This window comes from Halichoerus grypus, chromosome 6 (genome assembly GCF_964656455.1).
Source record: "Halichoerus grypus chromosome 6, mHalGry1.hap1.1, whole genome shotgun sequence".
Classification (NCBI taxonomy): Eukaryota; Metazoa; Chordata; class Mammalia; order Carnivora; family Phocidae; genus Halichoerus; species Halichoerus grypus.
In genome coordinates, this window is record NC_135717.1 from 4,065,929 (window position 1) to 4,328,194 (window position 262,266).

Below are 262,266 nucleotides of genomic sequence, written 5' to 3' on the forward strand. Positions count from 1 at the left end.
CCTGCAGCAGGAAGGCTACAACACCTCTTCTTCATTCCAGGCTTGCAGGGGCCAGGAGGGGAGGGGCTCGCCAGCCTTGCAGGCAGCTCTGGGTTGGTTCCCCGCTGGGCCAGCTCCAGGAGGCGGAGGAGCGGAGTGCTGGGAAAAGCCCCTTCTGCCTGCCACCCCCTCCCCAGCATGTGTGTAACGGGTGTGAGCTCACAAGACAAATCAATGCCTCTCACTGGTCCCCATGCTTGTCACACACAGAGCAGGGCCCTTCAGGGGTGGGTGGTGGGAAGGAGAGAGCCAGTGATGTCTGCCTTCTCCCTCAGGTCTTTCTGGATTGTTTTTCCACCAGAGAATACCGGCATGAAATTTGGGCAAGGAGGGGTAAGGAAAAGGGGAGGGGGGGTGAGCAAAAGACTTGAAACAAGAGGCTACCCAAATCTCCAAATCACCGATAAAGATAAAAAAGATGCTCAGGGCGGCTGGGTGGCTCAGTCGGTTAAGCATCCAACTCTTGGTTTCGGCTCAGGTCATGATCTCGGGGCCATGAGTTCGAGCCCCGCATTGGGCTCCACACTGGGCTTAAAAAAAAAAAAGATGCTCAACATCATGGGTCAATGGGAAATGCAAATTAAAACCTCTCTGATCACAGCCTCAGCCCCCCAGTGGCATACCAGGTGTTGCTGGGGACAAGCGGTTGCTTGAAGCTTGCAGCTCATGGGGCTAGCATGTCCACAACCACCTGGAAACTGTTCATAATGCCCTGAAAATATGACCCAGCCATTCCCCTCCTAGGTATTTATCCAAGAAAAATGAGTCCATGTGTCCACCAGAAGACATGAGCAGAAATGTTCTTGCATATTCACATATAATATACAGTCACGTAATGTATATTTATTAACACCCCGAATGCACACGAGCAATAGAACAGATAAACAAGGTGTGGCGCATTCGTGCACGGGGATAAACCACCCGGCGTGCTCCGCAACGGGAGTCTCAAGAACACCGTGTCGAATGCAAGAAGCCAGACACAGGAGTAGATGCCGTGTGATTCAGCGTTCACGGAGTTTACGAACAAGGGCGGGAGTCTGTGCTGGAGTCAGGATGGTGGCTGCCCTTTGGGGAGTAGTGACTGAAAAGGGCATGAAGGAGCCTCTGGGAGTTGAAAATGTCTCTTGGTCTGGGAGCTAGGCGTAAGTATTCGGTCTGGGGCAATTCATGCAGCGGCACACTAAGGATGTGTGCACTTTCCCAAGAGTGTAGCTAGTTTGGGAATGTGGCCCACCTCCCCCGGCCTCATCTCACACGCCAGACAAGCTGGCCTCTTGTCCTCAGAGCACCAAACTCCTGCCTGCCTCAGGGCCTTTGAACTGGCCATTCTGGCTGTCTATAATGGACCCTGCTCCCCAGGCACATCCTTTACATTCTGCTTATCCTTTAAGGCTCAGTGTAAATGTCATCTCTTCCAGGAAGTCCTCCCTGATCCATAGGCAAGGGCAGGGCTCTTACACCTCCTGCGTTTCTTTGTCATGCTCATCATAGCTGATAATTAAGTGTATCTGGGTGATTACAGGTTTGCTTTTTCCCCCATGCTCCCTCCATAGGCAGAGACCATATCTGTTTCGGTCACTGCAAGATCCCCAGCTCATGTGTATGGTTAGTGAAGTTTTCAGCTTCCATCTGCAGATGGAAGGAAGGAAGGAAGGAAGGAAGGAAGGAAGGAAGGAAGGAAGGATCAAACCAGTTCTCTACAGAAGGGACAGAGGTGGCAAGAATGGATGTGTTGTCTCTTGAGGGTGTGAGCATCTTGTCCCAGGAGGGTGTGGTGTCCCCCGGACTGCCAAAGCTGATGAGGAATAGGCCTAGGGAGGAAGGGGCTGGCCACCCGAGGGCTCACACCTTCCAGAGGATGTTGGCAGGAGGGGAGTAGGGGTGTCACTGGAAGTCCTCAGGTCTCTGGGCTGTAGCTGACTCACCCAGCCTCTGATAACACTCACAGGTCAGACTCCAGCCTTGTGCTCCAGAGGTCCCCAGGGGAGACACCTGATATCCTGACTCTACGAGGGGCTGACCAGGAGGAGGGGCAATCCAAGCTGAGGGTCTGGCAAGGCTTTCCAGTGGAGGGGTCTTTTTTGGCTGGGCTTTGAAGTTTGAATAGGAGACAAGTGAGGGAGGTCTTGATAGAAGGGTACGTTGGGAGAGCTGAAGACATCTGATGTGGCCTGGGCGCTTTGGAAAGTGAGTCCATAGAAGCCTCAGTGGGGAGACTTGGGCTCAACACCATTTCCATTCTAGACAACACCCAGTCGAGTACCAGGAGGCCCCCAGCTGAGAAAGAGCCCAACTGAGCGGATGGGGTTGGGGGAGCGCACGCGGCATGCCTGCCTCTCTCTGCCCTGTCCCTCCCCCTCCAGCCGGTCAGAGGCCCCTTCCTCACCTCGCCAGCCTCAGCCCTGGCCCAGAGAAGCTCAGCCTGCTGCCGAAGCACACAGCAAAACGCAGCGTTGGGACTCCGCTGCCGCCCAGAAGGCCCGGGGCAGGTGCCTTCACAGAGAAGTAGCCTAGACTCGGGAGCCGGGACTTTGTCCTGCAAGGGTGATGGGGGCTATAGAGGGTGTAGGCGCAGGAGAGGGGCAGGGCCAAGTGTGATGCTTCAGCAGAAAGTTCCACGTAAAGAAAGGGCCCAGGAGGGCTCCAACACAAACTCTGTAGCCTCAGATTCCAGATTTCTCTCTGCGCCCGGCTGAGTAGACACTGGGACTAGAAATACTAGGGTTATAAGAACAATTACGATAATAGCAATGACAGTGACAACCTGTTTGTTCACTTTTCTGATGCCCTACATTTTGCTTTTGTCCCCATGGCAACCCCAAGAGGTGGGCAGGCCGGCTTTCATTATAGTGTTATTGTTGTTGTTTTAAAGATTTATTTATTTGAGTGGGAGAGGGGCAGAGGGAGAGAGAGAATCTCAAGCAGACTCTGTGCTCGATCTCATGACCCTGAGATTACTACCTGAGCCAAAACCAAGAGTCGGACGCCTAACCGACTGAGCCACCCAGGCACCCCTCCTTACAGCTGTTGGTTTCAAAACCCACAGTCGAGGTTGGGGACCTGCCTGCCGTAGGCACAGCCCCCTCCCTTTGGCACAGGGCCTTGCTCACCTGGATGAGGTGATCACCTGGGTGAGGTGAGGTGGTGAGCCCCTAGCTGCGGCCGACTGTTCCTTCCCATCCAGATGCTCTTCACCAGCCCCCGGGAGCCAGGCCCTGTCCTGCTCACTCCTGTCCACTGCTCCAGGAGGAAGGGGCCTTGGTGGTCGCCCAAATCCAGGTGAGGCCCAGAGGAGTGAGGGGACATGCCCAAGGTCACACCCAGGAGGGAAGGATGGTGAGCGGGGTCATGGCTGCCTTCTCCATGATCCTGGGCAAATCACTTTACCTGGAAGGACCTTGATCTCACTTTTTTTTTTTTTTTAAGATTTTATTTATTTATTTGACAGAGAGAGACACAGCGAGAGAGGGAACACAAGCAGGGGGAGTGGGAGAGGGAGAAGCAGGCCTCCCGCAGAGCAGAGAGCCCGATGTGGGGCTCGATCCCAGGACGCCGGGATCACGACCCGAGCCAAAGGCAGACGCCCAATGACTGAGCCACCCAGGCGCCCCGATCTCACTTTTAAAATAGGGGTGAGGGGCGCCTGGATAGCTCAGTCGTTAAGCGTCTGCCTTCGGCTCAGGTTATGATCTCAGGGTCCTGGGATCGAGTCCCTCATCGGGCTCCCTGCTCAGCAGAGAATCTGCTTCTCCCTCTCCCTTTACCCCTCTCCCCTGTCATGTGCACTCGTGCTCTCTCTGTCTCTCAAATAGATGAATAAAATCTTTAAAATAAAATAAAATACAATTGACCTACTCTAAAAAAAATAAAAAATAAAATAAAATAAGGGTGAAAATTTCACGGGGCTGCCAAAGAATGGAGCCAAAGTGTGTGTTGAGGGGTCAGAAAAGTGCCACGTGGGGCCTGGCTGGCTCAGGTGGTAGAGAATGGGACTCTTGATCTCAGAGTTGTGAGTTCAAGCCCCACACTGGGTGCAGAGATTACAAAAATTAAAAAAAAAACAAAAAAACCTTTAAAAGAAAAGTGCCCCATGGAGGTGCCGGGCTGGAAAACGTTCATTTATGTTCCCAGGGAAGAACTGGGGGCAAGTGGCCTCTCTATGACACCTGCCCACGGTCTGCTCTGGGGAAGGAGCAGGAGGCTATAGGGAGGAGGAGAAGGGTGTCCACGGATCAGCTGATGGATTGAGCTTCCTGGCCTTGCCTCTTGCCTACTCCCAGGGGCCGCCTGAGCAAAGGGCAGAGGGCAAAGGGCAAAGGCTTGTGCCTGGCCTCTCCCTGGCCTCCTGGGGCCACTTAGAGACGTTATCTAGGCTCAATCCTGACAGCTGCCTTTCCCAGAGGGCGTGCTGGGTGTGGCACGGGTCTTCCAGGTCAGCATCTGTAAGCAGCCCCCTCACCTGCCCCCACCCTCTGCCCGAACCATCACCCTAGGCCTGGGGGCCAGGGGCAGGTACCTGTTCTAGAGAAAACTCAGGCCTAGGGATCTTTAGCAGCACCCACACTTGGGAAGGGCTGAGCCAGGACTCATGGCCAGGTCTGGCAGGCCCCCAGAGGCGGGAGTGACCGTGCAGCGGTCTGAGCCTTGCAGAGAAGCTGGACCAGAGTCCTCAGGCCCCAGAGCTGCCCTGCCATCTGACACTCAGCTCCTTAGGCCTTGGCAACTCTCTTCGAGGCCTGGGAATTTCTGGGGGACTCAGGAGAATCACAGTCTGTCACAGGCCACTCGTGGGGACCCCTTTGGGTATACCTGGGCCGGTGTTCCCAGTGTCCAGGGTCCTATGGTGGGGGTTCACATGGCCCAGGGCTGAAAAGCAGAACCTTTGCAGCACGCTGGGCCATGCCCTGCCCTCTCTGGGCCTCAGTGTGCTCATCCCCATTATGGAGCCTAGTGGCCTCAGACGGGCATTCCAGGGCCCCAGGGGGACTCGGGACCACCGGATGAGGTGGAATACTGAGTTCTCAGAATCCCACGGCACATCAACGCTGTCCTGCCAAGTGGCCAGGGCTGGAGGAGGTGACCGCTGAGGGTAGAAGAGGATTTTCTCTGCTCAGAATCTGGGTCCAGACAGTGGACTGCAAGACAGAGGCCCAGACACTCCCAGGTTGGGGGAGGGAGCCGGGAAGGGTCTAGATCTAAGCAAATCAGAGGGTGGAGGGCCCATCTGGATACCCCATGTAGGTAACTGCCTGCCCCCATCCCCTCCCCCCCCCCGCCCCGCCCCCAGGTGAGCGTGGTCTGACCCCATTCCCCAGACAAGCCTTCCAGCCTGGGGCGGTAGAGCCCAAGGCCGGCCGGCTCAGCCTCGGGGGTCCGGGCGCCGCCTCTGCCCAGGGCTCGGGGCGCTGAGCGGTGGGGTGGGGTGGGGTGCTATTATCTGGCGCTACCAGGCCCGCGCGGCTCAGGCTTACGTGGCCGCGGCTCTGCGCCTCCCCAGTCCCAGGACCGAGTCTCGGCCGGCAGATAAGCCCGGCGCTCCCAGAGCGCGTCCAGCACCGGCCGGGCCGGGCCGGAGCTCCCCGCGGGGCCCCCTTCCCGCCTCCCCCCTCCCCGGCCGGCCCGGCCCACTTGGCCCAACTTCCTCTCCATAAAAGGCGAGGTTTGGGAGCGCCCGGGGAGGGGGCGTTGGGCTCACACGCCCGGCCGCGGAGCTATGCCTGGGCCGCCCCCCCCCAAGTCCTCCTGCCCCCAGGGAGCCGTCGGCGGCCGGGGCGGGGGGGGGGGGCGTCCCGGATCGGGGAGGTTCTATAAATCCCCGCTCCCCTGCCCCGGGCGTCCCCCAGACCACCATCCCGACCGCGCTGCCCTCCTCCGGACCCGTCCGAGGCCGTGCACTTTGTCCCCACTTTGTGTTTGAACAGTCTGAGGCCCACAGCCAAGCGGGTCGGGGAGCGCCGGGCTGGGCATCTGGGAACATCAGGAACCACCAGCGTGTCCGAGGGTCACACCTTAACTCAGCTCCGCGAGTACGCTTACCAATCATACTTCGTGGGGACTGTCGAGTGCATTTTAATACCTCTAGAGATTGGGCACTCCCTCCCAGGCATACTTGTCACTTGGCTAGCGTGTGACTTTGGGGCGCCCAGCCTCAGTTTCCCCATCTGCTAACCCGGGGAGAGGCTTTCCCTCTCCGGAGTTTGTGCAAATGTCAAGTACAGCACCCAGCCGGCCCGGCGCGGGGTTAGAGCCGGAACCCACTGGGGGCTGGGGGCGCGGGTGCTTCCCGCCCGCACCCCCCTGGCCCCTCCGCGGGGAGCCCGCAGGGCTGCGTTGAGGCTGAGAGGCAGTGGATGCCGAGACAAACAGTGGGTGCTCAATAAATGCAGCGCAGCTCCCCCCCCCCAGGGTGAGTCATCCCGGTCCTGGCCCTGGGCCGGGGAGCAGCGCCCTCGGGTGTCATCTGGCTCCACCCCGCCGTGCGATGTGACCTGGGCAGGGCTCCGCCCCTCTCCCGGCCTCAGTTTCCCGCCGCCTAAGTTCAGGGGAGGGCTGGGCCAGGCCAGCTGGGGGGCGCGGGCGGCCCCCGCGCGGCTCCCCCTCCCAGGCGCGGCCCGCGGTCCCCGCCGGGCCCGGCCACGTCCGCTGCCCACGGGGCCGCCATAAAAGGCAAGCGGCCGCAGGTCGCGCAGCCAAACTTAGTCATCCGGCCCGCGGGCCGCCGGGCTGCGCGCGGCAGCTTCCTCCCCGAACTTCCCGTTTTCCGAGGGGCCCGGGGAGGGGGCCCGAGGTGCGGCCTGGGCCTTTCGAAACGCCTCGGCTCAGCGGCTGGGGGCTTGGCCAGGGGGCGTCCCCGGCTGGCGCTTTCATCCCGGAGCTGCGGGTCGGCGCGGCGCCTCCGGGAGACGCCGGCGAGGGAGGCCCGGGCTGCAGCCCAGATAAATCTCAGCCAGGGGCCATCAGTGCAGTGTGAGAGCCTCCGGGCGAAACCACCCTGCCGGCGTCCCCGGAGCAGGGATCGGTCACGGGTATGGGACGGAATGCAGCGCAAAGGAAGGACGAGCTCGCCGTGCTACAGTGGCGGGCGGTGCGTGAACCCCAGGGGCACCCCTCGAGCTGTCTGCTTCCGGCTCCATGTACAGGCAAAGCTAACTCGACGTGAGGGCAGTCAGGATGGTGGCTGTCCAAAGGTGGGGGCAGGTCCTGAGTGGCTGGGAGGCAGGGACAGAAGCCTTCCTGGGATGGACGTGCTCCCTGAGCTATCCAGGGTGGTGGCCCTATGGCTGCACAGTCAAGTTGGTGACCTGGACTATGGGGAAACTATACCCCAATCCAGAATTGTTAAAAAAGAAAAAAAAAAAGGAATGCACACACAGGACACTCCCATACATTGTTTAGGGTTGTCCACAAAGGTACACAGGCCATAGGAACATGGGAGGGAGTCACTGTTACAGCTTCAGGGTAGAGGTGGGAGGGGGCGCAGGGAGACCCATGGAAAGGTGAGTGTCCACTGATTCTGATCTCCTATATTTCTTTCAGAAAACAAAGCTGAAGGAAACACGGAAAGATGATGACCAGGTCTGGGAGTACGTTGTCGTCCTCTCTGTCCTTTTCCGTGTATTTGAAATACTGCACGAACTTTTCACAATGGAAGGGGGAAAAAAGCACAATGGCGTGGAATCGGACATCGTGGTCAGCCTCTTTGACCCTCAGTTACTTCTTCTGTACAATGGGGCAATCAATAATCCCTTTGGGGAAAGTTTATTGAGAATTATATGCAGTGATGTATGCAAAGTGCTGAGTATGAGCCCGAGGTATATCGTAGGTGCTCCACAAAGGGGTCTGTATGGGGCTTCCCCTTTTCCTTAGCCCCCCCCCCGGAAGAAGGGAGGACTTGCTAGGGTGGGGGGCCAGGGTGGGAAGGTCTTTAGCCCACAGCTCCATTAGGCCAATGGCCTAGCCTGGCCTGGCTGGGAAGGCTTGTGTTTCTGACAAATGGGGCCAGCCAACCCCATGCCCTGCCTGTCCCGTCCTGTCCTGACTGTCCTGTCCCCAAGGCCAGGGTCACTCTAGGTGAGGCTCAGGGCCAGCGTCCCAGCAGGACACAGGCCGGCAGGTCATCTGGCCTTGGATTCCAGGTGGCCGGATCTTCAGGAAGCCTCTGTGGGTGGCAAGGACACACAGGGGTGGTGGGTGCCAGCCAGTCGGTCAACCCTGTTGGGGACACAGAGCCCAGAGAGCCCCAGAGGGCTGTGGGCAACCCAGGCCAGCAGGAAGGAAGGGAGGAGGGTGTAGGGAGGAAGGGAGGAGGGGTTAAGAAAGGGCATCTGGGAAGGGAGAGGGAAGAGAAAAGAGAAAGCAAAAGGACAGTAGCCTGCTTTTCCTCCCACTACATTTGAACTCCCATACGTGGGCACTGCATCTGGGCTCTCTGGTGAAAGCCTCCCATGACCCTCCTGGGGGATGGAGATCCCCAAAGGCAGCAAGGTTACATGACTAGGCCAAGGTGACCCCGCTGAGAAGGGCAGGGTCTGACGGGAGTGTGAGCAAGAGAGACTGACAGGGAGAGAGATTGTGTGGCCAGGGGACAACAGAGCCCTTGGTGGAGGGTTTGAAGCAGCTCAAGTGAAGGGGAGGCCTAGGAGTGAGGAAGGGGGGCGCTGACAGGGGCTCGGGGCAGGACTGAGGCAGGACGGGCTGGAAGACACACCTCTTGGGTGCCCTCTAGCGGGGACATTCTCCTCCCGGGCTAGGCGGCTCTGTGTGTCCAAGAGTCAGGGAGTGACGGGATTCTCCCCATGCGACCCAGCCCACCATAGGTATCCCCCCCATAGCACCTCATTTTCAACCCTCCCTCACCTCCTCAGGCTCTGCCTCACCCCAGGCCTTGCTGGACAAGAGGAGGCCGTGGGAAAGCATCAAGCAAGAGGAGCGTCCTTAGCAGCCCCAGGACCCAGCCATCACCCACCCACCAAGAGGTCTGGCTGCAGTCTCCCAGAGACCCTACTGGGGGAGACATTTCTCTCCTCCTTTTTTAGAGGAGAAATCTGAGGCCTAGAGGGCACACAGGCACCCCCTCTCTCATGCACACGATTGCACTGAGGGCCTGGGCACTCTGAGTCTGAACATCTGGGTGAATGCACTTGGAGCTCAGAGTCCGGGCGCTACAGCTTCTGGGGCTGGTTGAGGAATCTAACCTTCCCTGCTGAAGACCCCGTAACCCCCTCGTCTCTTGCAGACTCCCCCACCACCACCTTAGAATGAAGATCAGATTTCAGCCTGCCCCAGGCGCTCCAAAGTCAAGGTTGACCCTGGAGAAAATAGCTTATACTCCAAATGAAAGACAAATGTTGCTAATTTCCTTTTTTTTTTTTTTTAAGATTTTATTTATTTATTTGTCAGAGAGAGAGAGAACAAGCAGGGGGAGCAGCAGAGGGAGAAGCAGGCTCCCCGCTGAGCAAGGAGCAGGACGTGAGGCTTGATCCCAGCACCCTGGGATCGTGACCTGAGCCTGAGGCGGACCTTAACCGACTGAGGGGCCCAGCAGGTGTCCCCAGATGTTGCTAATTTCCATCAATAGGAAGGTAGGGGCTCTGGGTGGAGAAGGGCTCTGGGGTGTGAGGCCCAATAGGGTGGACTACGACACAGCATGGGGGGGGCTGGGTTTATGGGTATGAACGGCGGCCCAGAGAGTCAGAGTGTAAGGGGTCAGCTGGTGCGGCTGGAAGGGCCTCCAACAGTTTGCCAGGCTTGTAGACTGAAGTTTCAACCAACCCATCCGTGGCCTATACTCAGTGAGGCAGACAGGCCAGAACTTTCCCGGGATAAGTGGGAGGAAGAGGCCCACGGGAGCGACTTATGGGTAACCTGCACACCTTTGGAGGGGCAGTGTCCTCATCCCTGTGCAGGTACCCTCTGTGGGCGGGCAGCAGGGGGTGGTATTCCACTGGCATGGCCTCCTGATCTCAGGGGGCTGATGGAACCCCGAATGGCAGAGGCTGAGCGGAGACTCTTAAGCATCAGAGGCCAGGTGGGACACAGAGATGACACAGAGATGGAGCTATTCCTGCAAAGTACCGATCTGCAGGAGTTTTTGATGGAGCCTGATCACGGTGTTCTTAGGACTGAAGTAGCTGGGCTCCCCTACAGCATCGCTTGGACGATATAATGGGAAAACGCGAGATCTGGTGGACAGAGACCCGACCGGAGCCCCCACAGTCTAGAATTTCTAGGCTTGAGAGATGTTATTTAGTGCATGAATAAAGAAACGCATGTACTGGTTACCGGGCCACACATTTGTACTTTCAACTTGCTGACAGCTGTAATCACAAAGTTTCCTTTGTAATTCTATGCATTTTATTTTATGAATTTAAAAGCATCACTCCAGGGGCGCCTGGGGGGCAGGGCACAGTCAGTTAAGCCTCTGACTCTTGGTTTTGGCTCAGGTCGTGATCTCAGGGTCCTGGAGTGGAGTCGGGCTCCATGCTCAGCGGGGAATCTGCTTGAGACTCTCTCTCCCTCTGCCCCTCCCACTTGTGCTCTCACTCTCTCTAAAATAAATAAATAAATCATTAAAAAAAAAAGTGCATCATTCTGACCAAGTGTCTGTCCATGATGAATGGATAAACAACAGGTACATGCAACGAGATATAATTCCACCTTTTTTTTTTAAATTTTATTTACGTATTTGACAGAGAGAGGCAGAGAGCACAGCAAGGGGTGTGGCAGGCAGAGGGAGAGGGAGGGCAGACTCCCCGCTGAGCAGGGAGCCCAATGCGGGGCTCGATCCCAGGACCCCAGGATCATGACCTGAGCCGAAGGCAGACGCTTAACCAACCGAGCCACCCAGGCGCCCCATAACTCCACTTTTAAAGGGAAGGGGATTGTGACAAGTGCTAGGACATGGATGGGCCTTGAGGACATGATGCTGAATGAGTAAGCCAGCCACTAAAGGAAAAATACTGTACGAATTGCGCTGGCATGCCGTATCTCAAGTTACTCGGAAACAGAAAGTACAAGGGTGATTACCAGGGGGGTTAGGGGAAAGGAGAATTTAAAGGATACAGAGTTTCAGATTTGCAAAAAGAGAACGTTCTGGAGTGCTGTTTCACAACAGGGTGAATACTTACGACTAAACTCCCCAGTTAAAATTGTTTAAGATGGGACATGTTATGTTATTTTACCATAGTTTTAAAAAGGCAGGATGCAATAAAAACACAACTTAAAGGCTTCAACATTTTTGAAAAAGCATGATTCTGAGAAGGGGTCCCTAAGCCACCCTTAGGTGCTAAAGGCGACCGCAAGATCCCCGGCACCCGAAAGGTTAAGAGCCCCGGCGCCTCCTATTGGCCGAACCTAGCAGGAATTCCGGGGGCGACCAGGGATTCTGGGAATCGTAGTTTGCAGCCCCCAGCCGGAGCCTCGCAGTGAAGGGTGGGCTTGGAGCCCGGAGACAATGGCTGCGAGACCGGCATCGGGGCTGGCGGGGAATTCGCGGGATGCGAGCTCAGCGCGCCCGTGCCCACGCTGCAAAGGGGCAGCCTCGTACACGGTCACGGTCACGCAGACCGGGCGCACACACCTGTCCACTTGCACCTCGCGCGGCACGTGGCGCCCCGGTTTGCAGTTTGCATCTTTTCCGATCTAACTGCCCACCCGAGCATCTGCGGGTCAGGCGGGCAGCTGCCCCCTTGCTCTTCTCTGACACATTCCCGCGGGAGCAGATGCCTTGGCAGTGACCGTGGGAAGGATGTGCAGGCTACAGGTGCCCGGGGAGGAGCGTGCCAGTCAGAGGGCACAAGCTAGTGCAAAGGCCCTGAGGCAGGAGCCTGCGTGGCCACTAGGGTGGATGGGGGAGAACGGCAGGGGACGAGGTAGGGTTGGCCTCGTTGGCAACGATGAGGCCTTTAGACAAGACACCGGCCGGGTCTTCCAGCTGCGCGCAGGACCGCTGCCTAGGGAATCGAGTGACACTGTTCCCTCTGGGGCTGCCGCTGAAGCCTCGAAGTGACTCAGCGGAATTCCCGGGAGCTGGGGGCGGCTGGGAGGGATGCTCCAAAGGGGCTGGGGAGGGGCGTTGCCCGCGCAGAGGCCCCACCCCCAAGCTCCCGCGGGCCGCGGAGCACAACCGCTCCGGAGTTCTCCGCCCACCGGCTCCGGGCTGCCTCCGGCCCCATCCCCGGGCGGGGTTGGTGGTGGGATGTGTCCTGAGGATTTAGGGAAGAAGTAGGGAGCTGGAAACCCGACCTGGGGAGGGGGCAGGAGGACGGGCATTTCTCCCACCCTCCTGGCACCTCCATCCCTGAGCTTGGCCTCGGCTGTCGGTGGGGCCGACTGGAAGGAACTGGCGTGGGGTGGGGGCTGGCTGTTTCTAGTTCCGGGACCCAGGCCTTTGGAAGGGGTCTGGGTGGACCGAGGTGGCCCGGTCTGAACTCCCTGCTGACTCAGCCGGGTCAGGCTCTCTCGGGGACTAACTCCCTTCCTCTAAATAAAGGGAATTGTTCAATAAACAGACCTTAAAGGATGATCATAAATTCCCCGGTGGCACACTGGGCGTGCGTGTGTGCGCGCGTGTGCACGCGCGCGCGCACTTGCAACGTCCCCATATCCACCCGGGCTGGGGCAGGCTTGAGTGGACCAGGGCAGCGGCACCAATATTCTAAGAACCGAACCTCTGTTTTCCAATGAATAAAATGGGTATGAGGACCCCAAGAATGAGGCTTGCTGGAGTTAGCGGCAAGCTGCGCGCTGCCCACCTAATTCACCGCAAGAGCCACCCTGGTCCTTGCACCCAGGGGCAGCTCGACTGGGAATGCGAATAACTGTCTGCATGGCCCAGCTCCAACGTGCCTCCGTGGGGAAGCTGTCCACGACTACCAAGACAAAAGACACAGCTTGCTTCCTCCTAGGCGCGGGAGAGGAGGGGACCCCACCCAAGACTCCGCAGCGCTCAGGGACCCAGCGCCATCTCTACCTCCGGATGGGGCTGCGGGGCTCCTGACGGCCACCAGGTGGCGCTAGAGACGCGCCTGCTTCGCCAAGCTGGGCGGGGCTGGACCCGTCCTGGAGTAGGGGCCTCTCCGGAAGCCTTTGCCTCAAACCTATTTAGAAGCCCTTTACACACAAAAAAGAAAAAAAAAATACTGCGTTCAAAAAACGCATAATGAGTCAATATAGGTTTAATAACCGCCAGTCATTATATATTTATGTGGTCAAATTACAACTGAACTAGCCTTATCTGTCCTAGCCTGAGGCCCAGGGACCCCAGCATCCCTCCGAGTTGCGGGTCCAGAGCAGGGGCCTGAGGACCATGTCCTGGCTGGGTTAGAGGACAGAGAACTGGATGGGGTGCTTCTCAGAGCAGGGAGGGTTAAGCCAGGCTTTAAAAGTGGGTAGAATTTGGAGGGGAGGGGAGAGGGCATTCTAGACTGGGAAGTAGAACTGGTCCCAACAAGTGAAGTCGGTCACTCAGGTGGGTAAGAGGGTGGCGTTTGGCAGGTGTGTGGGGCTGTGATTGCCCAGGTGGCACTGCCCAGCTTGGGACTGGCCATGCTTTGTCCCAGTGTGGTTTCAGGGACACTGACAAATATGGAGGCCACCACGGGCTGTGCTGGGCCCTTGAGGATACAATGGACCTGCCTGTTTTCTCTCAAATAACACCATCCATAGCTCCCCATGGCCCCTGAGACGAAACTGGGGGCCTCAGCCTGAACCTGCCAGCTAATGGCAGCTGGACCTCCAAGTTCCATGGGTCAGAATGGGCTGGGCGGTGACTCTGACCTGGGAGCAGTAGGTGGGGGGGGGGGGGATATCCAGAGAGACCCAGGTCTTTTTTTTTTTTTTAAGATTTTATTTATTTATTTGACAGAGAGAGACACAGTGAGAGAGGGAACACAAGCAGGGGGAGTGGGAGAGGGAGAAGCAGGCTTCCTGCTGAGCAGGGAGCCCGATGCGGGCCTCGATCCCAGGACCCTGGGATCATGACCTGAGCCGAAGGCAGACGCTTAACGCCTGAGCCACCCAGGTGCCCCGAGACCCAGGTCTTGATCCCCTTCCAGTCCAGACCTGATCAAGGTTGGGGAGGAAGGGCCCTGGGCTGGGAGATAGGTGTCAAAGTATCATTTCTAAAAAGCTAAAATTGGGACACCTGGCTCGTTCACTCGGTAGAGCATGGGACTCTTGATCTTGGGGTTGCGAGTATGAGCCCCATGTTGGCAGTGTAGATTACATTAAAAAAAATCTTAAAAAAGAAAAAGCTAAAATCATGACTCTCATACAGTTAGACAAGGAGCATTTGTCAAAGATGTAATTCAACTCATTAATTAATGAGGTAGCACCAAGACGGTCAACTGATGCAAAGAGCATTTGAGGAACTATATTTTTCCCTCTTTCCCACCCTCCTGAGAAATTGGCATTTATATAATTAGTTTAAAAATGCTGGGATAAGGGGTGCCTGGGTGGCTCAGTGGGTTAAGCATCGTCCTTTGGCTCAGGTCATGATCCCGGGATCAAGCCGCATTAGGCTCCCTGCTCAGCGGGGAGTCTGCTTCTCCCTCTCCCTCTGCCGCTCCCTGTGCTCTTTCTCTCTCTCAAATGAATAAATAAAATCTTTATTAAAAAATGCTGGGAGGGGCACCTGGGTGGCTCAGTCGTTAAGCGTCTGCCTTCGGCTCAGGTCATGATCCCGGGGTCCTGGGATCGAGCCCCGCATTGGGCTCCCTGCTCCGTAGGAAGCCTGCTTCTCCCTCTCCTGCTCCCCCTGCTTGTGTTCCCTCTCTCGCTGTGTCTCTCTCTGTCAAATAAATAAATAAAATCTTTAAAAAAAAATAAAAAATGCTGGGATAAGATTCCTAAATTCAATAAAAAATAAAACAAAACCTGACTAATGTCCTTTGGGGCAATCAAGAGTAACCTTTGAACGACAAATAGCATATAATTTCTCTTACATGTGGAATTTAGAAAACAAACACATGAACAAACAAGAAAACAAATAGACTCCTAAATACAGAGAACAAACTGGTGATTACCAGAGGGGAGGTGGAGGGGTGCAATGGGTGAAATAGGTGAAGGGATTAAGAGATACAAACTTTCAGTTATAAATAAGTCACAGAGATGAAAAGTACAGCATAGGGGACGCCTGGGTGGCTCAGTCGGTTAAGCGTCTGCCTTCAGCTCAGGTCATGATCTCAGGGCCCTGGGATCGAGCTCCACATCGGGCTCCCCGCTCAGCAGTCTGCTTCTCCCTCTTCCTCTCCCCCCCAGCTTGTGCTCTCTCTCTCAAATAAATAAAATCTTAAAACAAAAACCAAAACAGCAACTTTTGGTGTTATCTTTTCTATCAGACACAAATCCACAGGGTAGCCTATAACTTCATCAAGTCTGAGCCCTTAAAAATAAATAGCAAGGCGAACGGAAGTTTCCTAGAGAGTTAAGTCATCTGTAGGTGCACACGTTACACAAGGCAGTCCTGCTCTGGGCCTTATTTCCAGGTTTTGGATGACTTTTCCTGACACAGGAGACGGGGGTGCTTGTCCAGGCCGTGCCACACAGCAAAGGCGGGAGACATCCTTTCTGGCCTCAGCCTCCTTAGCCAAGGGGCTTGGACCACATCTTCCCGCTCCGACAGTCTCCACCCTCCAGGACTGATTTTACCTCCAAGATGGACCCAAGATCCCCATTTCACTTCATCTCCACCCCTACTGTTGCCCTGTTCTGGTCCAACTGTCTTAGGGACCTCAGAAAGGTAGTAATTAACACTGGGTTCAGAAGCACCTGGAACAGCGACAGTCCCCAGCTCTGCCCTCAGGTACTGTGTGATTCCAGGAAAACAGCCCCTCTCTGTGCCTCTATGTTCCCAGTTGGGCAAAGGGCAAGGCGGGGGAGGGGGGGCTGCCGTTCTGCAGAGGCCCCCAGATTTGAGAATTTCGGAATCCCCTTTGCCCTTGATTCCACTAAATGCATTCAATTCAAATGAACTGAGCCAGTGGGGGAGATCTGATAAGCTCTTGGTGGTCAGGAGCTGGGAAACAAGGTCTGGTCTCTCAAGATAATGGGAGAGTCAGGCGCCTGGGGGGCTTAGTTGGTTGAGCGTCTGCCTTCTGCTCAGGTCCTGATCCCAGGGTCCTGGGACTGAGTCCTGCATAGGGTTCTCGGCTGAGCGAGGAGCCTGCTTCTCCCTCCTCTTTTTGCCCCGTCAAATAAATAAAATCTTAAAAAATAAAAAAAAAAAGATAATGGGAGAGTCAGAGACTTTTTGTGGATTCAGCAGGAAATAGTTTGGCAGTTGATTGGTAATGTCTGTTATCAGTGCAAAAGTAAAAATAGGCTGTACGTTGTGTATTTACCCATCCTGGTCTAATCAATACAGCATCCGATAGAGTCAGGATTCTGGTCCCAATTTTGCCACTGCCTTGCTGAGTAAACTGAGGAAATTAGCTCCTCTGAGCCTCAGTTTCCCTAGCTATATAATGAGAGTTAGTATCTTCCCAGGATTGATGTGAGAATGGTGTAAACATTGTCAATGAATACCTTCACGTTGCAAAAAATGGAAAACACCATTGAATCCTGCCTAGAACAATGAATTTTGGCTTCCGTAACTGTCTAGAAATAATGAGACTTCAGGTAGGGTATGATCAGGGTTCTGGCTCAATTTTTCTGTGCCTTTCTTGGCTTTGTGTTTTCCATAGGCCAGCTCTGTCTACAAGGTGGCCAAATGCCCGCTATAGGATCGGGTGGCATAACCACAGGCCACACTGACCTGGGGCAGACAGCTCGGTCCTGAGCCAGCAGGCTAAGCGACAGCCCTGAGGTTGTTCCTGATTGGGCAACTTCGGTCACATGCGCACCCCTGGAGCACTGATGGTCGTCCGGCTGGAGGGGAGGCGGGCAGGGGGGAGGGGGGAGGAGGAGGGAGGGGGGAGGGGTGGGGGAAGGCGGGCAGGGAGGAGGAACCGGGGTGTCCCCCAGGCTCAGGAGTTGACGGGAAGAGTGAAACGTGGAAAGAAAACCAGCCAAAAGGAGGGAAGGGTTGGGTGCTGGGCAGGAGCCCCGGAGAGGCGAGCACGGCGGATGGGGAAGGACTACCTGACAAGAACGTCGTCCAGGCAGGCCGAGGACTGGCCGGGGGGCCGGCCGGCGCGGGAGGCGGGGGAGCAGCGCAGCGGCAGAGGCGTGGAGGGTGCAACGGGGACTTTGGGAAGGTGCCTCCGCCCGGAGATCGGAGAAACCACGCCCTGCAGGAAGCCCGGCGGGCCCCGGGCAGGAGCCTCGACGCCCCCCTCGCCTCCCGCGGCGCTCTGGGCGGGCCCGGCCGGCAGGAAGCGGGGGCGGGGGCGGGGGCTCGCGGCAGGGGGGCCCGGAGGGCGCCGGGCCCGGGACGCGGGGGGTGACGGAAGCACCGCGGAGCAGGGGTTGCCCCCTTCCCAGCCGAGCCCACAATTTGCAGGCTTCTCCGGTCGCGGGCGGGACCCCTGCTCACTCGGATCCCCCCTGCTTGATTCCAGGCCCCCCGGCCCCCCGGGCCCCAGTGCGGCGCCCGCACCCTCTCCCCGCCCACAACCGCGCCATTGGCTTCCGAGAGCCGGGGCCTCCCCGGATTGGTCCCTCTCCGCGAGGCCACGCCCCCTCAGCCGCACAAAGCGGAGCCCCCCCTTCCCCGGCCTCCAGGCGCTCAGACACCGCCGAACCTGGGGTCCGGCTCCCGGCCCCGACCCGGCGGCGCGGCTGAGTCACGGCCTCCCCGACGTGGGGGTTGTAATAGTAGCTGCGGTCGTGGTTGTTGTGAGAACCAAATGCACGGACTCAGGCCTTGGGGTCCCCGTCAGTGTCTCCCTACCTAGACCCCGCCCCCGGGGCTCTATTAGCTCCCTGGGACTGACCCCCAAGTTACCCCCAACTCCTCCATTTCCCCTTCCTGCCCGTAGTGCTGGAGGTGGATGGTGGGTGGACATTAGTTATTTGATTATGAAGCTCTTACAGATGAGCAAACTGAGGCTCAGAGAGGGTAGGTAATCTGTCCCAAGTCACAACAGCAGTCAAGGGTAGCCCATTACTAATAATGAGGAGTGGGGAAAAAGAGGAGAAGCGTGTGGGTAGTGTAATCATCCGTGCCCCACCCTCCTCCAGTTTCTCCCCAAATACACCTGAGACCATCAGCTAAACCAGGGAGGGGTGGTCAGTCTGAGAGAAGGGTGTCCCCAGGCAAGCACCCAGTCTGCGGGTTGGGGGATGGAATTTCAATAAGAAAATTTGGCAGTGGTATTTAGAGAGCCTGGACAGAGTTTGTTCCCACCTCCCCCTCCCAGGCAAGTTTGGCCTCCTTGAGCTTTTCTTTCCTCATCTGTGAAATGGGATAATAACAGCTGTGAGGATTAGATGAGACCTACCCAGTGCCGGGCACACAGTAGAGACTAGACGTGGAGTGTCTTTGGGTACCATGAAGACCCTGTGAAGGGGCCAAAGTCCACAAAACATCCTTAGAGTACGGTGGACCTGTTCAGTGCGGGCAGGGAGAGGGAGAGAGAGAATCCACAAGCAGACTCCCCACTGAGCACAGAGCTGGACCCCGGAGATCATGACCTGAGCTGAAACCAAGAGTCAGCAGCTCAACCGACTAAGCCACGCAGGTGCCCCGTGGATGGCACTTCTGAAGCTCAGGGAGAGGGTGGGCAGGTGCGGGGGACACTGGCCAGGACTCCTGGGGGTCAAGCTTGATGCATGTGGCCTATCTCCAGGTGTGAGTCTTGTGGCCAGGGCTTCCCTTTACCTGTCCCCCAACCAGTCAGTGGCCCTGGCAGAAGCCTCCTGCTGTCCGCACCTCCCTGGCTGCTCACTGGGGCCTTTCCATTCTCCCTCCCAAACGTAGGAATCCAAACCTTCCTGCCACGGTTTCCCAAAGAGCCTCTGTGACCCAAAACGTCTTTTTTAATTTCTTTTTAAATTTTGAAGCAAGTGGGCGCCTGGGTGGCTCAATTGGTTAAGCGTCTGCCTTCGGCTCAGGTCATGATCCTGGAGTCCTGGGATCGAGTCCAGCATCGGGGCTCCCTGCTCAGCGGGGAGTCTGCTTCTCCCTCTGACCCTACCCCTCTTGTGCACTCTCTCTCTCTCTGTCAAATAAATAAATAAAATAAAATCTTTAAGAAAAATTTTGAAACAAGCACACACTCAAAGTTTTAAGTACAATACAAAATGATTTTTTTCTTTCTTGAAACAATCGGAGAATCAGTTGCCAACCTGATGCCCCCTCTCCCCTTATATTCCCAGGTTTGTTCTTCTGTGTAAGTAGTCACATTAAAGTCACCCAAGCCAGGAAGTTAATATGTTACTATGTTACTATGTAAGGACACATGACTGTCCGCTAATCCTCAGACCCCATTCAAATGTATCCCCAAAATGTCCTTTATAGCAAATAAATAAATAAATAAATAAATCCAAGCCATGTGTCTTGTCACTTTTAGCTGTCAGTCTCTTTAGTTGGCTCGCATCTGGACCCCTTCTTCAACCCATCCTTGCCTTTCATGACCTTGACACTTGAAAAGGCTACAGAGCAGTTACAGCCCAGGAGTGGTTTGGGTTTATCTGACTTTCTTGTTTTCTTTCCGACTTTGCCTCTTTGGCGGGAATATCACAGAGGTGATGCTGTGTTCTCAGCTTGTCCCCTCCTGATACTGCTCACTCCGATGATTCGATTAAAGGAGTGTCTGCCAGGTTTTCTCTAGAGAAAGCTGCTCTTCTTTTCTTGGTGAATAATCAATCTTTTGGGGATGTGCTATTTTATAAGATACTACAGTCCTTCTCAAACTTTCAATTTATGTGTGTATTTATATCTCTATAGAATCACATTTTCCTATTGTATTCAATGGGTTGTAATCCGTTATTATAATAATTTTTTTTGGATGCTAAAATTGTCTCAGATTTGGCCTATGGGCATGCCTTCTCTGTGGCACCCATGTCCTTTTGACATGTCGCACTTTTTAAAAATTTTTTTACAGCTTTATTGAGGTCTGATTGACATGCAATCAACCGCACATATTTGAAGTGTAGGATTTGACACGTTTTGACATGCATACACCTCGGAAGCCATCCACACAGTTAGGGTAACAAACATATTCATCACTCCTAACGTTTTCGATGTGCCTTTGTTTGTTTGTTTGTTTGTTTTAAGATTTTATTTATTTATTTTGACAGAGAGAGACACAGTGAGAGAGGGAACACAAGCAGGGGGAGTGGGAGAGAGAGAAGTAGGCTTCCCACAGAGCAGGGAGCCCGATGCGGGGCTCGACCCCAGGACCCTGGGACCATGACCCTGAGCCGAAGCAGACGCTTAACGACTGAGCCACCCAGGCGCCCCCCGGTGTGCCTTTGTAATCCATCCCTCCCCACCCCACCTGCGTCCTCAGGTGACTGCTGATCTGCTCTCTGTCGCTACAGATCAGGTCACGTTTTCTAAAATTTTAAAGCAATTTTATTATTATTTTTAAAGATTTTATTTATTTATTTGAGAGAGAGCACACAGGGAAAGCAGACTCCCCGCTGAGCAGGGAGCCCGATGTGGGGCTCGATCCCAGGACCCTGAGATCATGACCTGAGCCGTAGGCAGGTGCTTAACCTACTGAGCCACCCAGGCGCCCCTTATTTAACCACACACACTTTTTTGGTCTGACTTCTTTCCTCAGCCTCATTCGGTTGAGACTCCCCCACCATGTTGTGTGTATTCATAGTTTCCGTGTTTATTCCTGAGTACTATCCCTGCATCCTTTTTTTTTTAATTGAGAGAAATTCCCATCGCATAAAGTTAACCCAAAGTGCACACAACTCAGTGGTATTTAGCGCATTCCCAGTATTGTGCAGACAGCACTTCTCTCTGGTTCCAGACCATTCTCATCACCCCAAAAGGAGCCCCCACGCCTGTTATGCAGTCACTCCCCACTCCCCACTAACCCCCTGTCCCTGGAAACCGCCCATCAGCTTTCTGTCTCTGTGGATTTATTCTGGAGATGTCGTTCGAATGGAATCCTACAATAGGTGGCCTTGCGTGTGTGGCTTCTTTCACCGGGCATCATGTTCCCACGGTCCGTCCACACCGTAGCCCCGATCAGGACTTCATCCCTCTTTATGGCTGAATACTATTCCAGTGTGTGCATACACCCCATTTTGCTTGTCCTTTCCTCCTGTGATCCACCCTTGGATTGTTTCCACCTCTTGGCTGTTGTGACTATCAGCGCTGCTATGACCATCTGTGTGTGAGTTTTTGTTTGCACACCTGTTTTCAGCGCCTCCACGCGCATAGCTAGGAGTGATGTTGCTGGGTCACGTGGTCATTCTGCCGCCAGGCTGGTCTGCAATGTCTGCGCCATTTTACCTTCCCCCCAGCAGCCTAGGAGGCTGCAAGCTCCCCACGTCCTCGGCAATACTTATTTCCCTTCTTATTTTGTTACCACGGTCACCCTAGTGGGTGTGATCGTGGGTGGAGTCTCACTGTGGTTTTGATTTGCAGTTCCCGATGGCTGATGATAGGGGGCATCTTTCCATGTGCTTGCTGACCCCCTTGTACGTCTTTGGGGAATATAGGTCCTCACTGGTTTGCACACAAGATGTCCCAACCGCGATCAGATATTTCTCCCAGGGGCCCCCGGTCCCTGTTGCAGAGAATAGGGATGTAGGCACGAGGTGTGGCTGCTTCCAGGCCCTCTGGGGGATGAGCTGGGAAATGTGTGTGTGTTCATACACGTACAGCGCACTCACACACAGCAATTCCTGTGCCTATTGATCGATACTGAAGTTCCTGAGTTCACACTGATGCATCTCGGGGTTCACTGCGGTTTCCTCCTTTTCTGTGTTCATAGCTCACCTTCTCTGCCAGGGAGAACCTGGCTGCCGTTATCCTAATGTGTCTGTTTCTTTTCTCAGCCCCCAGATGCCCCCTGTCTCCGAGGCCACTGTTGCCCCACCGCCTTGCAGAGGTCCCCCCCCCCCCCCGCTCAGCCACCCTGCCTCCACTGCCCCCTCACCCCACGTGGGCTGGGACACCCCTCACCTCCCCTGCCTGGAGATGCTCTCCCCGTCCACTGAGCCCCCACTCCTGCACACCCCCCAGGGAGGCACTCTCCACCTGCCGGCCTCTGGGCCCCGACCCCTGCTCGGAGCACAGTGCCCCTGCCATGTGTGGATGCCCACCTTGCTCTGCCCCAGCTAATGGCCCCGGTGAATGGCTTTAGGACTCAGTTGTTCCAGAAGGGAAAGGAAAGGAGAAGGGGGCAAAGAGAAGAGGAAGGGGTCTCTTCTGTTTCTTGCTTTATTTTGAGAACTCATGGCACGTATGCAATTTATAACCAACACACTTCCTTTCGCTTTAACAAGATGCCCTATCCACCCCCGCCCCCCAGCACACCTGCAGGTAGAGTTGGGGGGGGGAGGGAATGTGGTTCCAGGACCAGGGCTTAGGCCGCCACTGGCCTGGAAAGGGCAGGGTGGGGAGGGGGGCGCCCGGAGGCCTCCTATCCTCTTAGCTTCCTCCCCAGACAATGGGCTGCCTTCTGCAGCAAGAGATAAGAGCCAAGTCGGGCGGACGGACAGACGGATGGACCGACAGAATCCCGGCCTCCTGTCTGGTTTCCAGGAGAGGGCTGCTTCGCCCCCACCCCGCGCCCCCCCAGCCTGCAGGGCTTCTGGTCCCCATCACCCTGCGCCTTTGAGAAAGGGAGGTGCTGAGGCCCTGCCTTGGCTCCAGGACTCAGTCACTCAAGGAGAATGTTTTCTTTTAGTTTTAGTTAGCCTTTTTTTTTTTTTTAACCGAGGCCTCCAGTGCCTGAAGTACACAGACCTCTTTACTACTCCGTGTGTGCTGAGCCGTGTGTCTGGGCCAGGACTCCGGCCCCTGTGGTGGGGAGCACTCGGGCCGAGGGGAGGGGAGCTGGATGGCTTCGTTCAGCGGGGGAAAGGAACCTAAAATTTCTCAATAATTTTTATATTGGTTATATGTTGAAATGATCATATTTGAGGCACATTAATGGGTGAAATAAAGTACATTTTTAAACACTGATTTCACTTAATTTTTCTTTTTTAATGTGGCTGCTGGAACAATTCAAGTTACTGGCTGGCACAGAACATTTCCAGCCCCCGAGGCCCCGGGAGCCCCACCACGTCAGCACCTCTGCTTGCTGTCACCCCAGACTAGCTTTGACTGTTCTTGAGCTTCAGGTAAATGGGGTCACACAGCAAGGGCTCTTTCTTTTTTTTTTTTTTTAAGATTTTATTTATTTATTTGACAGAGAGAGAGAGAGCGAGAGAGGGAACACAAGCAGGGGGAGTGGGAGACGGGAAAGCAGGCTTCCCACGGAGCAGGGAGCCCGATGTGGGGCTCGATCCCAGGATCCTGGGATCATGACCTGAGCCGAAGGCAGACGCTTAACGACTGAGCCACCCAGGCTTCCCCCCGCAAGGGCTCTTTCTTGTCTGCAAGAGCCATCTGTGTTGATCGCGTGACGGCACACTCACAGGGAATTTACTAATCCAGACCCTAGATGGGACAAGGGGACCCAGTGGCCACCACAACAGCTGGGTCCTTGCCTCGGGGAGCTCACAAATGACAGAAATGATGCCCGGGATCCCAGGGGCTGCAGAGGGGAAGGAGGGCCTGGGCTGGGCAAGGCCCCCATCTGGGCTCTATGGGGTTGAACTGTGGCTGCCCCCCAAGATTTGTATCCACCTGGAACCTCAGAATGTGACCTCATTTGGAAATAAGGTCTTTGCAGATGTCGCTAGTTAGGGATCTCGCACGAGGTCCTGGATTATGGGCAGCCCTAAATCCCACGGATGGCGGTGTCTTTGTAGGGGAAAGGAGAGGGGGATTTGGGCACAGAGGGACATGAGGATGGAGGCCACGTGAGGACAGGGGAGAGATGGAGCCACGCGGCCACAAGCCCAGGACGGTTTGTGGCTACCAGGGGCTGGAAGAAGCGGGAAGGATCCTCCTCTAGAGCGTCCGCAGCGAGCGCAGTCCGATTTCTGTCTTCTGGCCTCTAGAACCATAAGGAAAATTCCTGTTGTTTTAAGCCACATGGCTCGTGGTACTTTTGTTTCAGCAGCGCCAGGAAACTCATACAAGGAGCAGGAGGGGAGCCCCTGCGGCCTCACTCACCCAGCAACGGAGGGGAAACCAAGGCACTGGGAGCAAGAGAGTGAGAGCTCCTCCCGGAGCCCAGGTCTGGGGCCTGGCCCTGCCTAGCGGGGCCTCCCCGGGCAAGTCAGCACACCTCTCTGAACACCACTGTCCCTGCAGAGGCGCTGCTGAGGCCGGACAGAGACCTTTCAACCAGGGGCTGATGGCACAGAGGATGGCGGGGAGGAGTATCTGTCCCTAGGAACCCCAGAGGCACCCCTGAGCAGGCCTCCTGAGTGGTGAGAATCTCCAGCATCGTCCCCCAAACCGCTGTGTGGTCCTCGAAGACACTCCTCTACCGGGATTTTGCTTGTATTGCTTTTACCAACAACCCCACGACTAGAACAGACACCTGGCTGGGGACTCTGCTGCCCTCTGCCCCCCCCCATGAGCCCCCACCAGGCTGGCGGAGCTGGGGGAGGGAAGGCGGCTCTGCGGGCACTTCCCAGCCTCTGCACCCCCATCTTCCCGTCAGCTGCCTTCCTCCTCCATCAGGGCCTGGGGTGTGGGGTGAGAGGGAGCTGGGAGGCCCAGGACAGCAGGAGAGGAAGGGACAGAGGGGTCCCGCTCTGTCCCGGGGGCTGGGTCTGGAGGAGGGAAGCTGTTCAAGGTTACCACTGGCCATGACCCGGGCAGGCTTGAGGCCCTGCTCATGCTCCCCACTGCCAACCCCTCTCATGGTGTCAGTTCTGTCCGCAGAACAGAAACTGCTTTCTGGGCACATCTGGGTTTTGCTCGGCTGGTCCTTGAGGCCCTCGGAATCCGGGCCTCTACCCCTGTCGTGGAGACTCCCCTCCCATGGGCTGCGGGCTGCATTTCCTTCCCCAGCCTCAGCCCCAGGCTGGCTCCTCCCAACCATGTTCCTGCAGGGGACACTCCCGCTCAAGCCTCCCATGGCTCCCCAGTGCCCTCAGGATAAACCCCTGAGCACAGGCCTGCAGGTCTGGCCTCTGCAACCCTGTCTCCCCTCCCCTGCACCCCAGATCTAACTGCAGCTGGCCCCTCAACTCCGGCTCCTATGCTGGCTCCAGCGGATGCATCCCCTTTTCCAGAACATTCCCCCACCACCCCGTGGGGGAGGCAGCGCTGCCCCCTTTCCACACGGCACGGGCTCCCTAGTCCTCTCCAGTGGTCTGTGTTTCTGTCTTCCCCCAGAACGGCGCTGTCTCATTTACTGGGCGCAGCGGTAAGTGGTGGAGTCAGGCTCAGCCACCATTTAACTCCCGTCCCTAGGAATGTGACTCCTCCAGGGACTTCATTCCTCTCTGGTATTTGTCCTTTGTTGTCTGGCCCACTTCACGCGGTGAACTGGAGGCTCGTCCATGTTGTATTCCTTCCTTTTGAAGGCTGAATAATATTCTGTTTATGGATGGACCACATTCTGTTTGTCCGTCATCCATCGACGGACCCTGGGGTTGCTCCCACCTTTTGGCTAGTGGGAGTCACGTTGCTGTGAACATGGCCACACAAATACTAAGTCCCTGCTTTCAACTTATTGGGTTTGGAGCCAGGGAGAAATTGCTGGATCATAAGGTCATTCTAGGGGGCATGGTTTCAGAGACGGGCACGTTTTGCAAGTTTGGCCAAGAGAAGTCAGGGAAGATATGCTGGAGGGGTTGGGAAAGTGTCTCTCTCTCTCTCTCTCTTTTTTAGGTAGGCTCCATGCCCAACCTGGGGCTTGAACTCATGACCCTGAGATTGAGAGTCACGTGCTCTACCAACCCAACCAGCCAGGCGCCCCAGTGTTTCTTCGATGTACAAAAACAGCCCTCCGCAAAGAGCTGCTGGAATCGGGGAGTCTGGAGTCTGTGAACCTGGGTGTGAAATAATCACGTGCTGATTGTCACTAACTGAGTTTGGCATTTCCCTCCTTTATGTAAGTGAGCAACAAACCATCCAGGGCCTAGGCCTTGGTCACCAACAGTGTCACGGAGGGCTTCAGCCCATGTTACATTTATTGTGGAAATTTCAGAATATCATTTAGACTCAAGTCATGGTAGTTCTTAAATCCACCACCAGATATTATTATTTAGTGTATCATTAAGAAGCACATATATTAGCATATCTAACATTTAAACAATATGTTGAGAATTTTAATGTAATTGATTTCCTTTGTAATCTTATGTATTTTGCCTTAGGTGTTTAAAAACATGATACCGAGGGGCGCCTGGGTGGCTCAGTTGTTAAGCGTCTGCCTTCAGCTCAGGTCGTGATCCCAGGGTCCTGGGATCGAGCCCCACATCGGGCTCCCTGCTCCGCGGGGAAGCCTGCTTCTCCCTCTCCTACTGCTGCTGCTTGTGTTTGCTCTCTTGCTATGTCTCTCTCTGTCAAATAAATAAACAAAATCTTTAAACAAAAAAAACCAAAAAAAACCCCATGATACCGAGAAGGGGTTCTTCAGTTGTCAAAAGCCTAGTTTAGATAATGTTAGGAAGATGATGTGATGTCTGGAGCCCTGGCAGCCACTTTTTTACTCTGTGGGGCTCAGCCTGATGGCAAAGCTGACTCAAAAATGGCAGAGTGAGGAGTGGGGGAAGTTCCAGGGTCCTTTCCCAGTGATTACCAGAATTAACCAGCCCTGGAAACTCCCCTCTTCGGGACTTCTTATTTCTTGCCATTAACTAATGGCTTCGTTGTTTGGCCAGCTGAGTCAGGGTTTTCTTTCTTTCTTTCTTTTTAAGATTTTATTTATTCATTTGAGAGAGAGAGAGACAGAGAGAGAACAAACATGGGGAGAGGCAGAGGGAGAGGGAGAAGCAGACTCCCTGCGGAGCTGGAAGCCTGACGTGGAGCTCGAAGCCAGGACTTGGAGATCATGACCTGAGCTGAAGGCAGACGCTTAACCATCTGAGCCACCCAGGTGCCCCTGGGGTTTTCTTTTCCTTTTTTTTTTTTTTTTTAAAGATTTTATTTCTTTGAGAGAGAGCATGAGAGGGAGGAGGGTCAGAGGGAGAAGCAGACTCCCCGCTGAGCAGGGAGCCCAATATGGGACTCGATCCCGGGACTCCAGGATCATGACCCGAGCCGAAGGCAGTCGCTTAACCAACTGAGCCACCCAGGCGCCCCTCTTTTCCTTTTTTTAAAAAATATTTTTATTTATTTATTTGACAGAGAGAGACAGCGAGAGAGGGAACACAAGCAGTGGGAGTGGGAGAGGGAGAAGCAGGCTTCCTGCCGAGCAGGGAGCCAGATGCGGGGCTCGATCCCAGGACCCCGGGATCATGACCTCAGTGGAAGGCAGAGGCTTAACGACTGAGCCACCCAGGCGCCCCTGGGGTTTTCTTTCTTATGCATTGATGGTACCATGACTGAAAGAGGGTGTTTCTGAAGGGGTCCAGGAATGGCCTAGGGAAAGAAGGGTGAGGACAGCATCCTGCTGGCCTGTTCAGAGCCTTTGCATGAATTAGAAAATTGTGCTCCTCTGGGTGGATGAAAAGTGCCCTAGCTGGGGGCTGTGACTTTGGGCCACAATAAAAGTCCTTTTTCTTCCAGGCTGACACAGCCCCCAGGTGAGGGTGCAGGGCTTGTGTAGGGGGGCTTGAGCTGGCTCTCACCCCCATGCAGCTCTTGTGTAGGGTACAACCTGTGCAACTGTACATGGAAGTCCTAGAAGAAGACCCCCAGGCTGAGGAGGGCGGGTGGGCTTTCTGAAGGGACACGTGGCCATGTGGCAAGGGTGGGGCCTGCAGAAGTCAGTTCTCATACACAGGCACTTGGGCTGCACTTGAAGGAGACCCACAAACGGCCTGCACCTGTGGCCCGCAACTCCCGTTCCCAGCCCGGTGAGGACCTTGCTTTGTTCACCAGGGACTACCCTGCAGATGTACCTCTTGTTCATGCCGCAGAGCTGCCCTCGGCCCCATCTGAATCTGAGCACCCCCACTGATGCCTGGACCCTTGTCCAGTGTCCTGGGCATGCACTGGGGGGGGCGTGGAGGACTGACTGTACCAGCTCAGGACCCCAGAGCCAGGCAGGTGGTGAAAGATTGCCCCTCCCCCACAGGAGCATTTCAGACATCAGGGGCTGTTGTGTCCAGGACCCCACCCCCAGGTTCTCTCTGGGAAGCAGCCAGAGTGCGGGTTCTGGGGGGGGTCACATGCCCGCTGATGGAAGTGTTGGGGTCTGCAGTCTGGAGTCTGGAAGGTCTGCAGGCCAGGGAGGATTGAGCCAAGAAAGGCCTGGGCAGCAGGGAAGGCGAGGGAGGGTCTCTATTTTTATTTTTGAACTGGGTCTTTAGGATGAGTGAGGGCTTTTGGCAGGAGGCGAGTCCAGCTGACCCTTGAACAACATGGGGGTTGGGGGCACTGACCGCTGTGCAGTTGAAAGTCTGCATATAGTTTCTGGCTCTCCAAAAACGTAACTCCTAATAGCCTACTGTTGACTGCAAGCCCAACAGCATGAATAGTCCATTAACACATATTTTGTCTGGGGGTGCCTGGCAGGCTTAAAAAAAGAAAAGAGGGGTGCCTGGGTGGCTCGGTCGGTTAAGCGTCTGCCTTTGGCTCAGGTCATGATCCCAGGCCCGCTCGCCCCTGCTCGTGTGTTCTCTCTCTGTCACATAAAGAAATAAAATCTTTAAAAAATAAATCATAAGGAAGAGAAAAGACATTTACCAAATGCACACACTTTAGACCCACGTTGCTCAGGGCCATCTGCACAGGTCGGGGGAAGCTGCAGCCCTGTGTGGAGGGTGTGGGTGAGTGGAGGAGAGCGAACCGGAGGGGAGGCAGGGCAGGTGGACAGAGGCCAGACCATTAGGGACCCTGACACTGGGCACCGGGCACTGGGGAGCCACGGGAGAGGTTTAAGCTGAAAGGGGCACCATCACACTTGCCTTTTCGGAAGCCACTCCGCCTGCCCCGGTGGACGCCTTGCGGGCAAGCTGTGCTAGGGAGACATGCTTGTTACTATCCCCCCCCGCACCCCCGCCCCGAGCATCAGGAGTTGATCAGAACAGCGCTCAGGCCTCGCTGAACCGGGGCAGAGCAGACCCCTTGTTCCTCGCAGCTGACCGCGGTGGATTCTGTGCGGGCTCGGGCAACAGGGGATGGCCCCTCCGGTGGTAGATATAGCTGAGGCCAGAGACAGGCCTGTCCCCCTGAGGGTTCGCAGCACGGGTGGGGGGCGGGGGGAGCCCTGAAGGGCGCAGGCCCTTCGGAGCAGGAGTGGGGTGGTGGCCCATGCGAGCAGGCCGAGGCTTGCCACCAGCCAGGGGCCTCTCCACGGCCAAGGAATCTGGTCCGGCTCCTGGCAAGGACGTCTTGGCAGGAGCGGGGCTCTGCCCGGGGTGCTAACGCCCTCTTAATTAGCCAGGCTCTTGCCAGGCACCTGCCGCCGCAGCCGCACTTTGCAAAACACGCTTGGGCCTCGGGGCCGGACCAGGATCTGGCCCCTGCCAGGTGCGGCATCCTGGGACCCTGAAAACGGCACATCCCTCCTTCAAGCGGGACTAGGGCCCTTCCGATCAGTCCAGGTCTCGGGGGCCCTGTTTGTAACCGGAAGACGCAACGGCCCGAGATTGGCAGGGGATGTTTGCAGAGACGGGGTGCAGGGGCGATGGCCTCCTGTGCCGTCCTCGGCTCTGTCCCCACAGTGCTAGGGTGCAGCCTGCGGCCTCGGATGACACAGCGGTCGGTCCTGGAGTCCCTCCCCCTTGCAGGGCGCCCTGGGGGGACGCAGGCCGTAGCAGGCTGCCTCGAGGGGGCCCCCGGGGACAGCAGAACAACGGAAGCCATTCACAGGCTCCTGCCTCCAGGCAGGTCATTTATGGTGGGCTGACGTGGACAGAACTTCTGGCCCCTCGGGCATGCCTGGGCCACACTCCCCTCCTTCTGAGGGACGGGAAGCCCAGTCCCCATCACACAGCTCTGAGCTGCTGGCTCGGAGCTCCCAGGACAACCTCATGCCCCTGTCCTTTCGTAGAGGGGGCTGTGATGAGCCCAGGGCCACCCCGGGGGCCCCAAGCCCTGGTCTCTGGGTGATAGTCCAGAGAAGCTGGCAGAGCCCTGGGCAGGGAGGGTGTGAGGTCTCCAGCGTCTCACTGGGTGTGGTGTGGGGCTGCCAAGCTGGGTGTGAAGGGGGAGCCCTGCGAGGGAGGTGTGAGGAGGTTGGGAGGCTGGGGGGCTGCAGCTGCCTGGGAGGGAGGGGTGTGACCCCGCCCCCCAGGGAGGGAGGGGGAGTAGCTGCTCTGGAGGGAGTAGCCGGGAGGAGCTGTCTGTGCTGTGAGCTGCAAGTCAACAGTCTGGGGCTGGGGTTCGGGTCCTCAGACTCTCACACCTAGCTACGTGATTTGGTTGTGTTCTTTGTTTTTCCCCCTGAGGTTGATGGATTTTTCAAATTGAGGTAAAATTTGCATAGCATGCAACGTACTCTTTTAAAGTATATACTCCTGGGGCGCCTGGGTGGCTCAGTCGGTTAAGCATCTGCCTTCGGCTCAGGTCATGGTCCCGGGGTCCTGGGATCGAGCCCCACTAGCCCCGCTTCGGGCTCCCCGCTCAGCGAGGGGCCTGCTTCTCCCTTGCCCTCTGCCTGCCGTTCCTCCTGCTTGTGCTCTCTCGCTCTCTGTCAAATAAATAAATAAAATCTTTAAAAAAAAAGATAAAGTATATACTTCTGTAGCATTAACTACATTCACCAGCACCTGTCCCTACCTCCAGAGCATTTCTCTCACCCCAAAAGGAACCCTGTACCCAACAAGTAGTCCCTCCCCATCCCCCTGCAACCACCAATCCTCCTTCTGTGGGGTGTGTTCCTTCACCTCATCTGGGAAATGGGGAAGACGCCCAGCTTGTTGGAACGTTAAAGCAGATAAAGCTCTCAGCACAATGCCTGGAGCTCTTATGAGAATGAATGCCTGCCTCCCCCACCAGATGGACTCTGTGCCCCGTGAGGGCAGAGCCCAGCGAGAGGGTCCCCAGGGGCCGGTCAAGCTTGCCCCCAGCTCTCAGGCTGGGGAAGATTCCTGCCAGGAGGACCCCTAGGGAGGCCGGGGGTAGGAGCCCTGGATAGCATGGCTCAGCTCAGGGAGGGGTAGAGGTGAGCCCGAGGCTGGTCCAGGCAGTCATTGCCCAGGACTGAGCTGGAAGCATCAGCCCGGTAGGAATTTTATGACTCCCTACATGCCCTGGTGCAGGGAGGGTTGCAAGCAGCCCTGGTGACTGGGCGGGGGGGTGGTTCATTGGGAAGAGTCACCAAAGGATGGAAGCGAGATGCAGAGAAAGAAGCTGAAGCTAAGCCAAATATATAAACAAGACCCTCAGAAATAAAGCTATGCATTTCTGTATCTAAATATCTATCGCTATCTCCTATCCATCTATCAACCTACTATCTACCTATCCATCTATTTACCTATCTATCCATCTATCATCCATCTTTCTATCTACCTATACTCTATCAATCTATCCATCCACTATCCATCCATCCATCCATCCATCATCTATTATCTGTCTATCCATCCAACCATCTATCTTTCCATCTATTATCTATCAACCTATTTTCTATCTAATCTATCTATTCATCCATTCATCCAACATCTATCTACGTATCTATCCATCTATCTTTCTACCTACCTATCACCTCTCCATCTATCCATCCATCCATCCATCATCCATCCATCCATTTATCTATCCATCTATCATCTATCAACCTACCATCTGTCTGTCTATCCATCCATCCATCCCTCCATCCATCTAGCATCTATCTACCTATCTATCACGTCCACCTCTATCTACTTAATACATTTCTGAATCATCATAGACAGGTCGGTCTGGCGGGCAGAGGTCGGAACACCACGGGCAGCACTCTCACACAGAGCTACGGCACAGGTGAAAAGAGGGCTTTATAATGTCTGCCAGGTTTTATTATTGTTATGAAAAACTTCACACATGCGTAAAAAACAGAGTATAGCGCACCCGCCGACTTCCGGGAGTGAAGGTGAAGACATTTTGTTGCTGTTTTTACGGAACATTGTGCCGGGATTATATCTACCTCTGTTTTCCTGAGAAACTCTACAGGTGCTATTATTCCCATCTGACAGGCAAGGAAACCGAGGCACCAGAGGGAAGTAATTCACTGAGGGTCCCACGGCAAGTATGCGTCACATCCAGGACCCAAGGGACTCCAGTGTCCACTCCTTGACTTCGGTGCCAGGCGCACGTTGGGATTTCGTCTCAGAAAGCCCCTGCTCATCAGGGGTGGGCTCAGGGATTCCCCCCGAGGCTGCTGGGCTGGGCAGAAGGGGTCTGGGTCTCCGTGGCTCAGGATCCTCACCTGGGGAACTTGGTTTGGGGCCAGCTGAGCAGCCCTTCCCAGTGGCCTCATTTCCCTCCCCCGATCAGGCACAAGACACAAGGTGGTCAGCCCAGGAGCCGCTCAGTTCTGGTTCCTGCCACGCTCTCCTTCAGGGCGGCTCAGGTGGTGCCTGGGCTCCCGTGGGGCCCGGGGACACAGCGACCGTGTTCCTGTCCTTCCCCAGAGGGACCCGAGGCGGGGTCTGCCAACAGCACCGTGTGACCGTGCTGGACACAGAGGTGCCCAGTGTAACTGAGACGTGGGGAAGGCCGGTGGAGGGCACACGGCGTGGGTGCAGAGCAGTGGGTGACTTGTGAAAATGCTCTTTCGCTAAACTTGCCTGAGATTTTGTTCTTGTATTGGCTTCCCAACAGTAATTAATTATAATCATGTATATGTTTTAAAACCAAGAGGCTTCCGGGCGCCTGGCTGGCTCAGTCACAAAGGCACGTGACTCTTGATCTCAAGGTCATGAGTTCGAGCCCCACACTGGGTGTAGAGGCTACTTAAAAAAAAAAAAAAAAAAAAAAGGATACACCAAGTGATAAAAGGGTTGAAAATAATGGTGAGAAGAATACAAACCCAAGTTTGCTCGTGTTCATGTGAAGACGAGAAAACACAAGAAACAAATCTAACTGCACTTACGGAGCCCGTGGGGTGGGAATGGGGCAGGGCGGGCGGGGGGACAAAGGCTCCTTTACATTTTTGAATGTCTGGGCCATGTGAACCTATCGTCTATTCAGAAAAAAAAAACCTTAAATACTAGTACTTTAGTTCCACGTCCGTTGAAATTCACCTCAATGCTTCACATACTGACCCAGCTGACCTCGCTGAGTCCCAGGACTCAGCTGCTGTCCTGCAACCTGCAGGCTCGATTTTGTTCACTGGGACTGTCCTTGTCCTACGGGCAGGTCCCAGGGCTCCTTCCTCCTCCTCCTCCCACCTCTGCCCTTTGCACCATTCGATTTTAATTTACTCAACAAATAGGCACAAGGCTCCAGAGTTCCTGGCTGACGGACCCTAAAGCTTCCCACAGACACCGCCTTTGCTTGACCACACGACTAGGGTCCCGGGGATCCCTGGGGACCCTGGGGGCCAGAGAAGACCCATCTGTGTCCCCAGGACCCTCCTGTCAATGTTGTTAGTGAATAACAAAACAGCCGGCGTTTGCTGAGCACTGACCCCATGCCAGGCATTGTCTCCTAGGCACCTGATGTGCAGAGTCATCAACTTTAGTTCTACTGTCCTCTGGCTACTATGCTGGGCCAGGTGCTGTCACCACGCCCCTTTTAGAGAGGGCAAAGCCGAGAGCCAGAGACGTGCATTTGAACCCAGACTGCCGCCAAACCCATCTGGACTCGCCAGTCTTTCTACCCCTCCAAGCATCACCTGGGAAGGACTGGACCCGCTCCCACCTCTGGTCTGACTGACAGGCAGGAGCCCCCAACCCCAGTCCCCTTCCTGGCCTCCAGGCTGCAAAGCTGTAGGAGGGGGCCTCGGGGCCAGAGCGGGGAACTGCAGACCGGAGGGAGGGGCCGCCCAGCCCTGATCCCAGTAGGCGGGTCTCAGCATGCTCCAGTCCTGCTGCCAGCACCAAGCCGCCACCACACAGCCTTCTGGAAATGCCTAGAGCTATTCATCCGCCTCTCCTCTGAGCCTTGGAAGTTGGCCAGAGGTTTGGGGTCTTTCTAATTAGATGCACGGCTTCCTGGGGACTGGAATGGGTCCTGAGGGTGGACAGGGACAGTGTCTGAGCTCCATGCCCCCAGGGACTCTCAGACCATCCTGAGATGGGGGATTTGTATCTCTTCTACAAAACGGAAACTGAGGCTCAGAGAGGTTAAGCAACTTGCCTAAAGTCACACAGCCAGTGAGATCCTGGGTTTCAAGCCTAATAGATAACCTCAAAATGAGAAACTTTTGATGTTCCGGCTCTTGAGGGATGGGTTTTGTGGGAGGGGAAGCTATAGCCACTGCCTGCCTGGAGTTCCAGGCCCTGCCAGTAAACACATTAGAGCCACAATGGTGAGAAGGTGACACCATTTTCCCCTGGAAGATAAAAAAAATCCCTGGAGGGGTTTGCCTGGGAGAAGACAAGGCCCAGACCAACCAGTTGGGGAGCTAGTTCAGTGCTCTTTGCCTTTGGCCCCGAGACCTTGTGGGCAGCTTGTGGTCATGTTGGCATTCCACGGGGCTTGCGTGGCATGTGGGGAATGTCCCAGCAAAAGTCCTGGCCTTAGAAAAGGGAAGTGTTCCTAGAAGGGGGAGGAGGTGGGAGGGGGGTGAGCATCTGCAGGGAGTGTCCCCTTTGTGGGAGGACGGTAGACAGTTGGGGGTCCTGAAGGAGGAGGGCTTCTACCAGCTCAGCCACCTCTGCAGTGGGAGCCTGGGGGTGTAAAGTGAAGGGCGCACTGGTCCTGGAGCCCCGACCCCGACCCTGCCCTTCAGGCTGCGGGGCCAGGAGCGGTCCCACCTCCGACCAGCCCACCCCAGTGCCTGGAAGACCAGAACCCTGATCCCCAGAATGGGAACAGCAGTCACCTGTCTCTGCTACTACCTCGAAGAACTATTTGGGGCCAGCAGGGCTGGGTGTTGGGCCACAGGGCGGGGTCTGGGCGGCCTTCGTGGAAGTGTCTTGAAAGGCCTGAGTTGGGTGAGTTGGGGTCTGCAGGCCCCTCCCCCAGCTCCTGGCCTGCCCCCCACCCCTCTTTGGCTCACCTGCCCCTGCGCGGTGGGTGAGCGCGCCCTCTCCCCTTTAAAGCCCTGCTCCAAGGCCACCTCCTCCCAGCAGCCCCCGGACCGCCTCCACCCAGCACTAATGCGTTCTGGGGCCTTTGCGGTCTCTGCCACAACCTCAAACCCTTCCTCCCCGCTAGCTTAGGATGGGGGGCCTCCGACGGGTCCCGAGCTCCGGGGGGATCCTCAGGCTGCGGCGCTGCGGGGGTGGGGCCGTGGCACTGGGGGGGAGGGGGCGGCGGCGCGACGTGGGGGCTCTGCAGAGGCCGGCCGTGCAGAACCGGGGCACGCGGAGAGCGGAGCCGCCACCCCGCGCCCCTCGGGTCCCCGCGCGGCGCGCTCCCTGCGCCCCCTCCCCCGCCGAGCCCCGGGGCGGGGCGGGGGCGGGGCCTCGCGGCGCTGACGTCACCGCGCCTAGAAAGGGGCTCGCGCGCGGCGGGCCGGCTTTGTGGAGCGCTGCGGAGGGTGCGCGCCGGGCCGCGGTCGCGAACAAAGGAGCAGGGCGCCGCCGCGGGGACCCGCCACCGACCGCCCGGGCCGCTCCGGGGCCCTCCCGCCCGCCGCCACCATGACCGCCAACGGCACTGCCGAGGCCGTGCAGATCCAGTTCGGCCTCATCAACTGCGGCAACAAGTACCTGACGGCCGAGGCGTTCGGGTTCAAGGTGAACGCGTCGGCCAGCAGCCTGAAGAAGAAGCAGATCTGGACGCTGGAGCAGCCGCCCGACGAGGCGGGCAGCGCGGCCGTGTGCCTGCGCAGCCACCTGGGCCGCTACCTGGCGGCGGACAAGGACGGCAACGTGACCTGCGAGCGCGAGGTGCCCGGCCCCGACTGCCGCTTTCTCATCGTGGCGCACGACGACGGCCGCTGGTCGCTGCAGTCCGAGGTGCACCGGCGCTACTTCGGCGGCACGGAGGACCGCCTGTCGTGCTTCGCGCAGAGCGTGTCGCCGGCTGAGAAGTGGAGCGTGCACATCGCCATGCACCCGCAGGTCAACATCTACAGCCTGACCCGCAAGCGCTACGCGCACCTGAGCGCGCGGCCGGCGGACGAGATCGCCGTGGACCGCGACGTGCCCTGGGGCGTCGACTCGCTCATCACGCTGGCCTTCCAGGACCAGCGCTACAGCGTGCAGACCGCCGACCACCGCTTCCTGCGCCACGACGGGCGCCTGGTGGCGCGCCCCGAGCCCGCCACCGGCTACACGCTCGAGTTCCGCTCCGGCAAGGTGGCCTTCCGCGACTGCGAGGGCCGCTACCTGGCGCCGTCGGGGCCCAGCGGCACGCTCAAGGCGGGCAAGGCCACCAAGGTGGGCAAGGACGAGCTCTTCGCCCTGGAACAGAGCTGCGCCCAGGTCGTGCTGCAGGCGGCCAACGAGAGGAACGTGTCCACGCGTCAGGGTGAGTGGGGACGCCGCCCCCCTCCTCTCCCGGTCGGCGCACAAAGCGCACCCCACCCCCGTACCTCCAGCCTCCCGCCCTTTCTCGCCCGCGGCGCTGCTACAATCCCTAGCGACCCCGGCTGCGCCCCCGCTAGGCGCGCCGGCCACCCCGCCTCGACGCCGGACGTGCGCTTGGGCCCGGAGGAGGGGGCGAGGGGTGGGGCCTTGCCCATCCGTGGGCGCCGCTGCACGCCCCCACCCCGCGCTGGGGTTGCGGCTCCCTCGGCCCCGCGTAGGTGCCGCCCTATGTGCCACCCTCCGAACCCCCCGCCCAGGACTCCTCACGCGCGCCGAGCCCGGGGATCGCCCGGCGCAGCCCGGGTTGGGGGGAAACGCCCCTCCCCCCTTTCCTCGGGCCCCTCCCCCGTCGGCGGGCCTGCAGCTCACGGGCGGAGGCGAGGGTCGCTATGCCCGCGGGGCGCACCCCCACCCCCCACGGCCCTCCCAGCGCAGGCGGGATGGGGGAGCCTTTGATCTCCGCAGGGTGCGCTTCCACCTTCCAGCCCTCCGGGCCTTTCTGCACCTCCACTTGCAGCCCCGAGGGGTCGGCCTCTGCTGGGGGTGCTTCCCGTGTGTCTGCCCTTCCCCCCCAGCCCCTCCTCCCGCGTCTGCCCCATGCTCGAGGCCGCGGCCTTTGTGAGCAGGGGGGCGGGCTCCTCCAGAGGGCCCTCCCTCGCCCCCTTTGTCCTGCTTGGTCTTTGCAGATGGGAAAACCAGATGCGGAGGGGCGGGGGAGGGGATCGGTTTTCTGCGGGTCCCCCCTGTTGAGGACCCCCCGCGCTGTCCCCGGCCTAGTGCCCCGGTCCGGAGCTTCTCCTGGAGGCAGCCTCCCTCCTCGCGGCCCGGTCCCGGGACGGCGTGGCGCGGATGGCGCCCTGCCAGGAACCCCGCCCAGCTCCCGCCGCACGTCTCCGGTCTGGTGCGCTCTGCTCTGCGGGCGTGGGGAAGGCGGACTTAGCGTGAGCCCAGAGACCCCAGCCCGCCTCTCTCGGGGAGCCCCTACCCTCGAGTGAACCCAACCCCAGGTGTCCCGCCTGGAACAATTGACTGCAGCTCGCTTCGTCCTTTCCCGGGCCTCCTGCTGGCCTGGCCATTTCCTACCGGCCTGCGCGCCAGAAGTGAGCCCCCCTCTTTCCCTTCTTAGATTCTCCCCCTGGGCGGTTTCTCTTCCTTCTGGCGCCCTCGTCCCTCCTTTGGCAAGGAAGACAGTTGATTCTTTGCAGCCGGAGGCCCCACTGGAGGGACCTGTGGGGGTCTTGCTCTGCTGAGTGGGAGGTTGAGCCCCAGAGTCTGGAGATGGCTTGGTGGGAGCCCAATCAGTGTCGTCCTCCTGGTGGAGTGGACTTCCCTGCCTTCATCCTGATGGCTACCCTCCTGATTGTGGGCGGGGACTGTGGAGAGGGGCTTGCAGCCCCATTGGCACTGGGGGTGGAGGCCCGGTGGGGTAACGGCTGCTTTGTGCCTGAGTTTGCTGATTGATTTGCGCAGTATTATTTCAGTTGTACAGATGAGCCTTTTGGCCCAGAGAGGTGAAGCCATTTGCCCAAGGTCACACAGCAAGAAAGCAACATGCAGAACTGGGTCTGTCTGACTACAGAATAGGCTCTTTTCTGACACCCCCCCGCCCCCATGCCTCCCAGCCTCCAGGGCACAGTGCCCCCCCCCCAGCGTTGGTGGGGCAGGACTCCTCACCTGTTTAGCAAACGTTGAGCCCCTACTAGGTGAGACATGTTCATTGGTGAACGAATGAGTATATGTGCCTGGACCCTTCTCTGTTGTAGCTGATGTTCTTGGGACATGATCAGCATCCCAGGGGTGTCAAGCAAAGGCCTGGGGGTCCAGAAAGTACATCAGGATCTCAGATTAGACTGTGGGGTGGGGGAGACACTTCTGAAGAGGACACTGGAGCTGACCTGAAAGATGAATACAAGGTAGCATGTATCAGGCCTGTGGAACAGTGTTACAGGCAAAACAGGCACAGCTTGTGCAAAGGCCCTGAGGCAGGGAGGAGCAGAAAGCCCAGCATGGCTGAGAAGGAGCTTGTGAGGTTGGTAGGTGGGACTGGAACCGCCAGTGGGGCCACCAGACCCATGATGGGCACTCACCCATGCAGGCATGCTGCGTGCCTGCTGGGCTGCATCCAGTGTCTTCCTTGGGGAAGACGAGGAGGAGCGGGTGGACCTGGCCCCAGCCCTTGAGGCCAGGAAGAGCGGAGCGAGTCTGGGCAGATGCCCTCTCCTCTTTATTAGCACTTGCTGGAAGTGTCACGGTGTGATTCAGGCTGATGGGGCAGGGGGAGCCCGAAATTGGGCCAGGAGAAGTGTTGGCTCATCTCTGAGTTTAAAGGTACAAAGAGCTGGGGGAGGGGCCTTTGGGGGCTGAGATTGGGGCTCTTTGGGCCTCGGATCTTGGGGTCCTCATCTTGTTCTCAGGTTAGCTGACCCCAAGGCTTCCTGGTGGGATGGAAGACCAGAGGACCTGCAGCTGCTATGGGGTTGGGGGCGTGTCTCAGAGGCCATTTTGGACGGGCCTGCGTGGCAGAGGAGGTGGTGTCTGTGCTTCTGACACATGTTGGGAAAAGCCAGCCAGGAAGGAGGAGGATCCTGGGCTTAGCTGCCGGGGGGCGGGGGGAATGTGAGTCATGCCCACAGGCTTGCACAGGCCTGCCTGGTGGGGGTGGGCTGTTCCCTGCTGACGCTGCGACCTGCTCTCTGGCCTCAGTTTCCCCATCTGTAAAGGGCCGGCCCTGGGACACCCTGGGCTAATTCTTTGAGCCAGGCTTTGTTTCTGGGAAGGGGGCCATCACTGCCACCAGGGAGTGGGGTCCCGGTGCCTGAGGACTGATGTGACAGGCAGGTGGAATCCATGTGACCACGTCACTGGTGAGGGCCTGGCTTGGGCAGGGATGAAGGATGGCAGGGTGGCTGGGTGAGCAGCACTTCCCAGCCAGGTGGGGTGTGTCCCTCCCCCCCCCTTGCTCCTTGGAAGTCTCGCCTGCTCTGGACTCTAGCCACGCTGGGTCCACATTTCCCACTTGGTCTCTCAGCCTCCATGCGTCTGGCCAGCTGTGCCCTGGGGCTCCATGCTCAGGAAGCGCCCTGTTCCAGCCACTCAGAGGCACTCAGAGGCCAGGCTGGCCGGCCAGCCGGCTGAGAAAAGGGCTGGTCAGGCTGGGCTTTGCAGGATGTGTAAGAGCTCTCCTGAAGAGGCAGGGCATTTGCGGTAATTCACGCCCTAATTCTTTTTTTTTTTTTTTTAGATTTTTTATTTATTTATTAGAGAGAGTGAGAGAGAGAGAGAGCACAAGAGGGGGGAGCGGGAGAGGGAGAAGCAGACTCCCCGCTGAGCAGGGAGCCCGATGCGGGACTCGATCCCAGGACTCCAGGATCATGACCTGAGCCGAAGGCAGTTGCTTAACCAACTGAGCCACCCAGGCGCCCTCACGCCCTAATTCTTGTGCAAGGATGGAGGAAGGATCTGAGGTGGTCACGTAGTGGAAAGAGGGCGGAGGGGAGCGGAGGCCACAGAAGCTTCCAGGCCCCTTCCCCTAAACTGAATGGGGTGGTGGGGAGTGCCTCTTTTGGACCAGCCAGGGCGATGTGGAAACTGCTAAGGCTGAGGGGGATGGAGTGCCCTCTCTGAGCCACCATAGGGAATGGCTCAGAGGCTGGCGACAGGAAAAGCTATGAGGCAGAGGGACAGGCAGGGCGGGGGGAAGCGGGGGTGGGGGGAGGCAGGAGATGAGCTTCTTCCAGCCCCGCATCTGCCTCCCCGGGGTTCCTGTGGGCCTGTGACTCAGTGCGGCTGCTGCAGTTGATGAAAAGAAAAATCCCAAAGAAAAGCCTGTTCCCATAGTAACCCAGCTCTAATTAGAGACTCCAAGGCCAAGTGGGGCCTTTCCTGCCTGGGCAGGGCCTTGGAGCCAGGAGGGGCCCTGCTGGATGTTGGGGAGACACCCCCCCGTACCCCTTCCTGTTGGGGTCGGAAGACCTGGTGTCAGCTTGACACCAGGGCCCTGAATCCTTCCAACCTCCTGGCAGAATGGAGAGACCCTTTTGATAGATAGAGGGATGCGGGCTGAGTGAGGGGAAGGCACTCGCCGAGGGTGCCTGGCCCCCACTTTGGGTGGCTCCCTGGATGGTCCAGGCCTTTTCATCAGACCATGTCCAGAACTGGACATGAGCAGCCGATGGGGTCTGAGCAGCCGAGCAGAGGGCCACGGCTGTGGGGCCCTGGGCGTGGCCTCCCTCTGTTCCTCTGTGGGAGGAGCAGGCCAGTATGGATTCCGTGGAGCATGGGGCTGCTCCTGGCTAAGTCTCCCTGAGAAGGAGCCTCCTGACTTCGTGCTTACCTCTGGCTAGAGATTGGACTTCTAATCCAGGTCCCTTTCCTGCTCTTTTGCCCCCTTTTCTGGAGATCCCCCTCTGTCCTGTCTGCTGCCAGAGTGTGCCCGGAGGGGCCTTTCCTCTCGTCTCTGCCCTCCTTCCGGTCACCCAGCACACCGCACATTGGGCAGGTGATGCCATGGGGCTGGGGTGGGCTAGCTCATACGGTGGGGCATGTCTGCCAGCTTTTGGGGACTCTGGCCTCAAAAGCTTGTGCTCCCCAGAGTGGCCTTTTATGATGGTTCCATTCTTGGTGGCTTGGCTACCCGGGGGCCCAGTCTCTGTTGACCCTCATCTTCACTGGGGGTGTGATGGTGGGTCTGACTCACTACCTGCCTCCCAGTAGTCAGCAGATCCTTGCCATCAGGGCTAAGGGGGCCCAGTGGGCGTGGGGGCTTGAGCCCAAGGGGTTCTGAGAGGAGCTAGCTGTTCAGGGCCCTGGGTCCGCCAGTCCATAGAGAGAACATGGGAGGAGGCCTGAGTCTGCCCACTTCCCCTCCTGAGGCTCACCAGCACTCATCACTTTCTCTCTGGGTGACCTTGGGAAGGACATACCACCTCTGCCTCATTCTCCTTCGTGAAGTGGAGGTGAAGGTCCCCACCCCCTGGTGCTGATCAGGCCCTCAGCTTGGTGGTGGAGAACTACGGGTGGGTCTCGGGTGGGGAACCAGGGCTCCCCCATCCACCAGCCTCCATCTGCTCATCGGAAGGGCCACCTGCCACCCCCCACTGTGGTCCCGTCTTCTAAAGGTGTCCAGACCCAAACGGTGACACACTTTCAAGCCCCGAGTCTGGGCGGCCAGCAGAGTGGGCGGGTGTCCCTGCTGTTTCAGTTCTTAGAACCCAGGCACTTGGGGAATGTGAATTTGTTCTGTTGGAACCAAATATCCTACTTCCAGGTCGTTAGCTGGAAGAGGCAACGCAGATGGGGCCCCAGAGATCAGCTGCTGGGCCGCAGCGTGTGGGAGCATGGAAGCCCCCTCTGGTCACATCAGATGATTTAGGGGCAGGGAAACGTGTGTGAGCATGTTGCTTAGATCATCTGTAAGTCGTGATCTGTGGCGTGCATGCACTTTGAGGTAGAGAAAATGTGTGTTTGCACTGGGGAAGAGGTGAGGAGGGTGTGTTCACCCGCCGTTTGCCATGTGTTCTGGGGTACAGTGGGCATGGGGGTATGTGTGACTCTCCCTGCCCCCCTGTCCCCCCCAGAGAGACAGCACAGGCGGGGAGGGGCAGAGGGAGAGGGAGAGAGACTCTCAAGCAGGCTCCAAGCTCAGCGCGGAGACTCGGGGCTCTATCGCACGACTCAGATCATGATCTGAGCCGAAATCAAGAGTCGGGCGCTTAACCAGTTGAGCCACCCAGGTGGCCCATGTGACTCCATTTTTATGCATTTATGAGTTTTGTAAATTTTCTGAAACGAACGTATGCTATTATATTTTACTCTTTTTTTTTTTTTTTAAGATTTTATTTATTTATTTGACAGAGAGAGACACAGCGAGAGAGGGAACACAAGCAGGGGGAGTGGGAGAGGGAGAGGGAGAAGCAGGCTTCCCGCGGAGCAGGGAGCCCGATGCGGGGCTCGATCCCAGGACCCTGGAATCATGACCTGAGCCGAAGGCAGACGCTCAACGACCGAGCCACCCAGGCGCCCCTATATTTTACTCTTAATTTTTACACACATACAGGAACAGGAAGGATATAATCTATTGATTTCCCCCAAATGCGATATTCTGCAATCTAGCTCCATCCGTCTTATATTCATTGTTTTTGATTGTATTTCAAGCAAATCCCTGACATCAAGGCATTTCATCTCAAGATGTTTGTTGGTATCTGAAAAATGAGGCCATTTTCTTACATAACTACAATATGATTAACAATAATTAATCCTTAATATTTAATCCTGGTCCATGTTAAGATTCTCCTGATTTGTTCTAGAATGTCTTTGTGCAGATGGTTTGTTGGGAGGTATTCTAGCATCCGAGAAAATGATGTGAGGGCGGACGGAGCCAGCCTTGGTCCTTGCCTGGCCCTGCCTGGGGTCTGGGGTCCTACTCCCTGATGTGGAGGCTGAGGGGTCTTGGCAGTGGTGTGTGAGGGCAGGGCTGCGGGTCGGCCCCAGCTCAGGATGTGGGGGTCCCTGTGCCAGTCGGAAGCTCTCCCCGCAGGTATGGACCTGTCAGCCAATCAGGACGAGGAGACCGACCAGGAGACTTTCCAGCTGGAGATCGACCGCGACACCAAAAAGTGCGCCTTCCGCACCCACACGGGGAAGTACTGGACGCTGACAGCCACTGGGGGCGTGCAGTCCACTGCCTCCACCAAGTGAGTGCCCCGCCGCTGCGCCCCAGGCTGGCCTTTCCCGGGGCTCGGGGCCCGGGGACCCGGGGCAGCCCCGCCTGACCCTTCCTGACACCCCCAGGAACGTCAGCTGCTATTTCGACATGGAGTGGCGTGATCGGCGGATCACACTGCGTGCGTCCAATGGCAAGTTTGTGACGGCCAAGAAGAACGGGCAGTTGGCTGCCTCGGTGGAGACGGCAGGTAGGCACCTGTGGGCGCACCCCACTGCCAGGTTCTCTGGGGGGTCTGCCCACCTCGTAGTCACTCACCGACATCCCCCCCCTTTGCCATCCCAGGGCTGACATGCTGGGGGACCCCAGACTCCCTGCTCGCTCTCTCTGAACCGCGCCCTGAGCATCCCAGCCCCACCCTGTGAGACTCACCGCCCCTCCCCTTTCCTGGGACAGGGGACTCGGAGCTCTTCCTCATGAAGCTCATCAACCGTCCCATCATCGTGTTCCGCGGGGAGCATGGCTTCATCGGCTGCCGCAAGGTCACGGGCACCCTGGATGCAAACCGCTCCAGCTATGACGTCTTCCAGCTGGAGTTCAGTGATGGTGCCTACAACATCAAAGGTGGGTTCTGAGGGGGGCAGCTCCAGGGGGCCACAGGGATTGAAGCCCTTGTCCCACTTCGGGGCTCAGCCTGGCCGCCCTGTGACTTGGCTCTGGGGACAGACATCCTGTGGCCACCAGGCCCCTTTCCCTCTTTGTGTAGGAGGGAGGACCCCCAAGCTATAGAAGGAGGAGCAGAGCAGAGAGGGAGACCAGATTCTGGAAAGGGAGGGTGGGCAGGGAAGGTGTCCCACACCTGAGTTGTGGGACTTAAAAGTCCGGGTGGGGGGGAAGGGGCGCGGACCCCCGTCCAGCAAGGGTGGGAGGCTTGGGTGGGCATCACACAGAAACCACCCCGACTCCAGAAGCCGTGATTGCAGGGTGGGGCCTGATGGGTCTCACCCCCCAACCCCCCCCCAGACTCCACAGGCAAGTACTGGACAGTGGGCAGCGACTCTTCGGTCACCAGCAGCAGTGACACCCCCGTGGACTTCTTCTTCGAATTCTGTGACTACAACAAGGTGGCCATCAAGGTGGGCGGGCGCTACCTGAAGGGGGACCACGCAGGGGTCCTGAAGGCCTGCGCCGAGACCATCGAGCCAGCCACTCTCTGGGAGTACTAGCCTGCCGCCAGCGCCCCGTCCCCGCCCTGCCCAGACCCTTCTGCTAATAACTCTCTTCTCCAGGTGGGCTCCAGTGTGGTGGTGAGCCCCTTGCCTTTCAAACTGGAAACCCAGAGAACACGGTGCCCCCACCTGTTGCCCCGTGCCTGGTCCTTGGAGGGATCTCAGATCCTTCTGTCCTCTCTTCTCTGCCGTGGGCGAGGCTGGCACCCCTTTCTTCTGACCTCAGACGACTCTGAGCCTTATTTCCCCAAAGTGGCCGAAGAGAGTGGGGGTGGGGGAGCGCTGGGAGGCCTTCCCGAGCCCCTGGGCCTGGTGGGGTAACTGGAATCTCCTGCCCCCTCCCGAGAGCCTCTGCCCCCCACTTCCCCGGAACTGGGTGCCTGCCCCCAGCCTATCGGGGCCCCCCCGGTGCACCACCCCTGCGTCGGGGAAGGCCGCAAGAGGCGGAGGGGGCAATACCAGCATGTACCGGCTGCTTGCCCCCCTGCACCAAGCAGGCCTGCCCACTGCACCCCCGCCCTGGGCTGGGGCCCTGCTGTCTCTCTTCTTTTCACCCTGGCCTGACTGGAAGCAGAAAATGACCAAATCAGTATTTTTTTTTTTTTAAGTGAAGCATCATTGCTGCAGCCACCCAGGCAAGCTTGGTGGTAGTAGCCCCGAGTGATCTCCAAGGGGTTTGTGGGGAGTCTTGAAACAGCATCTCTGGGCGCGGGTGCCCTCCTTGCCTGCTAGCTGTGGGGGGTGCGGGGTGCTTCCCTGAATCTAGAACCTGCCCCTACCTCCTTGGGGGACCTCGCTGGCCCCCTCCCTCCTGCCTGCCCAGGCCTGTGTCCCCATCTGGTTGGTGCTGAGCCCCTCACCGCCTCAGCCAGAGCCCCCGGTGTGATCGGTGCTCCCTGTCCGACTGGACTCCTCGGGTCTCGGGGTGGGATGAAGCTGGGCGTCGCCCTCCACCGGGAGCCCCATGGGGAGCCCCCAGGCCCCTGGCTCCCAGCCCTGCCCCTGCCAGCCCCCCCTCTCCCCCACCAGTTCATCTCTGCCATGCATCTCACTCTGGGTGTCTTGGTCTTTTATTTTTTGTAAGTGTCATTTGTATAACTAAATGCCCATGATAGTAGCTTCAGACTGGAAAAGCAAAATAAAATAATGCGAGTGTGCAGCCCTGAGCTGGTCTGTGTGTATCTTGGGGATGAAAGTGGGTGGGGTTGGGGTGGGCCCAGGGTCCCGTGGGTGCTCTGAGCAGCCTGGACATCCCTAGGAGTGGAGGAGGGCCCTGCAAGGGGTGGACTCTGACCCGAGACCTGCCCGGGGCCACCAGTGTCCCAAGCACATAGAGCTTCCGGGTAGGGAGGCGGCTGAATCTGGTTCCACAACGTCCTGCCTCCAGTATTTGGAGCCTGCAACAGGCATGCACTTAGGCTGGGCATGTGAAATGCATGCCTGTGTGCATAGGAGGTAGAGATCAAGGTAATATGAACCCACAGATCCAGCTTCTTCCTCCTGCCTCCACGGATGCACCTTGACCAGAACTTGGAATTATGGGGCCCTCCTCACACACTGCAAGAGGCTCCAAACAGTAGGCTCAGGTCCCCCAGGGGCTGGGATTGCATGGTCCGAGGGGCCCTCTGAGGACGGGCACAGAGATGGGTGCAGATCCTGGAAGGAGTCTGCTGGATGGGCTAAGCTTGGGGGCCAGGATGGGTGCCTCCATCAAAGCAGGACCCCCAGGCTCAGCCCTGGGAGTTGGGGGGCACTTCTCCATCTGGCAGACAAGAACCTGAGGAAGTTGCCAGCCCTGAACCCACCCCGCGATCTCGGCCCCTGGCAGACCTCCACGTGGCCAGCCCTGCAGGGACCGCAGGATCTCACTTAAGCCAGAACTTCCCAAGGGGTAGCGCTGTTCCATCTTACAGAGGAGGAGACCGAGGTTCAGAGCAGCAAGGCACAGCCTCGCGGGTGGAGCGCGGCGGCCCAGGGGTGTCCACTAAGCAGACGGCGACTGAGGGTAACTGAGGATGGATGCGGACGTGAGGGGGGCAGCGCCAGGTCCCGGGGTGGGGCCCGGTGGGGGAGGGGGCTGAAGCGATCTTGCTCCCACCTTGCTGCCTGAGCGGTGAGCGGAAGCGCTGATTGGCTGCTGGTGATGAAACCGGGATGACTGCGCTGTGATTGGTGGTCCCTGGAGGCGGGAGTCTCGAGATTGACAAGGGCAGATGGCGCCACAAAGGGCTGTTGGGGCCCCAGCGGGGTCCTGGCGACCAATCCCCCACCCCTGTTAAAGCCAGGCTGGAAGCCAGAAAAGTCTCAATGACGTGGAAGGAACATGAATCCGCCGGAGCCAAGTTCTTCCAGACCATGGGGGATGGGGGGAGGCACACTGCAAGGGGTTCGGGGAGGAGGGGGGAGCCCAGTCGGGCAGTTGGAGATCCTGCGGGGTGAGGTGGTTCCCTGCGATGCCCGGGAGAGCGCCGCCCACGGAGCAGGAAAGAACTGCCCTGGAATGACCCCGGGGTCCCCTCGCCGAATCCGAGCCTAGTCCGAGCTAGGCGCAGATTCTGAATTCCGTTTGTTCCGCAAAAAGGCACCTGCCACGGGGCTGCGCGTTCGGGGGATGTGGGTGACTGAGGCGCACGGCGTATTTGGGGAGATGATCACACCTAGGGAAAGAGGGCAGTACAAGGGACTGGAAGGGCAGTCTGGGCAGAGGGAACAGCGTAAGCAAAGGCCCGGCAGGAGGAAGCCAGGCGGAGCCTCCTCGGGTGGTAGCTGGAGACTCTGTTTGAGCAAGAGAGGCTGGTTGTGTCCAGACCCACCCGGAGGCAACGGGCGTCTTCAGAAGGGAGGTAGACTCTCCTGTGGGCACATGTGGAACATCTGGGGGACCACCAGCCTCCCTCCTGCATTCCAGGGCTCCCCATTTCTGGGTCTTTCCAGACCTTCGTGTCCATCTGTCCAAAACAGGCTCTGGGGCCGGGGCTTGGATTCCAGAGGGGGATAGGCCGCTCTAGCTCCTGCCAGAAGAAGCTTCCTCAGTTTCCCCATTCACAAGGGCCCTGCAGACACATGGGTTTATGCACATTAGTGGGCGTGTGCACATGTGAACAGAGTCCTGTGCACACAGAGACATGTGTGTGCACAGGCAGACATGCTCATGGACACATACACACCAGCTTCCGGTGACAATGAACTGGGTACTGACCGCTCACAGCGGGGCCCGGCCTCTGCACCTCAGGGGTGCCCACCCCCTCCATTCACCCAAACCCTGGCGGGCAAGTCTTCCTCACCTCCAGTTGTGAAGCTGGGTCCCCTCCAAGCCTGCCATGGAGTGTGAGCAAGAGTCCAGCCTCCCATTGCTCAGATGGGGAAACTGAGACCTAGTGGATGCCCAGTGAGCCTGGGCAGGGGCAGTGGTGCTCTGAGTTACACGTCACAGTTAATTGTGAGCCCCAAAGATCACAACTGAAGGAAAAATATTCAACGAAATTTATAAGGAAGAAAAAAGAGAGACAAGCGTTCTTCCTTCACATGGGGCACAAGAAGGCTGCAGACCAAGTGGCTTCAGGCAGGCTGGAAACAGCGGTGTATCCAGAATGCACAGGCCATCCCAGGGCTGCATCCCCAGTCCTGGGGCTTCCCCATTCCTGTCTGCTGGGGTCCCCGCAGGCGTGGCCCTGTAGGACCCTTCTTGGGATGGGACCCCAAGCCCTGCAGGGGGGCCGTGGAGCTGTCCCTCTGGTGGGGGAGGCCTCTGAGCTTCCCAAGCGTGTCTCCATGGGACACCCCTGCCAAGTAGGTCCCCTCCCCAGTTCAGGCTCCTCCCCTGTTTATTTCTGGGGAGACCTCAGTGGAGGACACCCCAGAGCTGGCTGGGCCCCACTTCCTCCAGGGTCAGAGCAGCCTCTTCCAGAACTGGGAGGGATGATAGGTGACCTCCAATGACCTCACACTGAAGCATGATGTAGGTGAAGCTGCAGAGGGATCTGGACTCTCTGGGGACCCTCTGTCCTCAGTTTCCCCCATTTGAGCAATGGACAAATGGTTCCTAGGGCAAGACTGTCCAGCTGGAGGAGGGGCTCTGAGATCCCTGGGACGGCGAAAGAAGGGAGCCTGGAGAAGCCCCCCTCCCCAAGACATGCCTGGGAGGGGAGGGGCAGGGTGGGTCAGGTGGAGCATTTGGCCTGAGGCCCAAGCCCCTTCATGGGGCCCCTGGGTTTAACCAGGAGGAGGCTGATCCTCCAGGAGATGTAAGTAATCGAGACAAAAGCTGAACAGACGTTGGGGAGGGGTCTGCACTCCCCTCCCCCCTCCCTGGGACCCAGGCCTGACCCGCAGACCCGAGGAGAAGACCCACCTTCCAGGCACCTCCAACCGGTGCCACCCACTGGCAGGTGCTCTGACAGGGTTACTACTTCATCACTGTTGTTAGTTTAAGAATTAAGGTAATAAAAGCATAGAATCTGGTGTCTGCGGATGCCCCAGCCCCAGCCCCCTCCCGAGCCCCCCCGGGTTAAACACTGTTGGCGGTGTCTTTGACTCGTCCAGAAAATCTTATTTTTTACGTAAAGTATTCACATACAGCCCTTGCTATGTGCCAGGCACTCACCCCTTGTCAACTCCGTCCCTGTGATGTGCTGAATTTTGTCCCCCTGAGATTCATGTGCTGAGGCCGGACCCCCCAGCACCTCCCGACGTGATTGTGCGCGGAGACAGCGATTTCAGGAGATGATTACGATTTAAATAGGTCACTGAGGTGAGCCCTACTCCGATCTGACAGTGTCCTGGTAAGAAGAGGAGATTAGGAGGCAAATGTGCCCAGAGGGAAGGCGGGAGGCTGCGGACAGAGGCCTGGGTAGACCCCCGCCCGCTGCCCCCAGATCTGGGACTGCCGGCCTCCAGGGCCGGGCGCAAAGGTGCTACGTTGTGGCGCCCCAGCCCACGACTACGACTACCAGCCCCACTTACTGCTGCAGGAACTGAGGCTCAGGGAGGTTAAGTAAGTTGCTCCCAGCTCGGGTGCAGCTGGGATTTATATATAAAAACGTGACCCGTCTATGCAAGCACACGCAAGCTCATCCTCACGTGATTGGTTCCCCCAGAAACAGACACGCACATTCAAGGCCCAGTGGCCTATTTGGGAGGTGACCCCAGGACACAGGGAGGGGGGAACGTGAGCCGGTGGTGCACACAGTACTCGTCCTTCTGTGACCGGCTTGTCCGACGTGGTCCCGTGTCTGCGAGGTTCACCTGAGGCGTGGCGGGGGTCGGAGTTTTCTTCCTTGTCACGGTTGACTTGTGTTCCGCGGGACGGACGGATGCACGTGCCCCTTCCCGCCATGGACACTGGCTTGCTTCCAGCTTTTGGCTCTTGTGAATGGCCGCTGCAAACCAGGGGTACAAATCTCTGAGGCCTTGCTTTCTGTTCTTTTGGGTTTACACCCCAAAGTGGCCTTGCTGCTTCACATGGTCATTCCAACTTCGTTTTTTCGAGTAACCTCCATACACTGTTTTGCGTAGCGGCTGCACCACCTTACATCTCCAGCAACAGTGAGCCGGGGGTTGTATTTTGCTTTTTTGCACACTCGGGATCGTGTGCTCCCACGGCCCCCTCCCTTCAGTTGTCACCTGACACACGTGCGTTTTCCTTACCTGCGCAGGTAGAACTCGCTCCGGCTTCTCGAGGTTTACCCTGTCCCATCCCATCCAGTCCACCTTGTGCCCCAGTCACGGACACTCACGTCCGTTCTCCCTCGTTCTGAGCAGCACATGCTGCTGAATGGAACGACGGTGGGCGGGAGACGCTTTACAAGGCTCTGGGGGAAATTTCTGGAAGGGCAATTCTTAAGTCACTTGACATTTTGATAGATGGGGCCAGATCGCCTCCCCAAAGACCCTCCCCACCCTGCCCAGCTGTTGGATGACTGTGTCTTCATGTTCTTCCCCTCCTGGATGGAATCGTTCTGGAAGCTTCTTGCCAGGCTGAGGTGAAAGCAAGTGCGCTGCATGGGTCAGGAGTGCAAGGGTCACCTCCTATGGGTTAGTCCGTGCTAACGGGGAGCTCCTAAGCTGGGCGGGGCCTCTCCACCTCCTCTTCCTGCCCACTTGGCTTCCTTCTTCCCCAGAGAACCACTGGCAGACTTGGGGGGTATAAATAAAAGCCACCACATCTCCCAGGGCCCCAGATAAAGTCTCCCCCAAGACCTGGTCCCTGGTCCCTGCAGCTGCAGGTGGGCCTGTGGGAGCTTCACAGTGGCCCATGCTGTGACCGGCTGCTCCCCACCTGGCCCCAGGGCCTCCCCAGAAGGCCCCTGTCTGCAGACCCCGAGCAGCCTGTCCGGCTGCTTCCTCATCCTTCGCGCCTTTGCCCTGCGGATCCTTGGCCTCCCCAAGTTCTCAGGTCTGTCTCCTCCACGCAGGGAGGCCACCAGTCTCTGCCAGGCTTCTGCTACTCAGGCTACCCAGCCCAACCCTTCCCTTTTACAGATGGGGAAACTGAGGCTCCAGCTAGCAGGTGGAAAAAGCACTCGCTCACATTTTCTGATTCCAAACACAATGAAGCTGACACTTGTGTGGCTACCGTAGGTCACACTGTGTCTTCCCCTACAGTAGCTCACTGAGTGTCCTAAAGACCCCTTTCTGAGGGGGTTATTTTTGGTGTCATTTCACAGATTTATTTTTCCAGCAACTATTTCCTGAGCACCCCGGGCCCTGACTGGGTGCCAGAGACGCAGAGCCGAGCTGAATGGTGCTCCTGGTCCTCAGGGAAGGCAGGCCCGGTGGAGACTGTTCCACAGTAGGGAACGGGCCTGAGATGGCCAGTGTCTCGGGAGGACAGGCACGGAGGACTGGGCCGAGGCGCACAGCCGGGGAACAGCCCAGCTGGGCAGGAACCGTGTGCCCGCACGTCCTTCAGTGCCCCCGGCCTCCAGGATGTTCCAGGCTTCCTTTTTGGCTTTGTTCCCCATCAGAGGCGAGAGAAAGGAGATGTCTGTGGGGGAGGCGTCAAGAGTCGCCAGAGGTCCGAGGCTGAGCAGGTGAGGGTGACCATGCGGGGGAGCCATGCGGGCCGTCCGCTCTGAGCCCCAGTGGGTGGCCCCCGAAGCCCATCGGGGCCTCCAGCAGGTCACGGAGATGTGTGCCGCCAGCGGAGCATCCTTCCTTGGAGCTATGAGCACGTGTTCACCCTATGGACACGGTGACCCTTGTAACTCATGTGCTTCTCCATGTGAGCTGCCGGGAAGGGGGCCAGGCCGCCTGACTTCAGAGCCCCACTTCCTGCACTGTGTTTGATTTAATACTGTAGCTTTGCTTCTGTTCCAGTTCGGTTTTCTGCTTGTTTTCTATCATGGGTATTTTTTGGTAAGTGGCCTCAATCTTGACAGAAATGAGGAGATAGAGGGAGCACCAGACTTGGGGCAGAGAAAGGAGAGACTGAGAGCCCCCTGAGAAGGCTGCGGCCCTGGTCTCCCTGCTGTGATGTGCTGGGCGCAGGTGCACAGCCCCCTCTCCCAGGCTGTGAACGCCACTCGCCCGGCGCTTGGTTCGGGGCAAGCGGGCAGTGGCAGGGCCCCAGACGCACCACGGACGAGGGCAGGTGGACGGGGGGACTGGACCTGCGGAGTGGTGAGGGGCAGCCATCCGGGATGTGCCTGGGTCTGAAGCCGGACCCGCCTCTGGGAGTGGATGCCAAAGGGCAGCGGGAAGGGGACCCGACAACACGCTCTTTTCCGGCTTTCTCGGTGCTGTAATTGTCCCCATTTTGCTTCAAGCAACTAGCTTCAGTGACCTTCCCCGGGGCCCCGCAGCGCTGCACCTGCAGAACCCACAGAATGGCCTCGGGCCCAGCGCGCCACCCCCACTTAGGGAAGAGGCAGGTCCCGGTGATCCTGGTGGCCCTGGTGACAGCCTGTGCTGGCTCCACGCCCCTCTCATGAGGGTCTTAACTGGCATCATCTAGGGCAAAGCCAAGCCTAGGCGATGATCAGTTCTGGACTGCCTGCCAAGACGTGCTGATGAAGGGGGAGGAAGCAAGGAGAGGAGTTGCTTCCGACTTAATCCTGAGAGGGAAGACCCACAGATGGGGTTTTAGGTGGGGCCACGTCCCCCGGGGGTCATGAGAACAAAGAACAGCAGGCTGGACAGGGGCAGCTGTGCACCAGCCCACAGAAACGTGATTCCAAGAAGCCCAAAGAGAAGGCTTACAAGCCTACAGCAAGAGGTTCTAAAAGGAGGCGCTAATTAAAAACGGTGTTTTGGAAGCACTTGCTCATACCTTGCTAATGCTCATGATAGGATGCAAACCTGCACATCTGGTTTACTGGTTTTGTGAGACATTATATATATCACAGAGCAGAATGACCTGGAAGGAAATGCATCAAAAAAAAGTATCAGTAGGGGCGCCTGAGTGGCTCATTGGGGTAAGCATGCGACTCTAGATTTCCGCTCAGGTCATGATCTCAGAGTCGTGAGATTGAGCCCCGCATCGGGTTCTGCAATCAACGCAGAGTCAGCTTGAGATTCTCTCTCTCTGCCCCTTCCCCCCCTTGCGTGCTAATAAATAGATCTTAAAAAATATCAGTAGCTACCTTCGGATAACAAAGCACTTTTGTCTTGATCCTTTTCTGTGTTTTCAAATTTTTTCTCTTTTAAAACATTTGTTAAGTGGCCAATGTGTATACGTATATGTCACTTCAAGGATGGAAAATAAATTTGGACAGTGCAATTACAAATGCACCTGACCTAAACAGCAGTTCCTTCTAAAGGAAGATGTGTCCATTCAAGTGTCCCCATGAGGTCAGATTCCAGGAGACGGGTCTTAGGACAGCTGAGGGACCGTGGCAACAACGATGTGCCAACGAAGGGTAAGAACACAGGCCAGGACGGGTGGGTTGACACTGCTTTGTCAAGGAATCTGGCAAAAGACATAGAAATACACACCCCCATCCTTTTTTTTTTTTTTTTTTTTTAGATTTTATTTACGTGACAGAGAGAGCGAGCGAGAGCAGGAACACAAGCAGGGGGAGTGGGAGAGGGAGAAGCAGGCTTCCCGCGGAGCAGGGAGCCCGATGTGGGGCTCGATCCCAGGACCCTGGGATCATGACCTGAGTTGAAGGCAGATGCTTAACGGCTGAACCACCCAGGTGCCCCTCACCCCTATCCTTTATGCACAACTCTGCTCCCGGAAAATACATCTTTTGAAACATCCAAGCAGGTGCTCACCAAGGTGTGGAAGGGTGGCAGGAAGTGCGAAGCACCCCAATCATCCATCAGGATGGCACAAAAAGAACCAATCAGACCCAGGGGGGCGCTCCTGGTTGCAAAGGGAGAAAAGTCCCATTTTGAAAGGTGCAGAATCACTTTTTTTTTTTTAAGTAGGCTCCACGCCAAACATGGGGCTTGAACTCACGACCCTGGGAATGCAGGTAACTTCTGTCTTGGATTTATCTCAGTACATTTTCAGAAATGCACAAAAAAAAAAAAAAAAAAGGGGGCACATCACTCAATAAAGCTGCAAATAGCAGGACAGGATAGCCCACGTTTTATCAGAACGTTGAGCAGTTTGAGCCCAAGGGTGTTGGGGTCTGCCAGCCTGGCTCACAGCAAGGCTGCTGGGGATTCTGATGGGGAGGCCTGTGCCCAAGGAAGGTGGCCCCAGTCAGACACTCTGTTCTCAGGAACCTGATCTCCCGGTCTTGGGAGGGAGGACACGAGCTTCCTCCCATTTCACCCAACCTTCGCCTGGTCCAGCCTCTGCAGGTCGCTCTCCAGGCCAGTTGGTGGCTTGCTGCCCAGGCCTGGAAGAGGGGTTGAGCATTTTCTGGAAGGGGATTCTGTGCCAAAAAACAACAAAAAACCCCCTTGTGCCCAAGTGGGCCTCAGTAGCCACCCAAGCAGGGTCAGCATGAGACATCACCTGATCATCCTTCTGGGGAGGGGAGATGGGGGTCTCACTTCTCCTCGCAGCTCTCCAGCGGCAGCCGACGTCCGCTCCCAGGGAGCAGTGGCATCGTAGGCCCAATCACTCCCCGGGAATCTGTCGCCTGTGTGCGCAGCCCCTGTAACTTCATGGGGGTGGAGGGGCCTGCCCGGTAGTGCCGTGTGGACAGACAAAACCGGAAGGAGCATAGTGCACAAACATTTATTTACAAAAAGTCCAAGTTACATATGATACAGACTTTTTACACACAGTAGTTTAAACAGAATTATTTTGATGTATTTTACTACCAGAAGGTACAGAAAAAAATTTAATAAACTAATCATTTTTGCTATTTTTATACAAAGTGACAGGTCATGCACACTTTTTTTTTAAGTTTTAAAATCTTTTGCTAAGTGCAAATACTAGATTCCTCTCTCCAGTTTAAGGCAAGTAGAACGGGACTGTTGCTGGGCAGTCTCTGGCTTGGGGGAGCAAACACTGTGGCCCAGAGGGGGTAAGATGCCAGGCTGCCTCTGGGATTCCTGCCTTGTCCCTGCCACTGGCTGGTCTCTGTGGCTCTCCTGTCCTCATACCTTGCAGCCACTTGCTGGCTTGTTTGTCAGAGGATTAAGGCCCCCTCCCCCCTGAACTCTCACTAGTGCAGTCTGCTTCTAAAGAAGCCTGGGGTCCTCTGGGACACAGGCACCTAGACGGTCACTTCACAGACAGGTGGGACCTCATGCTAGCGTCAGAACTCGTGGCAACGACCTTCCCCCAAACAGCAACTCTGCTGCTGCGGGCCTGGGAGCTGCTCCACAGTCCAGTGCAAGGAGGATCGTCGGAAACCGGGGGCCCTCAGATCCCTAGCAGCTGCGTGTGGCTAGAACAGCCAGAATTCATCTCAAAGGGCAAGTCCTCAGTTTGGCCTTGGGGGAAACCAATTATTCTGGTCTCTTCCTTTCCTGTGCCAGGGGATCTTCACATGCCACCCACCTGGGGCCTGCCCTTTCGGCTGCCCAAAGTGCCCCACGGAACCCTGTACCCTGGCTACAGGACAGAAAGGTGGACTGGTTTGTTCCCTCCTTGGATGAACTGGCTCAGGGGGCCCAGGAGGTTCTGGTGTGTCCTATTTGGTGGGACGTCCGCTGGAAGCTCAACTGCTCTGAGACCCTCCTCACCTGGGGGATGCACGGGGACCATGCTATAAAGGTACTTAGACCTGTCACTGTGCCCTGCAGTGCACCCCCAGCAGGCCCCTCCTCGTGTGTCCCGCCCTACGCCCAGAGAACTCTGCAAAGCCCTCCCCTGGAGGAAAAGCAGGAGGAAGAATGGGCAACTTAGCAGATTTCTCCCCATTTTAATCCTTGAAATACATGAGAAACTGATGGCAGTGGGTGCCTGCACACAAGAATGCATGGTCCTGGGGCACGGTCCCCAGAGATGGGGCGGTGGTCATTAGGCTCACCCTTCTGAGGTCTGTGCACAGGCGCTGGGAACTTCTGGGAACCCACAGACTCAGATACAGCAGCAGTGACAGAGACCAATACTGGGCAGCCAGGCAGGGTCACTCCCCGCGGAGGCCTCTGCTCTGCAGAGTGGTGGCTAGCGATGGGGCAGAGCCTCGGGTGGGCTGGGGCTGCACAGGGAAAGGTGAGTGGGAAGGGGCAGGAACCCCTATGCCGACCCGGAGCTAGACTCAGCTGGCCGTGGGCAGGGGCAGCTCCACGGGCGGGTGCCGGGTGTAGTCTGGGTCCTCTATCCCCCCATGGAAACCCACTGCCACCACCAAACCTTAGGGGAGAAGCTGCTCATTACCTGACAACTGGGCTACCTGGGAGAGCCACCAAGCCTGTCACAGCCACCTCGAAAGGACCTTTTGTTTGGCAAGATTCAGGACCATCCAGCACTCATTGGCTGCCTGGTGTGGGGTAACTGATTTGACTTTCTAGAGACTGAACGAGAGAAATTCTAGTAGGCCACAGAAAACCCAGTAAGTTCAAAGTGAGTAAATGGAAAATATTTCTTTAAACTACAAAACAGAACTGATAGCATGAGATGGCTCTCTGTGGTCTCATCTGAGTGGGCCAAGGACAAGAAGAGACCTGAATAGTCACGGTGGTGGCGGCCTGGGGTTCTGGATTTGGAGAATACAGTCTGCAGCCTCCCCACCCTGAGCGGTGCCCCCAGGCCTGGGGACATGGTTCTGCCACCGCCTCACTGGGACCAACTGACTTGGAGCAGCAGGGTGCACTCACTCTGGGTGGGCCGCAGCATTGGGGTGGGGGTGGGGGGAGAACCCAGCCTTCACAACATGGTTCAGATGGCTTAGCTCTCTCCCGAACTCCAAACTCCCTCCAACTGGGACTTCGGCTTTATCACCAATCAGACTATACTGCGGTAAGGAAGGCCTACGTGGTTAACTGAGAGACTTGTGAGGTCTGCCAGGGGGACAGGAGGGGATGGACACAAACACTTCCCTCGTCACTGTCTGCAGGGACAGGGCTGACAGAGAGGGGATACCTTGTGGTGAGGGTCCCTGCACCGCCGCTCGGACAGTGGAACTCTCCAGGGAGGCCCTACTGGCCCCTTATCACTGGTCCAGCAAGTGCCAGACCAATCCTTTTACAGGCACCTGAGGGCACTGGCCTGCCGGCCGCTCAAGGGACAGTAGCCCTTCCCAGGAAGGAGCAGGAAAAACACCAACCTATCCTTTTGAGAGCCAAGTGCACGATCCCCATTCAGAAGGCATGGCCTTGGGGGCGAGGCGGGAATCTGCGGAACCCGGCCCTGCACAGGCTGGGCTGCTCAGTGGCGGGCTCTGGGGAGGAGGCAGGACACAGAGCTGTCAGAAGCGATGCCGTGGCTGCGGACCAAAGTGCATAGGCAGGTTGTGCTCCAGCGGCACGTGGACGGGAGCGAAGTCGTAGTTGACGCGCACATTGGGCAGAGGGGGCACGTAGGGCGCTGGGACGGGGCCCATGTTGAGAGGAAAATTGTTGAACATGGGCCGGACAGGTGGCAGGGGGAAGGGGGGGTGCACAAAGGCATAGGGGGGGATCTGTGGCTGGTGCAGGTTCTGCGGGACGGGCCTCGGCAGGGCTTCGATCCTCTGGACTTTCTCTGGAGGCTTCTCCAAGGGGGGCCCGATGCGTTTGAAGGTGTTCTCTGAACAGGACATGGGATTTAGTAGAGAAAACAAAACCAACTGTGCTTGATGTGGGTTGGGACCAGGGCTGCATATCCTGACCTCAGTCCCACTTGCCCCAAGCTGAGAGCCTAGAGCATGAGACCAGGCCAGGCATGTCTGACCTTCAGCATCATTCTTACCTACGGACATAGGAGTGGCGGCCAGGCCACAGTAAGGCCAATGAACGTGTGCATGTGCACCAACCCCCCTCAGCTGTCTAAGTGTTAACTCACTGATCACCCTGGAGGATGGTGGATTCCATGGGAGACTTTCCTTCAGAGCCAGGGCCTGGGGGCCACTCCCAGAAACTCCATTTCATTCCTTTGTGACCTCAGAGAGGCCAGGGTGGGCCTACTGTCTTTTTAGTCCAGTGTGGGTTCTGCCTGCCTCCTAAGCTCAAACCCATCCCTTGGGACCCCCTGACCATCAAGGGGATACTGAAACTCTCCTATGCTTTCACAGCCTCTTGCCATGGGGAGCTGGATGGATGCCTGGGCGGCCCCGGTGGGCTGGAAGGCCAGCCACGAAGCTCGCCCCCCGCATGGAGTGTTCCGGGCCCCCCCACCCCCCCAACAGGGATCGCCCCAAGCATGGGGCCCGTGCTGGGGGGGTGCTTGCCTCCAGTCTTTCTCTTCTGCTCCTCTTCAGCCTCCTTCTGGATCTCCTCAATTAGCTTCTCATCATCTTCCTAAAAGAAGAGCAACAAGATGGTGAGCTTGCTCCAACCAGCTCCATGCCGTGCTTACACCACACTGGGACCCAGGGGAGGGCAGCTTGCTGCCAGTCAGCAGACTACTCATTCCCAGACCCTGAGGGTCTCCTTGCTTCATCAGTGGATGAGGCTCCCACTAGGAAGCCCACCTGAAAGGCTGTGGCTGAGGAGTGGGATTGTGGGGCAGGAGCCTGCTTGAGCCAAGACAGAGGACCTTCTGCAGCTCAGGTGGGCAGACTGATAACCCAAAGGTTTGGAAAGGGGGTGGGTCTGGGGCGGGCAGGGCCCGAAAAGTTTCACACTTGATCTTAGCCAAAAGGCTGAGAAGCGATGGCCAGAAGAGTTTCAGATCCAGAGTCCATGAACTCTTGAGCAGCACACCCTTTTGTGCAAAGCCCAACAGAGTCTTACTGATTCTCTGACCTCAGGTGGACAAAGGTCTACTCAGGCCAGCTGAGCCCTGAAGCTGGCCTTTAGCTTCTAGGCAGCTGGTGGGCTGTAGGAGCTGCGTCTTGCCAGTTGAACGGTGGTCGGGGTGGGGGCCCTCATGTGGGAGGAAGGGCACAGCAGTTTAAGAGCGAGATGAACGGAGTGGAACATCACCAACTGTGCGGATTTGAACTGAACGACAGGCAGGCTTGTTTCCTGGGGTCTTCCAGCTGCTTCTCCAGGAGTTAAGAGCAGTCAAGCTGGGGAGAAGCGTGAGGGCACTGGTGCGCAGCGGCAGTCCCAGTACTCGAGGAGGGGTCTCCTAGACAAGGCATTGGAGCCTCCCCATGTGGCCAGGTGTGTCCTGGGCTGGAACGGTTTCAGTGACACCTTTGACCAACTGATGGCACCAGGGAACTTGTGAAATGTGAATGGAGAACCACAGAAAAGAGCATGTGAGCTGGAGAGAGCACCCTCCCTGGATAGTGGAGAGCGTGGAGGTCCCACCTGAGCGGAGGGCAGCGTGCATGTTTACTTAGCACATTATTAATGTCACTGCCAAGACAGCAGTCAGGGATTTCACCATACAGTTACGAAGAACCTCGAGGACTCGAGTCAGGAATAGCTTTTAATCAGCTTGTATTGGACACCTGCTAGTGCTAGACACTGTTCTAAGTTTACTGGCTAAACTTCTGATCAACAAGGAGACTAAGTCATACTGATGGAATGAGTAAATATTTATGTAACATATTCCCTTTGTTTGATAGATAAAAAAATCTTAGGACAGAGCCGCTGGAGGCTGTGGGCTCTGTGGGCAATAGCAGGAGGCCCTGTTAAATTCGCTCACGTTCTCCCACCCTCAGTCACCAAATGACGGAACTAAACTAACTCGATGGTCTCTAAATTCTTTCCACAACCTTCCTGACATTTGGAAATTCTTTTTTTTTTTTTTTTTTTAAGATTTTATTTATTTGACAGAGACACAGCGAGAGAGGGAACACAAACAGGGGTAGTGGGAGAGGGAGAAGCAGGCCCCCCGCCGAGCAGGGAGCCCGATGCGGGGCTCGATCCCAGGACCCTGGGATCATGACCTGAGCCGAAGGCAGATGCCCAACGACTCGGCCACCCAGGTGCTGCAACACATTTGGAAATCCTTAACACACAAATCTTTCTCAGCCTCACCCTGCCAGGTGTTCTGAGCAAAGCAGGAGGAAGAGGAGAGAGCTGCCAAGTGCCAAGAAGAACCCTCGAGGGCACCATGTCTGTCTCCCAGGTTAACACATGCAAATTCTCCATTAAAAACCCCAACCAAGACCCACTCATCTAGCCTCTCTGTGAAAATTCCAAAGGAGGGAATGGATTCCTCTATGAAGGAACCACTAAGCCAACCGATGCAAAGGGCTCGGATAACTCAGTACGGTTTGGTGGGCACAGTGTGAAGGTCTCCATGTGAATGTAAAGATACGTTCTACCAATTATCTAGAGGAGGACCTGACAAACCTCTTCATTTTGGTGCCAGTGGAAGGTCCAGGAAAAAAAGATTTTTAATCTTAAAAAAAAAAGAAAAAGCGATCCAGAAAACTATCAGGTGGGAAAGCAGGGCTCTGTGGTACCTTCCACTAAGCGACTTGGATGACTGAGTCTCGCAAGATACCTCATCTGTAAAATGGGCTGTTGTGAGGCTGGAATGAGCTCAAGTATGTAAAGGACTTGCAAAGAGCGCTCACTATTTAAAGGCAGGAAGGTCATGGAAAACAGCAGAAATAAAGATTTTAGAAAGATGAGAAGCTTCAAGAAAAAGTGGCAGAGACTGGGAGATGCCCCCAACACTTGCCTCTGTGGCTTCTTCACAGGGCAGGTGCCAGGCTTCCTGACTGTATTAATTAGGGCCACTGAGTAAATTGTCAGTTGCAGCTAGATTAAGGATCAGATGGTTCAGATTTCAACTTCCTCCGACTGGTTGGAGTCACAGGAACTGTTTAGAAACTAACAATGAAAACGCTTTTCAATATATTTTTAAATTACATTTTTAGCCAAACATGTTAGACTCTAAGGTGAAGATTTCTTACTTCATCTGGGGCGGGGGTTCCTTCCCAAGCAATTTCTCTTAAGCATTTAAAGCTCCTCAAGTCAAGAGTGAAGGCAGACTGAATCATACACTTTAAAAATGGCAAATCTTATTTTATACATATTTTACCATAATTAAATAAATGTTAACAAAAAGAGTGAATGTGGCAAGCTTTAGGGTTGATTTTGAGATAAAACATGAAGACTGGTCCCTCTGGGTTTGGGCTGAGGGACAGATGGCCTCCCGAGGCCTTTCTGGAGGTGAGTTCCCTTGGGAAACATTCTTGGTGCCCCAAGTGTCATCATTCATGGCAAACCAGGACACCTGCGAAAAAGGCTTGCCACTCTGCAAATCTAGGACACACCTAGGCTGCTGGAAGTGGGGAACAATAGGAGGAAAGCAGATGAGAGAGCCGGGTGCAGGGGCCAGGTTGCCGAAGTACCTGACCTCCAGCACCCCCGGAAGGGGCTGAGTCACCCACAGGAAATCCAGGCATGATGGAGCGACCGGCCGCGGCACGTCTTATCTTCAAGCAGCACTGACTTCCTAACGGACAGGGTGCTGGCGCGATGAGAACAGCTCCAGTTCTGGGGCTCCACAGAGCTGGGCTTGAGGACCCTGTTACCTTCCACAACCTGACCTGGAGCCCATTCACAGCAGGTTTACTGTGAGAAGCAAATGATCTCTCTTTCACAAAGTGCCAAGCACAACGACAGCAAGAATGGAAATTAATGTTTACTGAGGGCTTACTATGTGCCAGCTCCTGTTGTAAAAGCACTTCACAGAGACGGGATCTTCATAACAACCTCCACTAGTTAGGCCCTATTAATGAATCCCCATAGTACAGATGGGGAAACGGAGACACCGTGAGGTTTAAACCCAGGCCTTCCACTCTCGAGGCTGGAGCTCTTAACCGCAGAAACCACAGGTTTCTGAACTGGAAGCTTCTGCAGCAGGGACTGCAAGGCCCCTGGAACTCCGCCCGCCCTGCCCCAAGCACTGTCAGAGGCCCTGCCTTGTTCTAGAACGAGTGCATCTTACCCTCCTTGAAATACAAGAGGGTTCCTTCTCTTTGGGATGGGCAGAACTCCGGAATCTCCTTTTTCCACTAAATACAAGAGAATAGGGCAAATCGAAACACCTCCATTCAAGAAGACAAAGAGCCAACACAGCAGAGAAGGGGGTCACTTCCCTGGAAATTTTTAGGGAATTCTTTTCTTGGTCAGCTCATCCAGAAGTGCACATACTATCCCTTAAAAAAGATTCATTCGTCAGTGTCTGGCTTCCCCTGGCACTGGCCTCTGAGACAAAGCCAGCAGCAGATCCCTCTCACCACCTCTTTCCTTCTCCCCCAGACGGAGTCAGGAGCTCCAGAGCCCACAAACCTCACCTCTTGAGCCAGAAACCCAAGGCGCGGGCCAGGCTCTACCACTGAGGCCCAAAAGGACTGACTGGCTCACAGTGGCAGGGTCTCCCCTTGCCTGACTGGGCCGCCGCTCTTAGCCCATCTCCAGAGTGGGAACACACACTTCTAGATTTCCCTGCCTAACATGCTTTCTCGTGAGGCTACCAACTTCCTTGCATATCAGTGTCCCATGGAATTTTCTCTTTCTGCCACAAAAGACCAATGTTTTGATTCTCATAACATTAAAGCAATTTGGGAAAAAAAAGTTTAACACGGCCCAAATAAAAAAGTCACCGGTAATTCCTCTCGAGAGAGAACTCCTGGGAATGTTTTGGCCCACTTCCCATCGGTTGTGTTTGTATCCCCACCTCACTCAGAAACCCCCCGAGGTTCTCTTCTGGGAGGCTGTGCTCTGCACACTCAAGTCCCACCTCCCTGTGTCCTGCTCTAGTTCACATGCGCACACTAAGTGTCTCTCCCAATCATGAGGGGCCAACAGAGATTCTACCAGCGAGGAAACAGGCTCTGAGATGCAGTTACATGCTGAAGATCACAGAGTCGTGAGAAGTGAAATTGGGACCAGTGCAGAGCCTGCTGCTCCTTGTGGGCTGGCAGCCCCTAGGGTGCCTGGGCAGTCAGGGCCCCTCTAGCTGCTCTGCCCTCTATAGGGTTGGAGACCAAACCGGACCCTTGACCCAAGCTCCCCTTCACACCCTCCCCCCTGGGGAGGAACAGATGGTTCTGTTGGTAGCCACTGCGCTGGGCACCCCAACAGGCCTTAGTGAATGGCCACTGAGGATGATGCGTCCCCCCACCCGCACTCCTCCATCTGGCCTTTGGCATGGGCTTTAAGACGGATCCAGTAGGCCTGGATGACTTCCATTCTCTGTCTGCTTTCCAGCCCCTCCTAATCTTGGTGAAAATTTCCACACAGATCCATGGAATGTGCATATAAGCAAGACTAGGCTGAAACAGGAGAGAGCAGACACCAGTCAGCGGTCAAGATGTCCCAGGACGGGCGGGTCTCAAAAGACTGAGTATAACGGGGGCGCCTGGATGGCTCAGTCGGTTAAGTGTCTGCCTTCAGCTCAGGTCATGATCCCAGGGTCCTGGGACTGAGCCCCGTGTCAGGCTCCGAGCTCGGCGGGGAGCCTGCTTCTCCCTCTCCTCCTTACTTGTGCTGTCAAATAAATAAAAAAAATCTTAAAAAAAAGAAAAAAGACTGAGTATAATGAAACACCAGGCTAGGGTGCAAGAGAACCACCTAAGCAATTTTTATCACTACCCATGGCCACTCTGGGCATGGAGCCCACAGACCACAACCAGATGCAATGAGGACTGTGAAGGGAACATGCGCAGTACCCATCGTGGGCCAGTGCTCCCCAAATGCAGTGTCGAGGATAAAGGAATACAGCAGAATGGTGTGTGGAGTCTCACTGCCCCGCAGATCTGGAAGAATACTTTAAAGGAAGAAATGAGTGGGTTGCATCTTAACAGGAAGAAGGTTTTATTTCCTCTCTCTGAATTCCTTTGAGCTCAGCAGGACACAAAGTGTTGGCCTGACTTGGAGGACGTGGACACGCCTGCTTCACATGGAGGCGGCAGGGAGCACGGCGAGGGCACGAAGCCGATGGCAGGGGCTGGGCTTCTCCAAAACAGACTCAGCAAGGCAGTCGCTGGCAGGAAGTGAGGTAGAGTTCGCCAGAGAGGTTTTAATTAAGAAAAACCAACCCAAACCTCCACTCTGGAACCTGCCCGTCAATAAGGAAGCTTTGCAGCTCCGCCTGAGCAGCAGGGTCTGGACAGGAGGAAATGGAGAAGCTGCCAATGGTTCGAGAAAGAGGAGGTTTCTGCCAATCAGACACTAACTGCCAGCACAGGCTGAAGGGCCCTAAAATAGATGTGTGAGCACTTGGCCCCAGGCTGCTCTTGCCAAAGCTTTGAAAAGTCCCTTTGAGCCCGTTTTCTTCAACATTCCTGATCACCATGGCTGGCCTCCTGCTTGCCGGCTGTCCAGCCTCCGGTGACTACGGAGGAAGGATGGGTGACTTGTCTTCATTTAACTTTCCCCCCCTTAAAAAGGTGACTGGGGATTCCAAGTCAACTGCTGCTTCCCTCCTGCGATTTTGGGGGTGGGGCTGGGGCTGGGATCCAGGTCATGTGTGGCCACAGCTGTTGTTAATAAACTTGCAATGATTTCATAAAAGGCTTCCAAAGGGCTGAGGATTTAGTTTCAAATTATTCCCAGATCGGCTGCAGATCGCCGAGCAACACCAGACCCTAACCCCCAGCTCCAGCTGTCCCCCTGCAACAGGAAATTGGGGGGAGGAGGGTGAGGTACAGCCCCAAGTGGCACATGCTGTGCAGCTGGGGTCTGGAATGGCCCAGTGGGGGGCTGGACAATGTGCTGGGGAGGAGCAAAGACAGCCGGGCTCTTGGCTGGCCTCTGGAGCCATCTCCTCAGGTCACAGAGACCCAGCACCCAAACGCCTTTCCATCTGGAGCTCCCCCACGGGGACCTGGAGGCAGCATGGAATATGGCCATGTTTTGACTCCTGTCAGGGTCAAGTGCTCGGCCTGGGTCTGCTGGCATTTGTCGAAGACAACACATATCTACATGTTCCCACCCTCCTTGGTAAAGTCCTCAGTGACACCTAAACCTGATCAAGGACACTGTCAAGATTTGGAGATCCAGCCCCCCCTTCTAACATCGGCAACTTGCTCAATGGGGAAAGGGTCCAGCAATGGTCTTACCCCTCTATGGAGCCCCAGCTGGTTCACTGGGCTCAGGGACCCTAGTGGGCACCTACTTGGTGAGCTGCCAAATTTGTGACCTCCAGGGTGTGGAGACTTCCGGAGTAAAAAGAGCTGACATCTGGTCCAAGACCTGGGCTTGCATCCCACTTTTACCAAGTGACCTGAATCTCGTTTTCCTCATCTGTGGATCAGGAAAGTGGTCCTGCCCCCATGTTGTAACAGAAAGGAAGATATTTAAAAGTGACCAGAAATAAGATGCTGAGGAAGCTGGGTCGATGGAACAACAAGGGGGCTCACATCACCATCTTAGTTTCTTTTGTAAAAGATACATTTAAAAAGTTAAGGAGAGGGGTGCCTGACTGGTTCAGTCGGTAGAGCACGTGACTCCTGATCTCAGGGTCGGGAGTCCAAGCCTCACATGGGGCAAAGAGCTTATTATCATTTTTTTTTTTTTTTTTAAGATTTTATTTATTTGACAGAGAGAGTGCATGCACAAGTAGGCAAAGCAGAAGGCAGAGGGAGAGAAGCAGGCTTCCTGCTGAGCAGGGAGCCTGATAACAGGGCTCGATCCCAGGACCCTGGCATCATGACCTGAGCTGAAGGCAGACACTTAACTGACTGAGCCATCCAAGTGCCCTGGCATAGAGCTTATGTAAAAAAAAAAAAAAAAAAAAAAAAAAAAAAAGTTAAGGAAACAATGCTATAGCCAAGATCCAGTTAATGACTTCACCTTTGGTCTACTTTTCCCATGGGCCTTCTGCCTCTCCTGGGTCCACTCTGAAATGCTCTTCTCCCCTCCATTCCTGCAACAGTCCCTCCTTTCCCTGGCCACTTAAACACGGGTCTCAGAGTTGTGTGGTATTATCTGTACACTGGCCCCTGCAGGGAGATGCTGGGCACTGGGCTAGTCTGGGTGGTGCTGGAGCCACAGATGGGAGAAGGCAGGCGGGTGGCTTAAAGACACCGAGAGAAACAGCCTCGGCTGGAGCCCCTGCTACGCTTATGGACCACAGTTTTTGTAGAAGTGGGATGACACATCTGCCTTAGAGAATTATTACAGAATTAAAAATATTAGCACAGGTCAATATCAGGTTCAATTCAATGTAGGCTTGGGAAAATAAGTCTCCTGACCAAATGGCTAAGTGGTAATGGTATCAAATTGTAAACTGGTTGTAAAAGCCCTAGGGTTTTATTTGAATCAAACAATCTTTTATATTCAAAAATCAAAGAAGTTGTGGAAAATAATTCTGTGCAGTTTCTGGTAACCAACACCCAAGATAAACACTGACTTTGTTTTGTATTTAAGGAAGAAAACTTCTGTTAAGAATTCTGCCCCACTTCTTGAATCTGGACCGCCAGGTGACTGCTCTTTCGACCACAGCGTCTAACGATGAGCTAGGCCTTACTAGCCCCTGCCACTCATTCGGCTGCAGTGGATTTGGATCCAGTCAAGCACCAGGATACCTCCCCCGCTGCAAAATAACGTCTGCTCACTTATGTGTCAACATGTGGCTTTGCATTTTGCTCCCCAATCAGAAAACTGTGGTTTGCTTCTTTTTTTCCCTTCCTTTTAAAAAGATATCTTGTTTTTTAAGACTTGTGGTTGAATGTTTTTGGCTTCATTTTGATAATTAACAGAGAAGGCGAGTTACATTCATCATTTTAGTTCTCATACGGAGTTTGTTTGGGTTCCCAGGCAATCTCTAGTCATTAAGGGATAAAACTCAACTTCTTTCCAAACCACGAAGGGACGAAGAGATTCTTCCTGGCCTTGCTGGTTAATTAAGCCAGAGAAGAGGCTTGGATGACAGGGCATGCTTTGTTTCCCTGAACTTCTGAATGGCTTTGTGTTCTCAGAAGCCCCAACAGATGCTGGCTTGGAATCCAATCAGTCTCCTGGTGAGAATCAAGGAAACAGGGCTGATCCCAGATTTGATGGGAATGGGACAAATGGAACCAAATCTCTGGCTGTGGCTGCCTGAGGAAATCGGAGGGATTTGTATTTGCCTGACCTTCCTTTTGAACTTTATTTTGAGCAAACACAGAACCCTTCTCAGGGTGGAAGACGACAATTCAACAAGAAAACAAGGGGGCATGTGGCATGCTACGGCACCCAAACAAGGTAACAGAACACAAAAAACTTTTAACCCATTCCATGTGTAGTAGGGAAAAGGGAGGTGGCAGGAGAAGGAACAAGAATGAGCTGGAAGAGAAAGGAAAACAGCGCCGACCCAGGACAGGCCAGCAGCTGAACACCTTCTGGTGTGTAACTCCACTCAGCTCTTTGTTTCTGGAAGGCAACGTGGGAAGGGGAGCGGGATGGGGGAGGGGAGAACTTTGTAGGAGATGCAGCTCAAGAAAAAGAATCCTATTTCCTCATGTAAATCCTAGAGATGCTCAGGCCTGGGTATGCTGGCCGCACAGCACTGAGGAAGTGAGTCGACAGAACGGCCGGGCCCGGGGAAGGCCTGTCCTGAAGGCAGCGTGCACTACCCTGGCGAGCACTGCTGCTGCACGCTGACCTCCGTCCCTGAACCAAACCAACAACACAGGATGACCTGTCTGTTTACAAAGTCTACCCTTTCCTTCCGTGATTGGGGGTGCGCTGGGGGGCAGGGAGGAAGGCTTGCTGAGACTCTCAGCGGGTGGCAGAGCTGCCGAATAAGCGCAATTCCTGGGTCCCTCAGCCCAATTTTCTGCCCGGTGAGGAGGTGGTTCCTGACACGCACACACCTGGTTTCCATTGAGGACCCACGGCTTTTCAAAACTGGGAGCTCCCAGGATTACGGTTAGGCCAGGAGAGGTGTGCTGTGGTTCTCACACAGGGGACGGCCTGTCACCTGACACCTCCTCTCGTTAGGCATATTGGAGATGTTCGAAACCAGGGGTAAAGTCTGATGACTAACGACCTATGCTTTGGCTTATAAAGTGCTGGCACGGAACATGTTTTATTTTTTTTTTAAAGATTTTATTTGGGGGCGCCTGGGTGGCTCAGTTGGTTAAGCAACTGCCTTCGGCTCAGGTCATGATCCTGGAGTCCCTGGATCGAGTCCCGCATCGGGCTCCCTGCTCGGCAGGGAGTCTGCTTCTCCCTCTGACCCTCCCCCCTCTCATGTGCTCTCTCTCATTCTCTCTCTCTCAAAGAAATAAATAAAATCTTAAAAAAAAAAAAAAAAGATGTTATTTATTTATTTGACAGAGAGAGACACAGCAAGAGAGGGAACGCAAGCAGAGGGAGGGGGAGAGGGAGAAGCAGGCTTCCCGCCGAGCAGGGAGCCCGACGCGGGGCTCGATCCCAGGACCCTGAGATCATGACCTGAGCCAAAATCAAGAGTCGACTGCTTAACCAAGTGAGCCACCCAGGCACCCCTCCATGTTTTAAAATACAGATATATAGCATCACTTAAAAATTTTTTTTAAGGTAAACTCTACCCCCAACTCTACGTGGGGCTTGAACTCACAACCCAGAGATCAAGTTACATGTTCTACTGACTGAGCCAGCCAGGTGCCCCTAGCATCACTTTTTATAGCTCCATACTAAACTAATGTGAGATGCTCACACATCTGAACAGGCTGGGCTGTTCAATGCTGTACTTACCATGTGAGGAAAAATAAAATTCTATCTTGTCTAATCCACTGCTATTTTGGGGCTTTCTGTAATTCACAGCCAAATTGATTCTTATTAATATAGGGATGTTTATTCATTTCTTAATGAATCACACTACTCTTTACATATTAATGTTTATCTGTATCATATATGTGTTAACAACAATTTCCCCAGTTTTTCATTTACCTTTATCTTTGTTTATGCTGTTCTTTGCCAAACAGGATTTAAGTATTTTTAGTCTGGCCTCGATGTAACACTAAGAAGGGTTTTCCCTTCATAGGGAATGATACAAGTAATTTTCTTTCGCTTTCTTGAAATATTTCCAAAAGGTTAGCCCAGTGTCCCAAAAGAACTACTGAAGGTTTCTCTCTCCACATGGTAGCCAGTGTGATACTGAAATCTTAAATTCGGCTAAGTCACCCCTCTACGTAAGCCCTGCAATAGCTCCCACCGTTACCACCAACTCACAGCCTGGCTGGGCCCGCCCTTTCTCACTTGCCTCCCCTAGCTCACTACCTGCAAGTCACATCAGCCTTCTTTCTGGTCCCTGAACAGGCTGCATTTGTTTGGTTTCCTGGCCTGCCTTGCTCCTCCTCCTCAGGCAGGCCTCTCTGCAAATGCTGCCTCCCAAAGAGCCCGCCCAGGTCACTCCATCCGAAGGCAGCCTCCTTCCCTCCCCTGTGCCAGCCTCCTCTCATTGCTCCTCCCTAACACTAATCAGACAAAGGACCTGTTTCAGAGTGCAAACTCCACGATGACAGCGCTTTTCTGCTTAGACTAGTCCTGGCAACACTGAATAGTTAAGAATAAAAGAACGGATGAATCTATCATTTCTCCAAGTGATTTTAAGTATCTTTAGAGGAACCTGGCTGGCTCAGTCAGAAGAGCACAGAACTCTTGATCTTGGGGTCATGAATTTCAGACCCACGCTGGGTGTAGAGATTACTTAAATAAAAACTTGAAAGAAAAATGGTATTTTTATCAGACATTAAATTCTCATTTAATGTGTTTCTGGTCTCCATTTTGTCCCTCTGATCTAGTTATTAGCCTACATGGTTTTGATTAGTGTAGCTTAGTAAAAATTAGTCTCATTTTCAAAATTAGAGGCAATTTTTCAAGGGAAAAAAAAAGCCCTATTGAATTTCAACGGGAATTGCAGCAAATGTCTAGATTTTAGATTGAAGTGATATATCTGCAATACCAAGTCTTCCCTCTGAGGGACAAGAGGCTTCTCCATGATCAGGTCATCTTCCTTGTCCTTGGGGAAAGCTGTCACCAGGCCTCCTCCAGGGGGCTTTCGTGCCCTTCCTCAGGCCTTTTGTTTGCTCCAAGTTAGCAGGGTTTTCACTTATGCTCATTCTTTTTGGTAGAACAAATCCTGGCAAATACTGCACTGCTACCCTTACAGAGAGTTTCAAACTTAAAAATTATTTTAAGAAGAACTGATACAGTTTATATTAAAACTTAAGAACAAAGCATTATTTCTCTGTATGTTCACATCTCTTTTTTTTTTTAAAGATTTTATTTATTTGACAGAGAGAGACACAGCGAGAGAGGGAACACAAGCAGGGGGAGTGGGAGAGGGAGAAGCAGGCTTCCCGCCAAGCAGGGAGCCCGATGCGGGGCTCGATCCCAGAACCCTGGGATCATGACCTGAGCCGAAGGCAGACGCTTAACGACTGAGCCACCCAGGCGCCCCTGTATGTTCACATCTCTTGATGTCCTTCAACATAGTTTGTTTTTTTATATTTCTTGTTAAAGTTAATTTCTAAAATATTTTATTATTTATATTGCTATATAATGTGAATGACATTCTCTATATTTATTTTGTATCTAGACGTCTTTCTACTGCTTCTAATAGCTTTCAAGTTGATTACTCTGTCTTTTCTCAGGCTGAAAATGGTAGATTTCCCTTTCTTCATTACATATAAAAGTGCTTAGAACAGTGTCTGAAACACAGTGGATACCTAATTAACATTGGCAATTATGTTCTATTCTCTTAGCTAACTGAACTGACTAGCAGTTCCAAAATGAAACAGCGGTGATAGTCTTTGATTTTTTGGTAATGCTTCTATGTATTTCACCATTAAAAACATGCTAAGGACTGTTCTGAAATATGGGTTTTAAAAAAATCAAGAATATTTGATTTTATTACGTCTTTTACCATTTAAAGTTATCATATGGTGAGTTATATTGATAAAGCTCTTAATATTGAACCATCCCTGCATTTCTGGAACAATCTCACTTGTTATAGCCTTTTTTTTTTTTAAGATTTTATTTATTTATTTGAGAGAGAGAGAATGAGAGAGAGCACATGAGAGGGGGGAGGGTCAGAGGGAGAAGCAGACTCCCCGCTGAGCAGGGAGCCCGATGTGGGACTTGATCCAGGGACTCCAGGATCATGACCTGAGCCGAAGGCAGCCGCCCAACCGAGCCACTCAGGCACCCTGTTACAGCTTTTCTTTTCTTTCTTCTTTTTTTCAGATTTTACTTTATTTTATTATTTATTTATTAAAAGACTTTTTTAATTTATTTGACTGAGAGAGACAGCGAGAGAGAGAACACAAGCAGGGGGGAGCTGGAGAAGGAGAAGCAGTCTCCCCGCTGAGCAGGGAGCCAGAAGCGGGGCTCGATCCCAGGATGCTGGGATCATGACCCGAGCTGAAGGCAGACGCTTAATGACTGAGCCACCCAGGCGCCAGCCCCTGGATTTTATTTATTTATTTTAGAGAGAGATAGAGATTGAGCAGGGGGGAGAGGGGCGGAGGGAGAGAAAGAGAGAATCCCAAGTAGACTCCTTGCTGAGCATGGAGCCCCACTCGGGGTTCAATCTCATGATCCTGAGATCATGACCTGAGCTGAAATCAAGAGTCAGACACTCAACCAACTGAGCCACCCAGGTGCCCCAATCACTTGGTCACAGTTTCTATTTGCTGATATTTTATTTAGAGAATTTAAAACCTATATTAAGTTAGAAGGATCTGTATTTTTCTTTTTTGGGGGTTATCTCTGTCATGTTTTGGTATGAGCATTATGTTGGCTTTATACAAACATATGTAAAACTATCTTTCCTTGTCCTCTGGGACTTATTTCAGATGGCAAAAAAGTTTTATTCTAAATAATCTGCCCATAAACTTTTTGGGCATGCTGCTTTTCTGAGGAGTAGCTTTCTGATTACTTTTTCATTTTTTCCTGTGGTTACTGGTCCATGTAATTTCCTGTATTTTCCTAAGTAACAATGTGTTATGTATACGTAAAATCCCTTTCACTAAGTTACCTTGCCAGTATTCTCCGCTACAAAGCAACAGGCAGTCACGCATTCACTTACTGTGGGGTCGGTCCAGAGAGAGCATCGTGAACACTCCTGGCAAGGGGCTCCGGGTGAGCGAGGGTGCTGGCAGAAATGGTCATACCCGCTGATGGATGCTCGACAGAGGTAGCACATCTGGGCACCGCAGCGGCAAGACATCCGGTTGCAGCCTTCGGATTTGATGAGGCCAGTCCCACACTTGTGGCACTTCCTAATGCGGGCTGCAGTCATCTTCTCTTCACTAAGAAAAGAGCACACGAATGGAGACAGCAGGGAAGAGGACGAGGAGAGAAAGGTACTCTGGGCACTAAGTACGTCTTCCCACAGGTGACTGCCTAGCCCTTTTGGTGACATCTGAAGAGTGAAAAGAACCTATGCTTTGGAGTCGAGAACTACATTTAGTTCATTAGTTGTAGGACCCCGAGTAAGGTACTCAACTGCTTGGAGACTCAGTTACCTCATTTTTACATTAGGAAAACCCAATTTCTTTACCATGTTTTGAGAATTATTACAGGTAAGATAGAAAGTACCCCGGCACAGTGCGTGACACCTACCATTTAGAAAATGATTATTCTGTTTGTTATAGGAGTCCCTGTAGGCTTAAAATGGAGAGAAAAAACTCAGGGTGTCCCTTAATAACATGTTTTATATATATGAGGCTGGCTAACAAAGGGCCAGTAAGCCTAAACCTTGGTTATGAACACACTTTGGATTTTATCCATTTTTTTTTTAAGAGGTGGGGGGAGAGGAAGGGGTGGGGAGAGGGAGAGAGAGAATCCCAAGCAGGCTCCACATCCAGTGTGGAGCCCGACACGGGGTTCAATCTCACGACCTTGAGATCATGACCCAAGCTGAAATCAAGAGTTGGAAGCTTAACTAAGCCACCCATGTGCCCGCCCACCTTGGATTTTAAATACTTAGTGTGGGGTGGGGAGACACAGTTGGGGACAATCCAACAGTCAGTTTATACCTTCTTCCTGTTGGCAGTGCTCACCTCCATGTCAAAATCCCACATTCCCACACTCCCTTTTATTGAGGGTATCGGCATGCCCTTGAGGGGGGAGTCGGCCCTGGCTAATGGGAAGTTTGTAGGAAAGCTACTTGTTTCCAGAAGCACTTTAACTGATATGGAGGGGCAGGTGACTAGAGCCAAAATGACACATCTTGGCTCTTTACCAAGAGCTGGCACTGCTGAATTAGTTTCTTCTGTAGTGCCCTGTTCCTAACTCTAAAATTACCCTCGCTACCCTGGACTATAACTGTTTGTGTGTCTGTCTTCCTCTACTAAGTTGAGTTCCTCGAAGGTGTCAAAAAGCATGCCTATGGAGACTAGGGAAAGCAGGAATGACCCCAATGGTGGAGAAGCCCTGAAACTGGGACTTAACCCAGTGCTCTGAGCATTTCTCTTCCTTCCAAGTGGGAACCCAGAGTGGTGGCCCGGGATGTGCTTCCCTGTAAAGACTCAACAGTCTGGGGATGAGTTGTTTTGGTTTTGTTTTTTTTTTTGGATTTTATTTATTTATTTGAGAGAGAGAGACACAGTGAGGGAGGGAACGCAAGCAGGGGGAGTGGGAGAGGGAGAAGCACGCTTCCCGCGGAGCAGGGAGCCCGATGCGGGGCTCGATCCCAAGACCCCTGGATCATGACCTGGCCGAAGGCAGACGCTTAACGACCGAGCCACCCAGGCGCCCCTGGGGATGAGTTCTGACCTGCAGGCTCTCTCCTCACACTGAGAAACAGCCTTCTTCCTCCCACGGCTCCCAGGGTTTCTGCTAAGTAAGGGAAGCCAGGTGAGTCTAGGGTCACGCAAGTGTTTTTAATTACTGATATTTAGAAGACTGTCATAGTTTGCTCCTTAGAAGCTAGATTATGTGCTTAAAAATAGAAAAATGAACTAGGAAATTGGCTGGTATTCATTTAGGTCTAATTTTTGAATGGTCCAAAATGCAGGAAGGCTCTGACTTGAAAAGAATTTAAACTCAGTTCAAGTTACAGAAGAATAAATGAGTTCTAAGTTTTGCTGAATAGGAAACATCGTCAAGGAGACAAAGTTTAAATAAAGTGAATTTGTTATTGTCAACTTAGTAATATAGCACACATGTTCATGATTTCGGTTACTCAGCAACTGTGAAGACACTTCTCAATGCTCCCTGTTAAGACTTACAAGGTTCTGATGCAAAAGTTTCCAAGATGAAAACCTGAGGCCAAGAGACTACTGCAATTTTCTACAGCACAAACTTTCCGTGTAAGAGCACCTTCAAGACTGATGTGTGGGGGCGCCTGGGTGGCTCAGTCGGTTAAGCGGCTGCCTTCGGCTCAGGTCACGATCCTGGGGTCCTGGGATTGAGCCCCACGTCCGGCTCCCTGCTCAGCAGAGAGCCTGCTTCTCCCTCTCCCTGCCACTCTGCCTACTTGTGCTGTGTCTCTATCGCTCTGTCAAATAAATAAATAAAATCTTAAAAAAAAAAAAAAAAAGACTGATGTGTGGCTTTAAGCTGTCATGCTCTGGGGGCCTGGGGCTGGCTGACTTTTTCCCTGGGTAGCTGCGATGGCTATAGTGTGGGAGAGAAGTGGATGAAAAGAACCAAGGTTGGGGCACTTGGGTGGCTCAGTCAGTGAAGTGTCCAATTCTTACTCTTGGCTCAGGTCTTGATTTCATGGTCATGAGTTTGAGCCCTGCATTGGGCGTGGAGCCTACTTAAAAAAAAAAAAAGATCCAGGGTTACGGAGTCCTTTCCTGAAGGCTTGGGAAGAGGGTGCATTTATTTGCTTGCTCTGTTCCACCAAGCTGTCAGTCACCAAAGTAATAATGGATATGGGATGGGAGAAAAGGCACTCCTAGATGAATGGAGGAATACACACAGAGTGCCCACCACTGAACATTGCTCTAAAGTTCATATAGCTGTTCAACGCTGCATGAATATCCACTCAAGTCCTCATTTCTGCACTCATAAGACTAGTACTAGGTAGGGCCAGAATAACTCTGTACCAAAAAAAGACTGCTTTTATAGACTGTGGTGACCACCTATCCAGTAACACGAAAGTGCAAAACGGGATGAGAAATCAGTTGATTCTTTTGGGAGAAGAGTGATTTGGGAACTAGATTCTAAACTAGGCAGGAAACAAACAGCCCTACAGGATGTGTTTCTGGGCAAGACAGGAAGAGAAGCCTGGGCTGCAGCTGTGTCTCCTGACCTTGTGTTCAAACAGGAAGGTTCACTGCCTTCCCCTACATAACCAACCTAGATCCTACAGCTCCAAGAGTATTTGTTCTCACTTTTTTTTTAAGATTTTATTTATTTATTTGACACAGAGAGACACAGCGAGAGAGAGAACACAAGCAGGGGGAGTGGGAGAGGGAGAAGCAGGCTTCCCGCTGAGCAGGGAGCCTGATGTGGGGCTCGATCCCAGGACCCCGGGACCATGACCCGAGCCGAAGGCAGACGCTTAATGAACAGGTGCCCCCTGCTCTCACCACTTTTAAGTATGTTGGTAATTTCACCTCCATAACATAGATACAAATATGCTCTGTACTTAACAGATGAAGAAACTGAGGCACAGAATGACTAAGAAATTTCTTCAAATTTCTTAACTACAGCTATCCATAGTGATTACTCAATCTGTACTGACTTTATCAGTAAGACATCATTCTTAGGGGCAGAACAAAGGCTCAGGCGGCAACAACAGAAAACCTCCGCTTCTCCCAATCCAAACCAGACGTAACGTGTCCACAGTAACAAGAGCAAATTTTTTGGGGAGATGGTTCATAAACTGGCTGAAAGACAACTCCAGTTGAGAAATTTAGAGTGTTCTTGGCAATAGCTCAAGTGCTGGACTAAGTATACTGCCTGACGAGATGACTACTTTGAAGAAAGTAATTTTGGACATGTCCATCACTTTAAGGCCATGCCACTGGGCAGCTGGTAGCTGCTCTAAATTATAAAGGCTGGCTGATAGGGGTAAGCCTAGATTTGAAGAAGCAACGCTAGACTTTTCTAGTTGGAGTGGCATGTGTGATAACTACGTATGTCATCGACTGTTGCCATAAACTTAATCACATCTACAAGGTCCCTTTGCCATGTCAGGTAAAGATATTCACAGGTTCTGGGGATTAGGACCTCTGCCCTCCGGCCTCCAGATTCGTATCCACCCTACACCCCTACAGTCACCTCAACCCAGGACCCCAAAGGTCTCAAATACCATGGTGTCGCTCGGAGTCCCAAATCTCACCATCTAAATCAAGTACAGGTGAAGACTCTGGATATGACCCATTCTGGGACAACTTCCTTTCCAAAAAGGGAGAAAATGGAAGGAAAAAAAGGAGTCATCACTTATCATCAATTTAGAAATCCAGCTGGGCAAACTCCCTTATATTTCAGATCTGAGAACCCTCTGTGGTCATGGCACTACTGAGTAAGCCTTCCTTTTCTCAAGAAAGGTAGTGTGTTTGCAGCAGAGTAGATTTTAGTCAACCTGCTTCGTTTCTCTAGAACTCTGGGCATCTGGTGGACTTGTTCCTTCCACACTCTGCGTCTTTCAGTCCAAGCTGACAGTGTTTCTGCTGATACGAGCACTCTCACCCACAGCTGGCTCCTAGACAAGCCCATCTCTACTTCGGGTTTCTGCTGAGATGGCTGAGGGGTGATGCCTGAGCTTCCTAGAGGCTCTCTCGGTCTGACTGAAGGGATCTGAAGGGCTCCCCCTTGACCTCCTGAGAGCCTTTACGTGACTGAAGACTTTGACATCTGGAACACATCCTGATCTTCTCTCTAGGAGCATGCTTTTCCTGACAGCTAACGTCTTAATTTTGGGGTCTTCTGTCACCTGGGCAGGATGGGAGTTTCAGAAACAACCAAATCCTGTTCCTGCCCCTCAATCTCTCCTTCCGCTCACACTTTCCTCTCGCCACCGCTCAGCCCACAAGTTTCCTCAGCTTTTCTAGTTGGAGTGGCATGTGTGATAACTACGTATGTCATCGACTGTTGCCATAAACTTCATGTTCATCCTCAGCTACATGTCCAGACCCATCATCTACATCTACACCTTCTGCTTTCTGCACGACTGCAGACGAACCAGCTAAGCTTCCTGCCACCGAAACGAGAACACGCTCTGCGCTTACTTCTGAGTCCTCATCAGCAGACCTTTACAGCCACAGCTCCACGAGCAGTCCGTTTGTGGGGATCCAGGTATTCTCCAAGGCAATTTTGGCTTTGCCCATAATGCTCCTCACTTGCTTCTGAGTCCTCAAGGGGGAGGTTTCTAAAATCCCTATTTCTACTAGTTCACGGCAATCTAGGCTTTCTTCTACCATGCTTTTCAAAATTGCTTCAGGCTCTACCCATTGCCCAATTCCAAACATACTTCCACATTTCTAGGTATTTGTTATAGCAGCACCCCACTTATGGCCCCCATATGTGTGTTAGTTTTCTACTGCTGCTGTAACAGACCACAATTTTATTAGCTTAACGTAATACAAATGCATTCTTTTACAGATCTGTAGCTCAGAAGTCCAGCACAGGTCTCCTCAGACAAAAATCAAGCTGTCACTGGGCTATGTCACCTACTCTGGGAGAGAATCTATTTGCTACTCTTGTGGGCTGTCAGCAGAATTCTTTGGGGCTGTGGGACTGAGACCCCTGTTTTCTTACTGGCTGCCAACTGAAGGTTGCCCCCTGTTTCTAGAAATGGCCACATTCCTTGGCTCAAGGCCTTCTTCCTCCATCTCCAAAGCCAGCAACAGGGTCTGTCCATCACTATACCTCTATCTGACCAGAGAAAGGCTCTCTGCTTTTAAGGAGTCATGTGATTATAGACTGGGCTCACCTGGATAAACCAGGATCATCTCCCCACCTCAAGGTCCATAACCTTAATCACATCACTTCAAGTCCCTTTGGCCATAATAAGGTAACAGGCTCACAGGTTCCAGAGATTAGGGCAGGGACATCTTTGGGGGTCATTAGTCTGCCTACCAAATTTGTGGTAAAGAACAGTTAGGAAACCATTTGCTTAGATTTAAAATCCTGCTATGCCACTTACTACCTGCAGGATCACGTGCAAGTTTCTTGGGCTCTGCCTGTTGTATCGTTTTGTAAAATGAGGATAATATTACCTACCTGTGGTGGACACTGGAAGACTGTTAACTGCCCCTAATAGTCATTTCCCACTTCATTCTCTTAGTAATGAAACCTACTCCTCACCCTTTGAATTTAAGCTGGACATAAAATCACCCGGCTAGAGATTACATATGGTGTCTGCCTTGAAGCTAGGTTGTGGCCACACTCAGTCTAGACCAACAGGGTAGAAGACAGACACAGACACAAACACACACACACCTTACAACTTAAAAAGCTGCCTGGCTGGCAGCTTTTCTCTTTCTCCTTTTCTATGGGCTGGAGTGTAAATGTGGCTACAACCCAGTCACCATAATGTAGATGAGAACACCACCTTAGGGAATGGTGAAGCAATGTGATAAAGGAACCTGGTCTCTGAATGACCTCATGGGAAAGATCTGCCTGGTAAGGCTGGGCTATTACAGGAGAAAGAAATGGGCTTCTGTATTATTTAAGCCAATGTATTTAATGAGTTAATATTTGTAAAGTGCTCAGCCACACAGGGAGTGCTAAACAGTAATGGTGCTTATTATTACTGACTGCATTATTCTGCATTCTGGAGGCTATAATGCTGCTTAATGTCTCAGGCCACCAGTATCCTATGGGAAGCATGGGTATAAGCAATATTCGTGCAATCTAATCTAGTTAAAATGTGTGATCTGCTTATTCGTTCAGATCACGAGCAGAAGAGGACTAATATGTACTGAATCCGCATGTTCTGGCACTGACCGTATTACACCAGACTCCAGGACCAGCTCCATGAAGCTGAAGAGACCAGCCAACAGAGGGGGTTAGGGTCACTTCCTGAGGTTACTCTAGACCGGGGTGGCCCGAGCACTTGTCCTTCCCACAACACTCACTGCCCTCCCAGGCCAAAGGGCCGGCTAACGGGGGAGCTAAGAACCAGTCGCAAGCCCCTGAATGAGGTTACTCACATGGAGGTTCGGTACTTGATGTCATCTTTCTCAGCCAGCTCTTCACAAGTGAGGCCATTGTGCTCTTTCCAGAGTCCCTGACACTTCCTACAGGTTTCCTGGGGATAGAGGAGAGACACAAAGACAGTTCCTGGTGAGGAGACACCATACAAGTTTGTTCAACAACAGGAAATGCAAAACAAGCTTCATGTGGCTTGAGTTTTTTCTGATGATGGCTCTCCCTTTTAGCAGGGATATTTCTAAAGACATCTCTCAAGAGAAAAGATAAGAATCATGAGAAGCAAGCATGGGGAAACTTTCTTCTCCTTAGAGCAGAAAAAAAAGTGTTGCCCCCATCACCCAATTGGTAAAAGGCCTTCTAAAATGCCAGGAGCCACCTGAAAAAAACCCACAAAACACAAAAGACAGACTTATGTGATCTTGAGTTTTTCTTTTTTAAAGATTTTATTTATCCATTTGAGAGAGAGAGAGAATGCGCACAGAGGGAGAGAGATAGGGAGAAGCAAACTCCCTACTGAGCAGAGAGCCCGATGTGGGGCTCGATCCTAGGACCCTGAGATCCCTGAGATCCAAGCCAAAGACAGACACTTAACCGAGTGAGCTACCCAGGCGCCCCTGATCTTGGGTTTTTAAAAATGAAATACAGTAAGCCGCTTGAGGGCAGGGTCTGTTTGGATCTCGTTAATTTCTGTAATCCCCATGCCCAGTGTTCCATTGTTGGTCAGGCATAGATTACATCTGTTGAACTGAAGAATGGTCTAGATTAGGATTACTAGGGGTCCTTATGAGAGACAACCCCCTAAGTCATCCCTTACTCATAAACACAGATATCAACCTCCACAACCTAACCCCATTTATAAACATAATTTTTAAAAAAGATTTATTTACTTATATATTTGAGAGAGAGAGAGAGAGAGAGAGAGAGAGAGAGTACATGAGCAGGAGGAGCACAGGGAGAAGGAGAGAGAAACTCAAGCAGACTCCGTGCCAAGCCTGACATGGGACTTGATCTCATGACCCTGAGATCAGGACCTGAGCTGAAACCAAGGGTCGGACACTCAACCAACTGTGCCACCCAGGTGCCCCTATAAACATGAATTTAAAAAAATTACTTTTTATTTTAGAAGCTTTCCTACTTTACAAAATTTGTATGTGTCAGGAACTATTTCACACCTATAACAAGAATTTAAAGAGGGGCGCCTGGGTGGCACAGGTGGCACTTCCCTGCTCGGCGGGAAGCCTCCTTCTCCCTCTCCCACTCCCCCTGCTTGTGTTCCCTCTCTCGCTGTGCCTCTGTCAAATAAATAAATAAAATCTTAAAAAAAAAAAAAAGAATTTAAAGAAACATTAACCCAGTTAAATTTCCATTAAGTGGAAATTACAACCTTAATAAGTACAATGAAGGAAAAGTTGGGTGTTGTCAGCTTTAACTGGGAACCTGATCTAGTCTCGGGAGGGGAACAGTGAAGGCTTGAGAAGTGGAGTCTGAGTTCTGAAAGATGAGTCAAAGATAGTGAAAGGAGAATAGCATTCCAGACAGAGGAAAAGAAAGAGAATACTCTGGCAGATGAAGCTGGTTCCTATGCTGGACTGCAGAGACTGAAAACAGGCCTGGTGAAGCCTGCAGGGATCAGGCCATGTGGATGCGACCATCAGTCTGGCCTTTGTCTTAAGAGTGCCAGGAAGGCGTCCAGAGGTGTTAAGCATGGAAACACCATGATTAGGTATGTGGTTTAAAAGATCACTGTGTGTGGACAACAGCCTGGAGGGAAGAAAGAATGGACACGCCAAAGACAGTCAGGAAACTGTAAAGTCACCCAGTACAGAGACTGAGAAGGCACAGACCAGGGAGGTAGGTGAGGGCAGGAAGGAAAGTTCACTGATTAGAGAGAAACTCAAGAAGGCGTCAAGGATGATTTCTTGGTTTCTGGTTCGTGCAACCCAAGATATAGATGGAGCTTGGCAACAGTGGAAAAGGTCTGGCTTGGGATGCCTGGGTGGCTCAGTCAGTTAAGCGTCTGCCTTCGGCTCAGGTCATGATCCCACGGTCCTGGGATCGAGTCCCGCATCGGGCTCCCTGCTCGGCGGGGAGCCTGCTTCTCCCTCTGCCTGCCACTCCCACTGCTTGTGCTTTTTCTCTCTTTAACAAATAAATAAAATCTTTAAAAAAAGAAAAGGTCTGGCTTGTCCATCCGTGGGACACCACTGGCGATGTCTGGCAGTGAGCTTGGGTATCAATGTTTAGCATTTGAGAGTGGCCAGGTTAGGGGTCACCAGGAGACATACTAGATTATGTCCTGATGTCAATTCTAGAAACACTCCCATTGGTGTATTTGCCACTTATTATTGAACTTTCTCTAACATATTCTGCTGAGATGACTCAACAAGGCACAGAATAGTATGTACAGTATAGATGCTATCAATTCTACAGAACAAAGGTGGTGGTAGTGGGGGCGGGGAGGGGGTGGGGAGAATACAGTGACCTATAAAGTCAACCTGAAAGGTTACCTAAGAAATTGGTAGTGCTGATTGTCCCAGTGGCTGGAAGACAGGGGTGAGACTTCTTACTGCAGGCTTTTTTCATCTTTTGAATCTTATACTATATAAATGTACTACCTAATTAAAAAATAAGTAACATTTAAAAAGACAGAGAAATGAAGCAGACTGCTTGGGGAGCTGAGAACCTGAACAACCCTTTGGTGGATGTTGTAAACAGGCTTCAATCAGTGGAATGAGGTGGGTAGGGGTAGAGATGAGCCGATTAGAAATTCGATATTACACACCACTGCTTCCAAGGGATGCGATGTTTTTTGGTCCCATACCTACATTCCTTGCCAGTGAACAGAGGCTAAATCAGTAGTGACTTAATTATTACATACCAAAATGTAAAGCAGCCGCAAACCTGTTTTTAAAAGACTGTGCCTGACTATTCTGGGAAAAGGGAGGATAAACAACAGCTGGAGAATAGATGAGCTGATATCTGGATCCTAACCTTTCAAACAATACTAACCTAGCCACCCACCAGGAAGAACAGCTTGACAACAATGCACGGCATTTAGACCGCTTTTTTAGCATTCCTGGTGATGCAGTTATTAATTCATGGGACCTTCTTCATAAGAAAGAACCCATTTTCTAAGTGAGACAGTCTGTAACAGCAAGATGGCCTGGCCAAATGGAGTCAGTGGTGAGCAAGACGTCAGAGGACGCCACCACTCACTTCCAAAATCACAGCAGTTCTCTGGCAAATCCAGGGGTGGATTTTCAGCCACGGTGTCTCTCAATGAAGGGCCGAGGAGTCCCAGAGAATAAAACGGAAATGTCTTTTGAAGAGACTAACTAGCTAGACACTGAAACCCACAATTAAAATAACGCAGGAGAATAGCAATCTGGGTAAATTTAACATTTGGAGCTTTCTGTGTTGTTTCTTTAAAATGTACCCTTCTCTTGTAAACTGTGAATTTCTCTCAAGCACAGCTAGGCTTTGTTCTTAGACTCAACAGATGCTTAAGCAACACTAGGCAGAAGAAACGTTCTTGATACATTTCTTTTTTTTTTTTTTTTTTTTTTTTTTTAAAGATTTTATTTATTTATTTGACACAGAGAGAGAGAGAGAGGAATCACAAGCAGGCAGAGTGGCAGGGAGCGGCAGAGGGAGAAGCAAGCTTCCCGCGGAGCAGGGAGCCCGATGTGGGACTCGATCCCAGGACTCTGGGATCGTGACCTGAGCCGAAGGCAGACGCTTAACGACTGAGCCACCCAGGCGCCCCTCTTGATACATTTCTAACACAAAGATAATTACATTCTTCAAAGTGAGGTTAATGAGAAGGTCCTAAGGACCATTTTGGAAGGCAGAGTACACTCTGCATGCAACTTCAAAACACCCAGCACAAGCATATCCCAGCTATCAGATCCAATCAGCACAGGGATGCAGTCATTAAGGACTGCTGTGGGTCTGGGTTCTTCATGGCAAAAGAGAGATTTCTGGTTAACTTTTATGCTGCCCCTTTAGTCTCAAGATGCATCAAGGTGTTCGGACTATTCACTGAGGTCTCAGCCTTGCAATATAAAGAACACACTCCACAGCTTCCCTTCACCCACTTTCTGCTGCTTAAATACTGTCTTATGGGCAAGGCAGAGATTAAGCTTGGCTTCATCAGAGAGCTGAGAGTTCTTCATTAAACAGCTTCCTCAAAGACCAGCGAACACATGCCCCAGTCATCACCTCTTATATGCACAGCTGAGCTTCCTGCTGCTGGTAAAGAACCCAAGAAAAGATGAGGCCAAGAGTCCCCCAAGTCACCAGGCTTTGTCCTCCTTGCTCACCACCCCTCCAGGCCTACTACGAAGTTGCTTGGCTCTCTGTGCACCCTGCATCTTACCTGCTGGACTTCCAGTCTTGTCTAGGCAGTGGAACATAGCAGAAACTGCTCACTTATTTTTAAATGATTCCTCCAGTGAAACTTCTAGATCCACTCTTCAGGGTAGAGAAGTTGCTGACCTAGATATGGGGCATGAGGCTGTGGCCGATTCAAACAGAATCTCTGAAATTCAAGTGCTCTGCCTTGCCATCTCAGGCACTCCAAAAATGGTGGGGCTGTTAGTCCCCAAACCCCTTAAATCCAAAGATGAGGCCCGGGTACCTGACACTTCACAAATGCTTAGCAAACTCCAGGAGCCACAGGGCCATGTGCATTCAGACCATGCATGTCTCTCAGTTGTCAAGGTCACCGTTTCTTCCCCACCTCCAGGTCCAAATGACACATGGACACCAACTTAGTCCAGCAAGAGACTTATTTTAAGACAGGAAAAAAGACCACAAGGCTGATGCTGGAACCCTTGAGAATTAATAAAACTGGGCAAACTTAAAACTCAGCAAAATCAGGGCTTTTCCTTCCTTTAACTAAGGAAATCCAAGAACTTCTGTTTTTCCCAGGGTAAGGGTGCACACAGTCTCTTGAGGAAGTCAGATAAGTGAGCAACCCACACGGAACACAGTGGAGTTAAGTATAATAGTGCACACACATGTGGGCTTGTGCACACATAAAGACAGCAAAGAAGAGGGGGAGGAGCTAAGTCAGACAAGAGTTCTTTGAGGAGTTGGCATCTTCATGAGACTGAATAAAGCAAGTATCACGAGTGATGAGAACACCCAGGCAACCAATACAGTATTCCTCCCATCAGGATTGAGATCTCTCTGGGTGGTGCCTTCCCCAGCTCCAACGGCCATCAGAGCCAAGTATCTAAAATGCAGAACCAGATCTCCAAAGAGTTCAACAATGAAATGATAATGTTAATATTTTAATGAGCACAAAAGAATTTCACATCATTAAATAAAGTATAATTTCACCCCACCCTCTTAAATTTTCTACATCTAAGCATGTTTTGCAATGTATGTTACAACAGTAGCACACATACTTTATAAATAAATAAACATAAACTGGGGGGTGTTCTGCTCTACACAATTCTTCTGATGCAGTGAGCAATCACAACGCTGTGTATCTACTGCTCTAGATACCGGAAAGTCACGGAAGAGACCTAGACGGGGCAGCAATCTGTCTGGGGGCTTGTTTTTCCAAAAGCTTTGATGAATGGAAGAAGCTAGACCAGCGGGTGTGAAGATGGCTGAACAGCAACTAGAAGAGTCTATGGAAGAGATGAGGGTGAGAGAAGCCTGCAGTGATTCTGGGGTTCTGACTTATGACACTGCTGGGCTGGTGGAAACATGAACTTGGATCAAGTGATGCAGGAGAAGCAGATCTGAGTGAGGGTGGGAAGCAGAGGTGTGAACATAAGTTTAATTTTAGACTAGCTTCCTTATTTAAGAGCGAGCGAGCAAGCACGCCCATACATGAGTGGGGGAGGAGGAGAGGGAGAGAAAGAATCCCAAGCAGACTCCGCACTCAGCATGGAGCTTTACATGGGGCTTGGTCTCACAACCCTGAGATTATGACCTGAGTCAAAAGAGTTGGACACTCAACTGACTGAGCCACCCAGATGCCCTTATTCACTCTTGATATTGTCCTATTGCTTGTCATATGCTGTATGAGATGCTGGGGATAGCAATAAGCAAGTTAGACTGAGTTTCTACCTTCTTTTTCTTTTTTTTTTTTTAAGTAAGCTCTATGCCCAACGTGGGGCTCGAACTCACGACCCTGAGATCAAGAGTCACGCGCTTTACCAACTGAGCTAGCCATGCGCCCCACTTTTTTTTTTTTTTTAAGATTTTATTTATTTGAGAGAGAGAGAGAGAGGAAGGGAGGGAGAGAGATCATGGGAGTGGGTGGTGGGGGAGGAGCAGAGGGAGAGGGACAAGCAGAATCTGTGCTGAGTGTAGAGCCCGATGCAGGGCTTGATCCCATGACCCTGAGATCATGACCTGAGCCAAAACCAAGAGGCAGACGCTCAACTGACTGAGCCATGCAGGCACCCTTCTCCCTGCAATATGTCCTTGAAGTGTATGTTTTAGTGAAGAAGAGAAATATGAAACAAACAGGACACACAGCTACAACAGTGATAGAACGTTTCAGAGGAATAGCCCTAGGTGCTGTAAGGGCAAAATAGCAGTTATATTAGTTTGGAGACCAAGAAAGCCTTTTTGAGGCTGTGACATGGAAGCAGAGCCCTGAAGGGTGTGCAAAGTTAGCCAGGTATGGGGGGAAGAGTGTTCCAGGCAGAGAGAAGGAGGTGTGCAAAGGCTTTGAAGCAGAAGACCTGTCTCACTGGAGGAGCACAGAGGAAGTTGGTTCGGCTGGAGCTCAAGGGCAGGGCTTGGAGTGGCCAGTGAATCCTGCTTCCTGGTGCTTCCTGCTGCAGGCACTGAGGCTGGAAGGAAGAGTCTGGAAAGCCAGGGCGTGGGTGGGAAATGCAATGCTCTGATTTACATTTTCAAAAGATCATGCTGTTTGCACAGGCAGGGAATGGCTCCTGATGGTGGAGACTAGACTGTAGGACCTTACAGCAATCTCCTCACTGAAACTCGGGCCAAGTAAATAACTTCTAGGGGAACAAGCCCTAGGGTCTGGATTTGATTCTTGGCCAGACTTCCTTCATAGCCCTCCACCAATAAGGCTATGACCTACTTCCTGAACCAAGCTGTGCCAACACTGAGCCTGGCAGGGGTAAGGCCGGCCTGTGACTGGAGAAAATGGCAATGGGCCTATCTTTTCTTGTTAGGAATAAGAGAACCACTTTTCTAATATGGCTTCAGAAAGGGACTTTATTTTGAAAAGCATATAGATTTTCAGTTTTGGCTCTTTAGATGAGTTGCCCACTGAAATGTTGTCTATATGTACGGGAGCATCATTAAAAAAAATATTTTATCCCAAGTTTTTATTTAAATTCAAGTTAGTTTAACATATAGTATAGTATTGGTTTCAGGAGCAGAATTTAGTGATTCATCACTTACATACAATACCCAGTGCTCATCATAACAAGTGCCCTTCTTAATGGCCATCACCCATTTGGTCCACCCCCACCCAACTCCCCAAAATTTTATTTTTTCTCTTTTTAAAAAAGATTTAGGAGCACCAGGTGGCTCAGCTGGTTAACCGAATGCCTTTGGCTTGGGTCATGATCCTGGAGACCCAGAATCGAGTCCTGCATCGGGCTCCCGCTCAGCGGGGAGTCTGCTTCTCCCTTCAACCCTCCCCCGTCTCATACTCTCTCTCAAATAAATAAATAAAATCTTAAAAAAAAAGATTTATTTGAGAGATAGAAGAGAGAACGTGCACTTTGGGAGGGGGGCGAGAGAGAGAATCCTAAGCAAACTCTGTGCTGAGCCCTGAGCCAGCCCAACATGGGGCTTGATCTCATGACCCTGAGATCATGACCTGAGCCGGAAAAAAGAGTCAGACGCTTAACCAATGGCGCCACCCAGGCACTCCAGGAAGGGGAGCAACTTTTTTTTTTTTAAGATTTTATTCATTTGAGACACAGAGATACAGAGAGAGAGAGAGAGAGAGCATGAGCACTGGGAGAGGCAGAGGGAGACAGAGAAGCAGACTCCCTGCCGAGCCAGGAGGCTGATGTGGGGCTCGATACCTGGACCCTGGGATCATGACCCGAGCCAAAGGCAGACGCTTAACCATCTGAGCCACCCAGGCGCCCCAGGAAGGGGAGCATCCTTAACATGCGTCTTGAACTCACACATTCCTCCTGCTACCCCACCCACAGCACTGGCTCAAGGTTCCAAACCTATACATCTTCCACTACATGGTGCTTCACACACAAAGCTTTTTTTTTTTTTTTTTTAAGATTTTATTTATTTATTTGACAGAAACACAGCGAGAGGGAACACAAGCAGGGGGAGTGGGAGAGGGAGAAGCAGGCTTCCCACTGAGCAGGGAGCCCGATGCGGGGCTGGATCCCAGTACACTGGGATCATGACCCGAGCGGAAGGCAGACGCTTAACGACTGAGCCACCCAGGTGCCCCCACAAACCTCATTTCATCTTCACACCAACTTGACAAGGAAGTACTGGACCATCATCTCCATTCTTTTTTTTAAAATTTATTTTTATTTTTTGACGGGGGAGGGGCAGAGGGAAAGAGGAGAATCCCAAGCAGGCTTACTCTCACGACCCTGAGATCATGACCTGAGCGGACATTTAACGACTGAGTCACCCAGGCACCCCTCCATTCTTTTTTAAAAAAGCAAATGAGAAAAGGAAGGCTCAGAGAGGCAAATTAACTTGTTTAAGGCCACGAAGCTATGGACTCTGCTTCATTCCAAATCCACTTGCTCTTTCCACTGTGTTCTCACTGCTTGCCAGCATGGTGTTTGCTAGCAAGAACAGGACATTGTTTACTGGAAAACCCAAGGGCACGAGGCTATGAGACAAGCCCTGAGGTTACAATGGGCATCTTGTGTGAGAGCAGATGAGAGAGCAGCAAGGCCACGGAGAGCCCAGCGTCAGGGTTTGGAGGGCGCGGACGAGCAGCTGCAGCTGCGCAGGATGCCTCCTTCCCTGTGCTTCCTGGAGAGCTGGGAACGACCCAGCAAGGGGCAGGATGGGCTAGGATTAAACCCGAGGATACCATTTCTTAATGATAATGATAGGAACCTGCTAATCAAGCAATCTTAGACTGGACACATACGAGGAAGTAGCTTTTCCTGCTACCTTTGGCCAGCTGCATGTCTGGTGGGGCACCGGAGGAAGTGTGTTTTTAGATTTCCATTAGATGTGCAAACAGGCTCAACGTGAGTGTTCCACACCAGAACCAAGTATCACTTACTTGGTTCTTCTGTCACCCAGCCCCTGGGCCCTCATTTGTACATATTTGCCACTCACTTCCCCAAATGGGGCCAGGACAATGATGTACAGAGACCCGCTAATGACAGTGCCTGAGACCATCTCATCCCACCATCACTGCTCTGGGTGAAGTTCTGCTCCCACGGAGACTGGTAAGTGAGACATATCTGCGCTGAAACACTCTCCCTTTCCCTCCCTCGCTCCCTTCAACAAACACCTCCTGAGAGAGCCTGCCACTTCGACCAGGCTCTATTCCCAATGAAGTATCAGTGAACAAATGAGGGCCTACTCCCTGGAGTCTACGTTTTTTTTTTTTTTTTCTAAGATTTTATTTATTTATTTGATAGAGACACAGCGAAAGAGGGAACACAAGCAGGGGGAGTGGGAGAGGGAGAAGCAGGCTTCCCGCGGAGTAGGGAGCCCGATGTGGGGCTCGATCCCAGGATGCTGGGATCATGACCTGAGCTGAAGTCGCTTAACAACTGAGCCACCCAGGCGCCCTTGGAGTCTATGTTCTGACGGACAAATAGATAAAGGTCCACTCTGCAGGGAGACCATGAACACTATGGGCACAAGTGTGGGCAGGGAGGCTGCCCTTTGACACTGGTATGAAGGACAGCCTCGTGCGGGGGTGGCGTTCCAGTGTGAACCCGAAGGGGATCTGGCAGAGTGGAAGCAGGGGGGTGGAGTCACCTGGGAGAGCAGGAGAGGAGCTCAGAGAAGCAGCCCCCGGGGGCCTCATGGCTGATCCCGAGCCGGCATCCAGGGCCAGCATGGTTGGCCTCCAGTCAGTGACAGGCCTGACACCCTCAACCTGGCAATGCTCTGCCTAGATGTCCTTTTTCTTCTGGCAACACCTACCCGTCAGTTCTCATTTCAAACGCTAGGGGCTCTGGGAGATCCAAATGACCTGGGCAAGAGTTGGCACTCTTTCCCTGGACTCCTGGAGCACTTGGCTCCCACTCTATTACAGCACTTCTGTCTTGTAATTATCTGATTACATCACATCTCCAAGGAGCCAAGCCCTGCTTAGAGGCAAAGACTATGCTCTGCTGATCACTACAGACAGACTTGGAATGGAAGTTTCAATTAATCTATTTTAAAAAACGTTACCCTTTGAGCGGCTATTTTGCATCACATGGGGATGCACTGGTGAATAAACCAGCAAAATTCTGGATCAAAAGGTGCTTACAGCCTAGCACACAATGTCTCAGGTGTCTTTGGATTTCTAGGGCCATGCACTAGGTCTGACCCACACGAGGGAGTGAATATATAAAAGGCTTCAGAGATGAAGGCTGGTGAACACAAAGCACATTCCTCTTCATGTGGAGTTACAAATACATGTCCCAGTCTTACTCCTGGGACTTCTGCATTTTATATGTAAAAAAGGCATTTAAAATCTCTTAGTAAAATGAACCCCTTCCCCAAAGAACATTATCTCCTCCTTATCATGTCTTCATATTTATAATCATGCAAAGTACAATGATGAGTTCATGAGAAAATCAAGTTCTACGTAAGACTCTTTCAGGGGGAGCTTGGCTGGCTCAGTTGGTTAGAGCATATGGCTCTCGAACTCGGGGTCATGAGTTCAAGCCCCACGTTGGGTACAGAGCTTACTTAAAAAAAAAAAAATCAACTGGATTTAAGAAAACTTAAAAAAAAAATCAGTATTAAAAAAACAAAACAAAACAAAAATACCTTTCTGGTAAAGTCATTACAGCTTGTGCCTTAAGGACACGGGTTAGGTCTTTCTTACAGTGGTTCCTTTCTTTGTTCCCTCCTAATTCCCTTCCCCAATCCAGTGCACATAAAACTATAAAGACCAGTTATTACCAAGAAGTTAATGGCCAAATGCCTGCAGATGGTGCTTGAGAAAGCACTGAATCTCTTTAAATTCCGATGTTCTTTGCTGGCTTTCACCTATAACTTTAGTATGTGGAAACAGATCTCTCTTCATTTTGGACGAGGTGTTTCCCAAACAGTGGTGCCTATTAATTTGTGCCGGTGATCTCAGAACTGAAAAATCCATCAGCCTGGCTCTCTCCCTCCCCCACCCAGGGCTCGAGAAGGTCAGTTAACACCTGAGGTCAGACCACAGGTTCCTAGGACTCCCAACCACTAGAACAAGACAGTCCAGCCTGCCTGGGTCCATTTTTCTTAAAGAAAACACAACGCGAGCATTAATTCTTTTAATGATGTCCTGTAATTATCTGATTACATCATATCTCCACAAGAAGTCATGCTCTCCTTGCAGGGATTTCTCTTTCCCTCAAGGTAAATCATCCCTCTGAGGCAGAAGAACCTTTTGATTTCTAAATGCAGAAATTCAAATCTGGGCATGGCCAGGCGACACCTCTGGGCAACCCTACCGCAGAAAACACTTCTCTGGGAAAGATTTCACACTGTTCTTATGTTATACATACATATACTAAACTAAATTTTTAAACATGTGTGCCTTGGATGCATACCCTCCTATTTCTAGATACAGAAGCTGACTTTGAAAAAAAGAAATCTCTAAACCTTACTCCTGCAGATTAGAAAGAAGCCAAGCATGGCTTACTTTATTTATTTTTTTAAAGATTTTATTTATCTGACAGAGAGAGACACAGTGAGAGAGGAAACACAAGCAGGGGGAGTGGGAGAGGGAGAAGCAGGCTTCCCGCGGAGCAGGGAGCCCGATGTGGGGCTGGATCCCAGGACTCCGGGATCATGACCTGTGCCGAAGGCAGACGCTTAACGACTGAGCCACCCAGGCGCCCCACCTTACTTTAGATTCATTAGGATTAGGTGACAAATTGGAATGGGTGGCTTCGAATTTGGTTTCTGTGCTAATGCTGCCCCCTAGGGATAGAAAGTTAAAAAGGCACCGAGACTTCTGGAGTCACCCTGCCTAGGAGAGGGCAATGCTTGAGAAATCCAGACTGGGAAAACCAGCTACATCATGATCCCAGTGGCCTGCTTTTTTACTCTGCTATGGGGAGCAGGACTTTTGAGATAAAGTGGGATGTAAAGGCTTCCTGGAATAAAGTTTTTTTTTTTTTTTTTTTAAAGATTTTATTTATTTGACAGAGATAGACAGTGAGAGCAGGAACACAAGCAGGGGGAGTGGGAGAGGGAGAAGCAGACCCCCTGCGGAGCAGGGAGCCTGATGCGGGGCTCGATCCCAGGACCCTAGGATCATGACCTGAGCCAAAGGCAGACGCTTAACAACTGAGCCACCCAGGCGCCCTGGAATAAAGGTAAGTTTAATTTTACCTTTACCAGAATAACAAAAATACCAATTCCCTTACAGTTATTCAAATACTGATGACTGTTCCTCTCGAATGCCCATTTAACAGAATCACTGGGACGAGATCATTGCCAGGGGGTGGGTATTTATATAGAAATTAGGAGACATCAGGCGCCTGGGTGGCTCAGTTGGTTAAGCAACTGCCTTTGGCTCAGGTCGTGATCCTGGAGTCCCGGGATCGAGTCCCGCATCAGGCTCCCTGCTCGGCAGGGAGTCTGCTTCTCCCTCTGACCCTCCTCCCTCTCATGCTCTCTGTCTCTCATTCTCTCTCTCTCTCAAATAAATAAATAAAATCTTAAAAGAAAAGAAAGAAATTAGGAGACAAATAGGTGAGTTCCTACTAGGTACTATGACTACTGCTCTGGGCACTGGGGAAGAAAAATGAGCAAATACAGCCCCAGCCTTCATGGAATTTACTGAAGGTAACTTTACGTGAAGTAAGTAAAATACATGTAAGACAGGATTTTATGTGCTAAGGAGAAAATTACAGGACGGAAGAATATTCTGGGGTGCTGAGGTACAGAGATCGTTTGTGATTATAAAGTGGGTGGCTGGGGAAGGCCTCTCTGAGAAGATGTATTTATTTATTTAAAAAAATTTATTTATTTGACAGTGAGAGACACAGCGAGAGAGGGAACACAAGCAGGGGGGTGGGAGAGGGAGAAGCAGGCTTCCCGGGGAGCAGGGAGCCTGATGTGGGGCTCGATCCCAGGACCCTAAGACCATGACCTGAGCCGAAGGCAGACGCTTAACCAACTGAGCCACCCAGGCGCCCCTGAGAAGGTGTATTTTAAAAAAGATTTGAGGAAGGTGAGGAAATGAGTTTTGTGATGTGTGTGGGAAAGCATTCCAGGCCACTGGAACAGCAAGGAGTGAGGTGGGAAGGCCAGTAAAAGGAGATTGGGGCAGCCAGGGCCTGGGAGGCCTGGGAGGTGATGACGGGACTGTGGCGTGTACCTGGAGTAAAGAGAGGTTGAGTTGAAGAGGATTCTCTCTACAAGGGCCTGAGTAGGTGAGTCCCAAAGAACCCCTATGTGCCGGCACCCCTCTCATGGAGAGCTCTCCTGCTCTGAGCCATCCTGTCCTAGGGCCCTTCCTCTGAGAGGGCTGAAAGGGCAGGAGGGGAGGGGTCGTGACTAAGCCCAGTCCAAAAGGGCTTGCTCACAGGAGATGCTCAACCCAACAGTACGAGTTTGTGGAACCAAAGTCACGTAGAACTATGATGTTCATACTATGAACTGCAACACACTGATGGGTTGTGAAATCATTTCAGTAGATTATGACCAGTGTTTATTTGTTCATTTATTTTTCAAACTACAACAGAAAAGAAGATACTGGAGTGTACTCCATATGTCAGGTAACTGTTCTGTAAAACTACTGGTTTTGGTCATATACAAGTATATTTACGTACATATTGGTTTTACGGTTCACGGTAGGTCACACTCAAAATAGTCTGAAAGCCATTAACTTAGGATTCATTCATTCATGAACCAAAAAGTTTACTTTTTTTTTTCGAAATATTTTTTTTTATTTGCGAGAGAGCGAGTGAGCAAGCGAGCACACAAGCAGGGGGAACGGCAGGCAGAGGGAGTAGTAGGCTTCCTGCTGAGCAAGGACCCCATGCAGAACTTGATTCCAGGACCCCGGGATCATGACCTGAGCCGAAGGCAGATGCTTAACTGACTGAGCCACCCAGGCGTCCCAAAAAGTTTTTTTTTTTAAATTATATTTATTTATTTGAGTGATTAATAAAAGTGAGTGCGAGCTCATGAGTGGGCGGGGGGGGGGGGGGGAGCAGAGGGAGAGGGAGAAGCAGATTCCCTGATGAGCAGGGAGCCTGACCTGGGGCTTAATCCCAGGACCCTGAGATCATGGCCTGAACTGAAGGCAGACACTTAATGGACTGAGCCACCCAGGTGCCCCCCAAAAGTTTATTATTATTATTATTTTTTAAAGATTTTATTTATTTATTTGACAGAGAGAGATAGTGAGAGAAGGAACACAAGCAGGGTGAGTGGGAGAGGGAGAAGCAGGCTTCCTGCCGAGCAGGGAGCCCGATGCGGGGCTCGATCCCAGCACCCTGGAATCACGACCTGAGCCAAAGGCAGATGCTTAACGACTGAGCCACCCAGGCGCCCCCCAAAAGTTTATTATTTAAAAAACTGATTTATTTATTTTGAGAAAGAGTGCATGTGTGCGGGGTGGGGGATGGGAGTTGCGGGGGGAGGAGCAGGGGGAGAGGGAGGGAGAGAATCTCCGGCAGACTCCCTGCTCCATGGGGAGCCCAACACAGGGCTCAATTCCACAACCCCAAGATCATGATCCGAGCCGAAATCAAGAGTTGGACGCGCAACTGAGTGACCCAGGCACCCCGAACCAAAAAGGTTTTTTTTTTATTAATTATTTGTGAGAGCGAGAATGAGTGGGGGGAGGGAAAGCAGGAGAGGGAAAAGTAGACTCCTTGCTGAGCAGGAAGCCCGATGTGGGACTTGATCCCAGGACCCTGGGATCATGACCTGAGCCAAAGGTAGACGCTTAACCAACTGAGCCACCCAGGCGCCCCCACAAAGTTTCTTTAAAGGATGAGAGGCTCTTTCTCAATAGGAGCGCCCAGGAAACACTGTGAGGAATTTAAAAATGGCCCCACCTCCAGTTTACCCTGGAGCTAATGCTTTTAGTGAGGAACAGTGCAGAACAACAGCCTTCATGAGGACTCATAGCAAAGCAATGTATTAGGAAGTGGTGAATCTAATAATAGATTATTTCAAACTGTCAAAAATAAACACTGCTAGGACTTGAGCAGAAATAAGCCCAAGTACATCTCATCTTTGCTCACTGCAAGGGCTACTCCTGGGCTGCCTGGAGCTCCTGGGAATCGTGGCCTGGCAGGAGCAGCCAGCAAGCCGGTTCTTCCCTGCTCCAACTCCACTGTCACCAAGCCCTGGAACAGGCTCCAGATTTCAGGAAAAACCAAAAGACGCATCCCCCACAATGTGCTTCAGGACCGCATCTCTATTTTCAGGTTGTTAGCTAACCGGGCAGGGGTGTTGAGGGGAAGCAGACAAAGATAAAGGCCCTCACAGCCCAGATCACAGAGAGAAGTCACCCTTGCTCTCAGCATTAACATGAGAAATGCCGCACCTGTTCTGGGGAAGACAGGCAAGTGGCAGGAGGGCTCAGGGAGCAGCACTGCAAATCACACAGGACGTGCGACCGAAGAGACGAGCGCTCCAGCCTCAAGTGCAGCTCCAACTTCTGAGGAACTGTGCCAGTTTAACCACACTCCAAGGGAGAGGGAAGGGCATGGGCCAGCTCGAGCATCTCTGGCCTTGTCACAGCTACCATCCTGCAGCAGTGACAACAACTGGCCATGGGCTCCCTCTCAGATGTGCACGTGGGGACAGATGGCATGTGCCAGAAGGCCAACTTGAGTGTCTATGTGATAGTTCTGTGACTGAACTAAGCACTCTGGTTTCTCTCTCAACCTCAACCTGTGGATCTGGTTTGGGTCAGTGGGAGGAAATTCAGCTTCTGGACCAGTAGTGCCAGACAAACCCCTGGCCCTGGCACTCACTTTCTGCATGAGCTGTGTGAGCAGAAGACTCACCAGGGCTGCTGAGGAAAGATGCAGATCCTGACACTGTGGTCCTGGGTGGGTCCAGGAACCTGCATGCAGACCAACTCCTCGGGATACTGTTACAGCAGGCTTAACGGATCGTGTTTTGAGAAGCCCCGTCCCGATTACAGCACTGCCTCCCTGTGAGGCCTTGGGCTTTCCTCGGGGACAGTCATGACTACTGCTCTCTCAAGTGATTTGGTTTCCCACAAAGGAAAAGCAAATAAATGCTAATTAATGTCCCTTACCCAAGAGCCTGCTCAGAAAAAAAAGGTCTTCTGTACACACTATCGGCTTTTATCTTAGTCCACGTCTGAGAATGTGCTATGAGGCAGCAAAGTAGAGAAACCAAGCCCTGCCACTCAGGCCCGAGAAGCAGGGATGAAGGCCACCGTGGCATTCCTGTGCATGCCTGGTCTGGTAACAGGCTGGGAGATTTTTTCAGCTGGGCTTAAAAAATAGTTAAAAAAAAAAATACATATATATATATATGTGTGTATATATATGGGTGTGTATATACATGTATATACACACACACACACATATATATTTAGAGATTTTATTTATTTGACAGAGAGAGAGAAAGCGAGAGAGCACAAGCAAGGGAGCAGCAGAGGGAGAGGGAGAAGCAGGCTCCCCACCATGCAGGGAGCCCTGATGTGGGGCTCGATTCCAGGACCCTGGCTTCATGACCTGAACCAAAGTCAGACACTTAACCGACTAAGCCACCCAGGCGCCCCAGTAAAATATATTTCAAAATACAGTGAAAAAAGAAACAGACCTATAGCACACACCATTTGTGTAAATGAGAATCATACATGCTCAGGCTATTTTCTCAAGGCATACGCACATTTGAGGACATATACAAAATGCTTAAAGTGGGTGTCTAAGGGATGGAGGTAGGAGCAGGGATTGAGAGATGAAGAAGAAAATAAAACAAGAAAGGGGGTCTTGCACAGCTGATTCTGATGGCGTACCCTATAAAAGAGTGTGGCTGACTCAGATTCGTAGACTTGGTTCCAGCCCTCACCCCCAGACTAAACACATTGTCCCCTAGGCCCTGGGTTCAAACGGCTATTAGTGCCCTCATCCTCCCTAGCTTTAAAAACAGGTGTAGAATAACTGAATTAACTTCCATATTTGCAAATCAAAAGGCAAAGCACTACCAACAGGGCATAAGGACATAAGTACAGGTATATTCTGCGGTGTATCTTTCACTAATCCTTCTATTTTGGTTAGGTTTGTGGACTTATTTCATTGACTTAGCCTAAAAATGACTCAGTTTTAGAATTTGAAAAGCTCTGGGGCGCCTGGGTGGCTCAGTTGGTTGGGCGACTGCCTTCGGCTCAGGTCATGATCCTGGAGTCCCTGGATCGAGTCCCGCATCGGGCTCCCTGCTCGGCGGGGAGCCTGCTTCTCCCTCTGACCCTCCCCCATCTCATGTGCTCTCTCTCTCTGTCTCAAATAAATAAATAGAATCTTTGAAAAAAAAAAAAAAAAAAAAAAAAAAAAAAAAAAAAGAATTTGAAAAGCTCTGAAAAAACTCTGGATGGCAAAAAATCAAACTAGTAAGAATTAGCATATACTCAGAAAGATGGGTCCCAACAAGTGAGAGGACCTCATGGAATCTCTGATCCTGGGATACACATGGTTCTGTATTTCCTGGACAGCTTTATAGATATTAGGACCTTGCATTTTTTTTTTAACCATCTGGGATGGAATTCTTACAGTGGAGGGAACATAATTCAGTCTTTTCCTGATTATGCACAGTTATGGTCCTGTGGTACATCCATGACTCTGAGCTGTAACCAGGAAAACCACTGGAGTCTACCAAGATGTTTGGGCAGTCTGTCCCTACCCTGAATGTCCCGGCCCCAGGCCACTAGGCCCTTAGAGTCTTCCTGTTTGGCTGGCTGGTTTCTTCCCTGCTTTCAGGTGGCCCCTTTTTGCTGCTTTTTCTATGCTTACCCGACACACTTCCTCTTTCTCCCCATCTATCTGTTAAAGGGTTGAAAACCAGATAACTAAGCATTTTAGAACTGGGTCTCAAAATAAGAATAGAATGATCTAAAGACAAATCTCTAGTGTTCACCCTGGAGGACAGAGCATCACAGACTATAATGCTAACTATTTTGGATGTTTCAAAGGCTTTTCAGATTTGCTCCTGCTACCAGTTCAGTGTGGAAGATGAAAAAAGGCAGCTGTGGAAAATTCTTCTCAAAAATGATGATTGTAAAATCTGCTCTGGCTTGACCTTGATGGACCTTTCCCTGCCTGATTATCTTCACCTACTGGGCCAACACTGTGGGCAGACTCTCCATCTTGACAGGACATGTCTGTGGGGACTGTGGGGGTACTAGCTCAATCCCCTCACCTTGTATGGTTTCTCTGAGGGTAGATCTTCCAGCCTAGGCACAGTGCCATTCAGACCAACACCAGTCTTTAATAATGGCGTGGAGAAAGGTGCCTATGTCTTCTCAATTTACCAGATGATAAGCTTCTCTTTGGCTGGGACATATTCAATCAGTTCTCACCAATAGGCTTTCTCATGAAACCCAACCCATGGGGTTAGTGCAGTGGGAGACCCAGGCATGTTACCAAGTCTTTTTAGATCTGGTGCCCAGGTATCATTATGTTCATCCTAGTTTTCAGGGTCTATGAAGTTTAATGAAGCCCTCTGTCAAGAACATATAGACTTAAAGACAGTACAGACATGCACTATCTGGAACTGTGATAGTAACTGTGTGTTTACTAATGGGGTTAATCAAACGGGGCCTGGAATTACCTGTATTCTCTCATTTGATAAAATGGAAGAATAAGCTAGGTTATCTGACCCACCTAAAATGCCCCACAAAATAACCCTAGATTGTTAGGAAGTGCAGGTTAACACAATTCTAACTTAAATAAAGTCAATAACTTACCTTTCCAAAATGAGGACATGTTTTTCCCCAGGACTCAAGGAGAATGGAGTAACTCTTGAAGAAAGCATGACAGGTTTAGAGATCATGCAGGGGATTTTTGAGAACTGCTTGGGAGGTATGGTCTGAGCCCAGATGTGGGCAGCTCTGGCATGTGGAAGGCATTTAAAGATAGAGTTTGGATGAGATCACCGAGGCAGGTGGGGACAGATGCACAGGTCAGAGCCCTAGGGTGCTGCAGGAGTGGTATGCAGGGCTGACAAAGGGAGGACTGGGAAGCTTCTCAGTGAGGGGGTAATTTAAGGTACTAGACTGGGCTTCTAAAATGGAAAGATGACAAAGGAAAGAGGGAGCGAGGGAAAAGGGTATGCACCAGGGATTGACAAGCTCTATCTTTTGGGCTAGTTTGTAACTCTACATCCATTTCTCTTAGCCTGAGTAGTGAGGCACATCCTACCTACATTTCTCTCTGGTGATGTCTTGTAAAATTCGAGACAGAATTTGCATCATTTTGTAGTCCTAGAATGATAGAATCCAAAGCCCTTGCAAATGGTGAGCTTCCTGGAACCAAGAGAGGTACAAGTAACTGACCTAACTCTGAGCCCCATCCAACCACTAGATAAACACTCAAGATAATTTCTGGCTCAAATTCTGTTAATTATCAATGGGTTAGAACTGCAACGTTCATGAAACTAAGATGACAAGTTAGTAACAGCAGCTTCCCAGAACCACAAACTTCAGCTCTAACTAAACAAGGAACTCTTAGGTAGCCGTTCAGGGTAGAATGTATCAATATGCTCTTTCCGGTATAGTTGGGCTTGTGGCACACAGCCGTGCCTGGGAGTGGATGTATAGGAAGAACGGAGCCTCCACCGAGTTGTTAAAAGTGGGTTACGTGATGACCCTTTCTGACACCGAGATTGGACAGTGACTTCTGGAAAACTTGGGAACAGGAGAATAGGTTCTTAAAGGAGTGGCAGGGGGGCAGGGTGGGAAACAACCAAAGTGAACAGAGAGCGTTCCACATCCTTTCTCTGCAGTGGCTGCTTTCTCCCTGGCACTCCTGGGATAGGCCCTGCGCATCTGCATTTCTCTATCTTCCTGATACCCTCCCTGCCGACCCCTCAATCCCGCTCTTTCTCTAATAATGTTCATTTCCCCTTTCAGAACTGGACTTTATGAGGAGGCAGAGGCCTTTCCCTTGAATGTGGCCCCCACGCACTCTTTGTTGAACAGTGCAATCTCCCTAGTTGCCTTCTGGTTCCTGTGCCTGAAGAAAGTCACACAAACACATTCCTTTGAAAGGATTTTACAGCTCACCACTCTGGGTAGACAGAATTGGAGGGAAAAAAGACATAGGAAGTTAAGTAAATGGCTTTGGAGTGTGCTTTCAGGTGCACTTCTGGGCTGGTAACTGGAAAGTTCCCTTGGACTGCCTTCCATTTTTATTTTTAAAGATCACCGGCCTTCCCACCTGCTGTCCCAACTCCTGAAAGGAACGAAGACAACACAATATAGCAGAAGGAGCCCAGGCTTTAGACTTTAAGACAACTTGTTGCTATTTATGCAATGGGCAGGCTCCCTGGTCTCTTCTCAAAGACCTACTCTTCAGATCTCCTTGGAGGAGTATAAAGATAAAATGAGAAAATATGTGGCCTCGGGGATGATGCCTGGCACTCAGAAGCAGTCCCTCTGAATGCTAATGTCCCGAGTGGGCTCCACTTTCCTGAGATACCTCTGACTACTTTACCATTTCTGTTTCCAACTCTCTAAGGATGAGAACATCAGCAACAAGCCTGATGTTCCCCGGGGCTTGTTTTCTATACTTGCATGTAGTGCAATCTGGGTGTGTGTCTGTTTTTCTTTTTCTTCTTTCTTTGCTCGTATGGTTTGCAGGGCACATTCTATGACACCATCCACTTACAATATTTACTAAGTGCCCACTGAGGATGAAGCAGAGTGCCGGGTGCTGTCAGCAGTGCTTGATGTGATCAAACCTTACGCTCTCTTCAGGCCTCAAATATTAGGAATAGCTCCACATAAGAGGGCCCAGTCCTTCAGCTGTGAACCCTGGCAATACTCTGCTTGGACTACATTTGACCACAAAGCTCTTGTCTTTTGAGTTCAGCGTCTTCCTCACTGCCCAGGGAGTGGAAGGCCATTTATAAACCATTCATGTGCCCTCAGCCACACAGTTAGCTCCTGGAAAAGGGATGGGAATCAAGGGGACCACACACTTGTAAAGGTTTTTAGGATGACTTTCCTCCAAAGAATTCACAGTTCTCTCAAATTTACATCATGAGGAGACAGAACTCTGTCTTCCCAGAAAGAACAAAGGTAAAGCAAATTAAAGGGTGTAATCACTTTTGGGGCACCTGGGTGGCTCAGTCAGTTAAGCATCCGACTCCTGATCTCAGCTTGGGTCTTTATCTCAGGGTCGTTGAGTTCAAGCCCTGTGTTGGGCTCCACACAGGGTGTGAAGACTACTTAAAAAAAAAAAAAAAAGGTAATCACTTTTGATCCTTCTTGGCCACCTCAAAATTCACTAATTCTGTTCTGGTATCAACTGAGGAGGTATAATGATGGGCTGTTTAATTCTTGTCAAGCAGGATAAGAAAACCAAGAGTAACATGGCTTGCTGATGTGCTGCAGACGACAGTCCCCTTCCTCTAGTGCTGGAAGGAAGGTCCTGTCCTTGACCTTAGCTGGAAGCCAGGGTGATTCCATATTTCACAAGTGCCATTTATGTAGCAGGCTTGCAAAGAGAAAGCTGCTGCCCACACTGGTAGTTTTTCACCTTCTCATTAAAAACAACAACAACAAAACAACCCTCTCGCCCTGTAAAAATGCACCCACAAATCAAAAAACCCTCTTCAGAGTAAACAGCAAAGGTGGGCTTTCGTTTATTCCCTCCTGCTACTACTGAAGTACGACAAAAAGGAACGTCTCTCTTGGGCACAGGAGATATGAGTAGAGTGCGTGGTCAGAGAAAGGAGGGAAAAAATGTCAGCTTGACACTGTGGCATGATAAGCAGTGTGTGGGAGAGATTCCCAGCTTGGAAGGCATAGCAACAGGGCCACTGACACTGGTCTCAGTAGAGAGACACTTCATGATAAACAGCATGGGCAAGCCACTATTCTTCCAATCCCTTATTCCTTTTATTCTCCCAGTTCACAAGCTTTGACAACTCCAGTTATGGTATGAATGTCTTTCACGTATTTTTGTTATGGAAAATAGCACAACACTGTTTGGTTAGTACATCACCCATCAGACGTCTCCAGACACTACTGTTTCTACATTCCTACTCACATGCTCACATGGCTCTTTCTCCAGTTGAAAACTAGTCCTCTCCTTCAAAAGAGGAGCGGTTTAATCAATGATTTTTAGTTCTGTGGGACATCATACTCTAAAGAACATTTTAGAACATTTCAGGCAGGCAGGTGGCTAGAGATAGTCCCCTCAGGGGACAGTTATCTAGTCCCTTGCTCCTCAAAAGATAAGCAGCACTGTCCGTACCTGGGAGCTTGTTAGAAATGCAGAACAACAGGCTCCACTCTAGACCTACCAAACAGAATTGCATTTTGACACAAATGCCAGTGATTCTGATACACAGTGACCTTTAAGAAGCCCTGACCTCTTTTTCGTTTTGTTTTAAAGAATTTTTACTTATTTGACAGAGAGAGAAAGACAGCGAGGGAGGGAACACAAGCAGGGGGAGTGGGAGGGGGGAAGCCGGCTTCCCGCGGAGCAGAGAGCCCAGACGTGGGGCTCGATCCCAGGACCCTGATATCATGACCTGAGGCGAAGGCAGACGCTTCACGACTGAGCCACCCAGGTGCCCCGCCCTGACCTCTTTTTACACAGGTTTTGGTTTTGCTGATCCTTTTGATACCTCTATTCAGGAAAAATAAATAAATAAATAAAAAATCAGACAATCTGGGTTCTTCAGAAGATCAAGTTTTGCTACTGGCAATTATAGGGAAGTTGACTATATTCTTTCGTTACCCATTCTTTTACTCAGTGCCCCTGAAACCATCACTCCACCTTGCTTCAAGTGGAAGGTGATCAACAGATTCAACAGTAAGACACCAAAAAGTTATTAGAGAGTGAGGTGTCAGGAAGGGCTGGGCAGTGAAGTCTACAACTGTTCATGTTTGTAAAGCAAAGACTAAACTCAGGATCAAATTTAGCAAATACTGTTGAAAATGAGACGGCGGACAATGCGTTTTGGAAAGCACTCTTGTAAACGCCGCTGACACAGCTTCAGGACTGTATATAAACTGTTTGCACTGAGCACACACCCGCCTGGGCACTGTGGCTGCCTGCCGATGCAAGAAGGACCCAGTTACGTGGGGAGGCAGGCCTGCCTGATGCCATGTCATGCTGGGGAAGCTGCCAAGAGGAGATATTCAGGCCCAAGGGAGAATGCTGAGCCGACTGTCGGATGAAGACAAACCATCTTTTATTGTCTTGTTTGCTTATTCCTGGGTATACGTTTTTGGTTCCGTTAGCTAGAGTGGCTATAAAACAAACCTTAGGATGCCAGTATCTCAAACACTGTCACAGAAGTTTGACCAGGGAGAAATGAAATCAATACTGCATCCCTACCATTCTGATCCTAAAGCATGCTTAATCCCTACTCCTACTTTTTCATTAGTTTCTTTACATTCAAAAACCTAAACGTGACCTCTGGAGGCAGAAATGCAAGTAAAGTATTGATTGTGAGTTCGTCTCCTAACACCGCATGTTGCAAATGTGACTTCCCTCCCATCTTGTCCCAGCTGTCTTCAGGATTCACCCGCAGCCCCGGCTCTCAGTTCCTGTTATAGGGCCTACCTAGGGGAATGTGCAGCGGTGGCCACATGAGCAGCCCACCTATAGCTTTCCTGGAGGGCAAGAATCCAGCCCAGGGAGGTAGAGCTGAAGGTCCACAGTGGGAGCTGCCCCAGTCGCACCCCATCCACGTCCCCTCCCCTATAGGGCTTACAGTGATTGCCGTGAGTCCCTGGCCCTGCAGAGAGCTGCCAGAGCGTAGCCTGCTCTGGCACCACTAGTATCTGTTTTCATCCTTAATTCTTTCCTTACAGCAACTGCTCAAAATAACAACAGATGGACAATAGGATACAACTTCACTAGAAGCCATTTGCCTTTTGCCAGGCTCCCCAAGCTCTGCACTACTCAGACTCAGAAGCAACTGCTCCATGTGCCTGGATGAAGGCTGGGCCTGGAAATACACAAGGGATGCATTTGCTAATACTCTAATTGATTTGTCTTTGGCTCAACTATAAGCCCAATCATAACCAGTCCAGCTTTTTATTGCTCTTCCGACTATCTGACCCAGTAAAAAAAACAACCAACCAACCATATCATTTATTTGTAGCTGTTATGGACTGAATTGTGCCCCCTTCCGCAAGTTCAGATGCTTAAGTCCTGACCCCCAGTACCTCAGAATGTGTATCTACTTGGAAATAAGGCTTTAAAAGAGGTGATTAGGTTGACAAAAAGCACTTAGGGCAGACCCTAATCCAATCTGACTGGTGTCCTTAGAGGAAGAGACTTGGACACACAGAGAGACACCAGAGATGCTTGTTCACAATGGAAAGACCATGGAAGGACACAGGGAGAAGGTGGCCACCTGCAAGCCAAGGAGAGAGGTCTTAGAAGAAATCAAACCTGCTGATGCCTCGATCTTGGACTTAGAGACTCCAGAAAAATCAAAATATATTAGGAAATGTGAAAAAATAAGTTACTGTTGTCTAAGCCCCACAGTCTGTGACATTTGGCTATAGCAGCCCTAGCAAACTAATAAAGTAGCCTTCAACGTTAATCAAACACTAGATGATGGTGCCTCCAGAGCAGTCGTGGTCCCCTCACGCTGCCCTCCGATCTACGTACATGCTGGAGACTCTAAGTCATGATTCTTGGGGGGGACAGATGTGAAACACAGACTGTAGAGACTATGACTAAGTCCCAGAAAACCAAGAATGTCACCATTTCTAATCCAGATGAACACATGGCTTCCTGGAAGTAGCTGCCTCTAAATATGTGTTTACTTTGGGGGAACATTAATCTTGTAGTTATATATCAGTTAATTAATTAAAATTTTAAACAAGTAATCTCTACACCCAATGTGGGGCTCAAACTCACGACCCTGAGATCAAGAGCTGGATGCTCTACCAACTGAACCGGCCAGGTGCCCCAGTTACTTTTGTCTTCACTAATGACGTCAAATACTCTTACCCTACAAAATGATGAGGTTGGAGAGTTATGTTTGCTATATTCAGTAAAAAGGAGCAAAGCAACCAGCCTTAGAATAACCACGCCACCCCTAGTAAGAGCGGAGTGCCTGCAATGTGAAGAGATGGTTCATGCCACTGACCAACTTCGACAGGAATGAGACTCTGAATATATTTTCTGGGCATAAAAAGAGGTCATAAAGAGAGGTCTCCAGAACTCAGAAAATACATGTTGAACTAAATTTGCATCCATCTTACTGTATCCTCTCGCCAGTACCAACAACAAATAGCTAACGATATTTAGGTCTGATTAATTACATCTATTTCAACAAATATTTACCAAGCAAGCCCAGACACTGTTAGGAAGTGGAAATAAAACCATGAATAAGACTCTGTCCCTAGCTTTCAGGAGACTGTAATATTCAAGAAGACAGCTGCCAAGCAAAAGTGAGATTGCGTTTGCCCAAGGTTTTAAATTTCAGAGGAGCCAGAGATCTGGAATTGTACACAAAATCTGATTTTATGTATCGGTAGCTAACTAAAAACCAGTCCATAACGTTGGTGAGGACTACACAGGCACGGCTGTGAGCTGGATCTGGCTGGTGTGTGTGTCCACTCTACAACTTCTCGGTTTGCACTCCACGGGTCAGGCCCAGGACTGGATACAGCTGAGGACAGTTACGGGCACCAAGGAAACATTCATCCGCTGAACTGCTATACTCGCCAGGCGGTCCCCCGTTGTCCTCACCACTCCCAGCCCACTTTTGAAAAGGTATCACACGTAGCTTTCCTTAACTACTGAGTGAGGAAGGGGCCAGACTAGAAAAAGTGTCAGAAGCCTGGAGCTCTAGAAGCCACTGCAGGTTCTCCCGAGGTGATGTGAAGGAACGGCAAGGCTGACTTGGCATTACAGGGCAGCTGGGAGGGAGGAGACTTGGGGACAGAGCGCAGGAGGCCAGGGCTTCAGTCCAGCATGAGACTCTGCGCCAGGTGGAACAGGAAGACGGAAGGTTCTGAAGAACCTCTTCCAACTGGCTAAAGAGAAAAAACCCAAACAACCCTAAGAAACCACAGCCTATGAGAAAAATCTGCTGGCCCAGGAGTCCTAGGGAAGACTGTTCAAAGAGGTGCTGACGCTCCTGTGCTTGTAAGAGCACAAGGAGGAGAGCCTTTAAAGCAACGTGTATGCAAAGTGGTTAGTGCTTCAGCTGTAACACGGCAGAATCCCACAATTTAACTGAAAGCTTCATTTTTCATTTTTTATTTGAAGATAACAGCATGGAAAGCAGCAATGGCTCTGGAACACTTAGAATGAGGCGCCATTTATTCAGTGTCTGTTACGAGCTAGCGATTGCACAGGGTGCTTCCCATCCTCCCTCTCACACACCAGGGTTGTCGTGGGCCCATGTGTGAGGCTCCTGCTCCAGAGACACTTCTCCGGGCTGGGTCTCAGTGGATGGGGAGAGACAGAAGCACACAGATCCTGAAGCTCACAGCACCACCTCTATCGAGTTCTGGTTCCAAAGAAACTCCCTTTTCCCCAGCCCCATACCTGAGAAGTTTATGTCAACTTTAACACAAAACAAAGCTGGCAGTGAAAGTGTTGACGGCAGGTGTAAAAAACAAGACAAGCCCTGTCCTGGCCAACCTGCAACAGAGCCAGTGAGCTGCTCCCCGCAGACAGAAATGGTGCCGTATGCTCCAGACCCACTGCTCAGTGCAGGCGGCCTGGCTTGTGGCTCCCACAGCTTCAGTGGTGCTCCTGGGACACCCTGAGAGAGCACAGGAGGGGGAGAGGCACACCTGGAAAGAGTAGCCCTGAGCCGGAAAAAGCTGGTCCAATCTAAGACCTTATTTTTATGGAAGAATAGCACTTCAGACCTAACAAGTGGAAAAAAAAATAAAGGACTCACAAACACACAGGACAATACGAGAACCATGACATACAGAAAAACCACCGGCCTTCCTTAGGTCTCAGGCTCTAAGTGCTTCCCCTCTAGCCATTGTCCCACGCTGTGATTTCAAGGCTGACCTTGGACCTAGGACCAGGTGTGCGTCCAGCTGGGCTGCTCCCAGGGGACCAGAGACTGCAGGACGCAATCTCACCAAGGTCCCTATTTCCAGTGGGCAGCAGTTATTGCTTCTTGCTCTTCTTCTTCTTTTTTTTATTTTTATTTATTTATTTATTTTTAAAGATTTTATTTATTTATTTGAGAGAGAGAGAATGAGAGAGAACACATGAGAGGGGGGAGGGTCAGAGGGAGAAGCAGACTCCCTGCCGAGCAGGGAGCCCGATGTGGGACTCGATCCAGGGACTCCAGGATCATGACCTGAGCCGAAGGCAGACGCTTAACCAACAGAGCCACACACGCACCCCATTAAATGACCTTAAGAAGAAACCTAACCAGAGGCCCAATTTAAGTAAAATATCACTACAGAATCTAAATGTGTACAGCCTTCCCACCCAACATTTTAAGAGCACTCTGACAGAGCTTATAAGGTGTGGAAAGCTGAAAAAGATTTTACTTTGTATTATTTCTAAACTGTCAGGGTGTTCGTTTCAGAGCAAGCACGTATTACTTAGAGACTGCTGAGCACACATTCCTACTGATCCTTTTTCCCTGCCTCCGAATACTACGTGCTCTACTTGGTGTATGTGCATCAATGCCTCCAACGCTCACTAAAGGTGTGCAGGAGAGAAGTCGTACCCATCGTAGGACGTGACTGCTAATGATATAACCATTCTTTTGGCTTTCTTACCATTTCCCCAAATTTTCTACCATAAAGGAAAAAAAAAAAACCCTAAAAAAGAAAAATAAGATGTAGACCATGATTGAGAGGTCCATATACAGTATTTAGTAGATGATAATAACAACAAGTCCTTATAAAGGCATTGTTCTAAGCACCTAGTCAGGATCCGTGGAAAGGAATTACTAAGAACCAGTCTGGAATCTGGCCATTCAATTGCTAATACTGAGGGTTAAGAGCCAAACAGCTAATTCCATTCTAGGCGTGTCTGTCATTACCTCACAAGCATTTACTGTCCACAGTCCTGGGACAGCTGCTCAGAACATTCCAGGAAAGAATCTGCCCAGAGGGAGGGTCATACATGCGGAGACCATTAGGGTTACTGAATCAGAAACCCAGTAAAAATCAGGGCAAGGGGATACTAGAATGTGAAGGAGTTGAACAATTAATTTCCTGTTCCCTTCCTGGTTCCTGGGTTACTCCTTTACATACAATGGCACACAATCTCACGCACGACACAAAGCAAAATCACACAGGACTATCAGGTCACCAGATTCTCCAACTGTTCTTCCATAATTACTGTGATTTCTACCTTCTGCTTGATTCCTATCTTGATGCTCGAGGTGCTGGGGTTTCCTCCCAGTTCCGAGATGAGCGCTCCAGTGCAGGCTTGCCTACTAACTGCATCCCTACTGAGCCAAAGGGCGCTGGCTTGGGAACTGGCAAGCATCCAGCCTGGGCCAGAATCTACGTTTTTTTTGTGAGGCTCTGGGGTCCTCTGCTGGCTGCCTGCTGTAACTGTTAGCTCCTCACTAGACTAATAAAATCACCCTCGGAAACCTACTACCCATGTTGGGGCCGTCGACAAGGCTTTCAATTCACTTAAAGTATCCACGTGCAAAGAAACACAACACAGCTTTATGTCATTTGAGCTCCTGCAATGTAAATATTTTACCCACATCTCACAAACAGGATCTGCAGAACAATGGCTTGTGACCAGTGTCAGGAAGGGAACTAACAGTCAGTGGTCTGCCAGAGATAATCCTCTGATCAGCATCACAGCCTCGCCAAATACATACCGGTAATCTCGTCACACAGACAAGTGGGATTCAGACAGAGGAGTGTGACAGGGCTCCCCACATAACTTGTGGTCAGGAACGCTGGGTAGATCTGGACACTTTGCCTCGGCCACTTACTAAATGGTGACCACAGGTGGGTGGGTGCTTCATCTCTCCCAGCTTCAGTGTCCAAATCTATAAAAGGGTGTGTAACAGGGCTACAGGACTGAATGCGACAACTCGCTTCCAGCACGTACACCGTGGCGGCCACGACTGTGCAGTGCAGAGCACCCTGCCCTAGCTGCGTCTCCAACAATCAGGATGGAGAGGCCCCTCACACAGAAGGTGACAGAGCCTATTTCTGGACACCAGCTCACCAAGTGAGAGCTGGCTTCTCTCACTTTAAAAGAAGGAAACCGAGAGCTGACAGAACACGGAGAGTGAAAAAAGGACTGGACAGGTCCACAGAGGCAGCCGAGGAGGCCGCTTGCTCCAGTGGAGCGTGAGCCCTGGAGACATGGGTGGCACGGGCTGTTTACCAGCTGCTTTCCAATAACCCCGCCCACACAGGGATTGGAAATGGCCCTGAGCAGAGCAACAAGGAAATGTATGGGAGCCCTGAGCACAGGCTATTGAAAAGACCACTGAGTAAGGTTGCCAAATCTAAGAGGAGGAGCTTAGATATGCAGCAGGACGAGGGACGACAGCCAGCACCGGCTGAATGCTTTTATGGACTAAGCATGTTCTTACCTTAAGTCATTCAGTCCTGATAACAGACCTCCCCCCACGGATGCTCTTCTCCTCCCCGTTCTGCCAGATGAGGAGACTGCAGCACAGGGTGAGGTGGGCGGCGGAAGGCCACACAGCTACTGAGACAGGGGCCAGGGTCTCAACACGGGCAGAGCTGCTCCAGCCAGGCCCGCCAATAGCGCCAGATTGACAGCCTGCTCTGCCACCACTCAGGGATTTTGGGCCAATCTCTTATTAGGCCCAGAACGGAGCTGCACAGGGAACACTGCTGCCTGGCCCATCTCCGAGGGTCAGGCTGTGAGGACTCCAGGGGAAGTTGGTAGAGGCCTTCCAACAGTGGGAAAGCTGACCGGAGAGCCCCTCAGCAGTCCTCCCCACCTGTTTCCGGGAGCTGACGTCTGCACCGCATAATCAGGCATTTGACAAGGCCTGAGCTCTAGGTGCTGTGGCAATGGATCACAAAATCAATTCACTGAAGTGAAGCAAGTGAAAGAACATTCCTGCCATGGAATCCGCCAATGGAATGTGCTGTTGCAGGATGCAATTTAAAAAGCAAGCAAAGCAAAGCAAAGCAAAGCAAAGCACTGAGAGAAGGAGCGTATTTCTGTGTGTGCATTTTAAACACCTGATCTTACGAGAACAGCCACAGGAGTGCTTTTAAAACTGGCCCAGGGGGGTGCCTGGGTGGCTCAGTCCATTAAGTGTCTGACTCTTGGTCTCAGCTCGGGTCTTGATCTCAGGGTCATGAGTTCAAGCCCCACATTGGGCTCCATGCTGGGCGTGGAGCCTACTTTAAAACAAAAACAAAAACAAAAACAAAAAAAACAAAACACAAAAAATAACTGGCCCAGGAACAGCTAGAGCAACACACAGGATCCAGAACCAGCCCCCGTCACACTCTGATAGAGCCAGCCGCTCCCCAGCCGCTCCCCAGGCCGGACCGCCCATGGTCTGCCTTCCTGCTGGTGACAGATGGGCCCGCGATGAGGGCGGCAGTGCGGCTGCACGAGGTGCACGGTCTTCATGCCGCAAGCTGCCCTTACTGCTCTCCCTGCCTCCAACCTCTTCTCACCTCCAGTCCTTCCTTCAAACTGCTGTCAGAAGTTCCGAGACACTGAACGTGATCACGTCACACCCATTTCCCACCCTGGATGGACTTCCCACAGGGACTGTCCTCCTCCCAGCCACGTCATCTCCCCACCCACCCTTGGAAACACTTTCAATATGCTGCATCCTTTTCTGGGAGCCTCTCCTACTCCTCTGCCCCAGCCCTACAGCGGCCTTCTAGGTCCAGTCCTAGAGCTGCTTCTCCACGATATCCGACTCTCCCAGGCAAAATCAGTCCCTCCCCATCGGGCCCAGGCTCTGACGGCTCCCCTAAGCAGCAGGTTTACAGCTCCACCTGGCTACACATTTCTGAAACACGAACCTGGATCCCCTGGTCTCACAAAGCTGTTCTCAGTCTCCCCTGTGTCACTGAAGGACACTATCACCCACTAGCTAGTCCTTCCAGCTCCACCTTAGATCCCTCCACTCCTGTGTCCAGAAACCACCACCATTTCTGGCTGAGACCACAGAAGGAGCTTAGATTTTGATTCTTACTATCCCTCTAGGGCCTGCTACGGTGTCTCCAATTGCTTCTATGCTTCTGGGAGGAAAACCACTAGCCCTGTTCCAGTGCACATCTCTTCCTAGTTTATTCCAAGGGTTTTCTCAAAGCCTCAAGGGTCAGATAGGACCCTGAGCATCAGGGGCAGGTGTCCCCCTCCTTCCTAAGTCTACCAACTGACCACATCATGAATGTTTCTCTGTCCACATTACTTGGGTAGCGTAACAACAAATCTCGTAACTCAACTTGGGACAGTTGTGTCTGATGGTTGGCCCAAGCCTCACTGGTCACCACTTCCACATGCCACACACAGCACCAGCCCGCTAGAGTGCATTCCTCACGGGCCTGGGCGTCCAATCAAGTGCCACACTTCAGTTCTCAGTTTACAAATGGGAAACACTTCCAGAATGGGAAGGGCAAAGACCAAACTCAAAAGCAAGTTCAGAGCCAAGACAGCGGCCTCAAAGGGCGCAAGCAGGATCTTCTGAAGGATGCCACAAAAGTGACTGAAGGTGACAAACTCCCTGAGCCACCACCAACCTTGAAGGGACATGTTCGTGCTCTCAAGACACAGCTTCACGGGCACATCTGTTTTTGTTCTTCTCCCACTGTTTCTTCACCCCAGCAGCTGCTCTCCTCATGGCAGGGACAGTCAAGAGATGCCCGCACTTAGATAGCAAGCATGCCTGTCCACTCGGAGGACAACGGAGAGCACAGCAGGTGCTGTGCCGCCGGGACAAACTGCGTGGGGTTTCGCCTTCCTAAACTGCAGAGTTGGTGGATTCTGTACCTCGGGGCTGGCCCACACTGGCTTTTGCTCTAACATTTTCTATTGTTTTTTTTTAAGATTTTTATTTATTTATTTGACATAGAAATACACAGCGCGAGAGGGAACACAAGCAGGGGGAGTAGGTGAGGGAGAAGCAGGCTTCCCGCTGAGCAGGGAGCCCGATGCGGGGCTCGATCCCAGGACCCTGGGATCATGACGTGAGCCGAAGGCAGACGCTTAACGACTGAGCCACCCAGGCGCCCCTAAAAATTCCTATTTTGTTATGAAATCCTTTGGAAACACCTCAAAAGCTACTTCACAAAGTAGCCCTTCACAGCTGTCAGTGTCCGCCTGGAAGGGCAGCCAGTCTCTGAGCTGAAGAACAGACTACAACAGTTTTCCTTTTAAAATAAGCAGCATGTACTGGAGGAAAGAGAACTATGTGCACCCCTTTTGGAAAGAATTTTGGAAGTCTCAAGAAAATGGATTCTCTTGGACCCAGGAGTTCTACTCTAGGGACCTATCCTAAGGAGTAATTCTAAAAAAGAACAGGCTTTATGTACAAAGCCATGCACTGCATTATTTGCAGCAGCAAAAGCAGAAAACACTTTCTACCTCGGTCTTGGGGCACATGTAACTCGACCAAAGCACATATGTTGGACACAGGTTTACAAACTGTTTAAGAATGCAGAAGGTGCTTCTGTCAGGCGAAGTAAAAAAAAAAAAAAAAAAAAAAAAGCTGGGCACGACATGGTACTTATGGAACAATTACAATCATGTGGCAAAAAGCAAATGCGAGACCACAAGCTGAAGATTACAGCATCACATGTTAGGAAGAGGGGGACAGGGGACCAGAGGGATCTGTGTGAGGCTGAGCAAGTCCCGCCCCCTCTGCTTCCTCATCAATAAAAATGGGGAAAGCAAGTACCTGGCAGGATCCCCACAAAGATAAATGAGAAACTGGGTGCGCCCCATAAAGGAGAGCTGCTCTTCTCACGCGGTGATTAGAGGGATGGCTGGTGCCTCCCACGCTCCTCGCCACACCAAGGTAGGTGCAATGCTACCCCCTTGCTCTCTGTGAGAAGCAATGTTGACCACAGGCACCATGATCTTTTTTTAAAGATTTATTTATTTACTTGAGAGAGAGAGGAAAAAAGTGCATGTGCATGCATGCGGGGACGGGCAGAGGGAGAGGGAGAGACAGTCTTAAACACTCCATGCTGAGCATGGAGCCTGACTCGGGGCTCGATCTCAGGACTCTGAGATCACGACCTGAGCCAAAACCAAGAGTTGGACACTTAACTGACTGCACCACCCAGACGCCCCACAGGCATCATTATCTTAACTATGTCACTAGAACATACTAAACAAATGTGCTGGCCTCAATCCTGGCTCTGCCGTCTGTGGGTGTGTACTTAACCTCTGAGCCAGGTAGAGGCCACTTTTAGGCAACAGGCTTGAGCAATGGAAACATGAGTAAGGCACAAGGGCCCACAGGGGCCACCGGGCTGAATGCAAACAGGCCCATCAGGCGACCCACCTTGAAATAGCCATAGGCCCTAACTCACCAATGGGCTACTTGCGAGCGGGCACAGGTCCACAAAAAGGAAATTCTGTATGTTCCCATACCTCCTCACTCCCCCCTTAACTCTAGCCCCCCGTCACGACGTCCTGGCAGACAGCCTCCCCTCTGCTCTTCTGCCCACATTTCCCTTGCAGTGTGTTCAGTAAACTCTTATCTCTTTTGTTCTGCCTCAGGTGAATCCTTCCACCATCTGCGCCAGTGGCCCCCACCTGATCGGGTCACCTCACAAACCGCAGTGTCCCCATCTGGTAAAATGGGGGTAATGACATCTCTTTCAGGGTTACTCTAAAGCCTGGGGACAGTTTTTATTTATTTTAATTTTATTTTTAAGATTTTATTTATTTATTTGAGAGAGAGAATGAGAGAGAGAGAGAGCATGAGAGGGGGAGGGTCAGAGGGAGAAGCAGACTCCCCGCTGAGCAGGGAGCCCGATGCGGGACTGGATCCCGGGACTCCAGGATCATGACCTGAGCCGAAGGCAGTCGCTTAACCAACTGAGCCACCCAGGCGCCCCCTGGGGATAGTTTTTAAAGAGCTTAGCACAATAGCAGATAATCAGTGAATTGCACAGTTATTGTGGGGGGATGTGGGGGGCAGGACAGGGCAGGGAAGCTTTTAAGGAAAAACAGTAACATTATGATATGACAAGTTACATACGGTGAGAAGGCTGGCTGTGGCTGAGTTAAGGACTAGATAAAAGCAGACGGTGATGTGTGAAGATCAAGGGGGCAGAAAAGCAATTCAGCCTGGCCAGTGTTTCACACATTTGTGATGGCTGAACATGGGGTTCCACTAGCTGGGCCTTCTAAGCTGAGCCTGTGCATTAAAAAGCAAAAACAAAAACAAAGAAAACCATCCTGATGTCCAAACTCTTGCCAGTCTTTATTATTCCTGACCTGCTGCAGGAAGCACCAGCCACCACTCTTGGGAGTGTGATGCCCCTGGGGTTTCTGGAAAGCAAGCCCGGCTTATGTCACCCGAAGGAGTTGTGTGGTGTTCTCAGGTCTGCTCAAGGCCTGGGTGCCTGTGCTCTGGCCGCTGAGCAGAGGAGAACAGGGCAGCCTCTACTGATATCTCAACAGCTATTCCAATGGGCTCCCGAACAGCATCTGCTCAAGGCACAAAACTGCAGCTTTTGTAGGGTCCTCTCCTGCAACAGGAAGGAAACGTGAATTCCTGCTGGGGCAGTCTACGGATGCTCCCTAACCCCAGGCTCAGGCTGTGCAGGGAAGGGCCATCATTCAATACCCTGTGCACCTGCTCAGGCTGAGCACAAGTGCCCGGCCCCACTACCATGAGCGGCACACTGGAGGAAGCCAGCTTCCGCTAGCCTACACCTGTGCATCCCCTCAACCCTGCCACCTTTGTTACTGGCTGCTCATTCCACACTCTGCCTCTTACAGGGAGCCAGACCACAGCAGAAAGAGGGTGAGCCTTCAGCCACTGGCCTTGGGCTGCAGGAACCAGGGAAGCTCCCCACAACTGTCATCTACCAAGAGGTGGACACAAGGGTGGCTCTGCTGGTGGTGACAGCCTGAGATGGAAAGAATACAGTCACTTTGAACAAAGATGCCTCCTTCTCTTTGCTCCACAGGCCCTCGGACCTCCTCTGCCTTCACAACTAGACGGGTAACTGCGATCCATGTTAGGAGAGGAGACGTCCATTGGTCCGTCTGGGGTCCAAGCTCTTCTGGGGCCTGTGCCTGTTCCTCCTCTTCACACCGGCCAGCAGGGTTGAAGGACCCAGGGCTCAAGAGGGGATTTTTAAGTCTCTGGAAGAGCAGGGCTGTAGAAATTGTTGTTATTTTATTGTCCTGGATGCCAAGGGATGCACACTAAACATTGTTACTTTGAAAATACAGCAAGCTATAAGAAGAACTCCGTAGAGGCAACTTCTACTACCTTTCCCTTTCTTCCCCCCACTGAAAGGACAAAGTGATGAGCTGAAAATGAACGGGAAGGGGCTTGGTGGGTAGGGAAGCCTGCCTGAGCCCCTCTCCTCTCATAGACACATCCCAACAGCAAGTCACCAAGGCTGCAAATGCTGAGCTCAGGGGTAATTAAATCAAATTAATCTTGGGAAAAGAGCTTTAAATATTCAAAGCCCCATTAATCCTTATGCCTTATAATTAAATATGTATGTTAAGAAGGCTTGGACAAAGGCAAAACATTTTCAAAATGTGAATTCTTTACATTCATAGCATTATAATGCGTTCTAAGTACTGATCTTGTAGAAAACTATGTAAAAAATTCAGTGAAGTACACGTAAAAACATGGCAGGAAGAATGCAGCTAGAATCTCTGGTCATCCTGAGCTTTAGAAAAATGAGCCTTGATAAACATCTTCACTGTTTTCAGGCTCCACATCATTTGCCCGTTGACAATCCCCACTTAGTACAACTCTCCCTGGTCCTCACTTTGGGTCTTGACAGGGCAGCTACCCCCCACCCCGCCCCCCAGGTCTTGGAAAAATTCTTTGCTTCTGTTGTCCTGGGATCCTATTTTATTTTCTTGTTAAAACACATCGATTTCTGTCATCTTCCAGGGATAACCTTCTCTTTGATAATCAACCACTGAAGAGACTGTGGTCACCCCAACCTACTGTGTGTCTTGGAAGGAAGATATCCAATTTCTGAAGATGAAAGGTGCCACCTAAAAACCTTACAAACATCCCTTTCTTCAATCCTCAGACAACCCAGTGAGAGACAGGCAGGTGTCATCATTCCCATTCTACAGATGAGGAAACCAAGTTACTAAGAGAATGAAGAACTTGCCTAGATTACATAGGTTATGCCCAGAATTCTTACTGTCATTCCATAATTAGCATCCTATCATCCTGTTGTTTCCTCTGTTTTCTAGCAGGAAAAAGCAGCTGTTCTGACAAGTTTACTTATGCTTGATGGAAGGTACTAGCTTTTAGAAATGAAACTAGAGAGGTGATTCGAGCAGTAAATAAATATCAGAGGAATGGGTACATCCATTCAGCAAAGTCTCTGTTTTCTGTTTATTGATTTTGTTCCCTAATTGAGAAAACTTACAACACAGATTTTAGCATCAAAAGTTTCTGCTACGTGAATCTCACTTCTGCATGATTACAAATACGGACCCTGACACAAATCTAGGTCTAAGAGACGGAGGGAGCCATGCAGTTCAAATGAGTAAGATGGAACTTTACCACTGAAACTGCATGAAGCTCTGCCAAGCTTTCTTGGAACAGTCACGAGAGTATTCTTAACAGAAGACACTCCTGCTTCAAGTCCTGGGTTCCTACCGCTGGGCAGCGAGGACACCAGGCTCTCATTCTGTTAAAAGCACAGAACTCTGAAAAACTGAAAAGCATTTCTAGCAATGATTCGTCTTCTTTCAATTATTTTACATTGAGAGAAGAGCGTAAAAAGCTATAAAAAGACAGTAAATGAAGTAGGGTCAGAACTGTATATAATACCAGACACTCACATATCCAAAAGCTATAAAGAAATGGAAGCAGGAGCTACTGACTGGTTCTTTCCAGACAGACTGAGTGTCAGGGGGAGAAAGGGTTTGGCTAAAACCCGTTTTCTGTCCTGGAGTTGTTGGGTGTTTTGTTTTAATCTCTGTTGATACGGAGATCACTGGTGAGAGCAAGGACACCCATGTACAAGCTACTAAGAAACACAAAAGGCACAGATGAAGACAAAGTGCACTCCTCTTGTTTTAAGCCTTCCTTTAGCAGTTTGTGTTTCATTCCAGAAAAAAATAATACACATACTTAACAGATAAACCCTTTACATTTATACAAAAGGAGCCAAACACTCACACTGCACACACTTTACCTTGCTGTTTTCACTTGATAGTGCATTTCTTGGAGAGGTTTCCTGATCAGTACCTATAGATCAATCTTATTTCTTGGGGATGGGTTATGTAAAATTTTGTTGGTGACTCTAGCACTGGGTAATTCTCAGTTTATCTATTTCACATTCCTTTCAAAAAGATTTTATTTATTTGAGAGAGAGAGAACTAGCAGGGGGAGCGGTAGGCAGAGGGAGAGGGAGAAGCAGATTCCCTGCTGAGCAGGGAGCCCAACATGGGGCTCGATCCCAGGATCCTAAGATCGTGACCTGAGCCGAAGACAGACACTTAACCGACTAAGCCACCCAGGCGCCCCTATTTCACATTCTTATTAAAAACGGTTGCTTTTGTTAAAGTATGACACAGGCCCCAAAATGACCATGGCTAACATTACCATACAAATCACTGTGCTTTTTAAAGTAAAATTTAACAGACTCTGAACTCGAACGTTGATTAAATGAGGAAACAGAGAAAAAGAGTTCAAAGAACCGAATAAAGGAAATAGCCCTTTTTCATCAAGTGGATCTGAAAAGCTCAGGGTATGTAGGATTCTGTTGTGGCTCCATCCTTTGTGGAAGAACAGGAGGGCAAGGCGAGGAGACAAGAAGTTCCCAGTGCAGGGCTCGGCCATCAGTGCGCCTCGGGATGCCCGCCCTCTCACACAGCCCGCTTTAAGCACCTGGTTGGTGTGTGACACATGGGGAAAAGCGACAGGATTTACTTTCAGTTTTGAGAACTGTGACTCACCCCAATGCTCTGTCAACTATAGTGCATTTGTAGTATTAAAAAAAAAAAAAAAAAAGAAGGAAGGAAAAGAAAAGAGAAAGGCAAAACATCTCAAGACCGGGAGGCAGGGCACTGAGAAACCTACCTCCTCTCAGTTCTACTGTCAAGTGATCAATAATTCCTCTTTCATGAAACCGTTTTCAAGAAAAAATCTAAGCTTTGTGGTCTCTCAAAATGATTTTTTGTGCTTTTAAACAAATAGAAAATATTATTTCAAAGTACTTTTCCTTTCCTCCTGGACTTTCTACAAGCAACATTTCCACAGTATAAGAAATCTAGTTTCAGGACTGTAACTCCATGATAGTACACGAGTAAAATAATCTACATATGCAGAGTTCAATAAAATGGTATGTGAAGGGCCAGGTAAGTTTGTATTTTATTTTACTCACATCTTTAAAGTCCCTTTGTACTTCCTGTTCCTCTAGAAGACACAGTCAGTGTTCCTCAGAAGCCAGGCGGGTTTTGGCTAAAGTTCCCAGGTGACACTAAAGGCCTAAGATTTATCAGTGGCTGTGGCGCAGTGAAATGCTCCTCTCCCTGAAACACACCGCTCAGGCCACGGGAGGAGGAAACTGCCACCGCAGCTCCCATCGGGCATGTCAACCCATGTCTTCCACAGACATCTGCCAGCAACAAACAACCCCTCCAAGTAAGCGGGGCTGGTGCTATCCTCATTCCACAGAGGAAAGGTGGTGGGAAGGGCCTTGGCTAGCTGAGGGCAGAGTTAAATTCAGGACCCTTCTCCTCTGATGATGCTCCGCTGCCCAGTATTTTGAGAGTCAGGTAAGTGCATGTGTTTGGTCCAACAAGCTCACATCTTCTAACAGCACAAAGGAACGCACGGAAGTGTACCGACTCACCAAGGAGTCGGGCTGGAGGGAACTTAACAGACGAACAGACTCAGACCTGGAAGTGAAGGGCTGACACAAGCACAGGGCACACAGCACGTGGCCCTGAGAGGACGAAGCCAGCCCTCTGCACTCTCCCCGCAGCTCTGCTGCATTTCCTTCTGGCTCGCACCACCAGGGCAAAGAACCTGTTTTCAAAAGGCTGTTTGGCTAGAATAAGAATTCTGGATGTTTTTACCTAAAATACTGATAGAAAGCAAACAAATCCCCTTCTCTAACCCTGTGCACAGAAAGCAAGAGCCCGAGGTGACTGAAGTGAAGAGCATTTACTTCCCCTCCGGCCAGCAGGGTCTCTACTGGGTCAGCCTGTGGTGAAAGCCCACCTCCACCCCGAACAACAGAGCACAGACACCAAGCAATTTTGCCCGACAGCAGTATTTTATTGTTATGACACTGTCTTGTGACCCACTTTACTCCCTGCTCCTTACTTCTCGGTTATAAGCAGTAATTAGTAATGTCAGCGTTCTGGCCGGATTGCTCCAGGCCCATTAATAATGCAAGAGCAGGAACAGGATGGATGCCTAAGTGTACAACAGAGGTTTCAAGGTTAAAAGCAGTAATGGGGAGAGCTACGGCCGGGGGTGGGGGTGTGGTGGTGGTGGGGGTGTGGTGGTGGTGGTGGGCAGGTGGTGTTGGTAGGGGAAGAGGAGAGGATGCGTGTATGTGAGAGAGAGAGAGAGAGAGGGAAGGAGGAGGGAGAGAGAGATGGAGAGAGAGAGAGAGATTTAAATCTATTTTTTGAAATGCGCAGCTTCCCTTTAGGGCAACACGTATGGCAAAGCACAAATTCCTAGTGTCCTCGATCAAGCTCGCTCTCTCTTCTGGAGTGGACACACGTCTCTGGCCACCTGGCAGGGAGTGTGTCGTGCTAAGTCTCTGGCACGGGAGAGTTACTAGTGTATGAAATTGAGGTCAGAGAAAAGTACACCAGTATCTTTCAAACATATTTTCGATGTTTTAAATGACTTCTCTCATAAAAGGCAATGCCTGCTTGTTCAGCAGAACTGGTACCTTCCCACTTAATGCTTTTAAAGGAAAGTCAAGACAAGTGATGCAGAACAGGCCCTGGGTTTGGCAGCCAGGCCCTCCCTGGTGGAAGACAAGACTGTGTTGTTACAACTGCTTCCGCATCTCTGCAAAGCCCCCACAACACCATGGCTCCAAGGGGGATTTCAAAAGGTACAATATCCGACATGCCTGCAAAGAGCTTCGTAGAAGAACGGAATGACCACACACAAGCCTGCAAATTATGCATGGAAAAGGATTAAAACAACTATTTGAGAAATATTTGCCTGGTAGGTGGGGGAAGGGCCACATAACAAGGCTGACCGCCATCCTTAACTCCTGAGCTGCTCCTACCTTTACTGTCTTTGTTTTTAAACAGAGAAGCATTCACTACTAAACCTTTTATTTGTCCCTCACATACCCAAAGTGAGCTGTTTTACATACTAGGAAAGTAACAACTTCATCTGCTAGTTTCACAACCAAGGGCAGACGGTTTTAAAACTGGTCATTGTAATGCTTAGGTGAATCAGAACCCGTTCTTCCTCGTGAGTCAGTCTCGGTGGGAAATGGAAGCAGCTGGAAGCAGTCTTGAATGGTAACTAATGCAAGCTGTACTGACCCCTCCGGAGCTGACCTTGGGGCCACGGTTTTCCCACTGGCTGCGTTCTCTCCACCAGCTCCTGGGCACGTGCTGTCGACGGGGCTTCTACAGAAGCCCAGTGAGAAGAAAGGCAGAGCTGCCGAGTTCCAGCTCTTTCCGCTTGCCCTGAAACCCCAGCCCCTCACCTATAATCTGAGGCCACGCACTCTTTTTGAGGGAGGTGAAGTCAGCCCCCACAACGATCCAGGAGAAATGGCTATGGGCTTGAAAATACATAAGCACAGTTTAAAAATCACATTTCTACCTTTCAAGTTCCCTTAACACCAACACAACAAAATCTTTTTTGCTTTAAAATTTCGGAGTTGACTGGGTTGATGAACCCCTGAAGCAACTCCTGGGTACCAGTGCAAGAAACTGCCCTTCCACACGGATTTTCCGTACATGTCAGCACACCTCCCCTCCACTCATCTGAGACCCAAATATAAACATACCATACCCACCCCCCCACTCTACACCTGGCTTTTTTCACTTAACAACATCTTGGGGGCAGCTCCGTGTTGACACTCCTGGACCCATGTCATCCTTTTAAATCTTACTGTATATGCCAGAGGTTGACTGACTGGAGCTCATGGTCTTAATCTGGCCTGCTGCCTGTTTTTATAAACATAACCTTACTGGATCACAGCCACATTCATTCGTTCACGCACCGTCCGGGGTTCCTTGTGCACTACAAAGGCAAGACGGAGTAGCTGCGACACGGGCTATGTAGCTGGAAAAGCGTAAACTGTCTGCTATCTTGCCCTTTCTAGAAAAAGCCTGCCATCCTCTGGTGTATGCCATTGTATGGCTGCACCAAAACATATTTAACCCGTTTCCCATCGATGGACATTCAAGTGGAAAATTCCTTACTCCTGGGGCGCCTGGGTGGCTCAGTTGGTTCAGCGACTGCCTTCGGCTCAGGTCATGATCCTGGAGTCCCGGGATCGAGTCCCGCATCAGGCTCCCTGCTCAGCAGGGAGTCTGCTTCTCCCTCTGACCCTCCTCCCTCTCATGCTCTCTGTCTCTCATTCTCTCTCTCTCAAATAAGTAAAATCTTAAAAAAAAAAAAAAGAAGAAAATTTCTTACTCCTTAAAATTCCCTAAGAATAAAATTAAACTCTGCAAATTCTGAGAAGCATTAAGAAGGCTGAGGAAAGGAAGAGCAGGAACTGGCTGGGAAGAGGCCAGCATGGAGGAGGCGGCTTAAAGAGGGAACTTCAGGGTGAGCTATAACCTCCCAAAGTGTCACTTCCTCTTTTTAGAGGAAGCAAGAGGCGAACTGTAGGTCTTTTGATAAGAGGAAATCCCCCTTTGCTGTATCAAAGCTACTCCCTGTGTTTGTGTTTTTCTAAGTTTGGCGAGGCTGCCCGAAGCACACTGTGACCAAATTAGGAAGTGAGCAGGCTGATGTCTCTGAGCTGGTCACCACATGGCCAGGACGCCCAAGCATGTGTAGACAGTGATGAATGGGGAGGGAGAGGCTCTATCCAAGAAGGAAATGCTATTTGCTTGAGAAATTAGCCTTATAAAAATTACACTTAATAAGAGTAAGTGTTCTGTAAGACGGAATTCTCTTGCTGCTACTGACAACAAAACAAAGGCTTCAAAGGTTTCTACAAGGAAAGACTGTGAAACAGGCAGTGGAGACAAATTCTTTTGGGTGTTACTCTGTTTATTCCAAGGGTAGTGAAGATCTTGAGAAGTACCAGGGAAAAATATACCAATTAGCTCTCTAACAGATTAAGATACTTAGTTTTATGCTATTGAGAAAAAAAGAATTTAGACAGGTCATGCTAAAAAAAGAATTGTGTAAATGCTCCATTTTACCACGGCCTACCCAATTGCTTTATTTGCTGGAATGGTAAGATTTAAGCTCATCTTACAGTTTCCAACAAGGTCTAGGAATGTGATACTGAATCATTCATACTGAGCTTGTTTCTGCCATTTCTACTCAGTGATATTCTCTTCCAGAAATGACTTCTGAGTTAACTTTTGATTCTGAGCCAGTGAGCTGAGAATCCATTCTGACCACCAGTACTATTGGGGTAATAAAGTTTAAACTTGAAAATCCTTGCTTTCCTCCCAAATTTCCAGATCAGCAAGATTCTTGGACATGGTTTTTATTCCCTGAAGAATGTGCTTGGTTCATTTCCAGCATCTGCTATGAAATCAGATGTGCAGTTAAGAACTAAGGTAAGTGTAGGGGCGCCTGGGCGGCTCAGTCGGTTAAGTGTCTGACTTGGGCACAGGTTATGATCTCAGGGTCCTGGGAAAGAGCCCTGCGTAGGGCTCCACACTCAGTGGGGAGTCTGCGTGTCCCTCTCCCTCTGCCGCTCCTGCACGTGCTCTCTCAAAGGAATAAATAAAATCTTAAAAACAAAAGAGTTAAGGTAAGTGTAAATAACAAATCTTAGTTCTTTACAGGAAAACCTATAAGGGAGTCAGGCAAAAAGCACAGTTCTCGGCTCAATCTGAGAACCTGCTCTCTCCAGGGCAGTGGCGCTCCAAGAGAAGGCGGAGGCCCAGGGCAGAGGTCTGCGCCGGTGGCCATGTTGTGGCGTGGGGTTCCTGCTCAACGGGTGCTGACCTGGTATTCTGGTTTCTTCACCAGGCTGTATGGGTGGGGTGGAGGGGAATTCTGCAGCCACTCTAATGTTGTCAAAATAGCTAAATGTTTGCTTTCTACCTACCCCTGTACTGATTTTGAATGACATTTATTTACAATCACCTAAAGGGTCCATGAATTTTACAGCTAACAACACTACAAAGAATAGACACTTTCTGGAAGGCCCTGGCTGACACATAAACCCACCAGTTAAGAACTGTATTTCTATTAGTCCGGGTCTCTATGGCCCACCATTAACGGAGGCAAACTGTATACTAATGGACAACTGAGGACATATACAGATTAGAGAACTATCCCACAATCCAGAGTCCACGTATAACTGAAAGACAGAAGTTGGAGGATTTCCTCAAGCTACGTAAACCTTGCATTTAACCTCTTCCCTTTATCTGTACAATGAGGGTGTCAGGGCTATACGATCTCCCAGGTACCCCTTATAAACCCAGTACCTGCAATTACAAATCAAGAAAACCCGATGCCAGTATTATAGAGCCACCCGGGCAGGCTTGGTGCAGTTCCTCTGAACAGGGTTTGAACCACACATTCATGTGTCCCCCTAGATGAGCATGAGATGCTAAGGATACCCACGCCTGATCTGACCTCACCGTGCCCAATCAGATGGCACGCCTCCAACTCCCTGCTCTCGACTGCTGCCACCACCCTGCAGCCTGGCCTAAGCAGGAGGTGTGCTTGGCAGAAGCCCTGCCGCGCTCTCTCCCCGGCTGTCTTCTGCTTTCTCACTGCAGTGCAGAAGGCACCCCGGCTCTACACAGGCTTCGTTGCCCTTTTATGGTAGAAAAATGAATTGCCTGCCCAGCAGTGAAGCTGAGAGAGATGACAGAACGGAAAGTTGTCATTTGTTGTGGTTTTGGCAGCAACAGAATAAAGCGTTCTCCCCTCAGCCACCCTTGGATGGACAGTGCACGCCAGGCATTCAGCAGGGAAAAGCAAACCCAGCCCAACTGCTCCCAGATGCATTCCTTCCTTGCCTCGCCTGCAAAGGGATGTGTTTACTTATGAACAGCATCAAGCCTTATTCTGGTGGAAATGCACTTTTGACAAAACAAGGTATAAAAAGGCTGTCTGTGTTCTGCTGGAAGATCTAAGAGAGGTGCTCCAGAAAATACGATTCCAATCAGATCACATGCAAGGAACGGCTTCATTTCCTAGCACAATGAGGCTGTGGGACTGGAGCTGGGCAGGGAGGTGACCTTGCTCAAAGGAGGGGCTGCAGCTGTTGCTGAAGCCCAGCCCAGCCCAGCCCAGCCTGATCCTGTCTCCCGAATGGCTCAGAGGGATGGGGGAGTAGCCACTGACTCCAGATAAATACATTCCTGGGAAAACATACCAATATCCAAGTCCCTGGGGTAATAAACAGCAGTTGGTACCAGAGGGCCTTAAATTGTTTGCATTTCTGTCAGGAGGCTCAGAGAAAAAAAAAAACAGGCCTCCCAGCAGCTGGGAAAACATGTTGCAAAAGGAAAATTAGGCAATTCTCTGTATGCACATCGGAGTTAGGGAAATTAAGCTTATCTGAGTGAGAGAAATTAAGCTTATCCAACATGCTTTCAGCTGGAAAACAAGCCTTTTTTAAATGGGTGGGGGAAAACTTGTGATGCTTACATGGTTTTTTCCGTATTTAAAGCATCCAAGGACTAAAAAAACACGCTGGCCATGGAACTGGAGCAAAGTAGCAGCCACTAAATGAGGGGCCAAATGTCCAGTTTTCCTGCAGCCAGCACTGCAGAACCCCCTACCACAGCATCCCCTCGACCACCCCTCTCTACCAGCAGGGGGGTGTGCTCCAGGGACAGCCGGCGGCCTGCACACATATTCCCAGGATCCATTGCCAACCTTGAACTGGCTGCCTCTGCCGTTGCTCTCAACTGTTGCCACCACTCCCCTCCGGCCCCCCAGTCAGCCCTCAGAAGACTGGTGTTTCTCCAGGCCAATCCACTCCCACCGAGGCCTTCTGGAGAAGGCTAAAAGAATGCTAGCAAAGGTCCACAGCACTGCACAAATGGGTTTTGGGACTGGAGGTTTTGTTAACCAAGGACCACAAGAGCACTGTGCATCCCCAGGTCTTGGGTCACTAGGTCACCAGAAACGACCAGATGTTCCAGCTGCCACCCCCCCCATTTAATCTCTCCCCACCCCCATGCCCTCTTTTGTGGCTCTACAAGATCCACCCTCCCACCAGCACTTTGATCACACCATCCCTACATCGGGCTTGCAACAGCTCCCTGGGGTGTCCTTTCCGAACCGAAGTCCATCCATCCTCCTAGTCCACTTTCCTCCCATTCCGTCACACAGGTCTACCGCTGACCCCTGAACAGCTCTCTCTGCGTCACTTCCTGGCCAGGAATAGCGGTCTACCTGCACCCATCAGGTGCCGTTAGGACTCTGTCAGGTCAAGATCCAGCTCTTTCATCAAGTGTTTCCGGACTGCGCCCAATCAAAGGGACTGTCCCCTCCCTCTGGCTCCCTCCAGCAGTTCCCATCACCATCTCACTATTTAGCTGTCTGCACAAGGAGTTGGCCTCCCTTGATCCGGATCTCAGGGTAGGGCTGTCGCTGCCTATTTTGTATCTTCAGGCATAGCAATACTCAATAAAAATCTGCTGAACGAATGACCAAGTTCCAATCAAGGCCAACCAGCCTGTGTTGGCACAAGCCTATGCTGAGGGAGCAGCTAAGACAGCAAGGCACAAGTTTAAGAAGGAGTGAGTCTAAAGGAGGAACGCAGGGGAGAAGGAAGCACTGCACAGCAGACAGGGCCTTGGTGACAGGGCTCAGGGGCACGGGGTCTACCTGGAGAGAAGACCCATGCTGGGAGAGCTAAGGGGAGGTTAGAGCGGGCATGGGCCTTGGGAGAGAAGAGGAGGTGGCTTTTATGGGAGGTGAGAGGGCCTGGGCGCTAAGAGGATTGTGGCAACTGGAGATATTTGGAGCAGCAAAATCTCACTGAAGAGGGTCAGGATGGGGAAAGGACAAATTACAGTCAAAACAAGAGAAGAAAAAACTGTGGTCTACATCACTCTCTTTGGGCTAGAACCTCAATCAGCTTCTCAGGTATAGGGAACTTTTGAAACTTAAAACCCTTTCTCATACAAATTTCTGATGGAAAATAAAACTGAAGTGCTTTTATGAGGCCACAGGGATTTGATCTGAGAAACTCTTAGCCTATTTCTCTTTGGAAAGCAAATAACAACACCAGTTTGAAAACCTTCAGTATTGGAAACCAGGGACTTTGGACTGGAAGGACACTTGAAAGGTCATCTGGTCTCTTCTCTGGCCTTCAAGCTGCACCATATGCTGGAAGTCACTCCAGAGAAAAGGAGCCTATCCGGAGCTGTCCAAAAGCCTCCAGCAGGGCCTCGGTGCAGGCCCTCGTCACCGGGCCCCAGGTTCCCAGAACCTGTTTCACTGGTTACATTATGGTCTAGGGATCCATCTTGGATTCCTTCTGGGTAGCTGAAGTCTTTTTACTCAGGGAAGCTGGAAACACCAAGTCAAAACCACTCCTACAGAAGAATCTTGTACAAGTCGAGAACCGCCCCCCACCCACAAAACCTTCCCTCCTCCAAGATGACCAGCCCTTGTATCCTCCCACGAAGAGCTGCTGACATTTTCCTATTATGTAACAAATTTCCCTCATCTCTTAAAAAAGTGACCATGCCACAGAATTGGACATCTGAGTATGGGTCATTGCAGGTCCCAAAAGTGAGATGCCCTCAAAGCAACAAAGTAGGAAAGAACACAGGTAATAGAAAAGTCAAGTGAAACTAGGTTTTTTCAATATGGTGTTTTAAAAATTAACTTTTTAAATATACAAAAAAGTAGGCAATAAACATGATTGATGGGTCCCCACCTACCCATCCCTCAGGTTTAATAATTATCAACTCAGGGCTAATTACCTTTTTGTACCCCATCTACTCTCCCATCCTCTCTTGCCCAGTGTATTTTTAAAGCAAATCCCAGATGATGTATCATTTCATTTGTAAGCATTTCAGTTTGTATCTCTAAAAGATAAGGACTCTTAAAACCAGCCAACCATACCCAAATCACACCTAAAACCACATAATACCAAGCAAGGCAGCCCTGGATTTGACTCCTGATGTCCCCTGTTAGCTGTGACTGAGCAGACAAGGAGCAGAAAGTCCCTAAAGAGGCTACTGGTAAGAGGTCCACTGGCAGGCCCCTCAACATCTGCCTGTTTAAGGTGCCAAACCCCCACCTCACAGGACCCTAACTGCCTCTGCTCTTTCTGATAGAACGGCACAAGAACCGTGGCTGTGCTTCTTACCCTGATCTCGGCAGACTGGACTTTGTCAGTGCTGATCCTAGTCACCAAGGTCATTCTGAGCCCATTTTCTCAAGGAGCACTGGTATGTGGTGCAGATATAGAGCACACAGATGCCATTAGGTTTCAAGAGATGGCAGGGCTGGCTCCTGAGCCTGTTACCATGGAGACAAAGGGCAATGGCTTCTGGGTCTGGGCAGTTAATCCCACTTAGGACTGTAAACTGGCCCACAGATACAGACATGCATTTCTAATCGTGGTCTGGGAGAGGGCCATGCAGCCTCTGGGGACTAGAGAAGTCCTCATTCTCTGTATGTTTGTCTCAAAGTCAGGGAGGACACTGAGCGGTAAAACGGCATTTACATTGCTCAGGCACTACACAGCAATGGGAAAATGACCTTGAATCCAACAGTACAAACGAGAAATTCCACCCTGTGATGGCTCCACTCTGTGCTTTAAGCATTCCTTTTTGCTCCCGTTTCCCTTGCCCACATTCCTCCTCCCTGACACAGACACCCACAGGGAGATGGGGTGTTTTCATGCCTGTGTTATTACCATAGCAACAATTTCTCTTCTACCTGCAAGGGTGGAAGCCCTGCAGTGCTCTGTGCTGAGAACGCAAAGAGGGGACACGAAGGTTCTGCGCTCCAACACACACATGTATACCACACACGCACACACACATGCCCGTGTGATGCATGCACACACTCCTCCAAGGACACTACAATGAGAACCAGTAAAACGAATTAAATTAAAATGCTGACACCTGGTCACACAATTAATTAGTGAATAGACAAGAAGGCGGCAAATGACTATAAAGGTATTTTGTAGACGTCAATTCTTGAGAGATTTTTAACGTGAGATTTCTAAAGACTTTGAATCAAAATGTATCTCTCCTTTGATGAGGCCACAGGCACACACAAAAAAATTAAGTTATTTTAACAAAACATATGAAGGCACTAAACAAATAATATGTGGTTTCCAGAAAGATAGGCACTCAAAGCTTATGATCCCCGTATGGTCTGTGAACAGGGCTAGGCTGTGGTGAGTCTGATAAGCAATGGCTCATGGTGGCCACAAAAACCATGAGAAAGGGTCAGAGTTTCAATTTTAATAATGTGCCCATCCAAGTCTGTTAAAAATTCACAGTCTCTATACATACTGTAGACAATGTATCTTAGTAGAAACCCAAACAAAAGAGAGACAAGAAGGTATGTCCTTTCACTACAAGGACAGTGAAAGGTGAGTAGTCCCGGCCTCCAGGCCTGCCCTGCTGCACTGGGGCTGGGTGCAGTGGTCAAGACTCAAAGATCGGCACCTTCCTAAGAAGACAAAAAACATAACCCATGAGTCATGGAGACAAAGCACGGCCATTTTCATTTTGCCCCTAATTCTGAGTCCTCTAGTAAAACAATAATTTTTCTAGGTCCTTCCTACCCTCATCTCTTTAAATATTCCCTGAGATGCCAAACCTTTCAGAAAGGGATAAAAAAAAAAAAAACCAATGAGACATCCAAAAGGAGGGACACAGCAGTGCTGTGGACCAAGCGACTGAGACTCGCAGGGCACAGGTAGCCTTCATTAGGACACAGCTCTCCCCAGGGTAGCTGGGTCCTTCTCTGAACTTGAACAATGTGGGCTAAAGTGACAGCAGTCATTTCTTACAGAATATATCAGCACAAAATTTAGCTTAAAAAAATCTATCCCCTTTCCACTGTGGCATGCTAGTAAGAAGAGTTTTCTGAGTTCATGATTTGAAAAGCTAAGGTCTGGGAGGAGTCATCTTTAGGTCCCTGATGGGACTTTACATCTGCCCACCTTAGGGGAATTCCACACTCCTGTGGGAGACTTTAGACATCTGGGAGAAGTTCCTCCTTTCTAGGAACTCCTCACCTGCACGCACTGTTGGCATCAGTCTGCGCCTTCCCTGTGCGGCAGCTACTGTTTCCTGACCTGAGACGTGCCAGGCACGGGCGCTTCCCTACGTCAGGCTGTTTGCGCCTCCGCCCCCGCTTTATGAGACACGACCGACACGTCACTGACGTTTCACCAGAGGTCTGCGAGGTAGGTGCCACTGTTCTCATTTTACAGATTTAAAAACTGTGGCTCAGGGAGGGGATGTATTTACCCTCAGTCACAAAGGTAAGAAGGGGCAGAGCTGGAACGGAAGCCTGAGCCGGGTGAACGTCGACATCCCTTGTCTTCACCACGCCGCCAGACTGTGTTCCAAGCTGCAGCACAGGCGCGGCCACGGGCACCTCGCTCCCTGTCGCCCGGCGGCGCCCAGCTCAGGGCCGGCTCCAGGGCGGCACGTCGGCAAGGGCTTCTCACGCAGCGGTCTTCAAGGGAACCTCCCAAACTCAGAACCTACTAATAAAGCCCAGCACAAGTGGAACACAAAGCAACATTTTAACCATCTAGAGCAGCTTCCCTGGGTGAGAAAGGAAGCACCAGAATGTTCTCTGGGGGCAAGGCAGAGTAACACCCACCTTGGCGGGGGGCGGGGTGTCAAGGACATAGGCGAATACCCAAGTCCAGCCGACAGCTCAGCCTGTCTGGCCCGCCTGGGCTCTGAAGTGCACTCCCCTGTCCGCTGGGGGGGCCGCCCCGCAGCACTGCCAGGCCTGCAGCCGTTTTCACTACTCAGTGCCCAGGATCAAGGGACAGAAAAGATGCAATATAGGAATAGAAACTACTCCTGTAGGACTAAGGGGAAACAAAAATAACTGTTTTATTCATATTCGCTTTGTCGTTTAACCTGTGCCTGTATACGTATGTATACGTGTGTGTATATATAAAGATTTTTTTTTATTTGAGAGAGAGAGGGATTGAGAGAATGAGTGGGAGGAGGTGCAGAGGGAGAAGCAGAGCAGGGAGCCTGACGCAGGACATGATCCCAGGGATCATGATCTGAGCCCAAGGCAGACGCTTAACCAAGTGAGCCACCCAGGCGCCGTGTATATATGACTTTTAAAGATTTTTTATTTTCGAGCAACTTCTACATCCAACGTGGGGCTTTAACTTAAGACCCCAAGATCAAGAGTTGCAAGTTCTACTGACTGAGCCTGCCAGGAGGCCCCCCCATGTATATATTTCACCTTTCCTCCCCTTGGGTAGATATCTAGCTCCCTTTCAAATAAGTGCTGCAAACAACAGCAGATACGGTATTTATATGACTTTTACTAGGAAGGCAGGATAGGAAAAGAGGTAAGCAATATTTGCCTTTTCTTGTTTTTATTCTTCTTGGGAACATACCCCCCCACACTTCTCCCCCCCCTCCAGGTTCTCTAATCATATGTTAGTGTGTGAAGATAAGTAATGAAGTGTAATTATCAACCAAAATCTTTCAAGGATCAAGAAGCCTATGATGAACACATTCACTATGCTGTTTGCTATGAGGAATTTTAAAAACTGGAAAATGACTAAAATATTAAGTTAAAAACAGAGTTAGATCCTGAAACCTCATTGCCACAATGCCAGCTCTACCCCGCGAATGACGGGAGGGCGGCTCACAGCGGTGCTGCTTGGGATCTCCTCTGGGACTGTGTCTGTGGCAGGGAGGCCTCCCTCTGGGTTCTCACCATTGGGTAAATACTGTCACTCTACTCCACACCTGAGGCCACTTTTTAGGGTGGTTGGGGGGAATGCCAGGAGCTGAGAGCCCTGAAAGGCACCTACCCAACATGCCTGCATACCACGCAGCCTGAGGTCTTAAGCTATTCCGCCAGAACCCTCCAGAACCCTCTGGCTCTGAAGGAAGTGACTCACCTTGTGAGCAGGGGCAGGCCAAATCCCCGGGAGGGAATTCCCACCCCACCCCACCTCTTTTGTGGACTTGCATTATGAAGCATGGACTTCCACGCCAGAGAACGAGTGTTCGTTCTGGGACTTAAAAAAATCCTTTTGTTACCCAAACATTCAGTTCTTGTCAACATAACTTCCTGAATAAAGATCCTCCCTGATAGTGGGAACAAGAGGATCAAGCTTCATTCAGATCTAGATAAATGTAAACGCCTATGCTCAGCACAGGAGTCAGCTGACGGGCTGGGCCTCAAATGATAGTGCTGCTAATAAGTGCCAAGCGTCCACTGTCACAGCTGGAGCCGCCCTGGCACTGACAGCTGGTCCAGGCTCATTTACATTCTCTTCACGCGGCCGTCCAGCTACGGCAGGCGGCTGCAGATGCCTGTTTTTTAGCAACAAACTGGTTCACTGCAGATGTGAATTCTGGTTATATTTCACTGCTGTGGAGTCAGTAACACTGAATGCTACAAAGGATAGGATGGGGCCTGGAAATGGTAGAAAAAGAGGAGTAGGGAAAAGAAATGAGAAACACAGGAAAGAAAGGTGAGAAAGACACAGGAAAACAAGTACAAGTGACACTGGGAAAAGACGTCCAGCCACACTCACCCCCTTGGTTTCACTAAGGAACACCAAGCCAGGTGTCCTTCACAGTTCTTCGGACTAAAGTCTCACCACCTGATGGGTCTCCCTCCGTTAGCGCTTACTTCATGAATAGTCTTAAACCTCCACCTTGTAGCTCTGGCTACCTTTCTGGAAAGCTCTACATAAAAACCTCTGAATTTATGGAGCAAAGCTATGATCCTAGAAAAGTAGAGAAAGACTCAACAGGGAAATTCTGACCCTCAGAATAAATATTCCAGAAGCATCGCTTACAAATCTCCTTTTATCTAACACTCTGCAGTCCCACACCAAACACATCCAATTCATTCCTAAAAGCACCATGCTGAAAACAAACTGATGAATCCTTTATCTGCAAACACACAGGGCACTGAGGGCCTTGACAAAAGCATTCCATCATATCAATGAAACAAAGACTCTCTCCCCATTTCATCAAAGATACAGTATCTTATTCTCTTCAGGGATTTTAGAGGAATGATTCCAGGCATTCAAGCCCGCCTTAATATAAATGCCTCATCTCAGAGTGACAAGTTCCTGGAAATCTAACTGGAGTTTAGATTACTGGCAAAGACACTGCAATGAGGAAGCAGATGCCCTTAGTCTCACACGGGCCAAAAATTAGTTTGTGGCTCATTTCTTAAACATTAGCAATCCTCAAGGATTAACGGTTGGGTTTAGCCATCTAGCTGAAAAGAAACGATGTCATAAGGAAAATTCGTTTAAGTGGAAAAGGTAAAAGCATAGGTTCTAAAAACACTGACATCTCTGATACTAAATTCTGAATGCACACAGTGGTTTGCTTTGGTACTAAGCCTAAAAGAATTCTGTTTACAAGACACTGTCTTGCTGACTGACATACTTCTGAAATGCTCAAGAGAAAACCGTTCCTCACGGAGTATCAGTGCCACCTAGTGGTGACTCACCATAGTGCCTAATAAGGAGGGACCAGCTTAGACCTAACTCTAAGTTAGTTCTCCCTTCCCTGTGAAGAACAGGGCGGGAACTTCCGAACCTGCTGTCCCTGCCTCAGGTTCCCAAGAGACAGTTTTCACTTTATTTTCCACGGTGGGCCAAACTCTGAAGACCTTACCCTAATGGTGGAAAGCATCCAGAATGTGGATGCTCTCATCTGCAGGGAGGGTCAAGTTCTGAAGCATACGATCATTGAGAATGCCTTATGATGCATTCTCTTTACTGGAAAACGTTACTAAGGGACACAAAAAGATCTGAAATAAATGGAAATATATACTTTGAACTTATCAGGACTCACTTTATTGATATTAATTTCCCCAAACTCATCTATGAATTTGATGAGATTCTAAATCAAAATGCTGTCAGCATTCTCTAACTCCTGTGACCTACTTCCTAGATGCCCTGCCGCAGGCTTTCTGTGCTCCCAGCTGTGTTCCCTGTCCCCAGGGCTCCCTCCCTTCAATGCTTCTTACTCCTGACTACAAAATTTTCCTCTAGCCTAGACCTCCCCTCATGTTCCTGACCCTAGTCACTTTCTAAGTAATTACTGAGACCTACTATGTGCCAGGCATTAGCAAAACATACACATACTGAACGCCTCCATCCTCAAAGCTCTACCTATTTAAAACAGAATCGATTGACCTCCTCTCCTGGAATCTTTTCTATTCTTTTTTTTTTTTTTTTTAAGAGAGGGAGGGGAGAGGGAGAGAATCCTAAGCAGGCTCCAGGCCCAGTGTGGAGCCCAACAAGGCACAGAATCTCATGACCTCAAGATCACAACATGAGCCAAAATCAACTGTTGGACGCTTAACTAACTGAGCCACCCAGTTTTTCTATTCTACTTGCAATTTTATGTGAATAGTATCATCACCCACTTAGTGGCCCAAACCAGAGAAGTGAGTCATCTGGACTTTTCCCCACCCCTACAGTCAGAATATCTCCTTCTAATCCTATCTCCCCATTATCTTTCAAATCTGTTCCTTTTTTCCACCACCATCATCCATTTTGGTTCTCATGGTATCAGTCAGGACATGCTAGGTTATGCTGCTGGAACAAACTCAAACTTCAGTAGCTCAAAACAGAGACTTATTTCTACATGTCCATCTTGGCAGAAGGAAAAGAGATAATGAACCATTCGCTCTCTTTTTGTGTTAAAAAAATACATTATATAAAATCTACCCCATGAACAAATCTTAAAGTGTACGGTACAATATTGCTAACTATACATGCACTGTTGTACAGCAGGTCTCGAGAACTTCTGCATCTTGGGTGACTGAAATTTCATACCCACTGCATGGCAGCTCCCTGTTTCCGCCTCCCCTAACCCCTGGCAACCACCATTCTATTTTCTGTTTCTGTAAGTGACTACATACCTGCAGTAAGTGGAATCACACAGAATTTGTCTTTTTGTGATAGGCTTATCTCACTAGCATAACTTCTCAAGGTTCACCCATGTTGTAGCATGACAGGATTTCTTTCTTTTCAAATCCTGACTAATGTTCCGTTGTATAGAAAGACATTTCCTTTAGCCATTCATCCACGGTTAGACATTTAGGTTGCTTTTATATCTTGGCTATTGTGAACAATAATGTAATGAACAAGAGTACAAATAGCTCTTCAAAATCCTGTTTCCTTTTTCTTTTTTAAAGATTTTATTTATTTATTTGACAGAGAGAGAGACAGCGAGAGAGGGAACACAAGCAGGGGGAGTGGGAGAGGGAGAAGCAGGCTTCCTGCGGAGCAGGGAGCCCGATGTGGGGCTCGATCCCAGGACCCCGGGATCATGACCTGAGCCGAAGGCAGCCATTTAATGACTGAGCCATCCAGGCGCCCCAAGATCCTGTTTTCAATTGACATATATTCAGAAGTAGGATTACTAGATTGTATGGTAGTTTTTTTAATTTTTAAAAAAGATTTTATTTATTTACCCCCACACCACCACCTCCACACCCAGTGTGGAGCCCAGTGTGGGGCTTGAACTCACAACCCTGAGATCAAGACCTGAGCTGAGATCAAGAGTCAGATGCTTAACCAACTAAGCCAGCCAGGAGCCCCCAGATTTCATTTTTCAGTGATCTCCACACCTAATGAGGGGTTGGGACTTACAACCCTGAGATCAAGAGTCACACGCTCCACCAATTGAGCCAGCCAGGCGCCCCTATTTAAAAAAAAATTTTTTTTCAAAGATTTTATTTGACAGAGAGAAAGAGAAAGCAGGGGGAGCAGCAGGCAGAGGGAGAGGGAGAAGCAGGCTTCCCGCTGAGCACGGAGCCTGATGCGGGGCTTGATCCCAGGACCCTGGGATCATGACCTGAGCCGAAGGCAGACACTTAACCAACTGAGCCACCCAGGCGTCCCAATTTTTTGAGGACATTCCATACTAGTTTCCATAGGGGATGTACGGTTTTACATTCCCATCAACAATGAACAACGGTTTCAATTTCTTCACATCCTTATCAACACTTATTTTTTTTCCGTTTTTGTGTTGGTGAGCATCCTAGATGTGAAATGACCTCACCGTGGCTTTGATTTGCATTTCCCTGATGACGAGTGATGCTGAGCACCTTTTCATGTATCTGTTGGCCAACTGTAGGTTTCCTCTGAAGAAATGTCTATTCGAGTCCTTTGCCCATTTTTTAATTGGCTTATTTCTGATTGGCTATTACTGACTTATAGGACTTCCTGTTTATTACTGATATTAACACTTTACCAGAGAAATAATTTACAAATACTTTCTCCCATGCCATAGGCTACTTTTTCACTGTTGATGGTTTCCTTTTCTGTGCAAAGGATTTTCAGTCTGATGTAGTCCCATTCGTCTATTTTTGTTTTTGTTGTCCATGCTATTAGTGTTACAATCATGAAATCAATACAAAGACCAATGTTAGGAAGCTTCCTATGTTTTCTTCTAGGAATTTTAGATTGTTATGTTTCAGTTTTTAATCCATTCTGAGTTGATCTTTGTGGTGTATGAATCACATCCAATTTCGTTCTTCTGCAGGCAGTCATGTTTGTCTGGCACCATTTGTCAAGCAGAACGACCTTTCCCCAAGGTGTAATCTTGGTGCCCCTGACTGCAGAGGTGTGGGCTTCCTTCTGGGCTCTCTGTTTGGTTCCACTGGTCTGTAGGTCTGTCTTTATGCCAGTACCATACTGTTTTGATTACTGTAACTCTGTAATATGCTTTGAAGCCAGGAAATATAAGGCCTCCAGCTCTGTTCTTCTTTCTCAAGATTGTTTTGGCTATTTGGGATTCTTCACAGTTCTATATGAATTTTAGGATTTTTTTTTGTTTCTTCAAAAAAAGCAATTGGTATTTTCATAGGAATTGTGACTAAATCTACAAGTGGCATTGTATAGGTATGACATTTTAACAATATTAACTCTCTTCTATACTGTGTTGGTTCGTTTTAATTGGGGCCTATTTGGCTTCTTGAATCTGGATACCCATTCTCCTTTCCCAGATTTTAGATGTTTATTGCCATTATTTTTTCAAATAAGCTTTCTGTCTCTTTCTCTCTTCTCCTCCTGAAACTCTTACAGCACATACTCTGGTTCACTTGATGGTGTCCCTCCCATTGGTGCCTCAAGCTTTCCTTATTCTTCATTCTTTTTTTTCCTTTCTGTTCTTCTGACTAGATAATTTCAAATGACCTGTCTTTGAGTTCACTGGTTCTTTCTTCTGATTGGTCAAACCTGATGATGAATCCCTCTAGTGAAATTTTCCATCAGTTATTGTATTCTTCAGCTCCAATTTTGTTTGACTCTTCTCAATTATTTTCTCTGTTGATATTCTCATTTTGTTCACATATCATTTTCCCGAGCTTGTTGAACATCTTTATGATGATTATTTTGAATTGTCAGGTAATTCACATACATATCTCCTTTTCTTTAGTGTCCTTTCTGGAGATCTACTTTGTTCCTTTGGTTGGACTGTATTCCTTCCTATACCTTGTTGCTTTGTGGCAGGATCCACATATTTGAAGAAACAGTCACCTCTCCCGGTTTTTACACACTGGCTTTGTACAGGGAAAGACCTTCACCAGCCAGCCTAGCTATAGATTCTGGGAGCCTTTACTTAGGAGGCGTCTTCTCTGGACTTAACATGTGTAAATTCTCAATTACAGAGGTCTCGCTAAATTTCTTTTTTTAGGAGCTTATAATCTCTTTCTCCCTCTGGTGTCTGTCTATAGTACTGCAGGTTCTCTGGAGCAGTCCAACTCCTTTTTGTTCTCAGCGGTCCCCAGGCATCCAGACTACAGTGTGGGTCTCATCAGTGCTGAGGTGGGCAAGAAACCAGTCCCTTCAAAACCTCCTCCCCCAAGAAGCTGGAGCACTGGGTGCAGGCTCCACTCTTCCTCTCTCCAAGGGAGAAGCTGCCTGAACTGTGGGTTCTTTGGGGCAGCAGCAAGCCTCCCAGCTCTAGTGTTCTCAGAGGCATCCAGGCATCCATAGTACGCAAGATCCTGTCAGTGCACTGAGTCAGGTGAGACAATAACCAGCCCTTTAGGCAGTACTCCCAAAGGCCAGAACACTGGACACATGTTCCAACTCTTTCCCTCCCCAGGGAGAAGCTGGGAGTTGGGGGTTTTCTCCAGTTCTTTGCACACCAAACTGAGGGGAACGGCAATGGTAGCGTATGTTAGCTTAAAATGTTGCCTTTGGGGGCACCTGGCACCTCAGTTGGTAGAACATGTGACTCTTGGATCTCTGGGTCATGAATTCAAGCCCCATGTTGGGCATAGAGCTTCCTTAAAATAAACAAAAATAAGTAAATATATAAAACGTTGCCTTTGTTCTCAGCAATCTCCAACCTGGTGCTGCTTAGAGTCAGGAAAGACAAAAGCCAGCCCCTTGGGTAGCTGCCCAAGAAGACTGAATGCTGGATTATGTTCGAGTCTTCCCTTTCCCTCCCCCCGGGGGGCGGGGGTGGGGGTGGGGAAGCGAGGATTTAGATGTTTCCTGCATGTGCAGATGGGAGGGTCCCTGGCAAGGGAGTTCCATGACTTTTCCTACAGGCTTTAATGCAGCCGGCTTTGCACTGTCTGGAATGCAGGAGCCTCCTACCTGGTTTCTAAATTTCTCACAAAGGGAACCGGTCTGTGTAATGTTGATCAGTGTTTCCGTAGGGGGCTGGGGAAGGAGGGTCTGGGGCTGCCTACTTGTTGACATCACCCCAAATCATGTTTTTACCACTTTTTCTGCAAGTGACTGACCTCATCCACACTGACATTTCATTGACCAAAAGAAGCTACACGGCCACCTCCAAGTTCAACAAGGCATGTATATCCCTTCCACAGAGAGGAAGCCGAATATTTGATGTTTCTGCTTCAGATCTTAAAAGCCACTGGGACCCTTTCACTGACATCCCAGGTTGATGTTCTGAAGACACTCACAGGACACTGTTTCAGACGACTGCCTGTAACTGTCTTGGGAGAATAATGGCCTCACCTCCTCTTTGGCTTTCCAAATTGTCTATGAACACTTATCGGTAGAGTCTAATTTGGAATTCTTGGAGGAAATGTAGTTCCCAGCTCCATCTTAGCAATTCACGGAGACTCCACAGGAGGGGGCAGTGATGTGCATCTCTGACCTGGACTACAACAGCTGAAGAGATCTCCCTGTTATCTCAGTCCCCTTGCTGTTCCCCCTCTGCCACCTTAAACTGGTGCTCAAGATCTGCATAGCCTGGCCCCACCCAGCTGGTGAGCCTTCAGGATGCTACTCATCTTCAGACCTAAAAACACTCCAACATCTTCACTTTTCCTCCACCTAACCTTTCCTTCCCTTGGCTACTGCCTCCCCAGGCATTCCAGTGCTGGGTGCATGGGGAGCACACAGGGCAGTCACGTGCTCCACTTAGTTCCAAAAGCCAGAGACTGTTGGGAAAATTGTTACAGCAACAGCCTGAGGGTGGGGACAAATTATTAAATGGACACATAAATTCTAAGAATACACCCAGATTTTACAAAGAAATGTTAATGCTGAAAACAAAAGGAATAAAATTTAGTCCATTAGTTTAGTTTCTTCCTCCTTTCCCAATGACTACTTTCATTTCTCCACTCCTGCAGTAAGGCAGAGATATTATAATGTTCAACTCTGGTCATGCTATTTTCTTTTTTTAATTTTTAATTTCTTTTTAAAGACTTTACTTATTTGAGAGAGGGAGGGAGGGAGCACAGGCAGGTGGGGGGAGAGGGAGAGGGAGAAGCAGGCTCCCTGCTCAGCAGGGAGCCCGATGCGGGGCTCAATCCCAGGACCCTGAGATCATGACCTGAGCCGAAGGCAGACGTTTAACCAACTGAGCCACCCAGGCGCCCTGGTCATGCTATTTTAGAAAAATGGCTTAAAACATACTTGTCTAGGTTGATGCTAGACGCTTAAAAACTCTAAGTGGCTTGTAAATAGCTGACACATTTTAAGACATTCTTAGCTCACAGGGGAGTCTAGTTAAAAAAAAGATTTTCAGCAGCGAGGTGACTTGATGGCTTTGGCACCCAACACAATCAGTTCTTATAAGAACAGTTAGTGAATATTCTACCAGATGCGACAGAGATGCCACCATGATACCCAGGCCTTTAACCCTTCATATTTTACATTACGACATCTGCCCTCATAGGAAGAAGGCCTACAACAGGAATCTAGACCTTTATGACTAGAATTCCACAGGTGACCCCCATCTCTGCAACCATGTCAACCACGATTCACCAAGTACTGATCTTCATTTGCTTTCATTAAAAGGAGAGCACACAAACCCTTCTCACAGGTCAGCACACAGATAACCGGCAGATACACGGCCATGAGTGTAGTCTATAACACCAAAATTCAAATGAATCTAGAAAAAAATTTGCTTCCCTACCTTTCGGCAGCGAGGATTAGGACAACTGAACCTCTTCACATCACTGTCCAACAGAGCAGGAAAGCTGCAGGAGGGGCACCTACAATCAAAACAGCAGAAGGAATATTACTCAGAATATTAAATTGGTTTCATGTTCATACTAATAATGGAATTTTAAGCTGGACAGCCATATCTCCTTTTTAATTAAAACAAGACTGAGGCTCTCCTTTGTGCTGGCTCTTACCAGGAAATGCAGATGCCATTTTGGGTCCTGCCTCAGTGCAAACCACTCAATAAATATATACCCCTACCTTTGTGAGAACTCCTTGCACGTGTCACCTTTCCTCCATCCTCCAACTCAGTGCGTAACGATTGTACCTATAAGCCAAGTGATTAAGAGGTACCAAGGAATGTAAAAATGTGAAATGTGGATTTTCCCATTAATAAAATTATTCCTTATTGCTCAGAAGAAAATGCCAGAAGACCTGGAAGATCCAGTTTTGTTTTTTTTTTTTTAAAGATTTTATTTATTTATTTGACAGAGAGAATGAGATAGAGAGAGAATGAGAGTGGGGAGGGTCAGAAGACGCAGACTCCCTGCTGAGCAGAGAGCCCGATGCGGGACTCAATCCGAGGACTCCAGGATCATGACCTGAGCCTAAGGCAGTCGCTTAACCAACTAAGCCACCCAGGCGCCCCTGGAAGATCCAGCTTTGTTATAGATTTTCATCATCTGATGAAAGTGTTCAGGCAATCTTCATAATGGGGAATGAGGTGACTGATGACACTCTCCAACTCTGAGAACTCACCTGACAAGCTCATCGGCGTAAGCTGCAGCAACTTCCTCTTCAGCTTTCCGCTCGTAGTATTTATACAGGATGGTCTGGGGAAGCACCTTCTCCAGCTCACTGGTTGGGAATGAACATGTGCAACTGCCTTCCATGCAGCTGAGTTCTGACTGGAATTATAAGGTCAGGAAGCAAAAAAAAAAATTAAATTAAATGAAAGAAAGAAAGAAAGAAAATTCAACCAAATTTTTAGAAAAACAAAAGCCTCAGTGGTTCAAAACCTCCCTCAATGGGAAGTGGATAAACAGTGGTTAAGAAAGTGACGACACTCAAAACAAGGAAAGCGTGATAAAACCCCACAAAGTCCATCTCTGATATAGCACCAGAGGGCCTCTATCAGTCCAAACCGCAGTAAGGTGGAGAGCAACAAGGAAGGTCATGGTGCAGTGTCTGAAAAGGAGATATTTGTGAGAAGTGAGTTGATTTCCTCCAGGGACCCTGAAAAGGTTGGAGGTCTAGACCTTGGGGAAGGCGGAGGTGAGTCATAGAAGAGGAGACTGACAGGAATACAGACTAAAACCAAGGGGGTTGTTTGGAAAGCCTCTGTCTGGATCCTACCCCTTTCAGATGGAGTCAAGGGACTAACACTCTTCCAAGAGAAAGGAAGACAGCCTCCGGGACAGCTGCTCCAGTGGGCCCTGGCCATCATCTTCAAAGGCATCAGCAGCACACTGAGTCCTTCTCATGCCACATCAGTCCAACTTCCTCTTCTGCCTCTCTCATCCATTTTTAAGGACCCTTGTGATTACACTGGGCCCATCTGGATAATCCAGGCTACTCTTCCCATTTCAAGGCCACCCAACTAGCAACCTTAATTCCTGTCATGTAAGGTAATGTATCCACAGGTTCTGGGATGAGGACAGGGATATCTCTGGGGGACCATTATTCTGCCTGCCACACCATTCTGCTCGTAACGGTTACTCCGTTCTTGACTAAACTGCAACTGACTTTAGACTAACTGATGTTGAATGATTTGATTATTGGTCAGGCATTTATGAAAAGTAATTCTGGGGGGCGCCTGGGTGACTCAAGTCGTTAAGCCTCTGCCTTCAGCTCAGGTCATGATCCCAGGATTCTGGGATCAAGCCCCGCATTGGGCTCCCTGCTCGGCCGGAGTCGGCTTCTCCCTCTCCCACTCCCTCTGCTTGTGTTCCCTGTCTGGCTGTGTCTCTCTCTGTCAAATAAATTAAAAAAAAAAAAAAAGGAAAAAGAAAAGTAATTCTGGTTTTTAATCGTTCCTTAAGACAAAACAAAACTCCTTTTCATATTATGTTATGCTGGTATCAACAGACACTAACTTTGCACAGAGAAATATGATCGCGGAAAGGTATTCATTTTTTTTTTAAAGGCTTCTAGTTCTTTTCTTTTTATCTTTTTTTAAAGTTTACTTATTTATTTTTAAGTAACTTCTACACCCAACATGGGGCTCAAACTCATGACCTCCAAATCAAGAGTCACATGCTCTTCTGACTGAACCAGCCAGGTGTCCCAATAGTTATTCATTTTAATACAACTATAAAATCCTTTAAAAATCTTGTTTAAAAAAACCCCAACAGGGTGCCTGGGTGGCTCAGTTGGTTAAGCGACTGCCTTCGGCTCAGGTCATGATCCTGGAGTCCTGGGATCGAGTCCCACATCGGGCTCCCTGCTCAGCAGGGAGTCTGCTTCTCCCTCTGACCCTCCTCCCTCTCATGCTCTCTGTCTCTCATTCTCTCTCTCTCAAATAAATAAATAAAATCTTTAAAAAAAAAAATAAAATAAAATAAATAAAAAAAAATAAAAAAACCCCAACAATGCACTCTCATTCAAACAGCTGCAAGGATCTCTTCATTTTTTATTACAAAAAGGACTGATGAGTGAAGAAGTCGGTGCTCCTGGAATAGGCATGGGGGCACAGAGGAACAGCGCCATCCCCCAAGAAGAAATCTACTCTGCTTACAACCAACACAATCACACCAGCCAGGGGCTGTCTAGGAATCACACACATACCAGCATGTCTTAAAAGCTCCAGCTCACCCCAGGAAGAGCAATTCGACGAGGCATTTACACTTGCCTATAAATGGGGTCTCATACTCTGTGAACATTTCCTGCGTGTGGGAATATTACATGATTCTCACCTTTCCAGATCCAAAGACTGCCTCTTGGGCATATCTGATGAGACATTCTTTGCAGAACAAGTGAGCATCCGCACATTGAGTAAGCTCCTCGAATGGAAACTCCCCATAGCAGCAGCGGCACTCAATCAGCTGGCCGTCCTGCGGGCCGTCAGAGACACATGAGATGCTGTACACTGAAGCAGAGGGGCAGCTAGGTTTCATATTCCCCCATTCCCAAACACACGCTGAGGTCAAAAGCCACCTCTAGAAGCCATAAGACATCGATGAGCTATTTTCTGCTCTGTACATCTAGCTTGAGGTGCTAGTACAAATATTAATATATAACTAAAGATAGTGAGAATTTTCATGGGTTTTTATTCTTCAGAGTCATCCTTTGTACAAAGTGATCATATCATGAGTTCCATGGTGTCAACAGAACCATAACATCTATACTCAGATGCTAATATGACTATGAGAGTCAGGGACAAGTGGCATGAGAGATGTTATTCCAAAAAGCTTCCAAAGTTGGATTTTGCTCTTCTTATTAGAGGGCAGGAGTTGTGAGGGGGTTGTGTCTCAGCCCACACTGTATCTTATGGGACCATGAAGCTAGCTAGAGCATAACCTCCAGTACTTGAACACCATGAAACCTGCTCTTCTCATTGGCAGAGACAGACCCAGACCCCAGTCCATTCCCGCTATGCTAGAAAAGGCCACGAGGTGAGGACAGCAGATAGTGGACAAAAGCGACCTGGTCCTGCGGTCAGACATATCTCTTCCAACTTTTTGACACGAGAATTCTAAATTTTCCTCTAAAAGTCTGTTCAATGGATTCCAGGAAATTTTTTTTTTAAGAGAAACAACTCTGTCATTATCTGTGCTTCAATTCTGATCCAGTCTGGGATTAGGAGTACCCATCATGGTTCAAGCACCTAACTGTAACTTGGTTGAACCATAAACCCAGCAGATCAACAGGAGGTTATACAGGAAGCAATCTGCCTCCAGGAATTGATAAAGAAAAACAGGTCACGTAAATACCCAGAATAAATGAATTAGTGAGATTTCAAACTACCTTTTGATACTGTTCTTCATTCATCTGCAGGGCAAGCAAAAAGTCTTCATGCTGAAGAACAAAACCAATACATGCAGACACAAATTTAGTAAAGATGCCACAAACATTTAGCATTTATTTCCATAAACATAAAAGAACTCTATTACGAATAATCATCTCTTCAGTTACACAGTTTAGTAGCTTAAAAAGGTACCTCAGAGTAAATTTAAAATGCACAAGAAAGCTAAATACAAAAAAAGGAAACCAAACAAATACTAGAAAATATGAGGGACGCTTTCTTGAATCTGACTCAAAATGTAGAAGGAATAAGGGGAAAGACGGGTACATAACAACACTTTTGAATAGCAAAGAATAGCATAAGCAAACAAGAAACCAAATGGGTAAAAACCAAGTCTGACAATATCTTTTGTTGGTGAGAATGCAAACCAACACAACCACTATGGAAGAAACTTGGCATTATATAACACGGTACCTAAGTATTTAGGTACTTTGATTCATCCAAAGCACATCGAGGAATGTATTCTTAAGATACTCTGGGGCAGAAATAGGAAAAACAGTATGCTCAAGGTTATTTAATGTCATGGCACTATTTATAATAGCAAAAAACAATGGAAACAACTTTGGATGTCCATTAAGGAGAGTAACTGAATCAACACTGCTACTGCAGACTATGGCACACTAGGCAGTTTTAACAAGGAAAGAAAAACCTCTGGTTTGCTTAAGATTGATCATCAGGATGCACTGCTAAGTTTAAAAGCAAGGGGCAGGGGCGCCTGGGTGGCTCAGATGGTTGGGCGTCTGCCTTCGGGTCAGGTCATGATCCCAGGGTCCTGGGATCGAGCCCCGCACTGGGCTCTCTGCTTGGGAGGGGGGCCTGCTTCTCCCTCTCCCTCTACTATTCCCCCTGCTTGTGCTCTCTCGCTCTGTCAAATAAATAAATAAAATCTTAAAAAGAAATAAAATAAAAGCAAGGGACAGAAAAGTGTGCTACCTTTCAGGTAAGAAAGATAGGCAAAACCAAAAAAACCCCAACAACCCCCCCCCGATACATTTACTTTTACATAAAATAAGGAAAGACAGTCAAGACTATTAACAAGGGTTATATAGAGGGGCACCTGTCTGGCTCAGTCGGAAGAGCCTGTGGCTCTTGATCTTGGGGTCATGAGTTTGAGCCCTACATTGGGTGTACAGATTACTTAAATAAACTTAAAAAAAAATTAAAAACCAAAAACCAAGGAACGCCTGGGTGGCTCAGTTGGTTAGGTGTCCAGCTCTTGATTTCGGCTTAGGTCATGATCTCAGGGTCCTGGGATCCAGCCAGAGTCATGCTCAGCAGGGAGTCTGCTTGAGATTCTCTCTCCCTCGGCCCCTCCCCCTGCTAGCACATTCTCTCTCAAATAAATAAATCTTAGAACAAAAAACCCAAAAAACCAATACTTTAAAATTTGTAAACTTGTTTATCATTTATCATATCAAAACTTCATTGTTTATCAGGTTAATGGCATAACCACACAGACTTATTCCAAGTGACTTTTTAATATTTTGATTTCATATTCCTAATCTGATATAATCTGACAAGAAAATTATCAATAAATCTTAGACTGTATTCAGTAGCCTTTTTTTTTTTTAAAGATTCCATCTATCAATTTGACAGAGAGAGACACAGTGAGAGAGGGAACACAAGCAGTGGGAGAGGGAGAAGCAGGCTTCCCGCCGAGCAGGGAGCCCGATGCGGGACTCAATCCCAGGACCCTGGGATCATGACCCGAGCCGAAGGCAGACACCCAACGACTGAGCCACCCTTATTGGTAATAATATGGACTGTTGTTTTGGAAATATTAAGTACATAATATAGGATAAAGAAAATAAGTCATTATATTAATACTGCGTAGAATCAAGATTTTCAGCATAAGAGGAAAGAAGTACAAACATAAAATGAAAGAAGTTTAAAAAACCCCTGTAAACCAAATTTGAAACAGCAGCCTCAGTATGAATTCCCACTAAAAGAAAATAAGGCGCACTGGAGAGGCGGGTGACTCCGGGTCCAGGTCAAGAAAAGCAGAGGTTGAACCTGGGTCACCTTGTGTGCCAGAAAGGAGGGGTGTCGTCAAGAACAACTGAGGCCAGGACAGAGTCAATGATCTGAAGGGGATACCGCTGGCCAGACGTGGAACAATATGGACGAGGATAAGGACTACAAAGAAGCATTCCGCCAACACTTTTAACACTTTTCTGATGAGAAATTAATGACTGTGACGGTCTGATACTGCACCATGTGCCAACATCTGGAAGACCTACATAACTCACAAATTAGTGTTTTAGAGGCTAAAATCACGCATGTGTGGAAGATCCATTAAAGTGCAAGCTACACCAACAGGCTTTCATGTAACAGATGAGAAGGAACTGTGACAGATGGATCAAAACTTCTAATTTCTGCCTGAGATCTAGAGTTTTATCATTGGCCACAAATAATCATTTGATTTTTGAGATGGTGTCTGCCCAATGCCTACTCCTGAATAATCAATTTTTCTGTCAGCATTTTTTCAAGTAAAAATAGTGTTTTGTGGGGGGGGAAGTGCCTCATTCGGCAGCTTGCAACTCAAAGGCACAAGTGCTTCTTGGACATCATCACAGTCAGGACGCGGCAAGAGCACTTAGTGTGGACTTCCCACGTTGTCACACAGAGCAGCAAAAACGTAACGTGCTCAAGGGTCAAAATTTGATAAAATGAATAAATTTTACTGTTTCATTGAAGGCATTATTTATTATTAGTTATTTTTTTTGAGAGCAAGTGAGCGAGCACACGCATGCATGTGGCGGGGGGGGAGAGGGCCCAGCACAGAGCTGGACATGGGGCTCAATCTCAAGACCCTGAGATCATGACCTGAGCTGAAATCAGGAGTCAGACCTTCCCCAACTGAGCCGCCCAGGCGCCCCTCATCAAAGGCATTTTTAAATAACATGGACTTCTTTCTTAAATGTGAGTGCATGGTGGTGAAGAAAGGTGCCACCGACTTGATTTATGCTGAGGTACCACTGCTGTTGTTTTGTCAGAACAAATTCAACAAAGTGAAACAGGCAAATATAACGTCTCATCATCAGGGTAAGAGATCTGACCTCACCGACCTCCTAAAGAGTCTTGGGAACTCAGGGGTTCATGGGTCAAATTGAGAGCCACTGGTCCAGAAAATATGTAGTAAACCACCAGTACATAAACATTCAGGTTGTCTCGCACACTTGACAGTTTATTTGGAAGAACTGAAGAGCTAACTGGGATCTCTCTCCGGTTGTTCTTCATTATTAGAGATTGAGGGAGGTGAAATACATATATATGTTCATTAAGCTCCAATTAAAATTCTCTAACAGGGCGCCTGGGTGGCTCAGTCAGTTAAGCGGCTGCCTTCGGCTCAGGTCATGATCCCAGGGTCCTGGGATCGAGTCCCGCATGGGGCTCCCTGCTCTGCGGGGAGCCTGCTTCTCCCTCTCCCTCTGCCTGCTTCTCTGCCTACTTGTGCTCTCTGTCAAATAAATAAATAAAATCTTAAAAAAAAAAAAAAAAAAAAATTCTCTAACATAAATCTGATTTATAAAATGGTGAACTTTAGTCAATATCCTTACAAAACCCAGTTGTTTTTTAAAAAGCTTTATAAGTGTATTAGTTTATCCAAACCAACTGCTTCAAAGAAAATGTAAATCTTAAAAGATAGTTTTATACTAAGTCCTAAGAGCAAACCAGAATGCCAGAAACACACCCCAAACCCATCCTCCTACCTCTGCCATTTCTTTGATTTTCTGCTCATAGAACTCCTGCTCTTGCTGCACAGCTGGAAGAAGGGCACGCCGGTCGTAAGACCTACAATGTCGCCGCTTATTTTCCAGAAAGAACATCCTCTTTTCTATTTTTATGTCACCTAGAAGACATGTGACAATGCAAAATCATGCAGACAACTGTTGTGAGGAATCCAGGGCATCCCTTCCAAGCTCCTGTGGCCCAGTCCCCCCACGTACCCCCCCAAACAGTAAGTTTCTAACTCCGGTAACGTACTCTACATGTGGGAAAATTCAGCCCCTTACCATTCCCTAACTTATCATGCACATATTTTGACTTTAATGTTTTCTTTTTCCTTGTTATGCTCCAAATGGAAGGTCCCTCCTATCCTGGCAGTACTGCACTGTGTGAATATACCACACTTTATTATTATTCATTCTACTGAGGACAGCTGGGTTTATAGTTGTGGGTTACTATTGCTGAATGTGTCTGCAATTCAGCAGAGCATAAATGAGGGAGTGGAAGTGCTGGATCATAGACAGGCATATCTGCAGCTTTAGAAAATAGTGCCAGTTCTGCAAAGCAGTTGTGCCAGTTTACACGCTCCCTCCACTGGCAGTGTGTTGTACCACGTCCTTATCACCTGTACCGTCAGCTTGTAATTGCAGCCATTCTGGTAGGTGCACATGTGTCTGATGAAGGTTTTTTAAACTTTTTACTTTGAAACCCTTCATATACAAAAGCTGAAAGAGTAGTACCTAAATGTACAATAAGTAACATTTAGAGTAAAAGATAACAGAATGATAAATATCAGACCATGTAACTGGCCTGTTCAGCTTTTTTATTTCTGTGGATTTGGTAATTTATATTTTCTAGAAAACTGCTTATTCCACCCAAGATCTTCTATTCACTCTCTGAAGTCTCTTCTTCATAACACCTTCTGTCTTCATCAGTATTTACTCTATCTGGTTCCTGATCCTTCTCCCACTTATTCTCTTCAGCAATTATTCTGGCTACTTCAGTACCGTCTCCGTAGAAATTCTAGGATAAACCTGCCTGTGGCTACCAAAAAGCTTTGATGGGATCTGTAGATCAATTCAGGGAGGACTGACATCCTTACGACATTGAGTCTTCCTGCCAATGATCACAAAACAGGTCTCCACTGACTTCCACCTTTGGTTTCTTTCTTGAGTGTTTTCTAGTTTTTACCACAAGTCTTAATACATGTTTTGTTAGATTTAAACCAAGTATTTAATGGGAGGGGGAGTAATTACAAATAGTATTATACTTTGATTTCCACATGCTCATTGCCAGTATATAGAAACATAATCGGTTTTTGTAGGTTGACCTTATACCTTGCAATGATACTCAATGACTCTAGAAGATGTATTTTCGGTAGATTCCTTGGAGTTTCCTCATTGGCTATAACTTTGAATTCATGTTGAACAGCAGTAAACAGAAGACCTCCTTCCCCCATTCCTGATTTAGGGGGAAAGGATTCACCATTAAATAAAAGTATTAGCTTTAGGTTTTCTTGTAGATGTTATCAAGTTGAAGAAGCTCCTCTCAAGTTCCTAATTTTCTGAATTTTAATCATGACTAGGTGTTAAATATTGATAAATGCTTTTCCGCATCAATTAACATGGTCACGTAATTTTCCTTCTTTAACCTGTTAATATGGTGGATCATACAGATTGTTCTTCAAAATATTAAACTAGCCTCGCACCCCTGGAATACACCTGACTTGATCATGGCACATAATTTTTTTATATATTGCTAACTTCTATTTGCTGCTATTTTGTTAACGAATTTTGCATGCCTATTCATGAGGGATATTGGTCTATAGTTTTTTGTGCCGTCTTTATCTGCTTTTGTTATCTGGGTTAATACTGACTTCATAAAATGAGCTGGAAAGTGCTTCCTACTCTTATTTTCTAGAAGCTACTATGTAGAATTAGTGTTAATTTTTCTAAACATTTTTAGAAGAATTTGTCAGTGAAACCAAAGGAGGCTGGAGATTTCTTTTCTGGGAGACTTAAAATTATGAATTCAATTTCCTTGAGAGCTACAGGGCTATCTAAATTATCTATTTAAACATGGGTAAGTCTTGGTATTTTGTCTTTTTTTTGAGGAATTGGTCCATTTCATTTGTCAGATTTATGTGTGTAAAGTTGTTCACGGTATTCTGCATTAGCAGTTTGTAGGGTCTATGGTGAGATCCCCTATAAAGGGTGAAAACTCCTAATACCGGTAATTTATGTCTTCTTTTGTCTTGGTCAGCTTTGCGAGATAGTATGTTGTATTTTTTGATGTTCAGTTTACATCCAGATTCTACCCAGGCTCTTCATGAGAAGACTGTCTACTGGTCAGCTCATAAAACCATAAAAAGGACAGTGGAGGGAGAATCCTGACTCCCTCTTTGAGCCAAGCAACGTATAACCCAAATAGCAGTGCTAGGATGGAAAAATGGCCGAAAAGGTGAAAAATTAGATTCCTGGAGCAGATAGATGGAGGACTCTCAGACTATCTATACTTGTAAATTGCTGTCAAGGAAGGTTAAGTGTATCTGTTAGCCGTAAATATTAACGCTGTGTGTTGTCTCTACACAGCAGACTCATCTGGAGTATTCTGTCCACCCAGACTTTCAAACAGATTCTGACAAGCTAGAGGAGACACACAGAGAAGGGCAGTCAGAAAGACAAAGAAGCAACAGACAGATTCCAAGTCTTTTCAGATACAAGAACTACACCCATGGCAAGAAATTTCGGGAAGGTGCATTTTGACCTGATATAAAAGACGTTTCTAAAAGATAGAGCTGACCAACAAGGGAGTGGACCATCTTGCAAAGTGGTACTTTCTTTTCTCTACCACTGACAGAAACAAATATGGATCGACTATGTATTTGGGATGTCGAGTCTAGACTGGATAAATTTAGCTGAATAAAGAACCACCTACACACTGCCCCCACTTTCTCATTCTTTGGCAGACTTGTGAGAATGTCATGACAGGAGAGCACTGCACCACAGACTAGCTCGGGGACCTCAGGAATCAGAGCCTAGGGGTTTCCTTTTAGATCCTGAGGAGCTCAGAACCCCCAAAAACTTTCCAACTCTGTGGTTAGCTCCTAGATTTTCCATTTAGTCAGACCTGAAATAAAGTTACACAACTAAGTACAGATTTAAGAGAAAGACAAATAAGAGGAAACAAAAGGAAAATATTCCTGTTTATGACATAATCTATAGGAAAAGTTACAGTGGGCTCTTTTCTCAAACACAAGCAACTCAGATCAAATGTGATGTAAAATTCAACACATTTACCCTGGGGGTGGGGGTTAGACCCAAAGTAACGTCTCTGGAAGGGCTCTCGGCAGTTGTGTCATCAATAACAGAACCTTCAGCACATAAGTGGCTGTTTAGGAACTGCTGGCCTTTCCTGTGCAGAAGCCACTCTCTCAGGTGCACAAATGATCCCTCTGCAGTAAGCAATCAATCTCTGGCCTAGGTAATTTTACTAGAGATAAAGTTAATTCTTGTCTAACCTTCAAGACCAGCCCCCCACCCACCCCGCCTGAGAGTGTCCCCAAACACTTCTCCACATGTGAGTTCTTTGCCACTGCACACAATGTTCCGGTCACGGTGTACCCTAGGCAGAAAGAAGGAGGGTGACAACCACAGCCACTTCCTAAACATACAAATGTGTCCCCAAAGCAGGCCACGCAGCCAGTCCTTGGGCTTGCCTGGCAGGGTGGCCATGCCACAGCGGCCTTTACAGGCTGCGTGGGAAGGAGAGGGCTCTGCACGACCGCTTCACACAGTCAGCAAAACTCAAAGTTGGCCATTACCTTGTTCAAACTTGAAATCTATGTAAGAATACTGATTCATTTCTTTTCTCTTTTTTCTTTTTCCGCTGGTTTCTGGAGATAGCTCCTGCCATTTTTTAATGGCATCAGAAAAGGCCTAAAAATTGAGAAACAGAAAAGTTACTGCTGTAAATGGGACACAAGAATACAGGAAACGCAGGCAACCCCAAATCTCATTCTGACTCACAGTTTCAGCCAGCTCCCCTGCATAGCTTAAAAGAAACAGGCTGCAGAATTATTTTCATTTTCTGACTTTCATAAACTGCTGAAAGGGCAGAGCCGAATGTTTACTGACAAAGCAACATAAGAAAACAGCAAGTGTGCAAGCTGTCCTTGGCTACGTACAGCGTGGGTCACCTAACAGATGGCTGGTGACTCAGACTCTACAGTCACACCCTAAATGGCATACCTCTGGGACCACTTTCCACCAACACTCCCATATTCCTTGCAGCTTCACCTGCGTCCCCTCTTTGTACAGCACACTGGAGGGCAAAAGTTGTATGCCAGTGATAATCCCTTTTCTTCTGTACCCTCAGCTTTTTAAAAATCTTTCCAATTGACATTTCAATGTGCTCAAGTCTTTGCCATCTTAAAAAAAAAAAAAAAAAAAATCCCTCCTCCCCTGGCCTCCTTCCCCTTTCAGGTACCAGCCACCACACCCCAGCCTGAACCGTCAAAGGGGCCATCTGTCCACGTTTGCTCATCTCACCTTGCATGCGCTTCCCAACTCCCTCCAATGGGGCACCGAAGCCCATCTTTCCACTAGCTTACCTACTTGGTAACAGGAGGCAAACTCCTGCCCCTATGTTTTGGTCCTCATCTCACCTAGCCTCTCGGCAGTACTGCTAACACGGAGTGCTCCCCGCTTCTGGCGTCCCACCTCCTCTCTGCCCACTCCTCGCCACCCGCCCTCCACTTGTCTTTACATGCTGGAAGGCTTCCAGGCAGCCTCAGCTCTCCCAGCTCTCCCTGTGCCTACCCCGTCCAAGCTGGGGAGGTCACCCTGCATGTGCTGATGACCCTCACGATCCCACCTCTTTTGGCCATTTAAGCACCCAAATGAATTCTTTGTACTTGGATGTCTCACAAGCCTCACTCAACAGGCTGGCAACTCAATGCTTCCCAGGCTGAATTCATGATCCTTTCCCTCCAAATTGGCTCTTCTACAGTATTCCTCATCCCAGGAAAGGACACCCCCAAACCCCCCTTACTGAACTCCTCCTTATAGAACACTCAGGTTTGTGGTTAAATGTCTCTTGCTCAGGGAGGCCTTCCTGGAGCCTCTCGGTCCACCCGCTACACTCTTTCCAAGTACCTTACATTTTTCTTTTGAAATGCTGATAACAGTAATGATACACTTATTTGATTCTGTTTCATGTCATCCCCTCCACTGGACAATGGGCTTCTGGAAGACAGAAAAGGTGACCAAAGCCCAGGGTGTATCCTTGGCAACCTGCATGGTTTGCATTTCATACTCTTGGTGAATAATAAAAGGTTACAGGGATATCTATGTGTTACAGGAATGTTGCTAGTTAAGTCACATTCTGAATGTTTATCTTAGGAAAACAGCTGTGTGTCCCTCTGGTAAAATGAAAGAAAGAGAAAACAATTATTTTAGCTACAGAAGAGGGACAGATCATCTTTCCATCTTCATCTACCTTCTATCCCCTCCTTTCCAAAGCTCTCAGGTTTGGGAGCAGGAAGGGAATCACCATGTGCTTATACACCTCTGTGAGTGAAGCACTCTGTGTGGGTCTGGTGACCCCTCCGGTCATGGGATTCTCACAGCAACTCTCTGAGGAAGGGGTTCTTTCATAGCAGAGGAAGCGAGGCTTACAGAGAAGGATATCACCTTGTCCTCACAGAGCGGTTCAGGGAAACCCACCAAGAGCTGGCCAACAGAAGTCATCCTACTACCTCTCCATCTCCCTGATTAACATCCTCCCTTGCTTTGTTTCTTCTTTCTGGAGTTCTGACTGTCCGAGGTGTTCCGCACAAACCTTAGGTACCAATCTTAAAGTCACATGTATATACTCCACAGCAAGACCACTAATTTCTACCAAGTTCTACCTAGAAGGTAAACACTCCATTCTTGAATTAGGGCTATTTGCAAAAACCCAGGAAAAAAGGCAGGACAAGTTATGATAACCTGAATTTTATAAATGAGGTGATTAAAGGGTAGATGTCATTTATCAGCAACTAATGAATGGCAATGTGAACTCAGAGCTTGTTAACTGGTAGCCCACTGGGTCTTCAACCACACCACCCTCCTGTCTGGAGGTGAAATGAGGTCATTACCTTGGTCCCATTTAAATACTATTTCTAGTTAGAAGGAAAAAAATCCATACTGGCCCTTGTCAAGTAAAGTGTACCTTAAAACAAATGTTGCCGACAAATTAAAGGAGCCTGCAAAATCTTACTTCAGTAGTTACGACAACCATCCCTTTTCTTAATATTAACTAAAGATCTAGTTAAATAGACCAAATACAATTATAAATCAGAGTTCTTCCCTTTCAAGAACTGCTAGTTATAATTCACACCTACATACCCAAAGGCACCATGGTTACTTGTTTTTTTTTTTTTTTGCCTCTGCACGTAAGATTTCTCCAGTGAAAACATCTTTCCCTTAAGATCCTGTTCAAATAACACCCTTGTTTCTTTCCTGGTGCTCTCATGTACTTTTATTCGTTCTTCTCTAATACTCATCACACCGTTTTAATCTTTTTTTCCCTTTAATCTTCTCAAATAGACTGAAAGCTCTTTGGAAAGAAGCTAATTTGTGTTCTACAGATGCCACGGTCTTCAGGATCTAGCCGATAATTATCACAAAGTACTCAAAAAAACCTACCAGGAGGAACACAGGAACAACAGATATTGTAAATAATTTTTCCTTTTACACTTATCTGGCATTTCTCCCTCCAGCTTGCTCACATTCACAAATCAAATCCCCACTCAAGGTACTGGTTCTGAGAACCAAGGATACAGTCTGCTAAGATTCTTAGAATATCTTAACTTTTAAGGGATGACCTAGAAATACTACAATGGGTATCTGATGAAATAAAAGCTGAGGAGTGGCCACAGACTCCTCTGTGGACGCTGGTGGAGGTCAGGTCCAAAAACGCAGACCTTGTCACCTGTAAGGAGACAGAGGTGATCATTAAAGTACACAGGGGAGAAATCTGGGGAGGCTGGGGAGTGGAGACCCTCAAAATGAGCACATGTCAGAGAACAGAAGTTAAGGGTGATTAAAATAGAGGACACTGTCCACTAGTATTAAGCTCCACAAGGGAAGGAGCCTTCCACTGTTCACTGTGACTCTCTCAGTGCATGGCCCGTAGCAGGCACTCAACATGCTGTCTGAATGAAAGAGACGGTTTTATCTGTGGCAGGATTATTGAGGAAAAACTTGGCGGAGCAATAATTTTCAACCCAGGGGAACTATCAGCCAAGTGTGAGTGTGTAAACCAAGACAGAGAAAGTTGTCAGGATCTAGAACACGGAGGATCAAGCTTTGTCCAAAGGCAAAGGGAACTCCCAAGCGGACAGTTATACAAAGGCATGGAGGAGGAAGGGAAAAAAATGAACTGAGGATTGACGGGCAGGTCTGACAACAGGCAAACTGTGACGAAAACAGCGTTTTAGAGTTGTCAGCCATGAAAAGACAGCCACAGCTTCAAAAAACAAAGCAACAAAAACAAAAAAGCAAATGAAAAGCAGAACCCCTGGGCAACCAATTTTAACTCCAAGAAAAATAGAAAATTCAAGAAAGGAGACATTATCATAGTACCTTACTTACCCCAGCAGTGAACATTTTTCCACAGTCGTAATAATAAAAACTTTAAAAACAGATTTAACAAAAACTGTATATCGAAAAGGTGAGTGTGTATGGATGATTTCTAAAACTAATCAAGCATAAACGTGTTCATAAATGTGGACGTAAGTACTAGGAAAAGAAAAAGAACAAATAAGAATCGAGTTGTGTCTGGAAAACAGAGGAAGAGGGTGAAGAAGGGGGCTTCAGCCTGTGGTTTAAAAAATTACAAATAAGCATTCTGGCACTAATTGATTTTTAAAGTTATGGTCATAAATTGCTTTGATAAAAATCAACATTCATTTTAACAAGTAACTCCTGCCATGAGTTTTAAGGATGATCTGTTCCCTCCAGTTTAGAAGTTACCCAGTTTTGAGAGCACTTTTGTCCCTACAGAGCTAACAACCAGAAGAAACATTACTGCAGCTGCACTGTGGTCTCCAAGAAACCTACCCACAGGATACGTCCATAAAGAGTTGAGCTAAAATATCTTCAACCACACACACACACTGGGGACAGAGTCCTCCTGCACCCTGGGCCTCCATACCACAGGCTGGGAACAAACCGGAGCAGGCCCTGGGGTCACAGGCCCCTCCCGTGTGAATTCAGCACTGTGAACCTAAGGAGGCTGCATCAGAGAAGGCTCTTGTAACGTTACTCTAAGGACTGACTCTTAAGATCACACTGTAAGGAGGGCCACTGGGAAACTCCTACATACAGAGGCTTGGCAACTGTTCCTTCGCACAGAGAAGGAAGTGCAGAGGGAGAGAACTTATTACTGAAACCTGATACACACGAAGCACTGTGACGGGCTCACTCTACCTGCATCCCACTTAATTCTCCTATTAGCCACATAAAACATCCGCTATTCACCGAGAGAACTGAAGCTCTCCATGTTCAAGACACGGCTCAAAATCAGAGACCCATTTGGCAGAAATGGAATCAAAATTCAAGGGGGGACAGAAATTAAACCTGAGTTTGATCAAGATTCTAGATCTAACTATGAATTTATAGGAAATACAGCGTACCAAAGAACCGGTTAATGATGCCGCAGGGTACAATCAGCAAAATCTAGACTGTCAAAACCTATAAGATAAACAACCAATTTTTTTCAACAAATGAGCAGCAAGAAAAAGTAAAGTGGGAAGGAGGAGAAAGAACTTAAGAGGTTAAGAGATTTAAGTAACCCATCAAACAACTGCAAGAAAGAATTTTACTTGGAACTCAATATGACCAAAGGTTTTTGACACATCCAGAGAAATTTGAACAAAATGAGTGGATATCTAATAATGTTACTTTTTAAGGTGTGATAATGGTATTTTGATTATGTTTTTCAAAAAAGAATCTATCTTTTAAAGGTAAACAGTGAAATAGTCATGGATTTAAAGAAAATGAAACAACTCTTGGAGTTTGCTTCAAAACAGTCAGGGAGGGGGAAGTGGGTCACGTGGGATGAAACACAACTAGGAAGGAGCTGACAGTTACTGAAGCTGAGTGATGGGTAAGCAGGGGCTCATTACAGGACAATCTCTAATTTTATGTGTGTTTGATGTTTATAATACAAAGGGAGAAAATCCAGAGAAATGTGACTGTCTCCAGTGAACACACACATATATATAGCAGGAGACTAAGCTATCATCACGTCTGGAGAGTGTCACAGGGAAGATGTGCTATGGCCATAATTAGAACACATCTCCGGGTGTGTTTCCCACACCCAGTCCACAAGAGCATCACTGTCCAGAGGGCAGAACCCCTGGGCACCATTTGCATATAGCAGGGAGAAGTTGAATGCAATAGGTTTTAGCTTCTGCCAAACAGTACATCCCCTTAAACACCCCACTTTCATTCAAACAGTCCAGCCCAACCCCATTTCAAAATGCTGTAAATTTTCCAACTACTCACCAAAACAAGCAGACACCATAAAAAAATAGGACAGACCAGAAAGACAAGGGAAGGGGTAAAGAAGATATAAATAAGAGGTGAGCCACAAAATCCTACCACCTCTCACCCAAATGACGAGTGGGCTGTAGGATGACCAGGGAGAAGCATCAGCTAGCCAATTCCTTTTACTGGCCCCAGGACAGTGGCAGGGACACTGCTAACAGGACCAACCCGCCCCCAGGCTACAGGAGCTGCCTTGTGCTACTGCCCTTTCCCTTTACATCTGGGCCCCCTGGGATCTCGGCAAAGGTGTCAGGAACCCCTGGAGCAACGTCGATGCTAGGAGGGCCTTAAGTTGCAGTCCCTGGTTTTTTGGGGAAGCTCCTCATTTTTCAATGACAATACAGCATTCCCTATTTGGCATGAGGAATGAGATTCAGAAACAGAAAGCACTAACTCTGTGTTCCCCTCAGTAATTTTACCTAAGATTAACCTATAATTAGAGGAGTTTGTTGACAGCTGCCTCGATCTTCTCGGCCATATAAGGGGGAAGGGGCCTAGGCTCAGGGTGAGGCTACATTCACCAGCAGACCTGCCCCCAGCTGGACAGAAAGCAAGGAAGGGCGCTAGAACACACCTTTCACACCCAGTCATCTTGCCCTCTACAATAACATTCATTACCCTCCATGGGCAAACCAGAACCTCCCTGCTGCTTTTTTGAAACCTTTTTTTTTAAGTAGGCTCCATGCCCAAGGTGGAGCTTGAACTCACAACTCTGAGTTCAAGAGTCACATGCTCTACTGACTGAGCCAGCCAGGCGCCCTCAGAACTTCCCTGCTTCTAATCTATTATTTCTTTTCATTCAGTTCCTCCTGATCAGCAAATACGTTTGTCTATTTATCTTCACCCTGACAAACTCCTTAGCTCTTTGCCATCATAAACCATCCCAATTTCCGCAAGCTGAACTCTTCATTCTGTTATCATGGGAAGAAGTAGTCAAGAGGTGTGACCCCACCAGGAAGACCAAGTAGAGCACCTTTCGGGTGATTGCATAGTGTCCTTTGAGTTCATGCAGGGCCCACTTGATATCCTGACTGCTGAGCATTTTGAAGTCGGCCATCAGGAGGTCAGCAGCTTGGATGAAACAACGCTGGTCAAGAGGAACCAATTTAGAGTAGTCAAAAAAGTCTATTTTAGGCAACTGAAACGAGAGAGAGAGAGAGAGAGGCACATTAGGAGGCCAGATAATGCATTTCCCACGAGGTGGCATCACTTCAAGGACTGCTTATTACAAAATAGAATCATCTCATTTGTATACATGATTACTCTACAGAGGTTACCAGTCCTGTACAGAGATGAAAAAACTGGTGGTTCAGAAATGTTAAATAAGCTGGAGTCTGGAGAGTAGTTGTGCCAGTCAGCACTAGTAAAAAGTATAGCTACGGATTTGAAACCCATCTTTCAGCCAATTTCTCTCCACAAAATGTTTAGAAAAAACCAGCATTTCTCTGACTACAGAATACGTAAGAGAGACAGTCAAAAGAATGTGTGGGGAGTAGAAGGATCGAGCAGCCATGAAGTAGTTCTGATCTAGACTTTCCTTCACCACTTGAGAAACTAAATGCTAGGTAGGATTACAAATAAAGTGATGATTAAGATTTAAAAAAAATCAGGGGCACTTGGGTGGCTCAGTTGGTTAAGCATCTGCCTTTGGCTCAGGTCATGGTTCTGGAGTTCTGGGACTGAGCCCCACGTCGGCAGGGGTTGGGGGGGTCCACTGCTCAGTGGGGAGTCTGCTTCTCCCTCTTGCCTCTCCACCCAGTTGTGCTTGCTCTCTCTCTCCCTCCCTCAAATAAATAAAATCTTAAAAAAAATCAAACTTTTTATGTTAATACAGGATTTGGTTATACAGGTATATGCACTGTATATAAATCTTACATCAAAAGAAAAACTATACACAGATATTGAACTCTAGGTGCCGAAATGCACGCTAAAGTATGTATGTATAGGGCAGTGTGCTGATGTTTTTGTGATTTACTTTGAAATGCATAATGAAATGAAATATGAGATGCACTGATGGACAGAGGGATGGATATGTGACAAAGTGGATATAATAAAATGTTAACTTTTAATAGTACTGCTGGTAGATATATAGGTGATCAGTGTAAAATTCTTTTGGCTTTACTGTATGTTTGAAAATTATCGTAATAAAATATTGAAAAACAAAAACAAAAAAACCCACCAAAACGATACAAAGAATCCTGGCTAATTCTTGTTTCATTTTATTTTTATTTATTTATTTTTTAAAAAGATTTTATTTATTTATTTATTTGAGAGAAAGAGAGAGAGAGACAGAGAAACAGCATGAGAGGGGAGAGGGTCAGAGGGAGAAGCAGGCTCCCCGCTGAGCCGGGAGCCCGACGTGGGACTCGATCCCAGGACTCCGGGATCATGACCTGAGCCGAAGGCAGTTGCTTAACCAACTGAGCCACCCAGGCGCCCCTTCTTGTTTCATTTTAAAAACTTGCTTTGTAAGACTAAAGATATGGAAGGTTTAACTTTTTGTGGGAAAGGGATGATGGAGTTACAACAAAAGTTAAATACAGAATCCAAAGTGACTCAGGTTGGGAAAATCCACTGAAGGGATAAGTATATTCTGAAATCCTATTTTCCTGGCTAGTCTTTAAAAAATGTGTCCCAACAAAGCACTTTCTTACCACAAAGATGAAAAAAGCAGAGCATTTCTAGGTAGACTGCAAAACAAAGAGCACAACACTTGCCTTTGTCTCATCCTGGCTGGCAAGCAGGCTGCTACTGGGGTTGATAATGATTCTGTCTTCTCTCTTTGGATAGTCTGGATTTTCCAGAAGAAAATTACAAAGTCTGCAAAAGTAAATGATGTTATTTTCATAGTGCTTCCAAATCCCACACCTGCCATTGATTTAAATACAATGTTTGAAAAATAATGTGCCTCATCATACACTATGACTGGCCTATTAAATTGTTTGCAGATCAGAAAAATGAAATAGACAAATAAAAGACAGATATACTTAATTTCTATTTTTGCTTCTAGTTTTAAAAAGCAGTAAACATACTAATGAATGCACACTTCTGTCAGGTGTCAATGTCATGAAGTCACTCAAATTCTTACTGGCTGAAGAGTATGGAACTGGAGAATTTAGATGAAGAGTATCTACAGTTTGTCAGAAAACTGTAACAAACGAGGGGTGGGGAAACGTATTCACATTCGCAATTAAGAAGTTTGCTCCACTCTGGAAAACAGTATGGAGGTTCTTTAAAAAGTTGAAAATAGAGCTACCCTACGACCTAGCAATTGCACTACTGCGTATTTACTCCAAAGATACAAATGTAGTGATCCGAAGGGGCACCTACACCCCAATGTTTGTAGCAGCAATGTCCTCAATAGCCAAACTATGAAAAGAGCCCAGATGTCCATCGACAGATGAATGGATAAAGAAGATGTGATACACACACACACACGGAATACTACTCAGCCATCAAAAAAAAAAAAAAAAAGAAATCTTGCCATTTGCAACAATGTGGATGGAACTAGAGGGTTTTATGCTCAGCGAAATAAGTCAATCAGAGAAAGACAATTATATAATCTCACTGATATGTAGAATTTAAGAAACAAAACAGAAGATCATAGGGGAAGAGAGGGGAAAAAAAGACGAAAGAGAGGGAGACAAACCATAAGCAACTCTTGATCATAGGAAACAAACTGAGGGTTGCTGGAGCAGAGAGGGGTGGGGGTTGGGGTAACTGGGTGATAACATTAAGGAGGGCACGTGATATAATGAGCACTGGGTATTATATTAAGACTGATGAATCACTGACCTCTACACCTCTAAAACAGTAATACATTATATGTTAATTGAATTTAAATAAAAATAAAAAGCCATAAAACAGTTTGCTAAAGTAAATGGATGGAATTAAAAGACCTTCTGTTAATTCAGTAATACTTTTTGTAACCCTCTGGTAATACAAGTCCCCATGAAGAATTTCAGTGACGTTCAGTTTGCCCAGCTGCAAGGCTGAAAGAACAGACCGTGTCTGCCTAAGAACGGACTCTCTTCATGCCAAACCTATAGCCTTGTCCCTTTATCACCATCATGAAATACATTTAAAGGTAAGGATATAGAGTAAGATAACACATGCTGATGTATCACTGTCCAGATTTAACAAATGTTAACCAGCAAGGTTCTTCACCCTGTAACAACCAAATACAGCAACATGCTGGGCTCTTGGGATGATTCCACAGATAAAAACAGCCTGGGGGGTGTGTAGCACTAGCCACTTCAGTAGCAGGAAAGCTTCTCGGCTCACAGGGCCATGGGGATTTTCCCTTCTCCATCTTTCTCCCTTTCCTTGCTCCTGCAGGTTCTTCAGATGACTCTACCCCATGATTCTTGAATCCCTTCTTCCCAGGTCTCTCCTGTCCAGTGCCAACAGTGGAGCCTTTAATAGTAGGACAGGTCCAGCAGGAAGAGGAGAGAAAAAGCACTTCCCTCCAGCTCCTCTTCTCACCTACGGGGGAGAGTGTCTGGGAACAGAGTCTGGGAGGGCATGCTTCATCTGCAACCCCTTCTGTAGGTTATACAGCTCTTTGTAGGCTGACCTGAGAGTTAGCCACCACCAAGAATCTAGCTAGTATCATTGGGGAAAGGCCTCAAAGTCTAAACAACTCTGTTCACATGCACATCCAGACAAACTACAACCCAGATGTGGAGAAGCTCCTCAATCTCAAATATGCCTGTTTGTAATGTTCTGGTAAGTGTGGCTACCACAACCCAATAAACAGCCAGGTATCAGGAACTTGGGGAAAGATAAAAAGGTCACTCAGTGAAGAATCTTCTTTGACAAAAATGGCTACCCATGAGCGAAGCCAGTTATCCACGTGGGGTGCGTGGAAGATGATCTGCTACGGTACTGGAAGAAGTATTACAACTCCTATTTTTAAAAATCTCATCCTTTAAAATTTTCTACTTTTATGTATTTTCTAAAGTACATTATACAGAATTACAGTATATGACACAGAGACAGGATAGTAGGTGTAATTTCTAGAAAAGAAAACAAAAGACCAACCATATTTTAGGGATTCTTCTCTGACCAATTCATTTTATATTTCCAATATTAAGAAGATCACATACCGAAACACTGCAAGAGAAGGAATTCCACATGGCAGAAATCAGAGGGTCTCATTCTGTTACATATTTATGTTTCAATCTTAAGTCAAACCTGTTTATGATGCAATCTTTTTTTTTTTTAAAGTAATCTGTACACCTGACGCGTGGCTCAAACTCATGATCCCGGTCCCGGTATCAAGAATCGGAAGCCCTCTACTGACTGACAACAGAAGGCGTCCCCCCCACAAAAGGCTCTCATTTTGAACTGTCAAAGTCATTTCTATTTTAGTATCTTCACCCTTACCAACAGAACTTTCCTGGAGGTTAAATGACATTCAGTGGCACAGGTAATTAAATACAAAGTTTCTCTTCTGTAGAAATGAACTATAACCCAAGACATCAATATTTACAGCCTGGGGTGGGAGGCTTGTGAGAACTCAAATCTGCCCACCTATGTATGTTATTTCACATCTGATCTGACCTGACAAGCTGAAGGGTCTCAAGAAAGCACTCCTCCTAAATGAGCCAACCTAGTATTCCAAGCTTTTATTCCTTAGATAGTTGTTGCTGCCTCGATCCAATTTAAGATTCATCACATGTGAGTGAAGTCTTAGTAATCAGCTCAAAGAGATTACCATCACAGGAGGTTCTCTGGTGAATAAATCCCTCTTGCTAAAATGACCAGCTGGTTATGTCTAAAGGTGATTTAAAGATTGCACATAAAGTAACCGAGAGTCAGCCACACACAATGCCAGCCTGCTCAACTTTGTTTTGTGCCTCCCTTTGGGTCTACATTAACAATATTTAGCTTAGTTGTGGGAATTAACACCTTAGTCCCAAGAGCCCAGGAACAAAAGTCATGTTAGGAAACTCAGAAGACTACAGGTTTGAAAAGATTTAATACAATTACTGCACAGTCCCCTTTCTTTGGATTTCACAAGAATTTTTATATGTTTAAGAATGAATATTTGCATGAGTGATGTGAAAAGCACAGAATCAGTAAGTCCCTAGAAAAAAGGATATGTATGAGACTCAGGAGGTAAGAGAACAAATTGTCACAGAATCTGTCAATTTGATCCCATTTTACTGGTACTTCACAGAAATTAATCTTGCAAATACTTGAAAAATAATACATTCATTTGTAGAATGAGAGGGAAACAAAGTATACTAAATTTCTAAAGTGTTACTTTAATATTTACTATAAATTATTAAAAAATACTTAAACTTGGCATTTCCTATTCAAATCACTATTCTATATTCTTTAGAATATTCTACAGTATTCTTAGCTACATGGGCTAGGTTTATACTTAATCATTTATATTTTCCAAACTGAACACACAAGTATTGTGTTTCATAATCAGGAAAACATGAACAACAACAAAACAATTCAGTGAGAAAAGATGCAAACAATTCACAAAGGAGAGAAATACAATTAGTCAAACAAATGCATGAAAACTGCCATGCAGCCCATTATCAAAGAAATAAACCAAAATAGTAAGCTACTTTACGCCTAGTTAACACCACCACTATGCATCATCACTGAGAAATTACTAAAGCAATTCATGTACATCTCCAACAGCAACATAAACTGGTACAACTCCACTGGAAATCTATTTGGAAATAGTTTCAATGACCATGAATTTGTTTATAATGTCCAACCCTGAATTTTAACTTTTAGGGTTTCAGCATGTAGCAGGTATAGAGAAAGAAAAGGGAAAGTGCCATATGGAGAATAATGTTCATTAGAACATTGGTGAAAACTATGAACAAAGTTTTTTTTTTTTAAAGATTTTATTTATTTATTTGACAGAGACAGAGATAGCGAGAGCAGGAACACAAGCAGGGGGAGTGAGAGAGGGAGTACCAGGCTTCCTGCTGAGCAGGGAGCCCGATGCGGGACTCGATCCCAGGACCCTGGGATCATGACCTGAGCCGAAGGCAGACGCTTAACGACTGAGCCACCCAGGCGCCCCTATGAACAAAGTATTTAACGAAGAGGAAAACTCAATAAAACTGTTATTAAAGGTGATCATTATTAACATCATAAAGAAAAAAATGGAAAATATTTTTTGCTTAGCATTATTTCATAAACAAGATACCCAGAAATGCATTTACTCTCTGAAAAAATTGTGTTTGCATTCCAAGAACTAAAAGGTTACATAAAAATAAAATCAGCTGTTTTTTAGTTGAGGGGAAGTCTAGGAGATACTTTTTATTGTAAAAATGTACTAGTTATTTCCATTCAATTTTGCTATGAATCTAAAAATGCTCTAAAGACAAAGTTTATTAGTTAAAAATAATGTAATTATCAAGTAATTTAGATATTCAAAAATTTTGAAAGCTTACAATAAAACAGCACTTTTATTTTTAGTAATGGCAGACCAATCCTCCCAAAGATGAGAAACAAGAACAAAAATTCAGAAATAAAAAATTTCTGCTTGAAAATATCAGCAGCCAGGGGCGCCTGGGTGGCTCAGTCAGTTAAGCATCTGCCTTTGGCTCAGGTCATGATCCCAGGGTCCTGGAATCGAGCCCTGCGTTGGGCTCTCTGCTCTGCAGGGAGTTTGCTTCTCCCTCTCCCTCTATGTTCTCTTTTGCTCTTGCTCAAGTAAATACCTTCTCCCTCTCCCTCTGCCTGCTGCTCCCCCTGCTTGTGCTGTCAACTAAATAAATAAAATATTTAAAAAAAAAATTAAAAAAAAAAAGTAGAGGGAAAAATTATAGTATTTTGATACAAATGGGATACCACATAGCAATGAAAATGAATGAATTACAGAGCATGGGTAAACCCCAGAAACATAATGCTGAGTGAAAGAAGCCAGTCACAAAAGAACAGAGACAACATGAAATCTTCACAAAATCTTTAGTGTTCAAAGATGGTGGCAATGTTCTATTTTTTGAAGATTTCTAGGTGGCAGTTACATGAATGTTTGATTTGTGATAAATTATTATGCTGGCTATCTTTATTTTGTGCATTTTTCTGTATGCAGTCCACAAGAAAAAAGGCTTAAAAAATGCTGATATTAAAACAGAACTTGTAAAGTAATCAAATTAAAGTTAGGAGTTCCTAGGAGTCCAAACCTAAGTGAAAGTGAAACCCCAGAGAAGTAAGCTAAACAGAAGCTAGATTTTCCTGAGTGCACTCATCAAGTCATTTATATATTCAAAAAGAAAATAATGATGATGATAATCATCATCATCTTGAGCTCTTACTTCATAGGGCACACAGACAAATCTTACAGACCACAAAGAGAAACATGCTTTAATACTGACGAGTGGATGGAGAGGAAAACAAAACGCCCTGTGAGAATTGGTGAAGATTATACCCAGTCCTCATCCAGGACTAAATTCTTACTATCTTGATGACCCAAAGCCTTGCAGACAACAATCTAAAGTATAAAGTAGTGTTAGACTGACACTGCCCCTGGGCACATGATGAAAGACAAAAGTGAATCCTCCCAGAAGGAACCATTTCTATCAAAACCCCAAGAAATGAGCTCACAGTCAAAATTTACAAAACGCACAAGGAAAACAGGACACCAAGAGAGCCAGCAGAAACAACAGAATGAGATTCACAAGGACTTCACATGTCAGAATGATCACACTCAGAACACAAAGAAGCTATGTTTATTGTGTTTAGAGAACTAAATGGATTAAAAATACAGTCAAAAAATGACACTAGAAAAATGATCCGGAGTATTATAAAATAAGGATGCCAGAATGAGAATATAGGATATGGAACTAAAAATACTGTGGATGAGCTTTTTTTTTTTTTTTTAAGATTTTATTTGACAGAGAGCGAGCGAGAATAGGAACACAAGCAGGGGGAGTGGGAGAGGGAGAAGCAGGCTTTCCGCTGAGCAGGGAGCCCGATGTGGGGCTCGATCCCATGACCCTGGGATCAAGACCTGAGCCAAAGGCAGACGTGTAACAACTGAGCCACCCAGGCACCTCTGTGGATGAGTTTAATGGCAGATTACACCCCACTAAAAAGAAAATTAGTGAGCTGGAGGACTGCGTTGAAGAAATCACCCAGAGTGTATCACAGAGACAAAGAGATGGGGTCAAGAGCCACAGAGGACGGGGGAGAAGCATTGACAGCAAAAGGAAGAGAACAGGATTATCTGAGGAGATACTGGCTACCAAATTTCTAGAACTGAGGAACGTGACTGATCTACTGCCTAGGATAGTCTCTATTCTAACTGTACTGCCTTAGCTAGACATGCAGTAAGCCCAAAATAACTATAAAACATTTTTTACTTCACTCAGTAGTAGTCCTCAATAGTAACACTGGTACTACAATTTATTTTATGTATATTATAGGATAAAAAAATGTATTAATGTTACTAGAAACTACATTTTTAGTGGAAGAACACAAAAATGTAAAATTTAGAAAGACTGAGGGAAAAAAACCTTAATGTTAAACTTAAATGGGAAATCATGAACATGTAATTAAAAAAACCCCATATTTCCTTCGTCTGTCTCCTGTAAGGGCTGACAAGTGATGACATGCTAGTGGCAAAAACCTGGGTTTCTTGGAGAAATGACCACATTCCAGGTTTAGGGCAGAAACATTCAAGGTAAGCCCAGGCAACTCCGTACTTTACAAAGCAAGGACATGCTCAGACTAACTGGGCCCTGTCAAAATGATACAGATGCATCTTAAGAGGTTCCTACTGGTCAAACGTAGGATAATTCAGTACCAAAAACAAAAAAGGTTGTAACTCATTTTAAAATACCACTTATATAAAAACTTTAAGTCCACAGTAACTTAGAAAAAGAGAAAAAAGAAGTAAAAGGACAAAAATCTTACAGCAGAATGCCAGATAATAATCCAGGTGGTGGATATATGGGTGTTCATTGTACAGTCTTTCAACCTATGTTAAAAAATACTAGGAGGAAAAATTTAAAAAAAATTAAGTGGGGGATTATTCTAGATTAAGAAGCTAAAGAGATAAACACATTATGAAACTTTGACTCATTTCTGGTTCACCTGGGGGGCTCAGTCGTTTAAGCGTCTGCCTTCAGCTCAGGTCATGATCCCGGGGTCCTGGGATCGAGCCCCGTGTCGGACTCCCTGCTCAGAGGGGAGTCTGCTTCTCCCTCTCCTCCCCGCTTGTGCTCTCTCTCACTATCTCTTTCTCTCTCAAAAAAATAAGACCACTGGCACCAACAGTGTCTTTGTACGAATTAGAATAGAGCATCTCCTCTGGCTCCTGACCTGGGAAATGGGGCTCTTCCCACTTGGCCGTGGCAGGGAACAGCTCTCACTTGCACTCTGGGCTGAGTACTATAGTGCTGGGCATAATCTTTTGAGGACAGAGGTTTAGGTATACTACCTCTTCTGTTTGATGGATGCAATCTGCATTCATTAACTGAAAATTTTATTAGTTTCAGTATTCTATGTTCCTCACAAACTTACAACGGTTTTACCTCTGCAGACTAGGAGGGAAAAGAGTGTAAAAAGAAAAAGGACTTATTTTGTTTTCTTTGGGACACTTTTATTTTTTAAAAATTATAGTTATCATTTTTATGATAAACACTAAAGAAACACTTCCATACACTTCTCCGAACAGGCAGAGTGGTTGCAGAACACTTTGTTACAAATATAGGGAAGAAAATGTCTTTAAACAACCTGACCAAAACACGTAGTACCAATGCTCAGAATTAACAAAACACCTTAATTCCATAACCATGCAGGATTAAGTAAAACCCAGAAAAGTCTGTACATGACTAAAATTAGAACTCTTCTAACAGGATCATTAAAGAAAACATAATGCTAAGTGAAATAAGCCAGTCACAAAAGGACAAATACTGTGTTATTCTACGATTATGAAGTCCCTCCCTGGAGTAGTCAAATTCAGAGAGACAGAAAGTAGAAGTGTAGGTCCCAGGGGCTGGGGGTGGAGGGGTGGGGGATGAGGAGTTAATGTTTAATGGGGACAGTTCCATTTCGGGAAGATGAAAATGTTCTGGAGATGGTGGTGATGCTTGTGCAAAAATATGGAGATAATTAATGCCACTGATCTGTATACTTAAAAATGGTAAAAATGGTAGATTTTTATATTATGTGTATTTCACTACAATAAGAAAAACAAAAGGCATGTGATGTACTTACACATTCAAATCATAGTAATTCTTCAAATGAATTATCTCCTCAATATACCCATTTGCAACATCTGGAAATCTTGCCTCCTGAAAAGGAATAAAAACATTATTTTTTATCCACAAGAATGGTTTCAAATTGCAATAAAAACCAGATGGCAAAAAGTAAAATGACTTAAGACGAGAAAGGGGCTGTAAGGCAGGTCTGTGGGCAGACGTACGTGTCTGCATAGACTGTGGACTCTAGAAAGGACCCTAGAGATTATCTGGTCCTCTGCCACTTTCCATATCCGTTCTTCGTGTTTTGTTTTGTTTTTTTACTTTTATTTTATTATGTTATGTTAATCACCATACAGTACATCATTAGTTTTTGATGTAGTGTTCCATGATTCATTGTTTTCGTATAACACCCAGTGCTCCACGCAATACGTGCCCTCCTTAATACCCATCACCCGGCTAACCCATCCCCCCTCTAGAACCCCTCGGTTTGTTTCTCGGAGTCCATAGTCTCTCATGGCTCGTCTCCCCGTTCTTCTCTCTTTCTTTTTTTTTTTTTTTTTAAAGATTTTATTTATTTATTTGAGACAGAGAGAATGAGAGAGAGAGAGCACATGAGCTGGGGGAGGGTCAGAGGGAGAAGCAGGCTCCCTGCCGAGCAGGGAGCCCGATGCGGGACTCGATCCAGGGACTCCAGGATCATGACCTGAGCCGAAGGCAGTCGCTTAACCAACTGAGCCACCCAGGCGCCCTCTCTTTCAATTAACGCTGAACATCTCTGCCCAGGCAAAAGGAGTCCGAAAAGGAGTAAAGCACTACCTCTTAAGATGCACATGAGCTAGTGTGCTAGATGAAAACACCCGGGGGAAGAAGGGTTAAAAGCCTGCTCAAAGGCAATGAGCAGCTGAGCCAGAACCCACAGCCCTGCATCACACTCTATATCAGGGATATCCAAAAGAACTTCATACAATGATGGAAATATTCTATTCTGTGCTTTCCAGTATGGTAGCTCTTCAGCCCCATGTGACCGTCAGGCACTTTAAATGGGACCAGTACCACTGGAAATGGAATTATAAATTTCATTTAATTGTAAGACACTTACATTTAAACAGGTACATGAAACTACCACATTGGACAGTGCAGCTCTAGGTAATCTTATAAACCTGCCTTACGGGTCTGAATTGGAATTAACTCAAAACCTTTTTAAAACCAGGGGGATTGCTCATATGACAGCACCAGGGTACCCATGATCTGCAGCTAGAATCCCAGAGGGCTTGCTGTGGGGTTAAGGGTAGATGAGGAATACTGATTTAATTTTCCTATCTTCAGAGTCTTTCTTCTCCTGGTATCCACCTATAGATCCCTTAGGACAATGAAGTGCCCCCCCTCCTCCCCTGTTGTGATTTTGCAGTAAAAGAAAACTCACTACATTTAGTGTAATTATTCACTTAAATAAAATAAAACTTACTGTTTCTTTCACTAAAAGTGCAACGAGTTCTTGATCTACCTCAGTAGCTTCTTGCCCCCAAAGGTTTTCCAAATTGGGCTCCTGAGATCCTTGTAGTGGAAAGGCTGGCCCTGGCTCTTCATCATCTATTGCTAGTTGTTGGTCTTCAAGCTCTCCTAGAGGATGGGCAGGCTGAGGAGAAGAAGGGCCTGGAATCCCATCCTGCTGGGGTTCTGGTCTTGGAAAAGCTGGCCTTGGAAAAGCCAGCCCTGGGGGTTCATGCTGATACAACAACGGGCCCAGTTCTGCTTCAGGCTGCCGCTTCTGAGGAACAACCTGGTTTGTTATCTCACGAGGCTGTTGGTTTAGGGACTGGAAATAAGGATGGTCTAACCAGCAGTCTTCTTCGATGGCTTGATCATCTAGGATAGCAGTAGATTCTTCAAGGTTTGATAAAAGCTCTGTCTCTGAATCTTCAGATGACTGGTTCTGAGTGTCCAGAGGATCACCTTCTGGTAAAAGAAGGCTACCTTCTTCCAAGATAACGATTTTCTGCTCTGATCTCGGGTTGACAATGTCATTTGCTGCTTGGTTATGACTTGGTCCAGGTTTGGGTTCTCTTTCTGTTTGGCCACTTGGCTTAATGAATTCAGAAACTCCAGGAGGCCCAAGATCCAGAAATTCACCGTAGTCATCCTCAGAATCATCCTGTGCCCCAGAATCAAACAATGAGCTGTTACACACTGAAAAATAGCCGTTCTTATCTGATTCAAAGGCTGTTCTAGACTTTTTAGGCCTTTCTTCTCCCAATCTTTTGAGATCTTGCCACTGGGCAGCTGGTTTGATGAGATTGGGTCGTGATGTCTGAGGTTTATTTGTCTAAGAAAAAATGAAATTTTAATAATAATTCAATTTCTTTCCTAGGTCTATGTCTCCTTGTGTACTTATGTTGAGCTTCGGAGACAGGACAGGAAAGAAACAAAACCCAAAACACCCTACCCAACAAAACCTATTCTCAACATTTCTCTTAATATTGAAATTTGATCACAACTGTAAGAATCAGAGTAGCCATTCAAAGACTGGAACCTGAGTTATAGTTTGAATTATAATTTCACCTGAGACCACTAAAAAATAACTGCATAGTAGAGGAAATAATGAAAGAATGACAAAACAGCAGAGGAATGAGGATTGTTAAAAAATATGGAAAGAATTTAAGCTTCATTAGTAGTTAGCAAAATGCAAATTAAAAAAAGACCCCCAGCCCCCATAAGACTGGCAGAGTTTTTAGTTAGATAATATCAAACACTGATAAGGATGTGGGAAAACTCTCACATGCTGGCGAATTTAGGAAAACAATTTGGCATTACTGACTAAATTAAAAATGTATATCCTTAGGATCTATCAGTACAACCTTTTTATATCTATTCTACAAACCCTTATGTATCTAAAGGGCACATATATATCAGATACTCACTGCCACATTGCTTATAACATAAAAAGAAAAAAATCAGAGACATTCTACAGTTTATGCCCAAGAGAGTAGTTTAATTGAAATGGACGTCCAACTGTAAGGTAACGGAATACAGATGCCTCTGACCTTTCTCTCTTCTGAAATCACCCCGATCCAGGGAGAAGAATGAGACACAGAACTGAAAATCTTTGATGAAACCAGCAGACATGTGCAATCCCAAATCACAACATGTAAGAGGAGGAGGTGATAAATGCAGTGACAGAAGTACAACTACAGACTTCAGATAAGGAAGAGAAAGCTTCAGAAAGGCAGAAAGTTTTCCAAAGACGGTGGTGTGCCCTGGGAGGACAAGACCAATACCCTGTTTGGAACAAGGGGAACCTCCACTCCATTTGACAGGAGTTTCTGAGGAGCTTAGACTATAAGGGAACAAACACCTGTGTGTGTGTGTGTGTGTGGGGGGGCAGGCTGTCAGTGACAAAGGATGGACAGAAACTTTGAAATGGGCTTCTGTGGAACCAGCAATCTCTGCCAGGTCCTAAGAAGAGAAGGCTATATAAACAAGTCCATGTGCACAAACACCCGCTGTGCGCATGCATGCACGCACACCACACACACACACACCACACACATACACACACCACACACACACCACACACACACACACCCACCCACCCTCTGGTAAGAGAGAACTGCTAGTCAACAACAGTGCCTGAGCCTTTCCCCAACGTAACTGCCTACAAAGAGCTGGTCCAGGAAAACTTCAATTGCATTCAAAGTTGAGTAATAAAAAACAACTAGAAACTATATAAAGATATCCAATTTTTTAAAAAAATGGCAAATGAGTAACATAATTAGAAAATTAGTACTACACAGCAGGTAAAATAGTGACAAAACAGAAACAAGAACACAAAGAAGTAATAAAATAATTCTCTCTTTAATATAAATGTTTTAAATCATGGTTGAGTAGAAATAAGGTAACCATCAAAAGCTGGGAGGTGAAGTGAAGAAGCCAGGGGTCCAAAAATACACTTAAAGCTGATAAATCAACTGATACACGTAAGGACAACATTTAAAACTATAAAAGTAATACCAGAAGAACTAAAAAAAAAAAAACTAAGGATAAAAAGCTTTCAAAAAAAAGAAAAATTAAAAAAAAATTTTTTCAAATTATCAGCTAGAACATGGCCCCCAAATAAGTAAAAACAAAACCTCCAAGATGCAGGGAATATATAGTGAAAGATAATTATTTTTTAAAAAGATTTATTTATTTTTGAGAGAGAGCATGAGAGCACATGAGCCGGGAAAGAGGGGAGAGGGAACCTTAAGCAGACTCTCTGCTGAGTGTAGAGCCGGACAGGGCTTGATCCCACGACCATGAAATCATGATCTGAGCTGAAATCAAGAGTCGGATGCTTAACCGAATGAGCCACCCAGGTATCCCTGAAAGATTATTTTTAAAAGCAGTAAAAATGTAAAGCAAAAGAAATACTATGAGAGAACTAAAAACAAATTGTAATAGTCACATTAATAAACATAAATGAGGGGCGCCTTGCTGGCTCAGTCAGGAGAGTGTATGACTCTTGATCTCGGGGTTGTGAGTTTGAGCCCTACCTTGGATGTAGTGATTAAGCAATTTAATATAAAAGAGATCAATTCCTCTATTAAGGGGCGCCTGGGTGGCTCAGTCGGTTAAGCAGCTGCCTTCAGCTCAGGTCATGGTCCCAGGGTCCTGGGATCGAGCCCCGCATCGGGCTCCCTGCTCTGTGGGGAGCCTGCTTCTCCCTCTCCCTCTGCCTGCCTCTCTGCCTACTTGTGCTTTCTATCTCTCTGTCAAATAAATAAATAAAATCTTAAAAAAAAAAAAATTTCCTCTATTAAATTTAAAAGTCTCTTTAAAAAGAACCCCTAAAGCAAAACCCAACCATACACATGATCACATAATCAAGTTATTGGCACACAGTGATTCAGAAAGCACATAGCTAAGAACACAAAAGTGGACTTCTGTTTCTAGTAACAACATTAGATCATTCAGAACAATCCTTCTACTGAGTAAAAGAAAACTTGGTCAAAATATCAAAGCAACATCAAACATCTACTTGAAGGCCTCAGATATATAGGGGGAGAGGAACCAGGAAGAAGTCCAGTAAAATGAGCCCCACACTGGGGTACTTTTCTCTTGTAGCTGCATTTGCTAATTCCAGGCCCAGCTGAAGATGAGAAGACAAACAACACTTCTGACGTCCTTACTGAGGAGCTATGGGCACCACAGGTGGAATTCAGAACTCACCACAGGGAAGGGTTCTGGTAAATCTCAAAATCAAGGGTAAACTGGAAATATGCTGGACCTCCCTGGAAATGAATCCTAGCTTGGATAGTTTAAATCCCTCCATCTGAAATTGCTCATCCCCCAACCTTGTTTGAAAAACAAATGTAAGGGATGCCCGGGTGGCTCAGTTGGTTAAAGTGTCTGCTTCAGCTCAGGTCATGATGCCAGGATCCTGGGATTGAGTCCCACATTGGGCTCCTGGCTCAGCGGGGAGCCTGCTTCTCCCTCTGCCTGCCATTCCCCCTGCTTGTGCTCTCCTTCTCTGACAAATAAAACAAACAAACAAAAAAGAAAAACAAATGTGAGGGGCACCTGGGTGGCTCAGTCGGTTAAGTGTCAGCTTTCAGCTCAGGTCATGATCCCGGGGTCCTGGGATGGAGCCCCGCATCAGGCTCCCTGCTCAGTGGGGAGTCTGCTTCTCCCTCTTCCTCTGTCCCTCCCCCTAACATGTGCACTCTCTCTCAAATAAATAAAATCTTAAAAAAAAAAGAAAAAAGGAAGCAGCCTAAATAAGGAATAGATACAAAATGCTTGAAAATTAGGTAAGAAAACAGTAGAAATAAAGACTACAGTGAAAAGGTTTTACCAACTATGTAAGTGGAGTTCTGAAAGAGAGAGATAAGAAGCAATATTTGAAGACAAAATACAAATATTCAGGAAGGACAGTGGCTTGATTTGTTTTGAAGATCTAAGCAGGATGAATTAAAAAACCCCAAACGACAGAAATCTAAATATAGCACAGGAAGACTTCAGAAATCAAATATAAGTTCTTAAAAGCACATATTGCCTTCAAAAGCAAAAATAAGACTGACTTTTCAACACAAAAAAGAAAGCCAGAAAACACTGGAGTAATACATTCCTAGTGTTAAAAGAAAATAACTACCACAAAGAATTTTATGCTGAATGAAAAGATCAGATTTACTATAAAGGAAGTGCTAAGGACTGTTCTTTAGGTAGAAGAAAAATAATCTGCAAGATGCAGAAAGGAATGAAGAGCAACAAAAAAGGTAAGTATTTGGACGAAGTGAAGTGGATGCTGATCATATAAAACAAAAAAGATTGTGTAGGGTTTAAAAAAATGTATAGAGAATTAAAATATATTTAAAGAACAGTATTTAATTTGGTAGGTAAACAGAGTTAAAGTGTTCTAAAGTCTTTATCCAGGAAGAGTTTAAAGTACTAATTGCTGAGGCGCCTCTGTGATGTGAGGAAGCCTGAACAAGCCCTTAAAACAGATCATATGTATTAGACCTGACACCAAAAACAACTGACAAAAGAATAAACTGAATTTCATCAGTTTAAAACTTTTATGCTTCAAAGGACACCATCAAATAGTGAAAAGACAATTCAAAGAATGAGAGAAAATATACGCAAATCAGGTATCTGATAAGGGTCACTACGAATATACAAAGATTCAATAATACAAAGACAATCCTATTTAAAAATGGGCACATGATCTGCATAGGCATTTCTCCAAAGAAGATATGCAAATGTCCAATAAGCACATCAAAAGAGGCTAAATAACATTAGCCATAGGGAAATGCAATTCAAAACCATGAGATACCACTTCACATCTATAAGGATGGCATTAATAAAAAGATATAACTAACAATTGTTTGAGAGAATATGGAGAAACTGGAACCCTCATTCACTGCTGGTGGGAATGCACGACAGTGCACCTGCTATGGAAAACAGTCTGGTAGAATAAAACAGAGTTACTATATGATCCAGCAATTCCACTCCTAGGGGTATAACTGCTATGGTCTGAATGTTCGGGTCAGCCTTCCCGACCCTCATGAACCCTCATGAATGGGATTAGTGCCTTTGTAGAAGAGGCTCCAGAGAGATCCCTAGCCTCTTCTACCATGTGAGGACACAGTGAGAGGTGCTAGCTTTGAACCAGAAAGAGGGTCTTCATTAGAACACAACCATGCTGGAGTCTTGATCTTGGACTTCCCAGCCTCCAGAACTGTGAGCAATAAATTTCTGTTGTTTATAAGCTACCCAGTGGTATTTTGTTATAGTAGCCAGAATGGACTAAGACAATAACCAAGAAAAAAAAACATATGTCCACACAAAAACTGCTATATGAATGTTCATAGCAGCATTAGTCATAACAGCAAAAAGTGGAAGCATCCCATATGTCCATCAATTGATGAATGGATAAACAACATGTGGTACATCCATACAATGGAATATTACTCGGCAATAAAAAGGAAGTACTTACTTATGCTAGATCACAGATGAATCTTGAAGACATTATGTTGAATTAAAGAAGCTGGTCACAAATAAAATCACATATTGTATGATCCCATTCATATGAAATGTCCATAAGAGAGGCACATGTATACAGACAGACAGTAAATTAGTGGTTGCCTAGGGAGGGGTGCAGAGGATGGTGGTGTCAGGGTGGGGGCGGGGTGGGCATAGGGTTTCCTTTTGGGATAATGAAAACGTCCTAAAATTGTGTTGATGGCTGCAAAACTCTGTAAATACATGAAAAACTACTGACCTATATACTTTTCTTTTTTTAAGCAGGCTCCACGCCCAGTGTGCAGCCCAGCGTGGGCTTGAGCTCACGACCCTGAGATCAAGACCTGAGCTGAGATCAAGAGTTGGATATTTAACTGACTGAGCCCCAAACTGTATATTTTAGATGGATAAACTGTACGGTATGTGAATTATATCTCAAAAAAGTTGTTTTAAAAAGGGAGCGAGATCCTATGTAGAAGCCCCGATAAAAGCAATGCCTGTTGGCTTTCAGCTGCTCCAGTCCCCTGCTGCCCCAGCTCCAGCACCATCTGACAACAGCCACACAAGACGTCCCAGCCAGAACAATCCAGCTGAGCCCTTCTCAAATTCCTGATCCACAGAAACAAATGACTGCAGTTGTTTTAAGCCATTAAGTTTTGAGGTGATACATTACATGGCAATAAGTAAAATAATAATAAATATAAAAGAATGAAAAAAAAAAAAAAAAAAGAATGAAGAATGACTAACTCAAGAAGTCAGTAAAAGGACCATAAAATAAATGCCAAAGAAGTGTGTTAAATATGCTAAAGTAGAAGGAAAGCATTCAAGACAAAAACAGAAACTGATTAGTAAGAAAACAAATGGTAGCACTAGAACATGAATCTCAAAGCAGTTTCTTTGGTGAAGGAGGGAGAAGAGGGGAGGAAGGAAGGTAATGTTAGTTCATCAAATCAGGGAAAGGGGATAAAACACAAGTACACAAAATAGAAAAGGAAAATGGAGGAACCACAGACTCAGAGGACAGAGAGAGAACAACAGGTTATTTAATTTTATTAAATACACTAAAAAAAACCTTAAAGAAATTATTTTGTAGGAAAATATCAGTGAACAAAACTGATATTAAGGGGTGCCTGGGTGGCTCAGTTGTTGAGAACTCAGTTCTTGGCTCAGGTCACGATCCCAGGGCCCTGGGATCGAGCCCCGCATCGGGCTCCCCGCTCAGCGGGAAGCCTGCTTCTCCCTCTCTCCGTTTGTGTTCCCTCTCTCGCTGTGTCTCTCTCTGTCAAATAAATAAAATCCTTAAAAAAACAAAAACAAAACAAAAATACAAACTGATATTAAAGTGAGAGAAAGGGCACCTGATGTGGCTTGGTCACTTAAACACCCAACTCTTGGTTTCAGTTCAGGTTGTAATCTCAGGGTCGTGAGATCGAGCCCTGCATTGGACTCCATGCTCAGTGCAGAGTCTGCTTGAGATTCTCTCTCTCCCTCTGCCCCCCTACACTAAAATAAATAAATCTTAAAAAAAAAAAAAAAAAAAGTGACAGAAGAGGACGCCTGGGTATCTCAGTCAGTTAAGTGTCTGACTCCTGATTTCGGCTCAGGTACTGATCTCATGGTCATTGAGTTTGAGCCCTGCATTGGGCTCCATGCTGCGTGCAAAGCCTACTTTAAAAAAAAAAAAAAAAGTGACAGAAAATCTAGACATGTTAATTATCGTAGAGGAAGCTGAGACAGTTTCAAAGAACTGGCCTCCAAGAAAAGCAACAGCCCAAATGCCAGATTTTACCAAATCTGTAAGGAACATAACTCAAATGTTATTTAAAATAGTAATATTAAAGCAAAGAAGAAAGAAAACTTCTAAATTCTTTTTATGAAATCAGAATCAATCATGTTTATAAAAACCCTGTCAAAGACAGCACAGGCACACACATACACTACATGCCAATCTCACTCATGAGATCTATGGAGAAAACCCTAAATAATATCTTAGCAAATGGAATCCAAGGGCATATTACCATTACATTATAATACCATTACCACACAGAGTCGATCCAGAGATTAACAGAGCGAAGAAAAATTATACGACAATCTCCACAGATGCTGAAATGGAATTTTTTTTTTTAAAGATTTTATTTATTTATTTGACAGATAGATAGAGAGCACAAGTAGGCAGAGAGGCAGGCAGAGGGAGAGAGAGAAGCAGACTCTCCACGGAGCAGGGAGCCGTACATGGGGCTCGATCCCAGGACCCTGGGATCATGACCTGAGCCGAAGGCAGCCGCTTAACCAACTGAGCCACCCAGGCGCCCCTGAAATGGAATTTGATAGAATTCTATATTCACTAATAAAAACTTAAAGTAGATGGCTACTTCCTTAACATACTTTAAAAAATGGTATCGCAGGAGCGCCTGGGTGGCTCAGTTAGTTAAGCGTCTGTCTTCGGCTCAGGTCATGATCACAGAATCCCAGGACTGAGTCTCACATCAGGCTCCCTGCTCAGGCAGGAGTCTGGTTCTCCCTCTCCCACTGCTCCTCCCCCGCTGGTGCCCTCTAATAAATAAATAAAATCTTAAAAAAAAAAAAAAAGGTATCTCAAGCAAAAAGCCACCATCTCACTTAGTGAAGAAACATTAAAAGTATTCTGTATTCCCATTTATGCCAGTGGGTATTTCTCATTCCTATTCCTACTATTAAAATTTTTGAGAAGGCATTATTTAATATAATTAAACAGGATAAAGACAAATATAAAAACTAGAAAGGAAGAAACTGCAAGTATCATTATTTGCAGATAGATCAGATGCCATCCCTTGAGAGGTTCATAGGGTCAACTGAAAAACAACTACAGATGATAAAGATAAGGTGAAATTAATATAAAATTATTTTTAAAACCAACTGACTCCTAAATTAAAAAAAAAGTGGTTAAAAGGTATAGTGGAAGAAAAGATGCCATTTACAAAAGTGACAGAAAAGATAAAATAATGGGAAGAAACTTAACAAAAATGTTTAACATTTATAGTAAGAAAAATTCAAAATGCTCTAGCTGAGGGATATAAAGGAAGGCTAGACCAAATGGAACAAAAGTTAGAAAGGGTCAATATTATAAAAAAATTGTTAAGTTTAACAAGATTTGTTTTGAATTCATTGATCTACCTACTGGAATTAGAAAAGCTGAGCTCAAAATTTATATAAAAATATAAGCAAAAAAATATCCAGGATGATTCTGAAAAATGTAGAGTCAACAGGGGAGATGAGCACTACCGGATATTAAGATACACAGTAAAGTTGTAGTAATGGCAACAGTGCAGACTAGTGCACGAATAGTCACAGCAACAGTGCAGAAGTTGAGAAAGAGACCAAACATACGGCTTCTAAAGCTACGGGGGCATCAGTCAGGGCAGAAAAGGGGCTGTTCCGAGATGCAGGACCACAGCACACAGAGTGCTACAGGGCAACAGAAATGGCGCTCTCAGCTGTCCTACAAGGCCCCAACCACCACTGCCGCAGGGCCAAAGAATCAGATCAATAACTTGCAATAATGCCTCACCATGGTAAGTTTAAGGAAACTCACTTCTGTCAGGATGACATCATCATCCAGGTCCTCTTCGTCGTGTTCCTGAGGAGCCGGGGTGACCAGCATAGGAACCCCTTCCTCATCAGAGGAGTCAGATATGGTGATGGGTCCATCTCTGAGATTGATCCAGTCTAAAAGGAGGCAGAGAACATGGTTACCAGGAGATGAGCACGCTCACATTCAGTCTTTTAATTCAATTTTGGCATGAAAAGCTACTGGTGTGTTAGCTTATCTCAAGCAGCACCTGCACCCAAGTATTAACAGCCAGGTTTCCGTGGTGAGCCTTGCCAATAATACATTTTGGGAATCAATAGAGAAAATCTGACAACATTATCAACTTTTTCTTATACTAGGTCTGAGAAATCTGTTGGTGAAATCTTGACTGCCAATTTTTAAAAAGTGAAATCATGGTCTCCCACCTCATCTCTATTACTCTATTACTCCCCATCTCTATTACTCCTGATTAATCTGAAAAAACTTTCACTCAAAACTAGTATAATTTTCATTTAATATTTAAAATACCAATTTGCTCACCTTATAAACTTTAAATATAATTTACACAGCTCAGTGTTTCAAACACCCATTTAGCATCTATGACTGTAAACAACAGAACCTTCCTAATTTCCTTTTATTTTTAAATTTTATTATTTTTTTTAAAGATCTGAGAGAGAGAGAGTGCACGCATGAGCGAGCACTAGAGCAGGGGGAAGAGCAGAGGGAGAGGGAGGAGAGAAGCAGATTCCCCACTGAGCGTGGAGCCCAACATAGGGCTTGATCTCAGGACCCTGAGATCATGACCTGAGCCGAAATCAAGAGTCAGACGCTTAACCGACTGAGCCACCCAGGTGCCCCATCCTTTTAAGTACAACTAGAGTTAAGCTAACTATCTGGATACAGAAATTATGTTCAAAGGTTCTAACTCCTTTTATTTGTTTGAAAATAGAGCATGTCTAATATGAATTACTGGATAACACAAACTGTTAAATTTTTCTGCCTGGCTCATGGGAATGTTAAAGGTTAAAACAGGCAATGAAGAGAAAATGCATTAAGAGTCCTAGAGAAAAGGTTAGGGGGAAAAAAACCCACAATGAGAAAAGAGGTATCATCAATTACAAATGTTGAAATATCTCCATTAAAGCTCTAGTATCTTTCTCAAGGCTAATGCCTCATTTATTTTTATGGCATCCAACAATTTTTTTTTTAAAAGATTTTATTTATTTGACAGAGAGAGACACAGTGAGAGAGGGAACACAAGCAGGGGGAGTGGGAGACGGGAAAGCAGACTTCCCACGGAGCAGGGAGCCCGATGTGGGACTCGATCCCAGGACCCTGGGATCATGACCTGAGCCGAAGGCAGACGCTTAATGACTGAGCCACCCAGGGGCCCGGCATCCAACAATTTGAAAAGCAATCTAAAGTCAATTATCTCACTTCATCCCTGTAACAGAGCTGTGTTGAGCCAGTGACAGCCGTTTGTTGAATCTAAGGTCAGACTGCCTGGGTTCAAGTCTCCACTCCACCATATGCCAGCCACATGATGCTATTACCTAACTTCATCAAGCATCATTTCCTCAACATTAAAAAAAGGTTAACAGTGATGGTTTGAGGGGAGAAGGCTCAAACCCACAGCCTGCAGGGTGGACAGCCAACCAGAGGTAGCCTAATTCATGTGACAGAATTCCAGATTTTCCTGAATGTTCCCAATCATTATATTCCTTTGGTCATTTCCAGGTTAAATGGTTGTTTTTGACAATTCTAATTCTTTTTGGAAGATCTAATTGGCTTTATTAAGCAATTCATGATTTGGGCAGCACCCCACCTAGCAAGCACAGTGGAGCTCCGGGACAATTTTGTCTAATTTTACCACTGGTTTTGGAGAGAATTTGCTAAGCTCAGTCAGCCATTCCAAAAAAAACCCACCCTGTGGAGGTCCATCATGAAGAGACACTGAGGCAGAGGCACTAGACACCAGGCACAGGGTCAAGAGAGGAAAGGGGTACCAGTGAAAGAGCATAATGAACAAGACTCTGGCTGCCTTCTACTTCTTAGCTCCCAGAATGCTGGCAGACAGTCTCAGATTCCATAGGCAGGAAATTGTACATTCCTCTCTGGAAGAACTGGCCCAAGAAAAGAATACTTACTGACAACCTTGGAAGACCCAATGAAAAAGCTGGCTTGAAACCTATCGCCTCACAGCGGAAGCCCAATGGTTGACAAGATATTCCCTAACGCACCATGTATAAACACATTAGCCTTTAAAAAATTGAAGTAAAACAAAGTCTATGAACCAAATGTATAACTCCATGAATTAATCAAAAGGCCCATACCTGAGTGACCATCACCAAGGTCAGTAAATACATTTCCAGCACATTAATAGTCTCCTAACTCCACAGACTAGTTCTGCTTGTTTTTTGAGTATACATTCGTTTCTGGCTTTCTTGCAAATACTAGGTCCATGTATTCATGCTGTGGCATGTGCTGTAGCTCTCTGCTGTACGTAATCCACTCTATGACTATATTGCAAGTTATTTATTTTTCTGTCAGTGGACATTTGGGTTGGTTCCAGTCTTGGCTATTTTGGATAACACTGTCTTGAACACTTTTTTTTTTTTTTTAAGAGAGACAGAGGGAGGGAGAGGGAGAGAAAGGATGTTAAGCAGGCTCACTCAGACTTGATCCCACGACCTTGAGATCATGACCTGAGCCAAAATCAAGAGTTGCATACTTAACTGACTGAGCCACCTAGGTGCCCCTAATTCTGTCTCGAACATTCTTATACATGTCTATTGGTATACTCATTTCAGTTGGGTACATTCTAGGAGTGGAAGTGCTAAACCATAGGGAAAGCATATGTTCAACTTTAGCGGACGCCAAACAATTTTCCCAATTGTGCTAATATACCCTCCCGCCAGCAGTGTGGGGTGGGATGGTACCTGCGACTTCATGTCCTTATTGGAACACAGCCATGCTCATTTATCTGTCAACTACAGCTGCCTTCACTCAGCTTATAATGGTATAGCTGAGTAATTGCCAACAGAGAGCACAAGACTTCCAAGGCAAAAACAGTGACTATCTGACTTTTAAAAATTTGCTAAGTCCTCATTTAGATTACTCAGTTTTCTTCAAATATGGTATTAGATGCATCTCATAAGCTTCAACAGATTGTATTTTGATTATCATGCAGTTCAAAATATTTTGATTTCCACTGTGATTTCTTCTTTGAACCGTAAGTCATTCTGAAATGTATTCCTATGTTCCACACATATAAGGATTTTCTATTTCTGTAATTGATTTACAACTTAATTCCAGTATGATTAGAGAATATAACCTATATGATTTCAATCCTCTGAAACCTGGAACTTGTTTTGTGGCTCAAAATGTGGCCAATTTTGTTAAATACGTTGGGTGCAATATTCCACTTATGTCTATTATGTCAAATTTGTTGATCGTGTTTTATATCATACAAATGTTTGTGAATGCTTGCTCTCTGTCAGTTAAAGAAACATGTTAAAATCCCCATTATAATTGTGGATTTATCCATTTCTCCTTTTAGTTCTGTCAATTTTTGCTTTGTGTATTTTGACAACATGTTACTCAGTGTACAGAGGTTACAACTGTTCTATCTTTCCAGCGCACTGACCCCTTTATCATTATAAACTATCTTTATTTATTAATACTTCTGGCTCAAGTATCTATTTTATCTGATAATACATAGACATACCAGCTCTTTTTTGTGCTATTTGCATAACCTATCTTTTTTCATTCCTGTACTTTTAACCTTTATTTTACCTTGATTTTTTTTTTTTTTAAAGGTTTTATTTATTTATTTGACAGACAGAGACATAGCGAGAGAGGGAACACAAGCAGGGGGAGTGGGAGAGGGAGAAGCAGGCTTCCCGCTGAGCAGGGAGCTGGATGCGGGGCTTGATCCCAGGACCCTAAGACCATGACCTGAGCTGAAGGCAGACGCTTAATGACTGAGCCACCCAGGCGCCCCTACTTTACCTTTTTTTTTTTTTAAGATTTTATTTATTTATTTGACAGAGAGAGACACAGCGAAAGAGGGAACACAAGCAGGGGGAGTGGGAGAGGGAGAAGCAGGCTCCCCGCGGAGCAGGGAGCCCGATGTGGGACTCGATCCCAGGACCCTGGGATCATGACCTGAGCTGAAGGCAGTTGCTTAACCATCTGAGCCACCCAGGCGCCCCTACCTTCATTTTTAAGCCTATTTTTACTGGGTATGGAATTCTTGCAATTAAATATTACTCAGCAATTAAAAAGGATTTAATTGATACATGCAACCATGGATGAATCTCAAAACATTATGTTGGCCAGAAAAATTCAGGCATAAAGAGTATACACTGTATGCTTCCATTTATATGAAACTGTATAGTGACAAAAAACAGATCAGTGGTTTCCTTAGGCCAGGAGTAGAGTGAGGACTGATCGCAGAGAGGGCATAAAGGAACCTTTCTGGGATGACAGAAATGTTCCACATCATGAGTAAAGGGGGTGGTTATACGGGTATTTTCATTTTTCAAAGCTTACTAAACTATATGCTTAAAATGTGTGCATTTATTTAAGTAAATTATACCTCAATAAAGATGAATTTAAAAATAAACTTACAGGGGTTGGCACAATAAAATTAATATAGCTCATAAAAACAAAACAACTCTGCATGCCTGAAAAAAATCTTCATGCTGGGTGCAAAACACACAAAACTTTTATAACAGAAAAATATACCTCCAAAGTGAATAATTTCCCCAAAGGAATTAGCTGTTCTGAAACTCTGTTCAAGTATATTTAAAACCCAGTTACAAAACGACAACAACATTAATTTGATATACGTGTTCAAAAAATTTGGAAATGATCCCATATACAAATTACAGCTAAGATTTAAAACTTTCTGAATCATAATAAATTATGGTTCTCTTACTACCAAGTTAGACTAAACTATTAATAAAATCCTTTAAAAGTTAGTACTTTCGCACTCATAATTTGCACAGCATTTTATTTTTCTCAATTTATTTGCTTAATAAAATCTGCTCAACTTTAAATGCTCTCTGAAAGCCAAATGTATATAATTTACTCTCTGCTGGGAAAAAAATCATCTTCATAAGCACAAAATATTATTAATGGGGAAAAAATATGGTACAATTTCTTCCATGGAAATTTATTTTCTTTAAAAAAATTCTTTTATTTATTTGAGAGTGAGTGTGTGCGCGTGCACACACACACACATGCACACACACGGTGGGGAGGGGGAGGGACAGAGGGAGAGAAAGAAGCAGACTCCTCACCTAGCAGGGAGCCTGACTTGGGGCTTGATCCCCGGACCCTAAGATCATGACCTGAGCAGACACTTAACCGACTGAGCCACCCAGGTGCCCCCTTCCATGGAATTTATACTTGCAAAAAATACTTTTCCTACTCAGCAGCATGAATTTTCTCCTTTCAGCCTAATAAATGTGAATTAGGATTTGACAGGAAATTTCATATGCATTTAGAAATGTTACAGAAATGCAGGCTCCCTTCCCTTTTTGAATCAATGAACTTCCCCAAATTTTAAACACTATACAGTGAAAGAATACATGCTCTAAAATGCCCTGTAGGGCAACCAGAATCTTTTGGCAAAAAATAAATTAAGCATAATATGAGGGGGCAAAAATGCGAGAGCAGCACTTTCAGATCATATAGGCCTGGAGGAGCACTCCTTTGAAGACCCCATTCCTTCAAAAACGGAACTGCCACAGTTCCCACACTCCCACCTCTTAAGATCCAATGACTGCACATTCACAGCTTACTTTGGCTTGCTCATTAATAGCTTAATAATCCACTTGTGATGAAAGATTCTTCAACTTCATTCATGCCAGTATGTGTCACCATTTGACACAAAATTCTAGTCTGATGAGTCCATTACACCAGATGTTCTGAGGTCTAAAAATGAAATGTCTCTGGGTTCCACATGGTGCAAAATAGGTTAATTTCAAAGAAACTATGACTGCACCATAAAGAGAAAAAGCAATGATGAAAGGGAGAAAGTGAGAACACTTACCTTGTCCCCTGTGGCAGTGAAAGTTGTTCAAGTGAATGACTTCTTCATTATTGTTTCCCTCTGCCATTTTCAAATGCACACATACACATACGTGCTTGCTAATATCTAAACATGGTGACTATCTGTTCAAAAGGGTCTGAAAAAGAAAAAAAAGAACATTAAAAATGAGGGACTGTCAAAACTCTTCCCATATATTTGGTGAAGGTGGCATTCTGAGCTTATGGTGAAAACACCACTGAAGGGAAAAAGAAAAGAATGCGTAACTAAAAAGCTGATGGTGGGGAGAAGAATAATAAAAAAAAATAACCAATTATTGCAAAAGAACATATAAAAGAGGAATAAAGGATCAAAGAACAGATGGAACATATAAATAAAAATAAGATACACTTAAAAACTCAATTACAGCAACCTATGGAAAGGGAGAAAATACTTGCAACTCATAATATCTGGTAAGGGGTTAAAATTCAAAATATACAAAGAACTCCTACAACTCCATAGCCAAAAAGCAAATAATCCAATTTTAAAATGGGCAAGGGATCTAGATAGACATTTTTCCAGTAAGATATTCATATGGACTACAGGTACATGAAAAGGTGCTCAATATCACTAATCACCAGGGAAATGCAAATCAAAACCAAGAGCTATGGCCTCCTACTTGTTAGAATGACTATCACCAAAAAAATAAAGAGATAACAAATGCGGGCAAGGACATGGAGAAAAGGCAGCCCTCATACACTACTGGAGGGAATGTAAATTCCCTTTATCGAAACTAGTATGGGGGTGCATCAAAAAATTAAAAATAGGGCACCTGGGTGGCTCAGTTGGTTAAGCATCTGCTTTGGCTCAGGTCATGATCCCAGGGTCCTGGGATTGAGTCCTGATTCGGGATCCCTGCTCACTGAGGAGTCTGCTTCTCTCTCTGCCTCTACCCCTCCCCCCTGCTTGTGCTCTCTCTCTCTCTCACACACGCTAAGAAATAAAATATTAAAACAAAAAACAAAAAAACCAAACAAAACAAATTAAAAATAAAACTACCATATGATCCAGCAATTCCATTTCTGGGTATACATCTGAAGGAAAAGAAATCACTAATGTTAAAGAGCTATCTGCACCCCCATATTCACTGCAGCATTATTTACAATAACCAAGATGTGGACACAGCCTAAGTGTTCATTCAGTGAATGGGTAAAGAAAACAGAGGGGCACCTGGGTGGTTCAGTCAGTTAAGTGCCCGACTCTTGGTTTAAGCTCAGGTCATGATCTCAGGGTCCTAAGACTGAGCCCTGCATTGGGCTTTGCACTGAGCATGGAGTTTGCCTGTCCCTCTCCCTCTGCTCCTCCCCCCGCTCTCTCTCATAAATAAATTAAAAAAAGAAAAAAAAAAAAAAAAGAAATGCTAGAAAACAGAATACTACTAATCTGTAAAAAAAAAAAAAAAAAAAAAAAAAAGAGGGAAATCCTGCCATTTGCAACAACATGGATGAACTCTGAAAGCATTATACACTAAGTGAAATGAGACAGAAAGACAAATATGATATGATCTCACATGTGGAATCCAAAAAAACCCCCAAAACCTCCCAAAGACCCAAACTCGTAGAAAGTGAGATCACATGTGGTTACCAAAGATAGGAGAATTGGATAAAGGGGGTCAAAAGGTACAAACTTCCAGTTACAAAATATTTAAGTAATGGGGCCATAAGGTTCAACATGAGGACTATAGTTAACACTGCTGTAAGGTGTATTTGGAAGTTGCTAAGAGAGTAAATCCTGAAAGATCTCATTGCAAGGAAAAAAAAAAAGTTCTTCTCTTTTTTGGGGGGTTATCCATATGAGATGATGGATGTTAACTAAACTAAACTTCCTGAGGTAATCACTTTGCAATTTACATACATCAAGTCATTATCCCATACAACTTATATATAATCATATTGGAAACTGTATTACATAAACACTTTTATGTATAAGAAAAAGCTTTAAAGTAAAAGGATGGAAAGCAATATACTGAACATCAATAACTCATAAGATACTTTATTTTTCAGTCATAAAACGTCCATCTGATTTTTTAAATAAACTCCAATGCTATGTTGAAGCTCTCTTTTCAACTATTTAACCTTTTCCTTTTTGGGTGAGGGCAGAAGGGGTACAACAAAACCCATGAAAAACTCTATGAATAGACTAGGATCAGACAAAATTGACATAAGTAGTATTAGAGACGAGTAGGGAGATTTCATCCAGTTAAGAGGGTCAACTCACAGAAGATATACTACTAAATGTGTACGAATCTAATACTACAGCTTCAAAACACATATACCTGAAACTGACAGACCTTAAGGAAGTAACACAAATTTTTATAGCTGGATGGAAGACTTGAACAGCACTATCAAACCACTTGACCTCACTGACATTTATAGACCACTCTACCTAACAACTGCAGAACACATATTCTTTTCAAGTATATAGGAAACATTTATAAAACGGGTTATATCCTGAGTCATAAGGCTAGTCTCAACAAATTTCATGGGCTTGAAATCATACAGAACAGCCAGTAAAAGAAAGATAACTAGGAAATTTCTAAATATTGGAAATTAAGCAAACTAAACAACTCATGGGTTAAAGAAGAAATTACAACGAAAATTAGAAACTCTTGTATTTTGACTGGATGATCCAAACGGTAATGAAAACAAAAGACATCAAAATTCGTAGGCTGGAGTTAAGGCAGTGTTAAGAGGGCAATCTATACATCCAAATGCTATTTTAGAGAAGAAAAAGGACCAAGAAATCAATGATCAAAGCCTCGATCTCAAGAAGCTAGAAAAAGCACAGTAAATAAAACCAGAAAAATAAAAGGCAATCATAACAGCAGAAATTAACAAAACAGATACAAACATATAGAGAAAAGTCCAAACAAAAAGTTGTTTCTCTAAAAAGATTAAGAAGACTGATAAATCTCTATCGTAATTCATCAAGGAAAAATGGGAGAAAACACAAATAACCATTATCAGGAATGTAAAAGAAGATACCACTACAGATTCTACAATATAAAAAGAATAGTATAATAATTTTATACCAATTAATATGAAATTGTGAATGGGCAAACTCCTTGAGATACCACTTACCACAGCTGAACAAAGAATATTTATTCATTCATTTATTTATTTATAAATTATTTACTTAAGTAATCTCTACACCCACTGTGGGGCTCAAACTCACCACCCCGAGATCAAGAGTCACATGCTTTGTGGACTGAGCCAGCCAGGCACCCCTGAACAAAGAAAATTTTAAATCTGAACAGAGCTGTACCAAATAAGGAAACCGAATCAGTAATTAATAACTTTCCCACAAAGAATACTGTAAAAGCTCTGAAACCTTTCCCAGTAAAGTCTTCTAAGTATCTGAGGAAGAAATGTAACTAATATTACAAAAACTAAGAAAAGCAAAAGAACAAACATTATTTCTGAATCATTTTATGAGGCCTGTATGATTTTGATACTAAAAGCTCCTAAGAACAGCACAAGAAAGACCAATATCTATCATGAACACAGAGGCAAATATCATAACCAAAGCAAAGTAAGTTACATAACTGGAATAAAGAAAAAACTATATAATCATTGCAGTAGGCTGGGGGACAAAAAAAGCATTAAAATTTAACACCCATTCATGATTAAAATCTCTCAGCCTATTAGTTATTAGAAAAGACTTCCTTCATCAAGTTAAAGACATTTCAAAAATACTACAGCAAACCTCACATCTAACAGTAAAACAATGAAAAGCTTCCTCCCTGAAATGGAGAGTTTTCACCATTTCTTGTCTACACTGTACTGGAGGTTGCATCAAGTGGAGTAGGGCAATAAAGAGAAATAAAATATCAAGCTGAAGAAATTAAACTGGCATTATTTGCAGATGGTAAGATTGTATATTGATGCAAAGACAGAGAAGTAGAACAGAGGGCTCAGAAACAGACCCACATACATTTGGTCATCCACATAAAAACAAAGGTGCTACTGCAACGCGGTGGGAAGAATGGTCTTCCAATAAACACTGCTGGGCCAAGTGGGTATCTCTATGGGAAGAAAATGAGCCTTGATTCATTCCTTATACCACACATAAACATCAATTCCAGATGGATTATCAAAAGATAAAACAACAGGGGCACCTGGGTGGCTCAGTCGGTTGAGTGTCCGACTCTTGATCTCAGCTCAGGTCTTGATCTTGGGGTCTTGAGTTCAAGCCCCATGCTGGGTGTGGAGCCTACTTAAAAAAAAAAACAACAAAAAATGATAAAAATACTGGAAGATAACAGGACAAAATTATATTTGTATACGTGACTGTACATAGAAATACCACTATAATGAGTAAGTGGAATGAATAACAAAGTCTCTGGATACATGGCCAATATACAAAAATGAACACTATACTAATAAGAAACAATCAGAAAATGGTATTTTGAAAGGATACTCCTTAGAGTAGCATCAAAAACTATCATATACCAAGGAATAAATGCAATGAAAGACATGCCAGATCTCTATATAGAAAACTGTAAATCACTGAGAGAAACCAAAGAACACTAAGGAATGGAGAGACATACCACATTCATGGGCTGGAAAGCTCAATTTTGTAAAGATGTCAATTCCTCCCAAATTGATCTACAGATTTAATATAGCCTTAATAGGATTTTAAAAAGCGGATATATACTAGATGACTCTAAAATCTACAGGAAAATGCAAAGAGCCAAGAATAAACAAGGCATTCATAAAGAAAAAAAAAGGTGGAAGATTTACACTATCAGTAAGTCTTATTAATACAAAGCTACAGTTAATTAAGACCATGTGGTATTGGCAAAAGAAGAGAGAAACAGACCAAAGGAACAGAGTCCAGAAATATTCATTCATGTGGATGTCTGATTTATGACAAAAGTGACACTGCAAAGCAGTGGAAAACATGCTTTTACTTTATAATGCTGTACTAGAAAGCTGTATGGGGGGGCAGGAAGAATGAGGAACTAGGTCTCTTCCTCATGCCTTAGACAAAAATGACTTTAGGTGAACTCTTGATTTAAATGGAAAGGTAAAAAAGTTTCTAGAAGATACCATAAAAAAATACCTTCACAAACTTGGAGTTGGGAAAGACAGCTTAAACAGGATATAAAAAGTACTATCCATAATAGAAAAGATTGAAATATTGTACATCAAAAATAAAAACTTCTATTCACAGAAGAAATTAAGAGTGAAAAGGCAAGCCACTGGGAGAAGAAATTTGCAATACATATAACAAAGGGCTCCTATCCAACAAATATAAAGAACACTTAATGGTAACTGAAAAACACAAGAACAAACCAGACAACTTCAAGGAAAAATGGGCTAAAAGATTTGAATTCCCAATGTTGAGTACCCTGAGGAAACCCAAAAGGCCAGTTAACAAATGAAAAAGTGCCCAACATTATGAGACATCAGAGGAACGTAAACTGAAACCACAAGGGAATTCTGGGAAGACAGCAGCACCATAGTTTTTGAACCTACCCAAATTCTCATCTAAAAACAAAAAAATTCCTGGGGCACCTGGGTGGCTCAGTCATTAAGCGTCTGCCTTCAGCTCAGGTCATGATCCCGGGGTCCTGGGATCAAGCCCTGCATCGGGCTCCCTGCTCAGTGGGGAACCTGCTTCTCCCTCTCCCACCTCCCACTCCCCCTGCTTGTGTTCCCTCTCTCGCTGTTGTCTCTGTCAAATAAATAAACAAAACCTTAAAAAAAAATAAAAATAAAAATAAAAACAAAAAAATTCCAAATTAGAAAAAAAACTAAGAATCACTATAAACTTCCAAATACAAACCCAAGGACAAATCAAGAGCCATGAGATCTCTGAAGTACCATTTGTGCCTCAGAAATCACAGGGAATCATTCAGACCTGAGAAGAGGACAACCCCCAAACAACCAACAGGTATTCACTGAAAAGCACACAGGCCAATCTGAGAAAGCTGCGAGAACACCAGGAAGGGGTTTGCTCAGTTCAATAGCGGGGGAGTGCAAGGAATTCAAGTTAAGATCTGAGAGTGAAGCAGTCTAGGACCCATAAAGTTTCAAACCTGATCTAGCAGGGCTCCCTTGCAGGACAGGGCCCCACGAGATGAAAAGCTGGGAAAACTGAAATTGAGTAAGACAGAGACAATAAAGACAAAGAAAAGGCAGGCCTACATAACAATAGAGGAAAAGCCAGAAATCTCAAAAAGCAAGCTGTCATATTTTGAACACTGCACAAAAAGGGAGTTCTATGAGGTTTGAAAAGCTATCCTAAACTACCCTCCTTCTAAAAGTCCAAGAAAACCAGTGTCATTAAAAATGAGCAAAGATTCTGGCTTGCGGAGTTTCCGCTGAAAAATAAAAATGAGTAAAGAAAAGAAATGATGTCAAAACTCTTATAAAGTTATAAGAAAAACAAGCAGCAGCAAAACAACATCCCTACAAACAATGAAAACATGCCAGAAAGATTTAACAACCTAAAGGACACTAAGAAAATAATACAAGACATAATACAACAATATAAATCAGAACTAGAAAACTCAGAAATGGAATGACAGATCTCAGGAAAGAAATAAAAATTAAAATAAGTTTCAGGAGCTTCCCCTCTCTTCCTCGGCGCTGCTTGTGGAGGTGGCAGCCATCTGTTACTGTGCATCATGGCTGCCCTGAGACCTCTGGTGAAGCCCAAGATCACTAAAAAGAGGACCAAGAAGTTCATCCGGCACCAGTCAGACTGCTATGTCAAAATTAAGCTCAACTGGCAGAAACCCAGAGGCATTGACAATAGGGTGCGCAGAAGATTCAAGGGCCAGACCTTGATGCCCAACATTGGTTACGGGAGCAACAAGAAAACAAAGCACATGTTGCCCAGTGGCTTCCAGAAGCTCCTAGTCCACAACGTCAAGGAGCTTGAAGTGCTGCTGATGTGCAACAAATCTTACTGTGCAGAGACTGCTCACAATGTCTCCTCCAAGAACCGCAAAGCTATTGTGGAAAGAGCAGCCCAGCTGGCAATCAGAGTATGCCCAGTGAAGAAAATTAATAGACAGCTTGTTGTGCACGTCATATTTGTGTTAATAAAACCATAAAACTACCAAAAAAAAAAAAAAAAGTTTCAGGAGTGAAGGCTAAATTAGAAGGAACACAAATGTGAATAAACATAACACATACTGCTTAGGAGAACTGAAAGGTAAAAGGAGGAGAATTTTAAATAGAAAACTAAAGAGATCAAGGAACAAATATTCAAGACAAAGACTGTCCAACATAACAAACAGCACCTCTTGACTAAATCGAAAGGGAAGAGAATACTAAAAATTGTAAAGGAAAAAAATTTTTCCTAAAATAAAAATGTTAAGACTACATTTCAAAAGAATGCAGTAAATACCTAAACAACAACAAAACAAAAACCACCCAAAATGACAACTACCAAGACACACATACTTTAAAGAAATCCTTTTAGGACCTGGGCTTGAGACACTGAAAAGAAAGAAAATTAGATTAGCAGACTTTGATAGTGATGCTTTATGCCATTAGAAAATGGTATAGGGTACTTTAAAAAATATGAGCCAGAGATTTTGTATCCAGCAAAAAAAATTTCAAAGAAAAGGAGCACAAATTTATCAATATACAAGAACTTATGGATTATTGATTGTTTCTACAGGACCTTCCTGAGGAATTTGACAGAAAAATAAACTTCAGGCAACCAAAATGACTAAAGACACCAACACAAAGACTGGCAGTAAACATTAAATATGTAATTACTTGTAGCACAAAGATTAAATGAGAACTAAAATTAAGCAATATAGTACAATTGTAAAAAATTATGGGGAGGGGAAGCATATGCAAAATTTTAAAGTCATGTAATCGTAATGGTTGTGACATTCTGAGACTTTCATTCCGACACTTTTGTGTGTAACAAGTTAAAAAGATTAGCAGTTATGGACTATTCTAATTCTATTAATCCTTGTGCCCTCGAGAATCAAGAATTTCAGTGTAAAAAAAAAAAAAGGAACTTATTTATAACATAGAAGAAAAACCCCAATAGCCCTAAATTTGAATTACAATTATTAGTGTGAACTCATAAAATATTTTCATTCTGTACCAAAAAAAAAAAAAAAAAAAAAAGGCCTAAAACAAATTACTTGTAGCAATGAACATATGCATTGCCTAGATTATGGTCTTTAAATACTATTTCCCACCAAAAGAAACCAGGGCTTTTTCTGAGAAATTACTAATTCCAATTCTGGAGCAGGAATCTTACAAAATGAGCCTACAACACCCTGTCATATCAGATTTCAACAACGCAATCAAAAAACTATTTATCAAAGACTGGGTTCTGTCAGAATAACTCAGAAAAAAAAAAAAAAAATCCTAAAGAGGCTCCCACTGGCCAAACATGGGACATTTTGAGTTCTAAGAAAGATAATAATATGGCATGAATCTCTTACAAAAACATATAAATGAAAATGCTTATAATTATTTTTAAAAAGGTCATTTTCAAAGGATGGTATCAACCAATACATTAGCTTTAAAACTGGTAAAGTAGGGGTGCCCGGGTGGCTCAGTCAGTTAAGCGTCTGACTCAATTTCGGCTCAGGTCAGGATCTCAGGGTCGTGAGATCAAGCCCCACGTTAGGCTCCATGCTGGGTGTAGAGCCTGCTTAAGATTGTCTCTCTCTCTCTCCCAATCAATCAATCAATCAATCAATCAAGGCAAAGAATCAGGTACTTTCTTGCCTTTTCTATATGAACTATATGTCACAGGATAACCAATCAGTAGACAAGAAAGTGGTTTCTTTATAAAAATATTCCAGTATTAATTTTAAATTTTAAATTTTAATTTTAAAAATCCAATTAAAACATCATTTTGCAATCCTCAATGAATTACTGGATCTAGACCTTGAATATCACTGCTAACATTGTAGAGACAAGAACTAAGTGCCTTCCAAGGAAAGAACACTATCTGTAGTCTTGTGAAGAGATGGAACCAGAGTTTGGACAAGGATCTGGACCCAGTCACATTTTTAGAATAGACGCTAGAGGAAAAATGAAATTTTTGAATTCTACCATAAGCATGAAACCCAGACCATGTATTCTCAATGGGAGTGCTTTTGCAAGGGTGTGAAAAGACCTAAAGATGTTACAGTGGTTTGTGACCCTCCAAAATTCAGTCCCATCCAGTAAAATCTTATTCCTTAGTATTTAATGAGGATCAGAAAAAAATGTTTAAAAAATCTCTATATGGGAATAATTTTTTAGAAGTCTGACACTTAGCTAGGCTCTGGGAAACTACACATCAAATAGTTCAGGTTCAACAACAGATAAATTATGAGGAAAAAAGAAAAGGAATGGAAGAAGAAACTTAGATTTTAAAAAAACATCAAAATTTTAAAATGAGATTATAGTATCTAGGAATGTACTCGGGTGATAAAACAATAAAGAAATATGAGAAAATGATTATAAAAGTCAGACTAATAGTTAATTTTAGGGGGAGGAATGAGTTATGATCAGGATAGGATACATGGACGGGGCTTGGAGATGGTCTACTTCTTCCTCTTTTTTTTTTTTTTAAAGATTTTATTTATTTGACAGAGAGAGAGAGACAGCAAGAGAGGGAACACAAGCAGGTGGAGTGGGAGAGGGAGAAGCAGACTCCCAGCCGAGCAGGGAGCCCAATGTGAGGCTCGATCCCAGGACCCTGGGATCATGACCTGAGCCGAAGGCAGACAACTGAGCCACCCAGGCACCCCGAGATGGTCTACTTCTTAAACTGGGTGGTGGATACAAGCATCTTATAATAATTTATTAAGCCATACATAATGGTTGAATGAAGGAATCCAAACGTAAGAGAATATACCTTGAATGACTTCATTTAGATGAAGTTTAGGCACAGGCCTAAACTTAGTTTGGGGTCAACCTTCTTTGTGTGTACTCTATTTCAAAATGGGAAAGTTAGGGGAACAAAAGCCGTTATAAGAGAAAAAAAGCGGCTGCCTCTGTGAAACAGTAGTACTTTGACTTTTGAACCATTTTCTTGCTTTACTTATTTTGATGAAAATAATTAAGAACCGACCTTTTTGGTTCTAAGAAAATCTCAATTTTCTTTGCCTTCCTGAGAGAAACTACATGCTTTAGAGAAAGTAGACCCCAAATTCTGGCTTCTCATATAATCATGTCTACAAAGAGTTTTAAGTCAAATAACATCAGCATTTTTCCAACTGAGAGAATACTAAGTTGTGTATTAAGACTAAGTTTTACAGTAAAACGTTCTGGTATCTATAAGTGGACAAAGGTATCTCTATTTTTAAAAATTACAAATCTCACTTAAAATAACAATAATGACATCATTTATAAATAGCATGGTAGAAAGAGCTCTAATATCAAATTTGAACTGTATTAAAAACTTTACTTTTCTTTCAAATACAATTTTTAAAAAGTATTTTGAACATAATTCCACTAGCCACGTTTCTTGTTTCTTCTTTTACCACAGTAAGGTTCTTTCAATTTTATACTGGAAATCAAAGGGAAATGTGATTCATTTTACATCTACCCAATTTATTAGAATGTCAAGCTGTAGTTAAAACAGATTACTAGTAGTGCTTTAAAAGCAAGATTCCTGGGGCGCCTGGGTGGCTCAGTCATTAAGTGTCTGCCTTCGGCTCAGGTCACGGTCTGGGTCCTGGGATCCAGCCCCGCGTCGGGCTCCCTGCTCGGCGGGAAGCCTGCTTCTCCCTCTCCCACTCCCCCTGCTTGTGTGCCCTCTCTTGCTGTGCCTGTCAAATAAATAAAAACTTTAAAATAAAAAAAATAAAAGCAAGATTCCTCATGAGTGAGTGGTACATACAATGACCCCAAGCTTCAGTGAGAAAAGGAGTCTGATGAGGGAATTTCTACTCCTGACTAGCTTCTCTGTAAAGGTCATTCAAGTTCCTGACATTTAGTCCTCGCATCTGGACTTCCGATCAAACTACCTAAGCATGAACCCAGGTTTCACCATTTAGTGAATCAGTGACTGCGTAAATTGCTTAATCTCTCGGACCTAGTTTATTTGTAAAATGAGAATAGTTGTTTTAAAATTAATTGAATTAAATATAAAGTATTTACCATAGTGTGTAGCACATACCAAGTGTCACATTATGACTACTGTTATTCCCTATGAAATGGAAATCACTATTCTTACCTTGTAAGGCTGTGCTGGAATATGAGAAGCCACTTTGTAAATGGTAAATGCCACCAAAACAGGAGCTTGTTATCAAAAGTACACAGTAGATGTACAGTGTTTATTAGTAAGTTGACAATACAGCCAAACGTGGGGGGAGGGCTTTATTTTCCTCTTCCAGGTTACTTTTCGCTAGTTTTATTAGAACTATTCACAGTTAAACCTTTACTTCCTTCTATAAGAAACTTCATTTTTCCTCTGGAAGTAGCTCCTTCATCAGACAGCTGAAGAAAATAGCTAAACAAACGTGGAATCCAGAAATGGGAAATACTACCTAACAGAATTGTTCTTGCCTCTTCTTTTTATTGTAAAAATTATCATAAGTACATTTGTGACTATACTCTATAGTCAGTATATCAGATAATGCTTCCAAATTAGAAACAAAAATTAGCATACATTTTATTGCTTCCTTACCCCATGGAGAATCGTATGTAGTACTACTACATTGCAAAAACTTAAGAAAAATGAGGTGACAATTCTATATTCTCTTCCACCTCCTACAACTGTCCTCATTACCTTTTTTTTAAATCCCCTTCCCTTCCTTGGATGGATATATCAACACATGAGAAAGTTCACATTTGAATTGTGTTCTCCATACGCCCCTGACAGTTTCTTATTCATAGCTGTATTTCCGGTGTCACGCACAGTTGCTGAGTGAATGAGTGGCTCCAAAAACATCTTCATCCATGAGAGACTGGAGCTGTTCATCAGAGCCATATATAACCAGAGTCGGTACCATGGCTTAAGCGACAACAATCAGTTTATCAGGATTTTCTTCAGTTATAAATAAATTTCTTCTCATCCTTCTATTCGTGTTACATCTCCATTTTTCCTTCCACATGCTCCTAACAGAATACTGCGTGGTCCTGGGGTTTTGTGGTATTCCTGCTTTCCAGAGTAATCTCCATAAATATGTCTGTCACTTCAGCAACACTGGTCTTGGAGTAATAAAAGATGTTTCCAACTTAAAGAGTTAATCTCTTTTTCCAGTGAAAGGTGGGCAAAGCAGAGCCAGGCACAGGCTGGAAGCTGACATGCCCACATCATACCACTCCACAACAACGCTTCCCAGCATGGTTTTCCGAGTGACTATAAGTGATTATTGTTCTTCATTCAAATCCTAGCTCCTCATCTTAACCATTATTTGGATATCCATTCATTGTAAGCCTATACTAAGGTTTAATCAATATTAAATCGACACAACAAAAAGTTAATAATGGTTATTTCTAACTAGTAAGTTTAAAGTAGTTATATTTTTTGCTTTGTTGTATTTTCTGACTTTTCTATACTGAACTGGATTTATATTATTATTATTATTTTTTTTAAGTAGGCTTCATGCCCAGGGTGGAGCTCAACACATGGAGCTTAAACTCAGGACCCTGAGATCAAGACCTGAGCTGAAATTGAGTCGGACGCTTAACTGACTGAGCTACCCAGGCACCCCTACACTATTTAAAATTAAAATTAAAATATATTAAAGAATAGCAAATATTTATTGTGGTCTTGCCACATGGTATAAAACAGTTGTGGGGTACGTGGGTGGCTCAGTTCGTTGAGCGTCTGACTTCGGCTCAGGTCATGATCTGGGGGTCCTGGGATCAAGCTCTGCATCAGGCTCTGCGCTCAGAGGGGAGTCGGCTGGTCCCTCTACTCCTCCCCCCCCACCCCCACCCCCCCCCCGCTTGTGTTCGCTTTCTCCCTTTCAAATAAAATCTTAAAAAAAAAAAAAAGTTGTGTTATGCATCATGAGGAATACATACAAAGAAAATCCAACATGGATCTTGCCTCAAAAAACTTGGGAGTACAATCAGTGAGAGAAACTCTGCACACAATTAAGTATACTACAAAATATAAAGAATTAGCACAATAAAGACACTATTCCAGTTGCGAGAGGGCAGGTAGTCAGGGAAGCTTAGCCCAAATAGCTGTATTTAAGCTAAACTGAATGCTGTGCTAGCTCCAAGCTTTGCCTTTAAGAACTTTGAGCAAGGGGCGCCTGGGTGGCTCAGTCGTTAAGCGTCTGCCTTCGGCTCAGGTCATGATCCCAGGGTCCTGGGATCGAGCCCCGCATCGGGCTCCCTGCTCCGCGGGAAGCCTGCTTCTCCCTCTCCCACTCCCCCTGCTTGTGTTCCCTCTCTCGCTGTGTCTCTCTCTGTCAAAATAAATAAATAAAATCTTTAAAAAAAAAAGAAAAAAAAAAGAACTTTGAGCAGCTTCCACCTAGGGCTCCTGGAGCCCAGAATCACCATTAAGAAGTGTGACTCCGGGCGCCTGGGTGGCTCAGTTGGTTAAGAAGTGTGACTCCTGATGGAGAGATCACATGGAAAGCCCTGACACTACCTGGAGAAAGAAAATGTAGCTGAGCCCACCCTCCCAGCAGTCCCTGACAAGGCATGGGAGTGAAAAAGCATTTTGGAAGTGGAACCTCCAGCGCTACTATCTCTGCTAGCGACATGTGGATCAGAAAGAACAGCCCAGATTTAGTCCTTCCCAATCTCCTGACTCACAAAATTGTCGACAAATAAAATTGTCATATTAAGTTACTAAGTTTGGCGGTGGCTTGCTCTATGCATCTATGGGTAACTGAAGTACAGCTCAAATTTTATTTTCTAACCAGTAAGAAGAATACAGAGGCTTGTACTTTAGGAAAATCAACCTAACTGCGTAAGACTGTAAAAAACATCTGGTAGCAGGAAACCCAGGAAACAAGAGGCAGTGAAGTATGAACTAGAGATAACAATAAGCAGGGAGAGGAAAAAGATATAAGATACCAACTAGAGTTAGATTCAATGGGATTTTTGTATGTAAAGAGCCATGAGGCAAGAAGGAGTTAAAACTGACCTAGATGTTGAGGACACCTAGATGTTCAGTGACTAGAGGATGGCGATATTATTAAGAAAGAACAAGGCAAGTGATGAGTTCAGAATAAGAAAATGCAATGCGTGTATATTTTAATATGTAGACAAAATGAAAGAACTAAGATAAAATAGCATCCATAATTACAGATAGAATCATGTGGACAATTAGTCTGGAGTTTTAGCAGAGTTGAAAAGAGCTCTAAAAATCCTCTTATCAGTGTCTTTCTACAATAAGGTGTTTTTTTTTTTTTTTTTTTAAGATTTATTTGACAGAAAGAGACACAGCGAGAGAGGGAACACAAGCAGGCGGAGTGGGAGAGGGAGAAGCAGGCTTCCCGCTGAGCAGGGAGCCCGATGTGGGCCTCGATCCCAGGACCCTGGGTTCATGACCTGAGCCGAAGGCAGACGCTTAACGACTGAGCCACTGAGGTGCCCTACAATAGGAAAGGTTTTAAACCAAAAATTAAACTCAAAATCTTCACTGCATAGGCTAAAGAGTTTAACATATTTAACCTTAAGATTTTCCTCAAATGTCAAGAGAAAATTGGTTCAGAAACTGGAATAAGCAAGCACATCCTCATCCACAAAGGGGAAAAAAAAAATCAGTGTTTTCAACGATCTTTTTACAGGTGAATCCTCTGTGAACTCATCATACACTGCCCCTTCTATCCCCATAGCGCCTACAGGTCTACTCTCCGACATATTTTCATATTGCATGGGGGTATGCTGGTTTTTTAATCATAAAATGTCATCATGGTAGAACCAAAATCCCATGGCCTGTGAAATGCTGCCTCACCTTACACCTCTTCCCCATTCACAGTTCTGCAGGGACCATGGCTCAGTCCCTTGAACATGCCATGCTTCTTCCTCTTCCCTCTAGCTGGCTGATTATTTTTCACTGCCTCTGACCAAATTAACTCCATTCATCCTTGAGTTTCTCATCTTAAACATCACCTCAGAAAAACCTTTCCTGACCATCCCCACTGTTCATTCAAACATATCTCAATCCTTCAGAGTACTTGGCACAGTAATAATCTACAATTACTTAGGAAGCTATGTTAAATAGCTATCTCCTCTGCTAAAACAAGTTCTAAGGATGTAGGTACGGGCATCTTATTCATTCCCATAGCCATAGGACATCGCACACTGCCTGGCACCAAGTAAATACTCCAGAACTTTCTGAATAAGTATCATTCGCAGGAATAGCAAAAAAATTAGGAGCATAAATTATGGAACCAAACTGAGTTCAAGTCCCAGCTCTGACCCTTACAAGCTTTGTGACTACGTAAGGTATTTTTCAGTACCTTTTTTCGTCCTTTTTAAAATAAGGATAATAACAGAACCCCCACCGCTGAAGATTAAAGGAGTTAATATATAAAAAACGCTTAGAACAGTGTCTAGTACATACTTACGAGCATCATGTTTTGTCTTACTGACAACGAAGATAAAATAACATTGCCAGCTATGAGAATTAGTTATAAGGTCTGAAAAGACCCTAACACAGCCTAGAATATAACGAACACTGATTAAACAGAAGCCATCAGTTAGCAAACACTGGCGCACTATTTCCACCCTACTTCATAAACTTTGCCTCCTTGACTCATCTTTCAACTTCCTTTATCGGATTCCTCCACAGGCGCTGGAAGGCTTTTTTTACTTGCTGCCCGCTAGCCTCTGTTTAGGTTGACGGGGGAGATCTCAAACCTGGCCCCAGGTTCTCCAGCTATTTCCTCGGATTCACACCACTCCCTACCCCCAGCTCCAATAAATTACCTATACAACAAACACGACAAAGCAAGGCTGTCTCTTGGCAGTCTTTCTTCAGGCAAGCGTGCTAGAATTGAAGTCGGTCCTACAATCTTCCCTGCCCTCTCCCAGCTCCCAGCAGGGCAAATCAATCTTCTTTTTGCATTAGCAAAGGGCCTAGGACCAGCCGTACCCACGCACGGATCACAACGCATTCGACAAGGCCCCCGGCTGGTTTACACGGGACCCCGCAGGCACCCTTGGGGGGGGTCTCGCACAGAACTGAAGTGGCCCAAAGTTCTGGGACAATCATTCCACGCAGTCTCCAGCCACATCCCATGCGGGAACGCCAGTCTTGTTCACGGCGCGGCGCTCCAGGCACATTTGTCGGGTTCGCGTTCCCCGCGCTGCAGAGGCTTTTGACGCACTTGGATGTCCTCACGAGGGCTGGCTGGGAGTCGCCGGCTTTCTGAGGAGACAGCTCTCCCGAACCGAGTTGGGAGGGTTTGGGGACTGAGGCCCGGCGCCCCTCGGCCGGGGGCGCCGGAGTTCAGAGTCACAGTGCATCGCCGCCCGCGCGCTCCAGGCCGCGCTCGGCTCCACCGACGCCGCCTCCCGCGAGGTGCCGCCGGGGAAACTCGGTCTTTCGGCGCTTTCGCCCTCGCGCACCAGGCCGAAGGACCGGCCCGCGAAACTTCCCGAAGTGGCGGGCGCGGGGGAGGGTCCGCCGGCCGCCTGCGCCTTTGTGGCTCCCGCCTCGCCGCCGGCCCCGCTACTCCCGCCGCCCGGCGCTCCGCGGCGCCCCGCGCGGCCCCGGGCCCGCTCGCGTTCGGGCGGCCGCCGGGCCAGGCCCGCGCCCCCGACTCTGCTGCCCCGCCGCCCCTCACGGCCGTGGCCCCCGCCCCCGCCCCCACCCCGGGGCTTAATGGAGGCGCCGGGCTGAGACGCCACTCGCCTCACGCGGCCTGTCGAGGAGCCGGGTGCGCCCCGCCGCCGACACTTACTCGCCACTCAGCTCGCCGGCTCGCCAGGCGGGCTCGGCGGCCTCTGTCGCCACAGCTTTTAGTCACCAGGAGCGGCCGCCAACAGCGTCGTCGCCGCCGCCGCCGAGGCCGCCGCCGCACTCCTTCCGGCCCCGCCGCGGCTTCACCCCGCGCCTGCGCACAGCGCCCCCTCCCGACTAATGACAGGAAGAACCATAGAGGCACGCCGGGTGCTAGGGAGGAGGGGCCTGGGGAGTAAGACCATAGAGAGGGACCTCTGTCTGCTCACCGCCCACTGAGTCTTGACTCCCCCACGAGGTGGGAGGTCGAAGGAAACTGAGGTGCCCTTCCTCCAACCCCGGGAAGTGTCGCCGTCTCCCTAGAGATGAAAAGGGGTGGGGTATGTGGGGGGATGTTGGGGAGGAGCAGGTGCCCATGGAAATCTACTGGACATGCGCTTATTTGCACGCCTTGCCTTTGGCAAGTCATTCATTCAACGCATATTTTTGGAGAGTTTCCTGTGTGCCAGGGACTGTTCTAGGAATTGGGGGTACAACGGTACGGAGGGTCCCTGTTCTCCCAAAGCTGTGTTTTAGTGGGTAAGTATATAACCAACTAGCGAACTCACTAACAAACGAACTAAAATACTGGCTGAGGCAGGAAGTGTTCAGGGGGGAAAAAAAACCCACAGGAAAAATAAAGCAAAGGAGGGATAGAGAGTGATGGGGATGCCAGTGTGGTCAGGGAGTCTTCTGAAGAGAAGACATTTGAGCAGAAGATGGAATGACTTAAGGAGGTGAGCTCTGGCGACCACCCGGAGGAAGAACACTTCAAGCAGAGGGGATATGCCTGGTGTGTTCGAGTAACCGCGTGCCTGCAGTGCAGTGAGTGAAACAGAGAGTGGTGGGGAATGGGGGTGGGACAGGTGATGGGGGGCCAAATCAGAGGAGGTCTTAATAAGGAACCTGGATTTTATTTTGGGATGGAAAACTACTAGAGAATTGGGAGTGGGGGCGTGGGTTGATTTTTCCAAAGAGGACTCTGGTCCTAGAGAGCTCAGAGTAGAAGCAGTTAGGAAGAGATTGCAGGAGTCTAAATAATACCCCATGCTGACTTTAACTAGTATGGTCAGGAAGGAAGTGGGGAGAAATGATCAGATTAGGGATTTTTTTTTTTTTACATAGAACAGAGAGATTTGCAGATGGATTGGATGTGAGGTGAGAGGGAAAGAAGTCAAGGGTTAACTGCAAGGTTTTTGGCATGTGCAACTGGGTGAATGGTGGTTTCAGTCACAAATATGGGGGGATATTGGGAGCGACAGAGTTTGGTCTGAGTAGGGAAAAGTGAACATGTTTTGGACACGTGAAATTGCCAACTAGACCTTCAAGTAGAGATGTCAATAGGCAGTTGGATATATGAGTCCGCAGCTTCAGAAACACAGAATAACTCAGGCTAGGGATTTAAAGTGGGAGTCACGGAGATAGAGATAAGGTATAAAGCCACGGGACTGGCTACACTCACACCTAGGGAATGAGTGTAGATAGAGGAGAGAGGAAAGCTGAGGACAGAGCTCAGGGTCACTTCAACATTTGGAATCTAGAGAAGGATGCTGAGGAGGAAAACCAGGAGAGTATGGTATCTCAGAGGCCAAAGAGAGAAAGTATTTCGACAAGAAGGAAATGATCGGCATTGCCAAATGCTGCTCAGGGATGCAATACGATGGGACTGAACCTCAGGGAAACGAGAAGGAGGGATGTTAGCTGAGAGTGAGGTCAGGAAGATCTGGGAGTTTTGTGAAGGAGAGAGCAGAGAGCGAAATGACCAGCCCAATGCAGTAGTGGAGTTCTGTGATCAGAAATTTAAAGTGAGGCCAGGCAGCAAGGATGTGGGTCTTTCTCCAGCAACCTGCTTAGATGCAGGGGGAAGAAAGGAGCTGGAGAGATAGGAGGGTGTCAAAGAGGGGTATGCTTGACACAGATTTTGGAGATGATGCACTTATTGGTAATGATGAAGCCAAAAATAAAATCTTTAAAAAATAAAAAATAAAAAATAAATAAAAGGATATTAAACCATCAAGAATGATGTCAGAAATGGGGGCGGGGCACAGAATAGGGTCCTAAAATCTTCAATGACTGAGAAGGAAAGACAAGTGGCACAGGGAAGAGGGTGGTATGGACTGATGGCACATGCTTCTGAAGATTCAGTTAATTGTCGTCGTTGTTGTTGTTGATTTGCTGGCCCTGCTCCATCTTTTTTTTTTTTTTTTAGATTTTATTTATTTATTTGACAGAGACACAGCGAGAGAGGGAACACAAGCAGGGGGAGTGGGGGAAGGAGAAGCAGGCTTCCCGCTGAGCAGGGAGCCTGATGCGGGGCTGAATCCCAGGACCCTGGGATCATGACCTGAGCCGAAGGCAGACACTTAACCGACTGAGCCACCCAGGTGTCCCTGGTGCTGCTCCATCTTATCAAGATGCCACAGACGAGCGCACACCAGCCTTCTCAATGAACCACAAAACAGCAGAGCAGGAAAGGGAACAGGCTTTAACAAACCTCAAACATATAAGCAGTACAGCAATATTGCAATATTTGCCTAAGCCACCTATTACCCATAAGTAATATTTTGTTCTTTAGACAGATTCATTTCTCGTCAAAATATATTTATTTTAATAAGGAAGCCTTATTTCACTCTGTAAATAGAAAACAAGTCTCACTTTCAATAAGCAGAAAGTGACCATAAAAAGAGAGTCTCTGAAATACAACAAAGTTGTTGATTCCTAAAAAGTTAAAATTAGAGTAAACCAACCAATAAACTACAAGTAAAAATTAAAATCAAGGAGTGAAGCATAGAACTGAAAATCTGCTTCCTCAAGACAAGGATGGGAATCTGAAACTAATAGAACACTGTATGTTAACGAACTGGAATTAGGGACACCTGGTGGCTCAGTCGGTGAAACATCTGCCTTCGGCTCAGGTCACAATCCCAGGGTCCTGAGATCGAGCCCCACATCAGGCTCCCTGCTTAGCAGGGAGCACCCCAGGGAGCCTGCTTCTCCCTCTGCCTCTGCCTGTCGCTCCCCCTGCTTGTGCATTCTCTCTCTCTCTCTCTGGCAAATAAATAAATATAATCGTAAAAAAACTTAATTGGAATTAAAATAAAAACTTAAAAAAAATTAGGGGCACCTGACTGGCTTAGTCAGTAAGGCATGTGACTCAATCTTGGGGTCCTGAGTTCGAGCCCATGTTGGGTGTAGAGCGTACTTAAAAAAAACCAGAAAGTAAAAAAATTTAATTCAATTTAAAAAAGAGAGAGAGAAGGATGGAATAGTTTGTGATCAGTTGGAAGTAAAGGGATTTTTGCCCCATGTTTTTTAGTTTAAGGAAAAATGGGGTCACTTTTTTTCTTCTCTTAATGTTAAGCAGCACCAACAATCAGAAAAGGCAGAAGATATCTGCCTGCAGACAAAACTATTGTCAAGAAGCGATGCTTTGCTGTTTTCCTGGGAAGAAGCATGTGAATTCCATCTAGGGAAATTCGTATCGTGTGTCCTGGCTATACTTCAATGCAGTCACGGCGGAAAGTGTGACACCTACGACCGCTCGGAGCATTCCAGAAAGCTGGAGTATAACTCACACACCTCTGTGAGTCATCGAAAGACCGCTTCCTTCATTTCATTTTCTGGTTACAATTAGTTGAATGTGCCAGCCACCTGTAAGATCATTTATAATCATAGAGGACCGCCGTTTCCACAATTTGTATATCACCATCACTTTGTTCCCAAGAGCTCTAAGTATTGCCGTCAGTTTTATCTCGATGAGGCTGTGCTAGTCTGGCCATGGAGGAAATTATTCCTGAACTCTATCTGCTTTCAGAAGCAGTAATTTCCTGCTATTCTAGCGCATTGCTTTTTTTTTTTTTTTAAATCTGTGTTATTGCAGGATGATTTATATGCAATACAATGCACCCAGTTTAAGTGTACGTTTCTGGGTTTTGACAGATTTATATGCCCACGCATATAACCACCACCACCATCAAGATAGAGATCATTCCCATCACCCCAAAACATTCTCTGGGGCTCCTTCCTCGACCTGTGGTGGTCGATGCACCACCTCCAACTCTGGTCCTAGGCAACCACTTATCTGCTTTCTGTCACTTTAGATTAGAATTGCTTCTTCTGTAGTTTCAGATAAATGAGATCATGAAGCATGTACCTTCAAGTCTGGTTTCTTTTGCTCAACATATGTTTATTTTCTCAATTATTCTTATTGTGGTGAAACACACATAACAAAATATTAAATCTTTTTTTTTTAAAGATTTTATTTATTTATTTGACAGAGAGAGACACAGCGAGAGAGGGAACACAAGCAGGGGGAGTGGGAGAGGGAGAAGCAGACTCTCCGCTGAGCAGGGAGCCTGATGTGGGGCTCGATCCCAGGACCCTGAGATCATGACCTGAGCCGAAGGCAGATGCTTAATGACTGAGCCACCCAGGCGCCCCCAAAATATTAAATCTTAACCATTTTTAAGTGTACACCTCAGTGCTACTAAGTAGATTCCTAATGTATATTGTGCACATCACCATCTTCTCCCTAACATTTTTCATTTTGCAAAACTGAAATTCTATGCCCATTAAACGATACCTCCCCATCCCCTGGCAGCTACCATTCTACTTTCTGTCACTATGACTGTGATTGCTCTAAGTACATCACCCAAGTGGAATCATGCAGTATTTGTTTGTGACTGGCTTACGTCCCTCAGCATAACATTCTTAAGGTTCATCCATGTTGTAGCACATGTCAGAATGTCCTTCCCTTTTAAGGCTGAATAATATTCCTTGGTGTGCATTCCCACATTTTGTTTATTCATTCATCTGTCAATGGACACTCGGGTTGTTTTCATGTTTTAGCTATTGTGAATAATGCTGCTGTGGACATGGGTGTCCAATGATCTCTTTAAGACCCTGCTTGCAATTCTTCTGAGCATATACCCAGAGTGGAATTGCTGGATCATGCAGTAATTCTATTTTTAATTCTTGAGGAAACATCACATTGTTTTCCACCACTTGACAATCCCACAGACTGTGTACAAGGGTCCCAATTTCTCCACACTCTTGCCCATACTCATTATTTTCTGGTTTTTGATAGTAGCCATCTTAATGAGTGTGAGGTGATATCTTTTTGTAGTTCTGATTTACATTTCCCTAATGGTTAATGATCTTTAGCATTCTTTCATGTGCTTATTGACCATTTGTACATTTTCTTTGGAGAAATGTCCATTCAGTCTTTTGGCCATTTTTGTGTGGAGTTGTTTGTTTCTTGGTTGTTGAGTTTCAGAAGTTCTCTATATATTCTGAATATTAATCCTTTTTCAGATATATGATTTCCAAATATTTTCTCCCATTCGGTGGGTTGCCTTTTTTTTTACCCTGTTGGTATTGTCTTTGATGCACACAATTTTAAAATTTTCATGAAGTCCTATTTGTCTATTTTTTCTTTTGTTGCCTGTATCTTTGGTGTCATAGCCAAGAGATCACTGCCAAATCCAGTATCATGAAGCTTTTGCTCTATGTCTTCTCCTGATTTTATAATTTTAGATCTTACATTTAGGTTGATCCATTTTTAGTTCATTTTCATATATGGAATTAGGTGATTCATTTTTTTTTATTTGCATGTAGATATACATTTTTCCCAGCACCATTTGTTGAAGAGACTCCTTTCCCCCATCAAATGGTTTTGACATCCTTGTAAGAAATCATTTGACCATATATTTGAGAATTTATTTCTGGACTCTTTATCCCATTGGTCTATATGTCTGTCTTTATGCCAGGACCACACAGTTTTGAGTACTGTAGTTTTGTAGTATATTTTGAAATCAGGAAGTGTGGGGGCGCCTGGATGGCTCATCTGAAACCAGATGACTCTTGGTTTCAGCTCAGGTCATGGTCTTGCGGTTGTGGGAACGAGCCCCACGTCGGTCTCTGTGCTCAGTGTGGAGTCTGCTTCAGTTTCTTTCTCCCTCTGCCTCTTCTCATTCACTCTCCCTCAAATTAAATAAATACTTAAAAAAAAAAATTAGGAAGTGTGACTCCTCTGGGCTTTGTTTTTCTTTCTCAAAATTGCTTGGGCAATCTAGGGTCCAATTGGGATTCCATATGAATTTTAGGATGGGTTTTTCTGTTTCTTTAAAAAATGTTACTGGGATTTTGATAGAGATTGCATTGAATCTGTAAATTTCTTTGGGTAATATTGACATCTTCACAACATTAGTGCTTCCAGTCCATTAACATGGGATGTGTTTTCATTTGGTTACGTCTTTCAGGAATGTTTCGTAGTTTTCATCAGACAAGGCTATGTCGGCATGTGCTTCTTAGGTTCCTCTACGTTGTTTATGTGTGTCAGTAGTTTATTCCTTTTGTTGCTGATGGAATTCCATTGCATGGATATAGCATGCCTTGTTTATTCACTCGCCCACGGATGGGCATTGAGTTGTTTCCAGTTTGGGGCTATTTTGAATAAAGCTGTTAAGATCACTAATGTACATGATTTTGGGTGGATATGTGTTTTCATTTCTCTGGGTGTGGAATTGCTGAGTAGTGTATTAAGTGTCCAACTGTTTTCCAAAGTGGTTGTACCATCTTACTTTTCCACTGGCAAGGAATGAGAGTCCCAGGTGCTCCTTATTCTCATCAGCAGTCTTTAATTCCAGCCATTGTAATGGATATATGATGGTGTATTGGTGTGGTTTGAATTTGCATTTCCCTCATGGCTAATTGTGTGGTGCATCTTTTCTTGTGCTTACTGGCCATTTTACACCTTCTTTTGTGAAGTTTTTGGGCTTTTACGTGGGGGGGGGGGTTTAAAGATTGTATTTTTTTAAAGATTTATTTATTTATTTGAGAGAGAGAAAGAGGATCTGAAGCAGACTCCACATGGGGCTTGATCTCATGCCCTGAGATCATGACCTGAGCCAAAATCAAGAGTCGGATGCTCAACTGACTGAGCCACCCAGGTGCCCCCTAAAAAGATTTTAAAGTAATCTCTATACTCAACTGAGGCTTGAACCCACAACCACGAGATCAAGAGTTGCATGCTCCACTGACTGAGCCAGCCAGGTGCCCCTTGGCCCATTATTTAAATTGAGTTGTTTGTCTTCTTATAATTGAGTTGTAAGAGTTCTTTTTATATTTTGGATATGAGTCCTTAGTATTGTGTATATTTTCTCTCACTCTCTTGCTTTTTCATTTTCTTTTTTTGGCAACATAATTAACAAGCTTGACCTAATGAACATATATAGAATATTGCGCACAGAGATGTTCTTTTCAAATATATATTTATGAAAACTAATTATATGTTAGATCATAAAGCAAGCACCAAAAACTCTGATAAACAGTATGTATAAGCATCATTAGTGGTATAATAAATGGAACATACTATGTTCAAGAAAAGGATTACCCAATATTCTAAAGATCAATTTTCCCCAAAATTGACCTTTAAATACAGTGTAATCCCAAACTAAATCCCTACAGGATTTTGGAGGAGTTGGTTAAACCGATTACAAAATTTATACAATAATGCAAAGAGCAAAAAAAGAAGGTCAAGACACTTCTGATGAAGAATAAGGTAAGAGGACTTACTCCACTGGATTTCAAGATTTATAAATATACAGTAAGACAGTGTGGCAATAATAGAGGAATGGACCAGTGGAATAGTCAAGAGAGCCCAGAAACAAATCCACGCATAAGTGGAAACCTAACACAGGACAGATGGCATTGCAGGAAAAGGATGCCCTCATCAATATATGCTCTTGAGACAACTGATTATCCATATGGAAAAAAAAGAAAGAAAACAGATCCCTCCCTCACATACACACAAAAATCAACTGCAGATGGATAAAGGGCCTAAATGAGAAAGGCAAAACTTGTAGAACATATAGGAAAAGAAACAATTCTTCAGGCATCCAGACAATAAAAGGAAAGCTCCTGTTGGCCAAACTGTGTAAACATGAAAACCACCTCTGGCCCCCACCACCTGGCCTCTCTTGTTCCTGCTGACATGGTGAGCCTGATAGGTGACATTAGTGGCTCTCGGCATCCCCCCCATTCTGCGTGTTATTGTTCAACTTGACTTTCTTGTCCTGGCTCCCAGGGACCACCATAGCAACAGAGTGTGTGGGGGTGCCTGGATTCTGGGTACCCGGAGGGTAACAGGAGGAGGCGCTGGTGGGGGCAGGGCAGAACCACCTTTTTGTTTTTTTAATAGTGTCTTATGAAGAGCAGAAGTTTTTAGGGGCATCTGGGTGGCTCAGTTTGTTTAAGCATCTGCCTTCAGCTCAGGTCATGATCTCGGGGTCCTGGGATTGAGCCCCATGTCGCATTGGGCACCCTGCTCAACGGGGAGTCTGTTTGTCCCTCTCCCTAGCCCCCTCCCCCGACTCATGCCCTCTCTCTCTCTCTCAGATAAGTAAATAACATCTTAAAAAAAAAAAAGAGCAGAAGTTTTTAGTTTTGGGGCTCTTGGGTGGCTCAGTGGTTAAGCGTCAGACTCTTGATCTCAGCTCAGGTTTTGAACTCGGGGTTGTGAGTTTGAACCCCCATTTGGGCTCCACACTGGGCTTGGAGCCTACTTAAAAAAAAAGGAATTTTTAGTTTTGATATATATTGTTTTAAATTTCCATTCAATTTAAACATTTTCTTATTTCCCTTGTGATTTCTTTGTTGACTCATGGGTTATTTAGGATTGTGTTTAAAATTTTTCTATTAGTTGGGGAGTTTTCTAGATATCTTTCTCTAATTGATTTTTTTTTTTTTTTTTAAGCAGGCTTTCTGCCTAGCGTGGAGCCCAACACGGGGCTTGAACTCAGGACCCTGAGATCAAGGCCTGAGCTGAGATCGAGAGTCAGATGCTTAACCAACTGAGCCACCTAGGCGCCCCTCTCATTGATTTCTAATTTATTTTTTTTGTGGCTAGAGAACATACTCTGTATGCTGTCCAACTTTTAAAAATTCATTAAGACTCGTCACATGGCTGGGGAAATTTTGGTGCAATTTCGATGTACATGTGGAAAGAATGTGTATCCTGCTGCTCTTCAGTGGAGTCTTCTGTGCATGTCAACTAGATCAATGTTAAAATCTACATCCTTACTGATTTTCCATCCCCTTGTTCTTGAAGTTAGTGAGAGTCAAGTCTTGAAACCTCCAACTAGAACTATAGGTTTATTGACAGCATATAGTTAGGTCTTGCACTTTTATCCAATCTCACAATCTCTGTCACTTAATTGAAGTGCTCAGACCGCTTTAATTTAATATAACGCTTGACGTGATTGGGTCTAAATCTATCTAGATTGTCTTGTGTTTGTTCTCTATTTGACCCTCTGATTCTTTTTTCCTGCCTTCTTTTGGATTTAATTGAACAATTTTGAGATTTCCATTTTCTCCCTACTGTTGGCTTATTAGCTATTCTACCTTATATTACTATTTTAATGATTTCACTAAGGCTCATAACATGCATGATGACCTTATCACTACCCCTCTTCAAACGTTATACCATTTTATGTTTAATCTGAGACCCTTACAAGAATATACTACCATCTCTCCCTCCATCTTTTGTGCTTTTACTTCCACATATAATATGAACTCCACGATTCTGCCCTTTCTAAAATCATGCCCTTTCTAAAATCATGCCTTATGATTTCTAGCTGCCTGAGTCTGAGTTCTGATCTCTATCTCCTGCACTCAATAAGGCTCTTGGATTCTGATTAGATGTCTCCTCCTCATGCCTCTCAGGTCCGGAAATTGCTTCTAGGCAGAGGCTGGGGTGGTTATAGGGCTCAGCTCATTTGTTATCCTACTCTTGGGCACCCAGTCCTGTGCTTCACGCTGCCCAATGGCTGAAAACTGCTGTTTCATATATATATATACGTATATATATATGCTTTTTAGGGGCGTTTTTCAGTTGTTTGCTGTGGGAAGATGACTCACCAACTTAGGAAGTGGAAGTCCTAGCACTATTTACTTTACCCTTCTCCTGAGCAGTAATGTTTTTTGAAATCAGGGGTTTTATGTTGTACTTATATTGCTTGTATTCATATTAAAATAAATATCTATTAACATGCAAACATGTATCAGTTAAAATGATTTTGCCTGGCATCAGTGGTATATGTAATCTGCTTTGGAAAATGGGGAGCCAGGGGCGCCTGGGTGGCTCAGTTGGTTAAGCGACTGCCTTCAGCTCAGGTCATGATCCTGGAGTCCCTGGATCGAGTCCCGCATCGGGCTCCCTGCTCGGCAGGGAGTCTGCTTCGTCCTCTGACCCTATCCCCTCTCATGTGTTCTCTCTCTCTCATTCTCTCTCTCTCAAATAAATAAATAAAATCTTTAAAAAAAAAAAAAGAAAATGGGGAGCCAGTCTAATCTCAAAGTATTATACATAGTGGGGAAACAGAGGGCCAGTGACATGCCCAAGGTCACTCAGACTGTTAATGTCCGATTCTGATCTGAAACCCAGAAGGCTTGCTAATTTCCAGAGGTTATCTACTGCAACCCCCACCCCACGCCCCATTGCTCTTGCTTCTTTTTCTATCTCTTTGCACATCCACGTTTTCAAAGGAAGCTTCTAGAGGAAGATTCAGACTCTACAAATGTGTATTTAGTGCCTACACCTTGGCTGTTCATCATTCAGTTATTTGATCAAATGCTATTTTTCTCATGGAAACCTTCCCTGACAGATCAGTTTTCCCTTTGAAACATTCCTTTATAACTCATTTACCATTTGCTATTATGTACGGATTAGTGATTAGTTCTTGTTTGATTAATGCTCTCTCCTCTGCTGTAGCACACTCAATGAGGACAGGTGCTGGGCTGGGTTCTTTTTTTTTCTTTCTTCTCTGCCCCCCACTCTTCTCTAGTACTCAATGCCCAGGGCATTGAAGCCACTCAATAAATATTTGTTGAATAAATTTGACAAAAATAGCATCCATAGAGAAGTGGTAAACCACTCAAAGTCTCAAAGAGATTCCCAAGTAAGATCTGATCAGGACTTGCTGGTTGAGCTCCAAAAAGCAAAAAAGCTGCAGAGCATGTCCCCGGATCCATCAAAGTGATCCCAGTACGTGAGGTCTGGTCCCATATCCCCCTCCAGGGCAGACGATGCCAGCTATCTTTCAGTCACCACCTTGAAAGAATGCCAGGCCACACTCAAGCCCCTAATTAGCTGATGTCACCAGGGGACGTTAGCCTCAGTATTGCCCTGATATCCAGCCATCAGAGACCACCCACTGGAAATCCAAACCCGTGACTATCATGGGTTTCAAGACCAGGGGGAAGAAAAGGATTGAGAACCAAAGAAGCAATCTTTACAACATACCACCAGATGGAGGGACCATCTCATCAAAGAAAGGCCATGGAGATTGGCATCCTGACAGTGATCCTGGGACTCTTCCTGCTCATTGGCCATTGGTATGCAGAAGAGGAAGTGGATACAGAACTTTGAAAGACAAAAGCCTTCTTGCTGGCACTCAAAGTACCTTGACAGGAAGATGCCCATGTGAGGGGCTTGCCCCCCCGCAGGACACCAAACTGCCTATTCCAGAGAACGATTGTACATCTGTGTTTCCCAGTGCTCTACCTGCCCATGAGAAACTCTGCAGAGTTATCACCATTGCCCTATTCACCTTGAGAGCCAGCGAGGCCCCTGAGAAGTGCTGAAATGATTTCCTTCATGCTCCGGCTTGAATTTAATACAGGTGACAGATGTTCTGTGTTCAGACTTCAGAAGGTAAGAAGAAAGTACATCATCTCTGATAATAAGCTTAGTGTCAAATTCTTAGTAGGGTGATGTTATGGGCTGAGTTGTGTCCCCCAAATATTCATATGTTGATGTCCTAATTTCTAGGACTTCAGAAGGTGACTGTATTTGGAGATAGGGTCTTTAGAGAGGTAGTTAAGTGAAAATGAGGTCATTAGAGTGGGCTATAATCCACTATGACTGAAGAGATCAGGACACAGACACATACAGAGGGGAGACCGTGTGAAGAGAAGATGCAAAGGGAAGGTGGCCATCTCATGCCAAGGACAGAGGCCTCGGAAGAAACCAAATCTGCCAACACCTTGATCTTGGCCTTCCCAGCTTCCCAAACTGTGAGAAAATACATTTCTGTTGTCTAAGTTGCCCAGTCTGTGTACTTGTGATGGTAGCCCCAGCCCAGCAATGTAGGCAACTAGCAGTACTAATCAAGTAAAGAAACGATGAGAAGTACTCCCATGGGAAAAGCTTTGTTAATAAAGATCGTGATGCATATACTAAAAAAAGATTGCATCAATATGTAATGTAGCAGGGAACTGTAGAGACACAGAGAAAGGGGTGATCAGTCATTCCTGGGGGAGGGGTAAAGAGGAAGGCTCCATCTACAGAGGGCCAGAGGGAGATTCTGGAAGGATGAGCAGCCATTTATTGGGGGAAGAGTTTGGGCTGGGGGAGGGAAGGGTGAAAGAATGTGAAGGATGCTCAGAAGCAAAGTCCTGATGGTGAGAAAGAACACAGGGAGAAGAGGATCTAGGGGCTGGCAAAGTAAAGCAGGGAGCGGACAAGGAGGCGGGAGGTGGGAGGCAAGGGAAGAGAAAGGCTGGAACCAAATCTCCGAAGACTTTGGGTGCCAGGCTGAGGAATCCGAATCTTCTTCTGGGGGGCAGACGGAGCACCATGGAAGGGTTGGAAGCCAGGGGAAGCGTGCAGACTCCGTTTTAAAAAATCCACTTGGAGGACGGCTGTGTCCACTTAGTAACAGTGAAGTCATTGAGGCAAGCCTTCCATTGTCGACAACATAAACAATGTGGATGTCACATAAATAAAACAGCTTCCTAAAATAATCAAAGAGCTGACAAGATCTTGAGTCATTAGTGGGCTGAGATCCGAAGAGGACAGTCATCCAGAAGTGTCAGTCAGGTATTCAGGGCTGCCTGGGGCTGGGGTCACTCACTGGCCATTTCCTTGGAGAGACTCTGAGGGCTTCATGCGACCAGGGAGAGGATGGATGTGCTGATCTGGGAAACTCGACAGACGGGGTACAGAAGAGCATCCACTCTGGAGGGCGAGGCCACGAGTTTCAGCCGGGGCTTTCTGCGTTGAGATGCTTGCCCCCACAAACCTCAGCTATCCCTCACCGCAAGTGAGCTGCTCCCCTGTGGTAGAGGGTGCACAAAGGGAGGTGCTTTTGAAGAGCCAGGCAGTCAACCTTCCCCCAGGCTCACTTTTGCCTTCTTGTGTCCATACACTTTACCCTGAACTTGGGGTACGTTTGGTGCTTCAACTCTGCTCCTCTCCTTGGTTTGGCACTCTGGCCCTTTTTGGAAAGCAGGCCCCCAGCAAGAAACCCTCTTTTCCCAGAACTGCACCCTGTCTGCTCTCGTGTGAGTCATTTTTAGCTTCAGCTTGTCTCTTTCTTGAAGGACCTTCGGGAAAGGTGCACAAAAGCAGCTGACATACTCCAACGTCCTGAATTTTTTCTTACTGAAGCTCTAATGCTAATGTTAAGAAGATGTTCCTGCCTAACATTAAGTGAACATTCCAGATAGGGTCCAGAACAGTCCTTCCTCTCCAGAGGGCATTTCTCTCCTGCCCATTTGGCACGTAGGAAGTGCTACCTAAGGAGTGAAAGAATTGTCGTGGAGATATCTGCATGAACACATTACTTTGCACATATTTGGTCATGATTACTGCCGGAGACAGTTTTGTTTTGTTTTCATTTAGGGACATCTTTCAGGGTTTTTTGTTGTTGTTGTTGGTGGTGGTGGTTTTCGGCTGGGGGGAGCTTTTTACGCTTGGTACTGCTGGAAACCGTGTTAGAAACACCTCTTAATTCGAGGATGATATACATATAGGAAAGTACACACATCATGAGCTTGATGAATTTTCACAGAGTGAACACATTCCTATACGTGGCATCCAGAACAAGAAAAAGGGCTTGACCAGCACTCCAGAAGCCCCTGTCATGCTCTCTTCCAGCACGACCTACCGCTGCAAGGGTAGTGGTCATCCTGACGTCTAAAGCCACGGACCAGGTTCTCTAGGGTTTTGGAAGCTTTATTTCCTATATATGTACAGAATTATATCGTACATGCTCTTTTGTGCCTGGTCTCTTTCCCTCAACATTACAATCGTGAGGTTCCTTCCTATGTAGGCGTAAGTCTTTCTCACTGTTGGAGACTGGTTCTCCAAAGTGTGGTCTGGAGAGCCCCGGGGCTTCCCAAGACCCCCTTCAGGGAGCCTCTGAGGTCAAAACTTCTTTCATCATAACACCTGGCATCATTGTCCACTTTTGCTAATGGTGCAAAAGCAATGATGGGTAGGACTGTGGGTGTCTTAGCACGAATCAAGACAATGACACCAGACGATGCCACAGTCGCTGTATTATTCACAACCACACACTTGCAAGGGCAAAAAAAAAAAAAAAATCCAGTCTCACTTAAGAATGTACTTTATTAAAAGCAGTAAAAGTATAGATTTCATTAAATCTGGACCCTTGAGTACGTATGTCTTTTTCATACCATGAATGGGGAGTTGGGAAGTTTGCACAGAACACAGTGGTTGTCTTGAGGAAAAGCCTTGGCATAATCATTTGGGTCACGAGCCGCACTGGTCACCTTTTTTTTTTTTTTTAATGGAACACCATCTTTTAAGAACAACTGGCTGACAAACGATGATTCTTCAGACTCGAGTACTTGGCAGACATTTTCTCGAAAATGAAAGAAAGAAAATAACCGTGTATTTATTGCCAGTGATAAAGCTTGAGCTTTCACGAGAAAATTAGAATTTTAGGACATTTATATCTGCCACTGTGAGCTTGACAGTTTCCCAATACTTAAAAAATGTTTTGATGAGAGGGTGGCGATATTAGCGAATGTGATTCTCTTATATTTTATGAAATGTGTCAACATTTGGAAAAGCTGCATAACTCAGTGAACAAATATTTTCTAAATGAGCAAAGCCCGATATGACAAAATCATGCATATGTAAAAGATCTATTGCAAAATGCGAGATAAACCAAAAGATTTATGCATGTGGATATGGTTTTAGATTACTTGTTGCAGTTAGCCTTTCTTTTTTTTTTTTTAAAGTAACCTCTACTCCCAACATGGGGCTTGAACTCATGATCCCAAGAACAAGAGTCATATGCTCTACCGACTGAGCCAGCCAGCTGATCTGCAATTAACCTTTAAGAAACTACCACTTGTCGGGGCGCCTGGGTGGCTCAGATGGTTGAACGTCTGCCTTCAGCTTGGGTCATGATCCCAGGGTCCTGGGATCGAGCCCCACATTGGGCTCCTGGCTCAGCGGGGAGCCTGCTTCTCCCTCCCCCTCTGCCTCTCTCCCTGCTCATGCTTTCTCTCTCTCTCTCTCTGTATCTCTGTGTCTCAAATGAATAAATAAAAAAACGAAACAAAAAAAAACTACCACTTGTCGGTGTGCCTGGGTGGCTCAGTCGTTAAGCGTCTGCCTTTGGCTCTGGTCATGATCCCAGGGTCCTGGGATTGAGCCCCGCGTCAGGCTCTCTGCTTCCACTCCCCTTGCTTGTGTTCCTTCTCTGCTTCTCCCTCTTCCACTCCCCTTGCTTGTGTTCCCTCTCTCGCTATCTCTCTCTCTCTGTCAAATAAATAAATAAAATCTTAAAAAAAAAAAAAGAAAGAAACTACCACTTGTCAAGTTTTAGTAAGATCCCAAAGAATATACACAATTATTTGACACAGCTGTTAAAATACTCCTTTCCTCTCCAATCACACACAGACACACACATATATATAAGGCCATAATTTCTTCACGCACTTCAACTAAAACAACATATTGCAACAGACTGCATGCAGAAGCAGATATGAGAATATAGCTTCTTCCTACAAAATCTGACATTAAAGAGATTTGAGAAAATGCAAAAACAATGCCATTCTTCTCACTAATACTTTTTTAGGGGAGGGGGTTTGTTTTGGAAAATAGTTATTTTCCATAGCAATAAAAATTTATGTTACTCTATAATGAGTTTATTATTATTTTTTGTTACTTTGTAATGAGTTCATCATTGTTATTCCTAAGTGAATTAGTAAGTCAACATTTAAAGAACTCTCAGTTTCAATTCCTAATACAGTGAACATGATAGGGCTTTGGGGTCTCAAAATTTGTGTGAAGGGCTTAGGAAGCAAGTATGTTTGAGAAATCGTGCTGTACCACATTTTATGAAGGTAAAATTTTAACTGCAAAAAGGATTTATTTCCAGTTAACTTTGGTTTTTTTTTTTTCAGTTACCTGGGGAAAAGGCCATCATTCAGTTCTGGGTCCAGCTGGCTGACAGTGCTCAGCCAGAGCGGAAGTTGAGGACAACACCAGGTCCTGAGCCAAATCGAAGGTCCTGGAACCAGGGGAATTTCTCTCAGAGTGGTCTCAGCTATGGAAATGGAAACCAAGGACTGTAGTAGGTTGTTAGAATAACGACCCCCCCCACCCCATGAATCGCGTGTCCATGCAATTTGCGGTGTGATTTTGCCCCTGGATCTGGGCTGGCCTGGAGACCAGCAGAATGCCACAGAAGTGACACTGCTCAGTGGTCATTTTAAAAAACGTTGTCAGGGAGGGGAGCTTGAACTCTGGAACCAGATTCCTGGAAGAATGACTGAATGCCTCTCCCTGTGACAGCGCCATCCCTTGCCTGTCTTGGTGATCCAAGGATGAGTTGGCTGGGATGCCAGCCCAGGGTTAAGGGAGAGATGTATTCACCCCCAAGGTCAGAGTTGGAGGATTCTTCTTGGATATTGCTCATGAAATCGACAAGATTGGCCGGGGTAAGGGGAGTCTGTGGTCCCAATGCCAATGACGGAGTTAGAATTAAGTCATCCGACCCAAGAAGATTCAGGGTCAGTATCAACGCTGTAGCAGAGGGCTGATTTCTTAAATTTTCTGGCAGACTCGTGTTGTAGGGATGGGCCAAGCTTGGTAATGCCCAAGGCTGCAACTTTTTTTTTTTTTTTTTTGCAAGCAAAAGTTGTTCTGTGAGCATGCATGCATGCCCTTTTTCTCAGGGATCTCTAGGGTTTCCCCTAGAGGAGGCACACCCCATTGTGTTTAATTGCTTCTCGGATGCTTACTCTTAAACTCTTCCGGCAGGGCTGGCTAGACCATGGGAGCTAGTGTGCGGCAGGCATAAATGTGTGCCCCCACTGGGCGTAGCCCCCTTGGTCGTTGTCCTCCATGTGTTCTGGGCTCTCCCCAGCTGTGATAGGCACATGACACGAGGTGCTTTCTCCAGCTAGGATCAGCTGTGGACCTTTTCCTGACACGTTCACACTTCCTCTTTTCCCCAGGGCCAACTTTGCACCAGAGCACAGTGGTTTGCTGGGAAATGTTTTACAACCTGCTCTCCAGAGGGGAAAAAACAAAGGCATGACTTGCATTGTTTGATGATTTCCATGGGTAAATCCTTCCTCCATGGATGATCTCAACCACCAACTTGTTGCTGACTGACTTGCAAAATTCTTAAAAATATAAACACCATGGGATGCCTGGGTAGCTCAGTCAGTTGAGCATCTGCCTTCTGCTCAGGTCATGATCCCAGGGTCCTTGGATCGAGTCCCATGTCAAGCTCCTTGCTCAGTGGGGAGTCAGCTTCTCCCTCTGCCTGCCGCTCCCCCTGCTTGTGCTCTTTCTCTCTCTCTCATTCTGACAAATAAATAAAATCTTAAAAAAAAAAAAGTAAAAGCCATCCCTTGCAAGCTGGCATGAGCTGGATCCAGCAGCCCACGGCCAAGATAGTGGGTATTTTGGAATCTTCTATTCTCCTGGAGTCTTAAACGATTCCTGCTGTTTCAGGCCGTGTTCCTAATATGCTGGGATAAGCCCTGGTTGCCCCTGTGAACTTCCTCCTCCGTCCTCACCTCCTGCCCCCCTCCCCCCCATCCACAGCTGCTCCTCAAACCTGGAGTGCTGGCTCAGTCTCCATGAGCACTGCACTCCAGGAGCTTTCTGGAATCATGAGGCTGCACGGCCTGACTTTGCACAGCTACGAACTGAACACATCCAGCCTCTAAGAAAAGCCTGGAACCTCTCCCGTGGCTGCAGAGAGAGCTGTCCCAACAGTGTGGGTGGAGGTCAACTGCGACTCATGGTCTCTCACTGCGCTGTGTGCTCAGGGGCACTCCACGAGTCCTCATTTGTCCTCCATCACCACTCTGTCGCACTTCCCACACCAACCTTTCCAGTGCTCCTATCTGTTCCCGCCTGCCTGTCATCTGACCTTACTTTCCCATGGCGCTCAGGAGACCTATTCACATCAATGGAACGGCTGTATTGGGATACCCTGCGTAGACTCCCTCCCCCACAGATTTCTAGAAGGGCCCACTATCACTTCCTCCCCCACAGATTTCTAGAAGGGCCCACTATCACTTCCTACCCTTCTGCTTTGAGAAGGTGCCTTTTTTTTTAGATGGGGGAGGGGCAGAGGAGAGGGAGAGAGAAAATCTTAAGCAGGCTCCACGCCCAGCACGGAGCCTGACTCGGGGCTCAGTTCCACGACCCAGAGATCACAACCCCAGCCAAAATCAAGAGTCGGACACTTAACCGACTGAGCCACCCAGGTGCCCCTGGGATGTGATCTTAAGTAATACCTACTGGGGAGTGGGGAGGTGGGACAGGAAAGGAAGCTAAAGAGTGTGCCATCAAGCCAGCTGGAGCTTCATCTCATCAGGGACTTCTGGGAGACGATGCAGAATGCATCTCAAAGTTAGCCCACCCAAAGGATGAAGAGACTGGGATTTTTATTCACCAACTTACCGCCTGTCTTTGCACACTGGCTGCTTCCAGGGGCATTTTCTCTCCAGCACCTCTGCTTTCGCCGGGCCTAGTCCAGCCGCGCTCCCTCCAGCATCCAGTAGAATGGCCTGGCTGGGAGGCAGAGTTGCAGGTTGTTTACGGTTCGCAGGCTTTGGAGTGTAAAAGTGGATGCCGATGTGTCCCTGGTGAAGCACAGACACCTCGTCCTTCAGTTCACACTCGATCCTGTCACTGATTCTTCCAAGTGGTAGCTAGCTGGTCATGATCTCAAAAAAAAAAAGAAAAAAAAGGCTTAACACGGGATTATTGGGCTAGGCTACAATCTCTATGACTGCAATTGGTGTTTCAACATTTGTGGCCTAGCTCTTCTTCCACCCCATCCCTCATCTCTAGCCAGCACGGCTGTTGGTGGACGTTGATTGCTGGGTAGGGTAATTCTCCTTCCCTCCTTCCCTCCTTCCAGAGAGGTCTGAGCCCCTGGTTACCACGCCCTTGTTGGGCCTTTGTTATTGCTGCTTCCTGATTATCACTAGGTGCGGAAACCCAAAAGGCGATCCCGTGCAACCGTGGAGTTCCGCACACGCTCTTTCCTGCTCCCAACACACATCAGCAACTGTGTTTCTTAGGATCATCAGGGTCTAGTGTCCCTGCCAGAGGAGAAGGTCTTTCTTTGCCTGGTGGTCTGTTGGCATACGGAGCCCCAAATGACCAGGTGGCAGACATATCTTTTGGTTAAGTGGATCCCCACTATGTACCCTGCCATAAACATCGCCATTCCCCAGCTCCCAGGACCTAGAATCCAGCAGAGCCTAAAACCGTTGGGACAGAAAGCACAAACCCCCAAGCGGGTCCCCGGTCCCTTCTTGGCTTGCAGACCCATCCATTTTTTTTTTTTTTTTAATTAAGGGAATAGTCATATAACATAAAATTAGCTTACTTCCCTCAGGCTCCTGTTTGACCAGACAAGCCACTTGCTGTTTCCCAGGGGTCCGTGTAAGTGCTAACCTCAGGTCACTGCTCCTTGCACACCCCATTACCAGCAAATGCACTGCTCGAAATGCCACTCACTTGGAGGAGTTCCCGTCACCGCCTGATCCCAGGGTCACCCCTAAACAACACAGCAATGGGGCGGTGGTCCTTTTTCCAGATGGCACCAACAGTGAACCAGGCTTAGCGTTTCACCCTCCATCATCTGGTTGTAGGTGATCCCCCAAATAGGCCATAGATGTGAGTTGGGCGACAGGCATTGTTGCAACAAAGGTAGGGGACGTGGGAGTCAGTCTGGCTTCCTTATTTTTGCGCTGTGAACCTGCTCAGGCCTAATCTAGAAAATACCATTTCCATCCCAGAATGGACTGTGGCTGTGCCCACTCAATTTGTGCCACCCTTCTGCTTTGAGAAGGTGCCTTTTTTTTTAGATGGGGGAGGGGCAGAGGAGAGGGAGAGAGAAAATCTTAAGCAGGCTCCACGCCCAGCACGGAGCCTGACTCGGGGCTCAGTTCCACGACCCAGAGATCACAACCCCAGCCAAAATCAAGAGTCGGACACTTAACCGACTGAGCCTCATGATCGGCAGCTCTGGTCTTCTACTGACTTGATGCCCCACGGTCAAGGGCTTAGTCTCTGCTCGGAGCTGGTAGCATGGAAAGAGCTGCCTTCGAATTATGAATGTGCTGAGATTAGCAGAGCTTTGTTCTAGAACCCTAGGTATCTGAACTGCGGCTTTTTCATCGGGGCCTGCCAGAGACTCCACAGACCATTGCTATCTCTAGCATCATGGCGCCCACCATGGGTACACGGAGCACCACGGGCTAGGGCCTGTCGTATAGGTCAAAGACTCAGGCAGTAGGGCCTTTGGACCCCAGCCTGGACCTGCGACAGAGCTCTCTCTCTTACTCAGGCAGCGTTCGTAAGTGTCGGCCTTCTGAGTCACCTAAAAAACAAATTATAGCACTATTCTCATGGGTGACTTGCGTTGTCTCCCAAATCTGGAGAGGCCTATCAAATGCTCAGCCTCTTTCTTAACAGTAGGAGATAAAAATGTAAAATAACTTGTCTTTTATTCGGCAATACTACACTGCCTTGAGTAATACAAGCTGTCTACCTCATCCATTAGAAACCTTAAGCATATGAATCATTGTCCTTTTAAATTCCAACACCCCTGCTTGTGGGTTTCTGCTGTGGTGAGCTTGATTCTTTCCCTATTCGCCTGTGTGTCTGTCTGATTTGGGGGGCAGTGGCTTACCCTACGACCTCATGGGTCTAAGGAAAGTTGTTTTCAGTTTGTTCAGCTTTTTACTTGTGAGGATGGAGTGGCACCTTCCAAGCTCCTTGTGTGCCAGACTGAAAGCAGAGTCCTGTCCCTCCGGTGTTAGGCAGTTTGTCCTCCTTTATGTAAATACGGAAGTTTGTGGGGATCTAGTGCCGCAGAGTTGGTGGGTCCTCCCCCGCCCCATCATCCTCATTGGTTTTGTTCAGTTCTTTAGGAGCAGGAAGACTGGAAACCAACCGGTCCCCACGCTCCTGCCACATGAAAAAAATTTTTCCAATGCCTAGTATATGCCAGGAATCGGGCTAACCACTGGGGGTGCAGCGGCAAATAAGACCCTGTCCCTCCCTCCTGGCACTCGCCTGCCTGTGTGCCTGGAGGGGACGCGTTCATCCTTCGACTGGCAACCTCCCATGCTCCCTGCTCTGTGAATCTCAGCTGACAGTGGGCTCCTCTGGAGGGCTGGGAGACATCGCCCTGCTCCAGAGTGCTGAATGAGGCCCAGACACATGGATGAGGCAGAGCAGATACCTGGAAGAAGTGTCACACCTCCCTAGATCCCACGTTTACATTTCATACCGAATCATCCCCTGACCTGGGGAGTTGCTGTGAGGCCAGGAGTCCAAGGTGTTCTGACGGCAGCTGCTAAAAGGGAAGGTCATTCCTTGCATGCCAACCTTGGAGGCGGGATGATCCCATCTTCCGTAGGAAGATACATCAAGAGACAAATGAATGAGGGGCGCCTGGGTGGCTCAGTTGGTTAAGCGACTGCCTTCGGCTCAGGTCATGATCCTGGAGTCCCGGGATCGAGTCCCACATCGGGCTCCCTGCTCAGCGGGGAGTCTGCTTCACCCTCTGACTGTCTCCCCTCTCATGCTCTCTCAAATAAATAAATAAAATCTTTAAAAAAAAAAAAAAAAAAAGAGACAAATGAATGAGAAATTCTTGCCTCGGCTCTGTGGTCTTTGGCATCAGCATACCTCCATTCTTCTCTTGCAGACTTGGTCTGTCTCCATCAATCAAACCACGCTCCTTTGTTCCTCAGACTGCGGGACAAAGCTTCGGGTTTGAAATCAGCCCCCAAATCAGCAGCCAAAATGGACACTCAGAGGCTTATCCTCTCTGAATCAACTCTTCATTAAAAACAATCCAAACAAAGAATAAGGACAAGGATACGAAGGCTACCTGAACAGTAAATGACATGTTTTTTTGGGGGGGGGGAGTTGTTTGTGTTTCTGTTTTCATCTAATGGTTTGGACTAAAGTGGGTGTTATTGTCACCGGGCCCCAAAGGATCGTGATTCTGTGATTCTCTGTTGCCATGGGGATGGGATTATATGATTCACATGCACAGCATGTTCTGTTGCTGAGGTAATCAAGGGCATCTTCACCCTCTCTCTCAGGGCTTGCTTTGTCACAGATATTAGCCAGGGGACAAAATAAGCTTGGGGCCTCAGGTGCCGAGAGAGAAAGGGAAATCAGCTCTGTGGGAGGTTTTGCAGGCAATGAAATTTCCCACCTGCTGGTTGATCTGGGTGGTCCCCTGGTGACAGCTGGAAACATGGATGGCCTGGTTGCTGGTGTCTTCAGAAAGCGAGGGCCGGGGTATGAGTTGGTGACTGCCATTTCACAGGGGCCTGCTGGTACCATGCTAGCTGGCGGCGGGAACCAGAAGGCTCGAGTGCTCCAGGTGTCAGAACCTTCCAGACCATGGGGAAAGGTGTCCGTGGGGAGGGCATAGCGTTGGAGTAGGAGTTAGGGAGCATGGTTCTAGTCCCCATCTGGTCACTAATTCACCAAACACTAAACTCTCTGGGCTGCCATTTAACTCAGGTGCATGATGGGGCTCCCGAAGCTCAGGGCCCCCATGAGGGCGCAAAGCACCCTGCAGGTGTCTGTGGCAAGGTGAGGAGCAGCTCGGCAGCAGAGGAGGCTGGAGGCTGCCCGACCTGTAAACGGTGGGCGCAGTGTCCAATGCCCGTAGCTCTCAGGCACTCGGGGCCTCCGTGGCTTCCGTTCTGGGGGGGAATCAAGAAATAAGTCAGGTTGTGTGTCTGTGTGTGTCGGGGGGAGCATTTTAGAACAAGGTGGTCGAGTCGCATTCTAGCTTTGCCACTTCTAATCTTGTACGATTGGGCCAAGTCATTCTTTTGTTTCTCCAACATCTCCAAGTGTTCGGTGCCAAAGCTCTCTGAGCTTCAGTTTACAAAACTGTGAAATGAAAAGCGCGATAATAAAAATTCGGAGGAGGAGAGGAATGGAGAAGTGAATGTAAGTGTTAAAGAAACTGTGGAATTTCCCACAGCCTGGATTTTGCGGATTGTCTCATCGTGGGTCCATCCGACATACTTTTCTGCTGCTCCTTGTTTTTCCTGTAATGTGAGTAGTTAGATTCACAGGCCTGGCCAGGTTTTTTGGGTTTTTTTTGGGGGGGGGGGTTGGTTGGTTTGTTTTCAGAACTACTCACAGCTGATGTTGCTTATGACCATATAGATGAACAGAACGTCTGGCTTTCTCGTTTTTTTTTTAAAAAAGATGTCAGCAGTGGTTGGTGATCATTGCCTAAGGGTTCATTAGGGATTGCAAAACGATAAGTAGTATGATCTGATCGGTTCTGAATTTACAGATTACCCCTTATCAGTTACCTGATTACCAAAGAGTACTATTTATGTAGGAATGACAAGGTAATTTTTCCTCCTATATATACCCATTCTAAAAATAATGACTTGGTCTCCTAATATCTTCCAAAGGTGATTAATAAATATTTTTTTAATGTGTTGGCAGACATGGATTTTTGCCAATCCAACAGGTGAGAAATGGCCTCCCCTCACATCTCCCTTATAACGAATGAGGTTGAGCAATTTTTCATATGTCGAAGGGAACTTGCTTTTTTTCTGTGAACTGTTCATATCTAGTGCCCATGTTTAGATAGGGTTTTTGTCTTTTTTTTCTCTAATTTTTAGGATCTCCTTCTGTATTAGGCAGAGCAACCCTTTGTCTATGACCTGCATCACAAATATTTTCCCTGGTACATCATTTGCCTTTCTACTCTGGCCATGGTATTTTAAGCTTTGTAAATGTTTTCTGTTTTCTTTTTTTTAAAAAGATTTTATTTATTTTATTTGAGAGAAAGCATGTAAGTGAGCATGAGCAGGGGTAAGGGGTGAGGCAGAGAGAGAAGCAGACTCCCTGCTGAGCAGGGAGCCTGACAGGGGGCTCGACCCCAGGATCCTGAGATCATGACCTGAGCCAAAGGCAGATGCTCAACCAACTGAGCCATCCAGGCACCCCTATTTTCTATTTTCATTCAGTCAAATTTACTAATCTTTCCCATTATTGTGTCTGGATTTTGAGTTATATTTATAGGGAAGCTTTCTTCATTCCCAGTTACAGAGAAATTTCCTCATGTTTTCTTCTAATACTCATATGGTTTTGTTTTTGTTTCACATTGAAATCTCTGATTCATTTGAAATCTATTGAGTGTATGGTGTGAGGAATGGATCTAATTACATCTAATTCCATTAGGCCAGCCAGCTGTCCCAGCATCACACGTTGAAAAGCTCCCCCAGCCCCCTTACTGATTGGAAATGTTGCCTCTTGTACTTTGTTTTGCATCTGTAGTTGGTTCTGCTTCTGGATTTTCCCTTCTGTTTCCGTGCCCTTCTGTCTGTGACTAGGCCAGCGTCTCATTTTAATGACAGAGGCTGTATATATTTTTGAATATCTTGGAATGTGGCTGTATTTCAAGCACTATCAGGCTGTTCTTATTTCTTCTTGCCCAAATTATAATCTACTTGCTTTTAATTCCAGGGGAAGAAAACTAATGGTTTTTTTTTTTTTTAAGATTTTATTTATTTATTTGACAGAGAGAGACATAGAGAGAGAGGGAATACAAGCAGGGGGAGTGGGAGAGGGAGAAGCAGGCTTCCCGCTGAGCCAGGAGCCCGATGCAGGGCTTGATGCGGGGCTCGATCCCAGGACCCCGGGATCGTGACCTGAGCTGAAGGCAGACGCTTAACTACTGAGCCACCCAAGTGCCCCCTTTTTTTGAGATCTTGTTAAATTTATAGATTAACCTAGGGAGGACTGACATCTTCGTGATGATCTATCCAGGAATGTGACATGACTTTTCATTTGTTCAAGCTCCCCTTTGGCCTTCCAAAAGTGTTTTTATAGCTTCTTATATGAATTTTAGATATTTCTTTGTAAGATTATGCTTAAGTATTTTATTTTATTTTTTTATCACCAATAGGGTCATCTCTTCCATTATACCTTTTTCTTCCAATATATCTTTTCAATGACTTATGTTTTTTGCATATAGATTTTTGCATGCTGGTTTTAAGACTTGCTTCTTTTACAAAATGCTTTTTATTTTTATTTTTTTATTTTTTTTAAAGATTTATTTATTTATTTGAGAGAGAGAGAGAATGAGAGAGAGCACATGAGAAGGGTTAGGGTCAGAGGGAGAAGCAGACTCCCCGCCGAGCAGGGAGCCCAATGCGGGACTCGATCCAGGGACTCCAGGATCATGACCTGAGCCGAAGGCAGTTGCTTAGCCAACTGAGCCACCCAGGCACCCCAAAATGCTCTTTTTTTAAAAAAAGATTTTATTTATTTATTTGAGAGAGAGAGAGACAGTGAGAGAGAGCACGAGTGGGGAGGAGAGGGAGAATCAGACTCCCCACTGAGCAGGAAGCCCAACATGGATCTCCATCCCAGGACCCTGGATCATGACCTGAGCAGACACTTAACTGACTAAGCCACCTGGGCACCCCCCGAAATGCTCTTATATTGTAGTTTTTTTCCATATGGTCACATGATCTGAAATTGTAGTTTTATCTCTTTCTTTGCTCTAATTTGCTTTTTCTTGTTCCATTACAGTGAATAACTCCAACATGGTGTTAAGGAGTGGGAAAGCGGCCTTACCTTAGCGGGAAAGTTTCCAGTATTTTATTTTTATCATGTTAAGGAAGTATTCATTAATTCCTATTTTATATAGCATTTTTATCATGAATGGGTATTGACTTTTTAAAAATGCCTTCTGCTACTTCTAATGCTACTTCATACAAATTTTCCCCTTGGTCCTATTATTATAATATACTAACAACTCTTCCCACATTGAACCATCCTTACAATCCTGTTGGAAACTCTGCTTGATACAATGTCTTGCTTTTATTTTATTTTTTAAAGCTTTTATTTTTGGGGCACCTGGGTGGCTCAGTTGGTTAAGCATCTGCCTTTGGCTCAGGTCATGAACCCAGGGTCCTGGGGTCGAGCCCTGCATTGGGCTCCCTGCTTAGTGGGGAGCCTGCTTCTCCCTCTGCTCCCCACTCTTGCTCTCTTTCGCTATCTCTGTCTCTCTCTCAAATAAATAAATAAAATCTTTAAAGATTTTATTTTTAAGTAATCTCTATCCCCAACGTGGGGCTCAAACTCACAACCTGGAGATCAAGAGTCACATGCTCTGCTGACTGAGCCAGCCAGGTGCTCCCAATGTCTTATTTTTAAAATAGGATTCTGTTTGCTAGTATTTTATTTAAGATTTTTGCATATTTCATAAATAAAGTTGGTCTGAAAGTTTCTTTCTGGTGTGTAATCTTTGTTAACATTTGGCATAAATGGCATATTTGCTTCATAGAAATATTTTGGAAATTTTCCTACTTTTTCTATGTTCTGGAAAAGCTTGAGAACAACTGGAATCGTGTGATCTTTAAAGGTTTGGTATAGGGGCGCCTGGTTGGCTCAGTCAGTGGAGTGTGTGACTCTTGATCTTGGGGTTGTGAGTTTGAGCCGCACGTTGGGCCTAGAGCCCACTTAAAGAAAAAATTTTTTAATTAAAGGTTTGGTATAATTTCTCTATTAATAAATGATGGGGAGCTGGTGCTTTTCAGTTATTTTCCTCTGTTTCTTCTTTGGTAATTGATCTATTCAGGCTTTCTGTCTCCAATGGGGTCAATTTCGATTAATGGCATTTTTCTAAAAAACTGTAAGTTTCTCGTAGGTTTCCTATTCTTTGCATAGAGTTCCGGGTTTTCTAATTTATTTGCCTAGAGTTGTGCAAAATAAACTAGTGTCTTATTATTTTGCAAAATATCCCTGTTTTGGTAGCTATCTCCCCTTTATCCTTTCTGATGGAGACTCACCAGATTTAACTGAAGGCACCCTGCCTTTACCAGGGAGGTGCTCCTTGATAAAATCCATACGCAACTCAACGTCATTCAGGTGCAGAGAATGAGTTAAAGCGGAACAGAGACGGAAAGGCCTAGCTTATATGGGAAAGTACATTAAGCAGGAGAAAGTAGGTGCTGTTACACATTTGTTAATTTTTCAAGGAGCATTATTGATAAAGACATGTGTGTGGATGTTGCCCCCAAGCCCTGCTGCTTCCCACATAAGGTCACGATTAACCTTTCGAAGGGGTATTTCCCTCAAACGAGTTTTAAGTTTATAGGTTAGAAATCCTAGATAATTGGTATCTAGATGAAGAAGAAACCAAGAAAGTTTTCTGTTTCACTCCTACTCCATCTACTCTCCTCCCCTTCTGCTCTGGGTCAAGGCTGAAAATCCGGGTGTAAACAATAGAGCACCATCCTTCAGCGTGCTGGCTTTGGATTCAGAAAGGCTGAATTTTTAAGGCTTTTAAGTATGTGAGTTTGCAATGTAAGTCATTTCATTCCCTCTAAACCTCGGGATCCTCATTGTAAATCAGAGATTCTAACCATACCTGGCTCACAGGGTTGTAGTGAGAATCCAACAAATCCTGCATGGAGACGGTTGGTCCAGTGGCTGGTGCTCAGTAAGGAATCAGTTCATGTGAATCAGGAGTGCTGGTGCGTGACATGGCAGGGCAGGCTCTTGGGACGCTGTCTGACCTGGGAAAGGGGATATGGATGTCAGATTTGATTTTTATTTCATTTTTTAAAGATTTATTTATTTATTTTAGAGGGGGAGGGGCAGAGGGAGAGGGAGAGAATCTCAAGCAGACTCCCCACTGATCTCATGACTCTGAGATCATGACCTGAGCAGAAATCAAAAGTCCGACACTCAACCGACTGCACCACCCAGGCGCCCCTGCTCTCAGATTTTAAACTGCTGGGATGACAGTAACTTTGCTGGCATTTTCTTGATTGTGTGGGCGAGGGGCTTGTGCTGTGGTTATTTTTTTTCTCAAAGTCAACCTTTCTTTAAAAATTATTTTTTAAAAGATTTTATTTATTTATTTGACACACAGAGGGAGAGAGAGCACAAGTAGGGGGAGCAGGAGAGGGAGAAGCAGGCTCCCCACTGAGCAGAGAGCTGGACACGGGGCTCGATCCTAGGACCCTAGGATCATGACCTGAGCCGAAGGCAGGCGCTTCACCGACCAAGCCACTCAGGCATCCCGCAACTCTTTTTTTAATTGATAAAATTTTTTAAGAGTGGTTTTAGGTTCACAGCATCTTGAATGGAAAGCATAGGGAGTTCCTATTTATGCCCCGTTCCCACACATGCATATAGTAGTGGTCTATATATAATAGTCGTCCCCCTGACTACCGCCATTCTATATCACAGTGCTACACATGGGACAGTCGAAGAAGTCACAGTGACACATCAGTATCACCCAAAGTCTATTTCTTACATTAGGGTTCACGCTTGGTCTTATACGTTCTACGGGTTCGATTGAATGTATGATGACATTTATCTACCACTGTTGTATCACAGAGAATTGTTTCACTGCTTTAAAAACCCTGTGCTCCACCTATTCATCCCTCCTTCCCTCCTAACCCCTAGCGAGTGCTGATCTTTTACTGTCTCCATAGTTTCACCTTCTCCAGAATGTCATAGAGTTGGAATCATACCATATGCAGCCTTTTCAGATTGGCTTCTTTCACTTGGTAGTATGCATTTAAGGTCCTTCCATATCTTTTCATGACTTGATAGCTCATTTCTCTTTTAGCATTGAATAATTTTCCATTGTCTGGATGGACCACAGCTTCTATATGCATTCGCCTACAGAAGAACATCTTGATTGCTTCCAGGTTTTGGCAATTATGAATAAAAGCTGCCATAAAAATCACGTTTTTGTATGGACATAGGTTTTCAACTCCATTGGGTAGATAGCAAAGAAGCGTGATTGCTGGATCATATGGTAGGACTATCTTCAGTTTTATAAGAAATTGCCTGTCTTCCAAAGAGGCTGCACCATTTTGCACTCCCACCAGCAGTGAACGAGACTTCTATTGTTCCACATCCTCACCAGCATTTGGTGTTCTCGGTGTTGGATTCTGACCATTCTCAGAGATGTGAGATCATTGTGTATCTCGTTGTTTTTTTTAATTATATTTATTTATTTGACAGAGAGAGACACAGCGAGAGAGGGAACACAAGCGGGGGGAGTGGGAGAGGGAGAAGCAGGCTTCCGGTGGAGCAGGGAGCCCGATGTGGGGCTCGATCCCAGGATCCTGGGATCATGACCTGAGCCGAAGACACTTAACGACTGAGCCACCCAGGTGCCCCTCATTGTTGTTTTAATTTGTGATTGTCAGTGGCATATGCATGCAGGGCGGGTCTGTTCACAACAAATTCATCAGTTTTGTTTGTCTGAGAAGGTATTTCTCTTTCACCTTTGAAGCATAATTTTGCAGGTCACACGATTCTAAGTTGGTGGGTTGTTTTTCTTTAAACACTTCAAATATTTTACTCTATCCTCTTCTTGCTTGCATGGTTTCTGAGGAGAAGTCACACTAATTCTTATCTTTGTTCCTCTACAGGTAAGCTGATTTTTTCCTCTGGCTTCTTTCAGGATTTTTTTCTTTATCTTTATTTTCTGAAGTTTGAATATGATATGGCCAGATACAGTTTTTTGTTTTTTATTTGTTTGTTTTTGTGTGTTTGGACATTTATCCTGTTTGGTGTTTTCTGAGCTTTCTGGATCTGAGGTTTGGTGTGTAACATAAATTTTGGGAAATTCTCATTTTTGTTCCAAATATTCCTTCTCTTCCTTTCTCTCTTCTCCTACTGGTATTTCTGTGACATATATATCATTTTTCTATACATAGTTCTTGGATATTCTGTTCTGGTTTTTCATTCTTTCTTTTTTTTTTTTTGCTTTTTAAATTTTTTCAGGTTTCTACTGAGATGTCCTCAAGCTCAGGGATTCTGTCCTCACATGTGTCCAGTCCACTGATAAGCCCATCAAAGACATTTTTTATTTCGGTTGTGGTGATTTTGATTTCTAGTATTTCCTTTTTATTCTTTCTGAGAATTTCCATCACCCTGCCTACATTATTCATCTGTACTTACATACTGTTTGCTCTTTCCATTAAAGCCCCTACCATATTAATCAGTTTTTAAAATTTTTTGGTCTGATAAGCCAACGTTTCTGCCATACCTGATTCTTGGTCTGATGATTGTTCAGTCTCTTCAAACTGTTTCTTGCCTTTTAATATGCCTTGTAATTTTGTCTTGATTGCTAGATGTGATGCACTGGGTAAAAACTCTGCTGTAACGGGCCGTTAGTAATGTGGTGGGAAGGTGTTGGGGAGGGGGAGCATTTATAGTCCAATGATTAGGTCTCAGTTTTTTAGCCAACCTGTGCATCTGGACTATGAACCTCAGAGATGCTGCTTAGTCCGCCTCCCCCACCGGGTGGGATAGTATAGCTGGAGTGGGCCAGAGCTGAGTACTTCCCTTCCTCGGGTCAATTAGGCTCTGATAAAACCCCAGTAGGCTAGGCTCTGGTTAACTAGTTTCTCCTGAGGGCAGGCTTGTTAAGAAGAACAGAAAGCTCTGGTGTATTTCAAAATGGTTACCTTTCCCTTCCCCCTGCAGGAAGCATGAGGCCATTTTCCTCCCCTCTTCACTGTGAGCACCGCGTGAAACTCCTGAGGTAAAAGTCACGAAGGTGTGCCCCCCTCCCAAGGTTTGGACTCTTGGACTTGTCCACACTGAGCCTCCAGCAATTCATCCACTACAGTTCAGGTTTTCTTAACCCGGACTGGTTCATGTGGAGGTTTCTGCTCTGGTAAGTTGTGATTCTCAGAATCTGCCTGCTTGTCTGTATCTTTAGTTTGGGAGCCAGTCGCTTGCCCTGTGACCTCGTGTCTCTGATGGATCTAAGTAGAGCTGTTGATTTTTTAGTTTGCTCAGTTTTTAATTTGTTGTTAGGATAGGGTGGCAACTTCTGAGCTCCTTAATCTGCTGTGGTATTTACAGATACACAGTTGACTTGTTGGGATCTTGGAAAAGTGGGACCACAATAGCCTTGGGGGAGAATTGATCCACATTGGAGATGCTGAAGGAAGCATTAGTTTTGATGGGAGATGGTGCAGACTTTAAAGAAGGATGGCAGAATCTATTTAGGCACCTGAGACCCACATAGGTGGGGCTACGCAGAATTTTTAAAGTCAGGGGTAAGAAATTAGGTTATTTAAATTTTTCTAAGAAGGAGGAGATTTCAGTATGGGATATTAATTCCTCAGCTGAAGCTCGGATGATATCAGGAGTTCGTAATCCTGAAACCTGGGATTTTTTATAGCGTTGTCTTTTGTTACTTTGTGTTACCGTGCTGTCATTGGCTGTTTGTTAGATTATCGGTTGTCTTGCAAAAGCATGGGGCTGCCTTCTCATTGGGGGTGAGTTTCCATATTTGGAAAGAGATTTGACGCAGTGAAGTCTTTCCTGAGGGTGGGGAATCAATGAGGGAGCCCTATGATTACCCCATCCTTGGGACAAAGAGGGTAACCCGGGTGAAGCCCCGTAGACTCCCTGAGTTGAGGAGCCCAGGGAGACCAAAGTGGTTAGAGGTCTCAGGACAGATTGCCAGAGAGCGCTAGATAGAATGTCCTATAATATCACTGGAAGGTAGATCATGAGAAGTTAAAAAACATACTGTGAATGGCAAGCAACCCCTAAAAACATAAAGAGTTACAGCTAATGAGCCAACAAAAGAGATAAAGTGTTAACTGTTACATGTGGGGCGATGATCAGGTGGGGGCTGGCAGTGCGGGTGGTGGAAGGATTCACCTGAGGCAGAACAAAGGAGAATGAAGTTTATTGAATTCACTGCAAGGGAAATGTGGGCAGGAGAGCAGAGGGGAGGCTGTCTGCCAGGACGTCGTGACGGGGGGGCTAGAGTTAAGGGGGAGTGAGGAGGTATGGGAACATACAGAATTTCCCTTTTGTGGACCTGTGCCCGCTCGCAAGTAGCCCATTGGTGAGTTAGGGCCTATGGCTATTTCAAGGTGGGTCGCCTGATGGGCCTGTTTGCATTCAGCCCGGTGGCCCCTGTGGGCCCTTGTGCCTTACTCATGTTTCCGTTGCTCAAGCCTGTTGCCTGAAAGTGGCCTCTACACTATAGGCTGAATATGTGTCCCCCCCACCCCCGCATCCCCATTGCCTAAATTCCTATGTTGAAATCTAACCCCAAATGTGATTATATTAGGAGGCGTGGCCTTGGGGAGGTCCTGAGGGTGGGGCCCTCATCAGTGGAATTTGTGTCTTATAAAAGAGACCCCAGAGAGCTCCCTCCCCCTTCCCACCACGTGAGGACACCGTGAGAAGTCCTGAGTCTATAAACCTGGGAACAGGTCCTCCCTAGACACTGAATCTGCTGCCACCTTGATCTTGGACTTCCCAGCCTCCAGAACTGTGAGAAATGATTGCTGTTTATAAGCTGCCCTGTCTACGGTATTCTGTTTTAACAGCCTGATGGTCTGAGGCAGGAATCATTAAAAAATATGTATATATTTTTTTTCAATCTAAAAATGGCAGGGAAATATGGAAAGGAGAATAAAAAGCAAATAGGACAAACAGAAACCAAATAGCAAGATGAGAGATTTAAACCCAAATATATTAATGACCATATTAAATGTGAATGGTCTTTGTATGATTTTATATGATTACACAGAGGCAGGAGAATTATATGGAAGAATAGGTACTAGGCTATTTACATTTGTTATTTGGGAATACGGGGGCAGGGGTGTTAGCTTTCTCTCTCTATTTGTATTGTTTGGTTTGTTACACCATACGTTTTTCAAATAAATTGAAAAACATGAAAATCTATAATCAGAGCAGTTAGATCCCCTTGTCTCCAGCTCTATCCAGCATATCTGGCTAGTTATTACTGCTTATCATTTCCAATCCCATCCCTAGAAGATTAAATTTTGTCCTCTGGTGAAATGGAGAAAATAAAGAAAATTCAACACTATCTACGGTCTAACTCGATGAGGTGGGGGGAGCCTCATGGTTAGTATCACCATCTGCCTCACTCGTGTGGCTGGCATTCTCCATGACATCCTGCAAGCTCTCTCATCTCCTATGGCAGAGACTGCTCATTATCTCCCAGTATCTGTTCTCCGCTCCTAAAGTAATAAATCCTCAATTTTTAGCTGGGAACATTGCCCTCCCAGAATAAAGACTTCATTTCCCAGTCTTCTCCGTAGATAGGAGGGGTCATATGACTGAGACCTGCCCAATGGGGTGTGTGCAGAAGTGACTTGTGCCTCTTTTGGATTGTGCCCTAAAAGAAAGCTCATTCTTTGCACTTTCTTTTCCTTCTAACTGCCGAGTGAGGGACAGATGTGGGGTTGGCCATCTTGGGAGGGTAGAGGAGTAATCTAGAAGGAGCTCAGTTTTCTAACTCCCTTGGAGCTGCCCAGAGGGGCGTATGAGGAAAAAAAAAATCATCTATGATTTTTTTAAGGCACTCTTGTTTTGGCATCTTTATTTACAGGAGTTTTAGCCACATCCTAAATAATGTAGCTCTGTCCATTTTTCGTTCTCCTTTTGTAATTAGCATCGGAATGCTCCTGAATGGAGTGCTTCCATTTATTTTGTTAAAGATTTTATTTATTTATTTATTTATTTATTTATTTGAGGTGGGGAGGGTGGGGCAGAGGGAGAGAGAGAATCTCAAGCAGACTCCGTGCTCAGTGCAGAGTCCCAGGTGGGGCTCAATCTCACGACTCTGAGATCATGACTGGAACCAAAATCAAGAGTCAGATGCTGAACTGACTGAGCCACCCAGGTGTCCCTGCTCCCATTTATTTTAGTTTCCTTGTAATCTTAATATTAGAAGATAACCGTAGGACTTTTCTTTTTCTCTCTCATCAGAGAAGAAAAGAAAAAAACTGAATTCATAAACAAATCTAAAGCCTTGTCTTTGGGGGGGTGGGAAATAAACAAGTGATAAATCTCTGGTTGGGCTAATCAATACAAAAGAGATACCAATTCTGGGAAAACTCTCAAAATAGATTTGGACATTTAAAGTATTAGAAGATAACCGTAAGACTTTTATTCTCTCTCTCACCAGAGAAGAAAAAAATTGAATTCATAAACAAATCTAAAGCCTAGTCTTTGGGGAAAGAAATAAGTGATAAATCTCTGGTTGCACTAATCAATACAAAAGAGATACCAATTCTGGGAAAACTCTCTAAAAATAGATCTGGACATTTAAAGTAATAGCCTTAATAAAAAAAAAAAACTTTGTAAAAAACTTAAATACTGAATTAAAGAACAATTTGGAAAAAATATAGATTACCAAAATCAGTTTAACAGGAAGAAAAGAACAAAGTAAAACACATGAAACCCCAAGAGAATTATCCTGTAAAAGTTTCTACACTCAGAAGGTTCACAAATGAATCTTTCTGAATGTTTTTTAACAGGATAATTTCTACTGTTGGTAACTTTCTCTAGAACAAAAGTTATAAAGCTTTGCAGAATCTGCAAAGGACTCAAATCCCCGATGCCCAAACCTGAGACAGGAAGTAGATACAAAAGGAGAAGCAACCTCACGTTACAAAACAATAGGATTACTTTTTTTTTTTTCAAAAAAGAGCATAACTGAATCTAACAGTAAAAGGCTGTACCCAATAATGCAAAATGAATTCATTGATAAGAAGCTTACTATTCAAATATATTAAGTTAAAATTTAAATTTATATCCTTTTAATAGATTTTTTAAAAAGTGACATGATAAAGTTCATTGCCCCTGACCTCTCTCTCACACACAATACACGTATATCCTAAATATCTTTTTTAGACCGATGTCATACTTGGTTATTCAAACTCTATAGACAATTCCAGCAACCTCGTAAAACCAGTACAATTTATTGGCACTATTTTATAACATAGGATATCCCAAAGCATTAAGCTTTAATAACCTTAGCAGTATAAATGCTACAAGCATATAAAAAGCATCTTAAGCTTTAAATTCCTCTATCTTCACTGGATGAATTTTGAATAATAAATGTTTAATGGCAAACGATGAGGGGTATACCACACAAAAAGACTAGCTGGCCAGAATAAACAGAATCTACAGAAAAATATTGACAATTAATTATAGCTCTGAAAATAACCAAATGAGAACAGGCAAAGGCTATTTATTCAGAGGAGTCCGTCACTGTTCCTTGCGTTTTGGCAGAAACTCACAGGCGGGCAGGGGAAGGGGAAAGTTCCACGGTGCGGACGAGAGGAGGCTTCCGATACGCCTTCACTGGAGGCCAGCGCGCTCACTGGGAGTGCGGCAGCCTGTGCGACGGGTTAGGGGCGTGTACTCGACTTTTTCTCTGGTTGGTCCTGGGTTAGGAGTGAGGACGAACATTAGGAAAGCCGTCCTGGTTGTTCGGGGCCGGCTGTCACAGAAGTGATCGTTCGGCGTCCTGGACTGTTGCTGGAGACGGCGACCTGGCTTCCCGTGCTGGTTCCCGCGGACAAGGGAGCCGGGGTCTGGGGAGGTTGTGGTGGTGGCAGCTCGGAGTTCCGTCTCCGGCCGTGCTCCGGCCGTTGTCCACCTGTATGTTCAGTATCTCGTATGTGTAACTTCAGGACGGCCTTACTCTACCACGAGCTGCAGACATAATATTTAGGCTTTCTTTCTCCCTGAGAGCTGAGAATTATTTCACGGGTTCCTCCGGGGTGCAAATACTGAGAAAGGCTGCCTCTGATTCCCCATCTGTGAAATGGGGATATCGATACCTATTTCGGGCCAGTCACGAGGACTGAAGGATAGGAGGTTCTTTTTACAAAATCAAGGGCCCGGCATGGAGCCCCTCAGGTAGTAGTAGACTTCTGGGGAGGTGGCGTACAGACAGGCACGCCCAGGTTGGCGCCCAAACGGGGGGCCACGGGGGGCCAGCCGTAACTCACCCCTCAACATGGTGCAGGGCTGGGGACAGCCCGGATCCGATCCGGTGGGAAGCCCCCAGGGCGACTGCCGCCGGCAACAACGTGGGAGAGGGTGCGTTCACTCTCAGCCCGCGGGTCCACTGGGGGGCCACGCGCCATGCCCGCCCGCCCACACCTGCTACTCCGTGGCCGGAAACGCCTGGACCACCGGCCGGAAGTACCTCAGCGCGGAGGCTCCCGGGAATTGTAGTTCCGTCCAGTCCAGGGGCGTCTCGGCTGTGTCTGGAGGTCTCGGAGAGCGGTCTGCGCACTTCCGGACCCCAGGCTGGACTCGCGGTGGTCGGCAGCGTGGACCTGGCCGGTTCTGAGGCCCCCGCGGCATCTAGGACTGGCAATTCCCTCCGCCCGAGCGGTAGAGAGGGCACGTGTGGCACAGCCGCGGCTGCAGAGCTGGCGGACTCTGGGAGGGGTGCTGTGCTCGGGGGGTCCGGTGGGCGGCTCCGTCTGACGTCTGCTGGGGAGGGTCGGGGTTCCTGTGTGGTTTGGGGCGGGGGCCGTGGGCAGGCTGGTCTCACTGCTTTTCTGTCGTCCTGCAGCCGAGCCTCGTCGGAGCCCACGGTCCGCAGGGGGCTTAGCGCGCTGGACCCAGTGACAGCCTTGGCCCCGGCGAGCTGGGGGCCAGCTCTCCCCCGAATGGTCACCCCGCTTTCCCGACGGTGGATTTGTTTCCGTCCCTTGACCCGGAGCTTCTCTCCCCATCCAGGTCCCTGAACTCCCCTGGCGCGGCGCGGCCTCCTGTGGCCGAGGAGGGACTGCTGAGGAAGAGCCCCCCTCCTGTCCGACCCTCCGTCCCTCCTTCGGACCCCACATCGCAGCCAACGGTAGGCTCTGAGCTATGAGGGCAAGGAGGGAAGAATGGGAAATGAGTGGTATTTCATGGATCTGCGGTGTCGGTCTTCATCCGACAAACATTTGTTGAGTGTCTGGGTCAGGCACTGGGGAAGCACCGGGTCCCATCCTTGGCTAGAGCCCTATGGAGGTGTCGCTCCCGTGCACAGATAAGGGCCACCAAGGTGTGGGTGCTCTGATAGTTATCCCTACTGGATGAACGCACACCCAGGCGGGAGGGCAGCTTCTGCTGGGGGAGGTGTGACTGAGTATCAGACTTGAAATAAGGTCTCCGTAGGTGAGGGAGGGGCAAAAGGGTTAGGGGAAGAGAACAGCCTATGCAAAGGTAAGAGGCATGACACGTGTGGGTACTGCTGGATTTTGCGCCATGGAAGAGCCTGGATGGGGGGTGTGGTGAGGCTGGAGGTGGTTTCGGGGAGCATATCAAGCTGGGCTGGGGGGTATGGACTGGGTCCCATGAGCGCCTGAAGTGTTTTAGGCAAGGCAGGGGTGTGGTGGCATTTGTCTTTGGTGTGAATATTACCAGCAGTGAGTAGAGTTGATGGGGACTGAGCTAAGGTCGTGGGGAAAGTATCTCAGGTTTGTGAAGCCATTCCCGCGCCGGCAAGGGTGAGAGAAGGTGGGGCTGTGGGAGTGCATCCCTTTGCAGACTGTCAGAAGAAGGCAGGAGGTGGACACGGTTCAGTGTAGACGGTTCTTTCCCCACACTCTGCGAGGAGAGAGGGAGCCACAGTGAGGGTGCCCACAGTGAGGATGCAGAGATGGGGATGGATCTGTCTTTCTTTGAGGCTTTCAAGATACAGGACACGCTTGAGCTGGGTGGGGAGGGGGTGAAGCAAAACCGGTACTCTAGTTTTAAGTCTTGACAAGGCTTATCAGTTGTTTCCATTATGACTTGGATTTGGGTCTTCTTGAAGGAGGTTTTCTTCTATTACAACCATAATTCTTTCTTAGTGTATTCAACTAGTGACATTAGAAAAGATCTCCAAGGTACGGCAGACTGAAAAAAGAAGGAAACTTTTTGCAGTCACCATTTAGACTGAGCAGATGTTAAAAGTTTGTTTGCTTCGGATTTTCTAAAGAACTAAAACCTTATAAATACCACTGGAGCTCTTTTAATATCTCCCCCCCCCCACCCCCAGCCCCGTTCCATTTCCCTTCCTCTCTGGGTAACAACTGAGATTGCTTTATTCTTACATGTTATTTACTTACTAGATTGAATGTGGTCATAAACAATATATTGTTTTGTGTGTTCATTACCTTTGCCTGTATTTCTTTGGCTTTTTAAAATTTATTTTTAGTATTTTTTTCATATATTCCAGATCCAAATCCATTTATGGCTTATGCACATGGCAAAAATCTTGAATAGATTTTGATTGGGCCTGGTGTTTCCTTGATGGTTATATTTCTGAGTACCGATCCATTTTAATTAATGTTTAGTGGTGGTGGTTGTTTGTTTTCAGTTTTCTGTTGCTTTGTCAATTTTAGGACTTGATATTTTTCTAGGAAATTGTCCAGTTTAATTTCAGATTTATGGCATTACATTGTCTATAGTGATCTTGTAACTTAAAAACATCTCTGTGTATCTGAAACTGTCTTTTTTCATGTTTAAAAATTGCATCTTTGCCTTCTGTTGCTTTCTTGATCAGTGGTGCCTGAACTTAGTCTATTTTATTAGTTTAAGTACAAACCAGTTATGTTACTAGTTTTAATCTTTTCGAAGAATTGATTGCAATTTTTTATTTGGGCACAACTTTATGCATAAAGAAAAGTCACAATGGTAGAATAGTACAGAGAATTCCTGAACACCTTTCATCTAAATTTCTCCAGTATGAACATTTTACCACATTTGTGTAGGGAGCTTGAGGGATTTCAGGGCCGATTAAAGAAAAAGATATGGTCATATGACCAGGAGCACACACAAGCTTTATTTAAGCATGCACATTAGGGAGAGGTCCCTCGCAGCGTGCTTTTTTCCCCCATGTCCCTTTGTCGTCTTTCCTCTGGAACAACTCCCCAATCTTTCATTGTCTTCAATAGAATAGCAATTTTGAGGAGTCCAGGCCAGTTATTTTGTGAAATGTTCCTCAATGTAGGTTTGTCGAATGTCTCACCATGATTAGATTCAGGTAATACATTGGTGTTACGATTTTTTTTAACCTGTTCTATTATTTTTTTTATTTCCTCTTTTAAAAATCTCTGCTCATACTGGTCTCTTCTACGTCTTTTGGGTTTACTCTTTTCTGTACTAGCCTCTTGCGATGAATGTCATTAATTTTCCATTTTTATCTAACGAGTGTCTTAGGGCTGTAATTTTTTTTAAAGTATTTTAGGGCTGTATTTTTTTTTAAAGTGTGTGTTTGTAACTATGACACAGTTTTGATATGTAATATTTTTGCAGGCATTGTTATAAATAATTCTGCATTCTTATAATTTTCCAGTTGTATTGCTTTTTGGTTTAGAGAGTGGCAAGTGGCATCTGTGCAATTTGTTGAGGTTTATTCTTAGCTTTTGGGGGTCAGTTTTTATAACTATCCCAGATGTTCTTAAAAAGAATGTACATTCTCTGATTAGCAAGTACATTCTACTGTCCGATCCCATACGTCGAGCTTTTAAATTGTTATTCAAATGTTGTATACTCTTACTATTTATTTTTTTGTATCTGGAATCTTCGTTTCTAAAAACATGTGCTAGAATCTTTTCACTGTGATAGAGGATTTGTCGGTTCCCCCCGCATGTTTCACGTGTGTTTGAGCCACATATGCATCCTGTCCATGTGCTGGTGTGCCTAGACCCAGGATCGAGTTGGCTTCTGCCCCTTGCTTTGTCTCTGCAATGGGGGGTTCTTTCTTGCTTTTTGTATGTCTCGTATTTTTTTTTTTTCTTTTTTAAATGAATGCCGGGCATTGTGTGTGGGAGTAGAGAAGTCTGCTCCCCTGTCGCTGTGCACGGGGCTGGGACGCAGGAGGTTGGTTGCTGCAAGACTGGTCAGGAGTAGACAGGCCTGGCATTTGCTGTTGCTCTGGTTCCCACTGTCAGGCCCGGGCTGCTGGCCTCACGTTCCGCTGGCATTGCTCTGTGCTTCGGTGGGCTGGTCACTGTTCCCTGCTGGCTGGTCACTGTTCCCTGCTGGCTGGTCACTGTTCCCTGCTGTGACTTTCTCCCCGCATTGGTGCTCCTGCTTCTTCCTCAGGGCTGCCTGGGCTGGTGGTGGAGGGCCCTGCGTGTCTGAGTCGTGGGGCTGGGGCCTCCCGCTGTGGCAGGGGCCTAGGACACATGCCTGCCCCCTCACATGGGAGAGGGTTTTTTCCCCCTTTCCCTGTCAGGAGCCATAGGTCTTACCCGTGCTCTGAGAGCAACAGGTTTTGTTGCCCTTTCCTTTGGCAGTGTAAGGCTTTGTTCCTCAGGAGAGAAGTTTCTGGAAGGATGGGGCTTCCCCGGGTTTCCCACAATGGCAACTGGTCACTGTTCCCTGCTCTCTGCTCCTCCAGACCTTCGCGACCCAGGGAGTCTCTCTGTGGTCTCCCGCCCAGCCCTAAGCCTTCTCCTGAGCCCCCAGTGGAGGGCTGTGTCCCAGATTACCACAAATCCAGTGCCTTAAAGCGACCGCCACGGTACCTCGCAGCTCTGCACAGTCCAGGGGGACATGACTGGCTGGGGCTCCGCTCAGGTCTCCCAAGGCCAGAATCAAAGCGTGGGACAGTGGGCCTCTTTCGCGGGGGGCTCGCAGTAAAGGCTGTTCTTGGGGGTCGGCAGACGTCTGTGTCCGGCAGTTTGAGGCCCCAGGCTCCTGATTCCTGGCTTGCTGTCAGCTGAGGTTTCTCTCAGCTCTGCACATGGGTTGGTGTGGGGTCCTTCTTGTGTTTCCACTCTCTCCGCCCCTGGTTGGAGGTTAATGTCCTGCTCATGTTCTCACGTGAGTCTCACCATACCATCCATTTATTTGCAGGTGTTCTTAGTGTCTTGGCAAAGTCAGAATCAGCCTGGGACAAGGTGGCTGAGTCTGCATATTCCAGCTCCTTTCTACACCCAGACCGCCTGGAAGCAGGAGCTGAGCCTCCAGCCCACGGTAAGTTCTCAGCAGGAGAGCAGAGCTTTGCCAGTCCTCAAGCCCCAGGCACCCTACCGATAGGATAATAGGATAATTCTCGGAAAGGTGACCCGGGAGCAGCAATCTACTTTGGAAGCAGGGTGCCCTCTCTGAGCTCCCCCTCGTAGCTTAAGGCTGAAGCTGGAGGTCCACACAGTACGGGGCAGCCCCCAGAAAAGCGTCCCTAAAACAGCCGAGGACCCACTTGCTGACAGTGAATTTGGGGGATGCCACCGTATCAGGGGATCATCTAGAGGATTTGGTTTAGGGGAAGGTTTGCTAGGAGGAGAGGGGATCCCCTGCTTTAGGGTGAGAAACAGGAATGAGGGAAGGGATCCCCATGACTCTCGGAGGACGGCCCCCCGCCCCGATCTCTCTCTACTCAGGTGCATTCACTGTCCCTCTATCCCGACACCCCCCCACCCCTGCCCCCACTGCCCCGCACACCACGGCTTGTGAGACGTAGACCCTCCTCGTGTAGTCAAGGCATAGAAGTTGCTTTCTTAACCTAAGAGTATTTCATTTTTCCTTCTCATATTAAAGACGAAAGAAAATGCGCGTGAGAGAGGTGTTCAGAGCCACCCAGCTTACTAGAGGCCGAGCCAGCACTAGCGCCCAGGGCTCCCGTCCGCCAGGCGGGGGCTTCCTCCCGTGCGCCTCAGGTCATCGCTAAAACCCGTCCCTTCCCACCTTCCACCCCTTCAGACCCTCCCACGGATTTCCTCTCCTCCAGGGGAAGGACTCTGATAGGCGGTCATGGAGAGAAAACCCAGTAAGATGATATATGTATATTTTTATGAAATATTGAAATATTGAAGAGTGAGCACATGTTGATTGTCTAAAAAAAAAAAATTAGAAAATGACACTATGTCAAAGCAAACAGATCCTACCATGCGGAGGTCACCGTTGTTAACATTTTGTGTGTTTTGTACGGAATTTTTTTCTTTATATGTTTTTACAAAAACCCATTCCACGTGCTGAAATTGGATGTACACAAACAGGAACAGAGTAGAGTGTCCCCTCTGCCCATGGTTTTGGACCCACGCTGTTGGGGCTGCCTTCCTGTCCTCATTTCCCCGGGGCGCCATGACAGAGTACTGCAGACTGGGGCGGCTTGAAGCGCAGAGATGTGATCTTTCTCGGCTCAGGTGCGGGCGGGGCCGCTTCCTTCTGAGGCCATGTTGGGGCACCTCCTCCGGGCCTCTCCCCTGCTTCTGGGGGCTTGCCGGCAGTCCTTGGCATTCCTGCCTTCATCTTGCTTGACGTTCTCCCTGTGCCCCAGTTTCCCCTTTTTACAAGCACGCCAGTCACACTGGGTCAGGGCCCCCCCACGATCATCTGCAAAGACATTATTTCTGAGTTAGGCCACATTCTGAGACACTGAGGGCTAGGATCCCTGACATATCTTCTTGGGGGGACAGAGTTCAACCCAGAACACGTCCCTGCCAGGATGAGCTCTCCGGTAACCCAAAGCAGTTCAGTCACATGAAGTTGGGATGAAGACCAGTCTCTCCTCGGCTGGTTGTCATTGGTCTAGTGAACAGCTCACGCTCCCGTCCAGTTTCAAGCTTCTCCTTCTCCCCGCTGCGGGGCTGCAGGTCTTCATCCCCAGATGGAGGGCCGGTGATCTCTTCTGTCTCTGCTCCTCCTTCACCCCTCCTTCTCGTCGGACAGCTTCTTTCTCCATCAGGGGCAGGGCGGGAGGAGGGCAAAGTAGCGCAGACGCCTCCTTGCTTGGTGCTTTTGGTAGTTTGACCTGCCTAGCTGGCTGCGCTCCGTCACGCTGGAGGCCACCTGATGGCCTTTCGGGGGTGCAGAGCCTGTGACACCGGCAGGGGCTCTCTGGCAGACCTCGGTGCCCACGCCCAGCTCCTGGTTCAGTGATCCCGCTTCTCCGTGTCCTTGCTGTAGAGCTCATGCCCACCTACCTTCCCGCCCTCCACGTGCCGCCGGGAACTCTCGCATCCTGGTTCCAACACACGTAGGCCGTGCAGGGGGCTCCCGTTCCTGCCGCCTCTCCTCACGGGGCCACCATGGTGGCCTTTGCTGGCCTCTAACTTCTGAGTTCCTCGGCTGCTGGGGCTCCCGCGTGCACACAGCTTTCCCCGGAGCACCCGCGCCCCGTCTGCTGAACCACTGTGTGCCCGAGGATTTCTGCAGCTGGGCACACAGCCAGCCTGCGGGGGGCGAGGTTATCCCCCCGACTTTTTGCAGGCTCCCTCTGGTTCTCTTGCAACCACCCCTCTTGGCATGGGAGGGAAGCAGAAGCCCACATACACCTTCTGTAGACACCTCTCCTTCTGCCGTTCCTTCTCCAAAGGGAGGCGTCTGTTAGGTTGGGTCTAGCAGCTCCCCCGGAGAATTTGGGGTGTTTGGGAATTTAGCTAAAACTCCAGGCACCTAGGAACATCCCATCCATCTACCTGATACCCATCTGTGAATCATGTGCTTATGGATTACGTATCCTCCTTTTTTTCCTTTTCCCCACTTACTGGTATGGCCAGAAGAGATTTCCATGTCCGATAATTTCTTGTGTGATAGTTTAAATTGATTCATAGCATGGCATGCTTTAATTGTATCAAAATTGATTAACTAATCTCTTATTTTTAAGCACTTAGGTAGTCTCCAATTAAAAACAAAAACACCCTCAGAATTCTTTATGGAGTTACTGTAATTCTAGAGTTTTAGTGTCTCTGCAGACTTCTTGGACCCAACTCCCGTGTGTCTCTATCCTGAGTAGGAACATACCTAAGACCAACCTCGTGTGTGTTCAGGAGAGAGATAGGTGTGGGGTCCAGTTGATGCTTCCAGCCACAGTAAATTTGCTCCTGAACCTTCGTGTTCCTGTTCCCTGGCAAAATGAGGAAAGGAGGAGGAGGGCTCAGGAGAAGCCATCAGATCTTGTCCCATATTTGGTAAGTGGCAGAGCCAGACCGGACCTGCTTCCCGGGCAGAGGTCAGCACAGATCAGCCAGGGTGGCTGTTACTAATGGTGACTGTGGACAGACCACAGCCCCGGGAGGAGGAGCACAGAGAACCCGGCCGGCCCACGATGGGCCGCAGGGCCCCGCCTCGTCGCCCCCCGCCTGCCATGGCCGAACTCCATTTAACGGACTCTGACTTAAGGAACCCATTTTTATATTTTCCTGGGAGTTGTCCTCAACGTCTGCCAGGGGCAGGACTGGTGACAAGCTTTGGGTTAGAAGCTCAGTAGACAACAGATGTTTAAAAAATAACGTTTATATACGAAGTGCCTGTCATAGAAAAAGTTAGGAAATTCATCTAAGGACAAAGAGTATTTTAGAAAGTGGTCGTGACCCAACTGCCCAGAGCTAACTGCTACTAGCTTTTTGTCTTACATCACTTCAGAGATTGTTCTGCATGTGTGTGCGTGCATCTGTGTGTGTGGGATCAAATAGTTTTCAGCCACCTTTTCTCAGTGATGAGTATGTTATCACTAAAATAGTTTTCCATGATTTTATTTTCATTAGCTACGTAACGGTTCATTTCCCTTTGGAGGTCGTGTGTTTATTTAACTCGTCCTCCTTCATTGGATATTTAGTTATTTTCTGTTTTATTTCAGAGTTTTAACAAAATGTAATAAATACCTTGGCGGCTAACTCTTTGCCTAAACTCATGACTGTTTCTTCAGAATAAATTTCTATTAAATTTCTGGGGAATGAGGGGAGGGTTTAGTAAATTGCACACTGATGAGTGAGACACAGATACATATGTGGATTAAGTAGAAAAGAAAAATCCAGATTGAACCCTCACACAGTTGGGTCCCCATCACACACCAAGGCGAGGTCGTTGTGTGATGGCGGGGTCCTTGGGGGAAGCCTGTCCTCCCCCTGTGCCTGGAGGCGGGGGTGGTGGCAGATGATTCAGAGGCTGGGGTCGAGCTTGGTCTCTCACGTCCTCTCCTCTCCCCACCCCGTCTCTGCTTCCACAGGTGTCTGCTTTTCCCGGCCCATCAGGGAAGGACCATGTGCCAGGTGAGTACAGCATTTCTTTTACTTATTTTTTTAGATATATTTATTTGATAGAGTGAGAGCACGAGCAGGAGGAGGGGCAGAGGGAGAGGGAGAAACAGACTCCCTGCTGAGTGGGGAGCCCCACGTGGGGCTCGACCTCACGACCCTGAGATCATGACCTGAGCCGAAATCAAGAGTCAGACATTGAACCGACTGCGCCCCCCAGGCGCCCCGTGGCATTTCTTTGTACTGCACTCTGCTTTACCAGGGGGTTTCGGGGATGCTTCTAAGAATGCATCCAGTAAAAACAATGCACACAGGACCCAGGATCACTGAAGACGGGAAGTGAGTAGAAGGAGGAGGCCATGCGAAGGGCCGGGCGGGTGGAGTTAGGAACTGCTCTGTAAACTTGGGTCTGACATTGCCGGCCCTTTCAAAAGACAGGTTCCATCCAATGTATGACTGGTGTTGTCTGCTTGGGACTAGCATGTCCACTTCTCAGAGGAAATAAAGCTGTTTTTGGTATTGAGGAGTTTACGTGACGGGACTTGGCATGTGAGGTTCGCAGGCGGGGTCCTCAGTAATGACAATGCCGCGGCAGACGCACCAGCAAATCTCCTGTGACTTTTCTTTCCATATAAACAGTGCGTCTTACATCAGTGCGGAAATCTGTGATCGCGGTTGCTTAAGGAATCAAAGTCCGCGGTTCTGTGTAAACAGCCTTGTGACGTCAGACTGACCTAGAGGAAACACTGCGTTGTGCAGAGGAAGGAACGAGTAGCATGTTCTGCCAGTTCTTTTTCATAGTAGTGTTTTGACATGGAGAGCGAACAGCTCAGTCTTTGGCATCTGCCCTTGGCCCCCTTTCTTACGGGGCCACTGTGATCTTCAGATTTCAGTGACGTCGTCTGCTCCCAGCCTGTCTTCATTCTCAAACTAGTTGTGACGGGCCCCTCTCTTTACCCCGGGCCCAGGAACTCATGAACGGGAAGTGTGCCGGCCAGAATCCACGTTTCAAGAGCCAGAAACCCAGCTAGAACTAGTTTAGGCTGAACCCCAAATCTAGGCAGTACCCGGACCATGGGAGGAGCAGGTATGCAGCTGGGACTCAGAAACAGTCACACCGAGGAGTGCAGGTGTCGCCCGGAGTCTTTCCAGTCCCTTGCCTCTGCGTCCGTAACTTCCTTCTCTCATACTGACGTCATCCATGTGGCCAGAAGTAGGCGTGGCCCACAACCCCACACTTACGAGTCCTGCCAGAGATAGGGACCAAGTCCCCTCTCGTAGAGCCCGTTTGCACGGTCTTTGGGAGAGATTCAGATTAGTGCACGTCTAGGGCGGAGAGGCAGGGTCTGGGCTTGGGGTGCTGGAGGGAGCCTGCTTGCCGAGGAGGAAGCCGAGGCCTCATGGATGGATGTTACAGCTGTTCACTCCAGGAAGAAAAATGTTCTCGGGGTCTTGCTTTCTGGCTTGGAGACCTGTCTTAATGAGAGTGTCTGTGCCTAAAAAAGCTGGGACCATCTGGGCATAGGACCAGTATGAGAGGGTTGGAAACGAGGTGGCAGCTCCACGGCCTTCCCAGAGGAGAGAGCTGCCTGCATCTCTAGGCTGTCGGACCCGTACTCGGGCCGGAGGTTTCATCTGTGCCTTTTGGGGAAGCTGTTATTTTGCAGGAAACTAAGCCTCACTGTGACCTGCTCCTCAGGGCTACCCGCAACAGAAACGCCGACAATAAAAGTTACAAAGCTCCACCTGTTGAGCGCTATGTGCCGGTCTCTGCGTTTTCCATAGGTTATTTCACGAATGAACCTGTGAGATAGGTATTCTCAGCCCCTCCTCCCACTTTACAGATGGACAAACAGAGGCTGGAGATACTAAGCAAGTTGCCTGGAATCTCACGTCTATCAGGCGATGGAGTTGGGATGCAAATGCGGACAGACAGGCAGGCCTAGAAGTGCCTGTTCAGTCGCCCTGAGTGATTGAGCTGCACTGTACTTTTATCTGCCCTACACACAGCCCCAGCAGGGGAACCCAGCAGTGCTTCTGCCGTCGAATATGGCAGCCGGCAGCCCCAGCTGGATACTGAGCACCTGAAGAGTGGCTAGTGGTGCGGGGGACCTGAATTTTTCACTTCCACTTAAATTTTATTATTTTTTAAAGATTTATTTATTTATCCGAGAGAGAGGGAGAGAGAAACCCAAGCAGACTCCACGCTGAGTGTGGAGCATGGAGCCCGACATGGGGCTTGAACCCATGACCCTGAGATGAGACCTGAGCTGAAACCTAAGAGTTGGACGCTCAACTGCATTGACTGCGCCACCTAGGCGCCCCTCCACTTAAAGTTTAAAATGGAATCAGGGCGCCTGGGTGGCTCAGATGGTTAAGCGTCTGCCTTCGGCTCAGGTCATGATCCCGGGGTCCCGGGATCGAGTCCCGCATCGGGCTCCCTGCTAGGCGGGGAGCCTGCTTCTCCCTCTGCCTCTGCCTCTCTCTCTCTCTCTCTCTCTGACTCTCATGAATAAATAAATTAAAAATAAAATAAAATAAAATGGAATCAGAGTAAAATACTTCCCCATCAAAGACAAGTTTATTGTTTTTATAGGACTACATTTCATGAAAGTGAAATTGGAAATGTAGTGTCTGAATTGAGATGTACTGTAAAGTGGAAAACACCCACCAGGTTTCAAATATATGGTGTGAAAAAGAATGAAAAGTATATCAGTAATTTTAAAATAATTCTATATTGAAATGATAATACTCTGGATATATTAGACTAAAAGTTCTTATTAAAATTAATTCATTTCTGGGCGCCTGGGGGGCTCAGTTGGTTAAGCAACTGCCTTCGGCTCAGGTCATGATCCTGGAGTCCTGGGATCGAGTCCCGCATCGGGCTCCCTGCTCAGCGGGGAGTCTGCTTCTCCCTCTGACCCTCCCCCCTCTCATACTCTCTCTATCTCATTCTCTCTCTCAAATAAATAAATAAAATCTTAAAAAAAAAAATCAATTCATTTCCTTTTTTACTTAAAAGGTGACTAGAAAATTCTGTTTTTTAAACCACTCTATTGAGGTATTATTGACATGCAAACGGGGCACAGCTGGATGAGTTTAGAGATAAGTGTACATCCATGAAACCATCACCACAGACTTGAATCCATCACCTGCAAAAGTTTCCTCCAGCCCCCTTTTTAAATATATGTATTTTTTTTCTTTTTGTGGCAGGAGTATTTAACATAAGATATGCCCTCTTAGCAAATTTCTAAGTATACAATGCAGGGTAGTTAACTATAGACACTATGTGGTACAGTAGATCTTCAGAACTTCCCCATCTTCCATAGCAAACATTGAACCCCTAACCAACACCTTCCCATTTCCCTGCCCCTCCCAGCCCCTGGTACCCACCATGCTACTCTCTAGTTCTAGGAGTTTGGCCATTTTAGAGTCCTCATAAAAGTGAGATCATGTAGTATCTGTCCTCCTGTGTCTGATTTATTTCATCCAGCATAATGTCCTCCAGGTTCATCCGTGTTGTCCAAAATGAAGGGATTTCCTTCTCTCTCATGGCCAATATTCCATAGTATGTATACACCACATCATCTGTTCATCCACTGATGGACACTTAGGTGGTTTCCATCTCTAAGTTACTGGGAATGCTGCTGCAAGGACCATGAGAATACAGATACCTCTTTGAGACCCACATTCAATAAGATCACATCATCGTTGAGCACAGATACATTTACTTCTTCCTTCCTGACTTGGATGCCTTTTATTTCTTTCTCTTGCCGCATTGCTCTGGCTGGACTTCTAGTACTGTGTTGAATAGGAGAGGCAAGAACAGGCACCGTTGCCTTGTTCCAGGTCTTAGAGGGAAAGCTTTCACCACTGAGTATGATGTTAGCTCTGGGCTTTTCATAAATGGCCTTTATCGTGTTGAGATAAGTTCTATTTTTGCTAAGAGCTTTTAATCGTGAAAGGGTGTTGAAGTTTGCAAAATGCTTTTTATGCAGCTATTACGCTGATTTTGTGATCTTTATCCTTTATTCTGTCAATGTGGTGTCTCACATGGATTTTCATGTGTTGAACCATCCTTGCATCCCAGGGATAAATCCTACTTGGTCATGGTGTCTGGTCCTTTTACTGTGCTGTTGAATTTGATGTGCTAATATATTGTTGAGGGTTTTTGCATCTATGTTTATCAGGGTTATTGGCCTATAGTCTTCTTTTGTGTGATGTCTTTAGTTTTGGTATCAGAGTGATGCTGGCCTCGTTGAGTGAATTTGGAAGTGTTCCCTCTTTTTCTGTTTTTTGGGAAGAATTGAAGAAGGATTGGTATTATTTTTAAATTTTTGGTAGAATTCACTCATGAAGGACCTGGGCTTTTCTGTTAAGAGTTTTTTGGTTACTTCTTCATTCTTTTTATGTGTTACTGGTGTGCTCAGGCTTTCTGTATCTTCTTGATTCAGTATTGGTAGGTTGTATTTTTTTTTTTTTAGAATTGTGTTTATTTTTTCTAGGTTGTCCAATTAGTTGGCATTGAATTGTATATCATAGTTCTTTTTTATTTCTGTGGCATCAACTGTAATGTCCCCTCTTTCACTTCTGATTTTATTTATTCCAGTCTTTTTTTTTTCTTAGTCTAGCTAAGGGTTTGTCAATTTTATCATTTCAAAAAACCAACTCTTAGTTTTATTTTTTTCTATTATTTTTCTATTCCCTGTTTCACTTATTTTTGCTCTGATCTTTATTATTTCCTTCTGCCAATTTGGGGCTTAGTTTGTTCTTTTTCTAGAGGTGCAAAGTTAGATTGTTTATTTGAGGTCTTTTTTCTTTTTTAATGTAGGTGTTCATTTCTACAAAATTCCCTCTTAGTACTGCTTTTGCTGTATCCCTTAAGTTTTGGTCTCTTGTGTTTTCATCTGTCTTAAGATAATATTTTATAATTTGCTTTTTGATTTCTACTGTGACCCAATGATGTCTAAGAATATATTAATTTCCAATATTTTTGAGTTTTCCCCTTTCTATTATTGATTTCTAGTTTCATTTCATTGTGATTAGAAAAGATACTTGGAATAACTTTAGTCTTCTTAAGTTTGTTAAGACTTGTTTTGTGACCTAGCTTATGATCCATCCTGGAGAGCATTCTGTGTGCTCTTGACAAGAGTCAGTATTCTGCTGCTGTTGGGTAGAAGGTTCTGTAAATATCTTTTAAGACCATTTGGTCTGTCGTGTTGCTCATTTCTGCTGTTTTCTTGTTGATGTTCTGTCTAGACAATCTATCCATTATTGAGAGTGGGCTATTTAAGTCTCTTATTAGTATTGTAATATTTTCTGTTTCTCCCTTGTGATTTGTCAATGTTTGCTTTATATGTTTATGGCCTTTGATGTTGGGTGCATATGTATTTAAAAATGTTATATCTTCCTGTTGAATGGACCCTTTCTTAACTATAAAAGGACTTTCTTTGTCTCTTGTGACAGTACTTGACTTAAAGGCTATTTTGTCTGATACAAGTATAGCCAGACCAGCTCTCTTTCGATTACCTTTGCATGGCATGGAATGTCTTTCTTCACCCCTTCACTTTTACCCAATATGTGTCCTGAAGTCTAAAGTGAGTCTCTTGTAGATAGCATATAATTGGGTCTTGTTTTTTTTACCCTTTCAGCCACTCTGTGTTTTAATTTCGGAGTTGAGTTTATTTACATTTAAAGTAATTGCCAGTAGGTAAAGACTTACTGTTGCCACTTTGTTCATTGTTTTCTGTTCTGTAGTTTCTTTGTTCCTCTCTTCCTCTCTTGTCTTTATTGCGGTTTGAGGATTTCCTGTAGTGATATGTTTTGATTCTTTCCTCTTTATTTTTGTATATCTATTACAGATTTTTTTTGGTGTGGTTACCATGAGGCTTGCACTAAATATTTTATAGTTTTAGCTGTCTCTTTTAGCCTGATAACTTCAATCACATATGGCAACTCTACACTTTACGTCCTCACACATTCATACTTTGTTATTTAGGTCAGATTTTACTTTTATATTGTTTCCATTAATCTGATTATAGTTATTCTTACGTTTTTTGCCTTTTAACTTCCATATTTGTGTTAAAAATGATTTACACACTGTTACAGTATTACCACATTCAATATAAATTAATTTGTTTTGGTCCTTAATTCATACAGAGAGAGAGATGAAGGAGAAGGGGAAAGAGAGCCAAGCCCTGTTCTGCATTTGTGGAATCCTTTCTCTGTTTTCCTCTTGTTGCTACCTTAATTTTGACCATATCTCATGTCATTGATTATAATTGTGTCCTAATTTTATTTACTTATTCTCTCCCAGTGATTCCCTACCTTTTTCTACATCCCATCATCTCTTGTAGCTCCCCTCCTTAAATACTGTGATGGGAGTCCCCATTGCCTTATCGGAGAAAAACCCTTTGTCTTGTGATCTGCACGCTCTCTCTATTCTCTCTCACTCTCTCACACACATACACACACATTATATTCTACATTGTCATTCCCAAGTATTTGCAATTCCTACCAGATTTTTTTTTGTGACTTCTTGCCTTTGCTCATGCCATGCCTCTTGATAGAAAATATCCTTCAGACATCAGGACATGCTGTTGATCTTTCACGATTCTGCTCAAAGGCAGCCTCCAGTGAAGCTTAACTTGACATCAGGACATTGAATTTGACTGCTGTCTTTGTGTCTGTTCTGTCCTTAATATACTTCCATCATAGCCTCTGGTGTAATCATACCATATGGAAGTCTTATGTTTATCTCGCTCCACCAGACTCCAAATGCCTTTAGAGCAGGAATAATGTTGCGTTCAGCTTTCAACCCCAAGCACCAGGTGGAATGCCATTAACCTACCAAATCTTCTATAGATGTTCACTCACTGAATGAATGAATGGATGAATAAATAGAGATCCAGAAGTGAGATCTATTCTAATGATCTTTTTCTTCTCTTCCATAAAATGTAGTACAGAGTTAGGGGCATGCTAAGCTTCCTAAATCACTTAACATGGGGAAACCTGACATCGAAGGTGGTAAGATCCACCACCTCTACACCTTTGCCATGGTACTCTGTGCTGAGCATTCCAGATTAATCAGGAACATGTTTTTCCAGGGGTCACTGTCATTCAGAGACGTGGCCGTGGGCTTCACCCGGAAGGAATGGCAGCAGCTGGACCCCACACAGAGGATGCTGTACCGGGACGTGATGCTGGAGAACTACAGCCACCTGGTCTCAGTGGGTGAGGAGAGCTTCCCGTGTTTCCCGATTCTGTCTGAGCTCCTTTCTTTTCTCAGTTATGCAAAACCTCTCAAGGACTAAGCATGTTTGGCCTTGGGTTTCAGTTGTCAACAAGTCTGGCTCTCATCTTACCCACATTATTTGTGAATTTATCTCCCAAGTGAGATACCCATTCTTCAGCCAAGATGTAAATGTTCGTTGAGCCACCCGAACCTTCTGCTTCCTTAGATGGCCCAAGTGGCTCGGCATAAATCCTCATAACCAGGGATATTTCTCATCAACAGGGTGTCAAGTTACCAAACCAGCTGTGATCTCCAGGTTGGAGCAAGGGCAAGAACCATGGATGGAGGAGGAAGAAATCCTCAGATGGAGCTTTCCAGGTGAGAGAGGAGCAGCTTGCAGCCGGGGGGCCCCGGGCGGCGGCGGGGTGGGCAGCGGACATCCAGTTGGTCACAGAGCAGAATTTCAGGTGGGTTTTTGTTTCAGGCCTTGGATCGATCTTTGCAACCAGCTGTGGACGTTTGGCCTGAGACCTTGAGTTGCCCCAAATGACTCTTGCTACCTACACACATCACACATCACTACATGATCACTCTCCTTTCCCTGGATTTTAGAGAAAGACCTATTTTTATTTATTCTTTTATTTGACTCGACTGTCCCCATCTGAGACCTTGCTTGCTCAGTTTTTCTCTAGAATCTTCAGTCTGATTTCTCCCGTGGTTATGAAACAGACTTTCCCATGTTTTCAGGGATTTGTAGATTGCCCCTATTTTATTTTATTTATTTATTTATTTATTTATTTAAAGATTTTATTTATTTGACAGAGAGGGAACACAAGCAGGGGGAGTGGGAGAGGGAGAAGCAGGCTTCCCACTGAGCAGGGAGCCCGATGTGGGGCTCGATCCCAGGACACTGGGATCATGACCTGAGCCGAAGGCAGATGCTTAATGACTGAGCCACCCAGGCACCCCTGCCCCTATTTTAAAATAACTTATTTTGTGCCCCTCATTTTTATTTTTGTTGTCTTTTCTTTTACTGTGAAATGCCTCAAAAACTTAATTTCTCCCTTTTATGTGACTTTAAATGCTTCTTCTTTCAAAACATGTAATATGGTCCCATTTGGCTTAATAGGTCATAAATGAAACTCCTTTCTTCCCACCCCAGTATAATCCCATGGGGAGAAGAGCGTTTATCTTATTTGTCCTTATTCTGTGGGACACACATCGTGGACACTGACTAACTCCCTCTTCCTTCCAGGACCTTTTATCCTTCCAGGGTCATTTATTAAGCATTTGTTTCAGGGACGTTGTTACTAATCAGGGGTGCACACCAGAATCACTTGGAGAGCTTTAAAAACACCCCCTAGCTGGGTCCCAACCCAGAACACCCTGGTGTAGGCAGGGCGGAAGATCAGTAGGCTTGATTTTGTCCCTTAGGAATTCAGCTATGGGACTCAAGGAACTTCAACATTTCTAAACCGAGGAGCTCCTTGGTTGCTTTGGTTGTGGGTGTGAGAGGTGAAACACAGGTATAGTTTGTGGTTTAAAATGTAAAAGAAGCTAAAAGCAAATGAGGATCCAAGCACGGGATGCCGAATCTGACATTTAAGAATCTCAGCGTGTTTACCACAGTGACGTGGACAGCAACATGCCCACTATCTTTCCAGTTTTTCTCTCACTCCCTTTTACTTGTGTGTCTTCACCTTCTTCCCATTTGACTGTGTCATACTCGTTAATAGCAAAGCTACTTATATTTATTGTCCATGTTTTATCCCTCTTTCCAGTATCCCATTTTTTCCTTTCAAATGCCAAGGGATGGGGCGCCTGGGTGGCTCAGTCAGTTGGGCATCCAACTCTTGATTTCAGCTTGGGTTGTGAGATCGAGCCCTGTGTTGGGCTCCGTGCTCGGTGCGGAGTCTGCTTGGGATTCTCTCTCCCTCTGGCTCTCCCACTCATGCTTACTTGCTCTCTAAAATAAATAAGTAAATCTTTAAAAAAAAAAAAAGCTAAGGGACTAGGACGTATTTGTAGTAGGCTTATGATTGTGATGACTGATTCTCGGCAATGAGGTCTGAAACCACAAAGTTAATCTTCCTCCTGAGTGTTCCTGAAATCATTTAGTTCTGTGACGTGATCCTGGAAAGATTAACAAGTTTGTGTCATTTTTTTTTTCCCTAGAAGAAATTTTGCAAGTTGACCGCCCAGTAGGTACACAACAGGAATACCAAGACAAACTTCTGAGGCACGTTGCATTCCTAGACAAGCAAGAACCAACCAAGAAAGGGCGCCACGAGTGTAAAACAATTGAAAAGACAGTCTGTCAGGACACAAACCTTGCTCCTTCAAAACAGCAAGTACATACATGTGACTCGTGTGGAATGAGTCTGCCGTGCAACGTGGATGTTAGCCCCAATGCCTACCTTGCGAGAAGGAGATTTGAGTGTGATGGACAGGGGAACTTGTTTCTCTACTCCAAGCTTGAAACCCCCCCTTCTGGAGTGCGGCCGCGTGAGTGTGACCGGTGCAGGAAAGCCCTCCACCAGGACCAGGCCCTGAGTGCCCACCGGGGAGCTGGCGGCGCCGAGAGAGCCCACAGGTGCCTGCAGTGTGGGAAAGGCTTCTCCTGCGAATCGGAACTCAGCACACACCTGGGGGTGCACGGGGGCAAGCAGCCCTCCGTGCACGGGGCACAGGGGCTCAGCTGCAGGGTTAGCCGGGGAGGTTACCCCAGAGAGAAACCCGGGGGAGACGGCCGCGGCAGGACGACGCCATCCCAGAAGACGAGCCTGTCGGTGCCCACTGCAGCTCTTGCTGGAGGGAAGCCCTACAAGTGCTCCGAGTGCGAGAAGATGTTCTCCCACAAGTCCCGCCTCATCGAGCACCACCGGTCTCACACGGGGGAGAAGCCCTACGGCTGCAAAGAGTGTGGGAAGTCTTTCTCACGCAAGTCGTGCCTCATCATCCACCACCGCATCCACACTGGGGAGAAGCCCTACGGCTGCGGTGAGTGTGGGAAAGCCTTCTTCCAGAAGTCGCACCTCATCCTGCACCAGAGGACTCACACGGGCGAGAAGCCGTACAAGTGCAGCGAGTGTGGGAAAGCCTTCTCGCAGAACTCCTGCCTCATCATACACAAGCGAACTCACATGGGCAAGAAGCCCTACGAGTGCTCCGAGTGTGGGAAGACCTTCTCCCAGAAGGCCAACCTCATCCGCCACCACAGAATCCACACCCGGGAGAAGCTGTACGGGTGAAAGGAGAGCTGGGCTTCGGCCCGAGTCATGGCACATCCGCGAATGTCACACCTCTGGATGTTGTGAGTGTGGACAACCCTTCAGCAGGAAGTCCAGTGCTATGGGTGTGCAAGGGATGCATTCCGAGGTGAAATTCGACCAGTCTGGAGAATTAGGAAGAGCCTGTCTCTTAAAACCATGAGAGGAGGCTAATGATGCTCTAGAGTGATATATTTTTATAGGCTATGCCTCATTATAAAGTCTATCTGTCTGCATTAACTGTGGCTATGGAGCTTTGAAGTCTGTGAATAAATTAAATCATTAAGACAACAGATCTAATAAACATCAGAGCAATCCCAGGGAGCATATAGGGTTATGTTCCTGAGGATGCTGCCTAGAAAGAATCTGATTTATTTTTAAGCCATGTTGGTAACTGAACATAAGTGTGAGCGTGTTAGGCATGCACACCGGGATATACAGAACGACCTCTATCAGGAGGTCTCACGTGAAATTATGCCTTTTTGTCTCTGATGTTCACTATACCCAGAACAATAAGAGCTTATCATTAAACCAGGACTCCAGACATCATACCAACATCCCATTCCATTTTTTGTTTACTTGCTGGATCTGAAAACCAGCGATTTCATGACATCTCCTGAGGATCTCTCCACCAACTGGCTCATAATTAGGTTTCATATTGTGTAAGGTTAGAACTCCCTTTTATGCAAAATGGCGGACCACCTGAGGTGAAAGCCGTTCCACTGTAAACGACCAGAAATGGTGACCAGTAATAGATAACATTCTTTTAAATGCATAGTTCAGCTGGCAAGAAAACCAGTGGAGTCTCCAGGTGCCCGCGAGGTAAGCTGAACGGAGAGCCAGAGATGCAGGTGGAGGGCCGAAGCTGTAGCTGCCCTGTGGGTTTGACGAGGTTTACCCTGAAGCTTGGGTGTTCGAGACCAAAGGAGGACACGAGGCGAGGCCTTGGGGCACACAAGGCGGAGAGTGGGTACTGAAGTAACTTACAAATTCAGACATTTCAGAAGTCTGTACGTACAGGGAAAGGGGGTGGACTAGCGAAAAATCTCACGCAGAAAGCTTGTCTCTCTCTCCTTTGGGCTCTGATGGGGAAAGATTTACCCCAATGATTCATGAGCCCTGGCCAGCATCCCGTGTGAGTCAGAATTTGGAATTTCCCCTATTCCTGTCCCAGTTTTAAAACTAACCAGTCAATATAGAAATTTTCCCTGTCCTTGAAACAAATGACAGAAGCAAACAAAATACATTTTGGAGGGAGACACCCTCAACCCACATTTGTCAGGCTTCTGACATACAAACCCAACATGACTTCATAATCCCAAACTACACAACACGAAGGACCAATCCACAGCGAGAGAGTCAACAGACACTTGAGCAAAATAACATCCAGGATTTTAGGGTCGTAGAAACACACAAAATTCTATAAAAATAACTACCTTTACAAATGATTAAAAGCAAAAACTTAAAACCACATGAAAGCAAGGCACAAAGCCAGATAACTGGTCTCTTTGGAAAGGGGAACACAGAGAAATACAGGCATTGCAACGTGAACATCAAAATGCTGAGCGTAAAGCCCAGCGGTAGGCGATACTCAGCTGCGGAGAAAGTGAACAGAGTAGAGCAAAGCAGATTCCTAGGAGTCAGTCTACAGAGAAGCATCTAGATTAAAACGAGAAGGGCGAGCAGGAGTTCCTACAAGGCAGACTAGAGGAAGACAAGTAAATATTCAAAGAAAACCCTGCTCGGATTTGACAAGACGTGAGCTCACAGATTCAGGCAGCACGCGTATGCCCAGATGGATAAACGGTAAATTCGCATCTTAGATACACACCTGTCGAGAGCTGGCTAAGCTGCTCCGCCCCCGCGTTGTCCGGCCGGGCGGTCTGTGGGGACCCGACCCTGACACTGGCCCCCCGATTGCAGCTGCGAAGCCGCCAGCGGATGTGAGGTCCCCACGTGGCTTCTCCCACACCTTGCGAGTTGCAGACTCCCCTGCTCGCCAGCGCCTGACGCGCTCCTTAGCCAAGACCCCCGTGGCACCTACCTAAACCCTGCTTTTTTCTGGTTTGCATTGACCAGCATGGTCCTAGCCTACAGACCCTAATAAAGTCACGTGCCCAGGTCCAGTCTCTCTCTGTCTGCTTTCTGCCTTGACATCCCGTGTGGCCCCTCCGGGCCTGCTGTGTACTCCTCCCCTGGGGCCCTGTGAATAATAAACGTCTCTGTTTCCATTCCTCCTGTGGCCTGCTCTCGAGCCCGCTGACCACCTTAACGAGTGTTAGTTTAACGTCATAACAACTGGCCACAGGAACAGGTGAGCCGTGCCATCTGGGGGCCCCACGCTTGCTGGCCTCGGCGGGCGCTGGCTTTGCTCTGTGGCTACTGATCATCCCGAAGTGCGAGCTGGGAAGGAAGCAACCAGAGTCCTCCTGGACCTGGGAGGACGGCCACGGGGGCTGCTTTGAGATGCTGCGGGTCTGTCTGCCACCTGTTAACGCCCCGCGGAGGGCGAGTTCCCCCAGCAAGTGTTGGACTCCGAGCACCCGCCCGGCCGAGGCTCTGAGGACCTGCTGCATGGGGTAACGGCCCCGACAGGAGTGGCGACCCTGCCGGGCCCCATGTGCCCTTAGAGGCCAGAGAGACTCTCCTTCCCTGCGAGCTGTGCTCACAGGTGGCCCTGGGACTCCCAGTCCCGCCTGGCGCCATAGGGGCCCTCGCACTCGGGGGAGGCACAGCTCCTGCAAAGGCAGATGCGGCGGGGCCCGTGCTCCCTCCGTTGCTGTACACCTTGTCCCTTGACCCCGTGGGATATTGCGGGTCCCACCCTTGGCACATGGTCGCACAGGATCTAGTGGCCTGATGTCAGTGGTCCAAGTGCCACGTACAAGGCCTGAGCAAGTTAGCAACCTCCTTGCTGAAGTCAAAGCCCACAGACGTGGCCCTGGGCTGGTCAGCCTGCAGAGTGCCGACGCGTCAGCACTGGGGGCCTGGGGGTCCGCCTGTCACCGTCACGTTGCTGCAAGTCACTCCTATCCTGGGGAGGTCGACTGGGACACCCCGGAGAGGGAAGTGGCCACGGGGGGACATCCACTGCAGATCTTTCCCGTAAGAGTCTGTAGGGTCAGATGCGGGATGGCAGAGAATCTGACACTGGAGACTATCGCGTGTTTGAAAGCTGCTAAGAGAGTCAATCTTTGAAGTTCTCATCACAAGGGGGGAAATGTGGCAAATGTGAGATGATGTTAACTATACTTCCTGTGATCATTTTACAGTATGCGCATCTATGGAGTTGTGTTGTACACCTGAAATCCATGTCCTGTTACGTGTCACTTATATCTCAATAAATAAATGAGAAAAGAACCCAAAACTCGAAACTTTATGCGTCTCAAGACTTGCCATGTTCTCAAAGCCTTTGTGCAACGGGGGGGGTTAGGAGGGCCGGCCGGCTCTGACCTGCTGCCCGCCCCCAGAGGTGCGGCCAGGGGCTCACCGTGCACCGTGCATAACTGTTCACGGGGACCCAGGGACCCAGGGCGACTGCCGCGACGCAGGTGCGCCTGCCCCCGCCTGAGATGAACCGGTGACAGCTCAGACCCCAAATCAACCACAGCCGCCCCTGCCTTCACCCCAGGGAGGCCTGTGAGCTGGTCAAATGCAGACGGCTCCTCGGTTGTGGCTCCCACTCTAATGGGGTGCAGCCTGCATCGCAGGATTGCTCGTGGAGCGCCCCTCCGGAGCCTAACCCCAGCTCCAGAGCCCAGCTGGAACAAAATCAGCCCCGCGCACAACCACAGACGGCTGGGCACCGGGTGCCCCTTCAGTTGGGCCCAAGAATTTGCCAGCTGAGGTTGTCAGCCCACTCTGACACTGAGAACAGACCCCAGAGGAGGACTTGGTCTGACAGATTCTTGCCCTTGGTAGGACTCCAGAGCCATGCTATGCCCTGGGCCTGTAGCCCACATGTGAAACCCCCAGAGAACCCAGGAGCTCATCTATGGTTTGTTCCTCCCATCAAATTCTTATTAAGAACTACCAAGTTCACGGATCTGGAACTAGAAGAACAGGGTCTGAGGTCTGGCTTTAAAGAGCTCACCGTATAGTTGCATGGGGGGCGTGGGTAGGTGAGCGGAAAGCGAAGCAGATGCTGAAATTATATTTTGGAGTCGCAGCCATTGTCATTGAGAGGAGGAAAGCGTTTTCGTAGGTGGAACGAGAGGAAGGGAGTACCAGGGAAATAAAGCAGCACGAGCAAGGGCACGGCGATCCCGACGGCTTGCCTTACTTGGCAACAGTTGAACCAGCTGTGGTTTATTTTAGGGACAGCGAAGCGCTCAGATCTAAGGTAAGCATCTGGATGAAGATTTGCACACACGGATACCCATGTCATTCCCAGCCAGATCAGAATACGGAACTTCTCCAGTGCCCGCGCCCACACAGACCCTTCTCCCAGGTGACCCCTCTTACGGTATCAACCACCACAGATGAGTCTGTCGTTGCCCTTACGAGGAGGGAGGCATTCGGTGTCTCGCTTCTCATACTCAGTATTACGTCTGTCTGCGTCTGCCAACAGGAAGACCTCTCTTCCTCATTGCTGTGTACGGTTCCCGCACACGAATATGCCACAGGTTGTTGGTGTCTATTCTTTTTTTTTTTTAAGATAAAGAGAGTGGGGTGGGGGAAGGGCAGAGCAGGAGGGGGAGAATCTTAAGCAGACTCCACACCCAGCGTGCAGCCCGACGTGGGGGCTCGATCTCATGACCCTGAGATCGTGACCTGAGCCGAAATCAAGAGTGGGATGCTTAACCAAAAGAGTCACTGAGGTGCCCCCCCTGCTTTTTTTAAAGTAGGCTCCACACCCAGTATGGAGCCCAATGTGGGGCTTGAACTCACGACGCTGGGATCATGAACTGAGCCGAGATCA

At 47.4% G+C, this 262,266-nt stretch overlaps 5 protein-coding genes and 3 long non-coding RNA genes across 19 annotated transcripts; 4 read left to right on the top strand and 4 right to left on the bottom strand.

The window, feature by feature from the left end:
- The first annotated feature begins 351 nt into the window (after positions 1-351).
- On the top strand, positions 352-10,319 carry LOC118525342 (uncharacterized). The gene is made up of 3 exons (XM_078074010.1): positions 352-372; positions 6,582-7,226; positions 7,576-10,319. The coding sequence occupies exons 1-3, from the start codon at positions 352-354 to the stop codon at positions 7,903-7,905; spliced, it is 996 nt and encodes a 331-aa protein (XP_077930136.1). The 3' UTR covers positions 7,906-10,319.
- A 25,341-nt stretch (positions 10,320-35,660) lies between these two features.
- FSCN1 (fascin actin-bundling protein 1) lies at positions 35,661-44,603 on the top strand. Its single transcript, XM_036075897.2, has 5 exons — positions 35,661-36,619; positions 43,214-43,370; positions 43,468-43,589; positions 43,796-43,963; positions 44,363-44,603. The coding sequence occupies exons 1-5, from the start codon at positions 35,788-35,790 to the stop codon at positions 44,563-44,565; spliced, it is 1,482 nt and encodes a 493-aa protein (XP_035931790.1). The 5' UTR covers positions 35,661-35,787; the 3' UTR covers positions 44,566-44,603.
- A 668-nt stretch (positions 44,604-45,271) lies between these two features.
- On the bottom strand, positions 45,272-49,565 carry LOC118525271 (uncharacterized). Its single transcript, XR_013448664.1, has 3 exons — positions 49,531-49,565; positions 49,172-49,346; positions 45,272-47,621 (listed from the first exon to the last, which is right to left on the bottom strand). It is a non-coding gene; the product is annotated as an uncharacterized LOC118525271 (long non-coding RNA).
- Positions 49,566-54,687: 5,122 nt separating this feature from the next.
- On the bottom strand, positions 54,688-201,860 carry RNF216 (ring finger protein 216). 6 transcript variants are annotated; one of them, XM_078074286.1, is made up of 18 exons: positions 201,709-201,860; positions 189,022-189,119; positions 184,869-185,004; positions 178,811-178,944; positions 169,208-170,065; positions 167,756-167,832; positions 159,271-159,373; positions 157,527-157,691; positions 150,781-150,895; positions 146,942-147,081; positions 143,171-143,221; positions 142,120-142,257; positions 139,964-140,112; positions 139,176-139,254; positions 79,002-79,099; positions 71,975-72,197; positions 58,287-58,356; positions 54,688-57,646 (listed from the first exon to the last, which is right to left on the bottom strand). In XM_078074286.1, the coding sequence occupies exons 3-18, from the start codon at positions 184,933-184,935 to the stop codon at positions 57,327-57,329; spliced, it is 2,787 nt and encodes a 928-aa protein (XP_077930412.1). In that variant the 5' UTR covers positions 184,936-185,004; positions 189,022-189,119; positions 201,709-201,860; the 3' UTR covers positions 54,688-57,326. The 6 variants fall into 6 exon arrangements, with proteins under 6 accessions (XP_077930412.1, XP_077930414.1, XP_077930411.1 ...); XM_078074288.1 differs by lacking the exon at positions 189,022-189,119 and having other exon boundaries at positions 169,208-169,894; XM_078074285.1 differs by lacking the exon at positions 189,022-189,119.
- LOC144382202 (uncharacterized) lies at positions 66,825-78,853 on the top strand. Its single transcript, XR_013448665.1, has 3 exons — positions 66,825-67,161; positions 76,967-77,142; positions 78,742-78,853. It is a non-coding gene; the product is annotated as an uncharacterized LOC144382202 (long non-coding RNA).
- LOC118525272 (uncharacterized) lies at positions 128,019-134,454 on the bottom strand. Its single transcript, XR_004912072.2, has 2 exons — positions 129,051-134,454; positions 128,019-128,244 (listed from the first exon to the last, which is right to left on the bottom strand). It is a non-coding gene; the product is annotated as an uncharacterized LOC118525272 (long non-coding RNA).
- A 15,875-nt stretch (positions 201,861-217,735) lies between the features above and the next one.
- On the bottom strand, positions 217,736-242,420 carry LOC118542640 (uncharacterized). Its single transcript, XM_078074011.1, has 6 exons — positions 242,391-242,420; positions 237,885-238,756; positions 229,484-229,631; positions 223,438-224,970; positions 220,492-220,757; positions 217,736-218,113 (listed from the first exon to the last, which is right to left on the bottom strand). The coding sequence occupies exons 1-3, from the start codon at positions 242,418-242,420 to the stop codon at positions 229,553-229,555; spliced, it is 981 nt and encodes a 326-aa protein (XP_077930137.1). The 3' UTR covers positions 217,736-218,113; positions 220,492-220,757; positions 223,438-224,970; positions 229,484-229,552.
- Positions 238,612-257,902, top strand: LOC118542635 (uncharacterized). 7 transcript variants are annotated; one of them, XM_036103025.2, is made up of 8 exons: positions 238,612-238,744; positions 242,722-242,841; positions 243,406-243,634; positions 245,551-245,777; positions 246,815-246,857; positions 253,949-254,075; positions 254,359-254,454; positions 256,252-257,902. In XM_036103025.2, exons 4-8 carry the CDS (start codon positions 245,722-245,724, stop codon positions 257,325-257,327), a joined length of 1,398 nt encoding a protein of 465 aa, XP_035958918.1. In that variant the 5' UTR covers positions 238,612-238,744; positions 242,722-242,841; positions 243,406-243,634; positions 245,551-245,721; the 3' UTR covers positions 257,328-257,902. The 7 variants fall into 7 exon arrangements, with proteins under 7 accessions (XP_035958918.1, XP_035958916.1, XP_077930424.1 ...); XM_036103023.2 differs by having other exon boundaries at positions 245,603-245,777; XM_078074298.1 differs by lacking the exon at positions 245,551-245,777.
- Positions 257,903-262,266: the final 4,364 nt, after the last annotated feature.

Bases quoted from the DNA above. Each gene is read 5' to 3' on its own strand.
- FSCN1 (XM_036075897.2), top strand. From the start codon at position 35,788: ATGACCGCCAACGGCACTGCCGAGGCCGTGCAGATCCAGTTCGGCCTC. The intron at 43,371-43,467 runs GTGAGTGCCCCG...TGACACCCCCAG, and splicing joins CAGTCCACTGCCTCCACCAA to GAACGTCAGCTGCTATTTCG. The intron at 43,964-44,362 runs GTGGGTTCTGAG...ACCCCCCCCCAG, and splicing joins TGGTGCCTACAACATCAAAG to ACTCCACAGGCAAGTACTGG.
- LOC118542640 (XM_078074011.1), bottom strand. From the start codon at position 242,420: ATGTCCCCCTGGACTGTGCAGAGCTGCGAG. The intron at 238,757-242,390 runs GTACCGTGGCGG...TTGCCCTCATAG, and splicing joins GGACTGTGCAGAGCTGCGAG to CTCAGAGCCTACCGTTGGCT. The intron at 229,632-237,884 runs GTGAGTTACGGC...CCCCTTTCCCAG, and splicing joins GCCCTGCACCATGTTGAGGG to GTCAGACAGCGTCCCAAGAG.
- LOC118525342 (XM_078074010.1), top strand. From the start codon at position 352: ATGAAATTTGGGCAAGGAGGG. The intron at 373-6,581 runs GTAAGGAAAAGG...GCCTAAGTTCAG, and splicing joins TGAAATTTGGGCAAGGAGGG to GGGAGGGCTGGGCCAGGCCA. The intron at 7,227-7,575 runs GTGGGGGCAGGT...TATTTCTTTCAG, and splicing joins AGGATGGTGGCTGTCCAAAG to AAAACAAAGCTGAAGGAAAC.
- RNF216 (XM_078074285.1), bottom strand. From the start codon at position 184,935: ATGGCAGAGGGAAACAATAATGAAGAAGTCATTCACTTGAACAACTTT. The intron at 142,258-143,170 runs GTAGTTTGAAAT...GACGGCCCGCAG, and splicing joins ATGAAGAACAGTATCAAAAG to GACGGCCAGCTGATTGAGTG. The intron at 139,255-139,963 runs GTGAGTTCTCAG...TTTTGATTGTAG, and splicing joins TACGCCGATGAGCTTGTCAG to GTGCCCCTCCTGCAGCTTTC.
- LOC118542635 (XM_036103025.2), top strand. From the start codon at position 245,722: ATGAGGAAAGGAGGAGGAGGGCTCAGGAGAAGCCATCAGATCTTGTCC. The intron at 245,778-246,814 runs GTAAGTGGCAGA...CTGCTTCCACAG, and splicing joins CAGATCTTGTCCCATATTTG to GTGTCTGCTTTTCCCGGCCC. The intron at 254,076-254,358 runs GTGAGGAGAGCT...TCTCATCAACAG, and splicing joins CAGCCACCTGGTCTCAGTGG to GGTGTCAAGTTACCAAACCA.